The 288,358-nt window shown below is 40.1% G+C and overlaps 8 protein-coding genes and 2 pseudogenes across 17 annotated transcripts; 5 read left to right on the forward strand and 5 right to left on the reverse strand.

The window, feature by feature from the left end:
* Positions 1 to 336: 336 nt before the first annotated feature.
* Positions 337 to 127,281, reverse strand: nptxrb (neuronal pentraxin receptor b). The gene is made up of 6 exons (XM_066658394.1): positions 126,363 to 127,281; positions 122,153 to 122,372; positions 25,434 to 25,675; positions 24,666 to 24,845; positions 24,240 to 24,469; positions 337 to 609 (listed from the first exon to the last, which is right to left on the reverse strand). The coding sequence occupies exons 1-6, from the start codon at positions 127,143 to 127,145 to the stop codon at positions 561 to 563; spliced, it is 1,704 nt and encodes a 567-aa protein (XP_066514491.1). The 5' UTR covers positions 127,146 to 127,281; the 3' UTR covers positions 337 to 560.
* A 1,939-nt stretch (positions 127,282 to 129,220) lies between these two features.
* polr3f (polymerase (RNA) III (DNA directed) polypeptide F) lies at positions 129,221 to 141,073 on the reverse strand. Its single transcript, XM_066655144.1, has 9 exons — positions 140,818 to 141,073; positions 138,675 to 138,792; positions 137,184 to 137,251; positions 137,031 to 137,098; positions 135,620 to 135,732; positions 135,391 to 135,534; positions 134,164 to 134,271; positions 132,090 to 132,281; positions 129,221 to 131,085 (listed from the first exon to the last, which is right to left on the reverse strand). Exons 1-9 carry the CDS (start codon positions 140,871 to 140,873, stop codon positions 131,008 to 131,010), a joined length of 945 nt encoding a protein of 314 aa, XP_066511241.1. The 5' UTR covers positions 140,874 to 141,073; the 3' UTR covers positions 129,221 to 131,007.
* Positions 141,074 to 141,487: 414 nt separating this feature from the next.
* dzank1 (double zinc ribbon and ankyrin repeat domains 1) lies at positions 141,488 to 165,629 on the forward strand. Of its 4 annotated transcripts, XM_066656373.1 has the most exons (22): positions 141,488 to 141,543; positions 141,665 to 141,801; positions 142,943 to 143,126; positions 143,962 to 144,112; positions 144,322 to 144,460; positions 145,331 to 145,382; positions 145,613 to 145,677; positions 146,420 to 146,502; positions 147,516 to 147,633; positions 147,914 to 148,027; positions 150,536 to 150,628; positions 151,309 to 151,431; positions 151,749 to 151,907; positions 151,997 to 152,234; positions 152,910 to 153,013; positions 158,802 to 158,885; positions 159,495 to 159,567; positions 160,801 to 160,871; positions 161,875 to 161,958; positions 162,054 to 162,181; positions 163,667 to 163,741; positions 164,892 to 165,629. In XM_066656373.1, exons 3-22 carry the CDS (start codon positions 143,018 to 143,020, stop codon positions 165,061 to 165,063), a joined length of 2,235 nt encoding a protein of 744 aa, XP_066512470.1. In that variant the 5' UTR covers positions 141,488 to 141,543; positions 141,665 to 141,801; positions 142,943 to 143,017; the 3' UTR covers positions 165,064 to 165,629. The 4 variants fall into 4 exon arrangements, with proteins under 4 accessions (XP_066512470.1, XP_066512473.1, XP_066512471.1 ...); XM_066656376.1 differs by lacking the exon at positions 142,943 to 143,126; XM_066656374.1 differs by having other exon boundaries at positions 141,494 to 141,801.
* Positions 165,630 to 200,770: 35,141 nt separating this feature from the next.
* On the forward strand, positions 200,771 to 205,595 carry LOC136678635 (uncharacterized). 2 transcript variants are annotated; one of them, XM_066656700.1, is made up of 12 exons: positions 200,771 to 200,816; positions 200,904 to 200,954; positions 201,056 to 201,085; positions 201,226 to 201,365; positions 201,452 to 201,915; positions 202,006 to 202,330; positions 202,432 to 203,227; positions 203,321 to 203,530; positions 203,641 to 203,942; positions 204,026 to 204,282; positions 204,387 to 204,635; positions 204,744 to 205,595. In XM_066656700.1, the coding sequence occupies exons 4-12, from the start codon at positions 201,246 to 201,248 to the stop codon at positions 205,387 to 205,389; spliced, it is 3,369 nt and encodes a 1,122-aa protein (XP_066512797.1). In that variant the 5' UTR covers positions 200,771 to 200,816; positions 200,904 to 200,954; positions 201,056 to 201,085; positions 201,226 to 201,245; the 3' UTR covers positions 205,390 to 205,595. The 2 variants fall into 2 exon arrangements, with proteins under 2 accessions (XP_066512797.1, XP_066512798.1); XM_066656701.1 differs by lacking the exons at positions 200,771 to 200,816; positions 200,904 to 200,954 and having other exon boundaries at positions 200,997 to 201,365.
* Positions 205,596 to 206,072: 477 nt separating this feature from the next.
* On the reverse strand, positions 206,073 to 206,142 carry LOC136679848 (U6 spliceosomal RNA; annotated as a pseudogene).
* Positions 206,143 to 208,121: 1,979 nt separating this feature from the next.
* Positions 208,122 to 209,096, forward strand: LOC136678640 (protein PET117 homolog, mitochondrial). The gene is made up of 2 exons (XM_066656711.1): positions 208,122 to 208,307; positions 208,950 to 209,096. Exons 1-2 carry the CDS (start codon positions 208,212 to 208,214, stop codon positions 209,094 to 209,096), a joined length of 243 nt encoding a protein of 80 aa, XP_066512808.1. The 5' UTR covers positions 208,122 to 208,211.
* Positions 209,097 to 210,367: 1,271 nt separating this feature from the next.
* Positions 210,368 to 224,099, forward strand: LOC136678637 (cysteine-rich protein 2-binding protein-like). The gene is made up of 11 exons (XM_066656705.1): positions 210,368 to 210,626; positions 211,375 to 211,496; positions 212,043 to 212,164; positions 212,558 to 212,739; positions 213,316 to 213,735; positions 214,202 to 214,447; positions 215,593 to 215,906; positions 219,167 to 219,300; positions 219,869 to 220,044; positions 221,001 to 221,191; positions 221,491 to 224,099. The coding sequence occupies exons 1-11, from the start codon at positions 210,368 to 210,370 to the stop codon at positions 221,662 to 221,664; spliced, it is 2,340 nt and encodes a 779-aa protein (XP_066512802.1). The 3' UTR covers positions 221,665 to 224,099.
* A 734-nt stretch (positions 224,100 to 224,833) lies between these two features.
* On the reverse strand, positions 224,834 to 250,266 carry LOC136678638 (cysteine-rich protein 2-binding protein-like). 5 transcript variants are annotated; one of them, XM_066656707.1, is made up of 11 exons: positions 250,130 to 250,266; positions 249,022 to 249,099; positions 235,605 to 235,768; positions 234,092 to 234,358; positions 233,222 to 233,343; positions 232,554 to 232,675; positions 231,979 to 232,160; positions 230,983 to 231,402; positions 230,271 to 230,516; positions 228,812 to 229,125; positions 224,834 to 225,551 (listed from the first exon to the last, which is right to left on the reverse strand). In XM_066656707.1, the coding sequence occupies exons 4-11, from the start codon at positions 234,348 to 234,350 to the stop codon at positions 225,372 to 225,374; spliced, it is 1,845 nt and encodes a 614-aa protein (XP_066512804.1). In that variant the 5' UTR covers positions 234,351 to 234,358; positions 235,605 to 235,768; positions 249,022 to 249,099; positions 250,130 to 250,266; the 3' UTR covers positions 224,834 to 225,371. The 5 variants fall into 5 exon arrangements, with proteins under 5 accessions (XP_066512804.1, XP_066512805.1, XP_066512807.1 ...); XM_066656708.1 differs by lacking the exon at positions 250,130 to 250,266 and adding an exon at positions 249,866 to 249,901; XM_066656710.1 differs by lacking the exons at positions 249,022 to 249,099; positions 250,130 to 250,266 and adding an exon at positions 236,411 to 236,590 and having other exon boundaries at positions 230,292 to 230,516.
* LOC136679849 (U6 spliceosomal RNA) lies at positions 238,576 to 238,645 on the forward strand (annotated as a pseudogene).
* Positions 239,123 to 243,947, reverse strand: LOC136678636 (uncharacterized). Of its 2 annotated transcripts, XM_066656703.1 has the most exons (12): positions 243,902 to 243,947; positions 243,764 to 243,814; positions 243,633 to 243,662; positions 243,353 to 243,492; positions 242,803 to 243,266; positions 242,388 to 242,712; positions 241,491 to 242,286; positions 241,188 to 241,397; positions 240,776 to 241,077; positions 240,436 to 240,692; positions 240,083 to 240,331; positions 239,123 to 239,974 (listed from the first exon to the last, which is right to left on the reverse strand). In XM_066656703.1, the coding sequence occupies exons 4-12, from the start codon at positions 243,470 to 243,472 to the stop codon at positions 239,329 to 239,331; spliced, it is 3,369 nt and encodes a 1,122-aa protein (XP_066512800.1). In that variant the 5' UTR covers positions 243,473 to 243,492; positions 243,633 to 243,662; positions 243,764 to 243,814; positions 243,902 to 243,947; the 3' UTR covers positions 239,123 to 239,328. The 2 variants fall into 2 exon arrangements, with proteins under 2 accessions (XP_066512800.1, XP_066512801.1); XM_066656704.1 differs by lacking the exons at positions 243,764 to 243,814; positions 243,902 to 243,947 and having other exon boundaries at positions 243,353 to 243,721.
* Positions 250,267 to 288,358: the final 38,092 nt, after the last annotated feature.

A 288,358-nucleotide genomic window follows, 5' to 3' on the forward strand; every position in this document is an offset into this window, starting at 1 on the left:
ATGACCAGCACATGTATGGTTCAGTAGTAACAGTATTTGAGTTAGTTATGTTTAATGGTGATTATCACATTATTATTATTACTGAATTTAGATGACAACAATATTAATAATTTATCAGAGATTGAAATACTGTCAACGCTAGGGGTGAGTTTTCAGGATTTTCAGACTCTTAGGAATAGACTCCACACACCGTATTATTTCAAATAATAGAAATACTTTATTAAGAGGAACAATAATAAGTTGATAAACGTAGCAAAATCATCAAAATCTCACGGAATCAACGCAGGTGAAACCAGTTCAAATTTAATAATTGGCTAGGCTATATGACTTGTGAACAAGAGGTGTTGCTAAATGAGGTTTAATTAATGTATAAATTTATCAAGAGACTTAATTCAGCATCAGCTGAAAATGAGGAATTTACTTGCTTACTCTTGTTGCTATTATAACCAAGCCGATGGGTCCAGCAGATTTTTAATCTCCGTTCTCCGGTTCTTGGCTTCCTGCCCTCACCGCATCAAGGAAGGTGGGCTTGCTTGGGAGAAGATTCCCTCCAGGATGAGTCAGCCACTTTCGGCGTCCTTAGATGGTGTAACGTCAGTAGGGGGATTCCTTTCACAACGAACAACAAATGTATTACAAACAACACTCACCTGGAGGGTGATTATACAAACAACAACGAACACAAAAGTGGAAAGTTACTGGCAGAGCTAATCGACCTATTCAACGTTTTAACTTCTGTATTGCAATGCTAACTGACACAAGGCATCCCCTGTTAGTTCGCATGAAGATCGGTCTTTTAAGAGTCTTTTGGGAGAGTCGGCTCCGTCACCGTAGAAGGAAAATCTGAGTGAAACAAAGAGCAGAGGGAGAGTATCAGAAAAAAAAACCGAGAGAAAGTCCAAAAGCTGAGCGACTCCTTTTTCATTGGTGGCGCGGTCACGCCCACTTGGAAGGTTGCCGTTCTCTGATTGGTTCCTGGGTTTGGGGAGTCCACGTGACCGGTCTCAAGTTCCGGAGAATTAAAAATCACTTATGATTTGGCTAAAATAGAGCATCCTAGAATACTTCGTACATACTTGAATATACCATAATGAGTATACTGGAGTATATTTATCAACTATATATATATATATATATATATATATATATATATATATATATATATATATATATATCGAGTATATTACCACCTATTCTAGATGTTAGAGATTAATTAACATTCTTCTAAATTTAGACAGGAATCTTTCTTCGTGATTAAAACATTAATTCACGTCACTCGATTAGTTAGTAGACAGTCACCTGAGAATAACAGAGGACAACATTAATAAAATATTGCATAATACATGCTTAGATTTAGCAGAAACATACGTCCAAACGTCCAAGATAATTCTCTTTTGAGATAGGGAAAAATGATTAGGGTGGCATATGATTTCGCAAACGTCCACTTGGGGGCACTGTTGGTCCATGCTGTTTGTATGGTTTGAACTCGGGTTGAGAGAGGTCACCATTAGGCAGTCCGGGGCCATCTGCCGATCTTGCGATAAGATTGGAGTTCGACAATCCGACGCAGAGGGTGATAAAAATGCTCGGGGGTCCTGGGGTCTTCCCCCTGGGTGAGTTTTATAATCCCGTTCCCAAGGCTCTGGTGAGTGATCTTTTGGTTTATTGGTCATCTGGCCATCATAAAGTTTGAAGAGGACCACTCAGTGTCATCCTGGGGGTCACTGAAAAGTGTTCTGCTTAGCCTTCTGGCTATCAGATATAGGTGTGTGCATGAGTGTGTGTTTGTGTGTGTGTGTGTATGGGTGGGTGGTTGGGGGTGCGTAGTCTTTCAGCACGCACACTCTGTGGAATGCAGCGTTCCGTTTTCTCTTTTTATATAAAAGAAAATGGAGAGTCAGAGTCTTAATTTTTCATTTCTTGATCTGGATCCATCCTCCACTACAAGTCGTAACACAAAGGCCAATATAAGTAACAGTTGAATAATACCAACCAACACACACTGATGTATTTTTGACATCATTTGGTATCTTGAAACTTATTAAAATAGGAAAATTTATTTAGAACTACCAATGCAATGTTACAACAATTATTTAACACACCTGTAAATGCTCTACATGTGGAGGTTTGACGTTGGGTTTTCATAAGCTGCTAATTCTCTCTTGGCAAACACAGCTTATACTGCATTATAAAGATGTCACCTTTCTTGCACTTGAAGCGAAAGTGGTCCCTTAAATATGGCCAGGGGTATTTTCTGTCTAGAGCAACTCAGAATTTGACTGGGTTTGGCACTCATTTGGGTTGCACCAGTACTTCTCCATCTCCGTAATTCTTGTAGATTGCTCTCCAGCCCATCATTCACTCCGGTAGTTTCCTCAAGTGTCTATAATGTCAGCAACTACTTTTTTAGGGTATGTATCATCCGATCCGAATCCGAATATTTTTTGAGTTTGTATGTATGTTTGCATAAACTTCTTTGAGTTTGTATGTATGTTTTTGTGATGGGCTAATTAAAGAAAAAACGTAGATAAAGCTTTGGTTGCAGTTTGTGTACATAGATTGTGTTTATGTTTTCTGACTTTGTTCACAAATTATTCTGTTGAAAGTATTTAAATAATCGAAAGTTATCATGTTTTGATTTCGCTGGTTGAAAATACCCCAATATTTAGTTACATTAAAATTTACTTACAGGAGAGTGCAGGAGGTACAAAGCTACACTTTAATTTACAGCCCGCACTTCCTATATTAAAGGGTACTTAAAAGCAAGTTACAGGAAAGTACTGGGTACTAAACCAGTGATTCCCAAACTTTTTGTGCCGTGCTCCCATTTGTAGATGAGAATACTTTATGCGACCTCCTTCAATAGCGTTCACTTTGGGAACCATTGTATTAAGCTATACACTTTAAATTACAGACCGAACTGCCTGTATTGCAGGGCACTTAAGCGTAAGATACATGAAAGTACCAGGTACTAAGCTGTACTACCATAACACTCAAGGTTAAGTCTGGAGAGTGCACATTTACTTAATTGTCTTGGTTGTTCAAAGAATGTTAAATATATAAAAGGAATGATAAACGCCAAGGACCTCTGTGTGAAGACAATGACTCAAAGGTAAGTCTGCTGAGCTGAGGGAGCAGGAAAGTGTGGAAGACAACACCAGTGCATATTTCCTGCCATTTCCATTCCGTTTTATAATCTATAATTATGCTTAGAAATAGAATGGATTTGGAAAGTAGTTACATGCCTTATTTGTAAAACGTTTGTAAGATACTCAGTAATAACCACATATTTCTAGTGTCATACCCTTTACTTACTCAGTACTTTTTTTTTTATCTTACAGCTTAGTTACCAGGTACTTACCCTTCAGCCTTATTTGTAAAATGTTTGTAAGATACCCAGCAGGCATGTGCCCAGACATTTTTGGGGGGCAGGTGCTCAAGCCAAAAAAAAGGGCAACCATGGTCAAAATTATTAATAAATACAAAAAAAACACAATAGGATATTTTACTTTAAAGGAAACGTTGGGCCAATAGCCACTTAGCGGCACTATAATGTTAAGTGTTGTGGTTAATTTTGGATCAAACAACGTCAGGGATTTCACACTGTCATTACCTGTCGTCTGTCTAATGCTGTGGGTCAGAGGAGAGCGTAGTGTAGCAGCAGTCTGTTTGGCCCATTGCTCAGCACTGCCTTACTACAAACTGGAGGAGGAGGGAGGATCAAGTCAGGAGCTTGTGTACGCCATGGACAATAAATGCTCATCAGATATCAAAACACTTTTCGAATTAGAATCACTTTATGGGGCACTGTGCTTGCACACAGGAATTTGTTCTTCGCATTTAACCCAATCTGTGCAGTAAAACACACATTTACACTCACTAGTGAACACTAGGGGGCAGTGAGCACACATGCCCGGAGCAGTGGTATGTCTTTTATCTTTCGGCTTACTTAACAGGTACTTACTCTGTACTTAACCAGTAATTAGTGGGCTGTTATTTAAAGTGTTATTTCTTCTTTATTACTAAAATTGTGAACATCGCCTTTAATACAGCAGCAAACCATGTTAGTAAGAAGGTTTTTTCAAAGTTCTTCAGAGCCCTTGTTACTTTATTTCTTCACAGTATAATGACGGTTTCTCTTGCAGCCTCCTCTTTTCCAGTTCTCAAAAGTAATTGGACAAATTAACATTACCATGAATAAAATTTTAATTTCTAACAATTCTTTGCAGGCAATGATTGTCTGAAATCTGGAACCCATGGACATCACCAAATGTTGTTTTCCTCCTTAGTGATGCTTTGCCAGGCCAAACCTAGAAATTCGACATTGAAGAGTCAGGAGACTGGAGTTCAGCGTTGACTGGAGTTTATTTACACATACACAGGACCATGTATGAGTACAGCTGGATGATCTCAGTCTATCTCAGGATGATCTGGAGTTTAGAAACTGGAGGTTCAGAGGTTTCCTTCATGTGCATGCAGAAAAGCACGGGCACAGCTTGTTCATCAGTTTGTCACCAGTTCTCAGTCTGTTCCTGATCCAGTCTGATCCCGATCCAGTCTAACACCAAATATTTTAGGAGGGCCTTATATACATAGGAGTAGTGGGGGAAGGGAATTGGAGGAAGAAGAGGAGGGGTATGTAGAATGAGGGTGATGAAGAACGTGTAAGACAGAGGAAAAGGGGAAAATGTAAGAGAAAATGGAAATCAGGGGAGGGATAGGAGGAAGAATAGGGGTGAGAGGAGGGGGAGGAGGGGTTGCTGTGATAAGGGTGATGGTAAAGGAAATAAGCTAGAACAAGAGGTGTGAGCGGAGGTGTATGATGAAAGATGATGAATAGTTTCTCTCAATCCACCCTTTGATTCTCTCTAATGGATCATCATTACAAGTATGAAATGGTCAAATGCTCCAACACTGTTTTCCTTCAGTCCATTTTTCGTAGCGCATACCTCTACAGCCCCTCAGCTCTGTAAGCATCAAATGGCCAAGATGTGTGCATAATGCCTTAAAGAACATCATTTGATGAGAGATCTTAAAGTCTGGTTGAAGCTGTAGACACTCAGCTCTTCAGCCGTTGTAGTTATGTTCAGAAGTGTGAAGATCATTCAGACCATGCTGGGTAGGCAGGAGCACTGTCTGGCTCTGGTTTATCTGTAACCAACACAAAAGAGATACTTCCACAGTAAACTGTTCACAGGTGAGAAGTTTATCTGCAATTAAGTTATACTCTGCCCCACCATATGTCCCTCAGAGGGGGCTGGTATGGTTCCACACAGTGTGTTGAAATCTTCACCAATAGGGGTAGCCACCATAGCCTAAAAACTATGGATCTTCCCTGAGGCTCTGTGCTTCACCCACCTCCTCTACAGCTTTCCCTAGAAAAAACTTACTAGTTCTGGGGCAAAGTTGATCTATTTACAGTAGGAAATGTTTCCTTACATTCATATGTAATAAACCCAGGAAAACTTTTCATGTTGCTTCACCATGACGCTTTGGCCAGTATTTATTTTATGGCTACCTACAGCCCTGACTTTATTTTAACTATGTTCCCCCTTTGGTCCAGACACCAGGACCAAATGGAAAAATTTGTTGCACTAAAGGAGTAAAATATCATGTCACCCAAGTTAAGCAGATCGTATAGTGGTTTTGGAAATATCAGTGTAAGAATATTTTCAAGACCTAAGAAGGCCTTCCTGTATTCAGGGAACAAGAGTTTATTAATATTAGACCTAAAAGGCTAATTCATTCAAAAAAGCTTTCCTTAATTATCATCTGCCTTAATTATATAAACCCAAAATATCTGAAAGGTGTGCTTGCAAATTAAATCAGTAAGTGCCCTTACATATGTATCAGGATTTCTTATTCTAAGAACACAGATGATCTTAAGCTGTTGTTGGTCAGTCTGATATCCCTGTGACTCCTAGCAGAGTTTTGAATATCAAAAACAACTGCTCAGTGACTCCAAGCATTATCTTAATCATCAGTGACAACTGCTGATATGAAGTTCCCTCAAAAGGAGCTCCTGCTCTGCTGCCCTGTGAAAAACCCTTAAGATTCATGTTCACCCCCACACCCTTTTTGCAGTTATCTGCCTGCTTTCTACAATAATGGCACTCCTTCTTCTGGCTAGTGAACTTCTTACTGGAACCTGAGTTAGAACTCTTTTCTGAGAGGACATATATGGAAACTGACACATGGCCTGGTTCTAAGTCAAGGTCTAGCCTGTCAAGTTCACTTTTAATTTTACCCCATTTAACATTACGCCAGTTAGGAAGTGATGTCACCAGGGCGTGTCTAAGATCTGGTCTCAAAGATTCTACCAGCTGTGTAAAATGAGGACCTTCAGTTGTATCATCAATGTTATCACTGTTATAGTTCTCAATTCCACATTGGCGCAAAAAAAAACTTTCAAACCGTTCACAGTATTCGGCAGCTGATTCTACTTTCCTTTGTCTGCAACCAGTTATCTGCCCCCAGTCTTTGGTCTTTCGACATTTAAGACTGATCCATTCCCTGAAGACTTTCCATCCTCTATCAATATCTTGTCCACTGTCACCCAAACCATCCAAAACCTTACTAGTAAGCTGTCTACTATCAGTTAGGTTCAGAACTTGGATTGTATCTAAATCTGGATACAGTCCTGCCAACAGTGGAGGTTCTTCATCCTCTGTATAGCATGACTGACCCGGAGGAGGAGCTACAGGTGGAGGTCGACATTGACGTTTTACAGGTTTGCAGTTAGCATGTAGCTGTTCAACCTCAGTCAGTGACTGCTGAAGTTTTTTGGAAGTTCTTTGGGCATTCATAGCAGCTATTTTATGCTTTTTACCTTCATTAGTAAGACCTAAAACTTTCCTCTCAGCTTCTTCTAGTTTACTCCCCATGCATTTTAGCTTTGACTTCCAGTACTGCTGAATTACATAGAGACACTCTTTAAATGAGCCATGTTTAATGCCATAGCCTAAGGCTGATTTACATTCTTCAAAAGCCCATTCAGTATCAGAGGAAAAGCCTTTAGATGAAAAGTACTGAGTTCTCTTATGCTCATTGATGTGTTTTTTACAACGTTGTCAATTACCCTTTCAAAATCTGGCTCTGTCCATTGAGGCATTTCAGTCCCATCCTTGACTAGTGTGCTGTTTTTATAGTTAGTAGGTTTCCAGGTTGTTTTATCACACACTTGAACATTTTGTTAATTTGAAGTCATGGTGAGGCAACACAACAAAACAAGCAAACAAACAAATTAAACAAAACAAGCAAACAAACAAATTAAACAAAACAAAAGTTTCCCTTAATAGCTAACAGTAACTTCAAATACTGTTTTCCTCCAAACAAAGTATATAAGAACAGCCACAAAACTGTAAGTTTTTACCAGTGGCACACTAGTGTTTCAACAAACACAAACAGATCTTTCTTGATCAAAGAATATAAAACAGCCACAAAACTCTAGGTTTTTACCAGTGACACGCCAATGTTTCGACGAAACACAAACAGGCCTCTTTTGATCAGAATATCTAAATACTTATAAAATACCAGTCTTCCCTCATATAGAGGGGATAACAGTAACAACAGTTACAAACTACTGGTCTTCCCTCACCTGAGGGGATAACAGTAACAACACAGTTACAATTTCAGGATAATTTTACTGACTCTTATTCCTTATATCCTAGTCTGCATAGGAGAAGGTTCTGCCAGAATTTGTCTTTAGTTCGTGATGGCATTACTCACCAAGAAGGATTCAGTATGCCATCCGGGTCACGGCACCAACTGTTAGAAATTCGGCATTGAAGAGTCAGGAGTCTGGAGTTCAGCGTTGACTGGAGTTTACAAACCGGATTCCAAAAAAGTTGGGACACTAAACAAATTATGAATAAAAACTGAATGCAATTATGTGGAGATGGCAAATGTCAATATTTTATTCGTAATAGAACATAGATGACAGTTCAAAAGTTTAATCTGAGTAAATGTAACATTTTAAAGGAAAAATATGTTGATTTAAAATTTCAGTGTCAACAAATCCCAAAAAAGTTGGAACAAGTAGCAATAAGTGGCTGTAAAAAGGAAATTGAGCATATAACGAACAGCTGGAAGACCAATTAACACTGATTAGGTCAATTGACAACATGGTGTATAAAAAGAGCTTCTCAGAGTGTCAGTGTCTCTCTGAAGCCAAGATGGTAAGAGGATTACCAATTCCACCATTGTTGCGCAGAAAGATAGTGCAGCAATAGAATGGTGTTACCCAGCGTAAAATAGCAAAGACTTTTAAGTTATCATCATCAACCGTGCATAACATCATCAAAAGATTCAGAGAATCTGGAACAATTGCTATGCGTAAGGGCCGTAAAACTCTACTGGATGCTTGTGATCTCCGGGCCCTTAAACGTCACTGCACCTCAAACAGGAATGCCACTGTCAAGGAAAAAACAGAATGGGCTCAGGAATACTTCCAGAAAGCATTGTCAGTGAACACAATCCACCGTGCCATCCGCCGTTGCCAGCTGAAACTCTAAAAAGAGGAAGCCATTTCTAAGCAAGCTCCACAAGCTCAGACGTTTGCACTGGGCCAGGGGTCTTTTAAAATGGAGTGTGGCAAAATAGAAGACTGTTCTGTGGTCAGATGAGTCACGATTTGAAGTTCTTTATGGAACACTGGGATGCCATGTCATCCGGACCAGAGAGGACAAGGATAACCCAAGTTGTTATCAATGCTCCGTTCAGAAGTCTGCATCACTGATGGTATGGGGTTGCATGAGTGCTTGTGGCATGGGCAGCTTGCATGTCTGGAAAGGCACCATTAATGCAGAGAACTATGTTCAGAAGATAATGCCAGACCACATTCTGCAGCAATCACAACATCATGGCTACGTAGGAGAAGGATCCGGGTACTGAAATGGCCAGCCTGCAGTCCATATCTTTCACCTATAGAGAACATTTGGCGCATCATAAAGAGGAAGGTGCGACAAAGAAGGCCCAAGACGATTGAACAGTTAAAGGCCTGTATTAGACATGAATGGGAGAGCATTCCTATTTCTAAACTTGAGATACTGGTCTCCTCTGTCCCCAGACATCTGTCGAGTGTTGTAAGAAGAAGTGGGGATGCCACACAGTGGTAAAAAATGGCCTTGTCCCAACTTTTTTGGGATTTGTTGACGCCATGAAATTTTGAAACAACATATTTTTCCCTTAAAATGATACATTCTCTCAGTTTAAACTTTTGATCTGTGATTTGTGTTCTATTCTGAATATAATATTAGATGTTGACACCTCCACATCATTGCATTCAGTTTTTATTCACAATTAGTTTAGTGTCCCAACTTTTTTGGAATCCGGTTTGTATTTACACATACACAGGACCATGTATGAGTACTGGAGGTTCAGAGGTTTCCTTCACGTGCATGCAAAAAAGCACGGGCACAGCTTGGTCATCAGTTTGTCACCAGTTCTGAGTCTGTTCCTGATCCAGTCTGATCCCAATCCAGTCTAACACCAAATATTTTAGGAGGGCCTTATATACATAGGAGTAGTGGGGGAAGGGAATTGGAGGAAGAAGAGGAGTGAGAGGAGGGGTATATAGAATGAGGGTGATGAAGAACGTATAAGACAGAGGAAGGGGGGAAGAGGTAAGAGAAAATGGAAATCAGGGGAGGGATAGGAGGAAGAATAGGGATGAGAGGACCTACCCCAGGGATGAGAGGGATGGTCAAGGAAATAAGCTAGAACAAGAGGTGTGAGGGGTGGTGTATGATGAAAATGATGAATAGTTTCTCTCAGTAGCTTGGTTGTTGCTTGTTTGTGGGGATTTCTGGCTTCATAAGCAAGTGAAATGCATGCTCAATATGGTTGCTCCTGGGCTTCTGGGTTGGTTTTGCAGCATGTTTTGGGTTATTGTCTATCTGTACTGGGAAGCGCCATCCAATTAACCTTGCTGAATTTGATTGAATCTGAGAAGAAAGTATATACCTGTATGCTTGAGAATTCATTCGGCTGCTTCTGTCTTCTGTCACATCATCAATAAACACTTGTGACTCAGTGCTATTGGAAGCCATGCATGTCAATGCCATCACATGGCTTGCACCATGTTTTACAGAGAATGTGGTGTGTTTTGGATCATGAGCTGTTCCAAGCCTTCTCCATACTTTCTTCTTCCCATCATAGTAGTACAGGTTGTTTTTAGTTTCATATGTCCAAAGAATGCTGTTAACACCTTGTGATGAACTCTCTGTATTTGCTCTCACAAAGTCTTATGGTAGATATAGATACTGATACACACTGATACACAAGTGTTCTTCACTTAGGTGGATGTTGTGAAGGGGGTTTTCTTCACAATGGAAAGGATTGTGCAACCATCCACCACTGTTGTCTTCTGTGGATGTCCAGGCTTTACTGAATTCCTGAGCTCACCAGTGTTCTCTTTTTCCCCCAGAATGTACCTGTTACTAATAACTGTTCAACCCCAGACCTCCAGACCTTAACGAGGCCACAGCTGTTCACTGAAAACCATTCCAGGTGATGACCTCATGAAGCTGACTGAGAGAACACCAAGAGTGTGCAAATTTGTCATCAAAGTAAAAGAATCTTACTTTGAAGAATCTAAAGTATAAAATATATACTTTAGCAAAGCCATCATTAGCATTAGCAAAACCCCCCTTATAGCCTCATTAGCTGAGCATAGGTCTGCGCTAATCTCCGAGCTGAAAACATTGTCTAAAGAGGTTAACGACAAACTGGATGTTATCCAAGAGACTGTTGTCAACCGATCTGCGTTTGACTTCACTTCTCTTCATCAGCATTTGGCGAAGGTGGAGAGCAGCCATGTGAGTTTACAAGCTGACAACAAGAAGCTTAAGGCTAGGCTAACTGAGCTGGAGGGGAGAGGCAGAAGGAGCAACGTCCGGCTGGTAGGAATACCTGAAGGTATGGAAGGCCCACAATCCAGTCTTTTTCTTGCAAAGCTACTATGGGATGTGTTTGGTCATGACACTTTCCCCACGGCACCGGAGCTGGATCATGCACATCGCAGCCTGGCGCCCAAGCCGGGGCCTGGATCTAGGCCGCGGCTTGTCATACTCAGTTTTCAGCGTTTTCAATATAAGGAGCTCGTAGTTCGGAAGGCCAGGAAGAGGGGGGACCTGAAATACCAAAACATCTCGTACAGGATTTATGAAGACTACCCCCCTGAAGTGGTGAGCAAACGGAAGGAATATAGGTCTGTAATGTCATCTTTATACAAGATGGGACTGAAACCCTCCCGCCTGTACCCAGCAAGACTCATCACACAGACTGACGGGACCCAAACTGCATTCAGCTCTGTGGCTGAAGCTGAGAAGTTTATTAAAATATTTGTTTTGGGTTCCTGCTGTCAGTAATAGCAACTCTTTTAGTTCCTTGTTCCAGATCGAGTAAACTATTTGGTAATTTGTTTTATGTCTATAACCGACTGTATTGTTCCCTAACTTTGCTTATGTCCTAAATATGACAAGTAAAAATTTCAAACAAGGGTTTGTTACTTGGAATGTTAAAGGTTTGAACCACCCTGTGAAAAGAAAGAAAGTTCTCACACATCTTAAAATCTTGCAAATAGGAATCACATTTCTCTAGGAAACCCATCTTAAAAATTCAGAATATTTGCATCTGAAATGCGGGTGGGTGGGGCAGCGCTTCCATTTAACCTTTCAGAGCAAAGCCAGGGGGTTGCTATACTGATTAACAAAAATGTACCCTTCACACCAGCCTCTTCGATATTAGACCCCAGTGGTCGTTATGTTATAGTTACCGGTAAACTTTATAACAAAGATGTCATAGTAGTTAATGTGTATGCTCCAAATGTTGACGACCTCCAATTATTTTCCTGTTTTCTTAAGTTAAGGGATTTTAATCTGTGTCTGGACCCTGGGTTGGATCGATCATCAGTGAGACCAGGTAATACCACATCCAAATCAGCTTCCTGTCTACAAGCTTTTCTTGATGAATATGGCATTTCAGATATTTGGCGTTTCTTACACCCACTTGATAGACAATATTCTTTTTTTTCTTATGCCCATCACAGTTACAGTAGGATTGATTATTTTTTTATTGATGATGAACTAATTGTGGACGCTCAATCATGTGAATATCAAGCCATAGTAATATCCTATATATATCTATATCTAGTAATATATCTGAAGTGACGACACCTAGGAGACACTGGAGGTTTAACTCTCTTTTATTATATGATGAAAACTTAAAAAAAAATTGTCAGGTCAAATTTCCCTGTTCCTGGATATCAATGTGACTCCTGAAGTTTCTATTTCAACTGTTCGAGGGGCACTCAAGGCATATCTAAGAGGCCAGACAATATCTTTTGTGGCCAAAAAGAAAAAGAATAGCTTAGCCAAACAAGGGTCAGATTGTGGCCATAGATGTTAAGAACGCACAGGCTCCATCCCGAGAATTGTATAAGGAATGCTTGAATCTCAAGGCAGAATATGATTTACTTACCTCACAATCTATAGAATACCTGTTATTGAAAAATAGGACTAACTTGTATGAACACGGCCATAAGGCTGGAGAGATATTGTCAAAACAATTAAAAGGCAATAGAGCTAAACAAATTATTAAAGGTATCAAATCTCACAATGGCAGGCTCATCACTGATCAGCAGGGGATAAATGATGCTTTTCAACAGTATTATAAAGAATTGTATAGTTCTGATAAGCTCAACAACTCCGATCTCTTACAGAATTTTTTTAGGGATCTACCTATGCCAACATTGTCTCATGACCGTGTCTCTGCCTTGGATTCACCAGTAACGCAGCATAGGTTGAGATGGCAGTCAAAATGTTGCAATCTCGGAAATCTCCTGGGCCAGATGGGTTACCAAATGAGTTCTAACAACTTACTCGCTAGTGTACTCCGTGTACTCTGACTCTCTAGCGAAAGGGTCTCTTCCTGCCACTATGAACAAGGCTTGTATAACATTGTTACCAAAAAAAGATAAGGACCCCATGGACTGCGCATCCTATCGACCAATATCCCTGTTAGACTGTGACTACAAAATATTAGCTAAGGTACTAGCCAGACGATTAGAGAATGCCTTGCCAGACATTGTTTCTCCAGACCAAACAGGTTTCATTAAAGATAGCGCTCCTTTTTTAAGGGGACTCAGAATGCATTCTCTCCATGGATGCAGAGAAGGCATTCGATAGAGTAGAATGGAATTACCTTTTCGAGACACTGGCAAGATTTGGATTCGGTGCAACATATATTTCATGGATTAGGTTAATATATACCAACACTTCAGCCATGGTCCTAACAAATCACTTTTATTCTAAATCTTTCAAATTAAATCGTGGGACTCACCAGGGATGTTCTTTGAGTCACTTCATTTTCTATTAGCGATTGAGCCCTTGGCTATAGCTATAAGATCTAGTAGTTCTATCCATGGTATTAACAGAGGCTGTACAGAACACAAATTATCTCTCTATGCTGATGAACTCCTGTTGTATGTATCCAGGGCAGAGATAACAATCCCTTTTATTTTAGACCTTCTCACAAAATTTGGGAAAATTTCAGGATATAAATTAAACTTACATAAGAGTGAGCTCTTGCCAATAAACTTAGATAACACTGTTCTCGCAAATATTAGGGTGCCTTTTAAGATTGCTGAGCATAGCTTTGTTTACCTAGGTGTTTCTGTAACTAAGGATTTTGCAGATCTTAAAAGAAATAACTTTGACAAACTACTACTTAGAATCGAACAAGATTTGATTAAATGGTCTCCCCTCCCACTTTCTATGCTTGGGAGAGTGAATGTGATTAAAATGTCTGTGCTTGCTAGGTATCTATACTTGTTCCAGTGCCTTCCTGTGTTTCTTCCCAATGCCTATTTTAAAAAGCTTGACTCTATTATATTAACATATATTTGGAATGGGAAAAGGCCACGCCTGCGAAAAGATCATCTACAGAAATCCAAACTAGTTGGTGGATTGGTTCTTCCAAAACATAGATATTATTATTGGGCAATGAATCTTTGGTGTCTGTTATTTTGGGCATATTACTGCTTTGATAAACGAGGCCCCATATGAGTTGAAATGGAGAAACAGTCCTGTGACCCTCAATTTTTATCTTCAGTAATAGGAGCATCTCTACCTTTTTCCATAAATCGGATAATCATTAACCCAATAGTTAACAACTCTATTAGATTCTATTCACAATTTAGGAAATATTTTGGCCTTTGAAATATGAACCTTTCTAATTCAATAGCATCCAATGTTTTTTTCCCCCGTCGATGCAAGGTGCCACTTTTAACATCCGGTTCAAAAAATGCCTGAAATACTGAAATAAAGATCTTTTTGTTGAAGATAAGTTTGCCTCTTTCGCACAGTTGTCTTCTAAATTTGACCTCCCACTTCACATTTTTTAGGTACCTACAAGTTAGGCATTATGTCTCACGTTCCATTCCAGGGTTCCCAGATAAACCAGACAATAATATAATTGATGAACTGATATCATTTAACCCAACTAAGAAAAGAGCGATTTCTGCAATTTTGAGACTGATTTTCCATTTGCATCTTCCTCCCACCCCCGCAGTAAAATTTGCTTGGGAACAAAACTTGCAAACCACAATTAGTGAGACAGTTTGGGCTAAAATATTAAAGAGAATCCACTCCTCTTCCATGTGTGCAAGACACTCCCTTATTCAATTTAACGTCGTTCACTGGATGCATCTTCATAAATCTAAACGGGCTAAGATGTATCCAGAAGTAGACCCAACCTGTGATAGATGTAAATCTGAGGAAACCACTCTGATTCACATGTTCTGGGTCTGTCCTAAAATACAAGAATTTTGGGGAGGTGTTTGTGAAGCCCTTTCTGCTGTTCTTGCCATTAAATTGAACCTAAATCCAATTATGCTCCTTTTTGTGGTTGTTCCTGGGGGTTTGACCTGTTGGGGGACACAAGGTGATCACCTTTTCAACTTTGCTGGCACGCCGTCTGATCCTTCTGGGGTGGAAGGACACTGCCCCACCCACAGTAACACACTGGATTAGGGATGTGTTAGCTACTTTAAAACTGGAGAAAATCAGATGTGTAATGAGAGGCTCAGAAAGGAGATTTTATCAGACTTGGAATAACTTCCTTCTTTTATTTAATCAACCCTCAACACAGGTTCCGTAATAGGGTTTTTTTTTTTTTTTCTAGCTATACTGATCGATCTGGTTTTATCCATCAGTATATACTGTTCTACACCCTTTGAATAGTATTTCATGACAGCGCGAACTGTGTTTGTTCATTATTAGGGGGTAGGGCTTTTTTGTTTGTTTTTGTTTTGTTTGTTTTTTTATTGTATTTTTACAATGTATTATTTTATATATATATATGAGAAGATGTCCAAACTTTTGACTAGTATTGTATGTTCACAATATGCGGGAAATTTCCAAAACAAAGGAAATCCTCCCTGAGTGGGTGTGTCCAAATATTTGACTGGTACTGTACATATATTTATATATACATACATACATTCATACAGCATATTTTGCTGAAGTTCCTGAAGAACATTTGCAATGTTTTATGTTTTTATTTCTCTGTTTCTATGCTTTTACTTGCTTTTCTGTTCCAGAGCATTATTTCCTAATATAAAGCTGAAATGAATATTATGATATGACCATGTGTGTGTTTGTGTTGTATGAATGCCAGCTGCTTTCAGTGGTTTTATTTGCTAAGAATAGCAAAAATGGAAACGGAAAAAAAAACGAAGAGAAAACGTGCGATAGAGGAATGAGGCAGATTGGAGTGTCAGGAGGTGTGTGTGTGGCTGAGAGATGCTGGAAGAGACTTCAGCCTTGGTAAATAATTCATGATATGATTTTCATTCCGAAAAGTAATTATGAGGGAATGTCATCAGAGTGAGAAAGTGAGAGTGATAGAGAGGGTAAGGCATAAAAACAGAGACTGGGGTTGGGGGGAAGGGGACATAAAACAAGAAAAATTGAACTGGGGGCAGGGAGTGACTATGTCAAGCAAAAGAAAGAGAATAAAGAAATAAAAAAGACTAAAATAGAATATGGGAGCATACGAGGATAACACAGAGAGAGAGAGAGAGAGAGAGAGAGAGAGAGAGAGAGAGAGAGAGAGAGAGAGAAAGAACAAAAGAGCTAGGAACGATAAAGTGAGGCATAGAAAGGGAATCAAAATAGATTATTAATGCAAGAGGGACAGAAAATAGAGCACTAGGGAGGAAAAAAGAAAGAGAGAACAACAAAGAATGAGGAAGAGTGACAGAGGGAGAGAAACTAATTAGAGAAAAATGAGGGAGAGCATTAAATTTAAAAAAGACAGCATGAGGAAGAGAGAGGGAACAGTGGTGGTCTGCATGGGGGTCCTGAATGAGGTGATTAACACACATCTATAATTCAGCAGCTGAAGGGAGTAAAGGTGAGGAAGTGAAGGTGTAGGAATACTGGAAATTGGTTGTGGCAACCACTTTGTTAGAGCTGGATTTTAATGGAGAGCTTTGCTGTGTATGAATGAATAAGTGAATGGATGCCTTTAATCTTAATTATATATAATCTTAATCTTAAGTATAATTCGTTACTATATAATGGTTCTATGGGGCTTGTAGTGTAGGTTGTATATACACTGTGATATAAATATATTTTATATATATTTATATATTGTGTTTGTAGCATTGACTTTATTCAAACTCTTATGATTACTGATATTTGACTAATGATAGTAATTAAAATTTTATAATTGGCTTAAGTGATTAAAACGTTAATAATTAATTTGAGAAATGAATAATGGCCAAGCTAAGTGAGTTCTTCAGGATCTTCAGACTTTTAATGAACAGACTCCACACACTGTGATTTCATCCATCCATCCATCCATTATCTGTAACCGCTTATCCAATTTAGGGTCGCGGGGGGTCCAGAGCCTACCTGGAATCATCGGGCGCAAGGCGGGAATACACCCTGGAGGGGACGCCAGTCCTTCACAGGGCAAAACAGACACACACACATTCACTCACACCTACGAGTCGCCAATCCACCTGCAACGTGTGTTTTTGGACTGTGGGAGGAAACCAGAGCACCCAGAGGAAACCCACGCGGACACGGGGAGAACACACCAACTCCTCACAGACAGTCACCCGGAGCGGGAATCGAACCCACAACCTCCAGGTCCCTGGAGCTGTGTGACTGCGACACTACCTGCTGCGCCACCGTGCCACCCACTGTGATTTCAAATAATGGAAATCTTGAAACCTCACGGCATCAACGCAGGTGAAGCCGATTCAAATTGGAAGATAAGCTAGGCTATATGGCTTGTGACTAATGTGTTGCTAACTGAGGTTTAATTAACGTATAAATTTATCAAGAGACTTAATTCAATTTTCAGCTCTGGAAGTGCGTAGGTTTAGCTTACTTTTTCGTCGATTCTCAACTACTCGTCGGGTACAGAGGCTCTTTGAGGTCCTGGGAGTGATGGCGTCTCGCTTGGTTCCGCAGTTCTCCCACGGACGTTTCCAGGCTGGGTCAGCGTGGAGTTATTTCATCTTCGGTCGAGTTGCCTCGGGCGTACTCGGAGCGTAATGACGCAGGCGGCAGGATCCTCTGGCTCAATGTCCTGAGTAGGAGGGTCCACTATGTGGACATAGAGACGAAAGCTTCGCTGGTTCCTGCAGATCCAGAACTGAAAATCGATTCAATAGGCTTACTTATTCTACGACTTTCTTCTATCTCGGCGGTGTTTCTTTCTCTGGCCACGAATAAGTTCACCTGCTTTGATCAGTCATGAGATTAAACTTAGATTGGGCGATAAAACATAAACACAATAAAAAGAAAAGAAGGTATTCAAATCACCCGACGTTGTTCGTAAATTCTTTCACACTAGCTAACTCAAGACGTCTCCTAGGGGCTTAGTGAGGTCCTTTTAAAGTCTTTGTTCGTTGGCGTGGAGAAGAGAAAAACGTCTCACTTGGAGAGGTTGGAACTTAGAGCGCGTGGGAGCGCGTGAAGTAAGAGCAGAAGTAAGAGCGTGATTCAAAGAAGAAAGCTCAGAAGTCGGAGCGGAAGTCAAGAAGGAAGTTCAGAGAGAGTTGAGTTAAGAGAGAGCCAAGTTAAGAGAGTTTCAGCAGTAAGAGAGTGAGAAACTGAAAAGAGAGTCTGCACCCTCTTTTCAAAGGTAGCACGGTCACGCCCTATTGGGAGGTGTCCTTCCTTTGTTTGGATCCGGGGTCCGAGGCTCACGTGACTTGTTTCACGAGAGAGAGCTACACACCATTGAATATCATAGAATTTTAGTTATACATACTCGTGGTATAGCATGTGTCCTAGATTATCAATATCAAACATCTACATATAATTTTATTTTGGGTACGTCATGATTACGTCCCACTACAATATCATGTTAGAAGATATTAATTTGTTTTCTTAGTTAGAGACAGAACTTTCTTTCATGATTGAAAACAGTAATACACATCACTTCATTGGTTGATAGATGTTCCTCTGAAGACACAAAAAGTGACATTCATACATATCGCGTACACATATTTATCAGAATTTGATTAATCTTTTCCTTATGTATCTAGGCGACCTCGGTCGAGACGTAGTTTCGCCAATGTCCACTTGGGGTCGCTGTTGGTCCATGCTGTTTGTCCTGTGCGGATGGTTCCCGGGAGGTCAACCCGAGTTCAGTCAGTTTTACCATCTGGGGCAGTCTGTTTAGTAGGCCTGAGATAACGTTTCCGTCGTTTAGGCGCCACGGACATAAAGGGTCCTTTGAACTCTGGTTTTCACCACTTTGTTTGTTCTTCTTTTCCTTAAGAGCATCATAAACTGGGTTTGTTATCTGGAGGCGTTAGACAGGCGCTTTTGATGTAGACTTTAAGTGAATTTTTGTGTGTGGGGGAAGAGTGCAGCGTTTTCACACACACGCAGTTCTGTGGAATGTGGGATTCTGTTGCAAACAAAAATCCTTATTAGGGTGGAGAGTTTTTATTAAGAACTCTCATTTCTTTATTCGTTCCATACTCCACTACAGGCTCCTAAGATGGAGAGAGGCTGATAAAAATTGCACCAAAATATAGTACAAATGCAGCCATGTTCAAAATGTAAATATTTGGGCACACCTGGTGCACTCTCTAAGGTGATCACATTTCAGCTAACAGTTGCATTATATAGCCAATGTAAGGTGCTCAAATTTTGGACATCAACAAAAGCTTTTTCAGTATTTTGTAAAAGTCTCTTAAAGACATTTGAGCTACATAGAAAAGCACAGCATCTTATTTTTGGAGCTGAGTAATGTGTGTATCAGGGATGATGTCATCATTTTGCTGAGGGAGAATAGTAGTGTATTTGTGTGTGTTTGTGTGCTGCTGGTTCCTCACTGAGCTGAGGTGCCAATCTGCTCCAGTTTAATCCACAAAAATCCAGCAGCGAGCCTCTCAATCCTCCATGAAACGGCAGATTATAAGAGTCTTATGCATTTGCTTTATGCTTTCCGATATCACTCAAAGAGGAGACAGTGGTTTTTAGTGTCATTTGCTAATTTATTTGTGTGTGTCACGCCCTTGTCCTGTAGTGTCTGTTGTCCTTGCCATATGCTCACTTGGCACACGGCTCTGTTTACTATTGTCCATGTCTCCGCCCATGTCCCGCATTTTTCCCCCTTCTTGTCAGTGTCATTTGTAATCCTGCCCCCTCGTTATCAGTCCAGGTGTCCCTTGTCTGTGGTGTTCATTTAAGTTCCCTTGTCTCTGTGCTTCTTTGTTGGACATTCCACCTTTAATTTGCTTTCTACCATAGGTTTTTTTTTGAGTCAGTCAGTCAGTCTTGTCTGTCTTGTCTGTTACTCATTCCTTTTAAGTCAGTCTTTGTATCTCTCTTGTCTCAGGTCTGTTTGTGTCTTTAGTCTGTTTAGCTTTCTGGGTTCAGGTTAGTCTGTTTAGCTTTCTCTGTCTGTTTAGTTCCCTCTGTTTGTTTGTCTGTTTAGCTTTCTGTGTTCAAGTTTATTCTGTTTAGCGTCTTTGTCTAGGCCCCTGTTAAGCTCTCCATGTATTGTCCTACTGTTGAAGTCTCTCTGTCCAGGTCATTCTGTTCAAGTCTCTCTGTCCAGGTCATTCTGTTCAAGTCTCTCTGTCTTGGTCTTTCTTTGTTTCAGTATCCTGTCTCATTATCCTAGTCTGTCTGTTTTGTTATCTTTTGTAGAAATAAAAGAATTCTGTGTCTGCCTCCGTCAGTCTGCCCTGCGTTCCTGACTGACTGTGTGTGTGTGTTTGTTTTTTTTTCTAGATATTGATGATGTTTTGGAGCTCAAAATCTGTTTACACATTTAAACAGAGGGGAGTTTTTATGGGAACAAAAATTATGTATTTTAAGGTGAAGGAGGGTTAGGGTTAGTGTAATACTATTTATGGTTAAGAACAGGGTAATTCTCCACAAAATTAATGGAAGTCTATGTAGGCCCCTGTCAGTGTCTTTCTCTCTCACGTTACTGTACAGCTCAGCATGCTTGGAGAACACATCAGCTAACTGGTGGTTGCACTGACAATGAACAGCATTTTTAGCAATATTTTAGGTGATCTTAATGCCTGTGGTCAGTGATTATACATAAAATCAAAAATAGGTCAAACTGTGTTTTCATCACCATTTTTATGTTTTCATCCACATATGTCACAATATCATCATAAATCCATTGCGGTGCAAACAATACATGAACAAGCACTACACTGACATCACGACTCATTGCCATTGACCAATAGCAAAGGAGGAAAAAGAAAAGTGGGTGTGTCCACCCAGAGAGGCACTTCCTCATGCTCTTTCTCTCTGATACATGAGAACAACAGATGACACACTGACAAAAGAAAAAGTCCCCTTCCTCTATCAAACAAGCATCTAATACTGCTACGTACTGTATGTATACATTTCGTATTAATCTGTGAATTTTTATTTGCTAATATTCTGCCTTGATTTTTATAATACAAAATAAAAGCTAAGATAAATTAATTTAAAAAAAGGTTGATATCTTTTGTCATGTTTACTTGCACTAGGGATGCACCGAAAATATAAATGTAAGATTTATCAAAACAACCCTACAAACTGATGAAAAAAAGAACAAAAATGTAAGATTTAAACAAAAATATAAAAATCACATAGCACACGTAGAGTTTTACATAGAGTAAAGGCAGTTACTATGGTGACACTCAAACCAGTGGTTTACAATCCCAGTTGCAACGATAAAACACACAGCCAACAAAAAGAAGAAAAAAATAACAGTGTCAGGAAGCAGAGCATTGAAGCAACACTGAGAAAAGTGTGAGAGTGGAACAGTTCATGTATACAGTAGACCTGACAGTGTACGGGGAGCAGGCCGACGTGAAGAACAATAAAATACAGCCACAGGACACTGAACAGAGCTGAGTATTGGCAACGTATGGGTTTCCAGATCCAAATATGCGTGCAAAATCATTACTCAAAATGGTTCTGGGCAGCTCTGCTTTGAGGCAGAAATGTTATTGTTACCAGCCCACAGACAGGGATGAATATGATTGGTTAGCACTGATTGGAGATTTTCAAATACGATGCCATAAACCTGTAAAGCTCCACCTAGACTCTTGGTTTGACTGCTCTGATAGCCAGAAATGAGTTTGGAAAAGATAAATGTGCAATACACTTAATTCTGTTTCAAAATGTGTTAGTCTTGGAAAAAATCTCAGTATTTTGTTTTACTTGAATGAAGAATAAAGTTACTCTGTTCCTCTGAGCAAGCTGCAGAATGCTCTGCTACCTCTGAGGCAGATTCTAAAGAAGTATTTCCCTGCACATCTGTATTTAATTGCTGCCTCTGAGGAAACCACAGAGTATTATTTTATAGCATTCTGTAGCTCCTTTAGAGGCAGCAATCATAATGCAGAAATGTACTACTTCAGAATCTGCCTCAGAGGCAGCAGAGCATTCTGTAATTCCTCAGAGGTGGCACGTTATACATTATCCTCCATTCAAGTAAAACAATACTGAGAGTTTTGCAGCACTTCTAACACATTATGAAACAGAACCACATGTACAGTAACAAAAAAAAAGAAAGCAAGCAAGAAAGAAAGATATATTGCAGATTTTTTTCTTCCAGAGCCATTCCTGACTGTTAGAGCAGGCAAACAAAATGGTCTAAGTGTAGATTTAAAGGTTTATGGTGAAGCATTTGAAAATCTCTGCCCAGTGAATCTCTGCCCATTTTAACTAATCATATTCATACCCATCTGTTAGCTGGTAAACATTTAGGTTCCTCCTGCCTCAAAGGGCGATTTGCCTCCATAACAATTTTGAGTAGTGATTTTGTAAACGTGCTCCAAATACACACATGTAGGAAACCGTTCAAAAGTTTAGAATCACTTTTTAAAAATATCCTTTAATCAGCCAAAACGTTAAAAAGACACTCTTGTTTCTACACTCATTGTGCATTTTATCAGACCTGCTTACTGTATAGGTTAATTTGGAACTACAATCTCTTACACTTACCCTCATTTAAAGTGTCCTCCCACACAGGACCCCCAAAAAGCAAATATTAGCTCTACAGTGACACTGATGTGGTGGTGGCAAGTTGGTGTATATTGTGCTGATATGAGTGGATCAGACATATCAGTGATGCTGTAGTTATTAAACATTCAGTGTCACAGTGCTGGAATGAGAGTAGTCCACAACCTAAAATTTCCAGGCAGCACTTCCTGGGCTTCTATGTAGCAATAGATGAGCTACTGTGTCTAATATAGTGGACAGTAAGGGGTAAATGTGTTGAAAACTTTCAACGATGCACTCACTAACCCGCAACAACCCCGTCAGTGTCACTGTGATGCTTAGAATGAACCACAAAGTGCCATTAAATGGAAAGTAGAGTTGATATAATGGACAGGAAATGTAGAAAGTGCAAGGTTTTTTACAGCTGATCAGTGCCTAACTGGCTTTGTTTTCAGTACACATATAAAATGATTCTCTGTGCCAAGATTCTTTAACGAAGGGGTCACTATAAAGTTTATGCTAATATATTTAGTGGAACTGCCTCAAACCTCATTTACACACATTTAATCTAGAAATATTCTTCATTTATATCCCTTTTAGCTTACTGCTAACACAGTATATTAATCACACAGATGTGTTAGCAGAAGCATTATCATAATGTGTTTATTAATTTTTTTGTGGTCAAAATTGGAGGAGGAGTCATCACAGGTGTTACAGCACAGCAATATGAAGTTTAGCTGATTTCTAGGTCAATGCAGATTTCTAGACTAGCTTATATTAGATGCACAAATAATATAAAGCAATTGTGTGTGTGTGTGTGTGCGTAACCTTTAATTCATTTGACATGTTATAGTAACAGTTTAGTAGTACAGAGTAAGTACAAAATAACAAAAAAATAACCTAACAATTAAGTAGATAGTAAATGGCAAGCCTGAAGAATGTATTCGTCATAGCATTCATTATGAGTTCCATCAGCAAAAAGTTGCTGCAAAAACATCAATTTGTTCTGTTTTTGGAGATAATATTGTATCCAAATGTATATGTGAGTTTCCTGTATTATACTACTGAATGTACTGTATTGATATTTTAATACAATATATTTATTTAAAATAATATGATTTTTAGATTTTTATTTACCATTTAATTCTGCACAACAGTTACAATAAAATGACAAAATTCAAAATTTTGCATTTTGAATAACAATTATAACTTACAAAAATGCTTCAAACCATATATATAGAACACCTAATAGATTAGGACACTATTATCTATGACATGGCAAATAGAATGGCTACGGTGTGTGGTGTAAAATGGGCTTAAGATTCTGGACCTCAAGTTTCATGTCATAATGTGACCTGACTTGTGAGTAAATATATTTGGCCTGCTGTCACCACATTGTAGAGTAGTTTGTCTATACTATCTGGTTTTTATATGGGTACCCATTAAAAATTACAAAGTCATATACCTATCAATTCCAAACTTTTGAACTGTTACTCCCACAGTTATATTAATGGATCACCAGCCAACTCCCCTCCCTCTAGAAACACACACAAACACACAGACCCCTGCCCTGCACAAACGCACACATGCACAGAGGTGTATGAATCTGAATAAAGTTCCACAGTGGACATTCTTTCTGAAAACATTCAGCCACAATAAAGTTGCCCTCCAGCAGCTGAATATCACCTTTTAAATCCCTATACCAACCCCTAAACCTCTTCCCCTGACCCTTGTACAGCGACGACTCACTTCTGAGCCCCTGTCCCACCAGAGCAGGGGTCCATAGGCTCTTTGACAGCCCCACCAAACACATCCACGTCCCGCTGTGTCCACGGCATCACATTTCCCTGCTGTGGGGGCTCACCACAGGACGCTAGAGTAGCCACGTCCATTGGTGGTAGCACCCTGTCCCACAGGTTAAAAAGAGACAGCTCACCCACCAAAGCTTGAGAGGCATCAAAACGACCCCCAAGTGTGTCCTGCAGTACATGAGAAAAAAATAGGGGTTACTTAATTACTTTTAAAGTGTACAGCTAAAGTGTATAGCTCTATGGGGAAATCAATGAGCAGCAAACTAACAAAAACAACATCAAAAAACTGTAATGCTTCAGTAAGCTTTTATGTATAAGGGAGGCCTGATTTTCCAAAGGTCCTCCTACCACCTTCCCTACTCACCTGTTCTTGGCCCAGCACTAGCACGCCTCCTGCTCTGATTGGGTGCCACGCTGATAGCCCCTCCCCTCGCCCCTTCAGTTTACCCCCTTGATAGGCCTTCCACACACCATCCCGCAGAGTCCAGCTTACACAGATGTGCTGCCAGGTGTTCTGAGGGAAGGACAGAGGCAACTGTGCCACCTACATGCAGAGGACATCACAAACAAAAAATTTATTTTAAATGGTATGATTCTATAGGTTACTGTCTATAGAATATAATGTTTTGAAACTTTAAAGAGGACATATTATGAAAGAAAATGCATTTGAACATTAATTAGGGGATCTGGGGTACCTACTGAATCACTCACTGTAAAATAGAACAAAAATTTTTCAGATTTGCCTAAATTTGAAAATATGGGTTAAAACTGTCATTCTCATTTACATGAACAGTGATTCATCATGACTATTTGCAGACAACATGAATCAAAACTCATAACACACTACCCTTTATGACTGTCATGTATTTCTGAGTGAACAGTGCATTAGGAAGGTGGAAGGTGAAATATGACATTATTGATTTATATGATTTTCCCTGCCTGCTGGCGCACAGTAATATTATCCCGGTTCCAAAGTCATTTTAGAGGCAGGAAAAAGTCATTATCTGACATGATATGACATGATTGATTAGCCACATTAGGGACAAGGGAAGAATGACTATCAATTTAAATGGTTAACAATTGTCCTGCATTTTATATTGTTCTGAAAGTGAAACAGGTGTGTGTGTCTGACCTTGTCATTAAGCAGCAGCTCAGCAGGATTGTGGACCCCTTGTAGGAGGACCAGCTCATTGGGCTGCTCAGCTACGGCATATGAGAATGGTGTTCCAATCCCACCTTCTGTCGCCTTCAGCCACATACAGGCTGTGAAGGCATACATCTCTTGAATATTCCGCCTTACTAAACCATACATATGACTGGTGCGCACCGGAAAAGACAGCTTAAAACCATGAGGATAAGAGGGGGTGGAGATACCTGCAAAGAGAGAGAGAGAGAGAGGAGGGGGTTGAATTTTAGGCCCATATATATAAAAAACACAATATTTTAGAAAAGACAGCTCAGCAAAAACTTTATTTTGAATACAGCTGACAATGTTTACTTTAATGTTTCCCCTCAGTGTAAAGGTAAAGCCCTGTTCATGAGTGAGGGGTGAATCCCATTTATTTATTTTACCTCTGGAAGTCTGCTGTGATGGCTTTAGTTAAATTTAGGGCATAACACTTTGAGAATTCTGGAGTGGCTGGAGACGAGGGAAGACATTTGTAGCAACTGTTTTTCCCGCGTTTATTTTTTTCTGTTTTGTATTTTCATTTGAGTCAATATTATTTTGCTTTGTATTATTAAACCTTGTGTGGGACCTATTTAGGGAAATTTCTTCCTAAAATTCTCTAATATTTTTAGTGGTTCGTAAGCAATATTTCTTATTAAAATATTTTAGTCAGTTGTTGCTGATTGGAACTGTAGTAGTGGTGGAGGGTCAGCTAGGTACACATTAGCCCTGCCCAGTGCTTGTTGTAATTGTGTGATTGGGAAAATCATATGTATTTTTTTTTTTATTTTGTAGTTTGAAGTGGACGTTCACATTTGGTCGTGTCCACAAGTACATATCTCTGCAGGCCGGAGGCCCGCAAGTGGGCGGAAACCAGCAAGTGGGAGGGGCGTACGCAGCAAGTGGGTAGAAACCAGCAAGTGGGGGATCTAGATGTTTAGTGGGAAGGCGAATGTAGGAAATGCAGCTTTTGTGATTTATTATTACCTGGATTGTGAATGTGAATTTGTAGAAGGACAAATCATTCATTCATTAATTGTCTGAAACTGCTTATCTAATTCAACTCCTAACAGACCGTCACATGGAGTGTGGCTCAAACCCACAACCTGGAGCTGTGTGACTGCAACACTACCTGCCGCACTACTGTGCCGCCCGAAGGGCTATAAATTTATTTTAATATAGTTCATTTATTCAGTTTAATTTATTTCAGAAATACACCATATGTTCACATATTTGAGGACAAATTTGTAATGAATATATTCTACATTAAGTTGCAACCATTACTAACACAGATGTGCACACACTGCCTCTCTAATCCCTGTAGAGAAATACTGACAATAGAATTGGATTCTCTGGAGTAGAGAAACATGAACCTAATGCCAGGCGAAGAATATATAGCACCCCAGCACTGAGCTGGTGAACCCATATTTACTGTCATGTCTCTTGTTAGGAAGTGAGTAGTAGCCTATATGTAAGCAAACATGATCATTCTCAGTACATGTGGTCTCAGTTAAATGGTTATTCTCTTTATTTATTGCAAGAATTTCACATATTAATCCAACCACAAACAAGTCTGTAAATCACATAATACTGAAAATGTACTCCATATAATGTACTCAATGTTTACAAGGTACAATATTAATACTGAAAGCAAAACAGTTATTACACGGTCACCAGGCATACAGCTGTACTACAAAATACACAATAATCTAACACAATGTCCCAAAGAACTAACTGACATTCTCTTAAACTTCCAAACAATGCTCAAACAGAGCAATCTGAGCTGCATTACTTATAGAAATGTGTTAGAAGAAAGAAAATAACTAGGATACCTATTTTGTGCAGGGTATTTTACGCAAAGCAGGACATCACAGTGAACCAGACAGCCTAGGTTTCTAAAGGTATCAAACTATACACACTGTCTGAACTGTGGTGTACAAGGTGCCCTGCAGTCTAGTATCTGTGCCTTAAGAATTGAGGTGAGGGTCCAGCTACAGTCCAGTTTACATGCCTTAAAATTTCTGGGGTGAGGGGCATAGCGTAACCACAAACATCGCATTGACCCTGAGACCCTGCTCATCAACACAAGCTTTTAGAAACAGCTCCATATCAGCCCTGTTTTTAAAAACAAATAAAAAGGGTTCTTTAGCCTCTGGGTCATCTCCAGAGCCTTTACGACAACTACATATCTCAAAGCCAGCAACGTGCTTGAGTCGTGCTTAAAATGTTCAATGTTCTTCCGCGCTCAATTGGAGCTGTACCACCCACTTGGAGCTGTACGGCCCACTTGGAGCTGTATCACCCACTTGGAGCTGTACCTCCCACTTGGAGCTGCCTCCGGCCTGCAGAGATACCCTTCTCGTCGTGTCGGTCCAAATTCACGGGTGTACTGAGTGCAGTGACAGTAGTATATTTGGCAGTGTGACTATCTGACCCAGTGCACGTTGGCATTGTCGGCTGGCGAGGCGATTGCCATTGCAGTTAGCACACTACACAGATCAGAGCATTTTATTAAATACTGCGTATTAATCGTATGTGGCCCACATCTAAAAATAAAAGATAATACTGGTAACTGTCTGGAAAACGATGTAATAAATGTTAAATAAACAGAATCATTGTTTTAAGTTTTTAAATTCCATACAGTTATAGGTAAGCTCTGTATTGTAATATTTTAGAATATCAAATTTAAAAATATTGATGTAATGATTGGGACACGAACGACAGAAATGATTATGATAAATAGGGTTAATAAGGAGACAGTGCCGCGCGGAAGGGAGGAAATTGTTACTTAAGTTTTTGAAGACGACAGCTTTAAAATGAATGAACTCTGAATGAGAAAACGGAAGATGGCAGAAGCGAACCGCTGTAAAAACACAGAAGAAGACGATGAAGATTTGCGCTCTTTTCTGTGACCGCGGCGTGCGAACAGCTGTCACCGGCCTCAGAGAACAGCCTCATTCCGTAAGTATTTCAATGTAAGTGTTTTGGTATCGCCCAAATGTAGTTAACATTGTTAATGTTACGTACGTTATTCTATAAACTGCTATACGTTACATACGTAATATTGAACCGTTTTTTTTTTTCAAATGACAAACTTTACCTAACCTGTTTAACTCTAGCTAGCTCTTTTTTTCCTCTGACATAGAATACATTGAAATGACATGACAATCGCTCATTCATGAGTTATTTTAATTTGAGTAATTATGTGGTTTGATGGCGTATTTTACAAGACGATGTGAGCATATCTCGGTATAAGAAAAAAAAAAAGAAATAAAACTGCTTAAACACATTAAGGTACTAGCTAAGTAGGTTAAAATACATTCTCAATCTCAGTGCTGGTTTTTGGTGTAATGTAATGTTTTAAATATATATATATATATATATATATATTAATAATTATAAATATTATTAATATAAATATTAATGTATATTAATAATTAATATATAAATATAATTCCACATACACTAATCCTTTGTTAGGGAGTAGCAGTGATTTTGGGCTGGGGATTAATGGGTTGAAGAAGGTTATATTGAAAACGATAGAAGCCTATTTACTGAGAGAAAAAAAAATAAAAGAATGTGAAGTAGTTTATTTTTGGAGCTGTGAATTTAGTTAAGTTTTTCAAAATTAACTATCAACATGAACTAAATCGTTTTCTTATGTAATTATGTAAAGATGGACTGCAGTAAGAAAACTAGTGGGGCAGTGAAAAATGCAGGTGGGCAGGGAGAAAAGCAGAAAGGAGGTTAATTTAATTTATTTAGATGAGATCTTTAGCATCAGTTGTAGCATAATCGTTTGTAATATAACCTGATAATCTTTTACATTTGAAGTTCTGTAGTTAATGAATCTGCATGCATAAGCAGTTTACAGTTTTTCATTCAATATCTTTAAAGAATATATATTGAAGAGAATAGAACATGTAGATAATCTCTATATGTTTAATTATAGAGCTGGAATTCAACAAAGAGTACAACTGAGGTGACTACACTTGAGCGTTCTTTCACTACACTGCACGTCCTGAAGATCCCTGTTGTCCAGGCAGACAGAAATGAGGATACAGCTGATATTTCCATCATTTCCATCAGTGATGTATTGACAAAGTGTGACAACACAGCAGAGACTTGCAAACTGTTGATCGAACTGATGTGTGCCATGAATAAGTGTCAAATGTGTACTTCCACACACATTTCTGCCTTTTTTTTCTCTTTTTTTTTTAAATACTTTTCCAAACCTACTGGTGAATTTTAAGCAATTTTTTATATGGCCTTAGCATAGTATATTTTTAAAGAAAAGTCTGAATTTAAATGGCAGTTTTTAGGGTGTAAAACCAGTTGTTTTTTTGAAAAACAGTATTTGAATGTTAATTGGATTTAGGAAATCATGACACTGCCAATTTCAATGCCAGTTACAAATGTATTTTCTATTTATTTATTTTATGTAAGTAGTATATATCCTACACCTTCTGTCAAACACCTCTGTGAATGATTTATGACCCCTGATTTATGACCTAGGTGACAGGTCAGTACAGGATGTCCTTATATGGGCTTCCCCTCACACCTACACCCCACCCCTGACACCCTCACACCCCCCAACATGTGAGGGGTGGGTTGTGCTTGCATGTGGTATTTAAAATGACCCTGGTGGATTTCTATGGCTAAACGCTTTTTAAAATGTCTACAGTGTGTGTAAATCAGTCTCTTTTAAGAGAATCTACAGTTACACCAACTATTAGTTCTGAAACCTACTTTGCTTTTGCGCCAAGGAAGAAACGGCGTGGTAAAGCATTTGGTAGCAGCCCTCGCGAATATTTTAGGGGTGTTAAAATTAACCTGTTTGATTCTCGGGCTTATGACGTTTGTGGGATGGTCAAAAGTGGATCAACGCCTTCCAGTGATGTCTGTTAAAAGACACGAACAACACGCAAGCCATCATGTTTGAGGACATTCTTCCAGCAGACCATCCCGACACCCGTGGACCTATGTGGTGTGGAAATTATCGACTGTCGGACATTGAATATACGCCGATTGACACGGGTCGTGGGTTTGTAAATTACAGCTATGATGAATCGAGGGCGGTTGCCAAAGCGGTATCAGACAACAGTTTGTTGGGTCAATATGGTGATGATCTCAGTTGTGTGGACATTGCGAACCCGCATGTTTTTCGACAAGACCCGGTGGATGATTTGGCAACGTTGATGGCTAGACAACTGACAATCGCTGAAGCTCCTGAAGACAACGCTATATCTGCTCCGATTGATGTGGTGGATGGGCAAGTAAGCTCTACGGTGCTAAAACTGATAAAGTCCACTGTCGTTGTAATCCTACAACACATCATAAACAACAAGCTGAAGGAAACATGTCTTGGTTGTGAAGTGGATCACCCTAGTCAACTTCTACATTCGTGTCTGTTTGAAACTGATATCTTCTTTTTTGAAAAATACTATAAAGATATAACAAGGACATTGTTCACGCCCGCCTTAAAACACGCCATAGCTGGGCTTATAAAGTGTTTTGGAATAGAACTACCCCTTCTAAAAATTCAAGGATGTGTTGAAACAGTCGTCTGTGAATTACCATGCGAGCCGTACATTGTGGAAAAGCTGCAGGAACTAAGAGAAAGCCTGATTGATCAAACGTCTGAACAGTTTGTCAGCGATGCCGTTGACTGTTGGGAAGGTGATTCAAAGACTTGCAGAGCTGTTTAAGTGAAAATGGGGATAGTTTGCGGACACCAAAGTCTGTCAAAGCGTGTGTTGAAACACCGTGTGAACTGCGAATTGACACGTTTGTTGTATAAATGTATTGACGATAGTGTGGATGATTTTACACTCATTAATAGTGTGCATGATGTCAATGTTAAACGTTTACAAAATTTCAAGAATCAAATGAATATTGTTAAATTAACATCGCATGATTGGTGTCATTTGACACAGTTATGTATAGATTCTGACGAATCAACCCTTGTGATTATTAGTAAATTACTGTCTCTCATGCCTAAGAGTGAAAATGCGGTAAAAATTGGTTATGTGCTTTGTCTATGTACATATATAATAGACATTTGTGTGATAAAACTTTCAACAAAGAAACCAATTGATGTTTGTAAAGTGATTGAAACATTTGTTGAATATCTAGTTGAGAAAAATGTAGATGTGTGTGCAAACTTTTTAGATTTCATCGATGCATTGTGAATAAAACAGTCAAACAAACAAATCTGGGGTCATTATTTTCAACAATGTCATCTATCGACACATCAAATCTTATGAGAACGGTATATTACACGCCGTCTAATTCTGGTTCATTAGGCGGTAAAAATCGTTTGAAACGGGGTGTTTTAGAGAATACAGGATTGTGTCTGTGTGATCAACAGGTTTCAGACTGGTTAGCTGGAGAGGATGCATACACACTCCACAAACCCATACGACATAATTACAAAAGAAACCGGGTTATAGTATATGGCATTGACGCTCAATTCCAAGCTGATCTTGTTGATATGAGTGCGTATTCTAAGGAAAATGACGGATATAAATATATGTTGACATGTATTGACGTGTTTAGCAAATATGCGTGGGCTCGACTGTTAAAAAATAAGTCGGGTATAGAAGGCAGAGTTCCTCAAAAGTTACAGACTGACAGGGGTAAAGACTTTTTCAACAAACATTTTCAAAATTTAGTATCGAAAAACAAAATCAAACATTTTGCTACAGGTAGTGAGCTAAAAGCCAGTGTCATAGAGCGTTTTTAATAGAACGCTAAAAAGTCATATGTGGCGTTATCTAACAGCTGTAAACTCCAAAAGGTACATTGATGTTTTACAAGATATTATGAGCGGTTACAACAATAGTTACCACCGTAGTATCAAAACCAAGCCAGCTGATGTGACGAAAGAAAACGAATCTAGCGTGTTTAAAACGCTGTATGGTGTGAGAAACAAATTAGGCAAGAAAACCATATTTAAGTACAAGATTGGTGACGTTGTGCGTATTTCTAAAGTCAGGGGTCCATTTACAAAGGGATATGAGGAGAACTATACACAGGAGTTTTTCACTATATCAGACTGTATCCGACGACAACCACCCGTTTATAAATTGAAAGATTATGACGGTGACATTATACACGGCCGTTTCTATGAAGAAGAGTTGCAAAAAATCCGCATGTCTACAGAAAAAGCAATCAAAGTTGAAAAAATTTTGGATAAAAAAAAACCGGTAAAAAAACAATGGTTTTAGTGAAATGGTTAGGTTGGCCGTCAAAATTTAACAGCTGGGTTCCTGAAAATGATGTTGTGGACATACAAAGGCCTTAAAAGGTGTTGTACTTTGTGAACTAGTTCATTTACATCAAAGGACAAATATGGGGGACAATGGTTTTTGCGTCACACTGCCGAGCAATTCGTCTATGTCGGTGTACCCCGATAATCAAATTTCTAATTATAGAACAAAACTAGTGAAACCAATCGATCTAAAAGGTGACTGGGAAGTAGGGGTGATAGAGTTTCAATACCCACGAACGTGGACAACCTTTTGTGAGCTAGATGCCACATTTAGCGTAATTGATAAAAAATCGGGCAAAACAACACAAATAACTCTACCTACAGGGTATTATAACCATATACCGGCATTAGTTGCTGAGATTAATATCCATCTAGCAGACCATTCAATAGGTCTTGTTTATGACCAAATAAGTCACAGGTTGTTTATTAAGACGTTATCTGATATCGGTTTGATATTTAATGGTAAACTAGCCATCATCTTGGGTTTTAAACCGGGTGTGATACTAGAGTGTGTAGTTAAAACAAATGACCCGGATGTTGTACAGAAAGAGTACGCGCCACACCCTGTCGACATCTATGGTGGTTTCTACTCAATGTTTGTTTACACAGACATTGTTGATTACCAATTAATTAGTGACAGTTTTGTACCTCTGTTAAGATGTGTACATATATCAGGGAACAACCATGATATTGTCACAGTTAGATACAGTAAGCCATACTACGTGTCGACAACAAAATCACAGATAAACGATATCGCTATAGAATTGAAAACCGATCAGAACCAGCACGTAAATTTTTCTTATGGGAAAGTGGTTGTAAAGCTACACTTTAGACCTGTAAAACAAGGAATTAGGTTTTGAAATGGAATCTTTCAACAGACTGGCCATGGATCCTGAACGTTACGTTTCTTACTATCAAAGTCAGGCCGGAGGCCACATGCCCAGCTATACAGGTAGCCCAACAATGTATGGTGCGGGATTTGGTGGGATTTTTAGAAATTTATTCAGAGTGGCTATACCACTGTTCAAGAAGGGTTTTAATATAGCCAAACCACATCTAAAAACAGCTGCTAAAAACATTGTAAGCGATGTTGTCAGTAACGGTCTGATGCGTATGATGGCACACAATCAAGATGGGTCGGGCATGTTGGTGATGGCTCGAAAATCTGTGAAACGACCCCCTGGTAAGAGGTGTGGCCGTCCTGCTAAGAAAACCAAGCTTGAGATGAAAAAACACATAGTGTCAAAAAGAAGGAGTAAGGGGAAGCAGATGTAGCAGGATGGAGTTCTGCCATTGGTTTTACCTCCTATACTTCCCAGTCTTAGGATTTTGGGGTGGGACTTTCAAATTAATGAGGGGGGCGGGCCTTCCTTGTGCTATATGTATCGGCAGTGGTGGGTTGCTTGCCAAGGCATTTCCTGTTTCTCTTCCGGCGTCTGATCCCTGTATTGGCAGTGTTTAACGTTGCTGAAGTTTGTGGCTTGCTCCGTGACGATCGGAAACCGTTGGCTTGTGCTTGGATTGCCGGTGTCGGCTGGTTGGATTCCGGTGTTTGCATCATAGCAAGGGTATGTTAACGCTAGTTGACCTGTTTTATTAATGATCAGATTGGGAGATACTAATATTTCTTTTAATCTGGTGGGTGATAGTAGCAACCGTGCTGCATGGTTGGGTCGTTACTGCTGCTGTACTCTCTGATTTTGACCGCAGTGGGGAATGCTGTGCTACTGTCTCCTGGTAGGTATACAGATTATCTTACTTTTAAAAAAATTAGGTTTTAGTCGAAGGTATTGTTTAGTGTTTGTGGTTTTTTTTAGGTTCCTGAGCCTGGGTGGTCCTGGCTTTTGTCCATTTCCTGCGGTGCTGCTGCTTTGTCTTGGGTTTTGTTTTGTTTCAAATACTACATTGTTTTGCCTTCGATTTGTTTCAAGGACTATTTTGTTTTGTTTTAAAGACTACATTGTTTCGTTTTTGTTTTCTGTGATTTCTTTTGTATTTTTTTTATTTGAATTTGTTATCGTTACCAGCAAGCGCTCGGTGTGTGTGTGTGTGTGTGTGTGTGTGTGTGTTTGATGTGAAGAGTGGTGTTCTTTTGGAGTGAATTTTGATTTTTCTTTTATTTTCTACATTTGTGTTCTCTGCTCTTCTTCTGCCTCTCTCTCTCCTGTTTAGACAGGAGCTGTGGGTCACGGCAGGAGGTTACAGGGTTGGTTTGTGGAGTCCCGGTCACTCGTCCTGCAGTGTAGAGCACTGGGTGTGTAACCTGTGTGGTGTGATTACATATGGTGGTGGTATAGGGGACTCCCTCTGAGCTCAGTCTCTGCCGTGGTAAGCCCAGCCCTGTTCTACTACTTGGTCTTGTCTAGAAATTATTTTACTGCTGATAGTCCTTCCAGTCCTGTTGGTTACATGAAACTGTTTTAAAACCTATTGTTAATAAATTTGGAAGTGTTGGAAATACGTCTCTGGCCTCTTGGTGTGAACGAACCTGAGTGTCTTTCTTATTTCTTTTTTTCTTTCCTCTGGGCCTTAACGCACCCTTTTTATTTCCTAGGGGTGAAAGTCCCTTAGGTGGCGTAGTCGTGCTACATCACTTTATTGTATATTCCTCCTGACCACTACCACCTCGCCACATCTTGGCGTAGTCGGCAGGATCACACTTTGAGAGCAAGAGACGTACTTCCTTCCTGTTAATTTTGGGTTTGATATATATTTAATATATAGTTCTATTTAAGGCAAAGCAGCAGCATTTGTTGAGGAACTGAGAGGAAAGTGTATAAATATATTGTTTTTTCTTTCTTGACCTGAGACTTGGTGCAGATTTCCCTAGGTGGGTATGGAGGAGGAGGTGCAGCAGCTTAGGGAGCTTGTGTTGCAGCTTAAGGCTGATAATGAGCGGTTGCATCAAGAAATGGCCGCTGTTTCCACTGGCTCTAATGCATCTACCCCAGTTGTTTCTGTTGCGGTGAGTGATGTTTTGCCTGCTGTTTCAAGTGCTGTTACTGAGCGTCTGGTGGTAGTTCCTCGTGATCGGAAGTGCCCATGTTTTAATGGTAAGACTGGGATTGGGATAACAGAATGGGTAGAAGAGATACAGGGTTGTTTGCGAGCCCATCACCTCTCTGGGCAAGATCAGGCGTTCTTTATTTTTGATCATTTAGAAGGAGAAGCTAGAGAGGAGATAAAGTATCGTCCTGGTGTAGAGAGGGGAGACCCTGAAAAAGTTCTAGCCATTTTGAAAGAGCTTTACGGCTGTTCTCAGTCTTATGTTACCTTGCAACAGGCCTTTTTTTCAAGGAAACAGCAGGAAGGAGAAACCTTGCAGGAGTACTCATTGGCTTTAATGGCCTTAATGGAGTCTATAAAGCAACATGCACCTGAGGGGACTATGAATGTAGGGGTTTTACTTCGAGATCAGTTTGTGGAGCATGTTTGGTGCTGGATGGTGGATGGTGCTCTTCGTAGGGAGTTGAAACAGTTTGTTCATCAACGGCCTACTGCTACCCTACTGGAGGTACGAGGGGAAGCCATCCGATGGGAGAGGGAAGGGTTGCCTGGCAGTGCAAGGGGACGTAGTTTATCTCTACCATTGGCCTGTGGTTTACAGTATGGCGTACAAGGAAGTGCCTGCCCAGCCCCATTGGGTGTTGTTCAGTCATCAGAATTGAGGGAGTTAAAGGACATGTTGAAATGTCAGCACGAGCAGCTTAATCAATTAACTCGAACTGTGATTTCTTTACAGACCTCCTCTGGACCTAGTTATTCTCCTCATCAGGGGCGTGTTATTTGCCGGAGATGTCAACAGCCAGGTCATTTTGCTCGTGACTGTGACGGGGAGCGTGTTTCCCCTTCTCCTAGGGTCTTGCCTCAGAATCTAGCTAGACCTTCTCGTTCCTGCCAGCAGCCGGAAAACTGAAGCCCGCTGAGCTCAAGGGCAGGTACGGTGGCTAGGCTAATCTCCTCCTGTCCAGTGATTGATGTTTTAATTGGTGGTGTTACTGTTTCTTGTCTTTTAGACATGGGTTCCATGGTGTCTACGGTAACCGAGAGCTTTTTTTCAAAGCAATTTGAACCCTGGGGTTATGAACGTCTCCAGTCTTGTCAATGGCTACAGCTTCGGGCAGCTAATGGGCTTGATATTCCTTACATAGGGTATTTGGAGCTGGATGTCTTGTTGTGTAATAAGGTGATGTCTCACTGTGAGATCCTGGTTGTGAAGGATCCTCCTGGTGCTTTGCCGGAAGTCCCTGGTGTCTTGGGGATGAATGTTATTAGCCGGTGCTATCGGGAGCTTTTCGGTTTATATGGTCCCTCTTTCTTCGATGTGCCTTCAGTGGCACATGCTCCGGGCCCAGTTATTGAGGCCTTGCAACAGTGTCATCAGTCTGCGGCCCAAGTTCCTAGGGACCCGATGGGTGCTGTAAGGGTTTGAGGCCCGGGTGCGGTGCGTATACCTGGTGGTGTGATGAAGGTGGTTATTAGTACTTGTCCGGAGCTATCTGGTGGCTTGTCTGCACTCTTTGAGCCTTCAGAGTCTGGGCTGCCCGCTGGTTTGTTGACGTCTCCCTGTCTTGTCCAGGTTGCTCGAGGCACTGTCCATATTCCAATAGTTAATGTAGGGACCACAGAAGTCTTGCTTTATCCCCATACCTGTCTTGGCTTTTTAAGAAGTGCTCAGGTTGTTAGCCTACCGGCTGGGGTTACGGAGGTTAGAGCCGCTGCTGCCACGGTGTCGTCCCAAGTAGTGGATAGCAAAGTGCAGAAGGGGATAGAGGCTTTAGATTTATCGGGTTTGACAGATCTAGAACAGAAGGGGGTTAGATCTCTTTTACAGAGCTATAGCTCAGTTTTTTCTGCTCATGAGAGTGATCTTGGTTGCACCAACCTCATTGCCCATGAGATTCCCTTGCTAGATAATGTCCCAGTTCGGCAGAGGTATAGACGTATTCCTCCATCAGAGTATGAGTTGGTAAAGGCTCATATTGATCAGCTCCTTGAGGCTCAGGTCGTGAGAGAGAGTAGTAATCCTTACGCGTCCCCTATCGTCCTGGTTAAAAAAAAGGACGGGAGTCTGCGTATGTGTGTGGACTATCGATTGCTTAATAGTAAGACACGCAAAGATGCCTTTCCTTTGCCTCGTATCGAGGAGAGCCTGGATGCCCTTTCAGGAGCCCGCTGGTTTTCTACTTTAGATCTGGCCAGTGGGTATAATCAAGTTCCAGTGGCCGAACAAGATAAGTCCAAGACAGCTTTTTGTACCCCCTTTGGCTTATTTGAATGGAATCGAATGCCATTTGGGCTTTGTAATGCTCCAAGCACATTTCAGCGATTAATGCAACGGATGTTTGGAGATCAGCAGTATCAGTCATTGCTTCTTTATTTGGATGATATTATTGTGTTTTCCTCATCTGTTTCCCAGCATCTGCAATGACTAGAGCAGGTTCTCGGGCGTTTGCAAAAAGAGGGTTTAAAAGCCAAGTTGAGAAAATGTGTCTTTTTCCAACAAGAAGTTAGGTATTTGGGGCATATTATTTCAAGCAAGGGGGTTTCCACTGACCCTGCTAAGATAGAGGCAGTAGCCCAGTGGCAGCGTCCCCGCAGTGTGGCTGAGCTGCGTTCCTTTCTGGGGTTTGCCAGTTATTATAGGCGCTTTGTAGAGGGTTTTGCTCAGTTGGCAGGCCCTCTGCATAAATTCGTGGCTGCCCTTGTAGGTATGAAGACTAAAAAAGGTTCTGGACAGGCCCTGGGGTCATTTTGGACCCCACAGTGCGAACAGAGCTTTGAACTCCTAAAGGCAAAGTTGGTATCTGCTCCGGTCTTGGCATATGCCAATTTTTCACAGCCCTTCATCCTTGAGATTGACGCCAGTCATAGTGGTCTTGGAGCCGTGCTTTCTCAGGAGCATGAGGGTAGTGTTCGGCCAGTGGCTTACGCTAGTCGGGGCCTTCGCCCCTCAGAGTGAAATATGAACAATTATAGTTCTATGAAGTTGGAATTTCTTGCACTTAAGTGGGCAATGACTGAAAAATTTCGCGAATATCTCTTGGGGCATAAATGCGTGGTCTTCACAGACAATAATCCCCCGAGTTACCTTCAGTCGGCAAAATTGGGAGCCACTGAGCATCGATGGTCGGCACAACTTGCCGCATAGGTACCGCATAGTTTTATAGAACATTTGCTAGCATCAAGGCCAAATGAAATCTTAGCTATTGATTTTACGGTGTTGGAACCTTCTCGAAACGGGTTGGACACTATGCTTGTGATGACGGATGTGTTCAGCAAATATACCGTAGCAGTTCCCACTCGGGATCAGCGAGCTTCGACGGTAGCACAGGTACTGCTGATGGAGTGGTTCTTTAAGTTCGGTATTCCAAGCCGTATCCATTCTGATCAGGGTAGGAGCTTTGAAAGTGTCCTGATGCAGCAATTATGTCGCCTCTATGGGGTAGAACGGTCTAGGACGACCCCATATCACCCTGCTGGTAATGGGCAGTGTGAGCGCTTTAATAGAACTCTTCATAATCTTTTGCGTACGTTGCCATCTTCCCAGAAGCGGGACTGGGCATCAAATTTGCCACAGGTGGTTTTTTGTTATAATACCACCCCCCATCAGGGCACTGGCGAATCTCCCTACTTTTTAATGTTTGGCCAGCAACCTAGGCTTCCCATAGACTTTTTGTTGGGTCGAGTTCTAGAGCCTGTGCCTGGGGAAACCCAGGATTGGGTGGCAGAGCACCAGGCAAGGCTTAAGTTGGCATTTGAGGGAGCTCATGAACGGTTGTTAGCAGCTGCTGGTCGTAGGAAGGAGCGGCATGATCGGCAGGTTCGGGATGCACCCTTACAGGAAGGGCAGTCGGTTTACCTCCGGGATCTTAGTACTCGGGGGCGGCATAAGATTCAGGACGTTTGGAGTTCTGTAGTATATCGGGTGGTGAGGGCCCCTTCAGGTGATGGGTCTGTCTATGCTATTGCCCCAGTCAATGACTTAAGTAAGGTCAGGCATGTCCATCGAAGAATGTTAAAAGCTTGTGTTCGGACTGAAGCCTTTCCTTCTCCTCCTAGGAATTCTCAGGTTCCTATTTCAGTGGTTCCTGGGGATAGTTCCAGCGAAGAGGATGACATTAGCCTCTTGGTATCCGAGGGTTTACCACCTCATGAATCTGTTTTAAGTAACTCCAGTCCTACAGTTTCCCTGGGGGGAGTATTGGTAGATCAGCGTCCAGAGGAAATAGCTGCACAGGGAAGTTCTCAGTCTCAGGATTCTTTGTTGCGTGTAGATGGTCAATCATGTTCTGGATTGCCATCTTTGCGACGGACTGCTCGTTCCACAGCTGGTCATCACTTTAATATTCATCATCTCCCCCGCCCAGCTGGTAGTGTAGATGAGGTGGTAGGTGAACCATTAGGTTTTGTATTGAATGCACAGTCTGCCCTGTTTAGACCTTGGTGTTAGTTTTTTTTCATCTCGTTCATCGTCGGGTCGACGATGCAAAAAGGGAAGGTGGATTGTAGCAGGATGGAGTTCTGCCATTGGTTTTACCTCCTATACTTCCCAGTCTGAGGATTTTGGGGTGGGACTTTCAAATTAATGAGGGGGGCGGGCCTTCCTTGTGCTATATGTATCGGCAGTGGTGGGTTGCTTGCCAAGGCATTTCCTGTTTCTCTTCCGGCGTCTGATCCCTGTATTGGCAGTGTTTAACGTTGCTGAAGTTTGTGGCTTGCTCCGTGACGATCGGAAACCGTTGGCTTGTGCTTGGATTGCCGGTGTCGGCTGGTTGGATTCCGGTGTTTGCATCATAGCGAGGGTATGTTAACGCTAGTTGACCTGTTTTATTAATGATCAGATTGGGAGATACTAATATTTCTTTTAATCTGGTGGGTGATAGTAGCAACCGTGCTGCATGGTTGGGTCGTTACTGCTGCTGTACTCTCTGATTTTGACCGCAGTGGGGAACGCTGTGCTACTGTCTCCTGGTAGGTATACAGATTATCTTACTTTTAAAAAAATTAGGTTTTAGTCGAAGGTATTGTTTAGTGTTTGTGTTTTTTTTTTTAGGTTCCTGAGCCAGGGTGGTCCTGGCTTTTGTCCAGTTCCTGCGGTGCTGCTGCTTTGTCTTGGGTTTTGTTTTGTTTCAAATACTACATTGTTTTGCCTTCGTTTTGTTTCAAGGACTATTTTGTTTTGTTTTAAAGACTACATTGTTTCGTTTTTGTTTTCTGTGATTTCTTTTGTATTTTTTAGGGTTCAAGCACTCAGTGCGTAGAACCTTATTGTTTTTGTACCGGTTTTTCTTATTAGGGGTCCAAGCACTGCAAGTGCTGGAGCCCTATTGTTTTTGTTCTGTTTTTTCCGCTTTTTTTTTTTTTTTTTTTCTTCTTTTTCTCCGATGAAACGCGATGGGCAGCCCAAACCGTAGGTCCTACAGACTTGTCATTTGGTCAACTGGTAGTAAACCCTCCCGCTACTCAGGCGCAAAGAATCAACCCAATCAGCCTGATGGTGGCGCTATAGCGACGCGTTCCGCGTCGCTCCCTATATCTCCTACCCCGTGTGGCGTAGAGACGAAATTCTTTTTTTCCCTGATTCCTCAGGTCAGACCCAAAAAAAAGCCTCAAGAACCCATAAGCTCCGCCTACTTAGATTTTTAGCTAATTTGCATAATATGTAAAATCGCACAAATTTTTGAGCGCTGTAGTGGAGTATAGGCCAAATACCAGATCGAAATGGAGAAATGAAAAGTTTTGAATTAAACTTTTCCAGTCTGAATAGGACCTTTCGTCTGTGACAACATCCAACATTCCACAGGATTGTTTGTGCCCGCGGGGTTGCAAAGCCCCACACACACGCACACACATAAGCTAAAACATCAAAGAACCCTTTAAAGTAACACATGGCCCCAACACCCCCCTTCTCTCTTTTAACTAACAGGAACTGTCGAGATAACCAATTTTTATAATGCTTTTAAGAGACAGGGACCTCAAACAAAAGGAAGGGTTATAATCCCGCTTGGGACAAAGTGGCACCTCAATGTCTCGTTATCTTCCACGGGAATCAACAGATGTTCAGAAGGGGTGACCTCGAATTGAACCCCATTGACTCATCTAAGCGACAACCTACACATGGATCAACAGCGACCCCAAATGGACACTGGCGAAACTACGCCTCGCTCGGAGTCGCCGAAACCATAGCGGAAAATAGTCGAACTCTGAATTATTCATGTATAAATAAATGTATTAATGTCACTTTCTGTACCCTCAGATGAATGCCTACCTCCTAATGAAATGTTGTATATTGTGGATTGTTTCTATCATGAAGAGAAATCCTACCTCTGAATAGGAGAAAACGAATTAATATTCTTTCCCAGCATAGCATCATAAATGGGACGTAAAGATGGAACCTTATGTAAGCGTTTGATATTAATAGTCCAGTGTACCCATTGTTATATGTTGATAACAGGTATAAGAATTTCGATACGCAAAATTCATATTCTTTCTCTGTGAACCAATGACTCAAACCCCCTTCTACTCTCTCCCCCTTGCGAGAGTCACGTGAGACTGAATTTGTGTCCAATCAGAAAGAGGACGCCTCCCGTTAGGGCGTGACCGCGCCAGCCTTGAAAACAGCAGCAACGCAGAACAGTAGTATCCAGCAGAGTATTCAGACAGAGAAGAAGACGTTCAGTTCAGTTCAGAAGATCACGAGAGTTCGAAGAAACAGAAGAGACCAGATCAGAACGACAACTCGACACAGAAGTAACAGAACTGAACGAAGACGACAAACAACCGCGAGAAAATTCAGAAACTTTGAAACAACAAAGAGACGCTTTCCTTTTTAATAACGTGTCGAGTGTTTGAATATCTTCTTTTCTTTTAATCTTGTTTATGTTTTATTACCCATCGAAGTGTGATCTCACGAGTGATCAAAGCAGGTGAAACTTATTTGTGGCCAGAATAAGATATCAACCTTTTGATTAGTCGATAGCAGATATATTAACGTTATAAGCTGATTCCTGAAGACATTACTCCTGGAAAACTGAACAACGAGACGAGCTAATACTCGGAGAAAGCCGCTCCATTCCGGTGGAAACCAGCCACGCCTGTGAAACTCTAACAGAGGGGAAATCTCGATCGACGCAGCTCAGCCTGAAGCCGAAAGTTTTCAACTCAACCGGAAAGAGATCTTCTCCGTAAGCGGGCCTGCCTCTCACCACGTGGGAACGACGAGAACAACCCCAGAGCACGGAGATTAAACAGCAGGACGCGACGGCTCGGTGAAACGGCGAACGAGTAAGCTAGCGTATTTAACACCTTTTCCAGGAGCTAATGTCTAAATAAACCCTCTTCATAATTTACCATTTATTAACCTTAGTTAGCAACAATTTAATCACAAGACAGTAGAGCCTAGCCCACCTTAAGGTCAAAATCGGTTTTCCCTGCGGTGATACCGTGAGATTATAAGGCTACGCTATGTTAATTAAATATCTTCTCTTTATTAATAAAACTCTCATTATTTGAAATCACAGTGTTTGCAATTTGTTCATTATTTTCCTGAAAATCCTGACGTACTCACTTAGCGTGATTATTATTCACTCTCAAACTAATTAGTAATGTTTTAATTGCCTAAGCCAATTATAAACTTTAATTAATATCATTAAGTCAAATATCAGAGATTAGAGGAGTTTGAATAAGGTCAACGCTATAAAACTATAAATATAAATATAGAAATATATTTATATTTTTCAGTGTACCTTACTACACTACATATACAGACATATTTATTTTTGGCGCCCACGCGAGGCCAGGAAAAAGGCTTTTAATGTACAAACTGCAAAACACTGAAACAATCTCAGCTTGGGTTTATGAAATACTTTCCGCTGTTGTGTTGCTGAATAACGATTGAGATTCAAAGCTTGATGTGGGTAATTTCGTCTTGTGTCTGTTACTTTTGAAAAACTGTTGTGATATATACCGGTTAGAAAATAAGCTTGGTTGTTTTTGAAAGAGCGCGGCTCTGCGCCATTTTGCATGCATTAAATTGAGGCCTGGGCACGTCTGAACTGCGCGAAATTCCGCTGTAAGACTTTGCCGTCGGATTCGACCTCCCGCCGCGAAATTCCGGCGAAGTGAGACCACCGAACCGAACACCCCCATTCGTTTTAAACTGGGTCGCTACCAGCGTTAATAACCAAATCGCGCGCTAGGCGATTGGGAGGTTATTAAACAGCCGAAAATACGGCTTGTGTGAAGAGCGATCTGCTCTTGTCAGCTGTTCCAGTTAAACTGAACGCGTATTCAGAAAAGGAACGATCCCCTTTGAAGGGGCGGAGCTGAAACTAAGGAGGGAAATTCAAAACGCCCCCAAAACAGAGGAAGACAAATTCCCTCTTGTGGTATAAGTGCGTAATTGCAGGGAAAAATACTTCATAACTAGCGTCTATTGAAGCGTGTCCTCCCATGCTCCTCCTTGTGGTCAAGTGGTGCTACCCTTGACGTTTGATTCCCGTACACCCTCTAGTGGTTGGGAGGTTGTCCGCCGAGACAACATAAGTGTTTAGCAGCCCTCTGGTGTTTAAAAGTTGTCATTACAGATGAAATTCTTTTAAAATACCTTAGTGTAAAATCTCTGTTCCCCTTTTAAATTTTAAGTTTTATTTTTTGATAGAGTATCTGAGCGTTTAAAATCTTTATCCCATTTTAGATTTTAACTTGATAACGCCCTCTAGTGTTGAAACTTCCCGCCACAGTGGAAATTCCCATTTGTGTTATATTGTCTGCTCGTGCCGTGTCTATTGGGATGCCCACCAGCGCCGACTGGTGTCCATTGCTGCTATTGCATTGTAACTTGCTGGTCGCCCTCTGGTGTCCTAGTCTGGTATTACAATTTAAGTTCAACTTAAATACTGAAGCTCGCTGTTGCCATTCAGACTTACCTTCAGTACCCTCTGGTGGAGAAAACTTGCTATCGCAATTGAAATTGTCGACCAGTTCACACTGATAAGACCTGGTATCACAGCTCTAGTGGCTGTCTCTAAACTCTGCACATCTGAATAATTACAAGTAAAGGCTTGGAAGCATAATAAGTTGATACAACTACAGCAGACAGTGTGCAGTAATTAGAGATTGACACTTTAACTTGATACCAGATCACAAACGCAGTAAAAGAGAGAGTCCTTTAATCTTGCTATTCTTAATAATTCTTTAATTGAAAAATTCTTTTACTTTCATAATTCCTTAATTGGAAATTATATCTAGTAATAAAAACCTCACTTAATATAAAAATTCCTTCAACCAAATTTTTCGACAATTCTTTAATTCAAAATTTTTAATAATTTTAATTATTGGAAATTAAAAAAAAAAAAAAAAAAAAAAAATTTTCTCTCTTCTTGTATTCACTTGCGCATAGCAACTTTCACTCCACCCTCTCCTACTAACAGACTTCCCTTAGAGATTCACAAGTGAACTCTAACACCATACATACTAGCAGTTACTCTTAGAGCACTCGGTACAGGTGAATTTAGTTCAGATTTAGTTAGAAAAGGGATTAACGGAATTAATCCTAACTAAATAGAAGTAAGTTACACCTCGCAGTTAAAACACAGCTAACATGGCAGAAGGAACCTTTCCCTCTGAAGTATATGTAGAAGGTTTGTGGGATGAGGCATTCTCTGTTCTCTCCAGCATCACCAGTGATGTGATGCCTGGATTCGCAGAGACTGTGCAGAAGACCTCCCTGGTCGGCCGTGACCACATGGTGGCTAAGTGGGTAGAGAACCACTTAACCCACATGGCCAAGGGCAAGTCCCTAACGGAGGCATTAGGTCAAATAGCCATCCTCGCTTTAGTACAGCTCAGAGCCAGCGAACGTGAGCTCGAGGTATCACAGCGACAGCAGGCAAAGGTAGAGGCAGAGTTAAGTCAACTTCAAAGCGAAATAGCTGAAGGGAACACACTGCCCCAGGTCACACCTGATGTGCCACCTAGTGCCGCTACAGAAAGACAAGGCCAGCAGGAAGATAGTGAGGATCAGGAACCAGACTCAGGGACCGTAACCTTTAGAGCTGCTGCAGCACCTCCTCTGGTATCAACGGGTATTTCACCTTCCCCTGTGTCTCCTGTCAGCCGTCCCTTACACCGCCCTGCTAGACCCAGAGCACTGCAACCCAGTGTCTGGTCCCCTCAACCTTTACCCTCTCGCGGTCCCTCATACAAGGACCTAGATAAAATCGCGCGTAATATAACCCGCTTTGATCCCAAACCTGACGGTTCTAATGATATCTTTTCCTACCTAAAAGATATTGACTTCTACCTCCAAAGGTTCCCCGGGATCACCATAGATGACAGACTATATGTGATTAAACTGACCTCCAACCGAGACGTCAGCAACTTCATCGAACGTCAGCCAGACTATGTAAAAGCGCGATATGATGTGCTGTGCCAAGCATTGGAGGAAGAATTCTCCAATCACCTGTCACAGACCGGACTGGCCGCTGCTTTGAACATAAAACAGCAACGCCAGGAATCCCCTCAGCAATATTATAACCGACTCAGACAGGCTTACTTCGGACCTAGAAATGACTCCGGAATGGAGGAAGAGTTAAATTTCAAATCACTATTTATCCAAAACCTCCATCCCCACACCAGTCATCAGTTGGGAGTCTCAGCTTGCCCTCGCACCCTGTCTAGCAGACAGCTGCGTGATTTAGCACTCAGAGGTTTCCTAAAATCCCAACAAATTCCCAACAGGTGGTCCGAAATACCCCAAGTCTTTAATGTCGACTCCAACTCCCCACGTTTAGAATTAGAAGGTGCCACCCAGGCCGATCCACAAAGATCCGCCCTGGATCCTTCCTCCACTCCATGGACCAGTGAGGGCCCGAAACCTCATCCGCCCTCACACCAATACAAGCGCTACCCTCCTCGCAGGCCAGACAGAAATCACGACAAAGGTTTCTGGAACCCTCGGGACAGGGCTGGGTATGGTCGTGACTATTACCCTGTAGAAAACCGCGGTGCGGGCCGTGGAAAACCATCACATCCCCATAAGGGATATGAGCGAACAGCTCCGAACCAGCTTTCTGATTCCTATAGAGAAAAGAAAGAGAAATACTGGTATCAAAATAAAGAAAATCACGCTAAAGACAAGCTTAAAGACAAGGAACTCAGCTCTAAGGAGTTAGAGGACATCCGCCGAATGCTTGCAATGAGAAAAAGAAAAAACCTGACGTTCTTTCTATCACCTCTGTGCGGTCTAACCCAAAGCCATCCTCTAACACCCCAGAAATGTTAGAGAGTTATGTAGGAGAAGTGACAAGTGAAGCTCCGTCTTCTAACGCACCGTGCAATCTCCTCGTGACCCAAACAAACACTGAAGACCCAATGATACAGGGGGGTGACTCGCAACCACCCTCCAGTGCTGTTTTGGTTGTTCAGTTAGACGGTAAAGAAGGTTTAACGCCAAATGACCCCTCAGTCATTGAAGGCGACACACCCGTCCGACAATTCATGGGACACTTAACTGAGAAAGGGATTGCACGCAAATTCTACTTGTCCACCATTGTGGAGAGAAGGCTAGTACATGAGGCCCTGTTGGACACTGCATCAGATGTCACGCTCATGTCTTCCGCCTTGTTCCACCAGGTTCGAGCCATTGCGCGGCGTGAAAATCGCGAGATACAGCTCCAAAACTGTTCTCTTAAAATTCAGCCGTATTCACATGCAGGCCTCACTATCCAATCTATGGCACTAATACACTTAGCCATTGGACCGATGACCTTAGTGCATCCAGTCCATGTGTCTCCTCTCGAAACAATTCCCGTCCTCATCGGCAAAGATCTCCTTAATCGCTTCGAACCACTGATTGACTTCAAAAGATCAAAGATCTGGGCACAAGTGCGTGAGCCTTTACCCATCTGCACCCCGCACCACCGGGAAGCTCAGTGTTGCCGTCTCGAAATCCGGCCAGAATCAATAGGAGATCCACCAAGTCAGATCCCTCACTTCGAGGAAGAGGAAACTGAGCCCATGGCAGCCACGCCAGAGACAGCAGTCTCTCCCTGGCCCCCTAGTGCCATGTTAGAACAACGGAACACATTCCTGTGCACTTTCACACAGCCGTCCACAACAGACTCTCCCGGCCTTCCCATCGTGAATGGTCTCACAATGCAGGACTATCATGTAGACAATGCAGTTCTGGCTCTATGGACCGACCAGTCCGCCATAAGCCAAACCCTCTTTAACACTCTGCACCTCACTCAACCGAATATTCATTTGGTGAGCAGTCCTTGTCGCTTTCCTCTTAACCTGGCATCAAAAGCAATGTCACCCACTGATGGAATTTGCGCTTTAACCGTCCAGTGGAACAAAAGGGCAATCACCCATTATTTCTTGGTCGTCCCTAACTTGCCGCACGACGCTTACATTGGAAGTGACTTCTTGGTACGCCTCGACGTCCACGTAGACACCCTCAATAGTGTACTGTGGTCTTTGACTGATGTTTCAACGGAAACCTGGTCCTCCGATCTCAGCAACCTAGGCTCAGGACAAACTATTCCCGAGGTATGTCAGGTCACTAACCAAGGTTCACTTGTGGTACCTGCGAACACAGCAAATGTACCCATCCGCTTAGTCATGCAACCTGGCCAACACTTAAGCCACGCGCATGCACTTTTCCAACCGTCACCTCAGTTCTTCGAACTAGGCCTCACCCTCGAAGCCACACCTTTGGTAGAGACGCGAGCAAGATCCACCTATCCATTCGTACGGAACGAAACCACTCAACCCTTGACGATCCCTCACTCATCTCCTCTGGGTTGGTTAGTCAGTACGAAATTACATGACTTCGAGTTGCGAATTCCGATCATAGGACCAATGCCTGAATCCCTGCTTCTTGATCATGCAGAATCAAAGGTGTTCTACACTCATCTGACACGAGCTGTTGCTCTCTTCTCAGCTCTGGACATGAGTAACGACGCCATTTACAGGATAGATCTCGCTGACGACAATCAAATGACAATCACGGTTCTTTCCATAGATTCATCCCCGGAATCTTCCCGGGAACCATCTCTTCTTCCCGAAGCGGGAGAAAACACTTCAAATCCACGTACTTCGAAAGAACTATCTGACTCCGAATTTCGTATCCAAGTCGAACAAGTTCTCAAGGAGGCCGACGCCCTCCAAAGCAAAGAAGAACGTGAGAAACTCTGTGAAGTGCTCCTTAAATATTAAAAATCTTTTTCCAAAGATTCAACGGACTGTGGTCTCACTGACATTCATTCAGTCGTCATTCCCACTCGTCCCGGAGCATTCCCACTCGTCCCGGAGCACCACCCACATTTGTCCGCCAATACAAAATTCCGTTGGCATCCTATGAACCGGTACAAGAAATCATTGATGACTTGCTGGAAAAGGGCATAATTCGACCCTGTAACAGCACGTATTCGGCACCATTATGGCCCGTCATAAAACCAAATGGTAAATGGCGCTTAACCATCGACTATCGGAAACTAAATCAACAGGTTCCCTTGTCTCGATGGCCGATGACACAATTGGAGCAAGAACTTCCCTCGGTCCGAAACGCTAAATACTTTTCCACCATCGATGTAGCCTCTGGCTTCTGGACCATCCCGGTGCAAGCAGAAGACCAACACAAGCTCGCTTTCACTTTCGCAAACCGACAGTACACATTCACTCGGTGCCCTTTTGGATATGCCAACTCACCCGCGGAGTTTAATATTTTCTTAAACAAAGCATGCCCTGATGCCCGCGAGCGAGGCACCCTCATATATGTAGACGACATACTCATGCGTAACCACTCCCTACAGGCACACATTGACGAGATTGATCATGTTCTTGACCAGCTTACAACAGCAGGTGCGAAAATATCACTCTCCAAATGTCAGTGGTGCAGAACAAAAGTGAATTACGTCGGTCTGCTCGTAAGCACTGATGGTGTTGAACCACAAGTGAGTCGAGTGCAAGGGGTAACAAACCTCGCAACACCCACCAATCTTAAAGAACTCCGCAGTTTCTTAGGAGTATGCAACTACTCACGACAATTCATAGAGAACTACACGGACCTAGCTCGTCCACTTTATGACCTCCTGAAAAAGGACACTCCGTTCACCTGGGGCGAAGCCCAGGAACACGCCATGCAGGCACTAAAATCGAAACTGTGCACGGCTCCATGCCTTGCCTATCCTGACAGTAGCAAAGAATTCTACCTAGAAGTAGGGTTCTCGAACCACTGTCTCAGCTCCGGTCTGTATCAATTACACGACAGAGACAAACGTGTCATAGCCTATGCTAGTAAAACTATGCTGGCTGCCGAAAACAAATACAGTGACTGCGAAAAAGCACTACTAGCAACAGTGTGGGCAGTCAAACATTTCTCCAACTACCTAGGTGGTCAGAAGGTGATTGTTGAAACCCATCATCAACCAGTCACTTTCCTAAACAGCCAACGAATTCGAGAGGGTGTAGTAACTAACGCTCGAGTAGCATCATGGCTAATGGCTCTCCAAAGCTTTGACTTAGAGGTGCGTTACGCGCAAAACTACAAGAGCCTCCTAGGCACAGGCCTTGCTTCCTGCAGGCGATGCGAAGGAGACATTCCTTCCCAAGTGCCACAATCTCCAGAAACCCTCTTACCCACCGTGGCTAACCACCACTATTTCGATCCTAACACATGCAAAGACCTTGTCACTGCGTATGTAGATGGTTGTTCGTTCCGCCGAGAACACACCCTGATGGCAGGGGTGGGTATTATCGGAATAAACGGATGGCCTCACGAACCCCTAAGTTTCAAATTGGGTGCTCAGTCCTCCCAATATGCTGAAATAGCAGGAATTCTCATCACAATCCAGTCTGCAGTCCAGAAAAGCGTAAAAACGTTGGTGATCTGCACAGACTCCAACTATGCGCGCCTAAGTTTCACATGCCACTTGAGACTGTGGAAAACCAACAACTACACCATGTCAAACAAAAAGCCAGTTAAACACAAAGAGCTTTTCGCGGCATGCGAACACTTGGTAGACACGCATGACCTGCAGATCTACTGGAAGAAAGTGAAAGGTCACTCCCAAGTCCCGGGAGATGACAAAGAATTCAATGATCAAGCAGACAGCTTAGCCAAACAAGGGGCCCGCGAAGGCACATCGTGGACATTCGATCCCTCCCTTTTTCCAAACCCACCCGACATCGAAGTCCTAGCTGTCACACGGTCTCGAACAGTAACGAAGGCGTCGCCTGACAATGCCAAAACTACCATTGTCTCTATTAACCCTGCTTTTTCGGACGCTGACTTAGTTACTCTCCAAGCTCGAGACCCATCCATTTCTAAAATGCTTAGCCATATCTCTGACCCATCTACTAATCCCATCGCAGCACAGGATCTTGACACCATACCAGGCCTTAAAGACCTATACGGCGCCAGAGCGTCCCTCCAAGTCATCAAAGGCTTGCTAGTTCATGCCACTGACTCGCACACTTCACCTACGTTCGTGGTTCCTCAGTGCCACAGGGGGGTGATGCTGATGCATGCCCATGACTCCCCATCTGCGGGACACAAAGGGGTCAAAGCAACACACCATGCGCTCAGGCAGGTGGCATATTGGCCCCACATGGTAAAAGATGTGGCTGACTATATTAAAGGCTCACTCGAACAGTAAGAGGTAACAAGTACTTCCTCACAGTCACGTGTGCATACACTAAATGGGTAGAATGCCTCCCCGCACCGAATGACACAGCGCTAACCACTGCATACTTACTGATGAACCATGTCTTCTCACGGTTTGGCCTACCCAGCCGTGTCGACTCTGACAGAGGGACACATTTCACAGCTGAGGTCATGCAGCAGCTCTGGCAACTCTTAGGAGTAAAAGCCAGCCTTCACATTAGCTACCATCCTCAAAGCTCAGGTCAGGTAGAGCGAGCCAACCGAACTGTTGTTAGCATACTGAAAAAGTACGTAGCAGCAAACCAACGAGACTGGGATGTCAAACTTCCCCTCGTACTGATGGCCATACGGGCGACCCCACACGACGCGGTCGGGGTCTCACCCTTTGAGTTGATGACAGGGAGACAAATGACTCTGCCTCTACATCTGTTATATCAGCCAGGTGAAGCTAGCATAGCCGTAGCCTACACCACTCATCAGTATATGGAGGATCTGCAGAAACACCTCAAAGCTACTTTCGCCTTTGCCCAGCAGAAACTGGAAAAAAGTGCAGAAGGTCGCAAAGCGTACTATGATCACAAAGCATCCCACGATGAACTCCAAATAGGGGACAAAGTATGGTACTACATCTTTGTCCAACCTGTTGGAAGGTCGCGAAAAACAGGGGGGAATTTGGCCCGCAAATTCCTACCCCGATGGTCCAGTCCCTATAAGATAACAGACAAACTGTCCCCCGTTGTTTACAGGATCAAAATAAACAAAGCTCGGGGCAGTACCGAATTCAAATGGGTCCACCGCAACCAAATCCGACCACACACAACCCCCAGGGGACTTGTAGGGGATACTAACGCTTGTGTTAGATCATAAACGACAGAACCAAAGGCAGGAAGGGTGTTAGTTAACAAACAACTATAACCTTCTACTCACACCTTAGTTCTCCTACCCCTTTTCCCTTTTTCTCTCACTCTTTAACAGGCAACGAGCTTCTAACCAGACTGAGGACACTCAGGGTGCAAGACCCTAGTCCCTCATCGTCAATTATTATAGATTGTTTACCCTAGGAAACTTTTATCAAAAGGGGGGTATAAAAATAGAAAAAAATTTTTTTTATAATTTGTCTAAACGACTCGCCGTAAATACCCTAAATCTAACCATGAGCACCTCTTCCGGTAGAATGTCCCCGCTGCTCATTCTCCTGATCGTCGGCTCCCTAGAAACCGCCGTGCTCCCTGAAGTGATCGAACCAGGTCCTGACTCAGGAATAATACTGAAAGACCAGCCGGGACTGCTAATCACTAATTGCCGCCTCCATACCCAGAGAGTATTTGTACGGTTGAATCCCGCCGAAGCGTGTAGCAAAAACCTACCGATAACCACTCTGCAGACTGGCCGGAATGGAGTTAGATGGACTGAGGAAGCTATCAGCCATGCTGAAGCCGACGTAACTCACATGCTCCGCCAGCTACAAAAGTTTACCGTAACGCAATCAGAACTAAATGGTTTTAATAAACGACCTAAACGCTTCATAGGCGGATTGCTAATGGCAGCTGCAACTGTGGGATCACTACTGAGGCTCGGAACGTCCGCCGTCAATGCCGTCAATGTAGCCACTGTTAAACGTCAAGTAGGGGAATTACAAGCGGAAATTCCGAACATTAAAACCCAATTAGACAAACAGCAGCAGCACCTGCAAACCATTGGGCAAACCCTACGTGGCACCGTCGTAGTGCTCAACGCTCACAGTGTCGCCTTGAACAAAACGCTCCAGACGGTTAACTCCATGCTTTCAGTAGTACAACTTGACCTTGCCCACATCCAGCTTGTGAATATGTTATTGTCTGATATGCTACAAGAAATCAGCTCCTCTGTAGATAGCCTAGCCATGGGGAGAATTCCTCCCTACCTGGTGCCTCTATCCTTAGTACAGGAGATTTTATCTACAGCAACTCGAGAAGTAGTTACTGACCTCCAGGCCCACCTAGCCTATACCTTAGGTAGCGCCATCCCAATTTATGTTAATCCTCAAGACCGAGAATTAGCATTCATTATTAACCTTCCCATAATGGCGCCTGAAAACGTATACCGTTTGAAAGATGTTGTCAACGTCGGCTTCTGGCAAGATTCTGCCTACGTTCGTGTGAAAACAACATCTCTTGTAGCATACCAAGACGATAACCCTGACCTATATCTGGTACCCAATTTGCTTATGTGCACACTCACTAAAGACATTCACTACTTGTGCCTTGGCAAACCTTTCATTCGTGACAGCGCAAATGGGATCTGTGGCCTTAAGCCTATGATGAGTAATACTCAATGCCCGGTAGTCGTCACACCCCGACGTTTGGTAACCAGTACTCAAGCTGAAATTGTTGGAAATCGTTGGTTGGTTAACACCCCCTTTAGAGAGGCCCTACTAACTTATGATCAACATGACACCTCAGAAAGGGTACTCCTTCCTAGCCAAACCTTCTGGGTAGACGTACCCGTAAACGCAATCTTACATGTAGGAGACCTGGCCCTGTATCACCTAAACCCTGACCAATATGAGAGCGACATAGAAATCTCAGAGTTCTTCTCCAAACACACCATCGAGCTAGATACTAAAACCCTAACTCGCCTAGAATATGAGGGAACCCAAGTCATTGACCTAACCCCCATAGATAACACTCTTAGAGAACTGTCGTCTCAACCCCTATGGCCAGTTCAGCCTGTCACCTATGCATGGTCCACCCCGGACACCTTACTAGTTATCCTGGTAGGATTAGGATATCTTTTGACCTTTGGTATAGCTTGGTTCTATTTCAAATGCACTCGAGCCCTCCAGAGCAGGTTAGAAACTTGGTCTAATAAAATGGTTAAATTCGTTAGACATAAAAGAGCCCAGAGAGGTGAACCCCCAAGTCTTAGATATGAAGCCGAAGGCCATGTCGAAGAATCAGCTCTCGAGGTTGCGTTTGAACAAGACCTACCCCTAAATAATTAGGATCCCTTCAACATGCAAACATACACATTCCCTCTACACCCATACACTAATAGGAATACATCAGCTCTGGAAATGTGTTTGAATATGCTTGCTGATCTCACCTTCCTCCACAGCAAAAGTTCTTTTCAGCTCCATGATCCCTGACGAACCATAAAACTGAAAAGAAAGGGGGGAATGTAGTGGAGTATAGGCCAAATACCAGATCGAAATGGAGAAATGAAAAGTTTTGAATTAAACTTTTCCAGTCTGAATAGGACCTTTCGTCTGTGACAACATCCAACATTCCACAGGATTGTTTGTGCCCGCGGGGTTGCAAAGCCCCACACACACGCACACACATAAGCTAAAACATCAAAGAACCCTTTAAAGTAACACATGGCCCCAACACCCCCCTTCTCTCTTTTAACTAACAGGAACTGTCGAGATAACCAATTTTTATAATGCTTTTAAGAGACAGGGACCTCAAACAAAAGGAAGGGTTATAATCCCGCTTGGGACAAAGTGGCACCTCAGTGTCTCGTTATCTTCCACGGGAATCAACAGATGTTCAGAAGGGGTGACCTCGAATTGAACCCCATTGACTCATCTAAGCGACAACCTACACATGGATCAACAGCGACCCCAAATGGACACTGGCGAAACTACGCCTCGCTCGGAGTCGCCGAAACCATAGCGGAAAATAGTCGAACTCTGAATTATTCGTGTATAAATAAATGTATTAATGTCACTTTCTGTACCCTCAGATGAATGCCTACCTCCTAATGAAATGTTGTATATTGTGGATTGTTTCTATCATGAAGAGAAATCCTACCTCTGAATAGGAGAAAACGAATTAATATTCTTTCCCAGCATAGCATCATAAATGGGACGTAAAGATAGAACCTTATGTAAGCGTTTGATATTAATAGTCCAGTGTACCCATTGTTATATGTTGATAACAGGTATAAGAATTTCGATACGCAAAATTCATATTCTTTCTCTGTGAACCAATGACTCAAACCCCCTTCTACTCTCTCCCCCTCGCGAGAGTCACGTGAGACTGAATTTGTGTCCAATCAGAAAGAGGACGCCTCCCGTTAGGGCGTGACCGCGCCAGCCTTGAAAACACAGAGCAGCAACGCAGAACAGTAGTATCCAGCAGAGTATTCAGACAGAGAAGAAGACGTTCAGTTCAGTTCAGAAGATCACGAGAGTTCGAAGAAACAGAAGAGACCAGATCAGAACGACAACTCGACACAGAAGTAACAGAACTGAACGAAGACGACAAACAACCGCGAGAAAATTCAGAAACTTTGAAACAACAAAGAGACGCTTTCCTTTTTAATAACGTGTCGAGTGTTTGAATATCTTCTTTTCTTTTAATCTTGTTTATGTTTTATTACCCATCGAAGTGTGATCTCACGAGTGATCAAAGCAGGTGAAACTTATTTGTGGCCAGAATAAGATATCAACCTTTTGATTAGTCGATAGCAGATATATTAACGTTATAAGCTGATTCCTGAAGACATTACTCCTGGAAAACTGAACAACGAGACGAGCTAATACTCGGAGAAAGCCGCTCCATTCCGGTGGAAACCAGCCACGCCTGTGAAACTCTAACAGAGGGGAAATCTCGATCGACGCAGCTCAGCCTGAAGCCGAAAGTTTTCAACTCAACCGGAAAGAGATCTTCTCCGTAAGCGGGCCTGCCTCTCACCACGTGGGAACGACGAGAACAACCCCAGAGCACGGAGATTAAACAGCAGGACGCGACGGCTCGGTGAAACGGCGAACGAGTAAGCTAGCGTATTTAACACCTTTTCCAGGAGCTAATGTCTAAATAAACCCTCTTTATAATTTACCATTTATTAACCTTAGTTAGCAACAATTTAATCACAAGACAGTAGAGCCTAGCCCACCTTAAGGTCAAAATCGGATTTCCCTGCGGTGATACCGTGAGATTATAAGGCTACGCTATGTTAATTAAATATCTTCTCTTTATTAATAAAACTCTCATTATTTGAAATCACAGTGTTTGCAATTTGTTCATTATTTTCCTGAAAATCCTGACGTACTCACTTAGCGTGATTATTATTCACTCTCAAACTAATTAGTAATGTTTTAATTGCCTAAGCCAATTATAAACTTTAATTAATATCATTAAGTCAAATATCAGAGATTAGAGGAGTTTGAATAAGGTCAACGCTATAAAACTATAAATATAAATATAGCCGCAAGCGGCAATTAACGGGGTTCTCGCTTAACAGGCCTGTTTGGAAGCAATAGGCCTACATCGCTGACATGCTACCTTTAAAAGCATTTCTATAAGTAGAATCTGAAATTTGAACCCATTTGAGCAAAGTATAAAGGAGTTAGAGATGTTCAAGTAAAACCTGTGATAAGCTGAAGAGGTTCATTTGCATATGGCGGCCATCTTGAATCAGAATGTCAACATTCGTTCTATAATTACCTAGGGTCAGACTCGTGAACGTTTTGGCACCAAGCTCAAGGGAATTGGTCAAAAATTCAAAGACTTATTGACAAAAGTATATTTTGCAAATTATGCAAATTAGCTCAAAATCTAAGTGGGCTGAGCTAAACGATCCAATAGCAAATTAGTTTGTCTAAAGTCAAGGAATAAGGGAAAAAAAAGATTTCATCTATAGGCCTTACGGTGTAGGAGATATAGACCGCAATGCTTTTCCCTTTGCTATAGCGCCACCATCTGGCCAAAGAGTGTCATTTTCCTTGGCTGAGTCATTTCACACCTGCTGGATGTTGCTGCCAAGGGAGGTGTTTCTGGGCCTTATGGTCTTTGCTCCACATTGCATTTTGCATAATGTCTCAGAGCCACTGTAGTTCAACAGCACAATGTATAGTTTTAGACTGCCATCTGCTGGTGAGAAATAACTACTTTCACATATATTTAGCTCTGCCATGAATGCACATATTTGCCCTGTGAAGGTCTGGCGTCCCCTCCAGGGTGTATTCCCGCCTTGCGCCCGATGATTCCAGGTAGGCTCTGGACCCCCCGCGACCCTAAGTTGGATAAGCGGTTACAGATAATGGATGGATGGATGGATGAATGCACATATAGAAACATTTGAGCGTGTACTCCTATGTGGATATTTACCTAACATGGACATATGTGGTATTAGCTGAATCCTAAGGATCCGAACTTTAATACTGATCAAAAAATTGTTGCCTTGCGCCCAATGATTCCAGGTAGGCTCTGGACCCACCGCGACCCTGAACTGGATAAGCGGTTACAGATAATGAATGAATGAAAAAATTGTTGCACTTTTATTACTATGTAGCTTACAGGCCCCTCACAATAAGAGAGATCTAGCATGTATTCCACAAGTCAAATATTTGCAATATGTGTACACTAATATACACCTATAACTCAAAAACACTTTCCCCCAAAATTTTAAAACTTCACATGCTTGATCAGACTGAGGAGCAGATGTCATAATTAAGTTGGCGTGCCACTGCATTCCTAGATGGCGCTATAACATAAAAAAGCCAATTAAATCAGTTTTTGTCCAATTGTAGCGCCCCCTTTTGGTAAATTTTGATCATATTGTACATACTTCTTCAGGGTAGGACCATACATACGTCTGTCATGTTTGGTCTTGATTAGACTTAATTTGTTTGAGTTATAGCTAAAAGAATGTTTAAAGCTCCACACGCTTCAATTAATTGTTTTATTACAACAAAAGTTTGTCCAAATGTTGAACTTTTTTTGATATTTATTTACCTACAGACTCTGCAGATTCCAACAAGGTCAACTGTTTGTGAATATCGCAAGATTCCACGGACTAGTTCGAAAAGGTTCAATTTTGAACATTTGGAAGCTGAGAAAAAGCAAAGCATTTTTTGACAACACTTGCAATTACAAAGTTGTTAGGCCCTCTGCAGAGTATAAAAAGAAGCAAACTGTGTGTCAATATGCTTAATTTTTACAGAGATATATAATATTTTCTTGACATAGCGCCCCCTAGTGGCTATCGTTATGACAATTTTTCAACTCTTAGGGAGGCCTACCAGGGACATACCAGTCAAATCCCATGATGATTGGACCTTGTTAAGGTTGTCAAACAGCTGATGACAGCTGATTGGTCGATGACAATCACAATTTTGCTCGAATCGAGTTGTCCTTAATTTTCCCTCTACAGCCTTGCCCATAGAAGCAGCATGCCAAGCGGCGGTCCGATCCGCCTTACGGATGCTGAGATATAAACTTGAAGCATTTACAGCGCCCCCTATATGAATATTAGCTTCTCCTTTGACAAGCTACCTCAGAATCATGTCTGAAAGTAGAATATGAAATGTAAACACATTTGAGTAAACCATGAGTTTGTTATAGATTTTTAAGTAAAACATAAAATAAGCCGAAGAGGTTCATTTGCATACGGCGGCCATCTTGAATCGAAATTTCAACGTTTTTTTGATAATTATTAAACTACAGGCTCCTGCGAACATTTTGACACCAAGCTCAAGAAAATTGGACAAAAATCCACGGAGGAGTACACAAAAGTAGGTTTTGCAAATTATGCAAAATAGCAAAAAATCTAAGTAGGCGGAGCTTAGTGGTTGTATGTACCTTTTTGATTCGGCAGGACCCAAGGAATCAGGGAAAAAAAAGATTTCGTCTCTACGCCACACGGGGTGGAAAATCTTTTAATGAAAGCGTTTTCCTTCGCTGTAGCGCCCCCTTGAGGCCAATTGGGCTGATATTTTGCGCCTGAGTAGCGAGACCGATTACTACCTATTGACCAAGTCTCAAGTGTCTAGGCCTTACGGTTTGGGCTGTGCGATTCGTTTTATGGCAGAAAAAGAAAAAGAATAATAATAATAACAAATTAAAATCAGAACAAACACAATAGGGTTTCAAGCACTTCGTGCTCGAACCCCTAAATATAGAAATATATTTATATTTTTCAGTGTACCTTACTACACTACAGCGCGAACTAGTCTCTGGAAATGTACCCAATATGGACATCTGTGGAATCAGCAGAATCCTAAGAACCTGAACTTTAATAATTATCCTAAAAAAGTTGGAATTTCATCACTGCTTTGCTTCCAGACTCCGCCCAAATACAGGGGTAGAGCTCGTGTTCCAAAAATCAGACAAATACAGCTATAACTCGCAAACGCTTTCTCCGAATGTTACAATACTTCACATGCTTGATCCCTATAAGGGCTGGAAGACATGAGTACTTGGTTGTGCAACTGCAAGCCTAGGGGGCGCTGAAACAACAAAAAATTTGTTACGCTTCACAGGATTGTCCCATTGACATGCCGCTTGGTATGCATGTAGTGTGTGATGAGCTGACTCAGATTATATGACGATGATGTCATATTCGAAAAAACGTGTCTGCCATCGGCCAATCAAATTTCAGCAGCTGTTTCATGACCTTAACAAGGTCCTATCATCATGACACTTGAACATTAGGGTGAGAAAACAGAGTGCAACTCCAGAGTGACGTCTGTGCTCTATGCTTTCTCTGTCATCCGCTACTCCTCCATCTCATGCTACAGCTCCAAAGAGATGCCAGAACAGCATGGAACACCTTATAAACACTACACAAACTTCCCCAAAAGCCCCTACTATCTCAGGACAGCTCATATGCATAGAAAACGTTACAAACACTACACAAACTTCCCCAAAAGCCCCTACTATCTCAGGACAGCTCATATGCATAGAACACCTTACAAACACTACACAAACTTCCCCAAAAGCCCCTACTATCTCAGGACAGCTCATATGCATAGAACACCTTACAAACACTACACAAACTTCCCCAAAAGCCCCTACTATCTCAGGACAGCTCATATGCATAGAACACCTTACACACACTACACAAACTTCCCCAAAAGCCCCTACTATCTCAGGACAGCTCATATGCATAGAACACCTTACAAACACTACACAAACTTCCCCAAAAGCCCCTACTATCTCAAGACAGCTCATATGCATAGAACACCTTACAAACACTACACAAACTTCCCCAAAAGTCCCTACTATCTCAGGACAGCTCATATGCATAGAACACCTTACAAACACTACACAAACTTCCCCAAAAGCCCCTACTATCTCAGGACAGCTCATATGCTAGCACATTGTTCTCCTACGAGCGAATACCAGCTTGGACCCCGGGAATTGTCGCTTGCGGCTATATTTAGGGGTCCAAGCACTGCAAGTGCTGGAGCCCTATTGTTTTTGTTCCGTTTTTTCCGCTTTTTTTTTTTTAGGGGTCCAAGCACTGCAAGTGCTGGAGCCCTATTGTTTTTGTTCTGTTTTTTCCGCTTTTTAGGGGTCCAAGCACTGCAAGTGCTGGAGCCCTATTGTTTTTGTTCCGTTTTTTCCGCTTTTTTTGTTTTTTTTTTGTTTTTCTTCTTTTTCTCCGATGAAACGCGATGGGCAGCCCAAACCGTAGGTCCTACAGACTTGTCATTTGGTCAACTGGTAGTAAACCCTCCCGCTACTCAGGCGCAAAGAATCAACCCAATCAGCCTGATGGTGGCGCTATAGCGACGCGGAACGCGTCGCTCCCTATATCTCCTACCCCGTGTGGCGTAAAGACGAAATTCTTTTTTTCCCAGATTCCTCAGGTCAGACCCTACAAAAAAGCCTCAAGAACCCATAAGCTCCGCCTACTTAGATTTTGAGCTAATTTGCATAATATGTAAAATCGCACAAATTTTTGAGCGCGAACTAGTCTCTGGAAATGTACCCAATATGGACATCTGTGGTATCAGCAGAATCCTAAGAACCTGAACTTTAATAATTATCCAAAAAAAGTTGGAATTTCATCACTGCTTTGCTTCCAGACTCCGCCCAAATACAGGGGTAGAGCTCGTGTTCCAAAAATCAGACAAATACAGCTATAACTCGCAAACACTTTCTCCGAATGTTACAATACTTCACATGCTTGATCCCTATAAGGGCTGGAAGACATGAGTACTTGGTTGTGCAACTGCAAGCCTAGGGGGCGCTATAACAACAAAAAATTTGTTACGCTTCACAGGATTGTCCCATTGACATGCCGCTTGGTATGCATGTAGTGTGTGATGAGCTGACTCAGATTATATGACGATGATGTCATATTCGAAAAAACGTGTCTGCCATCGGCCAATCAAATTTCAGCAGCTGTTTCATGACCTTAACAAGGTCCTATCATCATGACACTTGCATGGTATGTCCATGGCCCCACTTCCTGAGCACATAAAAAGTTTCATAATGATAGCCACTAGGGGGCGCAATGCAAATTTTCAACATGCAAATATGGAATATCTCAGCGAAATATAAACATATTGACAAGCAGTTTGCTTTATTTCATACTCTGCAAATTGCCTTACCACTTTGCAATTACAACTATTGTCAAAAATTGTATACTTTATCCACAATAGTCAGGTATGTGAAAATGGAGCTTTTCGCACTCCTCCCTGGAAATTTGTCTTATCAATAAACAACTGGTATTTTTGAAGTCCGTATAGACTGTAGGTAAATAATTATCAAAAAAATCTAGAACTTTTGACACGCTTTTGTGGCAGTTATTTAACAAATATGCATGGGCGGGGCTCGATGCACTCTTTGAGCTATAACTACAACAAACTTCACCCAAATCAAACACAGCTTGGTACACATATGTACGTCATTACTCTGAAGTAGTGTGCCAAATGTGACAACATTGCACAGAAAGGGGGCGCTACAATTAGACAGCAACTGGTTGCACAGGTTATTAATTGATTACACCACCACCTAGAGATGCAGTACCAGCAAGATTAGATAGATTTATTCTGAACATCATGGGAAAGGACCTTGTGCATTTTCATAACATATGCCTAAAGCATTTTTGAGTTACAGCTGCTTTTTATGTGATGTTTCAACGGCAAGCTGCACATCTCTATTTAAGCAGAGGCTGCAATCACACAGTAATGAAAGTTCCACATTTTTTTGATAATTACTAAAGTTCAGGTTCTTACGATTCTCATGATACCACATATGTCTATATTGGGTTTTGATCCAAGGACTAGTTCTTGATCAAATATATGTCCGTTATATCTCATTTATACCCACACCTGCAGACTCACTATACCCTCAGCCCCTCCCTCTCCTTCTCACACACAAACTGTCACCTCTCCCCCTCCCCTCCCCCCTGCCAGTCAGAGAGGGCCAGAGGACAGAGACAATTGAAGGCATATCTAAACAAATCAACAATAACATCATGACAGGTTCCTTATTTTTGTTTTAGTGTCCAAGTTTTCAGCTTCACTGGCCGAAGGAGCACTTTACAGAAAGTCAAGCAGGGGTGCACCTCTTGCTCTGCATACTTTCATTGCTCCCTTTCACATGTTCTTCAATGGTCAGGACACCTACAAAGCAGATATGCTGCAAATGTATGACCTACTGTCTCTGCCTTTTTTATCTATAATGTGGACCAACAGAGTATGTGTGTGTAACTGTGTAGGCAGTGAGTGGAAACAGGTTTTAAAATTATCCAGCAGCACTGTTCTGTCTGATCCACTCATAAGAGCACAATAAACACTGACATAGCATCACAATGTCAAAATACAATGCTGAGAATGTATGAGCAACTGTGTCTGAATTTATAAGTTTGACCAATAAAATATATGTATCTCAGTGTGGACAGTGAGTTGACACAGGTGTTAAAATCTCTAGCAGCACTGCTGTGTCTTATCCACTCATAAGAGCACTGCACACACTGACCTATCACCACAATGTCAGTGTCACTGCAGTGCTGAGAATTGTCCACCACCCACATTAAATATATTTTGTAGATGTCCTGAACATTGGGTCAGAATCCAAGGTGAAATTCCAGAGTCAGTTCTGTGCTCTGTGCTGTCTCTGTAACCCAAGCCCCATGTTCACCTGCCTGCAGACCAGAAATTCACCCACTCATCTACTACCCCTTCTTCTTACAATCCAGAGCACCAAGGATCACATTTTAAAGCACTACAAAATCTATATTCAAGTGTGGCTCCTGTATCAGGAACTGTCATATGCTACGCTCCTGCTCTGCAAAGACTGCTCGCTTTCACCCTGCTCTTCAGTGGTCTGGACACCCATACCTCCATACAGCAGGTATGACTCAGGTGTTGGCATTTTAAATCCCTCAGCAACACTGCTGGACAGAGAATAGTCCACAACCAAACATTGCCAGCAGAGAGTGTCTTCTGTCAACTGATGACTGACTCGAGTACAAGCTACTCCACATCATATCTGCTGTTTGGGGGTCCTGAACATTAGGGTGAGAAACCAGAATGCAACTCCAGAGTGACTTCTGTGCTCTATGCTTTCTCTGTCATCCGCTACTCCTCCATCTCATGCTACACCTCCAAAGAGATGCCAGAACAGCATGGAACACCTTATAAACACTACACAAACTTCCCCAAAAGCCCCTATTATCTCAGGACAGCTCTTATGCATAGAACACCTTACAAACACTACACAAACTTCCCCAAAAGCCCCTACTATCTCAGGACAGCTCATATGCATAGAACACGTTACAAACACTACACAAACTTCCCCAAAAGCCCCTACTATCTCAGGACATCTCATTTATAGAACACGTTACAAACACTACACAAACTTCCCCAAAAGCCCCTACTATCTCAGGACAGCTCATATGCATAGAACACGTTACAAACACTACACAAACTTCCCCAAAAGCCCCTACTATCTCAGGACAGCTCATATGCATAGAACACATTACAAACACTACACAAACTTCCCCAAAAGCCCCTACTATCTCAGGACAGCTCATATGCATAGAACACCTTACAAACACTACACAAACTTCCCCAAAAGCCCCTACTATCTCAGGACAGCTCATATGCATAGAACACCTTACAAACACTACACAAACTTCCCCAAAAGCCCCTACTATCTCAGGACAGCTCATATGCATAGAACACCTTACAAACACTACACAAACTTCCCCAAAAGCCCCTACTATCTCAGGACAGCTCATATGAATAAAACACCTTACAAACACTACACAAACTTCCCCAAAAGCCCCTACTATCTCAGGACAGCTCATATGCGTAGAACACCTTACAAACACTACACAAACTTCCCCAAAAGCCCCTACTATCTCAGGACAGCTCATATGCGTAGAACCCCTTACAAACACTACACAAACTTCCCCAAAAGCCCCTACTATCTCAGGACAGCTCATATGCATAGAACACCTTACAAACACTACACAAACTTCCCCAAAAGCCCCTACTATCTCAGGACACCTCATATGCATAGAACACCTTACAAACACTACATAAACTTCCCCAAAAGCCCCTACTATCTCAGGACAGCTCATATGCTAGCACATTGTTCTCCTACCAGCGAATACCAGCTTGGACCCCAGGAATTGTCGCTTGCGGCTATATTTAGGGGTTCGAGCACGAAGTGCTTGAAACCCTATTGTGTTTGTTCTGATTTATAATTTGTTATTATTATTATTAGGTTTCCGAGCACAACGTGCAAAGGAAGCCTATTGTTTTTGTTCTGGTTTTTATTATTATTATTAGGGGTTCGAGCACGAAGTGCTTGAAACCCTATTGTGTTTGTTCTGATTTTAATTTGTTATTATTAGGGGTTCGAGCACGAAGTGCTTGAAACCCTATTGTGTTTGTTCTGATTTTAATTTGTTATTAGGGGTTCGAGCACGAAGTGCTTGAAACCCTATTGTGTTTGTTCTGATTTTAATTTGTTATTATTATTAGGGGTTCGAGCACGAAGTGCTTGAAACCCTATTGTGTTTGTTCTGATTTTAATTTGTTATTATTAGGGGTTCGAGCACGAAGTGCTTGAAACCCTATTATAATTGTTAGGATTTTTATTTTTATTAGGGGTTCGAGCACGAAGTGCTTGAAACCCTATTATAATTGTTAGGATTTTTATTATTAGGCTTCCGAGCACAACGTGCAAAGGAAGCCTATTGTTTTTGTTCTGATTTTTATTATTAGGGGTTCGAGCACGAAGTGCTTGAAACCCTATTGTGTTTGTTCTGATTTTAATTTGTTATTATTATTATTAGGGGTTCGAGCACGAAGTGCTTGAAACCCTATTGTGTTTGTTCTGATTTTAATTTGTTATTATTAGGGGTTCGAGCACGAAGTGCTTGAAACCCTATTGTGTTTGTTCTGATTTTAATTTGTTATTATTAGGGGTTCGAGCACGAAGTGCTTGAAACCCTATTGTGTTTGTTCTGATTTTAATTTGTTATTAGGCTTCCGAGCACAACGTGCAAAGGAAGCCTATTGTTTTTGTTCTGATTTTTATTATTATTAGGGGTTCGAGCACGAAGTGCTTGAAACCCTATTGTGTTTGTTCTGATTTTAATTTGTTATTAGGGGTTCGAGCACGAAGTGCTTGAAACCCTATTGTGTTTGTTCTGATTTTAATTTGTTATTATTATTATTATTATTATTAGGGGTTCGAGCACGAAGTGCTTGAAACCCTATTGTGTTTGTTCTGATTTTAATTTGTTATTATTATTATTCTTTTTCTTTTTCTGCCATAAAACGAATCGCACAGCCCAAACCGTAAGGCCTAGAGACTTGAGACTTGGTCAATAGGTAGTAGTCGGTCTCGCTACTCAGGCGCAAAATATCAGCCCAATTGGCCTCAAGGGGGCGCTACAGCGAAGGAAAACGCTTTCATTAAAAGATTTTCCACCCCGTGTGGCGTAGAGACGAAATCTTTTTTTTCCCTGATTCCTTGGGTCCTGCCGAATCAAAAAGGTACATACAACCACTAAGCTCCGCCTACTTAGATTTTTTGCTATTTTGCATAATTTGCAAAACCTACTTTTGTGTACTCCTCCGTGGATTTTTGTCCAATTTTCTTGAGCTTGGTGTCAAAATGTTCGCAGGAGCCTGTAGTTTAATAATTATCAAAAAAACGTTGAAATTTCGATTCAAGATGGCCGCCATATGCAAATGAACCTCTTCAGCTTATTTTATGTTTTACTTAAAAATCTATAACAAACTCATGCTTTACTCAAATGTGTTTACATTTCATATTCTACTTTCAGACATGATTCTGAGGTAGCTTGTCAAAGGAGAAGCCAATATTCATATAGGGGGTGCTGTAAATGCTTCAAGTTTATATCTCAGCATCCGTAAGGCGGATCGGACCGCCGCTTGGCATGCTGCTTCTATGGGCAAGGCTGTAGAGGGAAAATTAAGGACAACTCGATTCGAGCAAAATTGTGATTGTCATCGACCAATCAGCTGTCATCAGCTGTTTGACAACCTTAACAAGGTCCAATCATCATGGGATTTGACTGGTATGTCCCTGGTAGGCCTCCCTAAGAGTTGAAAAATTGTCATAACGATAGCCACTAGGGGGCGCTATATCAAGAAAATATTATATATCTCTGTGAAAATTAAGCATATTGACACGCAGTTTGCTTCTTTTTATACTCTGCAGAGGGCCTAACAACTTTGTAATTGCAAGTGTTGTCAAAAAATGCTTTGCTTTTTCTCAGCTTCCAAATGTTCAAAATTGAAGCTTTTCGAACTAGTCCGTGGAATTTTGTGATATTCACAAACAGTTGACCTTGTTGGAATCTGCAGAGTCTGTAGGTAAATAATTATCAAAAAAAGTTCAACATTTGGACAAACTTTTGTTGTAATAAAACAATTAATTGAAGTGTGGGGAGCTTTAAACATTCTTTTAGCTATAACTCAAACAAATTAAGTCCAATCAAGACCAAACGTGACAGAAGTATGTATGGTCTTGTCCTGAAGACGTATGTACAATATGATCAAAATTTACCAAAAGGGGGCGCTACAATTGGACAAAAACTGATTAAATGGGCTTTTTTATGTTATAGCGCCATCTAGGAACGCAGTGGCACCCCAACTTAATTATGACATCTGGTCCTCAGTCTGATCAAGTATGTGACGTTTTAAAATTTTTGGGGAAAGCATTTTTGAGTTATAGGTGTATATTAGTGTACACATATAGCTTATATTTGACTTGAGGAATACATGCTAGATCTGTGTTATTGGGAGTGGCCTGTAAGCTACATAGTAATAAAAGTGCAACAATTTTTTGTTAAAGTTCAGATCCTTAGGATTCAGCTGATACCGTACATGCCCATGTTAGGTAAATATCCACATAGGAGTACATGCTTAAATCTTTCTGTATGTGCTTTCATGGCTGATCTAAAAATATGGGAAAGTAGTCATTTCTCACCAGCAGATGGCAGTCTAAGACTATACATTGTGCTGTTGAACTACAGTGGCTCTGAGACATTATGCAAAATGCAATGTGGAGCAAAGACCATAAGGCCCAGAAACACCTCCCTTGGCAGCAAGGTCCAGCAGGTGTAAAATGACTCAGCCAAGGAAAATGACATTCTTTGGCCAGATGGTGGCGCTATAGCAAAGGGAAAAGCATTGAGGTCTATATCTCCTACACCGTAAGGCCTAGAGATTAAATCTTTTTGTCCCTTATTCCTTGGCTTAAGACAAACTAATTTGCTGTTGGATCATAAAGCTCAGCCCACTTAGATTTTGAGCTAATTTGCATAATTTGCAAAACATACTTTTGTCAATAAGTCTATGAATTTTTCACCAAGTCCCTTGAGCTTGGTGCCACAACGTTCACATGAGTCTGACCCTAGGTAATTATAGAATTAATTGACATTTTGATTCATGATGGCAAATGAACCTCTTCAGCTTATCACAGGTTTTACTTGAACATCTCTAACTCCATACTTTGCTCAAATGGGTTCAAATTTAAGATTCTACTTATAGAAATGCTTTTAAAGGTAGCATGGCAGCGATGTAGGCCTATTGCTTCCAAACAGGCCTGTTAAGCGAGAACCCCGTTAATTGCCGCTTGCGGCTATATTTCTTTTTCTTTTTCTGCCATAAAACGAATCGCACAGCCCAAACCGTAAGGCCTAGAGACTTGAGACTTGGTCAATAGGTAGTAGTCGGTCTCGCTACTCAGGCGCAAAATATCAGCCCAATTGGCCTCAAGGGGGCGCTACAGCGAAGGAAAACGCTTTCATTAAAAGATTTTCCACCCCGTGTGGCGTAGAGACGAAATCTTTTTTTTCCCTGATTCCTTGGGTCCTGCCGAATCAAAAAGGTACATACAACCACTAAGCTCCGCCTACTTAGATTTTTTGCTATTTTGCATAATTTGCAAAACCTACTTTTGTGTACTCCTCCGTGGATTTTTGTCCAATTTTCTTGAGCTTGGTGTCAAAATGTTCGCAGGAACCTGTAGTTTAATAATTATCAAAAAAACGTTGAAATTTCGATTCAAGATGGCCGCCATATGCAAATGAACCTCTTCGGCTTATTTTATGTTTTACTTAAAAATCTATAACAAACTCATGGTTTACTCAAATGTGTTTACATTTCATATTCTACTTTCAGACATGATTCTGAGGTAGCTTGTCAAAGGAGAAGCCAATATTCATATAGGGGGCGCTGTAAATGCTTCAAGTTTATATCTCAGCATCCGTAAGGCGGATCGGACCGCCGCTTGGCATGCTGCTTCTATGGGCAAGGCTGTAGAGGGAAAATTAAGGACAACTCGATTCGAGCAAAATTGTGATTGTCATCGACCAATCAGCTGTCATCAGCTGTTTGACAACCTTAACAAGGTCCAATCATCATGGGATTTGACTGGTATGTCCCTGGGAGGCCTCCCTAAGAGCAGAAAAATTGTCATAACGATAGCCACTAGGGGGCGCTATATCAAGAAAATATTATATATCTCTGTGAAAATTAAGCATATTGACACGCAGTTTGCTTCTTTTTATACTCTGCAGAGGGCCTAACAACTTTGTAATTGCAAGTGTTGTCAAAAAATGCTTTGCTTTTTCTCAGTTTCCAAATGTTCAAAATTGAAGCTTTTCGAACTAGTCCGTGGAATTTTGCGATATTCACAAACAGTTGACCTTGTTGGAATCTGCAGAGTCTGGAGGTAAATAATTATCAAAAAAAGTTCAACATTTGGACAAACTTTTGTTGTAATAAAACAATTAATTGAAGTGTGGGGAGCTTTAAACATTCTTTTAGCTATAACTCAAACAAATTAAGTCCAATCAAGACCAAACGTGACAGAAGTATGTATGGTCTTGTCCTGAAGACGTATGTACAATATGATCAAAATTTACCAAAAGGGGGCGCTACAATTGGACAAAAACTGATTAAATGGGCTTTTTTATGTTATAGCGCCATCTAGGAACGCAGTGGCACCCCAACTTAATTATGACATCTGGTCCTCAGTCTGATCAAGTATGTGACGTTTTAAAATTTTTGGGGAAAGCATTTTTGAGTTATAGGTGTATATTAGTGTACACATATAGCATATATTTGACTTGTGGAATACATGCTAGATCTCTCTTATTGTGGGGGGCCTGTAAGCTACATAGTATTAAAAGTGCAACAATTCTTTCATTCATTCATTCATTCATTCATTCATTATCTGTAACCGCTTATCCAGTTCAGGGTCGCGGTGGGTCCAGAGCCTACCTGGAATCATTGGGCGCAAGGCAACAATTTTTGATCAGTATTAAAGTACGGATCCTTGGGATTCAGCTAATACCACATATGTCCGTGTTAGGTAAATATCCACATAGGAGTACACACTCAAATGTTTCTATATGTGCATTCATGGCAGAGCTAAATATATGTGAAAGTAGTTATTTCTCACCAGCAGATGGCAGTCTAAAACTATACGTTGTGCTGTTGAACTACAGTGGCTCTGTAGTGCAACTATGAATGCTATGTGGAGCAAAGACCATAAGGCCCAGAAACACCTCCCTTGGCAGCAACATCCAGCAGGTGTGAAATGACTCAGCCAAGGAAAATGACACTCTTTGGTCAGATGGTGGCGCTATAGCAAAGGGAAAAGCATTGCGGTCTATATCTCCTACACCATAAGGCCTATAGATTAAATCTTTTTTTTCCCCTTATTCCTTGGCTTTAGACAAACTAATTTGCTATTGGATCATTTAGCTCAGCCCACTTAGATGTTGAGCTAATTTGCATAATTTGCAAAATATACTTTTGTCAATAAGTCTTTGAATTTTTGACCAATTCCCTTGAGCTTGGTGCCAAAACGTTCACATGCGTCTGTCCCTAGGTAATTATAGAACGAATGTTGACATTTTGATTCAAGATGGCCGCCATATGCAAGTGAACCTCTTCAGCTTATCACAGGTTTTACTTGAACATCTCTAACTCCTTCATACTTTACTCAAATGGGTTCAAATTTCAGATTCTACTCATAGAAATGCTTTTAAAGGTAGCATGTCAGCGATGTAGGCCTATTGCTTCCAAACAGGCCTCTTAAGCGAGAACCCCGTTAATTGCCGCTTGCGGCTATATTTATTAGGGGTTCGAGCACGAAGTGCTTGAAACCCTATTGTGTTTGTTCTGATTTTAATTTGTTATTAGGGGTTCGAGCACGAAGTGCTTGAAACCCTATTATAATTGTTAGGATTTTTATTTTTATTATTATTATTATTATTCTTCCGGTTCTTTTTCTGCCCTACAAACGATCGCACAGCCCAAACCGTAAGGCCTACAGACTTGAGGCTTGGTCAGTAGGTAGTAAACCCTCCCGCTACTCAGGCGCAAAAAATCAGAATGATTGGCCTCATGGGGGCGCTACAGCGAAGGACAACGCCTTTTCTTACGGGGCTCCTACCACGTGTGGCGTAGAGACGAAATCTTTTTTCCCCCTGATTCCTTGGGTCCTGCCGAATCAAAAAGGTCGATACAACCACTAAGCTCCGCCCACTTAGATTTTTTGCTATTTTGCATAATTTGCAAAACCTACTTTTGCGTACTAGTCCGTGGATTTTTGTCCAATTTTCTTGAGCTTGGTGTCAAAACGTTCGTAAGAGTCTGAAGCTTAATAATTATCAAAAAAACGTTGACATTTCGATTCAATGTAGCTGCCATATGCAAATGAACCTTATCGGCTTATCGCCCGTTTTACATGAACAGCTGTTACTCCTGCATACTTTACTCAAATGGGTTGCAATTTCAGACTCTGCTTAGGGACATGATTTTGAGGTAGCATGTCGTCGGTGGTGCCAAAATTCACATAGGGGACGCTCTAAATACTAGAAATTCATATCTCAGCATCTGCAAGTCCCATCGGTCCGCCGCTTGGCATACAGCTGCTTTAGGCAAGGCTCTAAGTGGAAAATAAAGGACAAGTCGATACTCACCAAATTGTAACGTCATCGGCCAATCAGAACTCAGCAGCTTCCTGACAAGCTTGACAAAGGTCAATCATTATGATACTTGACTGGCATGTCCATGGAGGCACTTCCTAAGAGCAGAAGACGTTTCGTAACGATTGCCACTAGGGGGCGCTATAACAAGAAAATATGTAATATCTCAGCGAAAATTAAGCATATTGACATGCAGTTTGCTGGACTCTGTACTCTGTATATTGCCTAACAACTTTGTAATAGCAAGTATTGTCAAGAAATGTATTAATTTTTCTCAATGGCCAGCTGTTTGAAAATTGAGGTTTTCGAACTAGTCCGTGGAATCTGATGCTATTCCCAAACATTTGGTCTTGTTGGAATCTGTAGAGTCTGTAGGTAAATAATCTTTAAAAAAAGTATGACTTTTTAACATTGTGTTGTTACAACATGTCAACAAACTGAAGTGTGAGCTGCTTTATAGGTTCTTTCATCTATAACTCCAAGAAAAGAAGCCCAATCCAGACCAAACTTTATAAGATTATGTAAGACCATACCCTGAAGGAGCATGTCTATTATGGCTTAAATCCACCCAAAGGGGGCGCTACAATTGGACAATAACTTATTAAAAAGTATTTTTTGTGTTATAGCGCCATCTAGGATTGCAGTGGCACCACAATTTAATTATGACATCTGCTCCTCAGGCTTATCAAGCTTGTGAAATTTTGAAATTTTTGGTGAAAGCGTTTTTGAGTTATAGGTGTATATATGTGTACATATATAGCATATATTTGACTTGTGGAATACATGCTGGATCTCTCTTTTTGGGAGGGGCCTGTAAGCTACATAGTAATAGAAGTGCAAGTTTTTTTTGATAATTATTAAAGTTCAGATCCTTAGGATTCAGCTGATACCACATATGTCCATGTAAGGTAATTATCCACATAGGAGTACACGCTCAAATATGTCTGTTAGTGAAATATTTCTGATCCAAACAGACTGCCATCTGCTGGTGAGAAATAACAGCTTTCTCATATAAGACTATACATTGTGATGTTGAACTACAGTGGATCTGAGGCAAAATGCAATGTTGAGCAAAGACCATAAGGTCCAGAAACACTTCACTTGCCAGCAAGGTACAGCAGGTATGACATGACTCAGCCAAGGAAAATGACACTCTTTGGCCACATGGTGGCGATATAGAAAAGGGATACGCGTTTAGGTCTATATCTCCTACACCGTAAGGCCTAGAGACGAAATCTTTTTTTCCCTGATTCCTTGGCTTAATTCAAACTAATCTGCCATTTGGACCATTTACCTCCGCCCACTTAGATTTTGAGCTAATATGCATAATTAGCTAAACTTACTTTTTTCCACAAGTCTGTGAATTTTTGTCCAATTCTCTTGAGCTTTGTTCACAAGAGTCTGACCATGTCTAATTATAGAATGAATGTTGACATTTCGATTCAAGAAGGCTGCCATGTGCAAATGAACCTCTTCGGCTTATCGTATGTTTTACTTGAACGTCTGTAACTCCTCCATATTTTATTCAAATGGGTTCAAATTTCAGATTCTACTTAAGGACATGATTTTAAGGGTACCATATCAGCGATGTAGGCCTATTTTTTCCAAACAGGCCTATTTTGCGAGAACCCCGTTAATTGTCGCTTGCGGCTATATTTATTATTATTCTTTTTCTTTTTCTGCCATAAAACGAATCGCACAGCCCAAACCGTAAGGCCTAGACACTTGAGACTTGGTCAATAGGTAGTAGTCGGTCTCGCTACTCAGGCGCAAAATATCAGCCCAATTGGCCTCAAGGGGGCGCTACAGCGAAGGAAAACGCTTTCATTAAAAGATTTTCCACCCCGTGTGGCGTAGAGACGAAATCTTTTTTTTCCCTGATTCCTTGGGTCCTGCCGAATCAAAAAGGTACATACAACCACTAAGCTCCGCCTACTTAGATTTTTTGCTATTTTGCATAATTTGCAAAACCTACTTTTGTGTACTCCTCCGTGGATTTTTGTCCAATTTTCTTGAGCTTGGTGTCAAAATGTTCGCAGGAGCCTGTAGTTTAGTAATTATCAAAAAGACGTTGAAATTTCGATTCAAGATGGCCGCCATATGCAAATGAACCTCTTCGGCTTATTTTATGTTTTACTTAAAAATCTATAACAAACTCATGGTTTACTCAAATGTGTTTACATTTCATATTCTACTTTCAGACATGATTCTGAGGTAGCTTGTCAAAGGAGAAGCCAATATTCATATAGGGGGCGCTGTAAATGCTTCAAGTTTATATCTCAGCATCCGTAAGGCGGATCGGACCGCCGCTTGGCATGCTGCTTCTATGGGCAAGGCTGTAGAGGGAAAATTAAGGACAACTCGATTCGAGCAAAATTGTGATTGTCATCGACCAATCAGCTGTCATCAGCTGTTTGACAACCTTAACAAGGTCCAATCATCATGGGATTTGACTGGTATGTCCCTGGGAGGCCTCCCTAAGAGCAGAAAAATTGTCATAACGATAGCCACTAGGGGGCGCTATATCAAGAAAATATTATATATCTCTGTGAAAATTAAGCATATTGACACGCAGTTTGCTTCTTTTTATACTCTGCAGAGGGCCTAACAACTTTGTAATTGCAAGTGTTGTCAAAAAATGCTTTGCTTTTTCTCAGTTTCCAAATGTTCAAAATTGAAGCTTTTCGAACTAGTCCGTGGAATTTTGCGATATTCACAAACAGTTGACCTTGTTGGAATCTGCAGAGTCTGTAGGTAAATAATTATCAAAAAAAGTTCAACATTTGGACAAACTTTTGTTGTAATAAAACAATTAATTGAAGTGTGGGGAGCTTTAAACATTCTTTTAGCTATAACTCAAACAAATTAAGTCCAATCAAGACCAAACGTGACAGAAGTATGTATGGTCTTGTCCTGAAGACGTATGTACAATATGATCAAAATTTACCAAAAGGGGGCGCTACAATTGGACAAAAACTGATTAAATGGGCTTTTTTATGTTATAGCGCCATCTAGGATTGCAGTGGCACCCCAACTTAATTATGACATCTGGTCCTCAGTCTGATCAAGTATGTGACGTTTTAAAATTTTTGGGGAAAGCATTTTTGAGTTATAGGTGTATATTAGTGTACACATATAGCTTATATTTGACTTGAGGAATACATGCTAGATCTGTGTTATTGGGAGTGGCCTGTAAGCTACATAGTAATAAAAGTGCAACATTTTTTTGTTAAAGTTCAGATCCTTAGGATTCAGCTGATACCGTACATGCCCATGTTAGGTAAATATCCACATAGGAGTACATGCTTAAATCTTTCTGTATGTGCTTTCATGGCTGATCTAAAAATATGGGAAAGTAGTCATTTCTCACCAGCAGATGGCAGTCTAAGACTATACATTGTGCTGTTGAACTACAGTGGCTCTGAGACATTATGCAAAATGCAATGTGGAGCAAAGACCATAAGGCCCAGAAACACCTCCCTTGGCAGCAAGGTCCAGCAGGTGTAAAATGACTCAGCCAAGGAAAATGACATTCTTTGGCCAGATGGTGGCGCTATAGCAAAGGGAAAAGCATTGAGGTCTATATCTCCTACACCGTAAGGCCTAGAGATTAAATCTTTTTGTCCCTTATTCCTTGGCTTAAGACAAACTAATTTGCTGTTGGATCATAAAGCTCAGCCCACTTAGATTTTGAGCTAATTTGCATAATTTGCAAAACATACTTTTGTCAATAAGTCTATGAATTTTTCACCAAGTCCCTTGAGCTTGGTGCCAAAACGTTCACATGAGTCTGACCCTAGGTAATTATAGAATTAATTGACATTTTGATTCATGATGGCAAATGAACCTCTTCAGCTTATCACAGGTTTTACTTGAACATCTCTAACTCCATACTTTGCTCAAATGGGTTCAAATTTCAGATTCTACTTATAGAAATGCTTTTAAAGGTAGCATGGCAGCGATGTAGGCCTATTGCTTCCAAACAGGCCTGTTAAGCGAGAACCCCGTTAATTGCCGCTTGCGGCTATATTTATTATTATTATTATTATTATTATTCCGAACAAAAATTCTGCCTTAAAACGGATCGCACAGCCCAAACCGTAAGGCCTACAGACTTGGTACTTGGTCAAAAGATAGTAAACCCTCCCGCTACTCAGGCGCAAAATATCAGCCTGATTGGCCTCAAGGGGGCGCTACAGCGACAGAAAACGCTTTCATTAAAGGATTTTCCACGCCGTGTGGAGTAGAGACGAAATTTTTTTTTCTTCATGATCCTTGGGTCCCGATGAATCAAAAAGGTACATAGAACCACTAAGCTCCGCCCACTTAGATTTTTTGCTAATTAGCATAATTTGCAAAATCTATTTTCGCGAACTAGTCCCTGGATTTTTGTCTGATCCCCATGACCTTGGTGTCAAAACGTTCACAGGAGTGAGCTGGTCAATAATTATTACAAACATCCTGACATTTCAAAACAAGATGGCCGACATATGCAAATGAATGTGTACCGTGAATTGCAAATTTTACTCAAACATCTGTAACTCCTTCATGCTTAACTCAAATCTGATGATCTTTCACACGTTGCTTCTAGACATGATTCTGAGGTAGCATGCATTTGCTGTTGCATGAAATATTATAGGGGGCGCTGTTATAGCTAACAATGTCTTTTGGCTAATATCTCAGGATCTACAAGGCCAATTAAGTTGACATTTGGCATGCTGGTTCTGTCAGCAAGCCTACATATGGGAAATTGAGGACGACTCAATATGGGCACGTTTAACGATGTCAACAGCCAATCAAAGTTCAGTTTTTTTTCATAATTTTTTTGACAGGCTTAACAATGCCCAATCATCATGGCATTTGCATGGTATGTTCATGGACACACTTTGTATTTGCAGAAAAATTTTCGTGTTGATAGCCACAAGGGGGCGCAATTTATTTTTTAAACATGAAATATGAAATATCTCAGTGAAAATTTAATCTATCGACATGTTAATAGTTTCATAAGACACCCTACCGAGTGTCTAACAATATTGCAATTGCAACTATTTAGAAAAAAATTATAGATTTTCTTCAATTGTCAGGTATGTGATTATGGAATTTATCGTACTAGTCCGTGAGTTTTGGTCCTATCAACACACAATTGGTCTCATTGCAAAGTGTATTGCCTGTAGGTATACAATTATTAAAAAAATGTTTAGATTTGGACACGCTGTTGCTGCAGTACGTCAACAAACATGAGTGGGCGGAGCTCGATGCATTCTTTTAGCTATAACTCATTCAAACTTTACCCAAATCAAACCAAAATGGGTACACATGTGCAAGGTATTACTCTGAAGAAGTGTATCAATTATGATCAAAATGCACGTACAGGGGGCGCTACAATTGGAAAAAATGCTTAAAAATATGTTTTTAATTTGTTATAGCGCCACCTAAGGATGCAGTACCAACAAAACGTATTGATCTGTTCTGAAGCACATATGAAAGAAGCTTGTGTTTTTTCATAACATTTGGCAAAAGCATTTTTGACTTACAGCTGTTTATGTGTCATGTTTAGAATGCAAGTTACACACCAGTGCTAAGCAGAGCCTGGATGCCACGCAGTAAAGAAATTTCAACTTTTTTTTGATAATTATTAAACTTCAGGTTCTTGTGATTCTGCTGATACCACATATGTCCATATTAAGTCATTAAGCACAGACTAGTTCGCAGTCAAACATATGTGAGTTATTCTCAGCAATGTATTCAAAGGCATTATTGAAGAGTCACCCTTCCCCCTTCCATCCTATTCCTTCTGACATGCTCTCTGCCTCTTATCTCTCTCTCTCTTTCTCTCTCTCTCTCTCTCTCTCTCTCTCTCTCTCTCTCTCTCTCTCTCAGATTCAAATAGCTTTACTAAGAGACAACAGTAGTAAATAATGAAAATAATAATTAAAATAAATATTTTTCCAACATTTCCAAATTGATATAACATATGAATATATATATATATATATATATATATATATATATATATACACACATACACACAAGCTGTGTATGTGTACCTGTATAGCATATACATACATACTTATTGGGCATATGTTGTAAGTAGTGATGCATGGTGTATACTGAAGTCGGTGCTACCAACTGTCTCTCAGGCAGTGACAGACTGATACACACTGTGCAGTGAAGAGGGCTGAGAGCCCATCATCCAAGGATTATCTTGTCTTATCTTATTTTTAACAAAATGTAATGATTTGTTTTGGCGCACATATGAAAGAAGCTTGTGACGTTTCATAACATTTGACAAAAGCATTTTTGAGTTACTGCTGTTCATGTATGATATTTTTAAGGCAAGTCACAGAACTCTTTTAGTAGCATCTGGATGCCATGCAGTAATGGAATTCCACATTTTTGTTAATAATCCTTAAGGTTCAGGTTCTTGTGATTCTGCTGATACCAAATATGTGCATATCAGGTCATAATTCAGATTGTAGTTCATGTTCAAATGTATGTGGGTAAAGCTCCAACAGCACTGCTTGGTTTGATCCACAAGGTCTAGTACAACACACCACCACCAGATGGCAGTGTTGCACTGTGAATAATCCACCACCCATCTCATAATGCTTAGCAATAGTGCTTGAGCCTCACAGACAGATCAAAATCAGAAATTTTGGATGTCTTAAGTCAGCAGAGAGTATGCAATGTTGTGTATGATCTCAAAGTGGCAAACGTAAGCAAATTTATTGCCTACAAAGCGAGGAAGCCGTAAATCGCCGCTTGCGGCTATATTTATTATTATTCTTTTTCTTTTTCTGCCATAAAACGAATCGCACAGCCCAAACCGTAAGGCCTAGACACTTGAGACTTGGTCAATAGGTAGTAGTCGGTCTCGCTACTCAGGCGCAAAATATCAGCCCAATTGGCCTCAAGGGGGCGCTACAGCGAAGGAAAACGCTTTCATTAAAAGATTTTCCACCCCGTGTGGCGTAGAGACGAAATCTTTTTTTTCCCTGATTCCTTGGGTCCTGCCGAATCAAAAAGGTACATACAACCACTAAGCTCCGCCTACTTAGATTTTTTGCTATTTTGCATAATTTGCAAAACCTACTTTTGTGTACTCCTCCGTGGATTTTTGTCCAATTTTCTTGAGCTTGGTGTCAAAATGTTCGCAGGAGCCTGTAGTTTAATAATTATCAAAAAGACGTTGAAATTTCGATTCAAGATGGCCGCCATATGCAAATGAACCTCTTCGGCTTATTTTATGTTTTACTTAAACATCTATAACAAACTCATACTTTACTCAAATGTGTTTACATTTCATATTCTACTTTCAGACATGATTCTGAGGTAGCTTGTCAAAGGAGAAGCCAATATTCATATAGGGGGTGCTGTAAATGCTTCAAGTTTATATCTCAGCATCCGTAAGGCGGATCGGACCGCCGCTTGGCATGCTGCTTCTATGGGCAAGGCTGTAGAGGGAAAATTAAGGACAACTCGATTCGAGCAAAATTGTGATTGTCATCGACCAATCAGCTGTCATCAGCTGTTTGACAACCTTAACAAGGTCCAATCATCATGGGATTTGACTGGTATGTCCCTGGGAGGCCTCCCTAAGAGCAGAAAAATTGTCATAACGATAGCCACTAGGGGGCGCTATATCAAGAAAATATTATATATCTCTGTGAAAATTAAGCATATTGACACGCAGTTTGCTTCTTTTTATACTCTGCAGAGGGCCTAACAACTTTGTAATTGCAAGTGTTGTCAAAAAATGCTTTGCTTTTTCTCAGTTTCCAAATGTTCAAAATTGAAGCTTTTCGAACTAGTCCGTGGAATTTTGCGATATTCACAAACAGTTGACCTTGTTGGAATCTGCAGAGTCTGTAGGTAAATAATTATCAAAAAAAGTTCAACATTTGGACAAACTTTTGTTGTAATAAAACAATTAATTGAAGTGTGGGGAGCTTTAAACATTCTTTTAGCTATAACTCAAACAAATTAAGTCCAATCAAGACCAAACGTGACAGAAGTATGTATGGTCTTGTCCTGAAGACGTATGTACAATATGATCAAAATTTACCAAAAGGGGGCGCTACAATTGGACAAAAACTGATTAAATGGGCTTTTTTATGTTATAGCGCCATCTAGGATTGCAGTGGCACCCCAACTTAATTATGACATCTGGTCCTCAGTCTGATCAAGTATGTGACGTTTTAAAATTTTTGGGGAAAGCATTTTTGAGTTATAGGTGTATATTAGTGTACACATATAGCTTATATTTGACTTGAGGAATACATGCTAGATCTGTGTTATTGGGAGTGGCCTGTAAGCTACATAGTAATAAAAGTGCAACAATTTTTTGTTAAAGTTCAGATCCTTAGGATTCAGCTGATACCGTACATGCCCATGTTAGGTAAATATCCACATAGGAGTACATGCTTAAATCTTTCTGTATGTGCTTTCATGGCTGATCTAAAAATATGGGAAAGTAGTCATTTCTCACCAGCAGATGGCAGTCTAAGACTATACATTGTGCTGTTGAACTACAGTGGCTCTGAGACATTATGCAAAATGCAATGTGGAGCAAAGACCATAAGGCCCAGAAACACCTCCCTTGGCAGCAAGGTCCAGCAGGTGTAAAATGACTCAGCCAAGGAAAATGACATTCTTTGGCCAGATGGTGGCGCTATAGCAAAGGGAAAAGCATTGAGGTCTATATCTCCTACACCGTAAGGCCTAGAGATTAAATCTTTTTGTCCCTTATTCCTTGGCTTAAGACAAACTAATTTGCTGTTGGATCATAAAGCTCAGCCCACTTAGATTTTGAGCTAATTTGCATAATTTGCAAAACATACTTTTGTCAATAAGTCTATGAATTTTTCACCAAGTCCCTTGAGCTTGGTGCCAAAACGTTCACATGAGTCTGACCCTAGGTAATTATAGAATTAATTGACATTTTGATTCATGATGGCAAATGAACCTCTTCAGCTTATCACAGGTTTTACTTGAACATCTCTAACTCCATACTTTGCTCAAATGGGTTCAAATTTCAGATTCTACTTATAGAAATGCTTTTAAAGGTAGCATGGCAGCGATGTAGGCCTATTGCTTCCAAACAGGCCTGTTAAGCGAGAACCCCGTTAATTGCCGCTTGCGGCTATATTTATTATTAGGGGTTCGAGCACGAAGTGCTTGAAACCCTATTGTGTTTGTTCTGATTTTAATTTGTTATTATTAGGGGTTCGAGCACGAAGTGCTTGAAACCCTATTGTGTTTGTTCTGATTTTAATTTGTTATTAGGGGTTCGAGCACGAAGTGCTTGAAACCCTATTGTGTTTGTTCTGATTTTAATTTGTTATTAGGGGTTCGAGCACGAAGTGCTTGAAACCCTATTGTGTTTGTTCTGATTTTAATTTGTTATTATTATTATTCTTTTTCTTTTTCTGCCATAAAACGAATCGCACAGCCCAAACCGTAAGGCCTAGACACTTGAGACTTGGTCAATAGGTAGTAGTCGGTCTCGCTACTCAGGCGCAAAATATCAGCCCAATTGGCCTCAAGGGGGCGCTACAGCGAAGGAAAACGCTTTCATTAAAAGATTTTCCACCCCGTGTGGCGTAGAGACGAAATCTTTTTTTTCCCTGATTCCTTGGGTCCTGCCGAATCAAAAAGGTACATACAACCACTAAGCTCCGCCTACTTAGATTTTTTGCTATTTTGCATAATTTGCAAAACCTACTTTTGTGTACTCCTCCGTGGATTTTTGTCCAATTTTCTTGAGCTTGGTGTCAAAATGTTCGCAGGAGCCTGTAGTTTAATAATTATCAAAAAGACGTTGAAATTTCGATTCAAGATGGCCGCCATATGCAAATGAACCTCTTCGGCTTATTTTATGTTTTACTTAAAAATCTATAACAAACTCATGGTTTACTCAAATGTGTTTACATTTCATATTCTACTTTCAGACATGATTCTGAGGTAGCTTGTCAAAGGAGAAGCCAATATTCATATAGGGGGCGCTGTAAATGCTTCAAGTTTATATCTCAGCATCCGTAAGGCGGATCGGACCGCCGCTTGGCATGCTGCTTCTATGGGCAAGGCTGTAGAGGGAAAATTAAGGACAACTCGATTCGAGCAAAATTGTGATTGTCATCGACCAATCAGCTGTCATCAGCTGTTTGACAACCTTAACAAGGTCCAATCATCATGGGATTTGACTGGTATGTCCCTGGGAGGCCTCCCTAAGAGCAGAAAAATTGTCATAACAATAGCCACTAGGGGGCGCTATATCAAGAAAATATTATATATCTCTGTGAAAATTAAGCATATTGACACACAGTTTGCTTCTTTTTATACTCTGCAGAGGGCCTAACAACTTTGTAATTGCAAGTGTTGTCAAAAAATGCTTTGCTTTTTCTCAGTTTCCAAATGTTCAAAATTGAAGCTTTTCGAACTAGTCCGTGGAATTTTGCGATATTCACAAACAGTTGACCTTGTTGGAATCTGCAGAGTCTGTAGGTAAATAATTATCAAAAAAAGTTCAACATTTGGACAAACTTTTGTTGTAATAAAACAATTAATTGAAGTGTGGGGAGCTTTAAACATTCTTTTAGCTATAACTCAAACAAATTAAGTCCAATCAAGACCAAACGTGACAGAAGTATGTATGGTCTTGTCCTGAAGACGTATGTACAATATGATCAAAATTTACCAAAAGGGGGCGCTACAATTGGACAAAAACTGATTAAATGGGCTTTTTTATGTTATAGCGCCATCTAGGATTGCAGTGGCACCCCAACTTAATTATGACATCTGGTCCTCAGTCTGATCAAGTATGTGACGTTTTAAAATTTTTGGGGAAAGCATTTTTGAGTTATAGGTGTATATTAGTGTACACATATAGCTTATATTTGACTTGAGGAATACATGCTAGATCTGTGTTATTGGGAGTGGCCTGTAAGCTACATAGTAATAAAAGTGCAACATTTTTTTGTTAAAGTTCAGATCCTTAGGATTCAGCTGATACCGTACATGCCCATGTTAGGTAAATATCCACATAGGAGTACATGCTTAAATCTTTCTGTATGTGCTTTCATGGCTGATCTAAAAATATGGGAAAGTAGTCATTTCTCACCAGCAGATGGCAGTCTAAGACTATACATTGTGCTGTTGAACTACAGTGGCTCTGAGACATTATGCAAAATGCAATGTGGAGCAAAGACCATAAGGCCCAGAAACACCTCCCTTGGCAGCAAGGTCCAGCAGGTGTAAAATGACTCAGCCAAGGAAAATGACATTCTTTGGCCAGATGGTGGCGCTATAGCAAAGGGAAAAGCATTGAGGTCTATATCTCCTACACCGTAAGGCCTAGAGATGAAATCTTTTTGTCCCTTATTCCTTGGCTTAAGACAAACTAATTTGCTGTTGGATCATAAAGCTCAGCCCACTTAGATTTTGAGCTAATTTGCATAATTTGCAAAACATACTTTTGTCAATAAGTCTATGAATTTTTCACCAAGTCCCTTGAGCTTGGTGCCAAAACGTTCACATGAGTCTGACCCTAGGTAATTATAGAATTAATTGACATTTTGATTCATGATGGCAAATGAACCTCTTCAGCTTATCACAGGTTTTACTTGAACATCTCTAACTCCATACTTTGCTCAAATGGGTTCAAATTTAAGATTCTACTTATAGAAATGCTTTTAAAGGTAGCATAGCAGCGATGTAGGCCTATTGCTTCCAAACAGGCCTGTTAAGCGAGAACCCCGTTAATTGCCGCTTGCGGCTATATTTATTATTATTCTTTTTCTTTTTCTGCCATAAAACGAATCGCACAGCCCAAACCGTAAGGCCTAGACACTTGAGACTTGGTCAATAGGTAGTAGTCGGTCTCGCTACTCAGGCGCAAAATATCAGCCCAATTGGCCTCAAGGGGGCGCTACAGCGAAGGAAAACGCTTTCATTAAAAGATTTTCCACCCCGTGTGGCGTAGAGACGAAATCTTTTTTTTCCCTGATTCCTTGGGTCCTGCCGAATCAAAAAGGTACATACAACCACTAAGCTCCGCCTACTTAGATTTTTTGCTATTTTGCATAATTTGCAAAACCTACTTTTGTGTACTCCTCCGTGGATTTTTGTCCAATTTTCTTGAGCTTGGTGTCAAAATGTTCGCAGGAGCCTGTAGTTTAATAATTATCAAAAAGACGTTGAAATTTCGATTCAAGATGGCCGCCATATGCAAATGAACCTCTTCGGCTTATTTTATGTTTTACTTAAAAATCTATAACAAACTCATGGTTTACTCAAATGTGTTTACATTTCATATTCTACTTTCAGACATGATTCTGAGGTAGCTTGTCAAAGGAGAAGCCAATATTCATATAGGGGGCGCTGTAAATGCTTCAAGTTTATATCTCAGCATCCGTAAGGCGGATCGGACCGCCGCTTGGCATGCTGCTTCTATGGGCAAGGCTGTAGAGGGAAAATTAAGGACAACTCGATTCGAGCAAAATTGTGATTGTCATCGACCAATCAGCTGTCATCAGCTGTTTGACAACCTTAACAAGGTCCAATCATCATGGGATTTGACTGGTATGTCCCTGGGAGGCCTCCCTAAGAGCAGAAAAATTGTCATAACGATAGCCACTAGGGGGCGCTATATCAAGAAAATATTATATATCTCTGTGAAAATTAAGCATATTGACACACAGTTTGCTTCTTTTTATACTCTGCAGAGGGCCTAACAACTTTGTAATTGCAAGTGTTGTCAAAAAATGCTTTGCTTTTTCTCAGTTTCCAAATGTTCAAAATTGAAGCTTTTCGAACTAGTCCGTGGAATTTTGCGATATTCACAAACAGTTGACCTTGTTGGAATCTGCAGAGTCTGTAGGTAAATAATTATCAAAAAAAGTTCAACATTTGGACAAACTTTTGTTGTAATAAAACAATTAATTGAAGTGTGGGGAGCTTTAAACATTCTTTTAGCTATAACTCAAACAAATTAAGTCCAATCAAGACCAAACGTGACAGAAGTATGTATGGTCTTGTCCTGAAGACGTATGTACAATATGATCAAAATTTACCAAAAGGGGGCGCTACAATCGGACAAAAACTGATTAAATGGGCTTTTTTATGTTATAGCGCCATCTAGGATTGCAGTGGCACCCCAACTTAATTATGACATCTGGTCCTCAGTCTGATCAAGTATGTGACGTTTTAAAATTTTTGGGGAAAGCATTTTTGAGTTATAGGTGTATATTAGTGTACACATATAGCTTATATTTGACTTGAGGAATACATGCTAGATCTGTGTTATTGGGAGTGGCCTGTAAGCTACATAGTAATAAAAGTGCAACATTTTTTTGTTAAAGTTCAGATCCTTAGGATTCAGCTGATACCGTACATGCCCATGTTAGGTAAATATCCACATAGGAGTACATGCTTAAATCTTTCTGTATGTGCTTTCATGGCTGATCTAAAAATATGGGAAAGTAGTCATTTCTCACCAGCAGATGGCAGTCTAAGACTATACATTGTGCTGTTGAACTACAGTGGCTCTGAGACATTATGCAAAATGCAATGTGGAGCAAAGACCATAAGGCCCAGAAACACCTCCCTTGGCAGCAAGGTCCAGCAGGTGTAAAATGACTCAGCCAAGGAAAATGACATTCTTTGGCCAGATGGTGGCGCTATAGCAAAGGGAAAAGCATTGAGGTCTATATCTCCTACACCGTAAGGCCTAGAGATTAAATCTTTTTGTCCCTTATTCCTTGGCTTAAGACAAACTAATTTGCTGTTGGATCATAAAGCCCAGCCCACTTAGATTTTGAGCTAATTTGCATAATTTGCAAAACATACTTTTGTCAATAAGTCTATGAATTTTTCACCAAGTCCCTTGAGCTTGGTGCCACAACGTTCACATGAGTCTGACCCTAGGTAATTATAGAATTAATTGACATTTTGATTCATGATGGCAAATGAACCTCTTCAGCTTATCACAGGTTTTACTTGAACATCTCTAACTCCATACTTTGCTCAAATGGGTTCAAATTTAAGATTCTACTTATAGAAATGCTTTTAAAGGTAGCATGGCAGCGATGTAGGCCTATTGCTTCCAAACAGGCCTGTTAAGCGAGAACCCCGTTAATTGCCGCTTGCGGCTATATTTATTATTATTCTTTTTCTTTTTCTGCCATAAAACGAATCGCACAGCCCAAACCGTAAGGCCTAGACACTTGAGACTTGTTCAATAGGTAGTAGTCGGTCTCGCTACTCAGGCGCAAAATATCAGCCCAATTGGCCTCAAGGGGGCGCTACAGCGAAGGAAAACGCTTTCATTAAAAGATTTTCCACCCCGTGTGGCGTAGAGACGAAATCTTTTTTTTCCCTGATTCCTTGGGTCCTGCCGAATCAAAAAGGTATACAACCACTAAGCTCCGCCTACTTAGATTTTTTGCTATTTTGCATAATTTGCAAAACCTACTTTTGTGTACTCCTCCGTGGATTTTTGTCCAATTTTCTTGAGCTTGGTGTCAAAATGTTCGCAGGAGCCTGTAGTTTAATAATTATCAAAAAGACGTTGAAATTTCGATTCAAGATGGCCGCCATATGCAAATGAACCTCTTCGGCTTATTTTATGTTTTACTTAAAAATCTATAACAAACTCATGGTTTACTCAAATGTGTTTACATTTCATATTCTACTTTCAGACATGATTCTGAGGTAGCTTGTCAAAGGAGAAGCCAATATTCATATAGGGGGCGCTGTAAATGCTTCAAGTTTATATCTCAGCATCCGTAAGGCGGATCGGACCGCCGCTTGGCATGCTGCTTCTATGGGCAAGGCTGTAGAGGGAAAATTAAGGACAACTCGATTCGAGCAAAATTGTGATTGTCATCGACCAATCAGCTGTCATCAGCTGTTTGACAACCTTAACAAGGTCCAATCATCATGGGATTTGACTGGTATGTCCCTGGGAGGCCTCCCTAAGAGCAGAAAAATTGTCATAACGATAGCCACTAGGGGGCGCTATATCAAGAAAATATTATATATCTCTGTGAAAATTAAGCATATTGACACGCAGTTTGCTTCTTTTTATACTCTGCAGAGGGCCTAACAACTTTGTAATTGCAAGTGTTGTCAAAAAATGCTTTGCTTTTTCTCAGTTTCCAAATGTTCAAAATTGAAACTTTTCGAACTAGTCCGTGGAATTTTGCGATATTCACAAACAGTTGACCTTGTTGGAATCTGCAGAGTCTGTAGGTAAATAATTATCAAAAAAAGTTCAACATTTGGACAAACTTTTGTTGTAATAAAACAATTAATTGAAGTGTGGGGAGCTTTAAACATTCTTTTAGCTATAACTCAAACAAATTAAGTCCAATCAAGACCAAACGTGACAGAAGTATGTATGGTCTTGTCCTGAAGACGTATGTACAATATGATCAAAATTTACCAAAAGGGGGCGCTACAATTGGACAAAAACTGATTAAATGGGCTTTTTTATGTTATAGCGCCATCTAGGAACGCAGTGGCACCCCAACTTAATTATGACATCTGGTCCTCAGTCTGATCAAGTATGTGACGTTTTAAAATTTTTGGGGAAAGCATTTTTGAGTTATAGGTGTATATTAGTGTACACATATAGCTTATATTTGACTTGAGGAATACATGCTAGATCTGTGTTATTGGGAGTGGCCTGTAAGCTACATAGTAATAAAAGTGCAACAATTTTTTGTTAAAGTTCAGATCCTTAGGATTCAGCTGATACCGTACATGCCCATGTTAGGTAAATATCCACATAGGAGTACATGCTTAAATCTTTCTGTATGTGCTTTCATGGCTGATCTAAAAATATGGGAAAGTAGTCATTTCTCACCAGCAGATGGCAGTCTAAGACTATACATTGTGCTGTTGAACTACAGTGGCTCTGAGACATTATGCAAAATGCAATGTGGAGCAAAGACCATAAGGCCCAGAAACACCTCCCTTGGCAGCAAGGTCCAGCAGGTGTAAAATGACTCAGCCAAGGAAAATGACATTCTTTGGCCAGATGGTGGCGCTATAGCAAAGGGAAAAGCATTGAGGTCTATATCTCCTACACCGTAAGGCCTAGAGATGAAATCTTTTTGTCCCTTATTCCTTGGCTTAAGACAAACTAATTTGCTGTTGGATCATAAAGCTCAGCCCACTTAGATTTTGAGCTAATTTGCATAATTTGCAAAACATACTTTTGTCAATAAGTCTATGAATTTTTCACCAAGTCCCTTGAGCTTGGTGCCAAAACGTTCACATGAGTCTGACCCTAGGTAATTATAGAATTAATTGACATTTTGATTCATGATGGCAAATGAACCTCTTCAGCTTATCACAGGTTTTACTTGAACATCTCTAACTCCATACTTTGCTCAAATGGGTTCAAATTTAAGATTCTACTTATAGAAATGCTTTTAAAGGTAGCATGGCAGCGATGTAGGCCTATTGCTTCCAAACAGGCCTGTTAAGCGAGAACCCCGTTAATTGCCGCTTGCGGCTATATTTATTATTCTTTTTCTTTTTCTGCCATAAAACGAATCGCACAGCCCAAACCGTAAGGCCTAGACACTTGAGACTTGGTCAATAGGTAGTAGTCGGTCTCGCTACTCAGGCGCAAAATATCAGCCCAATTGGCCTCAAGGGGGCGCTACAGCGAAGGAAAACGCTTTCATTAAAAGATTTTCCACCCCGTGTGGCGTAGAGACGAAATCTTTTTTTTCCCTGATTCCTTGGGTCCTGCCGAATCAAAAAGGTACATACAACCACTAAGCTCCGCCTACTTAGATTTTTTGCTATTTTGCATAATTTGCAAAACCTACTTTTGTGTACTCCTCCGTGGATTTTTGTCCAATTTTCTTGAGCTTGGTGTCAAAATGTTCGCAGGAGCCTGTAGTTTAATAATTATCAAAAAGACGTTGAAATTTCGATTCAAGATGGCCGCCATATGCAAATGAACCTCTTCGGCTTATTTTATGTTTTACTTAAAAATCTATAACAAACTCATGGTTTACTCAAATGTGTTTACATTTCATATTCTACTTTCAGACATGATTCTGAGGTAGCTTGTCAAAGGAGAAGCCAATATTCATATAGGGGGCGCTGTAAATGCTTCAAGTTTATATCTCAGCATCCGTAAGGCGGATCGGACCGCCGCTTGGCATGCTGCTTCTATGGGCAAGGCTGTAGAGGGAAAATTAAGGACAACTCGATTCGAGCAAAATTGTGATTGTCATCGACCAATCAGCTGTCATCAGCTGTTTGACAACCTTAACAAGGTCCAATCATCATGGGATTTGACTGGTATGTCCCTGGGAGGCCTCCCTAAGAGCAGAAAAATTGTCATAACGATAGCCACTAGGGGGCGCTATATCAAGAAAATATTATATATCTCTGTGAAAATTAAGCATATTGACACGCAGTTTGCTTCTTTTTATACTCTGCAGAGGGCCTAACAACTTTGTAATTGCAAGTGTTGTCAAAAAATGCTTTGCTTTTTCTCAGTTTCCAAATGTTCAAAATTGAAGCTTTTCGAACTAGTCCGTGGAATTTTGCGATATTCACAAACAGTTGACCTTGTTGGAATCTGCAGAGTCTGTAGGTAAATAATTATCAAAAAAAGTTCAACATTTGGACAAACTTTTGTTGTAATAAAACAATTAATTGAAGTGTGGGGAGCTTTAAACATTCTTTTAGCTATAACTCAAACAAATTAAGTCCAATCAAGACCAAACGTGACAGAAGTATGTATGGTCTTGTCCTGAAGACGTATGTACAATATGATCAAAATTTACCAAAAGGGGGCGCTACAATTGGACAAAAACTGATTAAATGGGCTTTTTTATGTTATAGCGCCATCTAGGATTGCAGTGGCACCCCAACTTAATTATGACATCTGGTCCTCAGTCTGATCAAGTATGTGACGTTTTAAAATTTTTGGGGAAAGCATTTTTGAGTTATAGGTGTATATTAGTGTACACATATAGCTTATATTTGACTTGAGGAATACATGCTAGATCTGTGTTATTGGGAGTGGCCTGTAAGCTACATAGTAATAAAAGTGCAACATTTTTTTGTTAAAGTTCAGATCCTTAGGATTCAGCTGATACCGTACATGCCCATGTTAGGTAAATATCCACATAGGAGTACATGCTTAAATCTTTCTGTATGTGCTTTCATGGCTGATCTAAAAATATGGGAAAGTAGTCATTTCTCACCAGCAGATGGCAGTCTAAGACTATACATTGTGCTGTTGAACTACAGTGGCTCTGAGACATTATGCAAAATGCAATGTGGAGCAAAGACCATAAGGCCCAGAAACACCTCCCTTGGCAGCAAGGTCCAGCAGGTGTAAAATGACTCAGCCAAGGAAAATGACATTCTTTGGCCAGATGGTGGCGCTATAGCAAAGGGAAAAGCATTGAGGTCTATATCTCCTACACCGTAAGGCCTAGAGATTAAATCTTTTTGTCCCTTATTCCTTGGCTTAAGACAAACTAATTTGCTGTTGGATCATAAAGCTCAGCCCACTTAGATTTTGAGCTAATTTGCATAATTTGCAAAACATACTTTTGTCAATAAGTCTATGAATTTTTCACCAAGTCCCTTGAGCTTGGTGCCAAAACGTTCACATGAGTCTGACCCTAGGTAATTATAGAATTAATTGACATTTTGATTCATGATGGCAAATGAACCTCTTCAGCTTATCACAGGTTTTACTTGAACATCTCTAACTCCATACTTTGCTCAAATGGGTTCAAATTTCAGATTCTACTTATAGAAATGCTTTTAAAGGTAGCATGGCAGCGATGTAGGCCTATTGCTTCCAAACAGGCCTGTTAAGCGAGAACCCCGTTAATTGCCGCTTGCGGCTATATTTATTATTAGGGGTTCGAGCACGAAGTGCTTGAAACACTATTGTGTTTGTTCTGATTTTAATTTGTTATTATTAGGCTTCCGAGCACGAAGTGCAAAGGAAGCCTATTGTTTTTGTTCTGATTTTTATTAGGGGTTCGAGCACGAAGTGCTTGAAACCCTATTGTGTTTGTTCTGATTTTAATTTGTTATTATTAGGGGTTCGAGCACGAAGTGCTTGAAACCCTATTGTGTTTGTTCTGATTTTAATTTGTTATTATTATTATTCTTTTTCTTTTTCTGCCATAAAACGAATCGCACAGCCCAAACCGTAAGGCCTAGACACTTGAGACTTGGTCAAAAAGGTAGTAGTCGGTCTCGCTACTCAGGCGCAAAATATCAGCCCAATTGGCCTCAAGGGGGCGCTACAGCAAAGGAAAACGCTTTCATTAAAAGATTTTCCACCCCGTGTGGCGTAGAGACGAAATCTTTTTTTTCCCTGATTCCTTGGGTCCTGCCGAATCAAAAAGGTACATACAACCACTAAGCTCCGCCTACTTAGATTTTTTGCTATTTTGCATAATTTGCAAAACCTACTTTTGTGTACTCCTCCGTGGATTTTTGTCCAATTTTCTTGAGCTTGGTGTCAAAATGTTCGCAGGAGCCTGTAGTTTAATAATTATCAAAAAAACGTTGAAATTTCGATTCAAGATGGCCGCCATATGCAAATGAACCTTTTCGGCTTATTTTATGTTTTACTTAAAAATCTATAACAAACTCATGCTTTACTCAAATGTGTTTACATTTCATATTCTACTTTCAGACATGATTCTGAGGTAGCTTGTCAAAGGAGAAGCCAATATTCATATAGGGGGCGCTGTAAATGCTTCAAGTTTATATCTCAGCATCCGTAAGGCGGATCGGACCGCCGCTTGGCATGCTGCTTCTATGGGCAAGGCTGTAGAGGGAAAATTAAGGACAACTCGATTCGAGCAAAATTGTGATTGTCATCGGCCAATCAGCTGTCATCAGCTGTTTGACAACCTTAACAAGGTCCAATCATCATGGGATTTGACTGGTATGTCCCTGGGAGGCCTCCCTAAGAGCAGAAAAATTGTCATAACGATAGCCACTAGGGGGCGCTATATCAAGAAAATATTATATATCTCTGTGAAAATTAAGCATATTGACACGCAGTTTGCTTCTTTTTATACTCTGCAGAGGGCCTAACAACTTTGTAATTGCAAGTGTTGTCAAAAAATGCTTTGCTTTTTCTCAGTTTCCAAATGTTCAAAATTGAAGCTTTTCGAACTAGTCCGTGGAATTTTGCGATATTCACAAACAGTTGACCTTGTTGGAATCTGCAGAGTCTGTAGGTAAATAATTATCAAAAAAAGTTCAACATTTGGACAAACTTTTGTTGTAATAAAACAATTAATTGAAGTGTGGGGAGCTTTAAACATTCTTTTAGCTATAACTCAAACAAATTAAGTCCAATCAAGACCAATCGTGACAGAAGTATGTATGGTCTTGTCCTGAAGACGTATGTACAATATGATCAAAATTTACCAAAAGGGGGCGCTACAATTGGACAAAAACTGATTAAATGGGCTTTTTTATGTTATAGCGCCATCTAGGATTGCAGTGGCACCCCAACTTAATTATGACATCTGGTCCTCAGTCTGATCAAGTATGTGACGTTTTAAAATTTTTGGGGAAAGCATTTTTGAGTTATAGGTGTATATTAGTGTACACATATAGCTTATATTTGACTTGAGGAATACATGCTAGATCTGTGTTATTGGGAGTGGCCTGTAAGCTACATAGTAATAAAAGTGCAACATTTTTTTGTTAAAGTTCAGATCCTTAGGATTCAGCTGATACCGTACATGCCCATGTTAGGTAAATATCCACATAGGAGTACATGCTTAAATCTTTCTGTATGTGCTTTCATGGCTGATCTAAAAATATGGGAAAGTAGTCATTTCTCACCAGCAGATGGCAGTCTAAGACTATACATTGTGCTGTTGAACTACAGTGGCTCTGAGACATTATGCAAAATGCAATGTGGAGCAAAGACCATAAGGCCCAGAAACACCTCCCTTGGCAGCAAGGTCCAGCAGGTGTAAAATGACTCAGCCAAGGAAAATGACATTCTTTGGCCAGATGGTGGCGCTATAGCAAAGGGAAAAGCATTGAGGTCTATATCTCCTACACCGTAAGGCCTAGAGATTAAATCTTTTTGTCCCTTATTCCTTGGCTTAAGACAAACTAATTTGCTGTTGGATCATAAAGCTCAGCCCACTTAGATTTTGAGCTAATTTGCATAATTTGCAAAACATACTTTTGTCAATAAGTCTATGAATTTTTCACCAAGTCCCTTGAGCTTGGTGCCAAAACGTTCACATGAGTCTGACCCTAGGTAATTATAGAATTAATTGACATTTTGATTCATGATGGCAAATGAACCTCTTCAGCTTATCACAGGTTTTACTTGAACATCTCTAACTCCATACTTTGCTCAAATGGGTTCAAATTTCAGATTCTACTTATAGAAATGCTTTTAAAGGTAGCATGGCAGCGATGTAGGCCTATTGCTTCCAAACAGGCCTGTTAAGCGAGAACCCCGTTAATTGCCGCTTGCGGCTATATTTATTATTAGGGGTTCGAGCACGAAGTGCTTGAAACACTATTGTGTTTGTTCTGATTTTAATTTGTTATTATTAGGCTTCCGAGCACGAAGTGCAAAGGAAGCCTATTGTTTTTGTTCTGATTTTTATTAGGGGTTCGAGCACGAAGTGCTTGAAACCCTATTGTGTTTGTTCTGATTTTAATTTGTTATTATTAGGGGTTCGAGCACGAAGTGCTTGAAACCCTATTGTGTTTGTTCTGATTTTAATTTGTTATTATTATTATTCTTTTTCTTTTTCTGCCATAAAACGAATCGCACAGCCCAAACCGTAAGGCCTAGACACTTGAGACTTGGTCAAAAAGGTAGTAGTCGGTCTCGCTACTCAGGCGCAAAATATCAGCCCAATTGGCCTCAAGGGGGCGCTACAGCAAAGGAAAACGCTTTCATTAAAAGATTTTCCACCCCGTGTGGCGTAGAGACGAAATCTTTTTTTTCCCTGATTCCTTGGGTCCTGCCGAATCAAAAAGGTACATACAACCACTAAGCTCCGCCTACTTAGATTTTTTGCTATTTTGCATAATTTGCAAAACCTACTTTTGTGTACTCCTCCGTGGATTTTTGTCCAATTTTCTTGAGCTTGGTGTCAAAATGTTCGCAGGAGCCTGTAGTTTAATAATTATCAAAAAAACGTTGAAATTTCGATTCAAGATGGCCGCCATATGCAAATGAACCTTTTCGGCTTATTTTATGTTTTACTTAAAAATCTATAACAAACTCATGCTTTACTCAAATGTGTTTACATTTCATATTCTACTTTCAGACATGATTCTGAGGTAGCTTGTCAAAGGAGAAGCCAATATTCATATAGGGGGCGCTGTAAATGCTTCAAGTTTATATCTCAGCATCCGTAAGGCGGATCGGACCGCCGCTTGGCATGCTGCTTCTATGGGCAAGGCTGTAGAGGGAAAATTAAGGACAACTCGATTCGAGCAAAATTGTGATTGTCATCGGCCAATCAGCTGTCATCAGCTGTTTGACAACCTTAACAAGGTCCAATCATCATGGGATTTGACTGGTATGTCCCTGGGAGGCCTCCCTAAGAGCAGAAAAATTGTCATAACGATAGCCACTAGGGGGCGCTATATCAAGAAAATATTATATATCTCTGTGAAAATTAAGCATATTGACACGCAGTTTGCTTCTTTTTATACTCTGCAGAGGGCCTAACAACTTTGTAATTGCAAGTGTTGTCAAAAAATGCTTTGCTTTTTCTCAGTTTCCAAATGTTCAAAATTGAAGCTTTTCGAACTAGTCCGTGGAATTTTGCGATATTCACAAACAGTTGACCTTGTTGGAATCTGCAGAGTCTGTAGGTAAATAATTATCAAAAAAAGTTCAACATTTGGACAAACTTTTGTTGTAATAAAACAATTAATTGAAGTGTGGGGAGCTTTAAACATTCTTTTAGCTATAACTCAAACAAATTAAGTCCAATCAAGACCAATCGTGACAGAAGTATGTATGGTCTTGTCCTGAAGACGTATGTACAATATGATCAAAATTTACCAAAAGGGGGCGCTACAATTGGACAAAAACTGATTAAATGGGCTTTTTTATGTTATAGCGCCATCTAGGATTGCAGTGGCACCCCAACTTAATTATGACATCTGGTCCTCAGTCTGATCAAGTATGTGACGTTTTAAAATTTTTGGGGAAAGCATTTTTGAGTTATAGGTGTATATTAGTGTACACATATAGCTTATATTTGACTTGAGGAATACATGCTAGATCTGTGTTATTGGGAGTGGCCTGTAAGCTACATAGTAATAAAAGTGCAACATTTTTTTGTTAAAGTTCAGATCCTTAGGATTCAGCTGATACCGTACATGCCCATGTTAGGTAAATATCCACATAGGAGTACATGCTTAAATCTTTCTGTATGTGCTTTCATGGCTGATCTAAAAATATGGGAAAGTAGTCATTTCTCACCAGCAGATGGCAGTCTAAGACTATACATTGTGCTGTTGAACTACAGTGGCTCTGAGACATTATGCAAAATGCAATGTGGAGCAAAGACCATAAGGCCCAGAAACACCTCCCTTGGCAGCAAGGTCCAGCAGGTGTAAAATGACTCAGCCAAGGAAAATGACATTCTTTGGCCAGATGGTGGCGCTATAGCAAAGGGAAAAGCATTGAGGTCTATATCTCCTACACCGTAAGGCCTAGAGATTAAATCTTTTTGTCCCTTATTCCTTGGCTTAAGACAAACTAATTTGCTGTTGGATCATAAAGCTCAGCCCACTTAGATTTTGAGCTAATTTGCATAATTTGCAAAACATACTTTTGTCAATAAGTCTATGAATTTTTCACCAAGTCCCTTGAGCTTGGTGCCAAAACGTTCACATGAGTCTGACCCTAGGTAATTATAGAATTAATTGACATTTTGATTCATGATGGCAAATGAACCTCTTCAGCTTATCACAGGTTTTACTTGAACATCTCTAACTCCATACTTTGCTCAAATGGGTTCAAATTTCAGATTCTACTTATAGAAATGCTTTTAAAGGTAGCATGGCAGCGATGTAGGCCTATTGCTTCCAAACAGGCCTGTTAAGCGAGAACCCCGTTAATTGCCGCTTGCGGCTATATTTATTATTAGGGGTTCGAGCACGAAGTGCTTGAAACACTATTGTGTTTGTTCTGATTTTAATTTGTTATTATTAGGCTTCCGAGCACGAAGTGCAAAGGAAGCCTATTGTTTTTGTTCTGATTTTTATTAGGGGTTCGAGCACGAAGTGCTTGAAACCCTATTGTGTTTGTTCTGATTTTAATTTGTTATTATTAGGGGTTCGAGCACGAAGTGCTTGAAACCCTATTGTGTTTGTTCTGATTTTAATTTGTTATTATTATTATTCTTTTTCTTTTTCTGCCATAAAACGAATCGCACAGCCCAAACCGTAAGGCCTAGACACTTGAGACTTGGTCAAAAAGGTAGTAGTCGGTCTCGCTACTCAGGCGCAAAATATCAGCCCAATTGGCCTCAAGGGGGCGCTACAGCAAAGGAAAACGCTTTCATTAAAAGATTTTCCACCCCGTGTGGCGTAGAGACGAAATCTTTTTTTTCCCTGATTCCTTGGGTCCTGCCGAATCAAAAAGGTACATACAACCACTAAGCTCCGCCTACTTAGATTTTTTGCTATTTTGCATAATTTGCAAAACCTACTTTTGTGTACTCCTCCGTGGATTTTTGTCCAATTTTCTTGAGCTTGGTGTCAAAATGTTCGCAGGAGCCTGTAGTTTAATAATTATCAAAAAAACGTTGAAATTTCGATTCAAGATGGCCGCCATATGCAAATGAACCTTTTCGGCTTATTTTATGTTTTACTTAAAAATCTATAACAAACTCATGCTTTACTCAAATGTGTTTACATTTCATATTCTACTTTCAGACATGATTCTGAGGTAGCTTGTCAAAGGAGAAGCCAATATTCATATAGGGGGCGCTGTAAATGCTTCAAGTTTATATCTCAGCATCCGTAAGGCGGATCGGACCGCCGCTTGGCATGCTGCTTCTATGGGCAAGGCTGTAGAGGGAAAATTAAGGACAACTCGATTCGAGCAAAATTGTGATTGTCATCGGCCAATCAGCTGTCATCAGCTGTTTGACAACCTTAACAAGGTCCAATCATCATGGGATTTGACTGGTATGTCCCTGGGAGGCCTCCCTAAGAGCAGAAAAATTGTCATAACGATAGCCACTAGGGGGCGCTATATCAAGAAAATATTATATATCTCTGTGAAAATTAAGCATATTGACACGCAGTTTGCTTCTTTTTATACTCTGCAGAGGGCCTAACAACTTTGTAATTGCAAGTGTTGTCAAAAAATGCTTTGCTTTTTCTCAGTTTCCAAATGTTCAAAATTGAAGCTTTTCGAACTAGTCCGTGGAATTTTGCGATATTCACAAACAGTTGACCTTGTTGGAATCTGCAGAGTCTGTAGGTAAATAATTATCAAAAAAAGTTCAACATTTGGACAAACTTTTGTTGTAATAAAACAATTAATTGAAGTGTGGGGAGCTTTAAACATTCTTTTAGCTATAACTCAAACAAATTAAGTCCAATCAAGACCAAACGTGACAGAAGTATGTATGGTCTTGTCCTGAAGACGTATGTACAATATGATCAATATTTACCAAAAGGGGGTGCTACAATTGGACAAAAACTGATTAAATGGGCTTTTTTATGTTATAGCGCCATCTAGGATTGCAGTGGCACCCCAACTTAATTATGACATCTGGTCCTCAGTCTGATCAAGTATGTGACGTTTTAAAATTTTTGGGGAAAGCATTTTTGAGTTATAGGTGTATATTAGTGTACACATATAGCTTATATTTGACTTGAGGAATACATGCTAGATCTGTGTTATTGGGAGTGGCCTGTAAGCTACATAGTAATAAAAGTGCAACAATTTTTTGTTAAAGTTCAGATCCTTAGGATTCAGCTGATACCGTACATGCCCATGTTAGGTAAATATCCACATAGGAGTACATGCTTAAATCTTTCTGTATGTGCTTTCATGGCTGATCTAAAAATATGGGAAAGTAGTCATTTCTCACCAGCAGATGGCAGTCTAAGACTATACATTGTGCTGTTGAACTACAGTGGCTCTGAGACATTATGCAAAATGCAATGTGGAGCAAAGACCATAAGGCCCAGAAACACCTCCCTTGGCAGCAAGGTCCAGCAGGTGTAAAATGACTCAGCCAAGGAAAATGACATTCTTTGGCCAGATGGTGGTGCTATAGCAAAGGGAAAAGCATTGAGGTCTATATCTCCTACACCGTAAGGCCTAGAGATGAAATCTTTTTGTCCCTTATTCCTTGGCTTAAGACAAACTAATTTGCTGTTGGATCATAAAGCTCAGCCCACTTAGATTTTGAGCTAATTTGCATAATTTGCAAAACATACTTTTGTCAATAAGTCTATGAATTTTTCACCAAGTCCCTTGAGCTTGGTGCCAAAGCGTTCACATGAGTCTGACCCTAGGTAATTATAGAATTAATTGACATTTTGATTCATGATGGCAAATGAACCTCTTCAGCTTATCACAGGTTTTACTTGAACATCTCTAACTCCATACTTTGCTCAAATGGGTTCAAATTTAAGATTCTACTTATAGAAATGCTTTTAAAGGTAGCATGGCAGCGATGTAGGCCTATTGCTTCCAAACAGGCCTGTTAAGCGAGAACCCCGTTAATTGCCGCTTGCGGCTATATTTATTATTCTTTTTCTTTTTCTGCCATAAAACGAATCGCACAGCCCAAACCGTAAGGCCTAGACACTTGAGACTTGGTCAATAGGTAGTAGTCGGTCTCGCTACTCAGGCGCAAAATATCAGCCCAATTGGCCTCAAGGGGGCGCTACAGCGAAGGAAAACGCTTTCATTAAAAGATTTTCCACCCCGTGTGGCGTAGAGACGAAATCTTTTTTTTCCCTGATTCCTTGGGTCCTGCCGAATCAAAAAGGTACATACAACCACTAAGCTCCGCCTACTTAGATTTTTTGCTATTTTGCATAATTTGCAAAACCTACTTTTGTGTACTCCTCCGTGGATTTTTGTCCAATTTTCTTGAGCTTGGTGTCAAAATGTTCGCAGGAGCCTGTAGTTTAGTAATTATCAAAAAGACGTTGAAATTTCGATTCAAGATGGCCGCCATATGCAAATGAACCTCTTCGGCTTATTTTATGTTTTACTTAAAAATCTATAACAAACTCATGGTTTACTCAAATGTGTTTACATTTCATATTCTACTTTCAGACATGATTCTGAGGTAGCTTGTCAAAGGAGAAGCCAATATTCATATAGGGGGCGCTGTAAATGCTTCAAGTTTATATCTCAGCATCCGTAAGGCGGATCGGACCGCCGCTTGGCATGCTGCTTCTATGGGCAAGGCTGTAGAGGGAAAATTAAGGACAACTCGATTCGAGCAAAATTGTGATTGTCATCGACCAATCAGCTGTCATCAGCTGTTTGACAACCTTAACAAGGTCCAATCATCATGGGATTTGACTGGTATGTCCCTGGGAGGCCTCCCTAAGAGCAGAAAAATTGTCATAACGATAGCCACTAGGGGGCGCTATATCAAGAAAATATTATATATCTCTGTGAAAATTAAGCATATTGACACGCAGTTTGCTTCTTTTTATACTCTGCAGAGGGCCTAACAACTTTGTAATTGCAAGTGTTGTCAAAAAATGCTTTGCTTTTTCTCAGTTTCCAAATGTTCAAAATTGAAGCTTTTCGAACTAGTCCGTGGAATTTTGCGATATTCACAAACAGTTGACCTTGTTGGAATCTGCAGAGTCTGTAGGTAAATAATTATCAAAAAAAGTTCAACATTTGGACAAACTTTTGTTGTAATAAAACAATTAATTGAAGTGTGGGGAGCTTTAAACATTCTTTTAGCTATAACTCAAACAAATTAAGTCCAATCAAGACCAAACGTGACAGAAGTATGTATGGTCTTGTCCTGAAGACGTATGTACAATATGATCAAAATTTACCAAAAGGGGGCGCTACAATTGGACAAAAACTGATTAAATGGGCTTTTTTATGTTATAGCGCCATCTAGGATTGCAGGGGCACCCCAACTTAATTATGACATCTGGTCCTCAGTCTGATCAAGTATGTGACGTTTTAAAATTTTTGGGGAAAGCATTTTTGAGTTATAGGTGTATATTAGTGTACACATATAGCTTATATTTGACTTGAGGAATACATGCTAGATCTGTGTTATTGGGAGTGGCCTGTAAGCTACATAGTAATAAAAGTGCAACATTTTTTTGTTAAAGTTCAGATCCTTAGGATTCAGCTGATACCGTACATGCCCATGTTAGGTAAATATCCACATAGGAGTACATGCTTAAATCTTTCTGTATGTGCTTTCATGGCTGATCTAAAAATATGGGAAAGTAGTCATTTCTCACCAGCAGATGGCAGTCTAAGACTATACATTGTGCTGTTGAACTACAGTGGCTCTGAGACATTATGCAAAATGCAATGTGGAGCAAAGACCATAAGGCCCAGAAACACCTCCCTTGGCAGCAAGGTCCAGCAGGTGTAAAATGACTCAGCCAAGGAAAATGACATTCTTTGGCCAGATGGTGGCGCTATAGCAAAGGGAAAAGCATTGAGGTCTATATCTCCTACACCGTAAGGCCTAGAGATGAAATCTTTTTGTCCCTTATTCCTTGGCTTAAGACAAACTAATTTGCTGTTGGATCATAAAGCTCAGCCCACTTAGATTTTGAGCTAATTTGCATAATTTGCAAAACATACTTTTGTCAATAAGTCTATGAATTTTTCACCAAGTCCCTTGAGCTTGGTGCCAAAACGTTCACATGAGTCTGACCCTAGGTAATTATAGAATTAATTGACATTTTGATTCATGATGGCAAATGAACCTCTTCAGCTTATCACAGGTTTTACTTGAACATCTCTAACTCCATACTTTGCTCAAATGGGTTCAAATTTCAGATTCTACTTATAGAAATGCTTTTAAAGGTAGCATGGCAGCGATGTAGGCCTATTGCTTCCAAACAGGCCTGTTAAGCGAGAACCCCGTTAATTGCCGCTTGCGGCTATATTTATTATTATTATTATTATTCCCCCAAATTTCGCCTGAAACGGATCGCACAGCCCAAACCGTAAGGCCTACAGACTTGGTACTGGGTCACCAGATAAATAAGTTCACACTCTACGATCGTGGAAAATAACAGCGTATTTGGCCTCAAGGGGGCGCTACAGCAAAGAAAAACGCTTTCATTAAAGGATTTTCCACGCCGTGTGGCGTAGAGATGAAATTTTTTTTTCTACATGATCCTTGGGTCCTGATGAATCAAAAAGGTACATACAACCACTAAGCTCCGCCTACTTAGATTTTTTGCTAATTAGCATAATTTGCAAAATCTATTTTCGCGAACTAGTCCCTGGATTTTTTTCTGATCCCCATGACCTTGGTGTCAAAACGTTCACAGGAGTGAGCTGGTCAATAATTATCAAAAACATCCTGACATTTCGAAACAAGATGGCCGACATATGCAAATGAATGTGTACCGTGAATTGCAAATTTTACTTAAAAATCTGTAACTCCTTCATGCTTAACTCAAATCTGATGACCTTTCACACGTTGCTTCTAGACATGATTCTGAGGTAGCATCCATTTGCTGTTGCCTGAAATATTATAGGGGGCGCTGTTATAGCTAGCAATGTCTTTTGGCTAATATCTCAGCATCTACAAGGCCAATTAAGTTGACATTTGGCATGCTGGTTCAGTGAGCATGCCTACATATGGGAAATTAAGGACGACTCAATACGGGCACGTTTAATGATGTCAACAGCCAATCAAATTTCAGTTTTATTTCATCATTTTTTTGACAGGCTTAACAATGCCCAATCATCATGACATTGACATAGTATGTTCATGGACACACTTAGTATTTGCAGAAAAATTTTCGTGTTGATAGCCACAAGGGGGCGCAATTTATTTTTTAAACATGAAATATGGAATATCTCAGTGAAAATTTACCCTATCGACATGTTAATAGTTTCATAATATACTGTACGTAGTGTCTAACAATATTGCAATTGCAAGTATTTAAAAAAAAATTATAGATTTTCTTCAGTTGTCAGGTATGTGATTATGGAATTTATCGTACTAGTCCGTGAGTTTTGATCCTATCAACACACAATTGGTCTCATTGCAAAGTGTATTGCCTGTAGGTAAATAATTATCAAAAAAATGTTTAGATTTGGACACGCTGTTGCTGCAATACGTCAACGAACACAAGTGGGCGGAGCCCAATGCACTCTTTTAGCTATAACTCATTCAAACTTCACTCAAATCAAACCAAAATTGGTACACATGTGCATGGTATGACTCTGAAGAAGTGTATCAATTATGATCAAAATGCACATACAGGGGGCGCTAGAATTGGAAAAACTACTTAAAAATATGTTTTTTAATTTGTTATAGCGCCACCTATGGATGCAGTACCAACAAAATGTATTGATCTGTTCTGAAGCACATATGAAAGAAGCTTGTGTTTTTTCATAACATTTGGCAAAAGCATTTTTGACTTACAGCTGTTTATGTGTCATGTTTAGAATGCAAGTTACACACCAGTGCTAAGCAGAGCCTGGATGCCACGCAGTAATGAAATTTCAACTTTTTTTTGATAATTATTAAAGTTCAGGTTCTTGTGATTCTGCTGATACCACATATGTCCATATTAAGTCATTAAGCACAGACTAGTTCGCGGTCAAACATATGTGAGTTATTCTCAGCAATGTATTCAAAGGCATTATTGAAGAGTCCCCCTTCCCCCCTTCTCTTTCTGACATGCTCTCTGCCTCTTATCTCTCTCTCTCTCTCTCTCTCTCTCAGATTCAAATAGCTTTACTAAGAGACAACAGTAGTAAATAATAAAAATAATAATTAAATTATATATTTTTCCAACATTTACAAATTTATATAACATATGAATATATATACACACAAGCTGTATATGTGTACCTGTATAGCATATACATACATACTTATTGGGCATATGTTGTAAGTAGTGATGCATGGGTTATACTGATGTCGGTGCTACCCACTGTCTCTCAGGCAGTGACAGACTGATACACACTGTGCAGTTAAGAGGGCTGAGAGCCCATCATCCAGGGATTATCTTGTTATTAATCTTTTTATATATTGGCTTCTCCTAATTAATCAAATTTCAGCAGCTGTTTCATGACTTAACAAGGTCCTATCATCATGACACTTGCATGGTATGTCCATGGCCCCACTTCCTGAGCACATAAAATGTTTCATAACGATAGCCACTAGGGGGCGCAATTAAATTTATCAACATGCAAATATGGAATATCTCAGCGAAATATAAACATATTAACAAGCAGTTTGCTTTATTTCATACTCTGCAAATTGCCATACAACTTTGTAATTACAACTATTGTCAAAAAATGCATAGTTTATCCACAATAGTCAGGTATGTGAAAATGGAGCTTTTCGCACTCCTCCCTGGAAATTTGTCTTATCAATAAACAACTGGTATTTTTGAAGTCTGTATAGACTGTAGGTAAATAATTATCAAAAAAATCTAGAACTTTTGACACGCTGTTGTGGCAGTTATTTAACAAATATGCATGGGCGGGCCTCGATGCACTCTTTGAGCTATAACTACAACAAACTTCACCCAAATCAAACACAACTTGGTACACATATGTACGTCATTACTCTGAAGTAGTATGCCAAATGTGACCACATTGCACAGAAAGGGGGCGCTACAATTAGACAGCAACTGGTTGCACAGGTTATTAATTGATTACACCGCCACCTAGAGATGCAGTACCAGCAAGATGAGATAGATATATTCTGAACATCATGGAAAAGGACCTTGTGCATTTTCATAACATATGCCTAAAGCATTTTTGAGTTACAGCTGTTTTTTATGTGATGTTTCAACGGCAAGCTGCACATCTCTATTTAAGCAGAGGCTGCAATCACACAGTAATGAAAGTTCCACATTTTTTTGATAATTACTAAAGTTCAGGTTCTTACGATTCTCATGATACCACATATGTCTATATTGGGTTTTGATCCAAGGACTAGTTCTTGATCAAATATATGTCCGTTATATCTCATTTATACCCACCCCTGCAGACTAGCTATGCAGATCCCCCCCTCAGCCCCTCCCTCTCCTTCTCACACACAGACTGTCACCTCTCCCCCTCCCCTCCCCCCTGCCAGTCAGAGAGGGCCAGAGGACAGAGACAATTGAAAACATATCTAAACAAATCAACAATAACATCATGATTGGTTTCTTATTTTTGTTTCAGTGTCCAAGTTTTCAGCTCCACTGTCCGAAGGAGCACTTTACAGAAAGGGGTGCACCTCTTGCTCTGCATACTTTCATTGCTCCCTTTCACATGTTCTTCAATGGTGAGGACACACACACAGCAGATATGCTGCAAATGTATGACCTACTGTCTCTGCCTTTTTTATCTATAATGTGGACCAACAGAGTATGTGTGTGTAACTGTGTAGGCAGTGAGTGGAAACAGGTTTTAAAATTATCCAGCAGCACTGTTCTGTCTGATCCACTCATGAGAGCACAATAAACACTGACATAGCATCACAATGTCAGTGTCACTACAATGCTGAGAATGTATGAGCAACTGTGTCTGAATTTATGTCTATAAGTTTGACCAATAACATATATGTATCTCAGTGTGGACAGTGAGTTGACACAGGTGTTAAAATGTCTAGCAGCACTGCTGTGTCTTATCCACTCATAAGAGCACTACACACACTGACCTATCACCACAATGTCAGTGTCACTGCAGTGCTGAGAATTATCCACCACCCATATTAAATATACTTTGTGGATGTCCTGAACATTGGGTCAGAATCCAGGGTGAAATTCCAGAGTCAGTTCTGTGCTCTATGCTGTCTCTGTAACCCAAGCCCCATGTTCACCTGCCTGCAGAACAGAAATTTACCCACTCATCTACTACCCCTTCTTCTTACAATCCAGAGCACCAAGGATCACATTTTAAAGCACTACAAAATCTATATTCAAGTGTGGCTCCTGTATCAGGAACTGTCATATGCTACGCTCCTGCTCTGCAAAGACTGCTCGCTTTCACCCTGCTCTTCAATGGTCTGGACACCCATACCTCCATACAGCAGGTATGACTCAGGTGTTGGCATTTTAAATCCCTCAGCATCACTGCTTGACAGAGAATAGTCCACAACCAAACACTGCCAGCAGAGAGTGTCTTCTGTCCACTGATAACAGACTCGAGTACAAGCCACTCCACATCATATCTGCTGTTTGGGGCTCCTGAACATTAGGGTGAGAAACCAGAGTGCAACTCCAGAGTGACTTCTGTGCTCTATACTGTGTCTGTCATCCGCTACTAATCCATCTCATGCTACACTTCCAAAGAGATGCCAGAACAGCATGGAACACCTTACAAACACTACACAAACTTCCCCCAAAAGCCCCTACTATCTCAGGACAGCTCATATGAATAAAACACCTTACAAACACTACACAAACTTCCCCAAAAGCCCCTACTATCTCAGGACAGCTCATATGAATAAAACATCTTACAAACACTACACAAACTTCCCCAAAAGCCCCTACCATCTCAGGACAGCTCATATGAATAAAACATCTTACAAACACTACACAAACTTCCCCAAAAGCCCCTACTATCTCAGGACAGCTCATATGAATAAAACACCTTACAAACACTACACAAACTTCCCCAAAAGCCCCTACTATTTCAGAACAGCTCATATGAATAAAACACTTTACAAACACTACACAAACTTCCCCAAAAGCCCCTACTATCTCAGGACAGCTCATATGCTAGCACATTGTTCTCCTACCAGCGAATACCAGCTTGGACCCCGGGAATTGTCGCTTGCGGCTACATTTATTCTTTTTCTCCTGTAAAAGTCATTGTGCGGAAGAGACCGTAGGTCGTACAGACTTCCCACTTGGAGGGTAGATGTAGTTTATGTGCATCTCGGAGGACAACAAAAATTACACTGATTGGCCTAATGGTGGCGCAATAGCAAAGTGAAACGCGTTTAGGTTCATATCTCCTACACCCTGAGGCGTAGAGACAAAATCTTTTTTCCACTGATTCTTTGGGTCCTGACAAATCAAAAACGGACTAGTCAAAATTTCATTTTTCCTACGTTATTATCACGCTAATTTGCATAATTTGCAAAACCTACTTTTGCGATCTAGTTCGGGGATTTTTGTCCAATTCTCTTGAGCTTGGTGCCAAAATGTTCGCAGGAGTCTGAAGGTTAATAATTATCAAAAAAAAGTTTAAATTTCGATTCAATATGGCCGCTATATGCAAATGAACCTCTTCGGCTTATCGTATGTTTTACTTACAAATTTATAACAATTTCATACTTTACTCCAATGTGTTCAAATTTCATATTCTACTTTCAGATATGATTCTGAGGTAGCATGTCAAATGAGGAGCCAATATTCATATAGGGGGCGCTGTAAATGCTACAAGTGTTTATCTCAGCATCCGCAAGGCGGATCGGACCGCCGTTTGGCATGCTGCTTCTGTGGGCAAAGCTATAAGTGGAAAATTAAGAACAATTAGATTCGGGCAAAATTGTGATTGTCATCGGCCAATCAGATGTTAGCACCTGTTTGACTACCTTAACAAGGTCCTATCATCATGGGATTTGACTGGTATGTTCCTGGGAGCCCTCCCTAAGTGCATAAAAATTGTCGTAACGATAGCCACTAGGGGCCGCTATATCAAGAAAATATGATATTTCTCAGCAAAAATTAAGCGTATCGACACGCAGTTTACTTCTCTGTATACTCTGCAGAGGGCCTCACAACTTTATAGTTGCAAGTGTTGTCAAAAAATGCATTGTATTTTCTCAATCGCCAGTTGTTTAAAATTGAACTTTTTCAAACTAGTCTGTGGAATTTTGCTCTATTCCCAAATAATTGACCTTGTTAGAATCTGCAGAGCCTGTAGGTCAATAATTATCAAAAAAAGTTCAACATTTGGACAAACTTTTGTTGTAATAAATCAATAAATCGAAGTGTGTGGAGCTTTAAACATTCTTTCAGCTGTAACTCAAACAAATTAAGCCCAATCAAGACTAAATTTGACATACGTATGTAGGGCCTTACTATGAAGAAGCATATACAATATGACTCCAATCCACCAAAAGGGGGCGCTACAATTGGACAATAACTGATAAAATAAGCTTTTTTGTGTTATAGCGCCATCTAGGATTGCAGTGGCACCACAATTTAATCATGTCATCTGATCCTCATACTGATCAAGCATGTGCAGTTTTGAAATTTTTGGGGAAAGCTTTTTTGAGTTATAGGTGCATTTGTGATTTCTATAATTCATGCTGGATCTCTATTATTTGGAGGGGCCTGTAAGCCACATAGTGATGAAAGTTCAACATTTTATTGATAATTATTATATGCCAGGTCTTTAGGATTCCACTGATACCACATATGTACATGTTAGGAAAATATCCATAGAGTAGTACTCCCTTAAACAATTCTAACATGAAAGACTGTAACTGCTTAGCAACACTATGTTACAGTAGTAAATTCTTTCACCACCAGATAGAACTACAAACCTAAATATTGTTTTTTTGATCTATATGGAGGTTAAGATCCTATTCACCTGCAAAGGTTAATGGTCATACCATATGAATATGAATATTTATCATAATTAAAAATTATAAAGTCTCCTATACCTCTTCAAGTGGCCATTTACCCTCACCAGTTAGAAAATACCCTTTGTTATTGTGTGTTTTATTCTGATGTACTGAGTTTCTGATGTTTATACTTGTTTCTCACAGAGTACAGTGTCCCATTTAATGCCTGACATGTTAAAAGGCAAGAGCTGCACTCTGATTGGCTGTAGTGCGAGGCAACCTCCTCCCCCACACCGCCTCCTGCATTTAAATGCCCACCTGCATTTAAATATTTTAGATTTATATATAACTACTCTATAGTAGCCTGTCCAGAGCACAGGTTGCTCTGATAGTGGCCTTCAGCTCTTCTGCATTGTTGGGTCTGGCGTATTGCATCTTACTCTTCACAATACCCTGTAGATTTTCAATGGGGTTAAGGTCAGGCGAGTTTGTTGGCCAATTAAGAACAGTGAGACCATGGTCCTTAAACCAGGTACTGGTAGCTTTGGCACTGTGTGCAAGTTCCAAGTCCTGTTGGAAAATGAAACCTGCATCTCCATAAAGTTGGTCAGAGCAGGAAGCATGAAATGCCCTAAAACATCCTGGTAGAAGGCTGCATTGATCTTGGCCCTCAGAAAACACAGTGGACCAACTCGAGCAGATGACATGGCAACCCAAACCATCACTAACTGTGGAAACTTTACACTGGCCCAAGCCACACGCTTCTGATGCTGTCTTTTGTTCAAGAGTGGGTTCACACAAGGAATGCGACGCTGAAACCCATGTCTTGCATACATCTGTGCGTGGTGGTTCTTCAAGCGCTGACTCCAGCTGCAGTCCAGTCTTTGAGAATCTCCCTAACATTTGTGAATGGGTTTTATTTAACAATCCTCTACCACATCTTTTCCTTCCCTTCTCCTCTCTATTAATGTGCTTGGACACAGAGCTTTGTGAACAGCCAGCATTTTTAGCAATGACCATTTGTGTCTTGCTCTGCTAGTGTAAGGTGTCAATGGTCATCTTTTGGACAACTGTCAAGTCAGCAGTCTTCCCCATGATTGTGGAGCCTACAGAACTAGACTGAGAGACCAGTTAAAGGCCTATGCAGGTGTTTTGAGTTAATTCACTGATTAGAGTGTCGCACCAGTTGTCTTCAATATTAAACCTTTTCACAAAATTCAAATTATAAATTGTCATTTATAATCATCAAATTAAAAGAAATAAACACTTGACATATATCAGTCTGTGAGTAATGAATCCATATAATATACAAGTTCAACTCTTTGAATAGAATTACGGAAATAAATCAACTTTTTCATGATATTCTAATTTTATGACCAACACCTGTAATATTCAAGTTTATAGTAAGCACTGCTTACACATTATATACCTCACACAAAGACCCTCTTACACCACACACATCACTCAGAAACAAACACACCTCAGAGACTGTAGAACACAAGTCACAAACACAAGCACCTATTACAAATAATCTGACACTGCACATACCTACTTGGCTCAATGTCTAACAATTTTGCCATAGCCACAAATGTCAATACATCCTCTCCCAATCAATTCATACTACAGGAGTTGTCAGATTTGACTTGACTGCCATATTAAGCCAGTTAGTGCTTGAACCCGCAGATAGCCGCTAGCGGCTCTAGTTTTATTTGAATTTGTTATCGTTACCAGCAAGCGCTCGGTGTGTGTGTGTGTGTGTGTGTTTGATGTGAAGAGTGGTGTTCTTTTGGAGTGAATTTTGATTTTTCTTTTATTTTCTACATTTGTGTTCTCTGCTCTTCTTCTGTCTCTCTCTCTCCTGTTTAGACAGGAGCTGTGGGTCACGGCAGGAGGTTACAGGGTTGGTTTGTGGAGTCCCGGTCACTCGTCCTGCAGTGTAGAGCACTGGGTGTGTAACCTGTGTGGTGTGATTACATATGGTGGTGGTATAGGGGACTCCCTCTGAGCTCAGTCTATGCCGTGGTAAGCCCAGCCCTGTTCTACTACTTGGTCTTGTCTAGTAATTATTTTACTGCTGATAGTCCTTCCAGTCCTGTTGGTTACATGAAACTGTTTTAAAACCTATTGTTAATAAATTTGGAAGTGTTGGAAATACGTCTCTGGCCTCTTGGTGTGAACGAACCTGAGTGTCTTTCTTATTTCTTTTTTTCTTTCCTCTGGGCCTTAACGCCCCCTTTTTATTTCCTAGGGGTGAAAGTCCCTTAGGTGGCGTAGTCGTGCTACATCACTTTATTGTATATTCCTCCTGACCACTACCACCTCGCCACACAGACAACAACCTCGACCTGTAGGAAACCTGTTAAAACCATTTTCTGATCATGGCTCTACTTCATCGCATGCCTGAGGAGTGTATTAAATCAGAACTGGACTTGTTTACAGTACCTTTAACACAAACCGCTATTGAGAAACACACTTATGTCGAAATTCCGCCGCTGTCAGCAATATCCGACACTGCCCCACTGGAGTTTTTCATAGCCGGCCATGGTGAAGATTATATGGATCTAAATAACACACTATTATACCTTCGTCTTAAAATCACAAAACCTGACGGAAGCGACATTGATGACGGAGCTGCTGTGGGGTTGTTAAACTATCCTGGAGCTACAATATTTTCACAGGTCGACGTGTCCCTAGGAGACAGGCTGGTATCACAGAGTTCAAGTACCTACCCATACCGTAGCATGATAGAATGTCTCGCCAACTATGGTCGGGACACCCTGGAAACTGTCTTCTCTGCAGGCCTCTTTTATCTGGACACTGCAGGGCATATGGATGAAACAAACCCCGCAAGGAACAATCGCGGTTTGGCAAAGAGGGCCGCATTTACAAACACTAGTAATGTGGTAGAACTGCTGACCCCGATTCATAGCGACATATTTTTTCAGGAGAAATTGATGCTTAACGGTGTTGATATAAAAATTCGCATGACACGTAATAAGGATGATTTCTGTCTAATGCGGCATGACGCGTTGGCATACAAAGTGAATATTCTCTCTGCATCATTATTTGTCAAAAAAGTATCTGTGTCACCAGCTGTAAGGTTGGGTCATACCCAGACATTGTTGTCAACAACGGCTAAAAACCCCATTGACAGAGTGTGTCTAAAAAATTTTTCCATACCCGCTGGGACACGTGTTTCTAACCTAGAAATTTTGTTCTTGGGACTCTACCTAAGTCTATGATAATAGCCATGGTTGATAATGATGCATTCACAGGCGCCTATAATAAAAACCTCTTCTCGTTTAAACATTACAACTTGGAGTTTCTTGCGGTCTATTTAGACGGCCAGCAATTTCCAGCCAAACCACACCAACCGGATTTCCACACTGGTTCCGCCGTGCGCGAATTCTTCCAGTTAGCGCTTGCATCTGGAAGACATCTGAAAAACCAGGCATTGCCAATTGATAGGCAGGATTTCCTACAGGGCTACACTCTGTATGCGTTTAATCTCACACCTGATGAAGAATGCGGTCAACACGTGTCTTTGGTCAAATCAGGTAATATTAGACTGGAGGCCCGTTTCAGACAGCCGCTCCCGCATACTGTAAATTTGGTTGTGTATGCTGTTTTTGACAGCATCACTGAAATCTCTAACCGAAGACAAGTTTTAGTGGATTTTTACTAATGAATACGTTGGAGCTGTCTGCTGTAATGGACAAAGTGGCTGTTAACACACATTTTCTCGGTGTGTTAGCATGTGACCAATTACCAACAAATGGTATATGGAAATTACCTGTGACGGCTATTGTCAATACACACTCATCTGATCTTCCTGGCGAACATTGGCTTGCTATCTACATAAGTGAAGACCGTGTCGGGTGTTTTTTTGACAGTTTTGGAAATGCACCTACCTATGACAAGTTCCCTAAAATTATTAGTGATTTCCTTAAAACAACATGCACGACTTTGAGGTATTCTACCAGACAAGTTCAAGATTTTACATCAACCACATGCATTTCTATACCACATGGTTAGACTGTGTAATTATGAAGAAGTGATGTCAAAATATGGTTTTAATTTAACTAAAAATGACAATATGGTTTCAGCCTTTGTGAAACATTTGTATCCGTGTGTTTGTAAGAACAGGTCGTTTATTTGTATACAACATGTTCAAAAAGGAGAGATGTTTATTGTATAGCCCTGTGTAGTGTAAAGCTGACGAATAAAAACACTGATTTTCAAAAAGATTTTCAACTCTGGTTCGTTTATTTACAAATATACATGTAACAATAATAAAACAACAAATGACAGTTTTTCAAACAATGTGAAAAATATTCAAAACAATCAAGTAAACAACACAATCACACATCAGATAAAATAAAAATAAAATATATAACAATTAGAAGTTTAACCAAACACTTCTGTCTAAAACGGGGGAGAGAAATCTGGGGGGTTCAACACTCTTAACAGGCGATTGCAAAGTGTCTTTCACTGGTGTAGCATAATCAGCAGACTTTTTATTTTTTAACAAATTAATTTTTTGTCTGACAAACTTATTTGGTATGGTAGAAAGAGGGATGTTTAAAACAGCAAAAGCCTCTAGAAACTCGCTCCACCCCCGAGGTCTACGATCATCGCTAACACGGTATGCGGCGGTGATGCTTTTCACCAAGTCCAGAATATGTGACCCTGGGATTGTACATTCATTTAAGACAAATTCTCCTAATTCATTCCAGGAAGACACATCTTTTGATTTAGACATTGTATCTAAAACATACTGAACATTCTGTCTGCTTCGCGAAGATACATATCTAAGAACATCATCGGTTATGGAATGTTTGTTACCTGTCTGATCGACAACATTTATTTCCTTATTAACAGTATCCGCAGGCGGCAATGACAATGTTAAAGTATTGGTCTCCATATCACCATGTTTAGCGATGGTTAAATATCTCTGTAACACGGATGTATAAAGTCTGGCCTTCTCGTGGGGGTCGAGATCCCTCCTGGCCAAAATATCTCTTATCGACGTGTCCAAATCATTTTCTACAATTTGTCGGACAGCGCACCGACTGTTATCACTCTTTAACTTATCCAACTGGTGCTGAGGTACCAAAAATAATTTTTCAGCGTACTCCATGACTTCAGTTTATCTCCCCGCTATCAAGCTTGCTATAAATGGTAAAGCAATGCTTAACAATGGTAAAAGAAAGCCGCCTTTCTGATTAATTATTTTCTTTTTCCGTGAAACACCAACCTTTTTATCTGCGATAAATTTAATTTCAGACTTCTTCTTCTTTAACTCACGATATTGTGTTGATGTGAGAGGTACGGTGCCATTAAGAACATTAAGGGCAACCTCACACAGAGTTAAGATAAGTTCATTAGACGCCGTTTGTAAAATAACACGTCTCTGTGCTGGTGTGGCTTTAAATAAAAGTTTAAGAAGCGGTAGGTTTCTATATAGTCTGTCCGACATACTGATCTATCTGCATATTTTCGGAATGTAAACAACAGGCGTGTTTGAAAGCAGATCTATTCTGAGACGAAAGTTTTCAGGAGTCTTAGCTTTATAATCAATTAAAAGGTGACCGAACGGCTTGCTAACAGCGTTTTGAAAACATTCCATGAAAAATTTGGTGTTGCCGGGGTACATCTGTCTACCTAATACACAAACCTGATTGTTGTCTCTAGGATTTTTAAATAATATGAGATAGTTTGTGCTCAAACTAATTGTCCTACTAGACTTTCCTTGAAAAAACAAATTTTGCATTAAGTAAATGGCACTTAAATTTCTGTGATGTACATACTGTGTAAACACCTTTTCCACTTCGGCATTATTGCTGGCGTCTTTCATAACATCATCAATTATTAACAAATTATTTCTGTTAAGCGGTATGTGTCGTCACATAGCGACGTTGGTATCCCTTGAACAAAAATAATATTTCTTATCTTTAACATTTCATCATAAAGGGGTTGCCAGCAGTCATAAATGTATACTATGTTTTCTATTTTATTTGAAATCAACTCATCAGAACGCTCAATCAACTGTTCTACCAAAAAAGTTTTTCCGGAATTTGATGGTCCGCTTATTACACACGAAAATGGGTGTTGTAATCTAAAATGAAACCCATCAACATTTATCACACCCCGACTGTCATTAGTACCCATAAGGAAGTGTTGAAAAATCAGGCAACAGGACACGTTTGTTGTACACAACTTTAAACCGCTTCACTACTGATTTGTTTTTCAGCGTGAGGTTCTTTTTATTTCTCACAATGCCGTCAGCGCAAGCAAGTATGTGTCGGCTAGTATCGCGATTCGTCACATAATTATCAACAAGGTCAATAAGTGTGTCGAGTCTAATAACTTTTGAGTTTTCAGAGTTTAGCGTTATGCCCTTTGCTTTCATGCATGTTTTACCGCCAGCTGTAAGATAACGTACGTCTTAGGACCTCCCGAGCAGAACTCTGTAATGTAATCACCACCACCAATCTCGTCTGTCAAATCGCCTAAATAAGGCCCCAGAGGGGGTTCCCAATCACCTTCATGAGAAACAAAAATAACACTGTGTCGCTATACAACAACCTGTCTCCCAATTTATCCATTAGATTATACAATTCTAAACGAGCGTGAGCTGTTGTAAATGCGCCGAGGAATACATTAATATCACGTGTTGGACAGCCGAATAGCACCACTTAATCAATGCTGCAGTGTCGGACACAAATGAAAAGTGTTTAACCTCATAGCCGTCACCAAAGATGTGTTGTGAAAACTGTTCAGGGTCCGTTAACACTTCAGACACGGGCAGGTTTTCCCTCATTGAAAAACGGCCCCACAAGCTGTTTAACAACAATTTGTTAATAGAGCGACGCGCCTGGTTAAGGCATATCTTGTCAGGATTCAGTTGGATATTTTCCTTTTCAAAATAATCCCTGATGTATTCGGCCCTCTCTTCCTCTGTGACAGCATGTGCTGGATAACCACTGGCCTCCTGTTTGTACTGTAAAAACGTCTTTACATACTCGCAGAACAACGTCTCTGAACTGTCTGGGAAATGCCAAACTTCGTGGATTTTTGCAACTACATACCCTTTCTCAACAGCCTTCACTAAATCAATACTGACCCATGACCCCGTTATAGATCTCTCTTCATCACTATGCATACACGAACGCAACTGGTTTTCGTGCTCGGCACATGTGCGGCACAGCGGGAACATTAACTTTCCATTACAACGGTATGGTAAAACAGGGTGGAGGAGTTTTCTTGGCAGATATACTGTTGCCTTGACTAGACCATAGTAATCCTCAAGAGGTTGAAAGTCTTTGAAAAATATTTGGGGGTGCCCTACCGGGTATTTCTTCCGGGCCTGGCAGAATGGATACAAGCTGGTGAAGTCCAAATATCTAATTTTCTCACCCTCCTTTGCTTTGTAATACAAATTATATGCATTTGTTCGACCACCAAAAAGTGCGTCTCTTGGTTTGAGCCTTTCAGGAGCTGTGTAATTAGAAATGAACGTGGCAACATCCAAATCATACCTCTTAGCAGATGCCCACTGACATTCCCACATCACTTCAACTTCTAGACCATATGCTCGAACAAGCGTCTCCACCTTGGTATCAAACCGCATTCAATGTCTTGTGCAGGTTAATGTATGCGTTGTTGTGTGTCAGCGCCAGCGTGTCTTTTGGTAGAAAATGTGTTTTGTATACTGCCATACAACATGATGCTAATGTCGTATAATTAAACGCGTCTAGCTTTGTGCACTGAATGAATTCTTCGCAATACTTGATACATGCTTCGCGCAGCAAAACAACGTCGTTCCTGCCGTAAACATACAACTCCTTTTGGAAGTCAAAAACACCGTTTGAGACTGTGTCGTACCATTCGTCAAACTCTTTTTTGTCTTTGTCGTTCATAGTGTCATAACCATAAAAACCCTTTTCAGGGTATGGCCCCACATAGTTCTCATTTTGTTTTAAATTGAATTTGTGTGGGAAATGTCCTTTCTCGGAGCATGTTAGATTTAAGCCTGATGTTGTTTTAGCCAAACGCATTGGAATGAATGAATATGAGTCTATGTAATGTTGCTTGTATGTTTCATCATACATGGAGATCTGTCTACACCCCATCATGGTGATTTTGACAGCGACACCCACACTAGAAAAATATTCCAATAATAGAAAATTGTCAAAACCGGCCGCATTGTGTGCTAACCATGTGTACGCTTGATATTTGAGCTGTCTAAACTTTCTCATAAGCCTTTCTATGCAGTCAGACCCTTCTGCAGTGAATTCTGTACCATCATATGTAATAGCGCAGACAAAATTAGCTTCATGCTTTCCATTTTCAAAGCGTGTCTCAAAGTCGAAAAAGATGTAGGAATTACTGGGTTCTTTTAGTTTGATCGGCTGTATGTAACATTCATGTGTGGTGTCCGATATTAAATCTTCACCACAATGAACACAACGACCCGACACACACTTGTGGGGTTTTGGTTTTATTAAACTTACGTGATAACGATGGCCACATTTTTTGCAATACTTAGTTAGATTGCATGAGGATGCTATCACCCCTGTAGTAGACTGTTGTTTTTGTTTCTTATGCTGCTCATAACAATAGACAGACTTGCAGTAACGCGAACAGTCATCACAATATTTCACACGCCTGGGGTGTTTGTGACACATCGCAACTATATTTACAGCTATGATCTCTGGCGTTAGTGTAGCCCGTATAACAAAACGCACAAACATGCGGCACCCCCATGAACGCTTTCAAATTTTTTACCAAATAATAATGACTGTCATGGAGGTACAGAAACGCAGTCTTGGTATGTGGTTTGTCTTTGGTTTGGTACTTTTCTAATTTACCCGAACGACTCTTGTGGAACACAACTATTTTAATACCATACTTATATTCAAAACGACCAATATCATTAAAACCTACTCTATGGTCACGTGTGTAGCCAATGTTTATCTGTATCTGTTCGGCTATAGGTTCTAATGTGTTATGTGGTACATGCGGATTCAGAAAAAGAGCAATGCAGATTGCAAAACACAGATTGTTTGAGATGTTTGTTGGGCAGAAAAGATTCAGTCTGTTCCTTTTGATCACCTGATCGTGTGCTAGGTCACGCACCTTACGACGAACACCACAATTTTTACCCACGACTATCGAGACAGTCAGCGCCAAACTCTCGTCCGTTTTAATACTGTTGTTACTCTGCATAACCCTTTCAATAGCGTCTGAAAATCTGTCTACACTGTAACCGTCCCTTGAAGACAACACCGTGTTTACATCAGATGTTAAACTACTACCTCTTAAGGTGATGTCGATAACACCACCATCACCAGCCAAGACCCTGGAGAATGACACAATTTCTGACAACACATCGTGTATATAGGACGTGTATGAAGCTATGTCTGTGGATGGCGCGTCATGTAAATTCAGCATCCAGTGAAGCACAACGCTGTTAAACCGATTCCTAGACACTATGGTATAATCGTCTACAACACCACCATTTCTCACCAATTCTGCTATATGACCGTCAGATAAACCAAAGTTAGGAGCTGTTGGGTCAAATGCTGAATGTCCAGGTGTTGTCACACCGCTACCTGTTTGTTCATTGTTTATGTGTTGTGTGTTATTTTGAATATCATGTTCTAGGTCTGCTATAGCTATGTCACATTCTTCGATAAGACAGCGTAGTTTTTCACTTGGATACAACCGCCCCCAAGCATCATATGTTGCGTCATCACATGCAAAATCTGTTGATTGTTCGCCACTACTATCATATCTACAACGCTTAACCGGTTGTGTATGTGATGCTTGCCTTGTGTTTGTTAACCATTCATCCGGTGTTGTTTGTAATAATCCATGTGCGTTACTACTGTTATCGCTGTCTTGTATGTCTACGTCTTGTTGATTTTTACTAAGCGAGTCAATAGCCATGTCACATTCGTCCATAAGACAATGCATTTTTTCACTCGGAGACAACTGTTTCCACACTTCATATATTGGGTCATCACACGCAAAATCTGTCGATTGGCTGTGGCTATTGTTATTATTACAAAGATTTGTCGGATGTGTTTGTGATGTTTGACTAGTGTTTGTCAACCATTCGTCCAGTGTAGTTTGTAATAAGCCATGTGCGTTACTACTGTTATCGCTGTCTTGTATGTCTACGTCTTGCTGATTATTACTAAGCGCGTCAATAGCCATGTCACACTTGTCAATAAGACAACGCATTTTTTCACTCGGAGACAACTGTTTCCACGCTTCATATATTGGGTCATCACGCGCAAAATCTGTAGATGCCATGACTGTTTAGACCTATTTGTTTTTCGATACACAAATTATTGGTTTTTAAATGTCAATGGTTTAAAATAACGCTATTACTTTTGAATGTGCGTTAATGATTTGATTTATTTAACACATACTTGAAAAATAAACCACACTAAATTATCAACACAATAATAATAATAATAACAATTAACTATTAACTATTATTATCTACAAGAAAAGACGGTCCTGCAACAGGGATCCGTGTTGATTTTTTAAACTGCAAAAGTCTGTTTAATTTATACAACAATTCTAACGCTGTTTTACTGTGCGCAACCTGTTTCTTACACAAACCAAGAATATCCTTAACTAAATTGGCATTAGCTGTTTGTTCTTTACACAAGGCTTCAATACGTTCAACCTGTTTCTGAATAATATTGTCGCGCCTGCGGTTTAAACAGCCTGCCTACGCTGTTCAATAGAGATTTTAGCGATCTCCTGCGACATCTGTCACATCAACGTTATAAACTCAACAGGGTTGTTAGCGCAATTACAACCCCCCACCTGGTTTTGTTGTTGTTGTTGTTGTTGTTGTTGTTCGTGATCTTGATTGGATTTTATTTCATCCGTAATAGAGTTCCCAGGTTCGATCAGAGCATCATTTAACACATCATTCAGCACAACAGCAGCACCGTTGTCCTCCTTTACTGTAAAGCTGTTATCATTCCATGTTTTAATTAACTCATCAGACCATCCAGCGGCGCACAGACCAGGATCAACACAGTCCTCATACACCAACAGATCGAAAATGTCCAAATCTATGAACAGATCAAATAATGAAACACTCGTTAACACACAAACATCATGTTATAAATAATACAAATAATATTTAATTGTGTTTTTATTACCGTTTGTTTTGTGGATATCGTCCAATCTAAGACGTTTACCACTACTTGAGCGCAATGTTTGAGCACCACCAGATCCAAAACTATCACGTTTTCCGTGTGGAACAGACACCCTGATGTCCCTTGGGACGCTTTGATTGGATCGGGTAGGACTGCTTGTTAAACACGGCGTAAATGTTTGCGGCGCTTGGTCGTTGCTGGCGTACGTAGCATCCAACGGTTCAACAGCAACAGAGGTGCCGGGAACAACTTCAAACCCTGGCGGTGTTAGGAGATTTGTTGCTTCAACTAAACGTGTCAACCCTACAACAGAGAACATATAAATTACACACTATTGCGCCACACAATCAAAATATAACACCATGAGTTACAAGATGTATCAGACAACCTACCAAGAGGATTTAAATACCCCATAGCATCCACAGTTTCTGAAGAAATGAAAAAATAATCTCATGAATAACAACTAAAATAAAAAAGACACATAAAATAATAAAGAGCAGAGTCATACCTTCACAAAGTTGTGATAAACCTTCAATGCTCCTAATGGCATGGATGGTTTCTAACTCAGATGTACCTAGACAAGATAAACCATGTTAAGTGGGTAAGAAAATATTATATCACCGAAATTCTGACAAAAAATTAGGTAGAAATCTGTAGCTTAACACTTACCGAGAATGTAGGACTCCATTGCTACTTCCAAATAGTGTCTGAATGGCGTCTAAATTGTATCGGTATAGGCTTTGTCACACAGGATTTAAGTTAACTATATATACGTGGGGGCTGTGGGTGTGTCAGGGGTGGGGTGTGGGTGTGAGGGGAAGCCCATATAAGGACATCCTGTACTGACCTGTCAGTCATAAGCCCGAGAATCAAACAGGTTAATTTTAACACCCCTTAAATATTCATGAGGGCTGCTACCAAATGCTATACCACGCCGTTTCTTCCTTGGCGCAAAAGCAAAGTTGGTTTCAGAACTAATAGTTGGTGTAACTGTAGATTCTCTTAAAAGAGACTGATTTACACACACTGTAGACATTTTAAAAAGCGTTTAGCCATAGAAATCCACCAGGGTCATTTTAAATACCACATGCAAGCACAACCCACCCCTCACATGTTGGGGGGTGTGAGGGTGTCAGGGGTGGGGTGTAGGTGTGAGGGGAAGCCCATATAAGGACATCCTGTACTGACCTGTCACCTAGGTCATAAATCAGGGGTCATAAATCATTCACAAAGGTGTTTGACAGAAGGTGTAGGATATATACTACTTATGTACTATTTGTATACATTGCAATTGCTGTATGTTTCCATTGTTTAAAGGTTGTATGAAAAGCACACTTACTAATATTACATTGTCAGATATGTTATCATTGTGGTGGTACCCTCAATTGTACATATTTGTACATTTAATTAGGGAACATGATTATATTACAATTGTAGATTTTAAAATGTGTTGATTTCATACACCCTGTTTTATTTCCAGGACTTTTATTATGTTTTTTGTTATATGACATTTCTATAATGAAATACTACAAACATGTATGTCTCCCACCGGAGAAGAGAATGCAATGTACCTTTAAGTAACAAAACTGGACTTTTAAACACTTGTACCTTTTAGTGACCAATAATGTACCTTTTCCTTTTTTCTGAGAGTGTAAGTTATTTATTAAAGCAGTAATTTCACCATGAACTTGATTGTACCCTTTTCTGAGGGAAGGGAGGTGTGTGTGTGTGTGTGTGTCGGGGGTGGCAGGGCGGTGTATAGAAATAAACTATTACAACCGATAATGAGCCAGATCTGGGCCGAGTCTGGCACTAATGGCGTGCTTCTGGCTCAAACTCGGCCGTGGTCCGGTTATCGCGTTTAGTTATGGCTTGCCAGATTAGGGCCGAGTCATTTGAGCCGCGCCTCAGCCACAACACTCGGCCGAGTCTGTGCCGAAAGTTTCCCAGACTCGGGCCAGAACTATCGGCCCACTCTACGGCCGTACATCACGGCCGAGACAATGCCGACTCCGCGTGCGGTGTTGTGCCGAATTCAGCACCCCCGCCGCGAGATGCATCCCCGGCATATTAAGTCCTAAGGGAGGTTAATCGGCGTTTTATGACAAAACGGGCAAAATATCATGTTATAATAATAATAAAATAAATCGCCCTTTCCCCAGTAGAAACACTCTAGATGTTGAGATGTAAAAAAGAAAAGGTCGCTTATAAATAATAAAATGATATAGTCTACATGCAACACTGCTTTTTCTGAAGTCAGCTTCGACTTATTCTAAAACAAACGTGTACGTTCATTTTCTGACCACAATGAAACTCCTACATATCCTGTCGCAATTTTTATGGAATATTTAAACACTGGAAATAAATAGGAATATAGGACAAAAGCAGCGAATTGTAAATAAAATTACCACTTCATTACTGTACTTGCTAAAATGTTATATCCATGAAAATGTTCACATGCTGCCACTGCCTGAACATAACTGCAATATTAATAGTTGAATTAGAAAGAAATGTACCCAATTTTAATTCTGGCTACATTTCTGTTTTTGCCATGAAACTTATACAGGTATTTTATATTGATCCTATAGGTGTACTGACAAAAACAAACCTTATTTGTGTGTACAGAAAGAGAGTTACAGGGGGATGCTTTTTAAGGCAGTCCACCTGCCTGAAAAGGCACCGTGGTATTAAAGTTACATATTGATGATGTAAGCACCACAACCCTGAATTGGATAAGCGGTTACAGATAATGAATGTATGAATGAATGAATGAATGAATGATGATGCAAGGCTTAGATGCTGAAGCTGGGCCATGGATATCCATTCCATGAAGCTCTCTGTACACATTGTTCTTGAGCTAATCTGAAGGCCACATGAAGTCTGGAGGTCTGTAGCAATAGACTGATGTGCACTATGTGCTGTCCTAGCTATGTCATTTTATGTGACCTTCCATTTAGTGGTTGAATTGCTGTCATTCCCAATTGCTTCTACTTTGTTATAATACCACTGACTGTGGAATATTTAATAGTGAGGAAATTTCACAACTGGACTTGTTGCACAGGTGACATTCTAGGTAGCTCCTGAGAGCGACACATTCTTTCACAAATGTTTGCAGTCTGCATGCCTAGGTGTTTGGTTTTTAACACCTGTGGCCATGCAAGTGACTGGAACACCTGAATTCAATGATTTGGGTAGGTAAGTGAATACTACTGACAATACAGTGTAAATAGAAGTGCTAATAAACTGCATGTATTACTGCTTTTACACACTGCTCATGTACAGGCAGCCATATTGAATTCTAAACTTGGGTTTCATGAGACTCCAGAATTTCTGTGTAGGAAATTCAAATGGAACACAGCATTAAACATGGCCATCCCCATGACCTCTTCTATTGAGCTTAAACTGATTCTTTATCAGTTTGAAAATTTCATAAGAAATTCAGTTATGAAACTACAGTTTAAGTCTTCATCTCTTGTGAGTTACATTTCATAATAATAAATTTATATTTTCATAAGTAAATTTTGCTATGTTTACAGCATAAGTTACGTATTGTTCACTTCATATTGTATATTGTATAGTGTGTAGCTCACTGTGCTCCAGCTCGGAGATGCGCTCATGCAGACTGTTGAGGCCCTGGTCGATGTGCTGGTGGTGGTTCTCTGTTTCTTTGCGCATATTCTTCCTCTCATCCTCCAACAGCTTCACCTTCCACTCCAGATCGCCACCCACATCCTCCACCTGCCCACCAGCCTGCCCTGGAGCCCCCACCAACGCCTCCGAGTGGTTCAGCACCACTGGAACCATCTCCATCTGAAAGAGAGAAAGAGACACACAAACTTCTGGTTATCGACCATTTCAAGATCTAGAAGCTGATTTTCTTTTCAGTGCTCATAATTGCAAAGTTATCCTCAGGCCATTAAACATTTCTCCACATCTCATATGTCCAATTTCAGTGCCGATTTCCTTTTCTAAGAAACCGATTTTTCGCAGCTCCAAATGGTTTCCGACCCATAGTGTTATCTTTTCATAGTGGAAGGAGGGACACTAACAACTATGACTTTGTTGAGAACTGAAGTGAGGCAGGAGCTTGAATTTGTTTTCTGTTTTTCTGATGGGTTGAGTTTGATGTACAAAAACCTGTGTGGTTGTTAGGCTGTAAATCTCATATAATTCATGTGCAAAAGGAAGACAAGGAAGAGAAAACTGAACTCCTAACAAACAACTATGCTGTCACGCCCTCGTCCTGTCAAGTCTGTTTTCCCCGTCATGTGCTCTCTCAGCACATGGCTCTGTTTGTTGTTGTCCATGTCTCCGCCCTTGTCCTGCCTTCTTTCTTCCTGCTTGTCAGTGTTGTTTGTAATCCTGCCCCTTCATTATTAGTCTCAGGTGTCCTTGTGTGTATTTAAGTCCCCTTCTCTCACTTTCTCTTGTCGGACATTTCACCTTTGTAGTGTTTCGTATCCAGTTGTTTCATGTTGTTCCAATTCCTGGTCGTGTCGTTTCCATTTCAGGTCATGTGTTTTTGTTTAAATTCCTAGTCATGTTGTTTCCTCGCTTCGTGTTTGCCCTCGAGTCCGTTTGTGTTTGTTTTGTTATTTTGTTGTTAAATAAAAGTCTGTGTTGTAGCGTGTGCGTCCGCCTCCGTCAGTCTGCCTCGCGAATCCTGACATATGCAAGTAAATCATATTTCATATTTGCATAGAAAATCTGGCAGTGCATCCCGCACTTAAAGTATCATAGAGATTCTTTTACACAGTGAAACATGTAGCAAACACAACCCGGGGTTCCATTTCAGTAAGGGTTTATTTGCTAAATAATAAACAAACAACAAATGCCCAATAATGCCCAACCTTAAAATAAAACCAAATAACATTATTCCAGTGAGTGTGATATTCTGAGTGTAAATGTGTTGGTTTAACTTTTTCCAAATTTTTCCTCGTGGCAGTCCGTATTATTTGAGATTATCATCCAATGCCTAGTTTCACTGGTTAATAAATAATGATTTTAAATAACGTGTGCTGTTGATTTAACAAATACATGCAATCGAGAAGAATCTGAACAAAGCATTTTTCTTCAAATGATCTTATATTTTGTATTTGTTTTATAATTATATATTTTGTATTTACTGTGATTATATATAACTTTATACAATCACCACGCTTACTGAGGAGGCAATTAATTTCTGCACAGTACGGTAAATACAGTGGGTACCCTGCACTGAAGCAAGACACTGCACAATTTAGCAGTCCTTTGCAGCATTTGTAATATGTCCATAGATTTATATATATATATATATATATATATATATATATGAGAGAGATACTCTATTGCTATAAAATTAAGTTAAAACAACAATAGTATATTATGGTGTTTCTATTGGTTAAAATCTTATGTATTCACACAGAGAGAGTGAAATAATGGTTTACTGACAATAAAGTTACTTTGAAGTGTTCTCCTTGTGTCTGCATGTGAAATTGTGAGTGACTGGAAAATGTTGTATGAGAGAGCGAGTCGTCTTCCCCCGAATGAGTGTCACTCGGCCAAAGTCGGGCCAAATGCTGTATAATTTTAATTGGTAACGTGGCATCACTTTTATGAATACATCATTAGTGGGCTGCTGGCAGTTTTTTATTTCACCTGACGGTGGCAGCAGTGTGCTAATGTATAGGATATTGCACCACTGTGTTAATGAACTAAGCTAAACGCCATTCATTATTCTGGGCCAGCAAAGTGATGACAGAATGACATTTGGTGATGACTCCAAAAAAATAAATAAATAAATAAATAACTGACAGTGAAAAACGGCGATTTCAAGAGAGGAATTGGATTTTACATTCTTTTGTACAGAAGCGTATTGCTGCCACACACAATAAAAAAAATCCTCAGTATGTTGTTATTTTGAAATAAGCATCTAATTTTTATGAGATATGTCTGTCTCCATTCTGTCGGTAATACCAATACTGTTCCAACACAAGAGCCACTGAGCCGTGGTTTCACTGGTTCACGCTGCAGTGTCCAGCGATGATCCATTGGTCCAATTGTGTCTAGTTCGACGTCCATGTAATGTTTTGTGTGTTTGGTCTTATTCTCCTGTAAAGTGGCCTAAATCACACACATAACTAAGCAGCGGCTCTGTATGAGCACCAGCTCCAAACTGCATGACCCAGTGAAACCATGGCTCAGTGGCACTTGTGTTGGAACAGTTTTGGTATTACCAACAGAATGGAGACAGACATATCTCATAAAAAATAGATATCTCATAATTACGAAATATTATGTCATTTTTATGACATAATATCTAATAATAACAAGATACTATCTCATAATAACGAGATGCTTATCTCATAATAACGACATGAGTATTGTTTTATCGTGTGCGACAGCAATACGCTTCCACACTACTGCAGCAGTTAATGATCTAAAATGAAGTTTAGTAGTTAATAAATTTAAACTGTTTTGTAAATGTGTTTTTTTATATATTTTGAATACACTGTTATACATTTTTTTATATTAATGATATGTTTGGAATGAGAGACTGGCCCTTTGAAAAAGGTTTGGACAACCCTGGACTATAGCTACCATGTTCACTACCAAGTGGAGGCTAGATGTATTCAGCTCACACCCCTAAGGAATAATAGAGCCCAATCCAGTAGTTTTGTGATTAGTGGCTTCACTAATGCTCTTGTGGCTGAATGCCATCAGGTCCTTTAAATATTCCAGCATTTAGTGTAAAATCTTGACTGCAGCAGCTGCTACTGCAGCAAAGGTGTCCACAACCTTTGGCCGTGTAGTTTTCTTTTATAAAAGACATAAACTCAAGCAACTAAACCATTGAAAAATATTTAGAATAAAGAGGGAACACTTATTCTAGGCAAAAAACCTGTAGCATCTTCCTCAAAGCTGTTTCTCTCACTCATATTTTATGCATGTGTTTTCCCCCAGCAAAAGCTTTATAGAGCAGAGAGAGAGAGAGAGATTTCCCTCACCCACAGCTCTGAAGAAACACATACTGTATGTCAGATAATGCTAATGTTACCAATAATCAATGAAAACGACCTACCAGTTAGCATTATGCAAATGACATCATGCGAACTGGTGGCCTTGAGAGGTTCCTGCTTTGAGATAGAATGATACTGTATATTTATTAAACACTGAAGTATATGGTATAGCAATTAAATGTCTTTCCTTACAAAAAAAAATTCTATGGGTACTCCAGAAACCTTTTAAGAGGCTTTATTTTTAGGCGAGTGGAAAAATGAACGCTCATAAATTCCCTCATTTGTCTTTCCAGATAAACCAAATTAACCCATGGAGTATGTGTGTTTGAGCACAGAAATCACCAAACTCCCTGCTAGACACTGGACAAGACACTTGTATTTTTAAGAGTGTCTAAGCCAACAATAAAAATCACATAGGACTGCTCAGTAAGACTACAATATATTATGATAGGAGTTATTTTATTTGGAATCATGAACGAAATGATTGCTGACTTGCACATGGTTTCATGCAAAGGTTAATACCAGTTTTGATGGAATTTGGTGGCTTTTGCACTTAAACACACAATCACTTTGCAAAGAAAACATGCATCTCTAAAATACTTCATAGAAGAAGAAAAAAAACTTCAAGTGTCAGTGGAAGTCAGTGTTAAAATATTTAATTCCAAACTAATTTGGAGCATTTCACATAATGTGGAGTACAGATGTGTTCAAATGATGTAGCAAATTAAAATTAGAGAGGACTAGAATTAAACTCTGATATAGAACCATGCCCATGAATAACCTGTACCATATATTCACTCACCTCTAACTTTTCTATGCGGTCCTTCAACTGGAGAATGGCTTTCTCCAGCTCCTCCACAGCCCGAGCCGTCTGCAGTTGTGCAGCAGATGTGCTCACATCATCGCCGGCCATGAGTCGCCGGCGTCCAGCTGCCCACACACCCACACTGCGCTCGGGCAGGCTCCTCTCCTCCAGGCCACTCTCACATTCAGAGAGCTTCCCTGTCAACTCCCGAATGGTCCTCTGATCCATGAGGATCTGGTCGTTTTGCCTGAGGACTGTCTGCCGGAGTTCTTCGGCGGTGGCGCTCAGTTGGCTCCAGTCCTCGTCGTCATCATCGTACGGCTCGTCAGCCTGTGACTTCAGGCTCCTGGACTTGCACTCTCCCGGAGGCACGGGTGTGCAGATGAGGCGGCTGAAGGAGAAGCGCTTGGGACCAGTATCGGTAAGCTCGTTACGGAACGGGACCTCGAGGCCTAGGCCCAGTCCACCACTCTCAAAAGATTCCGGACCGTGGAGAGCGCCCAAAGAATCAGGCCCGTGGATCGCGTTCGGTGATTCAGCACGATGGAGAGAGTTCAAGGAATCAGCGCCTCCGGAGTCAACACCGTGGAGTGCGCTCAGTGGCCCCGCGTGTGCCACCGCGCCCGAGGATAGCAGCGCTTCCGCGGACACCGAGTGGTTGTCGGCAGGGGCCTGGAGCCCGGAGGTGCGGGAGCGCGGGTAAACGCTGGCGATGATGCAGATTACCGCGCCAAGGAAAGCCAGCATGCCGGCGGCTACTAGGACTAGGACGAACTTCATCTTCCAAACCAGGATCCAATGTTCGGACGCGTCTTGCCGGGATCTGGATTATTTATTTATATATTTATTTGTTTATAATTATTATTATTATTAATATTTTCTTCCTGCAGATTTGCTCTGCTCCTCCTCCCCGCGTTGCTAAGCTCCTAGTGCTCTGGTTACTATGGTCCCTGACAGGAAGGATGGATGGATGGATGGAGAGAGAGAGAGAGAGATGATGATGACGTGCCCAGGGTAATATAATCCCACCCGTATTCCATCAAGCACCGCCCCCTGCGCTGAGATTGGCTAACAAATCTTTAAAACGTGTTGAGTTTGTATATGAATCGCCAACCAATCCATGTGAAGAAACTTGGTGATTCGCCAATCCTAATACAGGACGTACTTTACTAGCCAATCTAGGCACAGGAGACGGAGTCTTTTTAAATGAAAGTGAAAAGCGGGATTTTCACGGGCAAATTACACTTTCCAAAAGTTTGCAGACAGACTGGTTACATTTAGTTGCACCCAATGTGGACACTATTTTACTGTAAACACCGTTTATATATTATCCAGAAAATAATCAAGACATTAAATGACATGCACAAGAGTAGATGCATATGAGCCCACCATGCTCAATGCCAATAAACCTGGGAAGAGTTTGAGTATCCGGCCTGATTATTGATTATGTAGCTGCAGGGGCGTTTTTCTTGTACCGGGGCACAGCTCTACACTGTTAACTGCTCAAACGTTTGAAAAGATGCTAGTACATTATAGAGTGGCGTGTCCTCAACAGGTTTTTTATTACTGTGGGACATGTCATCATTTGAATAGGGCACCTACCCCAGGAAATGTGGTCTAGTGACGCCCCTGTGAATGTCACAAATCCTTACAACAACACGTACTGTATAATTCAAACGACCGTCCATTAATCGTCTTCATTAAAACCCTTGGTCAGATCATTTAAAATAGAGTGAGGGTCTTACCTGGTTCGATTTTGTTCATTTCCTTGCCTTGCTGCCTTTGTAGCCGAAAACAATTACAAAGAAAATGTTCATATTCATAAATTACACAATATACTCAAATATGTAAAACGCTATAACATTAAAATCACCTGCCTAGTTATATACAAGTTCCCTTTTTATCACACAAACCAATACATGTTGACTAGGTGGGATCTGAACCTTCTAATTTAGGTTTTAAATAGAGGTAGTAATATGTTTTCAGGGGTGCCGTTATGTTAACGTAAGTATAACTAGCTTGCTTAATACACTTTATTGCTTTCTGAGGTTTTGAATCACTCAATCACTGAATAACATCAGCTATTTTTGAAATTGAGGCAGGACTCATTATCCTGCTGAAGAGGTCTTCAAATCTGGACCTTTGATCCAGGTTTCAGGCCTGGTATTACATTATAGCTGCAACTGCTTATTCACCTGACTATCCAGGTATAGTGTCATTTGAAGACTGTGGCATAGATTGTCCGCATAATACATTAATATCAGCATAATAGATTTAGCCCAGGTTTTTATACCAGATGCCCATCCAGATGCCACCATCCCATTTATCCAGACTTAGGACCAGCACTATAAACACACCCGCATGTGCACCTATCCAACTATATTTTAATAAACTTTTTTTTTTTTTTGATGCAAAGAAAAATTTGTCAGAGCTCAACAACCTTGGAGGAGAACACCAACTCTCAGTTCTCCTCAGCTAGACCTTTGCATTGTTACCAGTCCCACACAACTGGAAATGCTGTATTTCTGAGTGAAATGTGCTTTCTCCTCCCTAAACATTAATGACCAAAGTTACAGAACATGTGACCAACAGCTGCTCTTCAATCTCTGGGGTGGCTGACCACCTCAACAGGGTCACATGTATTGCTTCTTCTGAACTAGTGTGTTTGTTTGTTTGTTTGTTTTTTTCAGTCACTGCCATTGCTGGGTTAAATGGCACAATATCTTTGTAGTGCTGTGCACTTCCAAAAAAGCATGTTTCCCAAAATTTTGTGATGGGATCAGTCCAAAAAAAAAGCAATGGTTAGCCACAAGCTGTTTGTATTTATTTATTCAAAGTTAATCAGAATAAATTTCATAATGTTTCGTAACTTCACTCCCATTCTTTACTCACCACCAGGTATTCCAAAACTGCTTTACTAATTAAATAAACAATTACTGAGAAATTTTTAGATTACAGTGATTTGAAGAAGTCAAACATTCAGATGTAACCAAAAGCATACAAAACAACCCTAACATAAAAATCAGATGGAATATAGAGTCAATTAATTACATAATTGAGGAACTCAATAATTGAACTGTGTTGTGAAATGCACTAGCAGATTTTGTTAATCACACAGTTTGCTTTCCAAATATGTAAGATTTTAAAGATGCCCTTTCAGAGATGCAAATGTGAAGGACTAAACAGAAGTAAAATATAGGTAAATATAATTGTTATTCAGGAAAAAAAAAACTCTCCAGAATGGTAACCACAAAGGAGAAGGAACAAACATCTTTTAATAGGAATCTATGGGGTGTGGCGAGAAAACTATATATTGGGGACACAAGGTAATATATTGAGACCACAAAATAATATATTGTGGCCATAATATGTTGAAGGCACCTATTAATACACTGCGGCCACAAAATATATTGTGGAGAAAAGATAATATACTGATGCCACCATATAATATATTGAAGCCACAGGAAAAAATTTAGGGCCATGATATAATATATTGCTTATATAAAGGCTTACTAGGATTTAATTTTTTTTCTGATGTTGTTTTTATTTACTTGCTCTTAATAGATTTTTATTGCTTCTGATTATCCTGTAGCACTTTGAGATTTTCTTGAAATTTAAAGTGCATTACAAATAAAATGTATTATTATTATTATTATTATTGCGGAAATTAAATAAAATATTATATTGTGGCCTCTGTATATTACTCTGTGGCCATAATATACTATTTTGTGGCCCGAATATATTACATTAAAAACAACCACCATATCACCTTAGGGGCAATTTTTTTTCAAAAATATTTGGAGCATTTCTACTAATCCACTTGTCCTAAGGTTTTTATCCCAGTGTGATTCCGTCTGACAGTCCATCTATTCCAACAACTTTAAAAAGGGCAAAAAATAGAGATGTTTGTTCCAACAATATGAAAAGAGCAACAATTGAAGGGATAAAGAGCATCTTGAGTGCCAGAGTGGTGGTGCTGCTATTATATTTGCTTATTTTGTTCCTTTATTTAATTGAATTCCATAAACTGATACTACGGAAGCCCTGAAGGGCAAAATTAAAAGAAAGGTTTAAAGAACATTCCTGAGACTATGTTCCAGATTACTTTTTTCTGCTTGTTACATACAAATCTAAAACATTTTCCTACTTGTGTGGTGAGCTTGAAGGGTAAAAATATATACTTTTTAATGGCTAACACTCAGCATATTATACCAGTTTTGATCAGCAGGAGGAGGTAGATATTTTTCAGTTTCCCCACAGGGATTCACTGAAACAAGAGGAAAAAATCTGAGAAGTTGGGTGCTAACAATTGGCATGTTGTACCAGCTTTGCCCAGAACAGCAAGTTGGAAATCACTAGTAGGAAAAACAATTAGGGAAGAAAAAAATATATATTGTCATGCTTTTGATGGCACAAATTGTACAACTGATTTTCAACTGTTATTGGTGTGTTTAACAGGCAAAAAAAAACAAAAAACACTTAGCCTCAGGAACATACATTTAAATTTTATTTTCATCTAACACAGATAGAATATAAATAAAACTTTTTATTGCGTCAAATCATTGCAGAACACATGGCACTTTCTCCACAGAGGGGGGGGGGGGGAAGAAAAAAAAATATATATATTGCCCACAGCTATAGGTCAGAAATCCAGCCACTCAGCCATGTACACACAGGTGGAGGGTGAGATTTCTCCACCTTCGTGACAGTCATCAAACACCTGGAAGAAAAACAGAAAATCATGATGTTATAGCTTTCGCTTTCAGCAGATACAATGTCTGGGCCAAAAATTAACAGAAAAAAAATGAAAAACTAAAGAGTCGTTTTTTTCTAATTGCAAAAAGAGCAGTTGAAAGACAGCATTATTATTCTACCCATTACCAAGTTCCCTCTTTTTGCTTTTGTTAGTTTGCTGCTCACTGATTAATTCTGAGATCTTAGGCAAAAACGGGTCAATAATGGGTTATGGGCGTTTCAAGAAATGTGTTCCTCTGTTGTCATTTTAACGCAATCTGGATGGAGGAATTTCATCACTGAGTAGGGCCATGTCTTTACTGAAGTGAGTGGTGTAAACATACCACTAACTCTGGATCTGTGGCAGACCTGACATCACTTGAGTTTCTTGGCAATTATATGCAATTATATTTTCAAATTGATGCCAGTAACATGCATAAACAAAAAAAAAAAATGGAAATGGGGCAACAACAGACAGCTAATGCTGTATAATGTTTAAAAAGTAAAATAAAATAAGCACATCTTGTACAATTGTGAAGGCACAATTTTAAAGGAATTCCTTTTTAAAAGGAATGCCTTGCTCATTTCAGAAAGATATTCACATTCTGCATAGATTCATACAGCATTACAAAACAAAAAACAATAATTCCACTTATGACACCAAGTTTTAAAAGTCAGTTGTTAAAAGAAAAAGTGATGCAACACAGTGATAAACAGGCACCTGTCCCAAGTTTGTAAAAAATAATAATAATAATAATAATAAAAATCATAAGACGTGTCATTAATTAAAAGCAACAATTTCAAGCAGCACTATGAGACAAAGCACACATCTCAAGTTTTGGACCTTTGCTGGGAGGACATTTAAGCAACTGGACTTCTCAGAATTCGAGTATGCCTAATCATCATTAAGAGTACAGTTACTCTGGGTCAGCGTGTCTGGAGTGCGAACATCACTGAATTCACTGGTTGTGGGATAACTGTAGTATTTACCGGACAGAGGCCACAGGGAGTTTTAACCAGGCCTGTTGGCTGGATGATGGGGTACACTCCTCTGTAGAGCTTCATCTGACCATCCACACATCCCACTGTCCCCTCTTTAGCTGCAATGATGGTCATCTCCACCTTTCCATCATAAATTAGTGTGTTCAAGATAGTCTCTATGTCCTCCATGGACAGATCCACCTGCACACATGAGCATTGTTTAACCCCTTCATACACCTCCACAACATTACAGATTAGCAAATTCCGCACATGTTCATAACAGGAAGGAATATGTAGGGACAAGATATTCCAACATTCCACTATTAATAATACAGTGATCCCTCGTTTTTCACTGGGGATGTGTTCCAAGACCACACACGAAAAACTAATTTCTGCGAAGTAGAGGAAAGATATATATATTTTTTATGTATTTAACGAGTATTTGGACTTTTAAAACCCTCCCTGTACTTTTAACAACCCACCCTTTGCATTAAACAGTCATTCTATAATGTTTTTCAGCTGGAACTACATGTGATATCCTACCAGTTTCTTTAATAGAGTAAATCCTAAGCTGTGATTTAGCGTAAGTAAATTTCACTCGGATGTGGACATGAACAATACATGTACTGTATGTAAGAAATACTTGTAAATTATATATTTTGTCACCTACAGGCCTAGTCTAATACACAATAATAATAATTTAAAAAATACTTTTAATTTACACACCATAAGAAAATGAAATTTTTTAGGCGATATAGCGGCCATAAACCCCCTTGAAAAAACCCGCTAAGTAGCGAATCCGCGAAAGATGAACCACGAAGTAGCGAGGGATTACTGTATTTTTTTTGGCAGCATCAATATTGTATCTTAGGCCTTAATTTTGATGCATTTCTCTGTACTTAGATAAGAGCAAAAAGCTGTATCTCTGAACATTTAGAAATGAAGTTAAATGGTGGTTGCAGAATTCAAGGAATTGTGAACATCACCAGCTGTGAGAAATAATGAAAGTGAACAAATTTATTTCACACTGGCAGTTTCTATATGATCTGTCATTTTTTTATTAAAGCAACACTACATAAGATTTGCTATATTTACTCCTGGACTCCCCCTATAGTTCAAGTGTTTAATTTACTCTTACAGTGCTGTCCTGAAATCAGAGGAAGTGCAGTTTCTGGAGTGCTGAGCAAGGAGTTATAATGACATTAGTTCTCACTATTACAGATCAATTAAACATTACAGTGATTTATAAGCTGTAATTTTGAGGTAAAATTAAGGCCTAGTGATGCTTTAACATATTTGCAAATATTTTTTTTTACCCCTTTTAATATGGCAATTAAACTTTCTTTAAAACTTTCTTTATCCTAAACTTTTGCCAAATTGTCTGCACAATTATTAGCCCTCTACAATTATATAAATTCATTTCAGTCATATTTAGCCAATTGGTCACCCTAGAGACCCTTTCACACATACACTGTAACTGTTCCAGAATTTGCCCAGAGTAGTTGTATGTGAAAACGCAAACACGCACAAAATTTGCTTTGGACGTTATCCAACAAGACCCCTAGTAGACTGTGTAAATTTGGAGTCGGCGCATGTGCGAGCACAGACGCTAATGTTCAGGGAAAATTACGTGCATGTGCTGCACAGACGCTGACCCATTTTAACATAAACTAGATGGAGGATTTTCATCACCGAGTAGGGCAGTGTCTTTATCGAGGTGAGTGCCATGAAAATATGTGTGCATCATGTGCAGACACACAATAACCTGGAGTTTCTCTAGAGATTCAGGTGTGAAAGAGGCTTAGGACTCCCTACACTTGGAAAGCTGAGACACCACCTAGATTCAAACATGTGCTCTCCTGGTGGTAAGGCCAATACTTGAAGCACTGCACCACTTCTGTGGCTTTTTGTTTCTTACTGTCTAAATACAGTGTCCAATTAAACTCAAGATTTTATTCAAAACAAAGCAGCTCACTTCAGCTGAACATATACCAACGTGCATTCAAAGAAATGTTAGTCAATATTAAATGTCAAGCTGCTGAAAATAAAGTGCCTAAAGTAACAGCCCATGATTGAGACTTGCTTTGCTAATGCCAAGCTCGCAGATGTACTTCCACACTTCATGTGATGTGGCAAATGAGCTGTTCCTCTGCACCATGGGACTCTGTTTACTGTCTCTCGCTGCCTCTGCCTGGAATACACATATGAACAAATTTTCACTGCTGTTATCAACATAGGCGCTGTCCATTATGTCAGAATATTTGCACATTACAAAAAAAGGCAATGTAACTTCTCTATGGAGCAAGAATAAGGTAATATTCTCATTTCAGTTCATGCTTTTTAAAGTCTGGAGTCCTCTCCCTTGATTAAAAAACATTGTCTTATGTTATGAAATTTGAAATGTCGCATTTCCATTCACTCTCAGATTTACTATTTCATTCATTACATTTGCTTGGAACTATTTGTAAATTAAATGAGTAAATATTTGTATTAATCGAGCAGTGTCAACATTTTCATTGTAATCATTTTATATTAGGACTACTCCATCTGTGAATGAAGAAGATGGTGTCTAGAAGGCATACAGAAAGCAACATTTTTGTACTCATGGTTAAAACATTACTCTAAGAAAGTGTCAATATTTTCAATAACTTTCAATAATTGAAACCTCTTTAAGAAGCAAACTTAAACAAAACAAAATTATACAATTAAAAGTGCAGTTATACAGCTAGACAGCTGTGTGTCACTCACAGCAACTAATAAACTCTGTGTATCGATGACTGGAGTAAAATAAATGACAATTGGCAGATATAATCTGTGTGTGCAAGATATCACATGGACAATGTGGACAGCTATATGCAAATTATTTAAATGAAAACAGCAAGTGTGGTTGCACAATCTTGCTTTCTCTGTCAGACATGCTGTATGTATCTCAGGTTTTCTTTGCATTTTCCCATAACCCCAACCCTTATTTGCTCTGTCTGTGACTGCCTGTCTTCAGTTTCTTGGTAAAACAAAAGAATAACTGAGATAATGATATTAAAGCAATGCCAGCCCTATCCACACTATGCTCCACGACTATTGAGCATGTGCACATTGTGATGACGATGATGCTACAATGATATGTAATGCAGTGTTGTGCTATACAAATTAATGTGGTCGGTCTTAAACATGTGGGAAATTGAACCCCTGCTGTATGGATCAAATGATGCTACTCCATAGGCCATACTAGTAAAAGCTTGGCTTTGTGCAACAACTATCAGCTAATCTTAAAATCAGTCATGTTGAATTTACCGAATTAGACTTTGCTTACCTTGCTTTGTAAAAATTTAAAGCACTGCTGATTGAGAACCTCCACAAACTCAGACTCAAAATCCTGATCACTGTACCATGCTCCTCCAGTGACTGAGCGGTCAGGCTGCAGGTTATACAACATATATACCTTCTTTTTCGAGGCCTAAACACAAAAGCCAAAGGTCAGTTAGAAAGAAGTGTCTTGAAAGTTTACTTAATACTTTGGTTTCAGTAAAGCCGTAACTCACTGCAACAGACTTCACAGCTTTGATGAGCTTTTTGCTCTCAAGGTTCTTCAAGATTTTGTTAATTTCAGTCAGAGGAAGGTTGCTCTTATACCGGATATCCCTGCTCCAGATTCCTGTAAATGGGAGCGCATGCATTCTTTAAGGCTTTTAAGGTGGCATTGTGTATGTAAAAGTATGAAATAAAATTTTGAAAGATTCTGACCATATTTCAAATTTAAATGAACAAAACATTTGAAATAATAACAAAAGGTCTAATTACACAACACACTACTTATTCAGATATCAATAGATACATTTATGATCTTTTGGAACCAAATGGCTTTAAATTTGATCATCTCTGGCCTGCAACTTGAACTTGACCAAACATGGTTGTCTCTATTAATGTCTTGGCAAGAACTGAGATGACTGGCCAACAGCCTTCAAGCAATTAAACAGGATGTTTTCAATTGTGGTGAAATGCCTTTCTCTCTTCTTGTTTATGTTCAAAAGCTCTGTGTCTTTTAAAGAGAAACAGTATGATTAAGGTGGAAAAATGACTGTTTGTATGTGGCTGTTTAACTTGTCTTAAATATTTTTATTCATTGTTTCAATTACCAGAGAAACTCATTTGTAATTTGAGTTGGTTAGATTTGTAGCAATTTTGGTATTACTTAAAGGAACACTAGGTAGTACTTTTTCCTTAAAATTACAGCTTGTAATTTGTGATGGTTCACTGACCTGAAATAAAGAGAACAGAACCTCTCATGGGGCTATTCCAGGCTTAGCACTGCTGAAACTGCACTATATATCTTTTAGGGGAAGGTAGGAAACCAACTAAAGAAAAATACCATAACAGTCCTTGAGCAAGACTCCTAACACTGCATTTGCCCACCACTGTAATTCAAGTCTCCTTGCAAGACTCGCTGGATGCGTGCGTCAACAAAATGCCATAAATGTAAATCCAACATTAGCCTCCAAGTTATATAGTGCAGTTTCTGCACTGCTGAGCCCAGAGTAGCAACGGCAGTTGCTCTGTTCTTACTATTACATGTCAGTGTATTATCACAAATTTAACCATGCAATTTTAAGGTAAAAAAAAAAACTACCTAGTGTACCTTTAAGTAATCTGAACCAGCAAAAATAAGTCAACATAACCCAGCGTTTCTCAAACTGTGTGGCGCGTAGGTATTACAGGTGGGGTGCAAGGAATCGAAATTAGATTTTGTATGCCTGTCTTTATTAATGCCTTTCTGTTTTGCCAATAAGGCTTACTCAATAAAAAGCCCCCACTCACAATGGATTCATTCTTTTAATATGTTTAAGGACAAACAGTCATTAAACATATTAAAAGAACATTAGGAGTTCAGAAAAATTTTGCTTGCCTGGAAAAATTGCCTGCAAAGAAGCCAAAGATGAACAAGCATTCATTTACCTTTATTACCAGCATCTTCAATGATCTGGTAAACAAGCTTCTCTTGGTTGTCTGAGCCCTTCATTTTACTGACAACATATAAAGAGTTTCCAGACATTATATATAATATTGCAGATATTACTGGCAGCCTTTCAATAACTGAAAGGCCCTTACCTTGCTGACTGGGCATCTTTAAGTCTGTACAACAAACCATTGCTGCTCCGGAGAAGATCTAGTTGGCCCTGAGCACAGAAAAGTTGGATAGGGCATAAGCATATATATGATTTATGTTTGCATAATGCAGGGTAATTTTTCTAACACATCCACCAATCTCTTACAGTTTCTTACAATGCTGGACATGTTCTTTATTTTGCAATTTGTAGAATAATAAGGACAGAGTTAAATTTATAAAATTTCATAGTGTAAAATTCATTATTATGTTGGTTCTATTGTGTTCTATTGAAGATTTAAGGAAGGACATTTACTATTAGGAGAGAGAGATAAGAGAATAACATTTTTCAGTTGTTGTGCAGTTTAGAGTATATTTGGATATTTTAGAAAATGCTGTTAGTGTTGACAGTGATTTTTTGAGAAATTAAGTTAAATTTATTAATGTTTTATAAAAGTATCTGGATGTGTGGATGAGGCCTGAGCGAGCATGGTATAATCTGGAGTATACCCAGGTATAAAATGCCATCCAGAAAACACAAAGCACTGACATGACAACAAGAGGATAAACATATGGGCTTTGATGTTAACCTGAAGGTTGCACTGTAACCAATGTTTCTTTAAAATGATTTTGATATGGCCGAAAAGAAGGAAAAAAGACAATAGTGTGAGTGTAAAGTAAATAAATTCCCTTGGAATGCATTTAAATGCAATGCACTGTGTGTATAGTTTTTCAACAATATAGTTAACAACAATAATGATAATATTAAAGTAAAAAGAGCTATTGTATCAGAATCTGTATCTGTATCAAAACAAAATCAGCCCATCATTGCATTTTACACAACCAATTCACCTACCAACATAGTGGGAGGAATCCCAGGTAGACACGTGAGAAACACACCAACCTCACATGCTCTGGTTTATCTGCTCTACATTTTCAGCATCTGTTATACACCATGCCTTCACTCAACATATGTGCACTTCATCCCCATGCAGCTGCTCCTAATATTTGATGGGAATGGTTAAGCGCAGACTTTTATTAAACCTAACCTATACAGACTTTTTTTTATTAAAACTCTATGTTTTAAACTTTACTTGACCAGAGGAGGACAGTTCTTTTTTGTGAGTCTTGGATCCTCCCATGGTTTCTTCCTCCAGCTTCCAGCAGTTGTTACTTGCCACTGATGCATTTGGCTTGCTCACCTGGTGTTATTAATTTAGATTTTTGCTTTAATCCTCAATGTCTGTAAAGCTAGTTTTTTTGACAACCTCAGGCTGTAAAAAGAATTATACAAATAGATTTGACCTGACTTGACCAAACTCTTCACAGACTGTCACTCAAAGTGAGGACTGAATCGTCAATAAATAGTTAATCTTTAAATAAAAATGAGGCTTGAATCCACAACTCCAGGACCCTAGTCAGTTATAGACCTCACTAGTGCTCCCGTGACTGAAGATCTTTGTTATCAGTTTGTTAGTGAACAAAATGTATCTTACCACAGACAGCAGACGGTTGATTGCCATGGCTCGCTGCTGAGCCTCCACATGAGGCATGTCGTTCTGAATGACCTGGTCAGTAATCCCATGTGGGAACTGCTGACACAGCTCCTTTACCCTTAACACAGAAAAGTTTGAAATAGTTTAAATGGCTGAACCATAATGAAATCAAACTTTTTCTCAACATGGGTCACAAAAGTTTTTTTAATAAATACATTTTAAAAAATTGTACGTATTTAAAATTGTTTAGAAGTAGCTGCAAAATTGTCTGTCCAATTTTGATTGGCTCAGTTGAGAGAAAATTTTACTGTATTTACTGGATTAGCTTAACCTGATGTCTGCTGCAAAGACACAGTCTAGGGTTGAGCCGTAACAGAATGAGGTGTGTGTTATGATTAATGTATGGGAAATTAATAACTGTAACAGAGATGAAAATGTGGACAAGAATGTAGATGAAAAGGACAAATGGAAACACGGAATGGATAACGGCAGCCATCCCTGCTCTGGTGAAAAAAAATATGTACACAGTTACAAAAACCTTTACAAAAATAAATCTAACGTCAATAACCAAAAATCAGAATCAGAATCAGAATCAGAAATACTTTATTGATCCCAGGGGGAAATTGCAGTTATTACAGTAGCAGCCAGTTGTAAAAGAATAAACACTCTAATAAAAATTTAACACAAAAGGAATTTTTTACAAATATGTACACATCTATAATAATAAATACGGATATACTGTATACAGCAGTATGAGTATTGCACATTTGAGTTGTTACACTCATAATTAAAAAATTTGTTCTATTGTAATTACTGTACATGTGAAAGGTGTCGTGCTTTAAGTGTGGAAAACTTAAGGGGCAAAACAATCTTGTTGTCGAAGTAGGAATGTCACAAAGACAAAACCAAGAAAACACAGAATTAAATATGTACAACAAAATCACAAAAGCACAGACCACAAACACGGCTGTCTAGCAGTGTACACTTTAACACAGTATTTAAAAAAAACAACTAACAAAGAAATAGCTTTATAAATATAAAAAGAATTATTTTCATTCATTTATCAAACATTATTGACCTTATTTCCCTGTTTCAGCATCTTTTCTCACTTTAGCCAAATACGGATCAGGACCACCAGGCTACAGAGACTTTTCTTCCCACATGCCATAACACTCCTGAATAGTTAGTCACTACAAATACATTAAACACTCCATCTTCTGGCCATTTCTAGTTACATTTTGTGGTGTATAATACTAAACAAAACACTCCATGCTCTGTACTTAAACTCTCAGACTAGTGTGTCTTCAGATTCAGCTGAAGAGAGAAGGAATGTGTGGTGGTTTGTTTTTTGTACTATTGCTATCTGATATTTTGTAATATTGTTATCTGATATTTTGTACTATTGCTATCTGATATTTTGTAATATTGTTATCTGATATTTTGTACTATTGCTATCTGATAAGTTGGTGACTGATCTGGATAGACTCATGGCTCAGTCGAGGTCCAGACAGAGGTCTGCCATTTCATCTGTATAGATAATATTTACAATGATAAAGTAATTTATGAAACATTGGGTAATATTTGGCCTTAGACTACACTGTATGTATGCATTACAAACTTGAAATTATGTTTAAAGACTACCAGTCTTTATATTTATTAACAGTGTTAACATTTTTTATCGCATATACGTAATTTGAATAAACAGAGATACTTGTAGGGGTATAATCGATGACAGGAAGGGGACTTTAAGGCATATACATTCTCTCAAAACTAAGGATGCGTATTTGCAACCATTTCCGAGGTCTGGCTCCTATCACTGCCGCTACAAACAATTCTGACTCAGCAGATTTCTTTACAACGGGACACTTCACAACAACAAAAACGTTGGGTGACTTTGTTTCCATCTTATAGTATAATTATGCGGACATTTTTGACATAGAAAATATAATTATTAAAAGTAACAGCACACTAATGGCCGAACGACCTCAGCCTCTCTCTGGAACTTACAGCGTATTAACATGTTTATAACACATTTTAAGTCTATTAGTCTGAGAGGTATGTTTTAAGAGTATTTTTAAAGTGTAACACTGCATTTTAAAAAAAAAGAATTAAAGTATCTGCAAAGCCAACATCGTATTCTTACCTGTTTTCAATATCCACAGGATCCGTGGACTCCTTTTTGACTTTAACGTCCGCCATTGCTCTTTTCTGAAATAAATATCAGTAGGCTTTCTACTGTTTAAATGGTATATTAAAGAGTCTTGTCACTCCAAACATCATTATCAACACAGCAGCATATTCATTAAGTGCTGCGTCCTAGAGTCCTTTCCTCTGAAAGCGTGTGGTGCCCCATAGAGCGCCTGATCAAAACTGGGCTTAAAACGTCCACGTTTGTGCTCATAACAGACTTCCAATTTTTAAACAGTAATTTATATGAACCTACGACATATCCAACATGTATTATCCATCTTAGCAAATTTAAAACATTTAAATATTGTTGTTTCTAAGCTCATTCCTACTTTTTACCCTTTAGAAAATGCATCAATGTTTGTAAATTATTTCATATTTTTATACTCGTTGCACATAATAAGTACAATTTATTACAATAGGGCAACGCATGGCAATAAAGACTAAAAAATACGGCCGAATCCCAAATGCCTCCTCGTACCCTACACAGTGCACTATGGAAGTTGTGAAATTCTACGCCGAAAGTGCTGTGTTTTTTTCCAATGCGCATGTGCCAAAGCCATTTTTCATACATAGTACGCAGCATTTGGGTGTATGAGCTATTGTTTCTATCCCTACGTAGGACACTAAGTATCTAGCGAGTAAGGAGCCGTTTGTGAATCGACCGATTCGTCCTTAATTCGTCAGTATATTTATTGGAAGTGCTAGTTTATATATTTAATGTAATGCTATCCTAATATGTTCATTGCATTAGGTATAATAATAGTTCACATAATTAATGTGCTTTTGCGTGTTTTATTTAGTTTTCAAGCTTAAAAAAGCCCATTATTACAACGCATACGAGCAGAGGCCTCTTGCCGTTGGCTCAGACGGTTGCTATGGGCGCGCTTTGCTCTGCGGTTGTGTTGTCATTGCGGCGTGGCTGGATACGCGGTTAGAGGTAAATTTATAGTAACATTAAAAAACTGACTACTGTTTAATATAGAAATTAAATATTTAGGCTGTATCTCAACCAGATCAATCCCTATGTAGAGCACTCTGTGAGTTACGAACTTAAGGCTTTTTTCCAAAATACATAGATTGTACCAAATGGCTATTGGATTGAAAAAGAGTTTTCCATAAAGCAGGAGTGTTCGGTTTAGATAGATAACTGAAGCCCAAAGTCAAGCTTTTCCAGTAGGAAAATTCTTTATTTTGGACTTACTTTAACTATCTAATAAATCCTGCTTTGTGGAATACTCCCATTCTCTGCTGGTTGGGTGTCTGTGCCACTGTTTTAAGATTGCACATATATGCAACAAATATACACAAATATGCAACAATTTGATATTGATTCTTATTCCATTTTATAAAGCAAAGTGTTTGTTGCAAGTCTTGCTCTAGTTTTGCATATTTCTTGATCAGCAGGGTGTTTTCCACACAGCAAAATCCTCAACTTTAGGCTAACATTATTTGGCACACTGAAAAATCTTCCTTATGGAATATCCTCCAGTTCTGTGAAATGACAAATGTTAGAAAAAGGAGAAATATTTTGCCAGTGTTTGACATAAATTGGATGGAAATATTAAATAAGGGTATAGAACCCCAGCTTGGTCAGGGTTATAGATTTATAAATGGTTTCAACAGCAAATATATTTATTCATTTAAAACGCAAAATATTTTTTTAAGTGAGGGTTAATTTTTTTCTCTTTCAAAGTAGTACCCCTAGCCTGTCAGGGGCTCAAATGATTTATCATTTGACTTACTCTGATATCAGCTGATTTTGTGTATGTAATTCAGAAGGTATATATCAAGTGTCCTTTACAATAACATAACCACACTTGGTTTGGAATGATAAAAAAATAATAATTATAATTAAATATATATTGTTTTTGCAGTGATGTGTGAATCAGTTTCACATCTCATGCTTTTTAATAATCATTCAAGATTCCTTTATTGTCACTGTGGATAGTACAATGAAATTGAGCAGCAATCCTTCCAGCTCAATTAATCATCCACTAGAATTATAGAAAATGTGCATTTCTAGCTCAATGTTTTGTAGATCTATATTATTCAATAATGATCTTTTCTGTTTGAGAAAGGTATTATAGTAAAGGTACTATACCCTAGGGTATTAGTAGTCCAGTTCCAGATTTGGATGACATTAGCCTCTGAGAATGACTGCTGGCTCAGTGGTGGCTCCATTTATCATTCCTATAAGAGTGCCTCCTCCTGGTAAAGCCAAGCATGAGATAGATACAACCACGCCAGTTGAAATCAAATCAGGTGAGTGTTAATTCACTGTACCATCCTATTGCTGTATGTGGTAGGTAGCAGGGTAACCAAGGGCCACCTTAATAAGAGGCCAGATACTTATTATAGAACTAGTTATGACTAGAGCATCAAAACACAGAGCTGGACTTGTGAGTAAACAAATTTCCAGTAATCAGCAGTAGATATGATACAAGTAATTAAACAAAAAATATCACCTCCCTGGGCAGGACTCCTAATGCCACATTTGCCTAAATGTTACACGATTTCATTCTTAAATGTTGATGTGGCTACTGAATGCAGTGAGGAAATACATAAAAGAATGTTATTAACAACTGTTTTTCTGAGTGGTTTGCAACACCTTTAAATTTATTGGGTCTAATGCTGCATTTAATTGGTGTCGGTTTTATAGGAAAAATGTGTTTCCCACTAGAAGGCACCACACGAACACCTTCTGAATTCAGAAGCTGAATCTTATACATCCAAATTTTCAATGTAGCACAAACAGGTCAAGTTGTGATATAAACACTTTTTGGCGGAACAGTCCATCAACAGTAATATATCAAATAATGATTAATTTATAGTTTTCAAACATAGGCAATGTTGTTTTGCTGTATTTCTGTTCAAAAACATCTGTAGAAATGCTAAAATCTACATGATATGGCAAAAAATCTGGAGAGAATCTTGTTTTTTTTGTTGTTGTTTTTTTTTTGTTTTTGTTTTTTTAACTTGAACACAATCAAGTGCGGAGAATGATTTTGACCTTGGAGGAAACTACCACCTATCTTGAAAGTAGCGTAACCAATTGTCCCATTTTAAACATTCTGACTAAGTTCTGGTCTTATTTTAGACACGCCAGATGTGAGTATTTTCTTTACTCTGGATGGTACTAAGCCAGAGGTATTGAAAAGGCCTGGATTTGGGAGCAGTACTATGACTTACACTGAGGCCATTCGCTTACCCAGTGGGAAAGTTTCTGTCAGAGCCATAGCGGTCACCAGGTACTGCAGCAAACAGCACCATATAAAGATTGTACTTCACTTTTCATACTCCTTTCAATTTATTATAAGTATTTGCTTAAATAAAACGTTGTTAAACATTGTGGAATAAAAGTAAAATATGCAATAATGTTTTGGCACTCTTTTGTTTAGGTGCTTTATAAATTGCTGGAGCATCAGATTGAAAGACACGTCTCTCTCTTCTGTTTTAGCGATGGCCGACAGAGTGCTGTGGTTACTAAAGTCTTCATTGTGGAGCAGGTTCCATCAGAGCTGCCAGAAAACTCAGAGGAAAACCAGGATGAACAGGATTACTCTGTTTTAAACACAGAGCATATTGACTCCACATATGTACATATGCTTTCTTTTTTATCTTAATGTAAATTTTTCACAAATAGGGCAATATTTGATTTGACTAAATTTAATCAATTATTAATACCGCTAATCTGTGTAAAAATGGCTACACGATATATAATCACGATTGATGTTATAATATAAAAAATAATAATCACGATTGATGTTATATAATAAAAAATAATAATCACGATTGATGCTATAATGTAAAATATATAAATATATATAAATAATATTTGAGTAAAATATTGCAGCTATGAACATTAGCTGTTTCTTTTAATTAACCATGAATTAGATTTAAATAGATAATGCATTTCACCATATTTAAAAACATTATTGAAACTTAAGTATTAAAAGAAAACAAAAATTGTAAACTATAAAATGAATTATTTTTGTGATGTGATATTGTTATTTGGGTATTTATTTGGAGTAGTGGTGCCTAAATTTATATCCTTCCAAATTAAAAAGATAACAAAAATTATAAGCTTTAAAATTAATTACGTGTAATTGATTATAATAGAGGGCGGCACGGTGGCGCAGCAGGTAGTGTCGCAGTCACACAGCTCCAGGGTTCGTAGTGTGTTAGTGAATGTGTGTGTGTCTGTGTTGCCCTGTGAAGGACTGGCGCCCCCTCCAGGGTGTATTCCTGCCTTGCGCCCAATGATTCCAGGTAGGCTCTGGACCCACCACGACCCTGAACTGGATAAGCGGTTACAGATAATGAATGAATGAATAAATGATTGTAATAGACTTCTTAAGTATTTTCATAATGCAGTCCAGTATTTTCTGTTGACATAGGCAGTAATGCTTTTTTCAATTAATGTAAATTTTTAACTGTGCTTTCCACATTTTCATTCAAATCCAAAGGATCACAGTGCTTTTCTGAATGGTGCTGGGGATGTTTCTGGGAAGCTTTTAGGTAAGGTTTGTCCCACACGATTTATTTACTTTTCCACAGGGGTCAAAAGAAAAATGCCTGTAGGGGAAGCATGTGTTGTTTTCACTCTCCCAGCATCGTAGTATTGTGTGGCTAAAGGGAGACCAGGCCAGCAGCTTACTGCAAATTGGGAGAAACAAATTAACGTGTGTGTATGTGTGTTTTGGATGTTTTTGATATCCCTGCGACTGGATCCCTACATTCTGGAAAAGGCCTACATTTCTTGACCCAGCGTTTACAAACATCAACTGCAGCCCTCCCTTCCAGACACACACAGGTTAATGTTTATAGAATACAACAGTACACAAAAATTGTTAAAATGCAGAATGTAAAATCTTTTTAAACAATGATTTTAAAAGACAAAATGGATGCTTTATTCATGCTTTAGAAATAGACACACAGCATAGATCATGGAACATATTTTATTAAGGGTGAGGGCAGACAGCTTCATCCATCTTTTTTGAGAGTTTAATGTAGTATGCAGAATAATTTATAACTTTACCTCACACAGACAATGCAGTCCATATTTGGAAACTAAGCTGCTACATTGTGTGTATTTAAAAAAATAAGAAAAAATATATAGTAGCTGCCCTCCATATCGTGTAGAAATTTCATGATGAATGGACCAATAGAAATGTTCCAAAATTACTTGGAAAATTAATTTTGCATTGACTTCCATTGAAAATTAAGAAGGTTTTTTTCCTTATTCTGTAAACTTGATATTTTCTGAGATACATTGGTTTTTCATTGGACAGTGATGATATACTAATCTATCCAACCTACAGCAGTTGGGCTCCACACATTTATGCTGAATATATGAGAAGAACAGATCTCATGACGGTTTAAAGTAGCAAAATGTAAGAATAATGTAAAATAATGAGTATTTTGATCTGAAACACTGAAACTCTTAAGTAGATTACAGTGAATATCATATATGGGTCTTTTATAGTTTTATGTGTGTATAATTTTAATATGATTACAGAAGTGTATGATACTTATTCTGTTGTATCCTTTTTCAGAGATCATCTACGGTGAACAGTGTGTTTAAAAACCTTAACAGCACACAGATGTCTCGTATCCAGAGAGCAACAGATTTCCTAAGGTGAGAGAGAACTGAAAAAAAAAAACTGAACAAGGCACACTCTATGGCTAAAACTTTCTGTAGAAATGCTTATTGAACATTTCTATAGAATTTCTGGGTATTAATTCTATCACCCTTTGCTGCAAATATTTGATTGTTTTCAGCCTTACATAAATGTATGAGATCAGGTATTGATGTTTATGAAATCAGGTTTCAGCGATTCGTTGTTGATCACAAACACCATTCCAACTCATCCCAACTGTATTAGATGGAACTCCTCCACTCCATAGAACAGTTTCACTGCTCCACTAGCCAGCGCCTGGCACATGCAGCTGCTCACAGCCTCCTAGTGTATTCCCAGTACTCCCAGTTTGTGTGGACACACAATTGAACATTTGTTTGTAAAATGGGGACACATTGTAGCTAAATTCACTCACTTTTAGTGGTGACTACAAACATTTGGAATTAATACCATTATTAAAATTAAATTCATTCATTCATTGTCTGTAACCGTTTATCCTATTAAGGGTCATAGTGAGTTTGGAGCATGCGTGGAATCACTGGGCACAAGGCAGGAACACACCCTGGCGGGGGCGTCAGTCCTTTACAGGGCGATACCCACTCACACATTCACACCTATGGACACTTTTGAGTCGCATTTTCACCAACCAACGTGTGTTTTTGGACCGTGGGAGGAAACTGGAGCACCCGGAGGAAACCCACGCGAACAGGGGGAGAACACACCAAACTCCTCACTCGCTCAGTCACCTGGAGCAGGACTCGATCCCACAGCCCCAGTAGCTCTGTGACAGCGACACTACCTGTTGCGCCACCGTGCCGCCCTTTAAACTTAAACTTAATTTTTAAAAATATAGAAAAATAATAAGAAAAGTAATAAATGTGATTAAAAAATATAATATAGATGCAATTTAATAATTCAACATATAATTATTTTATGTACATGATTTGTTTACATGTTCTATGTAATTATCTATCATCTATGTGATTTTGGTTTTGAATCTCTTGGGCTGCAGGTGCTCTAAGTGTTTGAATCATCGCCCTGCTGACCCCTTCGCTCAGTTCTGTCTGCACTGTGGAGCTCCTGTGCCCCCCATCCCGGGACAGAGACTGCCCCCCACTGAGGGTGGACAGGTAAGGGCTGTTTCAAATTACACTGGATTCAGCTACAAACATAGCTGTAGCTAAAGCTGTAACTAAAGCTTCTGTTCTTCTAGGAAGTCTTTGTTTCATATTCTGATGTTGAATATTTGATCCTAAACCACTCTAGCTGACACTTAGCATTAAGCCTGTTTGCCTGGAGCACATTTACAGCTGCCCCAGAGAATCCAAATAAATTTGAAAACACAAAACATGGGAAAATTGTCCATCAGTTTTTAATGGTCACTAATTGTTTGTGTGTGTGTTGGGACAGATGATCCTGTGTGTCCAGTGTAAAAGCATTGTCCCAGTGAACACAAGCTCATGTGTGGTGTGTGAGACCCTGCTGGCTCAACAACTTCAACCACAAGCCAGTCTCAGGCTACAGGTATTTATCTCTCTCTCTCTCTCACACACACACACACACACATATATATTTTAAAAAGCTCTTTTCAGAATGTCCATTTTCATTCATTTAGAATAAGCATCACCCTAGCCCTGAGTTAGCAGCAATGAGGCACAGAGAATCACAGTTCTCTTATTTCTTCTCTTACATCTTTGCGCTGTCTCCTAATATCTCTGCTGTCATCATGTCTGTTTTTCATAGTTTAATCTGCCTTTGTGTACTTGCATAAATATGGGTCCAGATCTGTTTACAGAGAGTTGAGGGTGTGGTATCGTGTAACGAATCCCCTTATACACTCCCAGTCATTGTAGTGCAGCATTCATAGGTACATAATTGTAAAGACTGTAAAGACACAAATTTTATGCAGATTTGTTGACACCTTTACTGAATTGAAGGGATGCTCAGGCAGGGTATAGAAGACCCTTTGGTGACTGATATAAGATATTCCTAGAATAATGCTGTATGCCCTACTTTGCACACATTCCAGCTACCTTGATAATGTGTTGGTAAGGCCAGAGTGCCACACAGGAAACAAACTGGAATCTCGGTTTGGCTTAGAAAAAGTTACTGCTCAGAGGTTACTGCTCTTGTTCATTATCTATTCAATGTAGATATGTTATTTTGAACAGTGTAATGCTAAATGTAATGAGCATTTTCACCCACTGGCTTTTATTTCTATATTAGTCTTTTACAAAAAATTTTACTTTTTCATTATGGTAAGCATTGTGAATCTCTATGTAAAACATCTCTAAAGAAACACATTCAAGTCAATGTAAAGAACAAGACCCATTCATTTTGTTTTATCTTGTCTCCCCATCATTCCGTAAATGCATGGAATATATGTCTACAAACCAACTGCTCAAGAAGAAAATATCTGATTGCCTGTTGCTGTGTCATCATCTAATGCAGTGCCCTTATTTCTTATTTGTCATTTTACAAGGTTCAATGAAATGTGCCTACCACTTTTAACCCCATGGTAGTGAACACACACACACACACACACACACACACACACACACACACACACACACACACACACACACACACACACACACACACACGGTGGCGCAGCAGGTAGGGTTGCAGTCACACAGCTCCAGGGACCTGGAGGTTGTGGGTTTGAGTCCCACTCCGGGTGACTGACTGTGAGGTGTGTTCTCCCCGTGTCTGTGTGGGTTTCCTCCGGGTGCTCTGGTTTCGTCCCACAGTCCAAAAACACACATTAGTAGGTGGATTGGCGACTCAAAAAGTGTCCGTAGGTGTGAGTGTGTGAGCAAATGTGTGAGTGTGTGTGTTGCCCTGTGAAGGACTGGCATCCCCTCCAGGGTGTATTCACACCTTGTGCCCAATGATTCCAGGTAGGCTCTGGACCCACCGTGACCCTGAACTGGATAAGCGGTTGCAGATAATGAATGAATGAATGAATGAATACAAATGTAAACCTAGTACACCTTCCCTTTCTTAGGTCAGCTAGCATCTCTATTATATTTTAAGATAGTGAAATGTCAGAATAATACCAGGGACTAATTACTTTCGTCACATTCCCATGGCTCAGAATACACCCTAGAGGGAGCGCCAGTCCTTCACAGGGCAACACACACTCACATTCACTCACACACATGCAGTTCTTGAGTGGAGATGTGGAGAGAAGAGGAGATGTCTTCTGAAAGTGAGCAGTCTAAATTCTTATTCTAAGTCCCAAAAAGTCAAATTTGTTATTAGAAATTAATGTACATTTATCTCATTACCCTACAGTGTGTTTGTGGGAGCTTGTGATCCTCAAATTAATGTGTTGATGCTCTCAAAAACAATGTTTTTCATAAGTCTATTTAAGCCATTTTGCATGTGCATCAGTTTGCTCTGTTCTAGTGAAAGTATTTTGATATTAGCAATCATGAACATAGCATATTATTACTTATGTTTTTATGTTTTTTTTTTTTTATGACACTTGTCCTTTTTTGACAAAATACCAGGACAATGTTTGAATTACAATACTGGGGTCTCAGGTTTCTACTTTTGGCTGTATATCTTTGGTGGACAACTGAAATTAGCAGTGACACTGACATGTAAAATCTCCAGTTGTGTCTGATACATTTATACTAGTACTACACACAAACACACACTCCTACTACTACTATGTCAGTGTCACCACTGTGCTGAGGATGGTCATGAACTGACCAGTCATGGACACACCATAAGCTGGCTGAGATTGTTTGCATTATAGTTATATAACTGTGCACATGATTACCTAAACAGAAAACTGTTGTTTAGTAAAGCATTACACTAAAAATATTCTTATAATTTATTAAAAATTACTTATCCATCCCTATTGTCCACACAGAGTTCCACATGGCACAACTGGAGTTATGGTCAAATTCAGTATTGCAGTAATGTATTTAAAGAGAAATCACAAATTCATTTCTATGTATAATCATACATTTTTGGATGAATATTTCTATTTATATGTTAAATGATCGTTCTCTCCCTTAGGACAAACTGATCTGTCAGTCATGTGGAACAGGAAACCCCGCCCACATCACCTACTGTGTGATGTGTGAGACCAGACTACCTGAAGCTGACAGTGTAAGATCACAGCAAATCAGACAGCTGCAACACAAAACTAATCATCAAATTTAAGTTATTAATATATAATGCAACTTATCAGAGTAGATCTCGTGAACTGTCAATCAAGGACATTCCCAATTAATGTGATTTCAGAAAAATATATGATCATTTTTAAAGACCATTTATGTATTTATTTTTTTGCCACAAGGGGGCTAATATGAATCTATGTTAAACATATATAACATTTATTTAAACTAGTTTTATACAGGACATAAAACTGTTATTTCACACAAATAAAAATATATATTTTTAATTTACAGGAGAACTAAAACTTTGTGATGGACATAAATGACACAAGATTTTTACCTATTGACATTGGGTTGCTTTTATTGTTTATATAATATTGGTAAAATAACAAAGAATTTAGACACATGATATGAAATTATTTATTGCCCAAAACCCTCAGAAAACCTGAACTTTGATTAATAACATTGGTAAAATCATGTTAAAATAAACATTGATGTTTTAAATAGCTTTTACTGAAGCAGCTTTATGGGATTACATCATATTTCTTTAATTTTGCAAAATATTTTCAACAATGACTTCTTTAAAGCTTTACAAAATCTAGCTTCTGATATTGAATGAAATTGTTTGTTTTGAGGATAAAATTAGATGTATTTTTTATTTTATTTTTTTAGCCTGAGTTGAGTGGTCAGCTTGCTTCTCCTCTGCCGAGTGTGCAGGGGAAAATGGTGTCCTGCTCCAAATGTAACCGGGTTAATCACTCTGACGCTCGATTCTGTGACTGGTGTGGAGCCAAGGTGAGAAAAATCCAGTGAGATCCACAAGCAGATCTCCAGTGAATCATGAGAAATTAAAAAAAAAAATAAAAATCAAAATTTAATTTTAACAGCTGTGGGCAAACGTGTGGGCACATGATCAAAGTAAATTTTTTACATTTCAAAAAAATAACCTTAGAATAAATTATATTAATGATATTTGTCACCTCATACAATAAAAAATATGTAGGTTAAGTATAATTTTTCATTATAATTTTTGTAAATGCAAATATTCTTATAGAATTCCTTCCTTACACAGAAACATTAATTACTGTTGTGTGTGTGTGTGTCTATATCAGCCTGGCCATGCGGTCAGTTCTCTGACTTGCTCCCAGTGTGGAGCAAGTAGTCACCCTTATTCTAACTTCTGTGGAAGCTGTGGTGTGTTCCTTGAGGGTCCACCTCGACTGACCACAAAGCAGCGGGGTCAACTAAAGGGCACTCTGGAGGAAAAAGAGGTAAGCTCTTAATAGCAATGACTCAAATATAGGTGTTGTCCATGCACTTTTGGTCGTATATTGCAATAGCTATCAGCCGATCTCCATAGGCTTCTCCTGTAAGTGCAACCTGGCAACCAGTATCTCTGAGTGTGTCCTCTGCTGAAGTGGATGTGTCCAGGGCAAATGCAGCTGTGTGTGTGGATGCACAAACACAGACTGCTGGCCTGGTCTACCCCTCCAGCACACAGCTGCAGAAGCAGAGCCAGCAAAGGGAGGCAGAGCAAAGCAGACAGGAGAAGATGAGTGACAGGAAGCCCCTCCTCACTGCCATTAGCCCCGGACGAGGTACAGCAGTTTAATAACGCACATTCCTAGATACTCAAAATCCAGAAAGTGATTGTTGGAAATCACTCACGTCTCCAAAACTGTAACTTTACAAAAGAAGGAAAATACTTTTTTAACTTTCATTTAAAGTTACTGTAGCGAGTATTAAAGGAACAATATATAAAATGTTTACCTTAAACTTACAACTTCAGAATAATTATGCTTCTTCACTGAACCGTAAAATGTAGAAATGGGGGGCATAAAATGTAACAAGTTTGTGTGTCACAACAAATATGATCAAAAATGGTCCAAAAATACTTAATAAAGGGACTTTATGTACAATTTGGTCCTGAAATTAAGTGTTGGGGTGGTTTCCTACCCTACTGCAAACTATCATAGTGCAGTTTTTCTCCCTGTTCTCCCTATTACAGGTCAACGAAGCATCACACTGACTTTAAAGTGGTAATTTTCAGGAAAAAGTACTACCTACTGTTTCTTTAACTCAAATGTAATTATTTAGCCAAGACATACTGGGTGTCCAGTGCTCACCCAGTACCAGTGCATATGCAGAACTAGAGTAGAAGGTCTTACATCATCAAAGAGGAACATATTCTTCGTTTCAAAAGAAATGTTGGATAGGAATGTGTGCACAAACTTTTGGTCATATAGTGTGTGTTTATGTACGTGTGCATACAGGGTTCTGGAGGAAGCAGTTGGATCATATATGTGCTCATCTACGCAGCTACACACAGAACAACAGTGAATTCCAAGCCCTGATAGGAGAACCCCGGATGGGCAGGGTAAGACAACTTAAATAGAAATGTATGCAATTTTATAAGTTCATAAGTGAATTCACTGAATATCAAATGTCTGATATCAATGGAAACTAGCTTTTAGGAATAAAGATTTTAGGAATAACCTGTTTTCCTGGCAGTATCCTGGCAATCTCAAATACTCATAAAGCTTAGCAAATGTGTGATGTCAAGTGTCCTGCCATATGGGCATTTATGCAAAATATACATTGGTATTGCTGTAAAGACAAAATACGTTTTATTTTTTTAATATATTTTTTCATCATCAGAAGATGTCCTTTGCACAGTGTTAAACCAATACAAATGTTAGGATAAAGTTTCTACTTTAAAATACAGAAATTTTAAAGAATGTCCTTGTAGAGTGACGATACGCTGATATTAATAAGAACAACACTGGTATATCAAGTATGGTTGATGATTCAAAGCTAGCTAGCTTAGGAAATGTCTTAATTCTTTTCCTGTAACTTCTATTGTGACAAAATAAATAATTTTGAAAAATCAATAAATCAGGCCAAAATTGTCAATTTATCAACACTATTAATTGTAGCTATTATAGCCAGGAGTGTATATGCACCAATCAGGTTCAAGATTAAACTATTGTGTTAACTTTTTTAGTGTAATAAGATGGATGTTAATTAATTTCATAAGAAATTTTACTTTTTTTTCTTTTACTTTAACATTCAGAAGTTAGCCTAGTCACATAAGTGGCTTTTTGGTCACCTTTTTCTTCCCCATGAAAGATCAGAGTCCAGATAATGTTTTAGTGCCTCAAAGTCTGGGTAAACTACCCCCAAGCCCTGTTTATGGCACAAGGTCTCCAGGGGGCAAGAACAGAATTCTGCCTAAGCCACAGGGACAGAGACTATAAATGATTAACTTCTTCCCTCTGTGAAATGGCTTTAAAGAATCTTAAAACTAAAGAATCAAACATTCCTTAACATCCCTAAAGGTTTATCACATGGTAAAATGTGTTGTAAAAATGAATTCCAGTTGGACAATCAAAAATGGAATTATAATTGTGTTTAAAATGACATTTTGTATGAACTTTTATTCAGGAATCACCAGAATCTTCACATAGCAGCTGTCTGTTATCTGCTAGATACTATATGTGTGTTATTTGGTTTTGGTCTGAATGATATTACTTTGCATCAACGTATAATTTCTTTTATATTGCATCCTAATTAATCTCTCTCAAATGTAATTCACTTGCTTTAGGCTACACTGAAACAACTATGCTCATGTGATAACTCATGTTGTATTAGGAATATTGGTTGTTTATCACTATAAAAGCATAGTTCAGGAGATGTAACAATTTTGGCCATTCACTCCTAAAGTCAAATGTCGTAAATTATATGTGATGTCACTACTTAAGTGAGGTTCTAGTCTAAATGAACATTCAATCAGGATTAGAACAGGGGAAGAAATTCCCTCACCCCAGTCCCTCAGGACCAATCAGACGTCCAAGGTGTTGATCCAGAGGTCCAGTTTTAAACCGTTGGCTCTGAAGAATTGGCTTTCAGTCAAGTCAAATCAAAATCAAAATTCAAATCAAATTTTATTTATATAGCGCTTTTCACAACAAAAAGTCGTCACAAAGCAGCTTTACAGAGATCCGGGTCCAAGCCTCCTATGAGCAAGCCAGGGGCAACAGTGGCAAGGAAAAACTCCCTCAGCACACGAGGAAGAAACCTTGGAAGGAACCAAGACTCATACGGGGAACCCATCCTCCTCGGGTCGACACCGGAGACGCAACAGAGAACAGAAGTAAAAGTGAAATGACCGATGAAGGGGTTATAGTAATATAAATGTAGTATATTAGTGATGATGGAGAAGCAGAAATGAAAATGGTGAGGATGATGATATTAGTGATGTATGAGTCTGATGAAGGAGGAGGTGATCAGGGATTCAGTGTGAGTTAAAATTAGGTGCAGAGTTAATCTGAGATAAAACAGCATGGCCAAGCATCATAGTGTAGATGAGACAAGGCCAGGATCTTGTACAGGACACGGGCTGGATCAGGGCAACACCTGGAGAGCAGCAGGACATCTCAAAGCATGAGTGAGAGACAGGAGAAAAAAAGCCAGACAAAGGGAACAAATAAAAATACAGAGGTTAGTAGGGTCATGGTAAAGAACGGGGAAATTTGTCCTGCGAAAAAAGCTTCCACTGGTCAGGCAAGAGAACCCAGCGACAGACAGCGTGTTGGCGGTTACTACAAAGCTAACTAAGAATGCTGTAGCTATGGTGATATGACAGGATTAATACAGAACAGTGATAATATGAAAACCAGCCCGAACACCAATATAGAAGGAGTAACCTGAAGGTGAGTGATTAACCAAAAGCTTGTTTGAAAAGGTAGGTTTTTAATCTAGATTTAAAGATTGAGAGTGTGTCTGAGCCCCGAACAGTAACCGGAAGGCTATTCCAGAGTTGAGGAGCTTTGTGAGAAAAGGCTCTTCCTCCTGCAGTGTTTTTCTTAATGCGAGGAACAAAGAGTAGATGGGCGTCTTATGAACGAAGTGTACGTGACGAGCGATAAGGTATGAGAAGTTCAGTAAGATACTGCGGGCCTAAACCATTTAGAGATTTATAAGCTAAGAGGAGTATTTTATAGTCAATGCGAAATTTTACAGGTAGCCAGTGTAGGGACGAGAGAACTGGGGTGATATGTTCGAATTTTCTAGCTCTAGTGAGCACCCTGGCTGCTGCATTTTGAACTAACTGAAGCTTGTGTAACGCATTGCACGAGCTCCCTGCCAGGAGCGCATTGCAGTAGTCTAGACGTGAAGTTATAAAAGCATGCACTAGTTTCTCTGCATCTTTTAATGATAAAATATGCCGAATTTTGGCAATATTGCGTAGGTGGAAGAAGGCGGTTTTGACTGTATTGGATATGTGGGTATCAAATGTGAGAGTTGAATCAAAGGCTACCCCTAAGTTTTTAATGATGGCATTGTGTTTTACTGTTGAATTATCAATAGCAGCATTTCTGAGTGAATGTATCTGAGTATCTTTACCTAGTAACAAGACCTCAGTTTTATCAGAATTTAACATGAGAAAGTTTTGCATCATCCAGTCTTTAATTTCAGTTAGACATTCTGTTATTTTATGTAGACAAGCAACATCATTGGGTTTGGCTGATATATCCAGTTGTGTGTCATCAGCATAACAGTGGAATTGAATCCCATGCTTAAAGATTAGTCGACCCAGTGGCAGCATGTAGAGTGTGAACAATACAGGGCCAAGCACTGATCCTTGTGGAACACCATATTTAACTAAAGTATGATTAGAGGATTTATTATTCAGATAAACAAATTGGTAACGATCGGATAAATAAGATCTGAACCAAGAGAGGGCAGATTCTTTTATTCCTACCAGATTTTCCAGCCTATCCAGAAGCATCACATGATCTATGATATCAAATGCTGCACTAAGGTCAAGCAGCACCAGAATAGAGATATAGCCCTTATCATGAGAAAGGAGTAAGTCATTAGTTACTCTTGTTAGAGCCGTTTCTGTGCTGTGATTTGGTCTAAATCCAGACTGAAAAATGTCATGAATGTCATTGTTTTGTAGATAAGAGCACAACTGCTGTGACACGACTTTTTTCTAGAATCTTAGCAATAAAAGGGAGGTTTGATATTGGCCTGTAGTTTGCGAGTACAAGAGGGTCAAGATTGGGTTTTTTAATAATTGGTTTGATTACCGCTAGTTTCAGAGGTTTTGGTACATATCCAATGTTGAGGGATAAGTTTATTATTGTGAGCAATGGTCTAATGACTTTAGGTAAAATTTGTTTAAATAATTGTGTTGGTACAGGATCCAGTAAGCATGTAGTTGATTTAGATGAGCTAATTAAACTAAGCAAGTCATTTTCATCGACAGAATTCAAGTAGTCTAAGTGCACCTCAGAGCTGGCGGGGGGTTCATCTACGGGAGCCGATGTGACATTGGACTGATTTTGGATTTTGAGGCGAATGCAATCAATTTTATCATTAAAAAACCTCATAAAGTCATTGCTACAGAAATCAGAGGGAACAATGGGGTTGATTTCCTTTTTGTTTCCAATTAAATTTGATACAGTGCTAAAAAGGAATCTAGGGTTGTCTTTGTTGTTTTCTATAAGGGAAGAGATGTACTGTGATTTGGCTTTAGATAAGGCATGTTTGTAGTCGGTGAGGCTGTGCTGCCATGCAATTCGGAAACATTCTAGTTTTGTGTGTCTCCATTTACGTTCATGGTTACGAGCAGCCAGTTTTAATGCACGCGTGCTGTCACTGTACCATGGAGCAAGCCTTTTCTCTCTAAATTGTTTGGTCTTGACTGGTGCAACACTATCTAGGTTTGTACACAATAAGTGTTGTAGGTTGTTTGTAATGAGCTCAAGGTCATTTGGGTGAGTTGGAAAAGAAATGGTGGTAAGGTCTGGAAGGTTGTTGATAAACTCACTAACTGTTGAGGATGTTATAGTGCGCTTTCTAATGTAGCGTGGTTGTGGACAAATATCAAAGTTTCACGCAATTTCATATGTGATTAGATGGTGATCAGAGATGGTCTCATGTAGCGAGAGATTGGATAGATTCTTTATCTCAATGCCCCGTGTTAACACTAGGTCCAATGTGTGTTTGCATTGATGAGTGGGCCCAGTAACATTCTGAGTGAACCCTAGCGCATCCAAAATTGATTCAAATGCAATTTTAAGTGGATCATGGTCCTTCTCAAAGTGAATATTGAAATCACCAACAATTAAGGCCTTTTCTGATACGATAACTACACTTGAGAGAAAATCAGAAAATTCACAAAGAAATTCTGTATAAGGGCCAGGAGGACGATAGATTGTGATGAGCATAAATGAGTGCTGCCTTTTTGATGCAGTGACTTTAAGAGTAAGTACTTCAAAGGATTTAGTATCATAACTAGATTTTTGTGTTGTGTCAATGGTAGGGTCATAGATTGTGGCTACACCACCACCACGACCAGATGTTCGTGGGCAACTGTAATAGCTGAAGCCAGGGGGAGTGGACTCATTTAGGGCAATGTATTAATTGGCTTTAGCCCATGTTTCGCAGAGACATAATGCATAGAGTTTGTTATCAGTAATAATATCACAGACAGTGAGTGCTTTGGATGTTAGAGATCGTATATTTAAAAGCCCTAATTTAATGCTGGAAGTGCTGAAATATTGCGTTCGCTGCAGTGCCTTGGTGTTAATTCTAATTAGGTTGTTAAAACTGATTTTTGGGCGTTTGTGATAACAAGCTTTGCGGGGAACAGACACAGTCTCAATGCTGAAAAATGTATTAGCGTTGAGTGGGTGATATGGACATGCTACTCATCATACTAGCAGTAGAGAGATGGTCAGGAGGAACATTAGGAATTTTAATATTACTTACCTGCTCGCTATCCATTCCACCTACCTGACTGATGTGACTGGGAATGACCAGTCAGTTCCGGCGCAGAACCACCTCAAAGTCAGTTTTTCTTTAGTGAGTTTTTGTAGTCAGTCCTCTGAACCCTGAAAGCTGTGGCTCTCGTAACAAGTCATTCTTTAGGCATGATCCTTAGGCATGCTTTTGATCCTGCTTCCAACATATCAAGAACTGATTTTATATTAAATTTTTTTGCAGCCTAATATATCCCACCCCTTGACAGGTACCATTATACGGATATAATCGATATTATCAAGTCATCTGTCAGTGTTTTTAATCTTGTGCCTGATCATTTTGCAAGCTATCCTGTTTATCCAGTGTAGTACAATATGTTTTCTGCTCCTCAGTTGGTCTCTGCAGTCATTGAAGAGGACAGCTATGAGGTCAGCCTACGAGTTAATTTCATCTCTGCTGCTCCACAGAGATCCAGGGTAAAGTAGCAATACTCAGAATTCTTAAATATGTACAACAGAATAAAGCCATATTCTGCAAAATGTCGGTTTATGGCAGTTGACCTAAAATATCTTTGAAAAAAACAACAACAGCTGAGTACAACTTCTAAAAAGTCTATCAGCAAAATACCTGAAGTTTGTTTGGCTCTACCTTTGGTCCAAAATAAAATGTTCACACTCCACAATGAGATGTATGAGTACCAGTAAAGCAGTCCATAATCTGTCTATATGTCCAGCACTCTATAGGTTTATTCATAATGTGCAAGTTTTATTTTATGATGCACCCATTGTGAAAATATATGTTTAATTGTGAACCTATCTTATATAATATATAGAAAATTATTAAATGAAGTGGAATGCTCTGGAGCTGTTGCACATATTTGTGCAGAAATATTCCAGCATCTAGTGTAAAGGCTTCCCAGCTGATTTAGCTGATGAAGCTGTAACTGCAGCAAAGGGGAGCAGACATATTATTAATACCTTTCATTTCAGAAGAATCTGAAACCAATACAAAAAAGTAAGTCTTAAATGCAAGTGTTTAGTATACACCTATGATTGTGTGCTTTATGTCCTGTGGTTTCTGTGCAGTCATTTTCTGGGAGTCAGCTCAGTGGAACTCTGACTGAGATACGCAACCTCAGTGCTGTCACAGAGGGCAGAGGTAAACTAACAAGCACACACATACATACATGCAAACATGCACACTATATATATATATATATATATATATATATATATATATATATATAGATATATATACACACACACACACACACAGAGGTTGGACAATGAAACTGAAACATTGCTGGTGGAGGAAAACGATTCCTGACTCGCTCCTCCAAAACACCCCAAAGTGGCTCAATAATATTTAGATCTGGTGAATGTGTAGGCCAAGGGAATGCCTACACTTAAATTAATGTTGAATACATTTTTGTATTTTTTAAAGTTCAATCTCAAGATTTGACCTTTCAGTTTCAGTTTGTTTTTTTTGTTTTTTCAAATGAACAAAACTTTTTACACTAATATAGCTCCATAAATGTCCCATTTAATTTTTTATGTAGAGGCCAATACAAATACAACACAAAGAATGACTGGTACCAGAAATATTCATAGAAAAATTAAAATATATATAAAAAATGAGGACATAGTGGGGACATGTTCTATCTAAAAGTAGAGCTTTATATTCCCTGTTTTTCAGCACTGACCTGCTGCTCTCAGCTCTGCAGCAAAATAACCCCTTGTAGGAGGGACTGTGACTCTATTGGCTGCTGTGTGGCTAAATAAAAGTGACGACCAATGAGAACCACGTTCTCTGTTTAGGAGCCGTGGAGTATCTATCCCTTGTTCTGGCTGAAAGAGAGCTGCGTGTTTCTGTCTCAAACCATTGCCATAATAGTGTGTCCTAAAAAAATTTGGAACAAAACTCGTCCCGTACTGGTTCAAAATGGAACGCATATTTTAGTGTCCAAATACCAGAGGATTTCATATTTTACGGGACGGTTGGCAACACTAGTTCCACATCCAGATAATCATCCAACAGGCTAATCACAACAACATCATGATGTTGTTTTCCCAGGAGCTCTAAACACAAACGGCTCAATGTTTTTTAAAATAACACCTTAATGTATTAGATTCACAGCTCGTAATGTATTGAAACCCCAGTATCCCCCAGAGGAAAAAATAAATAAATAAAAAAAAATTACATTGTGTATTGTGTCACCCCTACTGTTCACTTATTTCACTTATCAGATGTCACAGTAACAAAATAATCATTCACTTCACGTCAGTGATTTTAATATTGTGCCTGATCGCTGTATATACACCATGCTCACACTGACCTCAGGTTGTTTTCTGTTTTTCTAATGTGTGTGTGTGTATGTCTTTGCTTGGGCAGTGTGTGAAAATGCGATAGCAGCATCCTGCACAAAGAACCAAAGAAAGAGCAGCACTTCAGATCATCAACCAGTTAGTATTCCTTCCAAATACACAGCCTTTGCTTTCATAAAATGTCAGGACAAGTGTTCTTACATGTGTTCCTGATATAATGTACACAGGTAATGTAAATATAATGTTTTCACCATCAAATTTTAATGTACAAAAAGTGTTAAGTATATTTTTTAAAAGGATTTTTTTGAGCAGGTATCAAGTAGTTAACATTAATAAAATACAATCAAATACAATAAAAGGTTTCTTTAGAGAAAATATTTTTGTATGTGTAATAATGCAGGTGTGTAGGAGTAAGGGAAGGAGGTAAGTGCAAGAGGTTTTATTACAATAACTTAAAAGGAAACTAGACAAAGGCATGCTAAACAAAAGGGTAAAGCACAGAAGCTAAGTAACTAAACAAAAGGGCTAAATACAGAGGCTAAGGAGTTAAACACAAAAGACTAGGCTAAACTATAGCCTAGGACTATGGGAGTCCTGTCCATTAAAAAACAGGAAGAAAGGGGCTAGAAATGAATTCAGAGCAACTGATGGACTACAGTCTGTAACTGTAAAGTTGCATCTATATAGGAAGTGGAGCTTATATAATTGACAGTAAATATTGAGACAGTTTTAACAAGAGGTTTAATAAGAAGCTGTTTTAACAGGACATGTTGTTATGACAGTGAAATGTCTGTAATGCAAAGCCACTAGTGAATAAATTCCCAATTCCTCCAAAAGTTAAGGAAATTCATTTAAAGGTTCTGTCATCTACCTATCCTGTTAATAGTTTTTGGTAGACCCTACTATTTGCAGTTCCTGTGATTCACATTGTGAAACCTTTATATGTGTATTTCATATCTTGTGAATATGACAAAAAAGCAGTTTAAAAATCCAACTGTAACTTTTTTATAATGAACATTTTGTTGGTTCTGATAACTGTATTTTGCTGGTTTTCTTACAATGCTTGTGCAGAAAATATATTAAAACAAGTAGTTAGTCACAAACCTCACTTTATTAACTGACAAAATATTGTCTTTTTAAGGAATCCAAAACCAGTCTGCTTCTGAAGGAGGTGGGTCCAGGGGGGAGGGGTCAAATCTCAGTGGTGCAGCAGTTATTAGATGAGGTGACATTTAAATAAAAAATAAAAATTTTATTAGCGATGTTTAGATTGTGTATTTTTATGACTATGGACAATCCACTTTGTTTCTTTGTTTATAGGGCGCTGACCCCTCATGCTTGGGCAGTGATGGGCGTCCTGCTCTGGTTGCTGCAGTGATTTCTGGACATCATGACATCATACCTATGCTGGTGCAGAAAGGTGCTGATATCGATCAGCAGTCAGGAGCGTGAGTGACAAGTGTTACATTTAACTGTTACTAAATAAATGTATACAAACTACAGGCTGTAGTCCATTTACTATGGGATGTAAATGTAAAAAGCATTGTGAACACAAACACTGAGTCTTTTTTCAAATCACATTTAAGCTATTTTCCTGTAAGCCTGAAAACTGTATCTCTGTGTCTTTAAAGCTGCCATCTAATGCAAACTTTATACAAGTTTAGACATCCCTTGTCAAATTACATTTTTGTTGATTAACAGGAAATACACATATATTTCTTTAGTGCTGAGTTTAATGTAAATATAAAATATAAATGTAACTTTTATTACTGTACAATATTAACAAAATTACAAAGCCCATATTTTTCACCAGCATGTTATATTCAGAAAACAAACAGCAATGGAATATTCATACGTGTAAGATGTGTACCTATATTAGAAAGTTAACAAAACATGTCATTTAGCCAGGGGCATGCAAACAGTTCTGACAAGTCTGAAAATTAATGGACAGTGTCTTTGAAAAAACCTGTATGCAAATATTTGGGTTGTTCTGAAGTAATACAGTGTATATGATTATAAAATATTTTAATTTCTAAATTTGCTGGTGCAGAGAGAACTACGATATGTTATGTCAAATCTACCAAAGAATCAACAAAATATAGCAATGCATTTACTTCACTCACCTTATTACCAGTGCCTCACCAGCATCCTTGCCTCTAGGATCAGTATGCTTCTTTCAGTCAGCAAAAATGCTGTCTGCCCAGCATTTAGTGTACTGGGGCTGCTTAGAACACATATCCTTTGTAAAATATCACAGGGGTATAGTGTTTGTACTTTACATGACGCTTTAACAGTTTCTCTGCTGGGTGCTAAATGATTCACACCAGCCTTAGGGTTCTTTTCACAGAGGTTCTTGCTAGTGGTATCGCTACTGACCCCATGTTGTTTAAATTATAAAGGTGATGCTACTACCAGTCATTCCTTTTATTTTTCTCATGCCCACACAGTCCTTTTAAACAGTATTAAACAGCATTGTCACACAGCTCCAGGGACCTCCGGTTTCCTCCCACAGTCCAAAAACACACGTTGGTAGGTGGATTGGCGACTCAAAAGTGTCCGTAGGTGAGAGTGTGTGAGTCAATGTGTGTGTGTCTGTGTTGCCCTGTGAAGGACTGGTGCCCCCTCCAGGGTGTATTCCTGCCTTGTGCCCAATGATTCCAGGTAGACTCTGGACCCACCGCGACCCTGAACTGGATAAGCGGTTACAGATAATGAATGAATGAATGAATAAACGACATTAGTGTATAAATACATTTTGAAATGTATTGTGATATACTGAAATTACATATCAGATTAACATTTTTATATGCTGAAAGGTGAGAAAACTGGCTTTATCTCGAAAGAGCCAGTATGATTTTAAAAATGACTGTGAATGTTTGCCTGTATACAGGTAATCATTTAAAAAGTAAGCAGTGTAAATATGTGTCTTGCAGGTTGAAAAAAACTGTTCTGCATGAGGCTGCGGCTCTGGGGAACAAGGGCCTTCAGAGTGCTGAGATTCTGCTTGGGTGAGAATTACACTGAGCTTCACCACATTAAAGTAGTGATAGTTTGCCGCACAGACATTTTCCTGTATCTGAAATTAAATGGATCAAGCTAAGATAAGTTCAGCATTTTCAAACACCACAACTTGTTAATGTCTGTTCACTACATTCACAGAACAATCTGTATGGCTGCAACTAGTGTTTCATCTGCTGAACGTTTTTATTCCTGTCTGAGCACATATAGTGCATTGTCAGTCAAAAATATTTTTAGTGAGCTATAAGATTCATATTATTGGTTTAATTATCTTTGATGTGCACTATATAAGGAGTATGGCGCTACTTTGGAACATGGCTCAAGCTCCTGTACTGATTGATAGAAATGAACAGAGCTCTGTTTACAAATATGCTACAAATAAATCACTCACGCATTTACACTTACGTTGCTTTCATTTTAACGTCTAAATGAGGACTACAAGTGTTGACAGATACAATAAAACAATTTGAATTAGTTTTATTTGAGGTGTGTGAGTAATGTGTAGGTCCCCAGTGTGGCAGCTACTTTGTACTGTGACGTAAAATGCAACCCATGAATACAACAGTAATAGTCAATCAAGTAATTATCAAATGATAATAATTTGTACTTATTTCTAATAGTAATGTAATTTTTAAAAATCCACAGGTCACTAGATTTGTCATTACAGTGATCCCTTGTTTTTCGCGGGGGATGCGTTCCAAGATCACCTGCGAAAAACAAATTTCCGAGAAGTAGAGGAAAGATTTTTTTTTTTTTTTTTTTTTTTATGTATTTAACAAGTATTTGTATCTTATATTTCACGGTTTTCCTAGATTTTCCCCCAATATCCACAATATAGCGGCCATAAGCCCCCTTGAAAAAACCCGAGAAGTAGCGAATCCGCGAAAGATGAACCGCGAAGTAGCGAGGGATTACTGTACTTCATTTTTAGAAAATAACTTGCTAGAGGTGTCTGAAAGTTATCAAATCTAGCCACAAAATTATTAAGTTGGCATCACAGATCTTAACACTTTTACTAAATTATTCATTAAAAATAACAAAGTGCATAAAGAGGCTAATGGTTTTTGTGGAATAATTGGAATTAATTAAGCTTCATCGTAAAGCTGTGTTGAACTGTCTGTTTTTCTGGCGTGATTACAGGTGTAATGCGAGTGTGAGCAGGCTAAATGCTGAGGGTCAGACCCCATACGATGTGGCAGAGTCAACAGGCTGCAACTCAATGATTTCCCTGCTGACTGCTCAAGGGGGACGGAGCCTAAACCAGACCCTCGAAAATACCAGAAGCACTTCTGGTCTTGATACAGTCTCATAGAGTGCTGAAACAACCAAACAAAATGGTCATATTTCACTACATTTTTTCATGTAGTTTTTATCATTTTCATTGGCCATTTGTTGCTCTGTATATTTTATTTCCCCCTTATACCCTGTTCTTAAATGGACCCCCAGAGGACCAACACAGAGCATTCTTAGTGCTGCAGTGACACTGATGTTGTGCTGATGTGTTAATGTGTTTTGTGCTGGTAAGAGTGGCTCAGATACAGCAGGAGATTTTAAACACTTTGACCACTCACTAGCTGTGTCTCAATTTAGGGGTTGCATCCCTTGAAGGACACATTTGTAGGCCGATTATGTCACCACAGCGTGGCTAGACTGTCCCATTTCAGAGTCTCTTTTATATGCGGCTGACAAATGTGTCCTTCTTTTCCTGAGAAACTAAAGATGCAACAGGATTATCCTTAACCAGCCGAGATATCCCATGGTTCATTGAGTGCCGGTGGGATTTCAGAATATTGTGGCATTAGCAGATGAGTGAACAGATTGTTAAACGTACTACTTAACATCAAATAATGTAATATTTTGAAGAAAAACGTACTCAAATGCAGTGGGGTGGGGGGGGGGGGGGGGGGCATTCAATCAAAAGGGCTATATTTCAAACTATTATACTAAAACTATGATTTATTTATTTATGATATATTTTTTGTGAAATCCACTAATAAAACACTTTCATCTACAGTTGTAATAAACTGGTAAATAATTTAAAATGAAAGTTTCTGGCTCAGCCTTTAAGGCACAGGAGCTTCAGGAACAAACATGAGCGACAATTAGTAACGGTAATTAGTAAAGGACACTCATCAGCCCCTGAATTGAGACACCCCAACTGTCCACTCTATTAGACACACCTATCTCATTAAACCATTTTGTAGATGTAAAGTCAGAGTAACTGTTGCTGCACAGTTTGTGTTGGGCATTCTCTAGTCCTTCATCATTGGTTAATCAATCTCGATCCAGCAGTGACACTGAGGGGTTTAAAAACTCCAGCAGCACTGCTGTGTCTGATCTACTTGTACCAGTACAACACACACTTAATACACCACCACCATGTCAGTGTCACTGCATCACTGAGGATAATCCACCACCCAAATCATACATGCCCTGTGGGATTTCTGACCATTGAAGAACAGGTGGTAGGAGGCTAAATTTAAGTTAATGTAGCAAGATTTTATTTTATGAAACATTCAGGTCATTTCTATAGGTCAGTTTGAAAGGGTGTTAATGGTTGGTAGAATTAAAAATGAAAGAACTTCAATGTCAGAGCCACTGCCTGTCAGATTTTAAAAAGTATCTTAACATAAATGGAAGGGATGCAGATAAGTTTACAAAAATATTCTAAATCAAATCATAACATCAACAACATTTTGTAATCTGAAAGTGTGATCAAAATTAAAACAACTTTCAGAAAAGTTGAATGATAAAAATAGGATTTTGATGGTTATAGCTTTCAAAAATTAGTAAGACATTCTCAACTGGATTCAGATTAGGACTATGGGCTGGCTGTTTTATCATTTCAACATTAACAGCTTCAGGGAAGTGCTTTAACTGGTTTGCAGTGTGACAAGGGGCACTATTGTCACAGCAAAGAAAGAGCATATTGCAGAAGTATGTTCCAACAAACTGCATTAACCATGTAGATATAGGCAAAGCTCTGAAAACATCCCCTAAACCACAGGGCATCGTCCTTCAAATTTCACACAATTTGGGTTCAGTCTTGATGTTTCCCAGATGTCCTCCATCTATCTCTCATATATATATATATATATATATATATATATATATATATATATATATATATATATATATATATATATATATAAAAAATAAATAAAAACACGTGTCCTCAGCTAGCATTAGCCTAAAATTTTGATGACAGTTTAGGTTACAGCAGAGTTGCAAGAGTCTCTTAAGCCCAATTTATACTTCTGCGTCGACCCTATGTTGAGGTTGGTAAAGTTAGGTTTATATCAGATACTCAGGTATTGCCCCTCCTCTTGCTCACAAACCAAGTCCTAAAGTCTCTGAAACTTAATTTTCTTAAGCGTGGAAAATCAGAGAACAAATTAGTCATTATATTTTGCCAAAATACCACATCTTTTCATTGCATGGAATACATTTACTGAAATAGCCGTAATGGGCGCCCAAGACGCTTAGGGACCATCAACAATGTGCAGAAAAATTTAAAAACGTAAACTATGCAAATAGATGAGGAGCAAGCTAGTGATACTTATACAGGGTATCTCCATTTTTGATGAAAAAATGAGCCTCTAAGAATAAAAATGAAAACCATTACCACAGCAAAAACATAAAATCAAATCCACTCTAGGATATTTGTGTTTGAGCAACAGTGGAACCAGTCAGTGCATAGTTACCAGCATAATGTGCATATCAGGTACCTACCTTCTCAATACCACAAAACAATACTGCGGTAGATGATGTACAAAGAGTATGTATGAATGTAGTGAAATGACAAGTAAAACAGAGTAAACATTAAGGAATAAGAGCCCCCCCCCCCCCCCCCCCCAAAAAAAGTACCCCAATATTCTTGATTTGCAAAATTGTTATAGTTAATCTGTTAAGTAGCTCAGTTCAGTAGCCTTCTTTTCAAATGTCAGCATTTAGGACCACCACCTGCTCTCTCTTTTCCTTGGCTTGTCGTCTCAGGGCATTTGACTTTTATTTGTGCTGCCATTTTGGTGCCAGCAGAATTCTCTGCTGCTTCTGCCATGTGGTCAGCATCTTTTTGGAGACTCTCACATACATCTTCCAATGATCTCTTCGTCCTTTTAAGTTCCTCAGGTTTCTCCACCACATTTTATTTTGGTCATCTTTTTACTTCTCTCTACATCCAGGTATGCTCTGTACCTAGTGTGTGCTGTGGCACAGTAACAGATTTTTCACCTGTAATTAGAACAGAAACAATGCCATGAATTATATTTGATGCAGAAGAAAAATGTCAACACAGCATCACAATTACAATAGGAAAGTAGCTTGTAACCCAATAAACCCATGATACCATAGGTGTGCAATCAAATCTCTCGGGATATGTTGACCAGGCTAATACTTCAAACCAAAAGACTTTATCTTATAAAGAGCGTTAAAAGACGTGTTAACAATATTCATGTTGATAACAAAAAAAGAAAACCATAATTTAACATTCCATTCTATTCCTATAGTTAACCTGCAGATATCCTGCCTGCCAACTGTTTATCCTGCACAAACTTCTGGATGAGTGCCTGTATTTTCTGCAAAAAGGCATCTGGGTTTGAGTGCATTTCCTTTGGGTTCAAACACATCATATTGTGCACGACAGAATACTTCAGAGGGCACTTATCCAGAGCCTTCTTATAGATGTTCATACAATCTGGCAGTATTTTCTGAACTGAAGCACACCAAGCCAAAAAAAAAAAAAAAAAACACCATACCATGGCTTGTCAAATTTCCAGGATCTCTCTAAACACTAAGCAGAAGGTTAACATTACCTCAATTGTACATTTAAAAAATAAATAAATAAATAAATCTCTCACACCATGTTATTCACACATTTGTTTGACACATCTAAAAGATATCAATGAAGTCCCACTTTGATGGCAGCTGCTGCACTTCCTTTGGACTGAACCAGTTTTTGACCTGTGACATCAAGCTTGATTAGTTTATATGGATGTATCTTGCTTGATACATTATTTAGGGAGATTCTGAAAATAAATTAACTGACATGAATTTTAAGTGTTTGGCATCTTATTTATTGATGTTGTGAATAATTATCCGTATCAAATTTTCCAGAGCATAACATTATCTGATATTTAGCCAGAAATGATTGAAAGGCTCGTGATAAGGCCATGAAGGAAAAAATTAAATTTGGCCAGCAGAAGGGGACCCATTTGGGCTTCACAAATGCTGTCAAATGATAATGTCCCTGGGTTCTTCAGTCTTTTGACTTCACAATGTCCACATATTTCACAATTGAGGGCCAGACTTGCAACGCTTGTTCAACAGCTAGCAAATTTTCCCACCACCTATGGCCACAGAAAGGCAAGGTGAATGTTGAGGATAATGTTGCAGAAGTGAAGTATTCTCTTCTGGCTGGTACACAGTGGAAGAGATGATGCAATGCTTTAAGCACTTTTTCCACCAACTACACTTCAAAACCACTTTTAGACGCATTATGAAGGATATGTAGACCACACCTTCTGAAAATTTGAATTTGTGTTCCAGCAAATTGCTCAGCATGCTCTTTCTGCAGGAGTTCACAAATTTCTAATTAACAGAGGGTCCATCCATTGACAAGGAGAGCATATTCCTGAGATTTATTTCCTTTGTACATTCCTGAAATTATGACAAATACAAACATTTAAAAAAAACAAAAACAGCCCTTATTCCTAAAGCATTGATACCTAGAACACATGCATATAAAAAAAAGTCAAACATTTAAATAAAGTTTAGTTTATTGAGGATAAGGTGTGCAAAGACAAATTTATATAGAAGAATAGCCTCATGCCACACACACCCTGACCAGCACCAGCTACCCACCTCTGCCTACCAGCAGACAGCCCCCTCAGAGTACACAGCATGTCTATGTAGGTAACAAAAACTCCTTGTCTCTGACTATGCTTATAATTTAGAACATGGAAACATTCAAAATAACTAGGACCATACTGTTCAATTAAGAACAAGCTGGCTTAATTCCATCATGGTAGAAAAACTGGGTAGCTTTTGCAGCTTAGTCACATTTATCCACTAGAGGTCCTAAACCAAAACCTAACTATTGTGAATTTTCTTGCCAATAAATATTATCTAATTTAAATACTGACATTTTTAAGCATGTTTTTGTCTTAATTACGTTGTTGAATGGCTTACCTCAAAGTTATCCAGTAAGTCTTCAGCAGTGGAGTGACCCATAAACTATGATCCCAGACACCGGAACTGCCCTCGAGAACCATTTGTCCAATACCTGACTGCAAGTCCAGTTGTTTGCTTTTGGTGGTCCTGTTCATGCTTTCGTCAAACATGACAAAGCTGCCTTGATTCACACTTGACAGAAGCTCTTTTTTATGTACGGAGCTTTTTGCACATTCCGATCATAGAAGTCATTAACTATGACTTTTGGTATATTTTCCCTTTACAGCTTTTAATCAAACCCACCCACCTATTACCAAAAAAACAACAACCTCAGACTACAAAAAATTTAAATATAAAAGTCAGCTTATTTTCTTTAGTCATTCCTAACCTTGTAATTGTAGGCTAGCCTATAGAACACATCATGTTAACTATGTTATGGGCTAACATCAGTTGAGCTTAAATACATTAACAGCTTTGTTCTTTACATAGCCCATAATAATCATCCACCGCGGTCACGCCATCTGCACTTCGCGAAAACGCAGTCACGCCATCTACACTAGGATTTCTTGTGCGCTTCTACATCACAGTTTACGGTAGAACGTGTGCGAGCGGGAGGGGGGACTCGCAGAAAAGCGCAGATATTGAAAATTCATAAGAAATTAATTTAAAACATAATTCAATTCAGTTAATATTAAAAACAGGCCTGATTGGCTAAAAGAACGGGTTGTTACCAGAAAATCTCACTGTTGTATTGAAAAACATGTCCTCAGGTACACAGGGTATAATATTTATGTGCATTTACTGTAAGAATTAGAAGTAATAGGCTTGAAAAAAACTTCAAAAAACCCTATGGATATTAAATTCCATAAAATGGTTAAATCAAACTGTTACCAGACCACTCCACTGCATTCTTGAAGAGCATGTTCTCAGGTACTCATGGTATAATTTTCATACATTTTTACTGTAGGAATATGAAGTAATATTATTTGATGATGTTTAATTTACATATATGGACAATTTTGAGTTCTATTAAAGGGTTAAATCAAACTGTTACCAAACCATTCCACTGCAGTCTTGAAGAGCATGTTCTCAGGTACCCAGAGAATAATTTTTATACATTTTTACTGTAGGAATTTGGAGAAATATCATTTCAAACTTATAAATATGCTGTTTAATTTACAAATATTGCAAAATTGTGAGAGCTATTAAAGGGTTAAATCAAATTGTTACCAAACAACTTCACTGAAGCCTTGAAGAACATGTTCCAAGGTACCCAATGAATAATTGTCGTACATTTTTACTGTAGGAATTTGGAGTAATAATATTTCAAATCTCATTAAAATGATGTTTAATTTACATATATGGCAAAATTGTGAGTCTTATTAAAGAGTTAAATCAAATTGTTACCAAACCATTCCACTGCAGCCTTAAAGAATATGTTCTCAGGTACTCAGAGAATAAGTTTTATACATTTTTACTGTAGGAATTTGGAGTAAGAGCATTTCAAATTTCAGTAAAAATGGTTAAATTTGCAAATATTGCAAAATTCTGAGAGCTATTAATGGGTTAAATCAAACTGTTACCAAACCACTCCACTGCAGCCGTAAAGAATATGTTCTCGGGTACTCAGAGAATAATTTTTATACATTTTTACTGTAGGAATTTGGAGTAATATCATTTCAAACTTATAAATATGCTGTTTAATTTACAAATATTGCAAAATTTTGAGAGCTATTAAAGGGTTAAATCAAATTGTTACCAAATCACTTCACTGAAGCCTTGAAGAACATGTCCCAAGGTACCCAGAGAATAATTGTCGTACATTTTTACTGTAGGAATTTGGAGTAATAGCATTACAAACTTCATAAGAATTTTGTTTAATTTGCATATAAGGCAAAATTGTGAGTCCTATTAAAGGGTTAAATCAAACTGTTACCAAACCACTCCACTGCAGCCTTGAAGAACATGTTCTAGAGTACCCAGACTATAATGTTCATACATTTTTACTGTAAGAATGTGGAGTAATAGCATTACAAACTTCATTAGAATAACAACACAATTCTATAAATTGCAGAATTCTGAAGGCCATAAAATGGTTAAATCAAACTGTTACCAGACCACTCCACTGCAGCCTTGAACAACATTTTCTAGAGTACCCAGGGTACAAATTTCATACATTTTTACTGTAGGAATTTGGAGTAATATTATTTCAAATCTCATAAAAAATGATGTTGAATTTACATATATGGCAAATTTTGAGTGCTACTAAAGGGTTAAATCAAACTGTTACCAGACCACTCCACTGCAGTCTTGAAGAGCATGTTCTCAGGTACCCAGAGAATAATTTTCATACATTTTTACTGTAGGAATTTGGAGTAATAGCATTACAAACTTCATAAGAATAACAACACAATTCCACAAATTGCAGAATGCTGAAGACCATAAAATGGTTAAATCAAACTGTTACCAGACCACTCCACTGCAGTCTTGAAGCGCATGTTCTCAGGTACCCAGAGAATAATTTTCATACAATTTTACTGTAGGAATTTGGAGAAATATCATTTCAAACTTATAAATATGCTGTTTAATTTACAAATATTGCAAAATTTTGAGAGCTATTAAAGGCTTAAATCAAACTGTTACCAAACAACTTCACTGAAGCCTTGAAGAACATGTTCCAAGGTACCCAGAGAATAATTGTCGTACATTTTTACTGTAGGAATTTGGAGTAATAGCATTACAAACTTCATAAAAATGATGTTTAATTTACATATATGGCAAAATTGTGAGTCCTATTATAGGGTTAAATCAAATTGTTACCAAACCATTCCACTGCAGCCTTGAAGAACATGTTTCAAAGTACCCAGAGAATAATTGTCGTACATTTTTACTGTAGGAATATGGAGTAATATTATTTTAAGTCTCAAAAATTTTGTTTAATTTGCATATATGGCAAAATTCTGAGTCCTATTAAAGGGTTAAATTAAACTGTTACCAGACCACTCCACTGCAGCCTTGAAGAATATGTTCTCAGGTACTCAGAGAATAATTTCTATACATTTTTACTGTAGGAATTTGGAGTAATATCATTTCAAAATTCAGTAAAAAAATTTAATTTGCCAATATTGCATAATTCTGAGAGGTATTAAAGAGTTAAATCAAACTGTTACCAGACCATTCCACTGCAGCCTTGAATAACATGTTCTAGAGTATCCAGATTATCATGTTCATACATTTTTACTGTAAGAATGTGGAGTAATAGCATTACAAACTTCATTAGAATAACAACACAATTCCACAAATTGCAGATTTCTGAAGGCCATAAAATGGTTAAATCAAACTGTTACCAGACCACTCCACTGCAGTGTTGAGTAACATGTTCCAAGGTACCCAGAGAATAATTGTGGTACATTTTTACTGTAGGAATTTGGAGTAATAATATTTCAAATCTCATAAAAATGATGTTGAATTTACATATATGGCAAAATTGTGAGTCCTATTAAAGGGTTAAATCAAATTGTTACCAGACCACTCTACTGCAGTCTTGAAGAACATGTTCCAAGGTACCCAGAGAATAATTGTCGTACATTTTTACTGTAGGAATTTGGAGTAAGAACATTTCAAATTTCAGTAAAAATTGTTAAATTTGCAAATATTGCAAAATTCTGAGAGCTATTAAAGGGTTAAATCAAACTGTTACCAAACCACTCCACTGCAGCCTTAAAGAATATGTTCTCAGGTACTCAGAGAATAATTTTTATACATTTTTACTGTAGGAATTTGGAGTAATATCATTTCAAACTTATAAATATGCTGTTTAATTTACAAATATTGCAAAATTGTGAGAGCTATTAAAGGGTTAAATCAAACTGTTACCAAATCACTTCACTGAAGCCTTGAAGAACATGTCCCAAGGTACCCAGAAAATAATTGTCGTGCATTTTTACTGTAGGAATTTGGAGTAATAGCATTTCAAATCTCATAAAAATGATGTTTAATTTACATATATGGCAAAATTGTGAGTCTTATTAAATGGTTAAATCAAACTGTTACCAAACCACTCCATGACAGCCTTGAAGAACATGTTCTAGAGTACCCAGGGTACAATCGTCATAGATTTTTACTGTAAGAATTTGGAGTAATAGCCTTGCAAATTCAGTAAAACTTTTTAATTTGCACATATTGCAATATTGTGAATGCTATTAAAGGGTTAAATCAAACTGTTACCAGACTACTCCACTGCAGCCTTGAAGAACATGTTCTAGAGTACCCAGATTATACTTTTCATACATATTTACAGTAGGAATTGAGTAATATTATTTTAATTCTCATAAAAAAATGATGTTTGATTTACATACATAGCATTTTTGAGTGCTATTAAAGCGTTAAATCATACTGTTACCAGACTATTCCAATGCAGCCTTGAAGAACATGTTCTAGAGTACCCAGAGAATAATTTTTACTGTAGGAATTTGGAGTAATAGCATTGCAAAATTCACTAAAATATTATGTTTAATTTGCACATATTGCAAAATTGAGTGCTAATAATGGGTTAAATCAAAATGTTACCAGATAATTTACAAGAAACTGTCCACTGTAGTCTTGAAGTACATATTTTCAGTTTCCCTGGGTATAATTCTCATAACTTTTTACTCTAGGAATTTGGAGGAATAGTATGGTAAAATTCAGAAAAAATTATAATTTAATTTTATGAATCTCGTAATGTTTAAGACCGTAAAAAGTTTATAGTACTAGGTACTAATTACCAGGGTTATGTACTGCATTTACAAAGAACATGGTCTCAGGTAAGTATGTTTTTTTGTTTTTTTGTGTGTTCGGAATAGTAATATTTAAAATTTCCCTAAAAATTATGGTTAGATACAATTGCAGTGTTACCAGGGAGCCAAGTGCAGTCTTTAAAACCTTTTTTCTTAGGTACAATGTGCATACGATTTCATTATCGTTTAGTTTTGGTATTGTGGGTAAAAGCAGTTAATGATTATCTCCTGCTAGTAATTCATATTTCCTGAAAATGACAGTTATAATAGAATTTTAAAAATGTTTAAAAATGTTAAATTCAAAAAATGCTAGAGATCATGTCTGTAGTCTTGAAAAGAGCTTTTAAAGTTTGAAAGTTATTGTCTTATTGTTGAATTTAACATTTTTAAACATTTTTAAAATTCTATTATAACTGTCATTTTCAGGAAATATGAATTACTAGCAGGAGATAATCATTAACTGCTTTTACCCACAATACCAAAACTAAACGATAATGAAATCGTATGCACATTGTACCTAAGAAAAAAGGTTTTAAAGACTGCACTTGGCTCCCTGGTAACACTGCAATTGTATCTAACCATAATTTTTAGGGAAATTTTAAATATTACTATTCCGAACACACAAAAAAACAAAAAAACATACTTACCTGAGACCATGTTCTTTGTAAATGCAGTACATAACCCTGGTAATTAGTACCTAGTACTATAAACTTTTTACGGTCTTAAACATTACGAGATTCATAAAATTAAATTATATTTTTTTCTGAATTTTACCATACTATTCCTCCAAATTCCTAGAGTAAAAAGTTATGAGAATTATACCCAGGGAAACTGAAAATATGTACTTCAAGACTACAGTGGACAGTTTCTTGTAAATTATCTGGTAACATTTTGATTTAACCCATTATTAGCACTCAATTTTGCAATATGTGCAAATTAAACATAATATTTTAGTGAATTTTGCAATGCTATTACTCCAAATTCCTACAGTAAAAATTATTCTCTGGGTACTCTAGAACATGTTCTTCAAGGCTGCATTGGAATAGTCTGGTAACAGTATGATTTAACGCTTTAATAGCACTCAAAAATGCTATGTATGTAAATCAAACATCATTTTTTTTATGAGAATTAAAATAATATTACTCAATTCCTACTGTAAATATGTATGAAAAGTATAATATGGGTACTCTAGAACATGTTCTTCAAGGCTGCAGTGGAGTAGTCTGGTAACAGTTTGATTTAACCCTTTAATAGCATTCACAATATTGCAATATGTGCAAATTAAAAAGTTTTACTGAATTTGCAAGGCTATTACTCCAAATTCTTACAGTAAAAATCTATGACGATTGTACCCTGGGTACTCTAGAACATGTTCTTCAAGGCTGTCATGGAGTGGTTTGGTAACAGTTTGATTTAACCATTTAATAAGACTCACAATTTTGCCATATATGTAAATTAAACATCATTTTTATGAGATTTGAAATGCTATTACTCCAAATTCCTACAGTAAAAATGCACGACAATTATTCTCTGGGTACCTTGGAACATGTTCTTCAAGACTGCAGTAGAGTGGTCTGGTAACAATTTGATTTAACCCTTTAATAGGACTCACAATTTTGCCATATATGTAAATTCAACATCATTTTTATGAGATTTGAAATATTATTACTCCAAATTCCTACAGTAAAAATGCACGACAATTATTCTCTGGGTACCTTGGGACATGTTCTTCAAGGCTTCAGTGAAGTGATTTGGTAACAGTTTGATTTAACCCTTTAATAGCTCTCACAATTTTGCAATATTTGTAAATTAAACAGCATATTTATAAGTTTGAAATGATATTACTCCAAATTCCTACAGTAAAAATGTATAAAAATTATTCTCTGAGTACCTGAGAACATATTCTTTAAGGCTGCAGTGGAGTGGTTTGGTAACAGTTTGATTTAACCCTTTAATAGCTCTCAGAATTTTGCAATATTTGCAAATTTAACAATTTTTACTGAAATTTGAAATGTTCTTACTCCAAATTCCTACAGTAAAAATGTACAACAATTATTCTCTGGGTACCTTGGAACATGTTCTTCAAGACTGCAGTAGAGTGGTCTGGTAACAATTTGATTTAACCCTTTAATAGGACTCACAATTTTGCCATATATGTAAATTCAACATCATTTTTATGAGATTTGAAATATTATTACTCCAAATTCCTACAGTAAAAATGTACCACAATTATTCTCTGGGTACCTTGGAACATGTTACTCAACACTGCAGTGGAGTGGTCTGGTAACAGTTTGATTTAACCATTTTATGGCCTTCAGAAATCTGCAATTTGTGGAATTGTGTTGTTATTCTAATGAAGTTTGTAATGCTATTACTCCACATTCTTACAGTAAAAATGTATGAACATGATAATCTGGATACTCTAGAACATGTTATTCAAGGCTGCAGTGGAATGGTCTGGTAACAGTTTGATTTAACTCTTTAATACCTCTCAGAATTATGCAATATTGGCAAATTAAATTTTTTTTACTGAATTTTGAAATGATATTACTCCAAATTCCTACAGTAAAAATGTATAGAAATTATTCTCTGAGTACCTGAGAACATATTCTTCAAGGCTGCAGTGGAGTGGTCTGGTAACAGTTTGATTTAACCCTTTAATAGGACTCAGAATTTTGCCATATATGCAAATTAAACAACATTTTTATGAGACTTAAAATAATATTACTCCATATTCCTACAGTAAAAATGTACGACAATTATTCTCTGGGTACTTTGAAACATGTTCTTCAAGGCTGCAGTGGAATGGTTTGGTAACAATTTGATTTAACCCTATAATAGGACTCACAATTTTGCCATATATGTAAATTAAACATCATTTTTATGAAGTTTGTAATGCTATTACTCCAAATTCCTACAGTAAAAATGTACGACAATTATTCTCTGGGTACCTTGGAACATGTTCTTCAAGGCTTCAGTGAAGTTGTTTGGTAACAGTTTGATTTAAGCCTTTAATAGCTCTCAAAATTTTGCAATATTTGTAAATTAAACAGCATATTTATAAGTTTGAAATGATATTTCTCCAAATTCCTACAGTAAAATTGTATGAAAATTATTCTCTGGGTACCTGAGAACATGCTCTTCAAGACTGCAGTGGAGTGGTCTGGTAACAGTTTGATTTAACCATTTTATGGCCTTCAGCATTCTGCAATTTGTGGAATTGTGTTGTTATTCTTATGAAGTTTGTAATGCTATTACTCCAAATTCCTACAGTAAAAATGTATGAAAATTATTCTCTGGGTACCTGAGAACATGCTCTTCAAGACTGCAGTGGAGTGGTCTGGTAACAGTTTGATTTAACCGTTTAATAGCGCTCACAATTTTGCAATATTGGCAAATTAAACAATTTTTACTGAAATGTGAAATGCTCTTACTCCAAATTCTTACAGTAAAAATGTATAAAAATTATTCTCTAGGTACCTTGGAACATGTTCTTCAAGGCTTCAGTAAAGTGATTTGGTAACAATTTGATTTAACCCTTTAATAGCTCTCACAATTTTGGAATATTTGTAAATTAAACAGCATATTTATAAGTTTGAAATGATATTACTCCAAATTCCTACAGTAAAAATGTATAAAAATTATTCTCTGAGTACCCGAGAACATATTCTTTAAGGCTGCAGTGGAGTGGTTTGGTAACAGTTTGATTTAACCCTTTAGTAGCACTCAAAATTTGCCATATATGTAAATTCAACATCATTTTTTATGAGATTTGAAATAATATTACTCCAAATTCCTACAGTAAAAATGTATGAAATTTGTACCCTGGGTACTCTAGAAAATGTTGTTCAAGGCTGCAGTGGAGTGGTCTGGTAACAGTTTGATTTAACCATTTTATGGCCTTCAGAATTCTGCAATTTATAGAATTGTGTTGTTATTCTAATGAAGTTTGTAATGCTATTACTCCACATTCTTACAGTAAAAATGTATGAACATTATAGTCTGGGTACTCTAGAACATGTTCTTCAAGGCTGCAGTGGAGTGGTTTGGTAACAGTTTGATTTAACCCTTTAATACGACTCACAATTTTGCCTTATATGCAAATTAAACAAAATTCTTATGAAGTTTGTAATGCTATTACTCCAAATTCCTACAGTAAAAATGTACGACAATTATTCTCTGGGTACCTTGGGACATGTTCTTCAAGGCTTCAGTGAAGTGATTTGGTAACAATTTGATTTAACCCTTTAATAGCTCTCACAATTTTGCAATATTTGTAAATTAAACAGCATATTTATAAGTTTGAAATGATATTACTCCAAATTCCTACAGTAAAAATGTATAAAAATTATTCTCTGAGTACCCGAGAACATATTCTTTAAGGCTGCAGTGGAGTGGTTTGGTAACAGTTTGATTTAACCCATTAATAGCTCTCAGAATTTTGCAATATTTGCAAATTTAACCATTTTTACTGAAATTTGAAATGCTCTTACTCCAAATTCCTACAGTAAAAATGTATAAAACTTATTCTCTGAGTACCTGAGAACATATTCTTTAAGGCTGCAGTGGAATGGTTTGGTAACAATTTGATTTAACTCTTTAATAGGACTCACAATTTTGCCATATATGTAAATTAAACATCATTTTAATGAGATTTGAAATATTATTACTCCAAATTCCTACAGTAAAAATGTACGACAATTATTCTCTGGGTACCTTGGAACATGTTCTTCAAGGCTTCAGTGAAGTTGTTTGGTAACAATTTGATTTAACCCTTTAATAGCTCTCAAAATTTTGCAATATTTGTAAATTAAACAGCATATTTATAAGTTTGAAATGATATTTCTCCAAATTCCTACAGTAAAAATGTATAAAAATTATTCTCTGGGTACCTGAGAACATGCTCTTCAAGACTGCAGTGGAGTGGTCTGGTAACAGTTTGATTTAACCGTTTAATAGCGCTCACAATTTTGCAATATTGGCAAATTAAACAATTTTTACTGAAATGTGAAATGCTCTTACTCCAAATTCTTACAGTAAAAATGTATAAAAATTATTCTCTGGGTACCTTGGAACATGTTCTTCAAGGCTTCAGTAAAGTGATTTGGTAACAATTTGATTTAACCCTTTAATAGCTCTCACAATTTTGCAATATTTGTAAATTAAACAGCATATTTATAAGTTTGAAATGATATTTCTCCAAATTCCTACAGTAAAATTGTATGAAAATTATTCTCTGGGTACCTGAGAACATGCTCTTCAAGACTGCAGTGGAGTGGTCTGGTAACAGTTTGATTTAACCATTTTATGGCCTTCAGCATTCTGCAATTTGTGGAATTGTGTTGTTATTCTTATGAAGTTTGTAATGCTATTACTCCAAATTCCTACAGTAAAAATGTATGAAAATTATTCTCTGGGTACCTGAGAACATGCTCTTCAAGACTGCAGTGGAGTGGTCTGGTAACAGTTTGATTTAACCCTTTAGTAGCACTCAAAATTTGCCATATATGTAAATTCAACATCATTTTTTATGAGATTTGAAATAATATTACTCCAAATTCCTACAGTAAAAATGTATGAAATTTGTACCCTGGGTACTCTAGAAAATGTTGTTCAAGGCTGCAGTGGAGTGGTCTGGTAACAGTTTGATTTAACCATTTTATGGCCTTCAGAATTCTGCAATTTATAGAATTGGGTTGTTATTCTTATGAAGTTTGTAATGCTATTACTCCACATTCTTACAGTAAAAATGTATGAACATTATAGTCTGGGTACTCTAGAACATGTTCTTCAAGGCTGCAGTGGAGTGGTTTGGTAACAGTTTGATTTAACCCTTTAATAGGACTCACAATTTTGCCTTATATGCAAATTAAACAAAATTCTTATGAAGTTTGTAATGCTATTACTCCAAATTCCTACAGTAAAAATGTACGACAATTATTCTCTGGGTACCTTGGGACATGTTCTTCAAGGCTTCAGTGAAGTGATTTGGTAACAATTTGATTTAAGCCTTTAATAGCTCTCACAATTTTGCAATATTTGTAAATTAAACAGCATATTTATAAGTTTGAAATGATATTACTCCAAATTCCTACAGTAAAAATGTATAAAAATTATTCTCTGAGTACCCGAGAACATATTCTTTAAGGCTGCAGTGGAGTGGTTTGGTAACAGTTTGATTTAACCCATTAATAGCTCTCAGAATTTTGCAATATTTGCAAATTTAACCATTTTTACTGAAATTTGAAATGCTCTTACTCCAAATTCCTACAGTAAAAATGTATAAAACTTATTCTCTGAGTACCTGAGAACATATTCTTTAAGGCTGCAGTGGAATGGTTTGGTAACAATTTGATTTAACTCTTTAATAGGACTCACAATTTTGCCATATATGTAAATTAAACATCATTTTAATGAGATTTGAAATATTATTACTCCAAATTCCTACAGTAAAAATGTACGACAATTATTCTCTGGGTACCTTGGAACATGTTCTTCAAGGCTTCAGTGAAGTTGTTTGGTAACAATTTGATTTAACCCTTTAATAGCTCTCAAAATTTTGCAATATTTGTAAATTAAACAGCATATTTATAAGTTTGAAATGATATTTCTCCAAATTCCTACAGTAAAAATGTATAAAAATTATTCTCTGGGTACCTGAGAACATGCTCTTCAAGACTGCAGTGGAGTGGTCTGGTAACAGTTTGATTTAACCGTTTAATAGCGCTCACAATTTTGCAATATTGGCAAATTAAACAATTTTTACTGAAATGTGAAATGCTCTTACTCCAAATTCTTACAGTAAAAATGTATAAAAATTATTCTCTAGGTACCTTGGAACATGTTCTTCAGGGCTTCAGTAAAGTGATTTGGTAACAATTTGATTTAACCCTTTAATAGCTCTCACAATTTTGCAATATTTGTAAATTAAACAGCATATTTATAAGTTTGAAATGATATTTCTCCAAATTCCTACAGTAAAATTGTATGAAAATTATTCTCTGGGTACCTGAGAACATGCTCTTCAAGACTGCAGTGGAGTGGTCTGGTAACAGTTTGATTTAACCATTTTATGGCCTTCAGCATTCTGCAATTTGTGGAATTGTGTTGTTATTCTTATGAAGTTTGTAATGCTATTACTCCAAATTCCTACAGTAAAAATGTATGAAAATTATTCTCTGGGTACCTGAGAACATGCTCTTCAAGACTGCAGTGGAGTGGTCTGGTAACAGTTTGATTTAACCCTTTAGTAGCACTCAAAATTTGCCATATATGTAAATTCAACATCATTTTTTATGAGATTTGAAATAATATTACTCCAAATTCCTACAGTAAAAATGTATGAAATTTGTACCCTGGGTACTCTAGAAAATGTTGTTCAAGGCTGCAGTGGAGTGGTCTGGTAACAGTTTGATTTAACCATTTTATGGCCTTCAGAATTCTGCAATTTATAGAATTGGGTTGTTATTCTTATGAAGTTTGTAATGCTATTACTCCACATTCCTACAGTAAAAATGTATGAAAATTATTCTCTGGGTACCTGAGAACATGCTCTTCAAGACTGCAGTGGAGTGGTCTGGTAACAGTTTGATTTAACCCTTTAGTAGCACTCAAAATTTGCCATATATGTAAATTCAACATCATTTTTTATGAGATTTGAAATAATATTACTCCAAATTCCTACAGTAAAAATGTATGAAATTTGTACCCTGGGTACTCTAGAAAATGTTGTTCAAGGCTGCAGTGGAGTGGTCTGGTAACAGTTTGATTTAACCATTTTATGGCCTTCAGAATTCTGCAATTTATAGAATTGTGTTGTTATTCTAATGAAGTTTGTAATGCTATTACTCCACATTCTTACAGTAAAAATGTATGAACATTATAGTCTGGGTACTCTAGAACATGTTCTTCAAGGCTGCAGTGGAGTGGTTTGGTAACAGTTTGATTTAACCCTTTAATAGGACTCACAATTTTGCCTTATATGCAAATTAAACAAAATTCTTATGAAGTTTGTAATGCTATTACTCCAAATTCCTACAGTAAAAATGTACGACAATTATTCTCTGGGTACCTTGGGACATGTTCTTCAAGGCTTCAGTGAAGTGATTTGGTAACAATTTGATTTAACCCTTTAATAGCTCTCAAAATTTTGCAATATTTGTAAATTAAACAGCATATTTATAAGTTTGAAATGATATTACTCCAAATTCCTACAGTAAAAATGTATAAAAATTATTCTCTGAGTACCCGAGAACATATTCTTTACGGCTGCAGTGGAGTGGTTTGGTAACAGTTTGATTTAACCCATTAATAGCTCTCAGAATTTTGCAATATTTGCAAATTTAACCATTTTTACTGAAATTTGAAATGCTCTTACTCCAAATTCCTACAGTAAAAATGTATAAAACTTATTCTCTGAGTACCTGAGAACATATTCTTTAAGGCTGCAGTGGAATGGTTTGGTAACAATTTGATTTAACTCTTTAATAGGACTCACAATTTTGCCATATATGTAAATTAAACATCATTTTAATGAGATTTGAAATATTATTACTCCAAATTCCTACAGTAAAAATGTACGACATTTATTCTCTGGGTACCTTGGAACATGTTCTTCAAGGCTTCAGTGAAGTTGTTTGGTAACAATTTGATTTAACCCTTTAATAGCTCTCAAAATTTTGCAATATTTGTAAATTAAACAGCATATTTATAAGTTTGAAATGATATTTCTCCAAATTCCTACAGTAAAAATGTATAAAAATTATTCTCTGGGTACCTGAGAACATGCTCTTCAAGACTGCAGTGGAATGGTTTGGTAACAGTTTGATTTAACCCTTTAATAGAACTTAAAATTGTCCATATATGTAAATTAAACATCATCAAATAATATTACTTCATATTCCTACAGTAAAAATGTATGAAAATTATACCATGAGTACCTGAGAACATGCTCTTCAAGAATGCAGTGGAGTGGTATGGTAACAGTTTGATTTAACCATTTTATGGAATTTAATATCCATAGGGTTTTTTGAAGTTTTTTTCAAGCCTATTACTTCTAATTCTTACAGTAAATGCACATAAATATTATACCCTGTGTACCTGAGGACATGTTTTTCAATACAACAGTGAGATTTTCTGGTAACAACCCGTTCTTTTAGCCAATCAGGCCTGTTTTTAATATTAACTGTGTTGAATTATGTTTTAAATTAATTTCTTATGAATTTTCAATATCTGCGCTTTTCTGCGAGTCCCCCCTCTCGCTCGCACACGTTCTACCGTAAACTGTGATGTAGAAGCGCACAAGAAATCCTAGTGTAGATGGCGTGACTGCGTTTTCGCGAAGTGCAGATGGCGTGATCGCGGTTCCATAACTGACGTGTAATCATAGCATTAATACTCATCTCACAGTGCTTTTACGTTTAGGTCTAGCATGTAGCAAACAAATCATAGTTAACGAGAAAAGATACGTACAACTGCTTCTGTTTTATACACCTAATATTTTAATACTGATACATATAATAGTTTATTTAATACTAAACAACCAATGTGTTTTGTATATCTAATACTTTATAATGGAATATTTCATCACTAAACAACAAAAACAAGTGTTTTTTCCACATTATACTGATGAATAGTTTAACGAGAAGCCAAGAAATATAATTTATTCAAGAAAACACAAACGTTTATACACCTACAAAAAAAAACACTAACATTACCACACCACATTCCCTACAACTAACACTTTACACAGGATAAATTAATTGAGAAAAAGCAGATTATAAAGCTAATGGTGTTTACACAGGCTGTTTACTGAACGCTGTGCTTTATACAACATTACACGCACCAACAACACTGTTACCGTAATCTTTATACACCATACTTAAAAGTTTTACTAAATTCTGACCTTTTAACCGCTGTTTGCTCGCTGTAGAACTGATAAATCGAGAATTAAGCGACTCGTTTTTAGAGGACACATTATAAGCCCCGCCGCCAGAGACGCTCACAGCCATCGGCCAATCAGGCGTTCGTACATTCCACCGTTTCAATGAGGAGCTATTATCAGACAGCCACCAGCCAATCGGGCGTTAGCACATCCCACCGTTTCATTTACGCACTCTGTTTGCGTCTCCTGGCCAATCATTGCAGCGGAAGTTTGAAACAGGCCAATGAGAAGCAGCAGAGAGGCGGTAAGTGTGAAACAATTTAGTTGTTTAACAATTAAAAAAATTAAGTTAGTGCTCACCATTTCTTAAAAAGGAACATTTACAGGGGTTGGACAATGAAACTGAAACGCCTGGTTTTAGACCACAATAATTTATTAGTATTGCATAGGCTCTCCTTTTGCTGCCAATGCAGTGTCAGTTCGTCTTGGGAATGACATATACAAGTCCTGCACAGTGGTCAGAGGGATTTTAAGCCATTCTTCTTACAGGATAGTGGCCAGGTCACTATGTGATGCTGGTGGAGGGAAACATTTCCTGACTTGCTCCTCCAAAACACCCCAAAGTGGCTCAATAATATTTAAATCTGGTGACTGTGCAGGCCATGGGAGATGTTCAACTTCACTTTCATGTTCATCAAACCAATCTTTCACCAGTCTTGCTGTGTGTATTGGTGCATTGTCATCCTGATACACGGCACCGCCTTCTGGATACAATGTTTGAACCATTGGATGCACATGGTCCTCCAGAATGTTTCGGTAGGCCTTGGCAGTGACACGCCCATCTAGCACAAGTATTGGGCCAAGGGAATGGCAGCCCAAACCATCACTGATTCACCCCCATGCTTCACTCTGGGCGGTACGCTTCTTTGGGGCTTCTCCACACCGTAACTATCCCGGATGTGGGGAAAACAGTAAAGGTGGACTCATCAGAGAACAATACATATGTTTCACATTGTCCACAGCCAAGATTTGCGCTCCTTGCACCATTGAAACCGACATTTGGCATTGGCATGAGTGACCAAAGGTTTGGCTATAGCAGCCCAGCTGTGTATATTGACCCCGTAGAGCTCCCGGCGGACAGTTCTGGTGGAAACAGGAGAGTTGAGGTGCACATTTAATTCTGCCGTGAGTTGGGCAGCCGTGGTTTTATGTTTTTTTGGATACAATCTGGGTTAGCACCCGAACATCCCTTTCAGACAATATCCTCTTGCGTCCACAGTTAATCCTGTTGGATGTGTTTCGTCCTCCTTGGTGGTATGCTGACATTACCCTGGATACCGTGGCTCTTGATACATCACAAAGACTTGCTGTCTTGGTCACAGATGCACCAACAATTTGTCCTCTTTTGAATGTCACCCATAATGTTGTGTGCATTGCAATATTTTGAGCAAAACTGTGCTCTTACCCTGCTAATTGAACCTTCACACCCTGCTCTTACTGGTGCAATGTGCAATTAATGAAGATTGGCCACCAGGCTGGTCTAATTTAGCCATGAAACCTCCCGCACTAAAATGACAGGTGTTTCAGATTCAATGTCCAACCCCTGTATGTTTCACATGATATGTGTCTTAATTTTATATGATAGGCCATTACTCTTGTTTAGTCAGAGGTAGAGAACAATTTGTCAGACAAAAAATTAATCAGTGAACCAGCGTACACTCAAGATAAAGTAACACTAAACAGTTGTAGAGTCTTTCCTGGTTTATGCTGTAAATAGTGGTTATTTTATTTCTTTGAAGGACTGAACTCTTTTAAAATGTACTTAAATTATTACCTAAGTAAATAGTTTACATTGAAAGAATACACAATTATTTAGTTCTGCTTCAAGTGTAAGAGGCTGAAAGTAATTCAGAATTTTTTTTTCACACATCACTGAATATGGAGTCTGAATGTAAGTTTCTTTAAATAGTGAGAGATCATCATTCATTAATTCATTCATTATCTGTAACCGCTTATCCAGTTCAGAGTCGCGGTGGGTCCAGAGCCTACCCGGAGTCATTGGGCGCAAGGCGGGGATACACCATGGAGGGGGCGCCAGTCCTTCACAGGGCAACACACACACACACACACCTACGGACACTTTTGAGTCGCCAATCCATCTACCTACGCGTGTTTTTGGACTGCGGGAGGAAACTGGAGCACACGGAGGAAACCCACATGGACACGGGGAGAAGAGAGATCATCATGAGAAGCACCAAAAAAACTACTTATGCACCAAACATCCCCACTGACTTCAGCAAAATAGGGTATAGCCCCAAGCATTCTCTCCCGCCTACCATACACACACACCCCATAGAAGTGCTGAGAACATGTCTGAGGAAGACATACAACAAACTCCCATCCTTCCAGAACATTTACCAATCGTAACACCTGATAAAGACTCAAACTCACAGCAGACTACAATCACTGAGCATACAACCTGTTTACCAGGCTACCATTTGGTAAACTGTACAGAGGCATCTGTACTACTACTTAACAAATTGCTTTTTGTTCTCAAATGTCTGATTTTTCATGAAACTACTGAAATGTGTCTCTTCATATGCTTGTATGCATTGATGTCAATGCTGCTATTCTCTTTCATCAGACATATATGGACTGTATACTTTGTCACTTTATGGTGATAGTTATGGACAGTTACTAAAGATCACCACATCTGTGCGCACATATTTATTTATTCTTATTTATAGCTATGACACTGCAGTTTGGATGTCTTCTGTCTTTGGACTATAGTTAGCTATAGTCATATCTTGCACACATGCTTATTTATTAAAATTCCATAAAATTATTTATGGAGCTGCATATTATTATATGTTTAGTGCATTTCTGCATGTACAGTACATGTTAGTCATCTATTCTCCTGTATACACTGAATTGCTGTCATTTTCTCAGCATCACCGCAAGCATTTCAGTGTGTGGATGTCCTTGGCATGGTGAATATGCCAAAGAGGAATGTGTGTGTGTGTAATTCTCAAATAAATCTTGGTGAAAAAAACAAACTTCATTACATTTATTTGGTTCATTAGAAAGATGAACAATATATAATAATAATAATAATGATAAAATTTTATGAAATCATGAAAAGATAATTATGAATACCACTTTAATTATGGAGTCAAAAAAGGGTCAAAAAGATTGAGTTTGTAAAACAATACTCACAAATGTAACGGACTTCGTAACTGCGTTTGAGCAACTACATACACGTAAAATTAAAATCCACAAATGTATTGGAAAGCACAAATTTAAAACAACAACAACAATAATAATAATAAATTAAAAGCACAAATGTGTAAAAAAAAAGATTTGCATTTGTAATTCGAATGTCTGAATCAGTACCTTCTCAAACGGCTTAAAATGTGCAAGAGCAGATCTTTTTAAGGATCCAAATGTGACAGTGGGAGTTTTTGAATGAGGTGGACAAGCAGGGATGTGGCAGACAAATCCCCCAACACCTCCACCGGTCTTACATGTACCTGCCACCCACTTTCCCTCACCTCAGCCGCCAAATCTGCATCCTTCAGCTTTCAAATGCTTCATCAACTGCATCCTCAAATGGAACTGTTAACTCCGTTAAACTATCCGTTCACTTTCAGAGTACAGCACCATATCTGGCCTCAGTGTAGTTAATGCAATACACTCTGGGACCTGCAGTGTTTTACCTACGTCCACCAGCAATTTCCAATCTCATGCTTCACCCCATCTACCAATATTTATAGCCTGTACATGCTCAAATACATTCCCCCTCATGCACAAAGCTAATCACTTTATTACTACAACCACTTGATGAGTTTTTACCTCTAAGAGTTTGCTGTCAAACAAGCATGCTTAAACCCTTAGCACCTAATTACGTCTCCATGTATACCTCCCCTGTGACAAACTAACCTTACGAGCTGATAGAATATCACCACAACCTAAAATTATTTGCACTGATAATCAGGAAATCGGTGTAGGCTACAATGAAACAACGTCAGATTTGTTCATTTACTTACTGTAATATAATGACATTTACAGTATCTTCTGGCATTAGCTCCTCACTACTACATAAACTCCAAATGGTCCAGAACTCTGCTGCCCGTCTCCTCACCCACACCCGGTCCCACCACCACATCACCCCAGTTCTCCACAACCTCCACTGGCTTCCTGTTAAATATCGTATTCAGTTTAAAATCCTCCTTCTCACCTACAAAGCTCTCAATAACCAAGCTCCCTCTTACTTATCGGACCTTCTTCAACCATACACACCTAATTCTCAGATCTTCCTCAGCTGGTTTACTCACCATCCCCCCTTCTAATCTGCGTAGTCTTGGAGATCGAACCTTCTCCAGACATGCCCCCCGCCTCTGGAACTCCCTTCCTCCAGAAATTCAACAGTCAACATCTCTATCACTATTTAAATCCAAACTTAAAACACACCTGTTTGCGGCTGCATTTAATCCCTCTGTTTCTGATTAGCCCTTGTTTGTTTTTACCCTTGTTCCTGTTTTGTATCATTGTATGTTATGTAGTGTTATGGATGTGATTGTGTTTATGTGTTCATCTGATTGTAACAGCGTCTTTGGGTTACTGAAAAGCGCTTTAAAAATTCCATTTATTATTATTATTATTATTATTTTAGGCTGATGAGATACTTTATAGAGAAGTTGGCTAATTAAAAAACCTAAAGGCAAGACACGGCAAGTTTGTTTATAGAGCACCTAATACACACAAGGGCAATTCAAAGTGCTTTACAGAGTGAAAAGAAACAGTTAATATGCAGTTAAATTAAGAGCAAGAATTTAAAAAATTCATAAAAGGCATTTAACAATATTAAGAGTGCAATAAAAGAAAATACATGATTACATTTATTCAAGCAATCTAAACGATACAATAAAGGAAAAACCACTAAAATACCATTACAGAATTAAAAGTGAAAAGTATTTTAAATTGAGCTGTAGCTGCTCAAACAGGAAACCTTTCAGTCTTGTTTTAAGTGTCTAAAGTTGGGGCTCTTATGTTCTAATGTTCTCAATCAGCTGGTTCCATTTAAGAGAGACATAGCAGCTTCTCCATGTTTAGTTTTCACCTTAGGCAGGACTAAATAAAATAGCACAGTAGTAGTTTAACTGTTAATATAGTATTTTGTAAAATACATGAACAGATCATGTTTCACAGTTGTTCTGTAATTTCAATCTCATTTTTGAGGAGAGATTTATTATATTTCTGTTTTGTGTCATTTAAACTTTTGCTGAACATTTCACATAGCACCAATGTTTAGAATTATACAAAAAAAAAGAAGATAATTTCGAAATGGGTTCCCAGGGGCTTTAATATGCATGAGTACGGCCCTCCAGGACTGTTCCCCACCCCATTTGCAAAATAGTTTAATGTTATGGGGATTGATGTATTTTATAACTTGATTTAAATGTCAAGACAATTATCTAAAATATTTGTTTTATTAAATTAATTATATATTTTTTTACTTAAAGCTTTTTAAAATATGTTTGTAAATGTTTTCATGTTATAAATCACTGATTCTTGAGAATTTGGATAAAACAGGTTTTTATTTTGAAAAATAAAAAGTTAAATTAAAAAACTGAAGGTATATCATTATAGATCAAGTTCTTGGCTGTTCAGCAATGTACCGTTGCAACCTCCTCACTTTGTACCATTTTCATAAAATAGGTGTTTTTCCAGTTATTACTTTTGTTTTTGTCAACACCGACTGACACAACAACAACAAATGTTTTTGTATTAAAAGTGACTATTACTTTAACTCAACAGCATTGAAGAAACATATTTTAAGCATATCAATTTAAAACAAGTAAAACTCCCTCTAATGGTGGTGAATTTAGAACTGAATTTAGTGGCCTCATAACAACATACAATTCTAAAATTCACTCAAGTCAATGGTGTCTTGCTGAACAAATATATTTAATCTTCTGTTCCAAAAAATAACAATCCTGAGCACTGTGATAAATATTTTTCAAGGAATATAGAGTACAGTTAAGCAATATCATTATTAAAAGTACCCCATCCCCATATAATCAAATGCCAAATCATCACAGTAAAAAATCATTACCAGTAGGAATAAGATAACTCTGCTTCTGCTGTTTCTTCTCCTTCTCCCCTCGACAGATAGCTGCTGCTTAGCCATAACTTTCTTACATACGTTAAGTCAAAGTTAAGTGTAAAGGCTATGAAATTACAGGGAATTGCAGTGAATATTAGATTTGGTTAAATGTTGTCATGCCACTTTCATTTGGCTTTAGTTATTGGAAATGCATAGTCCACAAGGGATATTGTATACTATGTGCTATGTAGTATGTAGGTAATTCATGCACTATGTGCATTTCAAATGATGTAAGCCAAATGAACATGGCATAGTAGTGAACTGAGAGAGAGGGAAGGCACACCTCATCCCCTAGGTACAATATGTAAAAAAATATAGAGGGAATTACATAAATTAAAAAAAAGAAAAAAAAAGCGGTTAATGAAACATTAAAGGTCATATTGGTATTTGCTGAGATCAAAAATTATATTCTAGCCTCTGCTGAGGAACATTTGGAGGGTTTTGTCACCACCGTCAGGCTGTACGTGACCAACCTTTCACATGATATGCATGAGTTGTTCACATTAGCCGCCTTGTTTCCCCTCTGTTGCTAGCTACTTTAGATGTCTTATTAAAGTATACATTTATATCATAATCTAATATTTTTTATAAAAAAGAGACGGTGTTGACATGTTATGGTTGTGACAGTAGCAGTGTCCAAAAATATGAACAAATTTAAGAGAAAATAGCAAATGTACGGGAGCTTGAGTGATCTTGAAGCATGCAGTAGAGCTGAAAATAGGGTGCCCAGTGATGTAGTTGACATTGTAGTTGCCAGATTTTATTGCTTTTTATAAATATCTGACGGTGGTGACGAATATGTGAGAGACATTATGAGCGACCACAAAATAATAGCTAAATAACAAAACTACTGTTTATAGTTTTTAATACATATTACAATGTTCTCTTTCATGTGGTTTCAGTTCAATTATTAGTTTTTGTATTGTTTTTTGTTTTTAATAATGTTGAAATGATTATCTCCTATCCAAGGACAACTAATTTTGTAGGCAATAGGCCAGCATATAATCCTTAAATAAAAATAAAAAATAAACTTATAAAAGAACCTTAAATATTTGCAAAGGACCCCTTGATTATAATCTTTTCATTCATTCATTCAAATCAAATCAAATCAACTTTATCAACTAAATCAACGTTGTCACAAAGCAGCTTCACAGTTTCAGAACAGAACATTTAAATCAAAGCCCAATGCGAGCAAGCCGAAGGTGACAGTGGCGAGGAAAAACTCCCTCGAGGCTGGAGGAAGAAACCTTGGGAGGAACCAAGACACACAAAGGGGACCCATCCTCCTCTGATCAAACTATAAATTGAATTTTAAATTATCACCAATGAAGTGTCATTATGCTACATAATAATAATAATAATAATAATAATAATAATAATAATAATAATAACAATAATAATAATAGTGACATCAATCTTGGGGCATAATAGTAGTGCATCAGATTGGAAGAATCAGTCAGTGCTGCTAATCTGAGTCCATTTCTACTTCAGTGTAGTTGATCATGGTGAGTGTTCAGTAATTCAGTGTGAGTGTTCAGTGTTCAATAATTCATTCATTATCAGTACCTGCTTATCCAGTTCTGGGTTGCAGTGGGTCCAGAGCCTACCTGGAATCATTGGGCGCAAGGCGGGAATACACCTTGGAGGGGGCGCCAGTCCTTCACAGGGCAACACACACACTCACACATTTACTCACACACTCACACCTACGGACACTTCTTTTGAGTCGCCAATCCACCTACCAACGTGCGTTATTGGACTGTGGGAGGAAGCCGGAGCACTCGAAGAAAACACACGGGGAGAACACACCAACCTCATAGACAGTCACCCGGGGCGGGAGTCAAACCCACAACTGCGACTGTGACTGTGACACTACCTGCTGCGCCACCGTGATTATAACCCTGATTCTTTAATAACCTTGAGTCTTTTCAGCTGACCTGTGCCACAGGGGGAGAATGTTTTGGGGCTTGCAAGTCATGACTCATGAGATTGAAGAATAATCAAAGATTAAATTAAGTGTTTAATTTTCTTTAAAATATTTGTAACTTCCAAATTTACCATTTTCTGCCTGAAATTACATGTGCAAATCCTGAGGCAGTGAGTTTACTCTACTCATGTTTTAATACAGAAAATCCTACAAATTTGTAATAGAACCCATTTAGAAGTATTGAAATGTATCTGAACTGGTGAAAAACACACACTCACGGAAAATGTAGGCACTTTTCTGAATTTCCTTTTGTAATGTATATGTTAGTGAGCCCCAAACTGGAGCCCCAATAATGTTTTCTTTTGAAACCTGTCTCCAGGGGTCTACTTTCACTATACAAAATTTGGAACTGGTACTTCCTACTGATTTGAAGTTATTGAAGCTGGAGTAGACAGTGAGCAGGTGGCCTTTCCAAGTGTCACTTTGGAGTCTCCAAAGACTCCAAGCTCTCCATAAAGAAAATTATGACTTTTACTGCAGGAATATATTGCATATGTCTTATCTACACCTTACAAGGTTTTTCTTTCCCTTCCTTGAGAATCTAGTCTCAAGCACCCCTCCAAGTGGCCGTTTACCCTCACCAAATAGAGAAAAGAACTTTTGTTTTGCTGTATTTTATTCTAAGTTCCCTAGTTCAATTCTGATGTTTATACTTGTTACTGACCCAGTACTGTGCCCCTTTAAATGCCAGACATGTTGGAAGGCAGGAGCTTCACCCTGATTGGCTGTTAAATATTACCAACAACTATGAGAGATATAATGAGTAAGCCTGAAAATTAAAATTATTTAGTAATCTACTTTATAAAGTATAACAAAAGAACCCAATGAAGGAAAAATTTGTAAATTGATTTGTGAATGGAAAAGTGCTAAAATTTTGTCTGACATTCTGTTTAATCACTGGTAGTCTGCCCAGAAAATGCTGTGCAAAACGCCAGTGGACCTCCAACTAATCTAAAAAGGTACAGTAATACCTTGACTTACACAAGTTTAATTAGTTCTCTAAATCAATTTGCTCGTATATCAAATTAATATTCACCATTAAAATGAATTGAAATGCTATTAATATGTTCCAGCCCCCAGCGGTAAGACTGAGATGCACGGCAAGACAGGGTTTAGTTAGTAACATTAGTTCTATCTGCAGGTAGTGTTCTATCAGCAGGTATGTGTGTGTCTATGTTGCCCTGTGAAGGACTGGCGTCCCTTCCAGTGTGTATTCCCGCCTTGCGCCCGATGATTCCAGGTAGGCTCTGGACCCCCCGCGACCCTAAATTGGATAAGCGGTTACAGATAATGGATGGATGGATGGATGAATGAATAAAGCAGAGCTGTAACTCTCAGCGCCGCCGCAAAACAACCCGCTGTAGGAGGGACTGTGACTCCGTTGGCTGCACACTGAATGATGGACAGATAACTCTAGCTGCTGATTGGCTAAATAAAGGTGACGACCAATGAAAATCGTGTTCTCTGTTTAGGAGCTGTGCAGAATCCACCCCTTGCTCCGACTGTGTGTGTGTGTGTGTGTGTGTGTGTGTGTGTGTGTGTGTGTGTGAGAGAGAGAGAGAGAGAGAGAGAGAGATGCGTGTTTCTGTCTCAAACAAATGTAACACAATTTATTTCGCTACTGTTTTTATAACCATATTTATTATTTGGAACAACTCTAACAGCGTCAGTGCTTAGCGCCGCTTAAAGCTCCACATTTTTTGTACCTGGATAGTGCCTGCCCGTAGCACCGAAGGACTCCGCCAGAGACTGAAGGGAGACAGAGCTCCGTTTACGCTCTGCCATTGTGTTTGTCTTCAGACTTACTGCCTCTGCGCTTACGCATTACGCACTTACCCAGGCGGAAGAAAAGGTAGTTCCCACAAAACGCGTATCATTTAGACAAGATCTTAATAGTTTAGTTGCTTTCCACTGTGTTCCTCCTAATGGTACACATTACGTCAAATGACTGAAGTATCAAGAGTATCGATATTTCCATTTGGGAATCGATGTTAGAGCATAAAGCTTTGGTATTGCTATTTCAGTCAATCAATCCGCACATCACTTTTTGAGGGAGATTGTTGCTGGAAGCCATTTAAAATGATATGGCGCATACATTGATACAACAGTAAAGGAGGTTCGTGGATTCAAAGGCCTGTAATTATTAATAAACGGGTTTGAAGTAGGTTTCGCTCATTCTGATAAAAGTACCAATATTGACGAGCACTAGTTAGCTACCTAACGTAATCAACACCTATGCAAGCGCTAACTATGTTAGCTTAGTGCAGACTAGATACAATTTAATCCCTTCGTTTTTAGGTTGAAGTCCTTTTACTTAGCAGTAACATTTAATTCAAAAATAAACCTGGTTTACGGTTAAATGCATGGTAGCTATCACTGCCTTGCTTACAATGCTAACACAGTACAAATTTTATGGTTGTAATTTTGTTAAAAGTGTGCGTTGTGTGGACTGGATATGCTAGCTACACTTGTCAATGTAGTCATGAAGAACCTCACGAAGAAGAATTGCATGATGGCTTCCAGAATTTACAAAGGGAATGACTACTGAAAATATATTGATGTATTAAACGTCCTTTTACATTTTTACTTAAGTGAACCAACATAATGGGAAGTAAAATGGCTAAATTAAGCAGAGCCAGCAAATGCCCAAAGTTGCTGACAAATATAGATGGGCCAACATTATGTATTATATATATATATATATATATATATATATATATATGTGGCTCAGTGCAAAATAATTTTGTACATTAATATTTTAGCAGAATGTAAACTGAAAGTGCTTTTGAATGTGAAATGTTATGGCCACACTCAACTAAAATTTTATATCAATATTGTGTGTTTCATTGTGCTATGTCACGTCCATTTCTGTTTCTCTATAGTGTGCACCAAGTACAACATCATACCAAGTATTTCAGCTGAAAGACCAGCACTGGAACACTGCGGAAGAGGAAACCAGAGTGAGTTGAGATATTCTGTTGTACTGCACTAGATAAGGCTATAGATGCAAATCTGTGTCATCAGACTTATCACCTTTGAATTTGTAGCACTGAATTTTTTTGCTCTGAAATTATGCATCTGAATTATTATGTTTTTGCACTAATATTATGCATCTGAATTTTGCTGCTTTTGAATTTAAGTCTTCAGATTTACACTTCTGAATATTGTGCTTTGAAATTATGCATCTGAATATAATTGCTCTTGAATAGAACTCGTGAATTTTGAAGAACACGTTTTCACTGTTATTATTCAAGGTTAATGCAAGGTCAGTGCAAAAAAAAAAAATTCAGTGCTACTCAAAGGTGGTAATATTTCAAAGTCAGATGAGACAGATTTGCTTCCATATAAGGCTTTCATCACAACCTTTTGTATGTATCATGCCTTCAACACTGAATACCCAGCACACCTGTAAAAACAAGATATTTCTCCAGACATGCATTTTAAACATCAAAGTGTTTTAAGGTGTTAGCTCTGTCCCTATAAGCTACAAAAACAAACTAAACAAATCAGTTAATGTCTTTCTGGTGAGTACACCTGAGTAATTTTCCTGTTTATCCTGTTCTGTTTGACAATTACAGGCTTTCCATGATCATACACTGTATAGAAATGCCTGATGTTTATACACTTTTATAACGCAACGCAAGTTAGACTGGGTTTTTAACTCCAGCATATTAACAAAATAAATAAATAAAAACACAGCACTGAAATTTCATTCAGGTAACTCGAAACAAATCGGGCACTGTCCTCTTTCAAGTCGAACGTTTGGGTCCACGTCGGCACAGAAAGGACAAACGAAATTGACAAAGTGATTTGCTAGAACTTTCTTGTTAAAATAAAGCACACAGGCAAATCAAATCAAATTTATTTATATAGCGCTTTTCACAACTGATGTTGTCACAAAGCAGCTTCACAGAATTCCAGTAAGACAAAGATTTGACATGAAATGTAAAAACAAATGTAAAACCCTCAACACAACAGACATGCATAGCCCCCCATGTTTGTCATCATCCTGAAGTGATTGTTGAGAAAACATTTAAAGTTACCACTGTGTAACACACCAGTGCTCGCCGGAATCAGTGATTCCTCTAGAAGTGTTTTTTTTTTATTTTATTTTTTTTTTTTTAAAAGCAGTGATGGCAGGCACCCTCAACCCCAACACACCCCTGCCGGTGCGGCGCAAAATGAATTATAAAGCGAAGAAAAATACATAAACTACACAATTGATTTAAACAAATAAAATATAGACACACAACCAGTAAGCACTTTAAAATAGTGTCATAGCCACAACTAATGTTACATATTTTAGAACTAGAAAGCATTTTTTCCATACAGAACTATAGATCATAAAAAAAAAAGAAAAAGACCTTAAGCCCCTAGCCTCCCAAGATAAAGAAATGCTACCTGGGTATCTTCTTCATTAGGTATGTTTCTCTTTTCTGAACATTATATGGGTCAGTGACAGATAAGGTTTGGCAAAATGATCAATTCAAAAATATGTTTAAAACTTTAAAACAAAACATGCCTGAGGTTTGTGAAAGTGTATATTTTGTACTTCTGTTGTATTCATATTATTTAATATTATATTTATACTATTTTTAAGAAAAGATTTAACTGACAGCCTGTAAAATTGTCAAGTGGTGTAACCACAAAAAATTACAAATATCTTATATTTCACAACTCCTAGAGTTCATGCAATTGCTCTCATAAAATTAGTAGTTTATTTTGCAATATCCCATGAGAATGTTTTATTATATTTTTTCTAAATTTAGATTATATGGATTTTTCATTGTACATTGTCCGCAAAAACAGTCCAAAAAACACACTTTGGTAGGTGGATTGGCGACTCGAAATTGTCCGTAGGAGTGAATGTGTGAGTGTCTGTGTTGCCCTGTGAAGGACTGGCGCCCCCCTCCAGGGTGTATTCCCGCCTTGCGCCCAATGATTCCAGGTAGGCTCTGGACCAACCGCGACCCTAAATTGGATAAGCGGTTACAGATAATGAATGCATGAATGAATGAATAAATAAGGAGTTCAAAAATACATACCCAGTCATAATCATTGCAAATATGTGAAAGTGCAGCACAAATATACACAGTGTGAGATTAAAGCAGTTAAGTAAAAAAAAAAAAATCATTTACATCTAAGAAAAAAAAAAAATATTTAAATGTAAATAATTCATCCATCCATCCATCCATCCATTATCTGTAACCGCTTATCCAATTCAGGGTCGCGGGTAAATAATTCAATAAAAGAAATATTTTAGATAATTTTCTTGACATTTAAATCAAGTTATAAAATACATAAATCCCCATAACATTAAAATCAGTTTGCTAATGGGGTGAGGAACAGCCCTGGAGGGCTGTACTTAAGCGCACATTAATTCATAACTAGGTCTGTGTTGTGCCGGACACTAACCAAAATTCAGCCTACTGCTTAAAATGTGTGCAAATTCAAGTGCATTTGAATGTTATGTCGACGTCATATTCATAACCAAAATCTCGCACAAGTTTTCATTGTTGAAATTTGTCTGTATTTTTGTGTTTGGTTTATGTGACGTCGCCCAAAAAAGATGTCACATCAACGTTGTGTGCCCACTAATTCAGGTCCTAAGTGTTCAGGAGACACAAGGCAGAAAATGTCTACAATACAACGGCGCCACCTCGCGTTTAGTGAAGTAAGTACAACTGAAGGAAAAGGTGATTTAGGAGCCCAAGGCAGTTTTCTTAGCATATATTGGGTGATTTCAGGCAAAACATTAAAATGAGGAACGCTTCACGATTTTGCGTGTCATCCTTGCGCCTCTGACCGAGCGATCTTCGCGCTTAAGTGTTTCACAATTCCCGCCTCTCTAGTGCTTCTCATTGGCCTGTTTCAACTTGGCCTGTTTCAATTGTTTCAATTCCTGCTTCAATGATTGGCCCGGAGACGCAAACAAAGTGCGTCATTGAAACAGTGGGATGTGTTAACGCCGATGGCTGTCTGACAATGGCCACACATTGAAACTGTGGGAGGTGCTAACGACTGATTGGCCGACGGCTGTGTGATACTGGTTCCTCATCGAAACTGTGGGATGTTCTAACGCCTGATTGGCCGACGGCTGTGAATGTTTCAGGGGGCGGGCCTTACAATGGCTCCTCTAAAACGAGTCGCTTCGTTCTCTTTTTCTCAGTTCTACAGCGAACAGACAACGATTAAAAGGTAAGTGCTGCTTCTCGTTCATTGCTTAGACTTTAGTAAGACTTTTACGATTTGTGTTTGGCGTTTAAAGATTAAGGTAGCAGCGTTGTTGGTGCGTGTGTCGTTGTATACAGCGCAGCGTTCAGTAAACGGCCTGTGTAAACACTGTTTTATGTTTATAATCTCCTTTTTCTCAATTAAATTACACCGATTTTATAAAATGTAGTAAAACTGTAAGTGTTTGTTGTAGGGAATGTGTTCTGGTAACGTTAGATTTCGTTGTAGGTTTGTTAAACGTGTTTAACAAGTGTTTACAATTGTGTTTACGTGAATAAATGATATTTCTTGGAATCCCAGACGTTAAACTATTCATCAGTATAACGTAGGCAAAACATCTGAGTTGTTTTTGTTGTTGTTTAGTGATAAAATAAGCAATTATAAGTGTTAGGTGTACAAAACCCATTAGATGTTGTTGTTTACTGATTAAAATATTATATTAAAAGCATCAGGCTTAAAAAACATTAGTTGTTTAGTATTAAAATAGTCAGTCATATGTATTAGATGTATAGTTTTAAAATATTGTATGTGTTAGGTGTACAAAACATTGACAAGTTGTATGAAAGAGACCATTTCCACTAATGCCAGCTTCTTTAAACCTCTTCTCTGTGTGTAATCATGTGTTTTGTGGATCTGTTTACCAATTTAATATTAGTTTAATACAAAGAAATGATCCCTTTTTTTCTTTCTGCAGTGTGCCTCTTAAATGCATGAATTTATGTTGTCCTGTCTTTCTATTGTTATGCTTAACAAGCCATTATGGACCCATTCAGAGGGAGTCATTCATCATTATCAGCTGCCATTAACACATCACAGCTATTATCATCATGTTATGTGTTACATTAAGTAGAGCTTTCAGTTGATTGCTTATAGTACTTATAAACATTTAGGTCAGCTGTGAGTTTTAACACCTCAGCCCCCTGCCCCTCTACTGTTTTGTATTTGAATAAGATGATCTCTGGGTCTGAATGTTGGTCTGATCTTTTTATTTTTGTCTTAAAATATTGTTTTTACAGAATGGATTCCCGACCGGTGTTTCGCTTCGAGGCAGACGGTGAGGTCACCCTTCGACCCACACCCGAAGCAGTTCAGGCAGCGAGAGAGAGCTTGCCCGGTGTCGGATCTGGTGCGTCCCGCCAGGCCCAAAACCCCAAGACTGTCTTGACAGAGGCCAGGAGGAGAGTGGTGGCCGGAGGAGGAAATCCGTGGGATAGCCAGCTGCTGGCCAGCCAGAGTGCTCTTCAGTTTGGCCGGTACCAGGGGAAACCCTTCAAGTGGCTGCTGGAGAATGACCTGGGCTATGCAGTCATGGTCCTTTCTGGACACCAAACGGAGCGCGAGTCTGGAAACAGATGCGACACTCCACTGATGAGCAACAAAGACGCACTGCTCCAGTACGCCAGCTCCTTCCCTGAGGTTGCTCATGCCATTCAGCGACGTAAGGGACGGGATACGCAGGCGGACGACTGTCTGGTGGGCTTTGGAACTCACAAGGGAAACACATACAAGGAACTTTATGAGTCCAAAGACAAGGAGAAAAGGAGGTGAGAGCACATTTTCATTTACATGTTCTATATGAGTACGTAGGGTGTGTTCATGTTGGTTTTACTATTAGAAGCAGTAAGAAATTAATTAATTGTAATTGTTTTTTTATTTTTTGACAGTTATGTCCAGTGGCTTAGGGTTCAGTCATGCAGGCGTGGGACAAAGATGGAAGCTCTTCAGATATACATACAGAAGAGGGATGCTGAGCCGACACAGCAGGGGCCCCCTTCCTCTCAGTCTGCCACTGCAACGTCCACCCCTCTTCCGGAGTCTTCACCCAGAGAGTCTGCACACCCTTCAGGTGAGTTTTAACAGCATTAGTTCAGGTCATCAAGCACATTCTATAGTGTGAGCTCAGCTTTAATTGCTAATTATTTGTCTTTTTCAGAACCCACAGACGAGGAAGTGCTGGCATCTGCCATGGCGATGGAGACATCAGGTTTGTCCTCTCTAAACTCTGATGCTTTTGTGTAAATAACAATACATTTGAAACACGGTTAATGTGTGATAACATTTTGTTGTATGTCATGTGTTATCTAGACCTCGAAAGGTGATGCTGGAGGGGTCACGGTAAGTGGCGTGGCCCGTCGAACACTGTAGTACTGGAGACTTTAGTTTGTCACTGTGCACGTCCTGTCCGAGTAGTAGTAGTAGTATGTCCTGGTGGTTTTTGACGGTCTGCTTACTTGTTTATGCTTCTCTTTCATCAGCCCCTCAATCACCCGTCCCGATGACCTCCCCTGCCCGCGCGAGGCAGAGTGCCGCAATGACGCCTCCCCAACCAGTGACCCCGAGTCGTTCGCCGAGGATAGCCGCTCAGAAGAGGGATGCACCCCGTGCGTCTTCCGAGGTGAGATCACTGTGCCCGCAAATTGTTTTGCTTATGTTTATAAGAATGTACTCGTGAACACATACTGACGGTCATGTCTTCTGTAGGGTCCTGTGCTTCCAGTGAGCTGGAAACATCACCTTCCAAAGGAGCAGCACGAGTGGATCAGCCGTGCCATGTTCAAGAGGGATGCTGCAGGGAGAGCTGTTCTAACCGAGCAACTCCGGATGTGGTGGTTTCCTCCTCCTCCGCGTCCTGTCCTTCACCAGCCTCCGGCTTCCCCCGCTGCCTTCTTCACCCGGCCCTTCTGCATTTGGATGCCCTACCGTATGTGGGCGTTCAGGCTGTCGTGCCAGCAGCCCGAATGCCTTCGCGCTGCTCATCGCTTGACGGCGTGCGGCTTGTACAAGACGGTCAGGAGGGTGCTCGACTTGGACGGCTGGTACTACTTGGCCACGGAGTACCTCGAGTGTCGTCGCTGTCACAAGAAGGTGGCGGGATGGTCGCGGGACGTCTTGGAGCAGCTGGATCCTGCGCACCGAGCGTTGTTTCCAGCCATTCTCACGTACAGGTACGCACGCACACAGTAGTTATTCTTCGAATGTGCGTCAGCCGCTGAAGCCAGTTTCTTGATCTAAACGTTTGTGTATGTGTTTGACAGGTTGTCCTGTGACGTGAAAGTGGTCCGGCTGATGCGCGAGCGGTCCCTCGGCAACAGCGTCACTGCGCTGTACCACAAGCTTAAGGAGCAGCACAGCGAGACCTGGATGACCAACACGATGCGCTACCTTGCGGTGTGCAAGAAGTTCCGGGTCCCTGGTGCTGCGGCACAGAGTTTGGAGGCACCGCCGCAGATGCTGCCTATTCCCTCGCCCCACTGGCTCCTCACTGTCCACGCAGAGGACATCCGATCGAGGATCAGCGAGATGAAGGCCAGGATCACCTCTGTTTTTGGATCGGTCTTAAAGATGGATTCAACAAAGAAGGTAAGAGATTTTTTTAAAATCCATTATATTGTGTTAAAGTATAGCCAAGCGCTAGGGTGGACGCAGTACCCTGACGCTGTATGTTTTTGTTTTTGTTCAAGGTGACAAAGAAGCTGGCTGGAGATGCCGCTGGGACAGCGGCCTGGGCCACCAACGTGGGGAATGAGTTCGGGCAGGTCCTCATGTCTGTGCTCACGTCCCACGAGGGAGACGGGCTGCTGCCCATGGCAGCGGGGCTGATGGGGCGCTACCGTGACGCTGGAGTCCCTCCGCCCAAGCTCATGTACGTGGACAGGGACTGCTGCTCTAGAACGGGGAGATCGAAAGTGGCTGCCATGTTCCACGAGTGGGAGGAGCTCGTCGTCAGACTGGACGTGTGGCACCTGATGAGAAGATTCTCCGTGGGAGTCACCACGGACAGCCACCAGCTGTACGGCATCTTTATGGCGAAGCTGTCTGCCTGCATTTTCGAGTGGGATGCCGGGGACGTGGCTCGTCTGCGAGAGGCCGTTCAGACGGAGCTGAAAGGGAAGGGCATCACGCACTCGACAGAGGACGAGCTCACCGCCAAGCTGAGCGCAAAGCTGCTCGCTCGGCACTGTCGCCGTCGCACACGTGGGGCGCGGGAAACCAAGCAGCTCATAGATCAGCTGCTGGTGGCTTTTACTGACGTGAAGGACACGATGGGCATCCCCCTGTTGGACAAGGAACGGATGGATGTCATTTGGGACACGCAACGGCAACACCTCGATTGCATCCAAGATCCTCCTGGAATCCAACTGTACACCAAGACGGGGCAGGTGACGAAGGGAGGGGTCGTTCTTCCCGTGTACCGCTGTGCGCGTGGTTCCACATCCCTCGAGTCGTTCCACCTTCACCTCAGCCATTTCATTCCTGGTGAGTTTCTTTATTTTTCTTCTTCACTTTGTGATTGTATGCATGTGACTTCATGGTGGAGTGATTTTTACATATGTTTTCTTTGCCCTACAGGCAGTTCTGCCAATGCCGAGAACTTCCAGGCATACCTCCTGGAAGGGCTGGTGAGGTGGAACGAGGACCGCGCTTCATCAGCCGTGAACCGGTCGGAGCAGGTGCTGCGGTGTTACACTGGCCACATGCAGCACGCGCTCAACCAGCTCAGTGAGGAGATGCTGGGCTGTAAACTGGTGGAGGACTACACCAAGCCCAGAGAGTACACAGGTAACGTTTTTGAACGCGAATCATCGTGCTGTAACCATATAGCCGATCTATTTTCATTCGGCACAAATAGCCACTCTTATTAAACTGCTGTGTGATCGTTTGCGTTTCAGGTGAGCTGATCGGTGTCGAGTACCTCTTCTCTCAGCAGTGCAAAGAGCTGAGGGACGACATCGGCCGGGACCCGGATGCCCCCGACGGCACCCCCGACGACCTGTCGGAATGGGAGGACGAAGGATTCGGTGAAGCTGAGTCCTATGTCGGAGTGGACAATGACCCCACCGTTGACCCTCTGTCATTGGATGATCCCGTCCCGAAGGTGGCTGAGGCCGAGGCTGCGGCATCTCCTCCCGCAAAGTCAGAAGACGCTTCCGCAGACCCGGTCCTCCCCTCTCAAGAACCGGAAGCAGAAGAAGTAAGTGCTTTGTTTTATACATGTGAGCGTTTAACCATACATGGAAAAGGGAGCACGATTAACCTGAACGTCTGTCTTGTCAGGTTTTCAGAGGGCCGGACGGAGCGCCAGGATACGAATGCGTGGTGAGGCTGGCCAGGTACCTGGTGGACTTGCGCGACGAAGCCTGTCTCTCTGAGAAGCAGGTCGCCGACATCGTCGCCCTTTGGAACCGTCTGCCGGACGTCGACAAGCAACGTGTCTCTTACCAGCCGAGGCACAGGGAGCGGCTGCTTCAGGGACGCTTTAAGGCCAGCCATGCAAAGTCCACGGTCTCCAGCGGGGTCGAGAGCTTAAAGCGGTAGGTTAATCATACTCCTGGACAAAGAATTTAATGCTGCGTGATCTGTGCTGGCACATTTATGTTTAATAACGTGTTCTGTATTATTCTGTTTCTCCCAACAGCTGCTTGTTGGGTGAAGGAACGGGACCTGCGCAGTGGCCAGATGCAAGCCGCCTTGTGGAGGCCATTTGCTTGGAGCTGTGTGACGTTCACCCTCATGGCCGAAGGGTCGCTGGAGCGAGGGTGAACCGCTGGGCTGCGATCCTGCAGGACTACGGCAGGATCAGGAGGCTGGTACTGAACAGCCCAGGTCTCGTGCAGGCGACGTCGCTTCAGCTGTACGAGATCAACCAGCGCACCCTCTCTGTGTGGTAAGACTTTTAAGCCGACTTTTATTAACATCAATGCTAGGAACGCTCTCTTCCAGCAAGCACTGAATAACACTGTTCTCTCTTTCTTTTTCTTTTTTTTTTTTAAAGGCACAACAGCATCCAGAAGAAACAGGAGCAGACGGTGTTGGCGATGGAGATTCCGTTGCCCAAGCCGAGCCTCACAGCTGCCGTTCCGTTGCCGCAGCCTAGTGAGAAGGTGCCGGAGGAGTACCCTAGGACCTTTTCTTTCCCCACTCCTCCGGACCTGTCGGGGCAAGCGGCACAGCGAAGACGGCCTGCTACCGCAGCTCCTGCGTCTGCTCCGCCGGTGCAACTGCCACAGCCTCCGGCTTCCGGAGGAACTGTACTGTTCCTTCAGCCTTCGGCACCTTTGACGAACCAGCCGGCACTTCTCTTGCTTCAGCCGGCGTCTCAGCCATTCCAGCCGACCCTTATGCCAGGACCTCCCCAGCCAGTACAGCCGACCCAGCCAGCTCAGCCCGAGAGAAAGTGGAGCAGGACAACAGAGTGGAGGAGACGGAAGGAAGCGGAAGCGTTGAGTAAACATCAGGGTTGTTCCACGCTTCCTGCCAAGTTCCACCAGCAAACCCACTACAGATGCTCCAGCTGTGGCCAACCAAAGACTAGGGAGTTCGGACATAGCAGGATAGGCAACAGGTCATTCTGTGCCACTGCTGAAGGAAAGACGTTAGAGGAGTGGCTGGCTGAGCAAGAGGAGCAGGGGGACCGCTGACTTTTTTTTTTTCACATGGACGCTGGTATTTGCAACAGCAGTACATCCACGTACATCTCTATACACACAATTTCACGCACAATCCACTGTGTAATTCAGACTTGCTACTTAACCTGCATATGTACTTATCAATACTGTACTTATATATAGGATGTGATGAGACCTTTTGTAAATAAATGAGCCCTTCTTATTTATATGCAATTGTTGCGAACGTTTTCACAAACTTGGAAAACATAAAGTACTTTTATAAGCTTGTAAATAAACCAGTTAAAATGTATTAACGTTTCTCGTGTCGCTCAATAAATGTATAGTATTTTACCATTGACAAAGCTCACACTAATACTACTGAAAACATACAATGTTTATACATGCACTAAAAAGCACATGTTGGAGTGTTTACGAATTCAAAATGCCCCAGTTCTATTGGTGTCTGCCTTGGCCACTGAGAGCCCACCACATGGCTACTTAGTCCAGAGTTGCTCCTCCTCTTAAGAGGGCAACGGCAGAGCAGAGGGGACGTGGGGCCCGCCGGTGCCCCGCGGACCCTTTGCTTTGGTTTTTTCTCACGTCCGACGCCCTGGAGCGTGTCCTCGGCCGGTCAAGAGACCCACGGTGGCGTCTTTGGGCCGGATCGGGTCGCGGGCCTTCGCGGGGGGGCCGCAGAGAACATTGGGTGGGGTCTTTTGCGCAGGGGCCATGCTAATCTTCTCTGTATCGTTCCAATTTTAGTATATGTGCTGCCGTAGCAAGCACGAACAAGCATGTCCCACCGCCCAGATATATAACCAAGACACAGTTTATGTTTAACATCTGGGGTAGGGGTTTCATACACTTTTATAAAACCACCTCTGTGAGTGGAGATCTCTTCAAACATATCTGTTTAAATCTGCATTAATATCTCAAAGTAGACATAGTGGCTTAAATTATTAACCTTTATTTGGTTCATCTGCAGTTTCTCTGGGTGCAATTTGAGAGACATGCAGATAACATGGATTTGGAACGGCTCTGATAGGCTGCTTCTCCATGACGTATTCACCCCATTGTCATTCTTCACATACCGACCCCCGCTCCGGCAGAGTTACCGTTGCCTCCCCCACGTTTTACTGCCCTTTCGTCTGGAGAAAAACAAAGACGCACACCCTCCCATGTCCCAGGAGCTAGAAAAGACTCAAAAAGAATGGTTGTATACCCAGCCAAGCCTCTGAGAAAGACAGAAAGCAGCAAAGTAATAGCTTTACTGCTTTCTCGAGTGTCGTCTGTGTAGCCCGGAAGTGGCAGTAGCTATGTTTACGCAGACAAGATTTCCCAGAACAGTGCAAGCCTTCAGGACCCTATGCATACAAAAAGGAAAAGTTACAAATGTTTCAAAGTTCAACCCCTACTTTCATCTTTGATGATTCTTCAATCTCATGACTTTCAAGTCCAAACACATTCTCAGGACAGGCAGTGTCTTACGAGTCATGGGCTAGCTCTGTATATTCAGTCACAAGCAAAAAATAACAATACACAACAGGTACCCTTAAGTCACAAATGTACATTTCTAAATTTACATTTTAAAATACAGACCAATTTCTTCTTGGTTGCGATTTGTCCTATGCAAGAATCTGAATCAGAGGCAATTTAAAGTATTATAGATGAAGAAAATAAGCACACATTCAAAATTTACATCATGTTCTATTGCACTTTTTTTTTTTATATTAATAAAATTTCTTTTGAGTTATGAAATCAGACTCTCCGTGAACTTGTGGGCAGAGCGTCTGTGGCTGAGACTACCGTGGTTGTTTACTAGGCTGTGCCATCCTCCGACACACCTGGGCCTCTATTGTGATATGTTTAGCTTTCCGTAACCTCATGTTCATGTCTCGCAACACTACATCGCTATGTAAACTGCAATATCAGTGCTGGGACCAATCAGAAGTTACAAAACCACAGATTAGCGCATGTACAAATCAGGTGAACAATATTCAAGCGCGTGGACCAGTCAGTGTTTAGAAAAGTGTTAATCTCACATTGCCAGACATTCTAGAGTATAGCCTACAATAAGAGGATACTCAAATCGCCAGTAAAATATTTAATTAAATAAATAAACGCCACAGTAATTGCACCGGTTTGTCAAAACCTACCTACATTTTAAATTATTAATTTAACAGTTAAAGCAAATTAGACTGATTATAAATAATAAGATATATTTAAAATTAGAAATTTAATGACACCTAGCCTATTTAATCCACTTTAAATTGTCAATTATTTAGGAAACCTTACCTGAATGATTATAGGCTTTTTTGCCTATGTGAGATTATCTCACTGATACACACATTAGTACTTGGGCTGCGACTGGTGACGTTTCCCCAAGTCCACAAGAACGCAAGTACAAACAAGAGTACACATGGTCACAGATATTTTGCAGATTTGTGCCTCCATCTGCCACACTGGATACTGACTAAATGGATGTCTTTTACTTGATAATCAAAAATGTTACTCCTGCAGATCTCCCTGAATCCTCAAATGAATTAATTAATAAATAAACAAACAGACAAAACAACAAATAAATATTTAAATCCACAGATCTCAAAGGTTCATTCAATTATTTTTTGATGTTACACTGTGGTTTGAACTGTGTAATCTTTGTTTTTTGTGGGGTCGTCACAAACAGAAAAGATGAAGGCTTATGAGAAGATTCCGCTCTGAAGGTGGCGGTAAGGAGAAATAATGTCGTATTTCCCGTCGCCCTCAAGCACTGAAGAAAACATTGTCCCGTACACTGTTGTTAACGCGGTTTAGCTAGTCGGCTAATTGCTGCAGAACAGTAATGTCTTTCAAATATGTCTACAGCTTCTAAAGTAGTCCTCGGAGTCTCAGTAGTCCTCACAGTCAGCACGGTGGTGGGAGTTCACCTTAAACAGAACTGGGACCGGCGGGTAAACAGAACATGGAGAATATGAGGCTGAAAATTGACTTCTTTTTCGAATTATCCGTTCCACCTTAAACTGTCCTGCAGCCCCACACAAGGCGCCTCTGCAGTGAACGTGACCAGATGGAGCTGTTGTATCATTTAAGGTGGAATTGAACACTTGATTAAGAAGCCAATTTCAGCTTCGTAGAGGTTATGATTAAAAATACCGTCAAAGGCAATGCAGGAGAACGAACGATGAATGCTTATATACTGTTGGAACAAAAGTAATGAAATGGATTAATAAATTTGATATCGATGGTCAGTATACAGTAATATTTCGCTTTACCAGCGTGGGGTGTAGTTCTCATGGAAAATAAAATTAAATCAACACGTTTTTCGTTAATCGTCAAAAACCTCTCGTAGTTATGAGACATATCTCGTTATTACAAGATATGTAAAAACGGCAGAGGGCGTCACGTCACCACAAGCAGACGACTTCTGGTCACGTTTAAACTGACACTATTAACGGAGTCGTCCAGATTTCCTGCCTCTACAACCCATTCAGTACACATTCTATTATGACAACCGCGATAGGGAAATGCCTTAAATATTGTCAGTACTGATCCCCCCCTCCCCCCAATTCCCCCAATTTGCAAATATCTTACAGAGACTACGCGAGGGAGTTCTGCGAGACGTGGAATGTTTTGAACGCAAACGTATGAACCTGCGAGCGCTCGAGGAGCCGATCCAGCTGACCAAAGAACTTGTGGCTGAGAGAGATCATCAGGAAACCAAGGTGACCAAAGTGTCCTGAAGAGCCCACTTGAAAAGGTAGAAAAATTTGTTTTATTACTGAACAGACACCAGCGCAGTCTTTTAAGTTCCACTGTCTTTTAATGTGGCATGTATGTGACATCAGTCTGAACAGGTCACACTCCTAAACTGGCCCACATATGCAAAAGAAGAAGGCTTCAGGCACGCTGACCAGAGTTAAAAGTCTGTATATTCAGTCCTAAGCCTTTTCCTTTTGAAATGAAATATTGGAAGTGCACTGGTTTTTCAAAATAAAACAAAAATGCATTGGTCTGTGTACTTTTTGATCAATTATTTTCACTTTTAAAACGGATATTAAAAAATGAAAACAGATGGCTGTTTAATTTTATTTTCATACTTAAATCCATATAGTGTTAAACAATTCCTTTTTTAACTAATCGCAAATTCGCAAAGAACCAGAAACAGAAAAAGGGTCCGTCTTTTTATTTCTCTTTTATTCTCTTTTTATAAGCGAAGTTTAAACCTGTCATCAAGGTAACTCAAGGCGCGTAAATACAAAGCGATAAGGAACACACAAATGTCGCATAAAATCCCATCTGGCTGTTCAGACTGCGTCACAGTGTTGCAGTGCTGCAGATATAGATTGGATTTCAATGAAAGTGGCCCAGATAAGATGAAAATCTGCTGAGAATCAGTTTTTGCTGTTCACACAGACGCACGCACCACACATCTGTGTCACATGTGAAGAAAATAATTGGATTAGGGCCACTTGCTGCTGTGTAACTTTAGGACCCATCCACACAGATCCATTTCTTTTTAAAACAAATTAGATATTTGTCTTCATTTGGACCTACTGTCCACAGAAAAACGCAGTTTTAGGTCACAGACAATGGAGGTTTTCACAAGTCCTCTGCAAGGTGGAGATTTTTGAAAACGTCACTGTTCTTGTGTGGATGAAAGAAAACTGAGGTTTACGGAAACGCTTACGTCTGAGCTTTTACGCTGCAAAAAGCTCCTCACTGGTAGTAAATTACATTAAAAACTATAATGCTATAATGTATACATTCAGATGTCACTAGATTTCAGATTTCTACGTATTAAATGATGTTGTATTAGATAAATATTATGGACATTTAACTAGATTCAGCAATTTCATGACTAGTGCATTAGATAGGGATTTTAACTGATAATTGTCCTACAAATATGATGCCTCCCAGATTTCGAATGCATTAATCTGGCAGTGTTTTTATTTTATTAATATTTTTATTATTATTGTTATTGTTGTTGTTGTTGTTGTCTTCAGGAGGAGGCATGGACAGCAGGGACCAGAGGGGCTTGTCTGGGGCAGACGAAGAGGCCATGTTCACATCAGCTTCAGAAGGACTTGAGGAGGGGGAAGTGGAGGGGGAGACCCTCCTGATTGTGGAGTCAGAGGACCAAGCGTCAGTGGACCTCTCTCATGATCAGAGTGGAGATTCCCTGAACAGCGATGTGGGAGAGGACGGAGAGGGCAGCTGGAGCGAAGACATGTCTTTCTACTGTGACAAGTGCCACAAATGGATCCCTTCTGGTGAGGGGCCTGCACAGTGTCTATGCATGAAGGGTTTGGGGGGTGCTATGGAAAGTGTTTGTGTTTCCCTTGTGTAGATAAGGAAGTAGAGTAAAAGTATGTGGCACATTAAGCTCATGTAGGACAAGAATCAAGTATGTATGTTTGTAATGGTTTCATAATAACTCATTCATAATCACAGAAGACAACCTGCAGGGTTAATAATTTGTGGTACATTGTAAGGACAAAAAGGGTCTTCAACTTCAACCATAACATTACAATGACCTCATTGTTTCTAAGATCACTGTCCATTTTATCATCTCCATTTACCGTACAGGTGCATTGTGCAGTTCTGCAGTTACGGGCTGTAGTCGGTCTGTAGCTCTGTATACATTTTAAGCCCCTTGGTTACCATGTTTTTCAATGGTCAGCACCCAAAATGACCATTTCAAAGCAACAAGGAGATTATTTTTATTTTGTAGCTGATCTGTGTATGTGTATGTTACATAGACATAAGTATAAATCACTACAGACAATGGAGTGAGTAACATTTGGCCGATAGAATTCTAACAAAAAAAAAAAAAAAAAAAGAAACTAGACCTGTTTTGAGTCATGTCTGGTTTAAATATAGTCATCCTGTGGACTCCCCATCAGTTCCTTTACAGAAAGTTTCCTGTGGCCTCAGTTCCATCTTTTTTTTTTTATTATTTATTTTGTTTATTATTATTTATTTATTTATTTATTTTTTTCCCGTCTCTTGGTCATTTAGCCCAGCTTCGAGGGGAGCAGCCCAGTTACTTGAAAGGAGACAACTTCTTCAAATTAATTTGCTCTGACTGCTCTGAAGATGGCAAGGAGAACTTTGAGAGGATGCGACTGACCTGGCAGCAGGTGTGCGCTTATGTGCCTTTTAAAGGCATACAGTAGTTAAACAATAGTAGTTGATGATTGTTTAAGATGTCAGCGGGCTGTTTTTCACTGTTTAATCCAGGTCCAAAACTATAAAGCAGGGTTGTCTTGTAATTATTAGCTGTAGGTAATGTGGACAGGAAATATAGCTGTAGCTATTATGTATTTAATTATTCTGTTCATCTCATGCCTATTATTATTAATCAACTAATGTGGCTGTTAATGCATTTTTACATTTTGCCTCATCTATTATGGAAATGAAAGGCTTACTTGACTAAGGTTAAACAGATTTATTAAAAACAGATGTATCTGTATTCAAAATTGTATGGCAGTGTTTTTATCCTTCTGTGTGGTAACAAAACAACAATTTGTGATAATGTCAATGTTGTAACAATTTTTTTTAAACAATCCATAAGTGCAGATTGACGTTATAAACTAACGATTGTCTCTCTGGTGTGAAGCTTTTGTCCTTGATAGTGGTATTTGCAGTTAAGGTTTATGTATGTGTTCGGATGACGTTCTGTCTAGGTGGTGATGCTGGCAATGTATAACTTGTCTCTGGAGGGTACAGGAAGGCAGGGCTATTTCCGGTGGAAGGAGGACATCTGTGCTTTCATAAGTCGCCACTGGACCTTCCTACTGGGCACAAGGTTAGTGAGGGGCAAATGCACAATATTATACATTTTTGATGGTAGTTTGGCAGAAGAATTCTCTTTATACGCTTATAATCCAGATACCACAAATGAAGTCAATTGGAGGCAGAAGTCAATTTTTGTGGGATCAAAACCTGCCTCGGGTCACTGTCTGTGAGGAGTTTGGTGTGAAATCCCAGAGTTTGTGTGGGTTTTCTATTGGTGCTCCATGTGCATTTTGAAGATTTGCAAGGTCATATGCTTATTTGATACTTTTAAGTTGAATCTGGTATTTTTGTGAGGGCTAAAATCCAACTGCTACATGTCTTTTGAAAGTGGTTGGTCCATGGTCCATAATCCAGGTCCCTGTACTAAGCAGTTTCTGTTTTGTGTATTTCTGTCTGTGCTCAGGAAGAAGACATCCACTTGGTGGAGCACGGTGGCTGGGTGTCTGTCCGTGGGCAGCCCCACGTTTTTCCGTTCGGGAGCTCAGGAGTTCGGGGAGCCTGGCTGGTGGAAGCTGGTCCAGAACCGGCCACCTACCTTAAGGCCAGATGGGGAAAAGACCTCCACTGCTGCCCTTAAAGCCAAAGGTGGACATCTACTCACACTGGGGGCAGATTCTTTGTCTAAGCTTGTGTTCTCCCCATGTCCTCATGGGTTTTTTCTGGGTGCACCTTCCATAGTCCAAAAACACGTGTTGGTAGGTGGATTGGCGACATGGAAAATTGTCCATAGGTGTGGGTGTGCGTACCTCGCTACTGGAATGCACCACGTTGAAGTGCCAGTCCGAAAGCCCAGATTAATAGGGGAGGTTTGTCAGGAAGGGCATCTGGCGTAAAAACTGTGCCATCTCGATTGTGCAGATCGGTTGTTCTCCTCTGCGACTTCTGACGGCTGCAGCCGGAAGAAGAAGAATTCATTGTCTAAGCTTGGCTGCATTGCAGATATTTCCAGATCACCCCCCCCACCACCACCATTCCCAATAAATTTTTTGCCCATGACTGTATTTGAATGCTTGAAATTATTACTATTGTGTACTATTCATATGTAGGAATGCATGGATATAATTTAAGTTTTGCACTTCACGAGTTTCTTCATGAAAGCTCCCTAAATTGTTAGTGATAAGGCATACGTTAGACATAAGTGTGTCTATCTCTGTTGTCCAGCTGTGTCTAAGCCATGTCTGGACCCCACCATCACAGTGGAAGGTCTGCGGAAGCGTGGGGGACGTAACCCAGTGGAAAGTGCAATGCAGCTGAAGGAGAAGCGCTCTCGCACGCAGGAGGCCAAAGACATCCGGAGGGCACAGAAAGAGGCAGCAGGTTTTCTGGATCGAAGTGCCTCCTCTACGCCGGTAAAGATGGGGAACCGCTGCCGCCGGCCAGAGCTGTTACTGGAGAAAGGCGAGGTCATTGACTTCTCCTCACTCAGTTCCTCAGACAGGACACCCCTCACGTCCCCATCTCCATCCCCCTCACCAGACTTCTCCGCCCCGGGAACTCCTGCCTCTCACTCAGCTACGCCCAGCCTACTGTCGGAGGCCGACCTTATTCCAGATGTCATGCCTCCTCAGGCGCTGTTTCACGGTTAGAGCCTAAAAACACTACTATAGCGTTTACTAATAAATCTGCATTTACTGCACTTGGCATTAATTTATAACCTATGCTGTTACAGATGGTGATCATTTTTCATAGTACAGTTAATGAATCTGAGGAAAAGATGGAATTTTGGTGTCAAAGACCCTAAATATACAGCCAAGATAACTCAACTGGTTTCTAGAAAACATTAAGGCGTTTGCATTTACAGGCCTGTCTATTGCTTTAAGTCCGTATGAAAATTAATTACAATTTTTCTGGCTGTGAATCCATCATTTAACCTAATCTAATTTTAGACAGTCGTAACTTAACAACAGCATTGAATTAGTTCTTGCAGCAGGCATTTTTAACAGTTTTTCCCATTTTAAAAACATCACTCCTTCGATTGCTATAATGAATACAATTTGTTTTCACATTGTGGTATGTTGTAAATTATTTGTGTGTGATTATCTTCTAGATGATGAGGAACTTGATGGCGAGGGCGTGATTGATCCTGGCATTGAGTACATTCCCCCTCCTAACGTGCCACTGGCGGCAGGTGCTCTATTTGTGCGAAAGAAGCCGCAGCGGCCCGCTGATCTGATCAAGCAGGAGCCAGAGAGTGAGGATGAGGAGCGGGGCCTTGACGCAGAGGATGAGGATACTCAGAATGAATGTCTGAGGTCCAGGGCTCCTACTGACAGTGAGCAAAAGAAGGAGAAGGGTACTGCTTTGTACATGATACAAGTTATTATTCCAATACATTTTTACAAACATATACTCTCACTTGTAATTCACTAAATTAGGGATGCATAAATGCCATTTTTTTCCCCCCAATACTTAGAAATTAAATAAAACCGGAGTATTGGGTAGTTATAAATTAAAATATTTTTATTAATTTCTGTAACTGTCCATCTTTTATTTAGCATTTTCCCACATTACACCACCAATAATTTGAATTTCCCTCTGGGATCAATAAAATTATATATAAATTTGTAACATGAGATGCAACAAGCTCTTGATATGCCTTTGTACAGTGTTGTGCATCTTTGGTAAGAAGTTCCTCACTTGGGAGTGTTTATTTATTGGCAGTGTTTATTTAAAGGCAGCAGCCTGATCTATGGCCTTGGATCCAATTCAAAATTCGCGAGCGGAGAGTATAATTTCATTTGAGGAAAAAACACGCAAGGCATCGAACTGTGCTCTCACAACTGGGAAAACATTTCCCGGGAGGAAAATAAACTTTGAGTGAAGAAAAATCCAACTTGTTCGAGGACAGTGAAAACAGCTCTCGGGTTCTCCCTGGCGTCACTGATTGTGAAATAATTACAGATTGCCCATATTTTGAGATGTCAGCTCATTAGCGCAGCAATGTGCACTAGTATCAGATGCTGGTATTGGAGCCTCATTTGCGATTACGAGTAAATGAACGCAGTCTCTACACTATATCAGATTTCCAATGGGGCCGAGTGGCTAAGGTGTATGTAAAATAATGCCTTTAAAACTATATATAAAACTATATAAAGAGGGAAGTGCTTGTGTAAATGAGTGTGATTCAAAGCCACATAAAAAAAAAAAAAATTAATGCTAAATATATGATGGGCTCCAGACACTTAAGTCACCAGTGGCGACAGGTGGCAAGTTTTGATTATTATTATTTTTTAAATTTATTATTATTACTTTTTACCTTTGAAGATAAAGGCTGACTTGAAGCATCCAATCACATGGATGTGTCTGGCTATCAAAAAATGCCTGTGTGCTCGTGGGATTTTGACAGTGATTTTGAATGTAATCATTGTTAAATTTTTCAAAGAGTTTCAGTTGAATTAATGAATACATTTTTCATTCATTCTTTCATTAATTGCTCAGCCCTCGAGAAGATGGAGTCTGGACCCCGCTATGTTCTCCTGGGCCTGTATGAGGAGCGCATGCTGCTACGAAGGCTGGAGTCCTGTCCTCAAGCTCTCGCGGTCACTCCTCAGGCCAAACGACTGAGACGGAAGTTGCTTTTGCGGCAGGCAAAACGTGAGAGAGGGCTCCCTTTGCTGGACGTTGACCAAGCTGTCAGTGCTGCCCTCAGTCTGGTAGGGGGAGTGTACGGCGCTCAGGCTGGTGTGGCCATTCGAGAGGCCAGAAAATACAGGACCACTGGGCAGGATCTGCGAATTCTTGACCGCTTTCAGGTACCACCACTCTCACAATAGTTTTTAGCTAAAGCATACTCACATCTACATTCATAATCTTCTTTCATGTGGCTGGTCTATACCTATTGCTGACACACTGCAACTAACTGACTGCATCGCTTGATTTTCCGGACCCACCGTGACCCTGAATTGGATACGCGGCAAAACGCAATGAGTGAATAAAATATGTAAAATAGGTTATAAAACATTCTGTACCATTAATCAGAAGGGCACTCAGTAGTGCAAACGGGAAAGTGCAGGTGGGTGTGTTTGTGACACAGCATTAATCAGTAAGCAAATGTAAACACTGAGGAAAAAAGTTTCAGCGATCAAAGCACAATCACACACCAAGTAAAAACAGTGTTCAGAAAACAAGAGAGGAACAAACTCCCAGCAACATTAGGAAAAAACATCCCATATTTACAGTACAGGCCTCCTCGTTGAACCATGAGGATCAAAAATACTAAAACAAAATAATCGTTCATTAATTGTAATCGTGGTAAAATGTACAGTTAATTGTGATATTGATTTACACTAATGTCACCCAGCAATAGTAGAAATGGATCTGTTTGTTCTCTCTCTCATGTCTATAAAACATTGTTAGAAGGCTGCTGCTGTTCACTGAAAAACAGGAGCTCGATTGCTTGTCCTCCATTGCTTACATGTTCTGAGGAAGCAGGCTGAGGAAGCATCTTTGGTCCAACCTCCTTTTCTTATACCTGCAACACATTTTCTCTGGCCAATTAGTGATCAAGGTGCATTTGCAACATCATGCAAACTGGGCTTGTTGTTTGTGTAAAGTTGAGCACAGTGTAGTGATTTGCACAGTTCAGCTTGAGTAGCCAACTAGTTATTAACATGCTAACTAGCCCTTTAACATAAGCCAACAACAACATTAACATGGATATAAAGATGATTATACAGATTATTCGTTCTTTGGGCAGGAATTCGGTTCATAATTTTTATATTCAGATATTCAAAGTTTTTGATAAATGTGATTATCATTGAAGGCAACCCTCCACTCCACATGTATTCAGCCTTTGTCAACATAAGTCTTGAACGAAGCCTAAAACAGCCTAACACGCTACGGCAACCTACTTACAACAAAGCATGGCCAAGTTACAGTTAATTTTGTCAGCTTTACATCCCAAATTAGAACACCTTCATGAAGCTCTGGTTTATTCGTGCATATTCTGTGCCCTTACTGACACAGAGTAGCACACGAGTTAGCGAAAAACACAACGAGCGGAGCCATGCTGGGAGCCGATGTGCAGACTTGATTTTAAAGCGGGTACTGATTTTCTGAACAATACGGCTGGCCCCAAGTATTTGGGTATTCAGATATTTGTTCGTTGGGTAGGTCCTCTCAACCCACATTCAGTAAAAACAGTGCTTTCCCCACTCCACCCATATTCAGGCTCATCAACATTAGCCTTGTCTCTGAAATAAATCTATTCATAACACAGGACACAGATAACATTGTTTTTTTTCTTTGTGGTAAGAGAATTATGTCAGTTTTTCAATGTCATTATCTGGGCAGATTTATCAAAAGGTACATTTACATATGTCTAGTGTAGGGATGCATAAATGCCATTTTCTTTCCAACCAAGTACGAGTATGTGTATTTTTGTACTCGCCTATACCCATACATACTTAGAATTAAGCAGTCAGGAGCATTTTGTAATAGTGTAGTTATTAATGAAAACACTGTTGTTTAATTAAAAACTATTGTTAATTTCTGGAACTGTCCATCTTTTATTTAGCATTTTCCCACATTACACCAGTAATAGTCTGAATTTCCCACTGGGATCGAAAAAGTAATCTATCTATCTATCTATAAATTGGTAATATGAGCTGCAACAAGCACTTAATATGCATTTGCACATTGTGTTATGCATCTTTGGTAAGACAGTTTCCGTCATACAGTAATGGCTGGTGTTGTTAACTTGTCTTCTGGTGGTTTCAAAATGAAGAGAGGAGACCAGTCTGGATATAATGCTGTTTATTGAGCGCTCTGGTTGATCCTCAGACTGATCTCAGAATGATCTGGTTACAGGCTGAATCTCAGACTGATCTAATGGTTTGTAAGATGCACACATCTTTATACCCATTTTACAACTTCACACAAGGATTGTTCTTTACCTAAACAGGATCTGGAAGCACCAGACATAGTCGTAACACATCACTGTCGTGAACAAGCCATAAACATCATCTGAGTTCCTGGTGCACTGTCGTAAAGCTAACAGCTGTTCTTATCAGAGGTGTTTAAGACAGGGAATGTGTGATCTCTAAAACAGTCCAAATATTACATTAGAAATGGTACAATTAAGATAGAGGAAAAGAAACAATACAACACTGGGAAGTTTCGCACTTGGGAGTGTTTATTTAAGAGCAGCAGCCTGATCTATTCACCAAAAAAAGCTGTTATAAATACATATTAAACGAACTGTTCATCTCACAGCACCTCTATAAAACCTATTGGATCCAATTCAAAATTCGCAAGTTTGGAAAACAAATTTGTTTGAGGAAGAACCACACCAGGGAACCAACAGTGCTCTCGCAAACGGGAAAAGGTTTCCCGGGAGGAAAATACACTTTGAGTGAAGAAAACAGCACAGTATACTCAGTGCTCTCTGGTTCTCCCTGCAGTCCGCTTTGCTTGGGTTTGCAATCACTGATTGTTAAATTATTTCAGATCGCTGACATTTTGAGTTGTCTGCTCATTAGCACAGCAACGTGCACTAGGCACAAAGTATCAGATGTTGGTATCGGAGCCTCGTTTGCGAGTACGAGTAAATGAACACAGAATCGGGCAAATACCCGATACCAGTATCGCTATTAATACATCTCTATTGAATACTTTTTTTGGATTTGAGTAATTTTGCGTGCTGTGCATGTATACAGTGTTTACATATTTTAAATAAACCATTACAATAATAAAATTATTAACATTGAAAACGTTTGTTGTGTTCAGATTACAAGTTTGACAATGTTACAGAATTTATAATTATCAATATAGGAAAAAAAAAAAAAAAAATGAGCATCACGCAGAATGAACTCATTACACACTTGGGCTAAACAGCGTCGGTGTGTTAGATGATTCAAATGTGGCTGATTTTGCACTGCTGCAAAATTATAGCCTTTTTTTTTTTTATATGTATATGAAAAAACATGAAAGTGTGATATTTGTGCTTCAGCTGTTTTACTGTCATGCCCTAATCCGTTTTTTTATGTGATGGCTTGTTATTTTTCATTTACAGATACCCGCATCATGCACGAAGGGCTTCTACCAGTCCGGCGTTTCCTTCTGGCACAGACTTATGGGCTCTGATGCTTGCATAGACCAGGGAATTAAGAGTCCTTACACATCCAGAACTCTTAAACCTTATATAAGGTACAGGAGTGAGTGCAAAAATCCAAACGTCTCTATGGGTGCTTGACACTGATCCTAAATGTTTGCCACAAAACCCATTCACATTTTCCCAGAGATATATGCCTGTGAATATGTGCTTTTTAGAGTGTAACCAGGAGTCTTTGAAAGTAATGCAAATGGTACCCGTCAAACAAAAATAGGACAGAATTTATAAATACATATTAAACAAACTGTGCATCTCTCAAAACCATTTCAAACAGCAGATACACTGTCAAGAGAAGGTTTAGAATAGATACTGCAGTTGTTTGGACCAGTCACAGTCGGGAGGAGTTTTAGACCAAATGTTTTGGGATTAGTACCAATCATAGACAGGGGAGGAGACTTGTAACAAATAGCATTGGAATTAGGACCAATCATAGAATCATGTCAGCAAAAAAAATTAGGATGTGATTAAGTAGTTCATACTGCAGCAGCCATTCTCCAAACACAGAGCTGTTTTATTGCAGAATTGTTTTTTTGAATCAATGCCCATTTTTAAAGAGAGTTTTCACTTCTATCTTAGGCCTAAAATGCTCTAATGTTTTTGCAGGAGAGATTATGAGACAAAGCCACTGAAAATGAGTTTACTGGCAGAGATCCGAGCATATCCGCACAGGAACAACTCTTCCTGGGTCCCACAGCCAGATGCACCTATAGACTATTGTTATGTACGGCCCAACCACATCCCCTCTGTCAACTCCATGTGTCACGACATGTTCTGGCCAGGTGAGTACCGAACCGAAAAGTTAATCATATCCACTGTGTGTGAGAGAATTTTACAGCTTTTTTTTTTATTTAGCTGTTTTCTATTTTGTACTTGACACCCTACTGTTTGTAGCTTGGAGCCTGTAAAATAAACACTTATCAGCCATTAAATTACTACTGCCACCTTTTTTCAATGGTCAGGATCCCTGCAGGATCACAACAGGGCAAGTATGATTTAGGTGGTGGATCATTCTTAGTGCTGCAGTGACACTGATGTGGTGGTGAAGTGTTTAAGTGTGTTGCGCTAGTCTGAGTGCATCAGGCATAACAGTGCTGAAGGAGTTTTTAAACCATGTCTTCTCTGATAGACACACCTACTTTGTTCCTCCACCTTGTAGATGTAAAGTCAGAGACAGTAGCTTACCTGTTGCTGCATTTTTGTGTTGGTCGTCCTCTAGTCTTAGTGCAGAAGGAATGTAGCTATTGTATAGTACAGTACAGCTCTGAGGGCAAGAGGAATGTAGCCTCTGTACAGTGTGGACACAGGATGACGTTGGCTGGATATTTTTCACACCACACACCCTAACACAATACCACTATTGGTACTAGTGTCACTGTAGCGCCGAGTATTATACTTGAGTTGAGTTGAGTGGTCTTGTGGGAGTCCTGGCCATTAAAGATCAGGGTAAAACGGTCCAGGCAAAGTATGCAGAGCAAGAGATGAACTAATTAGACCTCTATGTACTAACAAATACTAATTAGTTACTCACTGGAGGAGGAGTTGTTATTGGGAGATGGTGGAGATGGGTTGTCAGCAACAGGCAATGTAGGACAAGATTTAAATTCTCCTACTGTGCTTAAAGTACCCTGATTAAAAAAACAACAAGCGTTCTCAATGCCCCCTGTACTGTTTATTGATGTTTCTATACATGACGTGTGTGTGTGTGTGTGTGTGCGTGTGCTCAATGCATTTTTAGGTGTTGACCTATCTGAGTGCCTGCAGTATCCAGACTTCAGTGTGGTGGTGCTTTATAAGAAAGTAGTGATCGGATTTGGCTTCATGGTGCCAGATGTGAAATACAATGAGGCTTATATCTCCTTCCTGTTGGTGCATCCGGAGTGGAGGAGAGCTGGCATTGGCACCTTCATGATCTACCATCTTATTCAGGTTAGAACAATTCAGAAAACAAAAAAACAAAGATAAAATAGCTATAATATGTTACATATAACATTATTTTTAAGCAGTTTGAAAGCAATTTTCTGACATTAGCATTTCATTCATTCATTTAAAAAGATGTGGAATAATGTGCACTATAGTGCCAATTTCTAAAAACACATTAGGTTTTCCCATTGAGAAAACTGCTTGGGCCAAAATTTAGTTTTGACATGATCCAAGCTCCAGAAAATGACAGCTTATTAGGTTTATATAAAATCTCTCTCTCTTGCTCCCTTTCTCTGCTTCTTTAGACATGTATGGGGAAGGATGTGACTCTTCATGTCTCAGCCAGTAACCCTGCCATGCTACTGTATCAGAAGTTTGGCTTTAAGACAGAAGAGTACATCCTAGACTTCTATGACAAATATTACCCAGTGGACAGTAAGGAGTGCCGGCATGCCTTCTTTCTGCGACTGCGGCGCTGAGTTGCCCCTCACTCCTGTTTGGACAGCTGGCTGTGGGCTGGAATCACTTTTTAAACTGATCTTCACTGACAAGGCAAAAGCTCCAGAAACTTAGACAGCAGAGTTTACAAACCACAGAGTAAATTGTTAGACTCTGTGCAGTTCTGGAGCACTGGACAGTGGCACAGGATTTGTTTGGGATATTTTTCTTTCAAATGAAACAATGAGTTAAATGTAAAAGTGCAGAATGGCTGCCTAAAAGTAACTGCAAGTCATTATAGGTTTGTATTACCAAGCAACAGGCCCTATGGGCCTAAGGTGGATCTTTTTGATTAAGTAGACGTATGAATGTTGATGAGTAAGAAAGTAGACTTTGTGTTGTTGTGTGTGTGTGTGCGTGCTGTCTTTTGTCCGTCCTGTATGTTGTATTTAGGAGGGAGTTTGTCCTAAAATGTTTATTTATATATATATATATATATATATATATATATATATATAAATCCACCTATTGAAAGTAGCAAGGAGGTCTTAAGTTACAGATTATTTAGACATGAACATGAATTATTTTTTTTAAACCATTAGATCACCTCAGGTTTGCATTCCCATGGAGTTCTGAGAGACCCTCCACAGTTATTACATACACATCAGTCAGATTAAAATGTATTATTTAAATGTATTTATATCTACATTAAAGTGCATAGTTTATGAAGTAGTTAATTACAAATAATGCGTCAGTATATGACCTTTCCTGACATAGAAGCCACACTTTTTACTAAGGTTTTTGTAGTGTTTTTAAGGTGGTTCTTGATGTTCTAGTGTCTCAGTAGGTTATAACAGAGATAGCATAGAGCACAGAACTTACTCTGGAATTTCACCCTGGTTTCTCATCCTAATTTTCGGGACCCCCAAAGAGCAGATAAGATGTGGGTGGTGGATCATTCCCAGCACTGTATTGACAGACATTGTGGTGATATGTCAGTGTGTATTGTGCTCTTATGATTGGATCAGCAGATCAGTGCTGATGGGAGTGTTCACTCACTGTCCACAGTGTTAGACACGCCTACCTTGTTGGTCCACTTTATAGATATGAAGGCAAAAAAATAGCTCATCTGTTGCATGTCATTTGAGTTGCTTGTACTCTAGTCTTTCATCAGTGGATACAGGACACTGTCTGCTGGATATTTGGTTGTGGACTATTTTCAGAACTGCAGTCATGCTGAGGGTTTTAAATTTCCAACACCCAAGTCATACCTGCTGTATGGGTGTCCTGACCATTGAAGATCAGGGTGAAATTGAGCAATCGTTGCACTGTCCACACTGTTAAACACACTTACCTTGTTGGTCAACATTATAGATATGAAGGCAAAAAAATCGCTCATGTGTTGCATCTCATTTGAGTTGCTTGTGTTGAGGAGTTTAAACCCCCAGCACACAAATCATTCCTGCAGCGTGGGCGTCTTGACCAATGAAGAACAGGGTGAAAGGGAGAAATGAAATAATGCAGAGCAAAAGGTGGAGCCCTCTCTCTAATTGTAGAAGTACATTCTGATGTGGTGGTAAGTGTATGTTGTGCTGGTACAAGTGGATGAGACAAAGCAGAGCTGCTTGGGGGATTTTAAATCACTCTGTCCATTGAAAACATGGACACTGAATGTAGAAATAAGGAGATGGTCATAATGTCAGTGATTGGTGTAGATCTGCATTTGTGTCTCTGTTCTCTGGCTACTTAAGCGTAGTGACATACACGTTTGAGTTATAGTTCAGAGTGCATCAAGCTCCACCCATGCATATTTGTTGAATAGCTGCCGCAAAAGCATGTCAAAATTTCAAACTTTTTTTTTTATATAATTATTTACCTGCAGACTGCAAAAATACCAGTTGTTTATTGACAGGACAAGTTTCCAGGGAGGAGTTTGAAATGCTCCATTTTCACGACAATAGTTGTAATTGCAAAGTTGTAAGACACTATGCAGGAGTATTCAGTAAAACAAATTGCTTGTCGATATGCTTAATTACTTAAAACGTAAGTAGCACCCCCTAGTGGCGATCGCTATGAATTATTTTTCATGTGCTTAGGAAGTGCTGCCATGCACATACCATTCAAGTGTCATGATGATTGGACCTTGTTAAGGTTATCAAAAAGCTGCTGAAATCTGATTGGCAGATGGTGGGCATGTTTTTTTTCCGAAAATGACTTCATCGTCATTGAATCTGATTCAGGACATTACCCACTACATGCATACCAATAGTCATGTCATTCGGACAATCCTGTGAAGCGTAACAAATTTTTTTGTTGCTATAGTGCCCCCTAGGCTTGCAGATGCACAACAAGTAATCATATCTTCCAACCCTTATAGAGATCAACCATGTGAAATATTGTAACATTCGGGGAAAGCGTTTGCGAGTTATAGCTGTAAGTTCAGGTTCTTAGGATTCTGCTGATACATTGAGTACATTTCCATGGACTAGTTCGCGCTCAATATTGAGTGATTTTGCATATTATACAAATTAGCTCAAAATCTAAGTTGGGCATAGCTTATGGATTCTTGAAGCTTTTAGTAGGGTCTGACCCAAGAAATGGGAAGGGGGAAAAAAGAATTTCATCTCTACATCACACGGGGTAAGAGATACAGACGTCAAAATGTTCCACTTCACTATAGTGCCACCATCAGCCTGATCGGGCTGATTCCCGAGTAGCAGGAGGGTTTACTACCAGTTAACCAAGTGTCAAGTCTGTAGGCCTTACAGTTTGGGCTGCCCATCTTTTTATCAGGGAAGAGGAGGAAACGGAACAAAAACAATAGGGCTCCAGCATTTTAAGTGTTTGGATCCCTAATAAAAAAAACATTGCAACATTAATTTTTATTTGTCTTATTTGATTACCTGAGTTTATCTTGTTCAGCAAACTTCAACTGAGTGCAAGATATAACTGACAACTAATGAAAACCCCACATTCAATATCTCAAATTAGAATATTAAGACCAATACAAAAAAAAGGTATTTTGAGAAATGCTGGCCAACTGAAAAGTATGAGCATGTACAGCACTCAGTACTTAGTTGGGGCTCCTTTTTCCCGAATTACAGCAGCAATGTGGCGTGGCATTGAATCGATCAGTCTGTGGCACTGCTCAGGTGCCCATGAGAGCCCATAAATAAATAAATAAACACACACATATACAACTTTGTCTCAATCTCTCCTGCAAAAACATCACAAACATTAGAGCATTTTAGGCCTAAGATAGAAGTGAAAACTCTCTTTAAAAATGGGCATTGATTCAAAAAAACAATTCTGCAATAAAACAGCTCTGTGTTTGGAGAATGGCTGCTGCAGTATGAACTACTTAATCACATCCTAATTTTTTTTGCTGACATGATTCTATGATTGGTCCTAATTCCAATGCTATTTGTTACAAGTCTCCTCCCCTGTCTATGATTGGTACTAATCCCAAAACATTTGGTCTAAAACTCCTCCCGACTGTGACTGGTCCAAACAACTGCAGTATCTATTCTAAACCTTCTCTTGACAGTGTATCTGCTGTTTGAAATGGTTTTGAGAGATGCACAGTTTGTTTAATATGTATTTATAAATTCTGTCCTATTTTTGTTTGACGGGTACCATTTGCATTACTTTCAAAGACTCCTGGTTACACTCTAAAAAGCACATATTCACAGGCATATATCTCTGGGAAAATGTGAATGGGTTTTGTGGCAAACATTTAGGATCAGTGTCAAGCACCCATAGAGACGTTTGGATTTTTGCACTCACTCCTGTACCTTATATAAGGTTTAAGAGTTCTGGATGTGTAAGGACTCTTAATTCCCTGGTCTATGCAAGCATCAGAGCCCATAAGTCTGTGCCAGAAGGAAACGCCGGACTGGTAGAAGCCCTTCGTGCATGATGCGGGTATCTGTAAATGAAAAATAACAAGCCATCACATAAAAAAACGGATTAGGGCATGACAGTAAAACAGCTGAAGCACAAATATCACACTTTCATGTTTTTTCATATACATATAAAAAAAAAAAAGGCTATAATTTTGCAGCAGTGCAAAATCAGCCACATTTGAATCATCTAACACACCGACGCTGTTTAGCCCAAGTGTGTAATGAGTTCATTCTGCGTGATGCTCATTTTTTTTTTTTTTTTTCCTATATTGATAATTATAAATTCTGTAACATTGTCAAACTTGTAATCTGAACACAACAAACGTTTTCAATGTTAATAATTTTATTATTGTAATGGTTTATTTAAAATATGTAAACACTGTATACATGCACAGCACGCAAAATTACTCAAATCCAAAAAAAGTATTCAATAGAGATGTATTAATAGCGATACTGGTATCGGGTATTTGCCCGATTCTGTGTTCATTTACTCGTACTCGCAAACGAGGCTCCGATACCAACATCTGATACTTTGTGCCTAGTGCACGTTGCTGTGCTAATGAGCAGACAACTCAAAATGTCAGCGATCTGAAATAATTTAACAATCAGTGATTGCAAACCCAAGCAAAGCGGACTGCAGGGAGAACCAGAGAGCACTGAGTATACTGTGCTGTTTTCTTCACTCAAAGTGTATTTTCCTCCCGGGAAACCTTTTCCCGTTTGCGAGAGCACTGTTGGTTCCCTGGTGTGGTTCTTCCTCAAACAAATTTGTTTTCCAAACTTGCGAATTTTGAATTGGATCCAATAGGTTTTATAGAGGTGCTGTGAGATGAACAGTTCGTTTAATATGTATTTATAACAGCTTTTTTTGGTGAATAGATCAGGCTGCTGCTCTTAAATAAACACTCCCAAGTGCGAAACTTCCCAGTGTTGTATTGTTTCTTTTCCTCTATCTTAATTGTACCATTTCTAATGTAATATTTGGACTGTTTTAGAGATCACACATTCCCTGTCTTAAACACCTCTGATAAGAACAGCTGTTAGCTTTACGACAGTGCACCAGGAACTCAGATGATGTTTATGGCTTGTTCACGACAGTGATGTGTTACGACTATGTCTGGTGCTTCCAGATCCTGTTTAGGTAAAGAACAATCCTTGTGTGAAGTTGTAAAATGGGTATAAAGATGTGTGCATCTTACAAACCATTAGATCAGTCTGAGATTCAGCCTGTAACCAGATCATTCTGAGATCAGTCTGAGGATCAACCAGAGCGCTCAATAAACAGCATTATATCCAGACTGGTCTCCTCTCTTCATTTTGAAACCACCAGAAGACAAGTTAACAACACCAGCCATTACTGTATGACGGAAACTGTCTTACCAAAGATGCATAACACAATGTGCAAATGCATATTAAGTGCTTGTTGCAGCTCATATTACCAATTTATAGATAGATAGATAGATTACTTTTTCGATCCCAGTGGGAAATTCAGACTATTACTGGTGTAATGTGGGAAAATGCTAAATAAAAGATGGACAGTTCCAGAAATTAACAATAGTTTTTAATTAAACAACAGTGTTTTCATTAATAACTACACTATTACAAAATGCTCCTGACTGCTTAATTCTAAGTATGTATGGGTATAGGCGAGTACAAAAATACACATACTCGTACTTGGTTGGAAAGAAAATGGCATTTATGCATCCCTACACTAGACATATGTAAATGTACCTTTTGATAAATCTGCCCAGATAATGACATTGAAAAACTGACATAATTCTCTTACCACAAAGAAAAAAAACAATGTTATCTGTGTCCTGTGTTATGAATAGATTTATTTCAGAGACAAGGCTAATGTTGATGAGCCTGAATATGGGTGGAGTGGGGAAAGCACTGTTTTTACTGAATGTGGGTTGAGAGGACCTACCCAACGAACAAATATCTGAATACCCAAATACTTGGGGCCAGCCGTATTGTTCAGAAAATCAGTACCCGCTTTAAAATCAAGTCTGCACATCGGCTCCCAGCATGGCTCCGCTCGTTGTGTTTTTCGCTAACTCGTGTGCTACTCTGTGTCAGTAAGGGCACAGAATATGCACGAATAAACCAGAGCTTCATGAAGGTGTTCTAATTTGGGATGTAAAGCTGACAAAATTAACTGTAACTTGGCCATGCTTTGTTGTAAGTAGGTTGCCGTAGCGTGTTAGGCTGTTTTAGGCTTCGTTCAAGACTTATGTTGACAAAGGCTGAATACATGTGGAGTGGAGGGTTGCCTTCAATGATAATCACATTTATCAAAAACTTTGAATATCTGAATATAAAAATTATGAACCGAATTCCTGCCCAAAGAACGAATAATCTGTATAATCATCTTTATATCCATGTTAATGTTGTTGTTGGCTTATGTTAAAGGGCTAGTTAGCATGTTAATAACTAGTTGGCTACTCAAGCTGAACTGTGCAAATCACTACACTGTGCTCAACTTTACACAAACAACAAGCCCAGTTTGCATGATGTTGCAAATGCACCTTGATCACTAATTGGCCAGAGAAAATGTGTTGCAGGTATAAGAAAAGGAGGTTGGACCAAAGATGCTTCCTCAGCCTGCTTCCTCAGAACATGTAAGCAATGGAGGACAAGCAATCGAGCTCCTGTTTTTCAGTGAACAGCAGCAGCCTTCTAACAATGTTTTATAGACATGAGAGAGAGAACAAACAGATCCATTTCTACTATTGCTGGGTGACATTAGTGTAAATCAATATCACAATTAACTGTACATTTTACCACGATTACAATTAATGAACGATTATTTTGTTTTAGTATTTTTGATCCTCATGGTTCAACGAGGAGGCCTGTACTGTAAATATGGGATGTTTTTTCCTAATGTTGCTGGGAGTTTGTTCCTCTCTTGTTTTCTGAACACTGTTTTTACTTGGTGTGTGATTGTGCTTTGATCGCTGAAACTTTTTTCCTCAGTGTTTACATTTGCTTACTGATTAATGCTGTGTCACAAACACACCCACCTGCACTTTCCCGTTTGCACTACTGAGTGCCCTTCTGATTAATGGTACAGAATGTTTTATAACCTATTTTACATATTTTATTCACTCATTGCGTTTTGCCGCGTATCCAATTCAGGGTCACGGTGGGTCCGGAAAATCAAGCGATGCAGTCAGTTAGTTGCAGTGTGTCAGCAATAGGTATAGACCAGCCACATGAAAGAAGATTATGAATGTAGATGTGAGTATGCTTTAGCTAAAAACTATTGTGAGAGTGGTGGTACCTGAAAGCGGTCAAGAATTCGCAGATCCTGCCCAGTGGTCCTGTATTTTCTGGCCTCTCGAATGGCCACACCAGCCTGAGCGCCGTACACTCCCCCTACCAGACTGAGGGCAGCACTGACAGCTTGGTCAACGTCCAGCAAAGGGAGCCCTCTCTCACGTTTTGCCTGCCGCAAAAGCAACTTCCGTCTCAGTCGTTTGGCCTGAGGAGTGACCGCGAGAGCTTGAGGACAGGACTCCAGCCTTCGTAGCAGCATGCGCTCCTCATACAGGCCCAGGAGAACATAGCGGGGTCCAGACTCCATCTTCTCGAGGGCTGAGCAATTAATGAAAGAATGAATGAAAAATGTATTCATTAATTCAACTGAAACTCTTTGAAAAATTTAACAATGATTACATTCAAAATCACTGTCAAAATCCCACGAGCACACAGGCATTTTTTGATAGCCAGACACATCCATGTGATTGGATGCTTCAAGTCAGCCTTTATCTTCAAAGGTAAAAAGTAATAATAATAAATTTAAAAAATAATAATAATCAAAACTTGCCACCTGTCGCCACTGGTGACTTAAGTGTCTGGAGCCCATCATATATTTAGCATTAATTTTTTTTTTTTTTATGTGGCTTTGAATCACACTCATTTACACAAGCACTTCCCTCTTTATATAGTTTTATATATAGTTTTAAAGGCATTATTTTACATACACCTTAGCCACTCGGCCCCATTGGAAATCTGATATAGTGTAGAGACTGCGTTCATTTACTCGTAATCGCAAATGAGGCTCCAATACCAGCATCTGATACTAGTGCACATTGCTGCGCTAATGAGCTGACATCTCAAAATATGGGCAATCTGTAATTATTTCACAATCAGTGACGCCAGGGAGAACCCGAGAGCTGTTTTCACTGTCCTCGAACAAGTTGGATTTTTCTTCACTCAAAGTTTATTTTCCTCCCGGGAAATGTTTTCCCAGTTGTGAGAGCACAGTTCGATGCCTTGCGTGTTTTTTCCTCAAATGAAATTATACTCTCCGCTCGCGAATTTTGAATTGGATCCAAGGCCATAGATCAGGCTGCTGCCTTTAAATAAACACTGCCAATAAATAAACACTCCCAAGTGAGGAACTTCTTACCAAAGATGCACAACACTGTACAAAGGCATATCAAGAGCTTGTTGCATCTCATGTTACAAATTTATATATAATTTTATTGATCCCAGAGGGAAATTCAAATTATTGGTGGTGTAATGTGGGAAAATGCTAAATAAAAGATGGACAGTTACAGAAATTAATAAAAATATTTTAATTTATAACTACCCAATACTCCGGTTTTATTTAATTTCTAAGTATTGGGGGGAAAAAAATGGCATTTATGCATCCCTAATTTAGTGAATTACAAGTGAGAGTATATGTTTGTAAAAATGTATTGGAATAATAACTTGTATCATGTACAAAGCAGTACCCTTCTCCTTCTTTTGCTCACTGTCAGTAGGAGCCCTGGACCTCAGACATTCATTCTGAGTATCCTCATCCTCTGCGTCAAGGCCCCGCTCCTCATCCTCACTCTCTGGCTCCTGCTTGATCAGATCAGCGGGCCGCTGCGGCTTCTTTCGCACAAATAGAGCACCTGCCGCCAGTGGCACGTTAGGAGGGGGAATGTACTCAATGCCAGGATCAATCACGCCCTCGCCATCAAGTTCCTCATCATCTAGAAGATAATCACACACAAATAATTTACAACATACCACAATGTGAAAACAAATTGTATTCATTATAGCAATCGAAGGAGTGATGTTTTTAAAATGGGAAAAACTGTTAAAAATGCCTGCTGCAAGAACTAATTCAATGCTGTTGTTAAGTTACGACTGTCTAAAATTAGATTAGGTTAAATGATGGATTCACAGCCAGAAAAATTGTAATTAATTTTCATACGGACTTAAAGCAATAGACAGGCCTGTAAATGCAAACGCCTTAATGTTTTCTAGAAACCAGTTGAGTTATCTTGGCTGTATATTTAGGGTCTTTGACACCAAAATTCCATCTTTTCCTCAGATTCATTAACTGTACTATGAAAAATGATCACCATCTGTAACAGCATAGGTTATAAATTAATGCCAAGTGCAGTAAATGCAGATTTATTAGTAAACGCTATAGTAGTGTTTTTAGGCTCTAACCGTGAAACAGCGCCTGAGGAGGCATGACATCTGGAATAAGGTCGGCCTCCGACAGTAGGCTGGGCGTAGCTGAGTGAGAGGCAGGAGTTCCCGGGGCGGAGAAGTCTGGTGAGGGGGATGGAGATGGGGACGTGAGGGGTGTCCTGTCTGAGGAACTGAGTGAGGAGAAGTCAATGACCTCGCCTTTCTCCAGTAACAGCTCTGGCCGGCGGCAGCGGTTCCCCATCTTTACCGGCGTAGAGGAGGCACTTCGATCCAGAAAACCTGCTGCCTCTTTCTGTGCCCTCCGGATGTCTTTGGCCTCCTGCGTGCGAGAGCGCTTCTCCTTCAGCTGCATTGCACTTTCCACTGGGTTACGTCCCCCACGCTTCCGCAGACCTTCCACTGTGATGGTGGGGTCCAGACATGGCTTAGACACAGCTGGACAACAGAGATAGACACACTTATGTCTAACGTATGCCTTATCACTAACAATTTAGGGAGCTTTCATGAAGAAACTCGTGAAGTGCAAAACTTAAATTATATCCATGCATTCCTACATATGAATAGTACACAATAGTAATAATTTCAAGCATTCAAATACAGTCATGGGCAAAAAATTTATTGGGAATGGTGGTGGTGGGGGGGGTGATCTGGAAATATCTGCAATGCAGCCAAGCTTAGACAATGAATTCTTCTTCTTCCGGCTGCAGCCGTCAGAAGTCGCAGAGGAGAACAACCGATCTGCACAATCGAGATGGCACAGTTTTTACGCCAGATGCCCTTCCTGACAAACCTCCCCTATTAATCTGGGCTTTCGGACTGGCACTTCAACGTGGTGCATTCCAGTAGCGAGGTACGCACACCCACACCTATGGACAATTTTCCATGTCGCCAATCCACCTACCAACACGTGTTTTTGGACTATGGAAGGTGCACCCAGAAAAAACCCATGAGGACATGGGGAGAACACAAGCTTAGACAAAGAATCTGCCCCCAGTGTGAGTAGATGTCCACCTTTGGCTTTAAGGGCAGCAGTGGAGGTCTTTTCCCCATCTGGCCTTAAGGTAGGTGGCCGGTTCTGGACCAGCTTCCACCAGCCAGGCTCCCCGAACTCCTGAGCTCCCGAACGGAAAAACGTGGGGCTGCCCACGGACAGACACCCAGCCACCGTGCTCCACCAAGTGGATGTCTTCTTCCTGAGCACAGACAGAAATACACAAAACAGAAACTGCTTAGTACAGGGACCTGGATTATGGACCATGGACCAACCACTTTCAAAAGACATGTAGCAGTTGGATTTTAGCCCTCACAAAAATACCAGATTCAACTTAAAAGTATCAAATAAGCATATGACCTTGCAAATCTTCAAAATGCACATGGAGCACCAATAGAAAACCCACACAAACTCTGGGATTTCACACCAAACTCCTCACAGACAGTGACCCGAGGCAGGTTTTGATCCCACAAAAATTGACTTCTGCCTCCAATTGACTTCATTTGTGGTATCTGGATTATAAGCGTATAAAGAGAATTCTTCTGCCAAACTACCATCAAAAATGTATAATATTGTGCATTTGCCCCTCACTAACCTTGTGCCCAGTAGGAAGGTCCAGTGGCGACTTATGAAAGCACAGATGTCCTCCTTCCACCGGAAATAGCCCTGCCTTCCTGTACCCTCCAGAGACAAGTTATACATTGCCAGCATCACCACCTAGACAGAACGTCATCCGAACACATACATAAACCTTAACTGCAAATACCACTATCAAGGACAAAAGCTTCACACCAGAGAGACAATCGTTAGTTTATAACGTCAATCTGCACTTATGGATTGTTTAAAAAAAATTGTTACAACATTGACATTATCACAAATTGTTGTTTTGTTACCACACAGAAGGATAAAAACACTGCCATACAATTTTGAATACAGATACATCTGTTTTTAATAAATCTGTTTAACCTTAGTCAAGTAAGCCTTTCATTTCCATAATAGATGAGGCAAAATGTAAAAATGCATTAACAGCCACATTAGTTGATTAATAATAATAGGCATGAGATGAACAGAATAATTAAATACATAATAGCTACAGCTATATTTCCTGTCCACATTACCTACAGCTAATAATTACAAGACAACCCTGCTTTATAGTTTTGGACCTGGATTAAACAGTGAAAAACAGCCCGCTGACATCTTAAACAATCATCAACTACTATTGTTTAACTACTGTATGCCTTTAAAAGGCACATAAGCGCACACCTGCTGCCAGGTCAGTCGCATCCTCTCAAAGTTCTCCTTGCCATCTTCAGAGCAGTCAGAGCAAATTAATTTGAAGAAGTTGTCTCCTTTCAAGTAACTGGGCTGCTCCCCTCGAAGCTGGGCTAAATGACCAAGAGACGGGAAAAAAATAAATAAATAAATAAATAATAATAAACAAAATAAATAATAAAAAAAAAAAGATGGAACTGAGGCCACAGGAAACTTTCTGTAAAGGAACTGATGGGGAGTCCACAGGATGACTATATTTAAACCAGACATGACTCAAAACAGGTCTAGTTTCTTTTTTTTTTTTTTTTTTTGTTAGAATTCTATCGGCCAAATGTTACTCACTCCATTGTCTGTAGTGATTTATACTTATGTCTATGTAACATACACATACACAGATCAGCTACAAAATAAAAATAATCTCCTTGTTGCTTTGAAATGGTCATTTTGGGTGCTGACCATTGAAAAACATGGTAACCAAGGGGCTTAAAATGTATACAGAGCTACAGACCGACTACAGCCCGTAACTGCAGAACTGCACAATGCACCTGTACGGTAAATGGAGATGATAAAATGGACAGTGATCTTAGAAACAATGAGGTCATTGTAATGTTATGGTTGAAGTTGAAGACCCTTTTTGTCCTTACAATGTACCACAAATTATTAACCCTGCAGGTTGTCTTCTGTGATTATGAATGAGTTATTATGAAACCATTACAAACATACATACTTGATTCTTGTCCTACATGAGCTTAATGTGCCACATACTTTTACTCTACTTCCTTATCTACACAAGGGAAACACAAACACTTTCCATAGCACCCCCCAAACCCTTCATGCATAGACACTGTGCAGGCCCCTCACCAGAAGGGATCCATTTGTGGCACTTGTCACAGTAGAAAGACATGTCTTCGCTCCAGCTGCCCTCTCCGTCCTCTCCCACATCGCTGTTCAGGGAATCTCCACTCTGATCATGAGAGAGGTCCACTGACGCTTGGTCCTCTGACTCCACAATCAGGAGGGTCTCCCCCTCCACTTCCCCCTCCTCAAGTCCTTCTGAAGCTGATGTGAACATGGCCTCTTCGTCTGCCCCAGACAAGCCCCTCTGGTCCCTGCTGTCCATGCCTCCTCCTGAAGACAACAACAACAACAACAATAACAATAATAATAAAAATATTAATAAAATAAAAACACTGCCAGATTAATGCATTCGAAATCTGGGAGGCATCATATTTGTAGGACAATTATCAGTTAAAATCCCTATCTAATGCACTAGTCATGAAATTGCTGAATCTAGTTAAATGTCCATAATATTTATCTAATACAACATCATTTAATACGTAGAAATCTGAAATCTAGTGACATCTGAATGTATACATTATAGCATTATAGTTTTTAATGTAATTTACTACCAGTGAGGAGCTTTTTGCAGCGTAAAAGCTCAGACGTAAGCGTTTCCGTAAACCTCAGTTTTCTTTCATCCACACAAGAACAGTGACGTTTTCAAAAATCTCCACCTTGCAGAGGACTTGTGAAAACCTCCATTGTCTGTGACCTAAAACTGCGTTTTTCTGTGGACAGTAGGTCCAAATGAAGACAAATATCTAATTTGTTTTAAAAAGAAATGGATCTGTGTGGATGGGTCCTAAAGTTACACAGCAGCAAGTGGCCCTAATCCAATTATTTTCTTCACATGTGACACAGATGTGTGGTGCGTGCGTCTGTGTGAACAGCAAAAACTGATTCTCAGCAGATTTTCATCTTATCTGGGCCACTTTCATTGAAATCCAATCTATATCTGCAGCACTGCAACACTGTGACGCAGTCTGAACAGCCAGATGGGATTTTATGCGACATTTGTGTGTTCCTTATCGCTTTGTATTTACGCGCCTTGAGTTACCTTGATGACAGGTTTAAACTTCGCTTATAAAAAGAGAATAAAAGAGAAATAAAAAGACGGACCCTTTTTCTGTTTCTGGTTCTTTGCGAATTTGCGATTAGTTAAAAAAGGAATTGTTTAACACTATATGGATTTAAGTATGAAAATAAAATTAAACAGCCATCTGTTTTCATTTTTTAATATCCGTTTTAAAAGTGAAAATAATTGATCAAAAAGTACACAGACCAATGCATTTTTGTTTTATTTTGAAAAACCAGTGCACTTCCAATATTTCATTTCAAAAGGAAAAGGCTTAGGACTGAATATACAGACTTTTAACTCTGGTCAGCGTGCCTGAAGCCTTCTTCTTTTGCATATGTGGGCCAGTTTAGGAGTGTGACCTGTTCAGACTGATGTCACATACATGCCACATTAAAAGACAGTGGAACTTAAAAGACTGCGCTGGTGTCTGTTCAGTAATAAAACAAATTTTTCTACCTTTTCAAGTGGGCTCTTCAGGACACTTTGGTCACCTTGGTTTCCTGATGATCTCTCTCAGCCACAAGTTCTTTGGTCAGCTGGATCGGCTCCTCGAGCGCTCGCAGGTTCATACGTTTGCGTTCAAAACATTCCACGTCTCGCAGAACTCCCTCGCGTAGTCTCTGTAAGATATTTGCAAATTGGGGGAATTGGGGGGAGGGGGGGATCAGTACTGACAATATTTAAGGCATTTCCCTATCGCGGTTGTCATAATAGAATGTGTACTGAATGGGTTGTAGAGGCAGGAAATCTGGACGACTCCGTTAATAGTGTCAGTTTAAACGTGACCAGAAGTCGTCTGCTTGTGGTGACGTGACGCCCTCTGCCGTTTTTACATATCTTGTAATAACGAGATATGTCTCATAACTACGAGAGGTTTTTGACGATTAACGAAAAACGTGTTGATTTAATTTTATTTTCCATGAGAACTACACCCCACGCTGGTAAAGCGAAATATTACTGTATACTGACCATCGATATCAAATTTATTAATCCATTTCATTACTTTTGTTCCAACAGTATATAAGCATTCATCGTTCGTTCTCCTGCATTGCCTTTGACGGTATTTTTAATCATAACCTCTACGAAGCTGAAATTGGCTTCTTAATCAAGTGTTCAATTCCACCTTAAATGATACAACAGCTCCATCTGGTCACGTTCACTGCAGAGGCGCCTTGTGTGGGGCTGCAGGACAGTTTAAGGTGGAACGGATAATTCGAAAAAGAAGTCAATTTTCAGCCTCATATTCTCCATGTTCTGTTTACCCGCCGGTCCCAGTTCTGTTTAAGGTGAACTCCCACCACCGTGCTGACTGTGAGGACTACTGAGACTCCGAGGACTACTTTAGAAGCTGTAGACATATTTGAAAGACATTACTGTTCTGCAGCAATTAGCCGACTAGCTAAACCGCGTTAACAACAGTGTACGGGACAATGTTTTCTTCAGTGCTTGAGGGCGACGGGAAATACGACATTATTTCTCCTTACCGCCACCTTCAGAGCGGAATCTTCTCATAAGCCTTCATCTTTTCTGTTTGTGACGACCCCACAAAAAACAAAGATTACACAGTTCAAACCACAGTGTAACATCAAAAAATAATTGAATGAACCTTTGAGATCTGTGGATTTAAATATTTATTTGTTGTTTTGTCTGTTTGTTTATTTATTAATTAATTCATTTGAGGATTCAGGGAGATCTGCAGGAGTAACATTTTTGATTATCAAGTAAAAGACATCCATTTAGTCAGTATCCAGTGTGGCAGATGGAGGCACAAATCTGCAAAATATCTGTGACCATGTGTACTCTTGTTTGTACTTGCGTTCTTGTGGACTTGGGGAAACGTCACCAGTCGCAGCCCAAGTACTAATGTGTGTATCAGTGAGATAATCTCACATAGGCAAAAAAGCCTATAATCATTCAGGTAAGGTTTCCTAAATAATTGACAATTTAAAGTGGATTAAATAGGCTAGGTGTCATTAAATTTCTAATTTTAAATATATCTTATTATTTATAATCAGTCTAATTTGCTTTAACTGTTAAATTAATAATTTAAAATGTAGGTAGGTTTTGACAAACCGGTGCAATTACTGTGGCGTTTATTTATTTAATTAAATATTTTACTGGCGATTTGAGTATCCTCTTATTGTAGGCTATACTCTAGAATGTCTGGCAATGTGAGATTAACACTTTTCTAAACACTGACTGGTCCACGCGCTTGAATATTGTTCACCTGATTTGTACATGCGCTAATCTGTGGTTTTGTAACTTCTGATTGGTCCCAGCACTGATATTGCAGTTTACATAGCGATGTAGTGTTGCGAGACATGAACATGAGGTTACGGAAAGCTAAACATATCACAATAGAGGCCCAGGTGTGTCGGAGGATGGCACAGCCTAGTAAACAACCACGGTAGTCTCAGCCACAGACGCTCTGCCCACAAGTTCACGGAGAGTCTGATTTCATAACTCAAAAGAAATTTTATTAATATAAAAAAAAAAAGTGCAATAGAACATGATGTAAATTTTGAATGTGTGCTTATTTTCTTCATCTATAATACTTTAAATTGCCTCTGATTCAGATTCTTGCATAGGACAAATCGCAACCAAGAAGAAATTGGTCTGTATTTTAAAATGTAAATTTAGAAATGTACATTTGTGACTTAAGGGTACCTGTTGTGTATTGTTATTTTTTGCTTGTGACTGAATATACAGAGCTAGCCCATGACTCGTAAGACACTGCCTGTCCTGAGAATGTGTTTGGACTTGAAAGTCATGAGATTGAAGAATCATCAAAGATGAAAGTAGGGGTTGAACTTTGAAACATTTGTAACTTTTCCTTTTTGTATGCATAGGGTCCTGAAGGCTTGCACTGTTCTGGGAAATCTTGTCTGCGTAAACATAGCTACTGCCACTTCCGGGCTACACAGACGACACTCGAGAAAGCAGTAAAGCTATTACTTTGCTGCTTTCTGTCTTTCTCAGAGGCTTGGCTGGGTATACAACCATTCTTTTTGAGTCTTTTCTAGCTCCTGGGACATGGGAGGGTGTGCGTCTTTGTTTTTCTCCAGACGAAAGGGCAGTAAAACGTGGGGGAGGCAACGGTAACTCTGCCGGAGCGGGGGTCGGTATGTGAAGAATGACAATGGGGTGAATACGTCATGGAGAAGCAGCCTATCAGAGCCGTTCCAAATCCATGTTATCTGCATGTCTCTCAAATTGCACCCAGAGAAACTGCAGATGAACCAAATAAAGGTTAATAATTTAAGCCACTATGTCTACTTTGAGATATTAATGCAGATTTAAACAGATATGTTTGAAGAGATCTCCACTCACAGAGGTGGTTTTATAAAAGTGTATGAAACCCCTACCCCAGATGTTAAACATAAACTGTGTCTTGGTTATATATCTGGGCGGTGGGACATGCTTGTTCGTGCTTGCTACGGCAGCACATATACTAAAATTGGAACGATACAGAGAAGATTAGCATGGCCCCTGCGCAAAAGACCCCACCCAATGTTCTCTGCGGCCCCCCCGCGAAGGCCCGCGACCCGATCCGGCCCAAAGACGCCACCGTGGGTCTCTTGACCGGCCGAGGACACGCTCCAGGGCGTCGGACGTGAGAAAAAACCAAAGCAAAGGGTCCGCGGGGCACCGGCGGGCCCCACGTCCCCTCTGCTCTGCCGTTGCCCTCTTAAGAGGAGGAGCAACTCTGGACTAAGTAGCCATGTGGTGGGCTCTCAGTGGCCAAGGCAGACACCAATAGAACTGGGGCATTTTGAATTCGTAAACACTCCAACATGTGCTTTTTAGTGCATGTATAAACATTGTATGTTTTCAGTAGTATTAGTGTGAGCTTTGTCAATGGTAAAATACTATACATTTATTGAGCGACACGAGAAACGTTAATACATTTTAACTGGTTTATTTACAAGCTTATAAAAGTACTTTATGTTTTCCAAGTTTGTGAAAACGTTCGCAACAATTGCATATAAATAAGAAGGGCTCATTTATTTACAAAAGGTCTCATCACATCCTATATATAAGTACAGTATTGATAAGTACATATGCAGGTTAAGTAGCAAGTCTGAATTACACAGTGGATTGTGCGTGAAATTGTGTGTATAGAGATGTACGTGGATGTACTGCTGTTGCAAATACCAGCGTCCATGTGAAAAAAAAAAAGTCAGCGGTCCCCCTGCTCCTCTTGCTCAGCCAGCCACTCCTCTAACGTCTTTCCTTCAGCAGTGGCACAGAATGACCTGTTGCCTATCCTGCTATGTCCGAACTCCCTAGTCTTTGGTTGGCCACAGCTGGAGCATCTGTAGTGGGTTTGCTGGTGGAACTTGGCAGGAAGCGTGGAACAACCCTGATGTTTACTCAACGCTTCCGCTTCCTTCCGTCTCCTCCACTCTGTTGTCCTGCTCCACTTTCTCTCGGGCTGAGCTGGCTGGGTCGGCTGTACTGGCTGGGGAGGTCCTGGCATAAGGGTCGGCTGGAATGGCTGAGACGCCGGCTGAAGCAAGAGAAGTGCCGGCTGGTTCGTCAAAGGTGCCGAAGGCTGAAGGAACAGTACAGTTCCTCCGGAAGCCGGAGGCTGTGGCAGTTGCACCGGCGGAGCAGACGCAGGAGCTGCGGTAGCAGGCCGTCTTCGCTGTGCCGCTTGCCCCGACAGGTCCGGAGGAGTGGGGAAAGAAAAGGTCCTAGGGTACTCCTCCGGCACCTTCTCACTAGGCTGCGGCAACGGAACGGCAGCTGTGAGGCTCGGCTTGGGCAACGGAATCTCCATCGCCAACACCGTCTGCTCCTGTTTCTTCTGGATGCTGTTGTGCCTTTAAAAAAAAAAAAGAAAAAGAAAGAGAGAACAGTGTTATTCAGTGCTTGCTGGAAGAGAGCGTTCCTAGCATTGATGTTAATAAAAGTCGGCTTAAAAGTCTTACCACACAGAGAGGGTGCGCTGGTTGATCTCGTACAGCTGAAGCGACGTCGCCTGCACGAGACCTGGGCTGTTCAGTACCAGCCTCCTGATCCTGCCGTAGTCCTGCAGGATCGCAGCCCAGCGGTTCACCCTCGCTCCAGCGACCCTTCGGCCATGAGGGTGAACGTCACACAGCTCCAAGCAAATGGCCTCCACAAGGCGGCTTGCATCTGGCCACTGCGCAGGTCCCGTTCCTTCACCCAACAAGCAGCTGTTGGGAGAAACAGAATAATACAGAACACGTTATTAAACATAAATGTGCCAGCACAGATCACGCAGCATTAAATTCTTTGTCCAGGAGTATGATTAACCTACCGCTTTAAGCTCTCGACCCCGCTGGAGACCGTGGACTTTGCATGGCTGGCCTTAAAGCGTCCCTGAAGCAGCCGCTCCCTGTGCCTCGGCTGGTAAGAGACACGTTGCTTGTCGACGTCCGGCAGACGGTTCCAAAGGGCGACGATGTCGGCGACCTGCTTCTCAGAGAGACAGGCTTCGTCGCGCAAGTCCACCAGGTACCTGGCCAGCCTCACCACGCATTCGTATCCTGGCGCTCCGTCCGGCCCTCTGAAAACCTGACAAGACAGACGTTCAGGTTAATCGTGCTCCCTTTTCCATGTATGGTTAAACGCTCACATGTATAAAACAAAGCACTTACTTCTTCTGCTTCCGGTTCTTGAGAGGGGAGGACCGGGTCTGCGGAAGCGTCTTCTGACTTTGCGGGAGGAGATGCCGCAGCCTCGGCCTCAGCCACCTTCGGGACGGGATCATCCAATGACAGAGGGTCAACGGTGGGGTCATTGTCCACTCCGACATAGGACTCAGCTTCACCGAATCCTTCGTCCTCCCATTCCGACAGGTCGTCGGGGGTGCCGTCGGGGGCATCCGGGTCCCGGCCGATGTCGTCCCTCAGCTCTTTGCACTGCTGAGAGAAGAGGTACTCGACACCGATCAGCTCACCTGAAACGCAAACGATCACACAGCAGTTTAATAAGAGTGGCTATTTGTGCCGAATGAAAATAGATCGGCTATATGGTTACAGCACGATGATTCGCGTTCAAAAACGTTACCTGTGTACTCTCTGGGCTTGGTGTAGTCCTCCACCAGTTTACAGCCCAGCATCTCCTCACTGAGCTGGTTGAGCGCGTGCTGCATGTGGCCAGTGTAACACCGCAGCACCTGCTCCGACCGGTTCACGGCTGATGAAGCGCGGTCCTCGTTCCACCTCACCAGCCCTTCCAGGAGGTATGCCTGGAAGTTCTCGGCATTGGCAGAACTGCCTGTAGGGCAAAGAAAACATATGTAAAAATCACTCCACCATGAAGTCACATGCATACAATCACAAAGTGAAGAAGAAAAATAAAGAAACTCACCAGGAATGAAATGGCTGAGGTGAAGGTGGAACGACTCGAGGGATGTGGAACCACGCGCACAGCGGTACACGGGAAGAACGACCCCTCCCTTCGTCACCTGCCCCGTCTTGGTGTACAGTTGGATTCCAGGAGGATCTTGGATGCAATCGAGGTGTTGCCGTTGCGTGTCCCAAATGACATCCATCCGTTCCTTGTCCAACAGGGGGATGCCCATCGTGTCCTTCACGTCAGTAAAAGCCACCAGCAGCTGATCTATGAGCTGCTTGGTTTCCCGCGCCCCACGTGTGCGACGGCGACAGTGCCGAGCGAGCAGCTTTGCGCTCAGCTTGGCGGTGAGCTCGTCCTCTGTCGAGTGCGTGATGCCCTTCCCTTTCAGCTCCGTCTGAACGGCCTCTCGCAGACGAGCCACGTCCCCGGCATCCCACTCGAAAATGCAGGCAGACAGCTTCGCCATAAAGATGCCGTACAGCTGGTGGCTGTCCGTGGTGACTCCCACGGAGAATCTTCTCATCAGGTGCCACACGTCCAGTCTGACGACGAGCTCCTCCCACTCGTGGAACATGGCAGCCACTTTCGATCTCCCCGTTCTAGAGCAGCAGTCCCTGTCCACGTACATGAGCTTGGGCGGAGGGACTCCAGCGTCACGGTAGCGCCCCATCAGCCCCGCTGCCATGGGCAGCAGCCCGTCTCCCTCGTGGGACGTGAGCACAGACATGAGGACCTGCCCGAACTCATTCCCCACGTTGGTGGCCCAGGCCGCTGTCCCAGCGGCATCTCCAGCCAGCTTCTTTGTCACCTTGAACAAAAACAAAAACATACAGCGTCAGGGTACTGCGTCCACCCTAGCGCTTGGCTATACTTTAACACAATATAATGGATTTTAAAAAAATCTCTTACCTTCTTTGTTGAATCCATCTTTAAGACCGATCCAAAAACAGAGGTGATCCTGGCCTTCATCTCGCTGATCCTCGATCGGATGTCCTCTGCGTGGACAGTGAGGAGCCAGTGGGGCGAGGGAATAGGCAGCATCTGCGGCGGTGCCTCCAAACTCTGTGCCGCAGCACCAGGGACCCGGAACTTCTTGCACACCGCAAGGTAGCGCATCGTGTTGGTCATCCAGGTCTCGCTGTGCTGCTCCTTAAGCTTGTGGTACAGCGCAGTGACGCTGTTGCCGAGGGACCGCTCGCGCATCAGCCGGACCACTTTCACGTCACAGGACAACCTGTCAAACACATACACAAACGTTTAGATCAAGAAACTGGCTTCAGCGGCTGACGCACATTCGAAGAATAACTACTGTGTGCGTGCGTACCTGTACGTGAGAATGGCTGGAAACAACGCTCGGTGCGCAGGATCCAGCTGCTCCAAGACGTCCCGCGACCATCCCGCCACCTTCTTGTGACAGCGACGACACTCGAGGTACTCCGTGGCCAAGTAGTACCAGCCGTCCAAGTCGAGCACCCTCCTGACCGTCTTGTACAAGCCGCACGCCGTCAAGCGATGAGCAGCGCGAAGGCATTCGGGCTGCTGGCACGACAGCCTGAACGCCCACATACGGTAGGGCATCCAAATGCAGAAGGGCCGGGTGAAGAAGGCAGCGGGGGAAGCCGGAGGCTGGTGAAGGACAGGACGCGGAGGAGGAGGAAACCACCACATCCGGAGTTGCTCGGTTAGAACAGCTCTCCCTGCAGCATCCCTCTTGAACATGGCACGGCTGATCCACTCGTGCTGCTCCTTTGGAAGGTGATGTTTCCAGCTCACTGGAAGCACAGGACCCTACAGAAGACATGACCGTCAGTATGTGTTCACGAGTACATTCTTATAAACATAAGCAAAACAATTTGCGGGCACAGTGATCTCACCTCGGAAGACGCACGGGGTGCATCCCTCTTCTGAGCGGCTATCCTCGGCGAACGACTCGGGGTCACTGGTTGGGGAGGCGTCATTGCGGCACTCTGCCTCGCGCGGGCAGGGGAGGTCATCGGGACGGGTGATTGAGGGGCTGATGAAAGAGAAGCATAAACAAGTAAGCAGACCGTCAAAAACCACCAGGACATACTACTACTACTACTCGGACAGGACGTGCACAGTGACAAACTAAAGTCTCCAGTACTACAGTGTTCGACGGGCCACGCCACTTACCGTGACCCCTCCAGCATCACCTTTCGAGGTCTAGATAACACATGACATACAACAAAATGTTATCACACATTAACCGTGTTTCAAATGTATTGTTATTTACACAAAAGCATCAGAGTTTAGAGAGGACAAACCTGATGTCTCCATCGCCATGGCAGATGCCAGCACTTCCTCGTCTGTGGGTTCTGAAAAAGACAAATAATTAGCAATTAAAGCTGAGCTCACACTATAGAATGTGCTTGATGACCTGAACTAATGCTGTTAAAACTCACCTGAAGGGTGTGCAGACTCTCTGGGTGAAGACTCCGGAAGAGGGGTGGACGTTGCAGTGGCAGACTGAGAGGAAGGGGGCCCCTGCTGTGTCGGCTCAGCATCCCTCTTCTGTATGTATATCTGAAGAGCTTCCATCTTTGTCCCACGCCTGCATGACTGAACCCTAAGCCACTGGACATAACTGTCAAAAAATAAAAAAACAATTACAATTAATTAATTTCTTACTGCTTCTAATAGTAAAACCAACATGAACACACCCTACGTACTCATATAGAACATGTAAATGAAAATGTGCTCTCACCTCCTTTTCTCCTTGTCTTTGGACTCATAAAGTTCCTTGTATGTGTTTCCCTTGTGAGTTCCAAAGCCCACCAGACAGTCGTCCGCCTGCGTATCCCGTCCCTTACGTCGCTGAATGGCATGAGCAACCTCAGGGAAGGAGCTGGCGTACTGGAGCAGTGCGTCTTTGTTGCTCATCAGTGGAGTGTCGCATCTGTTTCCAGACTCGCGCTCCGTTTGGTGTCCAGAAAGGACCATGACTGCATAGCCCAGGTCATTCTCCAGCAGCCACTTGAAGGGTTTCCCCTGGTACCGGCCAAACTGAAGAGCACTCTGGCTGGCCAGCAGCTGGCTATCCCACGGATTTCCTCCTCCGGCCACCACTCTCCTCCTGGCCTCTGTCAAGACAGTCTTGGGGTTTTGGGCCTGGCGGGACGCACCAGATCCGACACCGGGCAAGCTCTCTCTCGCTGCCTGAACTGCTTCGGGTGTGGGTCGAAGGGTGACCTCACCGTCTGCCTCGAAGCGAAACACCGGTCGGGAATCCATTCTGTAAAAACAATATTTTAAGACAAAAATAAAAAGATCAGACCAACATTCAGACCCAGAGATCATCTTATTCAAATACAAAACAGTAGAGGGGCAGGGGGCTGAGGTGTTAAAACTCACAGCTGACCTAAATGTTTATAAGTACTATAAGCAATCAACTGAAAGCTCTACTTAATGTAACACATAACATGATGATAATAGCTGTGATGTGTTAATGGCAGCTGATAATGATGAATGACTCCCTCTGAATGGGTCCATAATGGCTTGTTAAGCATAACAATAGAAAGACAGGACAACATAAATTCATGCATTTAAGAGGCACACTGCAGAAAGAAAAAAAGGGATCATTTCTTTGTATTAAACTAATATTAAATTGGTAAACAGATCCACAAAACACATGATTACACACAGAGAAGAGGTTTAAAGAAGCTGGCATTAGTGGAAATGGTCTCTTTCATACAACTTGTCAATGTTTTGTACACCTAACACATACAATATTTTAAAACTATACATCTAATACATATGACTGACTATTTTAATACTAAACAACTAATGTTTTTTAAGCCTGATGCTTTTAATATAATATTTTAATCAGTAAACAACAACATCTAATGGGTTTTGTACACCTAACACTTATAATTGCTTATTTTATCACTAAACAACAACAAAAACAACTCAGATGTTTTGCCTACGTTATACTGATGAATAGTTTAACGTCTGGGATTCCAAGAAATATCATTTATTCACGTAAACACAATTGTAAACACTTGTTAAACACGTTTAACAAACCTACAACGAAATCTAACGTTACCAGAACACATTCCCTACAACAAACACTTACAGTTTTACTACATTTTATAAAATCGGTGTAATTTAATTGAGAAAAAGGAGATTATAAACATAAAACAGTGTTTACACAGGCCGTTTACTGAACGCTGCGCTGTATACAACGACACACGCACCAACAACGCTGCTACCTTAATCTTTAAACGCCAAACACAAATCGTAAAAGTCTTACTAAAGTCTAAGCAATGAACGAGAAGCAGCACTTACCTTTTAATCGTTGTCTGTTCGCTGTAGAACTGAGAAAAAGAGAACGAAGCGACTCGTTTTAGAGGAGCCATTGTAAGGCCCGCCCCCTGAAACATTCACAGCCGTCGGCCAATCAGGCGTTAGAACATCCCACAGTTTCGATGAGGAACCAGTATCACACAGCCGTCGGCCAATCAGTCGTTAGCACCTCCCACAGTTTCAATGTGTGGCCATTGTCAGACAGCCATCGGCGTTAACACATCCCACTGTTTCAATGACGCACTTTGTTTGCGTCTCCGGGCCAATCATTGAAGCAGGAATTGAAACAATTGAAACAGGCCAAGTTGAAACAGGCCAATGAGAAGCACTAGAGAGGCGGGAATTGTGAAACACTTAAGCGCGAAGATCGCTCGGTCAGAGGCGCAAGGATGACACGCAAAATCGTGAAGCGTTCCTCATTTTAATGTTTTGCCTGAAATCACCCAATATATGCTAAGAAAACTGCCTTGGGCTCCTAAATCACCTTTTCCTTCAGTTGTACTTACTTCACTAAACGCGAGGTGGCGCCGTTGTATTGTAGACATTTTCTGCCTTGTGTCTCCTGAACACTTAGGACCTGAATTAGTGGGCACACAACGTTGATGTGACATCTTTTTTGGGCGACGTCACATAAACCAAACACAAAAATACAGACAAATTTCAACAATGAAAACTTGTGCGAGATTTTGGTTATGAATATGACGTCGACATAACATTCAAATGCACTTGAATTTGCACACATTTTAAGCAGTAGGCTGAATTTTGGTTAGTGTCCGGCACAACACAGACCTAGTTATGAATTAATGTGCGCTTAAGTACAGCCCTCCAGGGCTGTTCCTCACCCCATTAGCAAACTGATTTTAATGTTATGGGGATTTATGTATTTTATAACTTGATTTAAATGTCAAGAAAATTATCTAAAATATTTCTTTTATTGAATTATTTACCCGCGACCCTGAATTGGATAAGCGGTTACAGATAATGGATGGATGGATGGATGGATGAATTATTTACATTTAAATATTTTTTTTTTTTCTTAGATGTAAATGATTTTTTTTTTTTTACTTAACTGCTTTAATCTCACACTGTGTATATTTGTGCTGCACTTTCACATATTTGCAATGATTATGACTGGGTATGTATTTTTGAACTCCTTATTTATTCATTCATTCATGCATTCATTATCTGTAACCGCTTATCCAATTTAGGGTCGCGGTTGGTCCAGAGCCTACCTGGAATCATTGGGCGCAAGGCGGGAATACACCCTGGAGGGGGGCGCCAGTCCTTCACAGGGCAACACAGACACTCACACATTCACTCCTACGGACAATTTCGAGTCGCCAATCCACCTACCAAAGTGTGTTTTTTGGACTGTTTTTGCGGACAATGTACAATGAAAAATCCATATAATCTAAATTTAGAAAAAATATAATAAAACATTCTCATGGGATATTGCAAAATAAACTACTAATTTTATGAGAGCAATTGCATGAACTCTAGGAGTTGTGAAATATAAGATATTTGTAATTTTTTGTGGTTACACCACTTGACAATTTTACAGGCTGTCAGTTAAATCTTTTCTTAAAAATAGTATAAATATAATATTAAATAATATGAATACAACAGAAGTACAAAATATACACTTTCACAAACCTCAGGCATGTTTTGTTTTAAAGTTTTAAACATATTTTTGAATTGATCATTTTGCCAAACCTTATCTGTCACTGACCCATATAATGTTCAGAAAAGAGAAACATACCTAATGAAGAAGATACCCAGGTAGCATTTCTTTATCTTGGGAGGCTAGGGGCTTAAGGTCTTTTTCTTTTTTTTTTATGATCTATAGTTCTGTATGGAAAAAATGCTTTCTAGTTCTAAAATATGTAACATTAGTTGTGGCTATGACACTATTTTAAAGTGCTTACTGGTTGTGTGTCTATATTTTATTTGTTTAAATCAATTGTGTAGTTTATGTATTTTTCTTCGCTTTATAATTCATTTTGCGCCGCACCGGCAGGGGTGTGTTGGGGTTGAGGGTGCCTGCCATCACTGCTTTTAAAAAAAAAAAAATAAAATAAAAAAAAAACACTTCTAGAGGAATCACTGATTCCGGCGAGCACTGGTGTGTTACACAGTGGTAACTTTAAATGTTTTCTCAACAATCACTTCAGGATGATGACAAACATGGGGGGCTATGCATGTCTGTTGTGTTGAGGGTTTTACATTTGTTTTTACATTTCATGTCAAATCTTTGTCTTACTGGAATTCTGTGAAGCTGCTTTGTGACAACATCAGTTGTGAAAAGCGCTATATAAATAAATTTGATTTGATTTGCCTGTGTGCTTTATTTTAACAAGAAAGTTCTAGCAAATCACTTTGTCAATTTCGTTTGTCCTTTCTGTGCCGACGTGGACCCAAACGTTCGACTTGAAAGAGGACAGTGCCCGATTTGTTTCGAGTTACCTGAATGAAATTTCAGTGCTGTGTTTTTATTTATTTATTTTGTTAATATGCTGGAGTTAAAAACCCAGTCTAACTTGCGTTGCGTTATAAAAGTGTATAAACATCAGGCATTTCTATACAGTGTATGATCATGGAAAGCCTGTAATTGTCAAACAGAACAGGATAAACAGGAAAATTACTCAGGTGTACTCACCAGAAAGACATTAACTGATTTGTTTAGTTTGTTTTTGTAGCTTATAGGGACAGAGCTAACACCTTAAAACACTTTGATGTTTAAAATGCATGTCTGGAGAAATATCTTGTTTTTACAGGTGTGCTGGGTATTCAGTGTTGAAGGCATGATACATACAAAAGGTTGTGATGAAAGCCTTATATGGAAGCAAATCTGTCTCATCTGACTTTGAAATATTACCACCTTTGAGTAGCACTGAATTTTTTTTTTTTGCACTGACCTTGCATTAACCTTGAATAATAACAGTGAAAACGTGTTCTTCAAAATTCACGAGTTCTATTCAAGAGCAATTATATTCAGATGCATAATTTCAAAGCACAATATTCAGAAGTGTAAATCTGAAGACTTAAATTCAAAAGCAGCAAAATTCAGATGCATAATATTAGTGCAAAAACATAATAATTCAGATGCATAATTTCAGAGCAAAAAAATTCAGTGCTACAAATTCAAAGGTGATAAGTCTGATGACACAGATTTGCATCTATAGCCTTATCTAGTGCAGTACAACAGAATATCTCAACTCACTCTGGTTTCCTCTTCCGCAGTGTTCCAGTGCTGGTCTTTCAGCTGAAATACTTGGTATGATGTTGTACTTGGTGCACACTATAGAGAAACAGAAATGGACGTGACATAGCACAATGAAACACACAATATTGATATAAAATTTTAGTTGAGTGTGGCCATAACATTTCACATTCAAAAGCACTTTCAGTTTACATTCTGCTAAAATATTAATGTACAAAATTATTTTGCACTGAGCCACATATATATATATATATATATATATATATATATATAATACATAATGTTGGCCCATCTATATTTGTCAGCAACTTTGGGCATTTGCTGGCTCTGCTTAATTTAGCCATTTTACTTCCCATTATGTTGGTTCACTTAAGTAAAAATGTAAAAGGACGTTTAATACATCAATATATTTTCAGTAGTCATTCCCTTTGTAAATTCTGGAAGCCATCATGCAATTCTTCTTCGTGAGGTTCTTCATGACTACATTGACAAGTGTAGCTAGCATATCCAGTCCACACAACGCACACTTTTAACAAAATTACAACCATAAAATTTGTACTGTGTTAGCATTGTAAGCAAGGCAGTGATAGCTACCATGCATTTAACCGTAAACCAGGTTTATTTTTGAATTAAATGTTACTGCTAAGTAAAAGGACTTCAACCTAAAAACGAAGGGATTAAATTGTATCTAGTCTGCACTAAGCTAACATAGTTAGCGCTTGCATAGGTGTTGATTACGTTAGGTAGCTAACTAGTGCTCGTCAATATTGGTACTTTTATCAGAATGAGCGAAACCTACTTCAAACCCGTTTATTAATAATTACAGGCCTTTGAATCCACGAACCTCCTTTACTGTTGTATCAATGTATGCGCCATATCATTTTAAATGGCTTCCAGCAACAATCTCCCTCAAAAAGTGATGTGCGGATTGATTGACTGAAATAGCAATACCAAAGCTTTATGCTCTAACATCGATTCCCAAATGGAAATATCGATACTCTTGATACTTCAGTCATTTGACGTAATGTGTACCATTAGGAGGAACACAGTGGAAAGCAACTAAACTATTAAGATCTTGTCTAAATGATACGCGTTTTGTGGGAACTACCTTTTCTTCCGCCTGGGTAAGTGCGTAATGCGTAAGCGCAGAGGCAGTAAGTCTGAAGACAAACACAATGGCAGAGCGTAAACGGAGCTCTGTCTCCCTTCAGTCTCTGGCGGAGTCCTTCGGTGCTACGGGCAGGCACTATCCAGGTACAAAAAATGTGGAGCTTTAAGCGGCGCTAAGCACTGACGCTGTTAGAGTTGTTCCAAATAATAAATATGGTTATAAAAACAGTAGCGAAATAAATTGTGTTACATTTGTTTGAGACAGAAACACGCATCTCTCTCTCTCTCTCTCTCTCTCACACACACACACACACACACACACACACACACACACACACACACACACAGTCGGAGCAAGGGGTGGATTCTGCACAGCTCCTAAACAGAGAACACGATTTTCATTGGTCGTCACCTTTATTTAGCCAATCAGCAGCTAGAGTTATCTGTCCATCATTCAGTGTGCAGCCAACGGAGTCACAGTCCCTCCTACAGCGGGTTGTTTTGCGGCGGCGCTGAGAGTTACAGCTCTGCTTTATTCATTCATCCATCCATCCATCCATTATCTGTAACCGCTTATCCAATTTAGGGTCGCGGGGGGTCCAGAGCCTACCTGGAATCATCGGGCGCAAGGCGGGAATACACACTGGAAGGGACGCCAGTCCTTCACAGGGCAACATAGACACACACATACCTGCTGATAGAACACTACCTGCAGATAGAACTAATGTTACTAACTAAACCCTGTCTTGCCGTGCATCTCAGTCTTACCGCTGGGGGCTGGAACATATTAATAGCATTTCAATTCATTTTAATGGTGAATATTAATTTGATATACGAGCAAATTGATTTAGAGAACTAATTAAACTTGTGTAAGTCAAGGTATTACTGTACCTTTTTAGATTAGTTGGAGGTCCACTGGCGTTTTGCACAGCATTTTCTGGGCAGACTACCAGTGATTAAACAGAATGTCAGACAAAATTTTAGCACTTTTCCATTCACAAATCAATTTACAAATTTTTCCTTCATTGGGTTCTTTTGTTATACTTTATAAAGTAGATTACTAAATAATTTTAATTTTCAGGCTTACTCATTATATCTCTCATAGTTGTTGGTAATATTTAACAGCCAATCAGGGTGAAGCTCCTGCCTTCCAACATGTCTGGCATTTAAAGGGGCACAGTACTGGGTCAGTAACAAGTATAAACATCAGAATTGAACTAGGGAACTTAGAATAAAATACAGCAAAACAAAAGTTCTTTTCTCTATTTGGTGAGGGTAAACGGCCACTTGGAGGGGTGCTTGAGACTAGATTCTCAAGGAAGGGAAAGAAAAACCTTGTAAGGTGTAGATAAGACATATGCAATATATTCCTGCAGTAAAAGTCATAATTTTCTTTATGGAGAGCTTGGAGTCTTTGGAGACTCCAAAGTGACACTTGGAAAGGCCACCTGCTCACTGTCTACTCCAGCTTCAATAACTTCAAATCAGTAGGAAGTACCAGTTCCAAATTTTGTATAGTGAAAGTAGACCCCTGGAGACAGGTTTCAAAAGAAAACATTATTGGGGCTCCAGTTTGGGGCTCACTAACATATACATTACAAAAGGAAATTCAGAAAAGTGCCTACATTTTCCGTGAGTGTGTGTTTTTCACCAGTTCAGATACATTTCAATACTTCTAAATGGGTTCTATTACAAATTTGTAGGATTTTCTGTATTAAACCATGAGTAGAGTAAACTCACTGCCTCAGGATTTGCACATGTAATTTCAGGCAGAAAATGGTAAATTTGGAAGTTACAAATATTTTAAAGAAAATTAAACACTTAATTTAATCTTTGATTATTCTTCAATCTCATGAGTCATGACTTGCAAGCCCCAAAACATTCTCCCCCTGTGGCACAGGTCAGCTGAAAAGACTCAAGGTTATTAAAGAATCAGGGTTATAATCACGGTGGCGCAGCAGGTAGTGTCACAGTCACAGTCGCAGTTGTGGGTTTGACTCCCGCCCCGGGTGACTGTCTATGAGGTTGGTGTGTTCTCCCCGTGTGTTTTCTTCGAGTGCTCCGGCTTCCTCCCACAGTCCAATAACGCACGTTGGTAGGTGGATTGGCGACTCAAAAGAAGTGTCCGTAGGTGTGAGTGTGTGAGTAAATGTGTGAGTGTGTGTGTTGCCCTGTGAAGGACTGGCGCCCCCTCCAAGGTGTATTCCCGCCTTGCGCCCAATGATTCCAGGTAGGCTCTGGACCCACTGCAACCCAGAACTGGATAAGCAGGTACTGATAATGAATGAATTATTGAACACTGAACACTCACACTGAATTACTGAACACTCACCATGATCAACTACACTGAAGTAGAAATGGACTCAGATTAGCAGCACTGACTGATTCTTCCAATCTGATGCACTACTATTATGCCCCAAGATTGATGTCACTATTATTATTATTGTTATTATTATTATTATTATTATTATTATTATTATGTAGCATAATGACACTTCATTGGTGATAATTTAAAATTCAATTTATAGTTTGATCAGAGGAGGATGGGTCCCCTTTGTGTGTCTTGGTTCCTCCCAAGGTTTCTTCCTCCAGCCTCGAGGGAGTTTTTCCTCGCCACTGTCACCTTCGGCTTGCTCGCATTGGGCTTTGATTTAAATGTTCTGTTCTGAAACTGTGAAGCTGCTTTGTGACAACGTTGATTTAGTTGATAAAGTTGATTTGATTTGATTTGAATGAATGAATGAAAAGATTATAATCAAGGGGTCCTTTGCAAATATTTAAGGTTCTTTTATAAGTTTATTTTTTATTTTTATTTAAGGATTATATGCTGGCCTATTGCCTACAAAATTAGTTGTCCTTGGATAGGAGATAATCATTTCAACATTATTAAAAACAAAAAACAATACAAAAACTAATAATTGAACTGAAACCACATGAAAGAGAACATTGTAATATGTATTAAAAACTATAAACAGTAGTTTTGTTATTTAGCTATTATTTTGTGGTCGCTCATAATGTCTCTCACATATTCGTCACCACCGTCAGATATTTATAAAAAGCAATAAAATCTGGCAACTACAAGGTCAACTACATCACTGGGCACCCTATTTTCAGCTCTACTGCATGCTTCAAGATCACTCAAGCTCCCGTACATTTGCTATTTTCTCTTAAATTTGTTCATATTTTTGGACACTGCTACTGTCACAACCATAACATGTCAACACCGTCTCTTTTTTATAAAAAATATTAGATTATGATATAAATGTATACTTTAATAAGACATCTAAAGTAGCTAGCAACAGAGGGGAAACAAGGCGGCTAATGTGAACAACTCATGCATATCATGTGAAAGGTTGGTCACGTACAGCCTGACGGTGGTGACAAAACCCTCCAAATGTTCCTCAGCAGAGGCTAGAATATAATTTTTGATCTCAGCAAATACCAATATGACCTTTAATGTTTCATTAACCGCTTTTTTTTTCTTTTTTTTAATTTATGTAATTCCCTCTATATTTTTTTACATATTGTACCTAGGGGATGAGGTGTGCCTTCCCTCTCTCTCAGTTCACTACTATGCCATGTTCATTTGGCTTACATCATTTGAAATGCACATAGTGCATGAATTACCTACATACTACATAGCACATAGTATACAATATCCCTTGTGGACTATGCATTTCCAATAACTAAAGCCAAATGAAAGTGGCATGACAACATTTAACCAAATCTAATATTCACTGCAATTCCCTGTAATTTCATAGCCTTTACACTTAACTTTGACTTAACGTATGTAAGAAAGTTATGGCTAAGCAGCAGCTATCTGTCGAGGGGAGAAGGAGAAGAAACAGCAGAAGCAGAGTTATCTTATTCCTACTGGTAATGATTTTTTACTGTGATGATTTGGCATTTGATTATATGGGGATGGGGTACTTTTAATAATGATATTGCTTAACTGTACTCTATATTCCTTGAAAAATATTTATCACAGTGCTCAGGATTGTTATTTTTTGGAACAGAAGATTAAATATATTTGTTCAGCAAGACACCATTGACTTGAGTGAATTTTAGAATTGTATGTTGTTATGAGGCCACTAAATTCAGTTCTAAATTCACCACCATTAGAGGGAGTTTTACTTGTTTTAAATTGATATGCTTAAAATATGTTTCTTCAATGCTGTTGAGTTAAAGTAATAGTCACTTTTAATACAAAAACATTTGTTGTTGTTGTGTCAGTCGGTGTTGACAAAAACAAAAGTAATAACTGGAAAAACACCTATTTTATGAAAATGGTACAAAGTGAGGAGGTTGCAACGGTACATTGCTGAACAGCCAAGAACTTGATCTATAATGATATACCTTCAGTTTTTTAATTTAACTTTTTATTTTTCAAAATAAAAACCTGTTTTATCCAAATTCTCAAGAATCAGTGATTTATAACATGAAAACATTTACAAACATATTTTAAAAAGCTTTAAGTAAAAAAATATATAATTAATTTAATAAAACAAATATTTTAGATAATTGTCTTGACATTTAAATCAAGTTATAAAATACATCAATCCCCATAATATTAAACTATTTTGCAAATGGGGTGGGGAACAGTCCTGGAGGGCCGTACTCATGCATATTAAAGCCCCTGGGAACCCATTTCGAAATTATCTTCTTTTTTTTTGTATAATTCTAAACATTGGTGCTATGTGAAATGTTCAGCAAAAGTTTAAATGACACAAAACAGAAATATAATAAATCTCTCCTCAAAAATGAGATTGAAATTACAGAACAACTGTGAAACATGATCTGTTCATGTATTTTACAAAATACTATATTAACAGTTAAACTACTACTGTGCTATTTTATTTAGTCCTGCCTAAGGTGAAAACTAAACATGGAGAAGCTGCTATGTCTCTCTTAAATGGAACCAGCTGATTGAGAACATTAGAACATAAGAGCCCCAACTTTAGACACTTAAAACAAGACTGAAAGGTTTCCTGTTTGAGCAGCTACAGCTCAATTTAAAATACTTTTCACTTTTAATTCTGTAATGGTATTTTAGTGGTTTTTCCTTTATTGTATCGTTTAGATTGCTTGAATAAATGTAATCATGTATTTTCTTTTATTGCACTCTTAATATTGTTAAATGCCTTTTATGAATTTTTTAAATTCTTGCTCTTAATTTAACTGCATATTAACTGTTTCTTTTCACTCTGTAAAGCACTTTGAATTGCCCTTGTGTGTATTAGGTGCTCTATAAACAAACTTGCCGTGTCTTGCCTTTAGGTTTTTTAATTAGCCAACTTCTCTATAAAGTATCTCATCAGCCTAAAAGATACTGTAAATGTCATTATATTACAGTAAGTAAATGAACAAATCTGACGTTGTTTCATTGTAGCCTACACCATCCATCCATTATCTGTAACCGCTTATCCAATTTAGGGTCGCGGGGAGTCCAGAGCCTACCTGGAATCATCGGGCGCAAGGCGGGAATACACCCCGGAGGGGACGCCAGTCCTTCACAGGGCAACACAGACACACATTCACACCTACGGACACTTTCGAATCGCCAATCCACCTGCAACGTGTGTTTTTGGACTGTGGGAGGAAACCGGAGCACCCGGAGGAAACCCACGCGGACACGGGGAGAATACACCAACTCCTCACAGACAGTCACCCGGAGCGGGAATCGAACCCACAACCTCCAGGCCCCTGGAGCTGTGTGACACTACCTGCTGCGCCACCGTGCCGCCCTTGTAGCCTACACCGATTTCCTGATTATCAGTGCAAATAATTTTAGGTTGTGGTGATATTCTATCAGCTCGTAAGGTTAGTTTGTCACAGGGGAGGTATACATGGAGACGTAATTAGGTGCTAAAGGTTTAAGCATGCTTGTTTGACAGCAAACTCTTAGAGGTAAATGCACTGATGAGTGGTTGTAGTAATAAAGTGATTAGCTTTGTGCATGAGGGAGAATGTATTTGAGCATGTACAGGCTATAAATATTGGTAGATGGGGTGAAGCATGAGATTGGAAATTGCTGGTGGACGTAGGTAAAACACTGCAGGTCCCAGAGTGTATTGCATTAACTACACTGAGGCCAGATATGGTGCTGTACTCTGAAAGTGATAGTTTAATGGAGTTAACAGTTCCATTTGAGGATGCAGTTGATGAAGCATTTGAAAGGAAGAAGCTGAAGGATGCAGATTTGGCGGCTGAGGTGAGTGAAAGTGGGTGGCAGGTACATGTAAGACCGGTAGAGATAGGTGTTGGGGGATTTGTCTGCCACATCCCTGCTTGTCCACCTCATTCAAAAACTCTGATGGTTAATAATTATCAAAAAAAAGTTGAAATTTCGATTCAATATGGCCGCCATATGCAAATGAACCTCTTTGGCTTATCATATGTTTTACTTACAAATTTATAACAATTTCATACTTTACTCAAATGTGTTCAAATTTCATATGCTACTTCCAGATATGATTCTGAGGTAGCATGTCAAAGGAGGAGCCAATATTCATATAGGGGGCGCTGTAAATGCTACAAGTTTATATCTCAGCATCTGCAAGGCAGATTGGACCACCGTTTGGCATGCTGCTTCTGTGGGCAAGGCTATAAGTGGACAATTTGATTTGGACAAAATTGTGATCGTCATCGGCCAATCAGATGTCAGCAGCTGTTTGACAACCTTAACAAGGTCCAATCATCATGGGATTTAAATGGTATGTCCTTGGTGGCACTTCCTAAGTGCATAAAAAGTTTCGTAACGATAGCCACTAGGGGGCGCTATATCAAGAAAATATGATATATCTCAGAGAAAATTAAGCGTATTGACACACAGTTTACTTCTCTCCATACTCTGCAGAGGGCCTCATAACTTTGTAGTTATAAGTGTTGTCAAAAAATGCATCGTATTTTCTCAATCGCCAGTTGTTTAAAATTGAATATTTTCAAATTAGTCCATGGAATTTCGCTTTATTCCCAAACAATTGACCTTGTTAGAATCTGCAGAATCTCTAGGTCAATAATTATCAAAAAAAGTTCAACATTTGGACAAAGTTTTGTTGTAATACATCAATTAATCGAAGTGTGTGGAGCTTTAAACATTCTTTCAGCTGTAACTCAAACAAATTAAGCCCAATCAAGACCAAATTTGATAAAGCTATGTAGGGCCTTACTATGAAGAAGCATATACAAGATAACTCCAATCCATCAAAAGCGGGCGCTACAATTTGACAATAACTGATTAAATTAGCTTTTTTGTGTTATAGCGTCATCTAGGGTTGTAGTGGCACCACAATTTAATCATGTCATCTGATCCTCATACTGATCAAGCATGTGCAGTTTTGAAATTTTTGGGGAAAGCGTTTGAGTTCTGGGTGCATTTGTGATTTCTAGAATTCATGCTGGATCTCTATTAGTTGGAGGGGTCTGTAAGCCACATAGTGATGAAAGTTCAACATTTTATCCATAATTATTATAGGCCAGGTCTTTAGGATTCCACTGATACCACATATGTTCATGTTAGGAAAATATCCATAGAGTAGTACTCCCTTAAACAGTTCTAACATGAAAGACTGTAACTGCTTAGCAACACTATAATACAGTATTAAATTCTTTCACCACTAGATAGAACTACAAAACTAAATATTGTTTTGTTGATCTATATGGAGGTTAAGATCCTATTCACCTGCAAAGGTTAATGGTCATACCATATGAATATGAATATTTATCATAATTAAAAATTATAAAGTCATCTATACCTCTTCAAGTGGCCATTTATCCTCACCAATCAGGAAATACCCTTTGTTATCGTGTGTTTTATTCTGATGTACTGAGTTTCTGATGTTTACACTTGTTTCTCATAGAGTAGAGTGTCCCTTTTAATGCCTGACATGTTAAAAGGCAAAAGCTGCACTCTGATTGGCTGTAGTGTGAGGCAACCTCCTACCCCACACCGCCTCCTGCATTTAAATATTTTATATTTATATATAACTACTCTATAGTAGTCTGTCCAGAGCACAGGTTGCTCTGATACTGGCCTTCAGCTCTTCTGAATTGTTGGGTCTGGCGTATTGCATCTTATTCTTCACAATACCCTGTAGATTTTCAATGGGGTTAAGGTCAGGCATGTTTGTTGGCCAATTAAGAACTGTGAGACCATGGTCCTTAAACCAGGTACTGGTAGCTTTGGCACTGTGTGCAAGTGCCAAGTCCTGTTGGAAATTGAAACCTGCATCTCCATAAAGTTGGTCAGAGCAGGAAGCATGAAATGCCCTAAAACATCCTGGTAGATGGCTGCATTGATCTTGGCCCTCAGAAAACACAGTGGACCAACTCCAGCAGATGACATGGCAACCCAAACCATCACTAACTGTGGAAACTTTACACTGACCCAAGCCACACGCTTCTGATGCTGTCTCTTGTTCAAGAGTGGGTTCACACAAGGAATGCGACGCTGAAACCCATGTCTTGCATACATCTGTGCGTGGTGGTTCTTGAAGCACTGACTCCAGCTGCAGTCCAGTCTTTGAGACAGTCCCTGACATTTTTGAATGGGCTTTATTTAACAATCCTCTCCAGGGTGCAGTTACCGCTTGTACACTTTTTACTACCACATCTTTTCCTTTCCTTCTCCTCTCTATTAATGTGCTTGGACACAGAGCTCTGTGAACAGCCAGCATTTTATCAATGACCATTTATGTCTTGTTCTGCTCGTGTAAGGTGTCAATGGTCGTATTTTGGACAACTGTCAAGTCAGCAGTCTTCCCCATGATTGTGTAGCCTACAGAACTAGACTGAGAGACCATTTACAGGCCTTTGCAGGTGTTTTGAGTTAAATCACTGATTAGGGTGTGGCACCAGGTGTCTTCAATATTGAACCTTTTCACAACGTTCTAATTGTAACGACACCGGAATGGGGCAGACGCTTGCAGACGAAGACAGGATATTATTTACACAGGGAAGAACATACACGAGGCAGAACCTAACATACAAGATAACTGAAGACACGTACAAACAGTCTCAGTAACAGAAGCCGGAAGACAACAGAAAACACAAACACGAAAGAAGCACGGTAATCAAAGTCCAAAAATAGCAGCTCAGTATAGCAACGCAACCGAAGGCAATACTTCGCAATGAGCATAAAACAGTCTGTCCTAATATACCCACATGCTGAGTTATCCAGGTGACACTGATTAGAACTCAGGGGATGATGAACGAGGAAGCCCTCCCTGATTGGCTGACTGTGGGCATGTGACAGGAACTTGGGACAGAGTGAGATCCTGGGAATTGAAGTCCAACCTGTCCTGAGGGTTCATAGACAGGTAGGGAGACTTGTTAGGTATGACAGTATTCCCCCCCAAGGAGTCAGAGGATGCCAAAAGACGAGGACGCCGATGATGAGCGTGCCCTCCTCCTCCTGCGGCCTCCAGTTGGGCCCTCGTGGATCCGCCTTGGTGTGGATCAGAGGAGTCCCTAGAAATGCGCCCTCTGGGAAAAAGGTTGGAGGAACCCGCGGAGGGACTCCTCACACGCCTCTGAGGCCGGCCTCTCGGTCTGGGGCCAGGCTTCTCTGGATGCAGTTCATGGAAGTCCTCCTTAAGGCCAGGATCCAACACATCTCCGGCGGGTACCCAACTACACTCCTCCGGTCCATAGCCCTCCCAATCTACTAGATATTGGAGATTACCTCTCCTCCTCCTGGAATCCAGCAACCGTCGGACGGCATACACAGGAGACCCCCTGAGACCAGCTGGAGGCAGAGGCATGCTGTCAGGCGTAGACTCGTCTAACGGACCGGGGTTCACAGGCTTTAAGAGGGAGACATGAAATGTATTAGATACATGATACTGAACAGGTATGTGAAGTTTATAGGTCACTTCATTGACTCTCCGAATTATTTTAAAAGGACCAATAAACTTGGGCAACAACTTTTTACTCCCCTCTGAAGATCTGAAATCCCTGGTAGAGAGCCACACTCGGTCCCCTGGGAGATACACGGGCGTCTCGCCTCGACGGTTGTCTGCCTGTCTCTTATGACGGCGTATAGCCTCCTTGATTTGCTGATGAGTTTGCTCCCACACCCGTTCACTACGCTGCATCCAATCATCCACTGCAGGTACCTCAGAGTGAGAAGCTGTCCAAGGCATAAGCGGGGGTTGGAAGCCTAAAATACACTCAAAAGGAGTTAAACCAGTAACCGAGCTCGTCAGAGAGTTCTGAGCAATCTCCGCCCATGGCAAGAACTGGGACCAGTCAGCCTGATTCTCAAAACAATATATTCTTAGAAATTTTCCCAATTCTTGGTTCATACGCTCACACTGACCTTTAGACTGGGGGTGATACCCCGACGTGAGGCTAACATTCACTCCAAGCATCTCAAAAAAGGCTGACCACACTCGAGAGGTAAACTGGGGTCCTCTATCTGACACTATCTTCAGGGATACCATAGAGACGGAAGACCTGGTTAAACAATGTCTCAGTGGTTTGGAAAGCTGTAGGGAGGTTAGGAAAAGGGATAAACCTGACTGCTCGTGAGAACCTGTCTATTATCGTAAGTATAACTGTGTGGCCTTGTGACAAGGGCAAATCAGTGATGAAATCTACAGCAATGTGTGACCAGGGGGAGATGGGACTGGTAAGGGCATAAGCTTGCCTGCAGGGAGGGTTCTAGGTATTTTACACTGAGAGCACGTGGAGCAAGAAGAAACAAAGTGATGCACATCAGAAGACATGTTCTCCCACCAATATCTACCCTTGATTAACTGCATGGTGTGAGTTTCCCCTGGATGGCCAGAAGTGAGGGCTGAGTGGGCCCAAGTAATAAGTTTGTCTCTACACTGCTTAGGTACAAATTTTTCCCCCTAGGACATTGAGGAGGAATACTACTCTGGGAAAGTGCCTGATCTATCTCCTCATCAATCTCCCATCGAACAGGGGAAACCGAAACCGATGGTGGTAACACCCGTTGGGGAGTAGTGGCTGACTCTGAATTCATGTATATTCGAGATAGGGCATCAGCCTTAATATTATGGGTGCCCGGGAGATAGGATATGGAGAAATTAAAACGAGAGAAAAATAGAGACCAACGAGCCTGACGAGGATTCAGTCTCTTAGCAGATTTCAAATATTCTAGATTCTTGTGGTCTGTGAGCACCACAAAAGGGTGTAACGCCCCCTCCAGCCAATGGCGCCACTCCTCTAAAGCTAATTTAATGGCTAGGAGCTCTCTGTCACCAATACCATAATTACGTTCAGCGGAAGACATTTTGTGCGAATAAAAGGTTATGGGATGCAATCTCTTAGGTTCACCAACCCTTTGTGATAAAATGGCTCCAACTCCCACTTCTGAGGCATCTACCTCAACAACAAAGGGCTGAGAGGGGTCCGGATGTTTTAAAATGGGGGCGGTAGTAAACATCTCCTTTAAATTCTCAAATGCCCCCTGAGCTTCCGTATTCCAGATCAACCCTTTAGAATTACCCTTTAGCAAATTAGTCAAGGGTGAGGCCTTGCTGCTAAAATTTCGTATATAAAACGGCGATAGAAATTTGCAAACCCTAGGAACCTCTGTAGATCCTTGATGGAAGTTGGAGTTGGCCAGTTCAAAATAGCATCAATTTTATGATCATCCATTACAATCCCCTCGGAGTTGATGATGTAGCCTAAGAATGATACAGAAGAACGATGAAATTCACACTTCTCTCCCTTCGCATACAACTGATGTTCCAGGAGATGGGTAAGCACATTTCTCACATGTTGAACGTGACTCTCCCTATTCGGGGAGTAAAATAGTATATCATCGATATACGCAATAACATATACACCAAGCATCTCCCTTAAAACATCATTCAAAAAGGCCTGAAACACTGCTGGTGAATTTTTTAACCCAAAAGGCATTACAGTGTATTCGTAGTGCCCCCTAGTGGTAATAAAGGCTGTCTTCCACTCATCACCTTCACGAATTCGGATTAAGTTGTAGGCACTACGGAGATCTAATTTAGAAAATATAGTAGCACCGCGAAGCTGTTCTAAGGCGACCGGGACTAGAGACAAAGGATAAGAATAGGTTCTTGATATCTGATTAAGCCCACGGTAGTCTATACAAGGTCGAAGCCCCCCATCCCTCTTTTTAACAAAGAAAAACCTGGCTGCAACAGGAGAGGTAGAAGGCCGTATAAAACCCTGTTCTAAAGCCTCCTTGATATACTCCTCCATAGCTCTCTCCTCACCCTGTGTTAAGGGATATACCCGGGACTTGGGTAGAATAGCACCCTCTATCAGGTCTATAGCACAGTCATATTCTCGGTGAGGAGGAAGCTGGGTGGCCTTAGTTTTACTGAACACTTCTATAAGATCATTGTATTCTGAGGGAAGATCAACAGGGGTAAGAGTATTTGGACTCTCTATGGTGGTGGACTGAACTTTAACTGAGGGGAATTTAAGACAGTGGTAGTGACAATATGTTGACCAGGATATAATCTCCCTCTCTGCCCAGGAGATAACAGGATTGTGTCTCTGAAGCCAGGGTAACCCCAAGATTATTTCATAATCAGTTGAGTTAATGACAAAATAACACGTTCTCTCTCTGTGGAGAGCACTAACAGAAACAGAAATGGGTCTGGTGATTAGAGAGACAACTCCTTCTCCCACTGGATCCCCATCCACGGCTGACAGTCTCATTGGGGTATCAAGATGTTCGACAGGGCTCTGGAGCTGCTCCACCAGCCTGGAATGAATAAAATTTCCCTCCGCTCCGGAATCTATTAAGGCTGAAAACACAGCAAGAGACGTAGAGCAGTCAAACATCACAGGGAGGAAAAAGGACTTGGATACCAACCCCAACGTAGGTATACTCACCTCATTAGTCTATTCCACGTGCTTTCCTGGGGTCGGTGCCATGGTTCTACGAGGGCAACTCCTACACTCCCGTATCACATGACCGGGAATCCCACAGTACAGGCACAGACCTCTCTGCAGACGACGGAGCCTCTCCTCTGGAGACAAGCGAAACCCATCCCATTGCATAGGTTGGGGTGGCTCTGGATCTGGGTGAGAGTCCTCAGAGCGATCCCGATGCACAGGGACGATCCGACGTGGAGAGCTGACGGCTGAATTTGACGTAGGGAGTCTCCGTGAACCTCTACCACGTCTCAATTGATCGAGCCGAATAGCCAGAGAAAAGATCTCGTCTAATGACAAGCCATCATCCTTACAAACCATCTCAGTCAGAATGTCAGAATTTAATCCATTTCGGAAGGCTATGATCAAGGCAGGGTTGTTCCAACCACTACCGGCTGCAAGAGTCCGAAATCTTAGCGCATACTCCGACACAGATTGAGTACCCTGTTTAAGTTGTAACAGTAGTTCCCCTAAAGAGCGTCCCTTATGCGGATGATCAAACACAGTTTTGAATTCCTGGATAAATTTCTCGTACGTGTAAGACTGAACGGTGGTCCAAACGGCCGTAGCCCAATCTAACGCCTTGCCTGTTAACCGAGAAATCAAAAACGAAATGCGCTGTTGATCCGAGCTAGCAGGAGAATTGGCAAAAAAAAGAGAACACTGTAACAAAAAACCCTTGCATTGATTAGGGGAACCGTTAAACATCTCTGGTTTACTGACCAAGAAAGGACTTTGCTCAGTTGTAACAGGGGAAGAAGGGGGATGAGCAGGAAAGCTCGTAGGATTCTGCTGTTAAAACTGAGAAACAAGTTGTCCCATATTATTTGTCAAAGCCATTAGTTGTTCATGCTGCACACGTTGATGTTGAGTAAGAGTGTCTAGGGACTTACTTAGCAAATCCAGAAGTTGGTGGTGTTGTCCCAGTAATTGTCCCTGGGTACTAACAGAGGTATGAATCGCGTCGGTATCCGCCGTCTGCATAATTTGGCGAAGTATTACTGTAACGACACCAGAATTGGGCAGACGCTTGCAGACGAAGACAGGATTTTATTTACACAGGGAAAAACATACACGAGGCAGAACCTAACATACAAGATAACTGAAGACACGAACAAACAGTCTCAGTAACAGAAGCCGGAAGACAACGGAAAACATAAACACAAAAGAAGCACGGTAATCGAAGTCCAAAAATAGCAGCTCAGTATAGCAACACAACCAAAGGCAGTACTTCGCAATGAGCATAAAACAGTCTGTCCTAATATACCCACATGCTGAGTTATCCAGGTGACACCGATTAGAACTCAGGGGATGATGAACGAGGAAGCCCTCCCTGATTGGCTGACTGTGGGCATGTGACAGGAACTTGGGACAGAGTGGGATCCTGGAAATTGAAGTCCAACCTCTCCTGACGGTTCATAGAGAGGTAGGGAGACTCGTTAGGTATGACACTAATATTGTTCTAATAATACTGAATTTGGGGTTTTCATTAGTTGTCAGTTATAATCATCAAATTAAAAGAAATAAACACTTGAGGTATATCAGTCTTTGTGTAATGAATGAGTATAATAAACAAGTTTAACTCTTTGAATGGAATTACTGAAATAAATCAACTTTTTCATGATATTCTAATTTTATGACCAACACCTGTAATATTCAAGTTTATAGTAAGCGCTGCTCACACATTATATACCTCACACAAAGACCCTCTTACATCACACACATCACACAGAAACAAACACACCTCAGAGACTGTACAACACACGTCACAAACACAAGCACTTATTACAAATAATCTGACACTGCACATACCTACTTGGCTCAGTTTCTTAACAATTTTGCCATAGCCACAAATGTCAATACATCCTCTCCTGATCAATTCATACTACAGGAGTTGTCAGATTTGACATGACTGCAATATTAAGCCAGTTAGTGCTTGAACCCGCAGATAGCCGCTAGCGGCTCTAGTTTTTATTGTTGTTGTTGTTTTAAATTTGCGCATTCCAATACATTTGTGGACTTTAGTTTTACGTGTATGTAGTTGCTCAAACACAGTTACAAAGTCCGTAACATTTGTGAGTATTGTTTTACAAACTCAGTCTTTTTGATCCTTTTTTGACTCCATAATTAAAGTGGTATTCATAATTATCTTTTCATGATTTCATAAATTATTATTATTATTATTATTATTATATACATTGTTCATCTTTCTAATGAACCAAATAAATGTAATGAATGTTATTTTTTTCACCAAGATTTATTTGAGAATTGCACACACACACACACACACACACACACACACACACACACACACACACACACACAAACATTCCGCTTTGGCATATTCACCATGCCAAAGACATCCACACACTGAAATTCTTCTGGTCAGACTGAGAAAATTACAGCAATACAGTGTATACAGGAGAATAGATGACTAACATGTACTGTACATGCAGAAATGTACTAAACATATAATAATATGCAGCTCCATAAATAATTTTATAGTTTTTTATAAATAAGCCTGTGTGCAAGATATGACTATAGCTAACTATAGTGCAAAGACAGAAGACAATCAAACTGCACTGTGTGATGGAAATTTGTTTATAGAAATGATTCATAATCAATAGAGATATTTTTAATCAGCAATGACCACGCATGCTTGTGTAAAATGAAATTGTTTTATTCCTAATTCTCTGTGTGAGACAGCAGACTTGTGTGTGTGTGTGTGTGTGTGTGTGTTTCAAATAACAGCATATTGACACCGTTCAATCAACTTCCTTTGTCTCCAGACCACAGAGGGAAGATAACTGAGACCAAAGGGGTAGAGGGGGATGCACAGGTCATGTTTGGAAAGGTGTTAGAAATACAGGAGAGAGTGGAAAACAAATGGTGGGAGACTTGGAGTCGTGGGGGAGTCATGGGAACAGGATACATTGAAAAGTGATTGAAATGTAAAATAGCGAACAGATGGTGAACTTCAAAGAGCTTTCCAGGTATAATAGACGCAAACAAAGAAATGGTCAGTAGAGAGGTGAAAAACAGCGTTGCACGCAGCACCCTCTCTCACGTTAATAAATTGCTGTTTTATTTGATGCCGACTCAGAGACTCAGCTTTCTTATTTCTGTCATAATTTTCCACCACAATTTGGCGTAGTCGGCAGGATGAGCAACGGATTGTGGCGGAGAGAGGAGCAGTGAACACGGACCAAGGACGCTCTCCGGCAGAGACTGGACCCAAAGGCAGGGAAGAAAAAAATTTGTACCATGGGGGTACGTGTGACTGATCATCCCTCCGCTAACAATCCAAGCCTCATCTACAAACATTGGTGGTGAGTGACAGTCTAATTATTTGAGATTAATGATAGTTTAAACTATTCCTCTCCACCCCCTTTTAAACACTCCGTCCTGGATGAAGTTTAGTTACATGACGGTGCAACGAGTGAAGAGTAGCCTGCTCATAGCGAGGCCTCTAGTGATAGACATTCACTAGAATGACAAAAGGAAAGAGTAGCCTGCTCATAGCGAGGTCTCTAATTGTTAGACGTATGTAGTGTATTGGGCAATGTTTTGAACTTTGTGGCTATCCGTAGTGCTGTTCAGGGAGAGTAAAAGATGATGGGTAATGTAGTCTGACGGGCTGGTCGGAACAGGTTGAAGGAGAGCTGGTGTACGTTTTGTTTCCTACTGCAGTAAACAGATTATTCGTTCTTCCGTCTCTGTGTGGGTTCATTTTTGTTGTGGATATAACATAAAACTGGCGACGAGGATCGACGAACTTGTGCTGCACTCGTCACTGAGTGAAACTTGTCGGCTGGAGCTGTGAGTGGCTGCCGCTAGCTGCATAGGTACGAGACAGAGACTCGCCTGTGTTTTATGGGGAGGAAGATTCCATACAAATTTACGCGGGTGGGAAAGAAAGTAACAAAAACGGAACAGAAAGAAAATGGCTGTGTTAACTGGAGCTTTTGGACCATCTGAGGAGTCAGTGGAGACTTGGGGAGCTTACACTGAGAGATTTGAATTCTTTGTAGCAGCAAACAGCATCAAAGATGAAGTGAAGGTTGCAACTTTCCTCACTGTGATGGGAGCAAAGGTATTTAGCCTGCTGAGGAGTTTAGTCCAGCCACAGAAACCAGGTACTCTTTCATACACCAACATTGTTAAAGTTCTAGACGCACACTTCTCACCCAAGCCACTGCAAATTGCAGAGAGGTTTAGGTTTCACAAGCGGAACCAAGAAGATGGGGAAACCATTGCACAGTATGTTGCAGTACTGAAGAGGCTTAGTGAACACTGTGATTTTAAAGATAATCTGGATGATGCTCTACGTGACTGGTTAGTGTGTGGGTTGAGAAGTGAGGCAATACAGAAACGGTTGCTCACAGAAGCTGGCCTAACTTTAAAGACAGCTATTGAAATAGCATTGTCAATGGAATTGGTGGCAAAAGAGGCACAAGAGCTAGGTGCTTCAGCCAGAGTGCATAATGTGACAGCTGGACATGATAGGCCGACGACAAAGCAGTGTTATCGGTGTGGTAAAACAGGCCATTTACCTACTGGGTGCTGGGCAAAAGAGCTCATTTGCCATAAATGTGATAAAAAGGGCCATGTTGAACGAGCCTGCATGAGTTCTAAGCACAAGAGTGGAACTCGTCACAATAAAACTGAGAGTGGGAAACAAGCAAATTTCCATTACAAAAAGAAAAATGTGCACTGTGTAAGAGAGACACCAGTAAATAGCAGTGAAAGCGACACGGAGAATGCGCTGCCCATAAAAATACTGACAGTAAAGGGGGGCTCTGCAGCCTATGGCACCACAGTTCTAATAGAAGGGCATCCCATAAGGATGGAAGTTGATACAGGAGCTGCTGTCTCACTAATATCAGAGACACTTTATACAGAGAAGCTACACCATGTAAAACTGAAACATTCCAATATCCAGTTAAAGACCTACACGGGTGAGACAGTACCACTGCTTGGCAAAGCTCAAGTTAAAGTAGAGGTAAATGGACAGGAAGCAATTCTGTTGCTCTATGTGATCAAGGGGGACAATCCAGCACTTTTAGGAAGGCCTTGGCTAGAGAAATTGCGGTTGGACTGGTTAAAAGTACAATCAATATCAACTGAAAAATCTAGCTTGACAACAGTGCTAAAGCGACACAGCTCGGTGTTCAAAGATGAACTGGGGTGCTTGAAAGAAATCAAGGTGAGACTCCAAGTAAATCCAAATCATCAGCCAAGGTTTCTTAAAGCAAGAAGTGTTCCATATGCTCTCAAGCCAAAGGCTGATGCTGATATTAACCGTCTGTTGGAACAAGGTGTGATTGTACCTGTTTCCCACAGCGACTGGGCCACCCCTGTGGTTCCAGTCCTAAAACGAGATGGTTCAGTTCGTTTGTGTGGAGATTTTAAGGTTACTGTTAATCCAGCGCTAGTAACTGAACAGTACCCCCTGCCTGTAATTGAAGATCTCTTTGCTGGGCTGGCTGGTGGCAAGAAATTTAGCAAAATTGATCTCTGCCAAGCATACCTACAAATGCATGTGGACGAAAGCTCTCAGAAGTATCTCACAATTTCAACCCATAGAGGATTGTTTATATACCTCAGATTACCATTTGGTATTACTTCAGCACCAGCACTATTCCAACGGGCCATGGACCAGATTCTAAGTGGTCTTCCAGGGGTACAGTGTTACCTTGATGACATTTTAGTTACTGGGCGTAATGACACAGAGCACTTAAACAACCTGGACAGAGTACTGGGGCGACTTGAAGAGTATGGTCTACGTGTACGGGAAGACAAGTGCGACTTTTTCAAATCTTCAGTGGAATATTTAGGCCATGTCATTGATGCTGATGGCCTACATACTGCCCCGTCAAAGCTGAAAGCAATTTTGGATGCTCCTGTCCCAGAGAACGTCAGCCAACTTAGGTCGTTCCTGGGTCTTCTGAACTATTATGGGCGATTCATACCCCATTTGGCTACCTTATTGAAACCAATGTATGAATTGTTGTGTGATGGCAAAACATGGAAATGGTCCAAAGAGTGTGATAGGGCTTTCAACAAAGCAAAAGCCGCACTCACAAATGAGACAGTACTGACACACTTTGATCCCTCTTTGCCCCTTCAGCTGGCGTGTGATGCATCTCCATATGGGATTGGGGTTGTAGTGTCTCATATCTTACCAACTGGAGAAGAGAGACCAATTGACTTTGCATCAAGAACTCTGAGTAAGGCAGAGACAAAATACCCTCAGATCGAAAAAGAGGCACTTGGAATAATTTTTGGTGTGAAGAAATTTCACACTTACATCTTTGGACGCAAATTCACTCTGTTAACAGACCATCGTCCACTTACATCCATTTTTGGTTCACACAAGGGTTTGCCAACACTCGCTGCAAGCAGACTTCAACGCTGGGCACTTATCCTTAGCGCTCATGACTATGAGATTAAATACCGGAAATCATCAGCTCATGGCAATGCAGATAGTTTGTCGAGACTTCCATTGCCTGATTGTCCGCAGCACATGGACCAGAACATCTTTTACTTTCAAATGGTGGACAACACACCTGTCACTGCTCACCAGGTCAAACAAGCGACCAGAACAGACCCTGTACTGTCAAAAGTACTTGACTGTCTAATGCGAGGGCAGTCACTGCAAACTCTGGCAGCTGTACCTGAGTTCCAACCTTACTTTTCACGGGGGAAGGAGTTAACAGTCACCTCTGGATGTTTGCTGTGGGGCATGCGTGTGATAATTCCACACAAACTGAGAAGACCAGTGTTAAAAGAGCTGCATTCTGGACACTGTGGCATTATCCGTATGAAGGAGCTGGCACGTAGCTATTTTTGGTGGCCTGGACTGGATAGGGAAATTGAGGAAACTGCCAAATCATGTCCATCATGTCAGTCAGTTCGAAATATGCCAAGCCCTTCTCCACTACATCCATGGGAGTGGCCAGCAAATCCATGGCAACGTGTGCATCTTGATTTTGCAGGGCCAGTAGAGGGTGCTATGTTGTTAGTAGCTGTAGATGCCCATTCTAAATGGCCTGAAGTCTCAGTCATGCCTACAATCACTTCTGAGGCCACAATTCAAGTTCTGAGGGAAATGTTTGGACGGTTTGGGCTACCAGAACAAGTGGTTACTGATAATGGCCCATCATTCGTGTCTAGAGAGATGGAGGAGTTTCTACAGAATAATGCCATCAACCACATCCTCTCAAGTCCTTATCATCCATCCACGAATGGGCTAGCTGAGAGAATGATCCAGACCATAAAACATGCGCTGAAATCATCAAAACATGAAGCTCCTCTCAAGCAGCGTCTAAATACTTTCCTGCTAAAATATCGCAACACCCCTCACGCATCCACTGGAGCATCTCCTGCAGGTCTACTCATGAAACGACAGCTTCGCACACGACTTGATTTGCTGAGGCCCACACCTACCAAAACACATGTCCACAACAAACAAAAAGCCAGGTCATCCAACGCAGCAAGTGTTCTAAAGACCGACACTTCTCTGAGGGAGATCATGTCCTTGCTCGCAATTACTGCACAAAAGAGAAGTGGGTTCCTGCAGTTGTTCTTCAAAGGTCTGGACCTGTTTCATACAAGGTTGGCACTCAGGACAACCAAGTTTGGCGGAGACATGTTGAGCAGTTGCTTCCAAGTCAATCTGCTGGAACTTCAGTGGCAGAGGACTTGGATCTAGTTTTAGCTAGTGAACTGTCAAACCTGAATATGCCAAAGACATCTTCTGTTCCCTCTCCACAAGCTTCCGCTGTCTCTGTTGCTCCATGTTCAAATGGAACTCTAAGAGAAACTCCTGCTCTAAGAAGAAATCCACAGAGGACCAGAAATCCACCTGGTCGTCTTGATTTGTAAAAAAAAAAAAATAGGGGCAGAATAATCCCCTGGGTTTAGTAGGGAGTAGAGGCAGTCTACCCTCTCTCCCACATAAGAGACTTTGTTCTGCTGTTCTGTTGTTAATGTGTATACAAGTGCATAACTAATGTTTGTACCTTTATCATTTAAGGGGGAAGGAGATAGGTAGTGTATTGGGCAATGTTTTGAACTTTGTGGCTATCCGTAGTGCCGTTCAGGGAGAGTAAAAGATGATGGGTAATGTAGTCTGACGGGCTGGTCGGAATGGGTTGAAGGAGAGCTGGTGTACGTTTTGTTTCCTACTGCAGTAAACAGATTATTCGTTCTTCCGTCTCTGTGTGGGTTCATTTTTGTTGTGGATATAACAACGTACTTTTAGAGTATAGGTCCAGACCGTGGGAAGGAGTGCTAATAGTGTTAAGTAGGTAAAAGGAGGTGAGACGCTGTTGTTGGGGCTAAATTTCTCTGAGTCACTAAATCAAGTAAGAGAACAAGATGGGATCCCAGTTAACAAAAAAAAAATGTTTTTTTAATTATACTATATATTTTTTTTTTTGTGCATTTTTTTAATATTTAGTATGACGTATAGATATATTTATGTAGACTGTATGCAAACATGTGTATATAAATAAAAAATAATAATAATTTAAAAAATCCCCTATTTTGCCACGTAGAGGTCACTCAAAAAGCGGGATTCATTTGATAAGGTGATTCGGTTGAGTCATTGGTTTGATTCAGATTGAATCATTGAGTTGATTCATTGAGGTGACAATTTGATTCACTTGAACCTTACATTTGTTTCATTTAAGTTTATGATACTTTGTTTCAAATTTCAACTTGTTGAAATTGATTCATTAATTATCATCGAATTTGTTGAGTTTGGTGATGGTTTGATTGACTTTTATTCTAAATATTTGAGATTTTAAAATTATTATTAACGATGAGATTCATTTTATCCCCAGTGTGATTAATGGTTACCGGTTATTGATATGAATTGAGTCATTATTGATTCGAGCCAACCAATTTACTTAATATAAGATCTGATTTGACATGTTTTACACTCTAAAAAGAAAACAGTTGATCCAACTTAATTGAATTGCTTCAATTGGTAACAAGTAATTCAATTAAGTTTATCCAACTTAATTTTTTAAGTTTAACCTTAAAAAACTTAAAAAATTAAGTTGGATAAACTTAATTGAATTACTTGTTACAATTTGAAGGAATTTTCTTTTTACAGTGTAGAACATGTGATAACTGAGAAATCAATATATCACATTTTGATTAATACATTTATATCACATTTATTAGATATGCATGTGTGTGAAACCCCATGAAACCTGACATGGCATGAGATAATTATAAACTCATGTAGCCAAACACACAGCTTTCACAGCTCCGGTCGCCGCCACACAACTTCCTGTAACAGATCAAGAGAAACCCACACTGCAGGCTATTCAATCCACTGCCACGGGGCAGAGCAAGCTCAGTGGTCCAAATCACGGTGCATTATGCAAAATAATGTATGGGTACAAACGTCAACGAACAGACCATGTCACTCAGAAACATACATAAAAGATTTAATTGCTATTGCTCATGGGAGATATCACATAAGCAAAAGGAGGGAATGATAAAATATGATAGCCAGACACTGGTATGCACCCAGACTCTCTATACTCACCCAAAAGTTTTGTTCAACATGCCTCACGTGTGCACAAAACACACACAAGCACAAACAACCCCTGTCGCAACAATCTGTAGGTCACCCCCCAGCCACAGAGCCATTCCATTGGCAGATTGATTTTGTGGAGCTAACACCAGCAGAAGGGAAGCAGTTTCTCCTGGTCTGTGTATCCATGTTCAGTAAATGGGTTGAAGCTTTCCCCACAGGTATTCAAGATGGCAAGGCAGTAGCCAAAACATTCCTCAGAGAAATAATCCCCAGATGGGACCTGCCACAACACGTCTCGAGTGATAATGGCACTCCATTTGTACATACAGGCCTAATTAGTCTAACTAAGTACCTAGGAATAGACATAAGAAAACATTGCAACTACCACCCCGCCAGTGCTGGGGCAGTAGAAAGGTTAATGGAACCATTAAAAATGGTCTAGCAAAAATTACACAGTAAACAGGCCTTAATGGGTTAAGTGCCTCCCTCTGGTCCTCTGGCAAGCAGAACCAGACCACAGAAAAGAACTGGTCTTAGTGCCTTTGAGATAGTGTTTGACAGGCCTCCCAACACGGGGTTAGGTCCACCTCCACTTGATAATCAGTTGTTTGACCCTCTCTCTCACAACATATTGCTTCTCTAGACGCTTCTGCCCATATCTAAGCAGGTGAAAGCAGTACTGCCGCAACCAGCCAACCAACCCTTCCATGACCACAAACCAGGTGACTGGGTGCTGATACAGGACCTTCGCAGACAAAGGTGGAACCAACCCAAGTGGACTGGACCACACCAGGTGCTCCTAGTGACCCACACGGCTGTGAAAGTGGAAGGACTAGGGACGTGGGTACATCATATTCACTGCAAGAAGGCTCCAACCTCACCTGAAGAAACAACAACTTAGGAGTGATAATAATGGTCACCCCAAATGACTAGTAATGATGACAATAGGACTGGGCTGTCTGCTGGCCATAGGGACACTGTGTATTTAACCACTGAACATGACTTTAATGGCTCTGATGAGGTGTACTTCAGACATCCAGGGAAGAATGTTTTTGGCAGTATGCACAGCCCATACATCAGGTGTAAATAATACTTCTTATGCCTGTGCTCTGATACCACATGCTGGAGCTGACCCGTTTATTCTTGAAATATACACAGACACATGACACAGTGAACGAAACTTGGCTCAATGGTGTTCATAGGAATGCTGAGGCTTTTCTTAGAGGGAAGCGAGGACAGCCAGAAGCTGATGTTCAGCTTAGAATAACCGACACCAGGGTTTTCCCAATTTGTTTCAGACGCTTCGACAGAGAAAAAAACACGGACACAGATTCAGAAATACAAAACGAGTGCATCGAATTGGAGGATGGGGGTGAAAACTGTCCCAGACTAACAGGTAATCAGACTAGTAGCTGGCTAAGGGGTTTAGAGCCTAGTCAATGCAACAGCACAGTGCACCTGGTGAGAGATTCTGAGGGATTAACCACCCATTCGGATACCTGATTGGTATAGATTATTGTTATATCTGCCCAAATTACAGCGGGGTCGCTGCGCTTTAGTACGTTTGAGTGCACACATAACATTGTATTCCATACACCCCCGCCTCCGCACCCGACACGACTCATTGCATGACTTAATCGTGCCAGATGAACACAAACTAACTACTGAAGGTGAACGATTTGCTGAAATAATATTCCCAATGTATGGAGTGGGAGCCTTACCCAGGGATCTTAACAGGGTCCTCTATAAACTGGCTACATTCGTGAACCAAACCATTAAAGGACTAGAAGGAGTAAGATCTGAACTAACAGCATTAAGGTTAATGACCACACAGGACCGTATGGCACTCGATTTACTCTTGGCAAAGGAAGGAAGAGTCTGTAGCATGATTGGTGAACATTGTTGTACTTATATTCCTCCTAATGATGCCCTGGAATGTAATATCAGCACGGTTCTGCGCCAAATGCATACTGTGGCCACATTAGTGGCCGGGTTAGTTCATGGCCTGGGGTTTGGGGCTCTATGTTCGCTAGTTTACGTAGCATATTCTTCATGATTTTACCTATTCTCACACTGCTGGTGTTTTTGCTTTGCTGCAGACCATTGCTGTGCAAATGTATTGTTGAAACTTTGTCTCATCGTGTTCAAGCAAATACCAGTTCCTGCAGATCACAAAGGACTCTAAACCTGATGAAGTAGATAAAGACCTGGGTTGGAACCCAGGGTTTGATGGAGATAATCTGTAAAATGATTGATTAAGAATCAAAGGAGGGAAATGTGATGGAAATTGGTTTATAGAAATGATTCATAATCAATAGAGATATTTTTAATCAGCAATGACCACGCATGCTTGTGTTCCTAATTCTCTGTGTGAGACAGCAGACTTGTGTGTGTGTGTGTGTGTGTGTTTCAAATAACAGCATATTTCAGTTCAATCAACTCCCTTTGTCTCCAGACCACAGAGGGAAGATAACTGAGACCAAAGGGGTAGAGGGGGATGCACAGTGCATGTCTGGAAAGGTGTTAGAAATACAGGAGAGAGTGGAAAACAAATGGTGGGAGACTTGGAGTCGTGGGGGAGTCATGGGAACAGGATACATTGAAAAGTGATTGAAATGTAAAATAGCGAACAGATGGTGAACCTCAAAGAGCTTTCCAGGTATAAGAGACACAAATCAAGAAATGGTCAGTAGAGAGGTGAAAAACAGCGTTGTGCGCAGCACCCTCTCACGTTAATAAATTGCTATTTTATTTGATGCTGACTGAGAGACGCTTTCTTATTTCTGTCATAATTTTCCACCACAAGTGTCATAGCTATAAATAAGAATAAATAAATATGTGCGCACAGATGTGGTGATCTTTAGTAATTGTCCATAACTATCACCACAAAGTGACAAAGTATACAGTCCATATACGTATAATGAAAGAGAATAGCAGCATTGACATCAATGCATGTAAGCATATGAAGAGACACATTTAAGTAGTTTCATGAAAAATCAGACATTTGAGAACAAAAAGCAACTTGTTAAGTAGTAGTACAGATGCCTCTGTACAGTTTACCAAATAGTAGCCTTGTAATCAGGTTGTATGCTCAGTGATTGTAGTCTGCTGTGAGACATGTCTTCCTCAAACATGTTCTCAGCACTTCTATGGGGTGTGGTAGTTATTTTGGTGCTTCATGATGATCTCTCACTATTTAAAGAAACATACATAATGTTTCTCCAGAAAACGTATGTTACAATTAAGTAAGTTTATTGTAAAAAAAAAAAAATTATATATATATATATATATATATATATATATATATATATATATATATATATATGAAATACTCTACAACTGTTTAGTGTTACCTTACCTTGAGTGTATGCTGGTTCCCTGATCAAATTTTTTCTGCCTCCTCTGACAAAATTCGTCACCTCTGACTACTAAACAAGAGTAATGGCCTCTCATACAAAATTAAGATACATATAATGTGAAACGTGTTAATTTTTAAGAAATGGTGAGCACTAACTTACTCTAAGCAAACCTCGCTTCTTAGTTATAGCGGTACTGACACAACACTTGATAAATATTAGTTACCGTTCTAGCAGATTCTGTCTAAACTCTTAAATCCAGGTTTAAGTTCTACCTAAAACAAAGCTGTAAGTTCCCCAGCATTTCAACTTAGTGTGTAGTGGAGTATGGACCAAATATGAATATTGGACAATGAAGGAATAATGAAATGAAAGGTTTTAAATTAAACCTTTCTCACTCTGACCAGGACCTTCGTCTGGTCCCGAAGTCAACATTCCACAGGACTGTTTGAACAACGGGTGCAAAGCCCCCACACACGCACACTCATAAGCTAAGAGCATCAAAGAACCCTTTAACGTAACATATGGCATCTGGATCCCCTAACCTCTTCAGGAACTCGAGATAACTTTTATGATGCTTTTAGAGAGACAGGAACTTCAAACAAAGAAGAGAGCTTTTACGGCCGCCTATGACAAAGTGGCGCCTCAATATCCCTTATCTTTCACGGGGATCAACAGATGTTCAAACCAAAGTGACCTCGAGTGAACTCCCGTGAATCACCAACCGAAACACGGATTAACAACGACACCAAATGGACACTGGCGGAACTACACCTCGCTCGGAGTCGCCGCAAGACAATAGCGAAAATAGTCAAACTCTGAGTTATTTGTGTATAAACAAATGTATTAATGTCACTTTTCTGTACCCTCAGATGAATGCCGATCTCCTAATGAAATGATGTATAATGCCGATTGTTTCCATTACAAAGATCAGTTTTGTCTCTGAATGAGAGAAAATGGATTAATGTTTTATTTTTCAGCGTATCATCACGAATTGGACTTGAACAATGTACTCAAGATGGGACCTTATGTAAATGTCTGATATTAATAGTCCAATGTACTCATTGTTATATGTTGATAACAGGTATAAGAATTTTGATACGAGAAACTCATATTCCTTATGTAGGAATCACAGATTCAAACACCCTCCTACTCTCTCTCTCCCTCGCGAGAGTCACGTGAGCCTGGATTTGTGTCCAATCCGAAAGAGGACGCCTCCCGTTAGAGCGTGACCGCGCCAGCCTTGAAAAGGCAGAGTAGCCCAAAGCAAATGAGTTCGAAATTTGAAGAGTCGCGAGGACTCTACAAAAGTAACGGACCACTGAAAAGAGAGGACGCCGAAGACAACAACCACGAGGAGATCCGAGAAACCTTAAACAACAAAAAAACGCTGTCTCTTCCACGCCGACAACGAAACAAAGGAACCCTCTCAGAGACTTCAGAAAAGCTTACGAGAGACGTCTCGAAATTAGCTAAGAGTATGAAGTTTAACTAATAAGTCGAATAATTTGAATATCTTTCTTTTCTTTTAATCTTGTTTATGTTTATTACCTACCTAAGTTTAATCTCACGACTAATTGAAGCAGGGGAACTTATTCGTGGCCAGAATAAGGAAACACTGCCGAGGTACCATAGAGTCTTAGAATAAGTGAGTTTATTGAAGCGGTTTTTCAGTTCTGGAGCTGCAGCAACCAGCGAACTTTCGTCTAAACGTCCATATTTTGGACTCTCCCACTCCGGACCGAAGGCCGAAGAGAGGATCCTGCCGCCTGCGTCATCACCCTCCGGGTACGCCCGAGACAACTCAATCAACAAGAAAGACCTCCACGCTAAACCAGCCTGGACGCTTCTGCGGTAAGAACCGCGAGACTAAGTGAGACGCCTCCATTCCCAGGATTCCAAAGAGCCTCTGCATCCAAACGAGTGGTAAAAACCCGACGAAAAGTAAGCTAAACTTATGCACTTCCAGAGCTGAACACCGAATTAAGTTCTTGATAAATTCTGTATTAATTAAACCTTAGTTAGTAACCTTAGTCACAAGTTAGAAGTGCCTAGCTCACCTTAAGGTCAAAATCAGTTCCCCCTGCCGGACACCGTGAGATTACAGGGTTGTGCTATGTTAACTAAATATCTTCTTTTTATTAATAAAACTCTCATTATTTGAAGTCACAGTGTTTGCAATTTATTCATTAGAATTTCTGAAAATCCTGAAGAACTCATTTAGCATGATTATTATTCATTCTCAAACTAATTATTAATGTTTTAATTGCTTAAACCAATTATAAATCTTAATTAATATCATTAAGTCAAATATCAGAGGTTGGAGGAGTTTGAATAAGGTCAAGGCTATAAAACAAATTATAAAATTATATATATATGTATCGGGGTGTATGACCAACATCCACTACATATAAAATATATATATTTTATTGGCGCCCACGCGAGGCAGGAAAAAGGCTTTTTAATGAGCAAACTGCAAAACACTGAATATCAGCTTGGGTTTATGAAATACTTTCCACTGTGTGTGTTGATGAATAACGATTGAGATTCAAAGCTTGATGTGGGTAATTTCGTGTTGTGTTTGTTACTGCTGAAAAACTGTTCTGTGATATATACCGGTTAGAAAATAAGCTTGGTTGTTTTTGAAAGAGCGCGGCTCTGCGCCAATTTGCATGCATTAAATTGAGGCCTTGGGCACGTCTAAATAGCGCGAAACTCCGCTTTTAAGACTTTGCCTTCGGTTCGACCCCTTGGCCGCGAATCCCGGCGAGAGACCACCGAACCGAATACCCCCGTTCGTTTTAAACTGGGTCGCTACCAGCGTTAATAACGAGATCGCGCGCTAGGCGATTGGGAGGTTATTAGACAGCCGAAAATACGGCTTGTGTGAAGAGCTATCTGCTCTTGTCAGCTGTTCCAGTTAATCTGAACGCGTATTCAGAAAGGAACGAACCCCTTTGAAGGGGCGGAGCTGAAACTAAGGAGGGAAATTCAAAACGCCCCCAAAACAGAGGAAGACAAATTCCCTCTTGTGGTATAAGTGCGTAATTGCAGGGAAAAATACTTCATAACTAGCGTCTATTGAAGCGTGTCCTCCCTTGCTCCTCCTTGTGGTCAAGTGGTGCTACCCTTGACGTTTGATTCCCGTACACCCTCTAGTGGTTGGGAGGTTGTCCGCCGAGACAACATAAGTGTTTAGCAGCCCTCTGGTGTTTAAAAGTTGTCATTACAGATGAAAATCTTTTAAAATACCTTAGTGTAAAATCTCTGTTCCCCTTTTAAAATTTTAATTTTTAATTTTTTGATAGAGTATCTGAGCGTTTAAAATCTTTATTCCATTTTAGATTTTAATCTGATAACACCCTCTAGTGTTGAAACTTCCCGCTACAGTGGAAATTCCCATTTGTGTTAGTGTATCTGCTGGTACCGTGTCTATTGGGACTCTCACCAGCGCCGACTGGTGTCCATTGCTGCTATTGCATTGTAACTTGCTTGTCGCCCTCTGGTGTCCTAGTCTGGTATTACAATTTAAGTTCAACTTAAATACTGAAGCTCGCTGTTGCCATTCAGACTTACCTTCAGTACCCTCTGGTGGAGAAAACTTGCTATCGCAATTGAAATTGTCGACCAGTTCACACTGATAAGACCTGGTATCACAGCTCTAGTGGCTGTCTCTAAACTCTGCACATCTGAATAATTACAAGTAAAGGCTTGGAAGCATAATAAGTTGATACAACTACAGCAGACAGTGTGCAGTAATTAGAGATTGACACTTTAACTTGATACCAGATCACAAACGCAGTTAAAAGAGAGAGTCTTTTAATCTCGCTATTCTTAATAATTCTTTAATTCGGAAAATTCTTTTACTTTCATAATTCCTTAATTGGAAATTATATCTAATAATAAAACTCACTTAATATTAAAATTCCTTCATCCAAATTTTTCGACAATTCTTTAATTCAAAATTTTTAATAATTTTAATTATTGAAAAAAATTTTTTTCTCTTTCTCTCTTCTTTTATTCACTCGCGCATAGCAACTTTCACTCCACCCTCTCCTACTAACAGACTTCCCTTAGAGATTCACAAGTGAACTCTAACACCATACATACTAGCAGTTACTCTTAGAGCACTCGATACAGGTGAATTTAGTTCAGATTTAGTTAAGAAAAGGGATTAGCGGAATTAATCCTAACTAAATAGAAGTAAGTTACACCTCGCGGTTAAAACACAGCTAACATGGCAGAAGGGACTTTTTCCTCGGAAGTATATATAGAAGGTTTGTGGGATGAGGCATTCTCTGTTCTGACCAGCATCACCAGTGATGTGATGCCGGGACTCGCAGAAACTGTGCAGAAAACCTCACAGGCGCATCGTGACCACATGGTGGCTAAGTGGGTAGAGAACCACTTAACCGACATCCTCAAGGGCAAGCCCCTAACTGAGGCATTAGGTCAGATAGCCCTCCTCGCTGTAGTACAGCTAAGAGCCAGCGAACGTGAGCTTGAGGTATCAAGGCGACAGCAGGCAAAGGTAGAGGCAGAGTTAAGTCAACTTCAAAGCGAAATAGCTGAAGGGAACACGCTGCCCCAGGTCACACCCGATGTGCCACCTAGTGCCGCTACAGAAAGACAAGGCCAGCAGGAAGATAGTGAGGATCAGGAACCAGACTCAGGGACCGTAACCTTTAGAGCTGCTGCAGCACCTCCTCTGGTATCAACGGGTATTTCCCCTTCCCTTGTGTCTCCTGTCAGTCGTCCCTTACAACGCCCTGCTAGACCCAGAGCACTGCAACCCAGTGTCTGGTCCCCTCAACCTTTACCCTCTCATGGTCCCTCATACAAGGACCTAGATAAAATCGCGCGTAATATAACCCGCTTTGATCCCAAACCTGACGGTTCTAATGATATCTTTTCCTACCTAAAAGATATTGACTTCTACCTCCAAAGGTTCCCCGGGATCACCATAGATGACAGACTATATGTGATTAAACTGACCTCCAACCGAGACGTCAGTAACTTCATTGAACGTCAGTCAGACTATGTAAAAGCGCGATATGATGTGCTGTGCCAAGCACTGGAGGAAGAATTCTCCAATCACCTGTCACAGACCGGACTGGCCGCTGCTTTGAACATAAAACAGCAACGCCAGGAATCCCCTCAGCAATATTATAATCGACTCAGACAGGCGTACTTCGGACCTAGAAATGACTCCGGAATGGAGGAAGAGTTAAATTTCAAATCACTATTTATCCAAAACCTCCATCCCCACACCAGCCACCAGTTGGGAGTCTCAGCTTGCCCTCGCACCCTGTCTAGCAGGCAGCTGCGTGATTTAGCACTCAGAGGTTTCCTAAAATCCCAACAAATTCCCAACAGGCGGTCCGAAACACCCCAAGTCTTCAATGTCGACTCCAGTTCCCCACATTTAGAGTTAGAAGGTGCCACCCAGGCCGATCCACCAAGATCCGCCCTGAACCCTTCCTCCACTCCGTGGACCGATGAGGGCCCGAAACCTCATCCGCCCTCACACCAATACAAGCGCTACCCTCCTCGCAGGCCAGACAGAAATCACGACAAAGATTTCTGGAACCCTCGGGACAGGGCTGGGTATGGTCGTGACTATTACCCTGTAGAAAACCGCGGTGCGGGCCGTGGAAAACCATCACATCCCCATAAGGGATATGAGCGAACAGCTCCGAACCAGCTTTCTAATTCCTATAGAGAAAAGAAAGAAAAATACTGGTATCAAAATAAAGAAAATCACGCTAAAGACAAGCTTAAAGACAAGGAACTCAGCTCTAAGGAGTTAGAGGACATCCGCCGAATGCTTGCAATGATTTGCAAAGAGAAAAAGAAAAAACCTGACGTTCTTTCTATCACCTCTTCGCGGTCTAACCCAAAGCCATCCTCTAACACCCCAAAGATGTTAGAGAGTTATGTAGGAGAAGTGACAAGCGAAGCTCCGTCTTCTAGCGCACCGCGCAATCTCCTCGTGACCCAAACAAACACTGAAAACCCGATGATACAGGGGGGTGACTTGCAACCACCCTCCAGTGCTGTTTTGGTTGTTCAGTTAGACGGTAAAGAAGGTTTAACGCCAAATGACCCCTCAGTCATTGAAGGCGACACACCCGTCCGACAATTCATGGGACACCTAACAGAGAAAGGGGTTGCACGCAAATTCTACTTGTCCACCATTGTGGAGAGAAGGCTAGTACATGAGGCCCTGTTGGACACTGCATCAGATGTCACGCTCATGTCTTCCGCCTTATTCCACCAGGTTCGAGCCATTGCGCGGCGTGAAAATCGCGAGATACAGCTCCAAAACTGTTCTCTTAAAATTCAGCCGTATTCACATGCAGGCCTCACTATCCAATCTATGGCACTAATACACTTAGCCATTGGACCAATGACTTTAGTGCATCCAGTCCATGTGTCTCCTCTCGAAACAATTCCCTTCCTCATCGGCAAAGATCTCCTTAATCGCTTCGAACCACTGATTGACTTCAAAAGGTCAAAGATCTGGGCACAAGTGCGTGAGCCTCTACCCATCTGCACCCCACACCACCGGGAAGCTCAGTGTTGCCGTCTCGAAATCCGGCCTGAATCAATAGGAGATCCACCAAGTCAGATCCCTCACTTCGAGGAAGAGGAAACTGAGCCCATGGCAGCCACGCCAGAGACAGCAGTCTCTCCCTGGCCCCCTAGTGCCATGTTAGAACAACGGAACACATTCCTGTGCACTTTCACACAGCCGTCCACAACAGACGCTCCCGGCCTTCCCATCGTGAATGGTCTCACAATGCAGGACTATCATGTAGACAATGCAGTTCTGGCTCTATGGACCGACCAGTCCGCCATAAGCCAAACCCTCTTTAACACTCTGCGCCTCACTCAACCAAATATTCCTTTGGTGAGCAGTCCTTGTCGTTTTCCTCTTAACCTGACATCAAAAGCAATGTCACCCACTGATGGAATTTGCGCTTTAACCGTCCAGTGGAACAAAAGGGTAATCACCCATTATTTCTTAGTCGTCCCTAACTTACCGCACGACGTTTACATTGGAAGTGACTTCTTGGTGCGCCTCGACGTCCACGTAGACACCCTCAATGGCGTGCTGTGGTCTTTGACTGATGTTTCAACGGAAACCTGGTCCTCTGATCTCAGCAACCTAGGCTCAGGACAAACTATTCCCGAGGTATGTCAGGTCACTAACCAAGGTTCACTGGTGGTACCTGCGAACGCAGCAAATGTACCCATCCGCTTAGTCATGCGACCTGGCCAACACTTAAGCCACGCGCATGCACTTTTCCAACCGTCACCTCAGTTCTTCGAACTAGGCCTCACCCTCGAAGCCACACCTTTGGTGGAGACGCGAGCAAGATCCACCTATCTATTCGTACGGAACGAAACCACTCAACCCTTGACGATCCCTCACTCATCCCCTCTGGGTTGGTTAGTCAGTACGAAATTCCATGACTTCGAGTTGCGAATTCCGATCATAGGACCAATGCCTGAATCCCTGCTTCTTGATCAGGCAGAATCAAAGGTGTTCTACACTCATCCGACGCGAGCTGTTGCTCTCTTCTCAGCTCTGGACATGAGTAACGACGCCATTTGCAGGATAGATCTCGCTGACGACAATCAAATGACGATCACGGTTCTTTCCATAGATTCATCCCCGGAATCCTCCCGGGAACCATCTCTTCTTCCCGAAGCGGGAGAAAACACTTCAAATCCACGTACTTCAAAAGAACTATCTGACTCCGAATTTCGTATCCAAGTCGAACAAGTTCTAAAGGAGGCCGACGCCCTCCAAAGCAAAGAAGAACGTGAGAAACTCTGTGAAGTGCTTCTTAAATATCAAAAATCTTTTTCCAAAGATTCAACGGACTGTGGTCTCACTGACATTCATTCAGTACGTATTCCCACTCGTCCAGGAGCACCACCCACGTTTGTCCGCCAATACAAAATTCCGTTGGCATCCTATGAACCGGTACAAGAAATCATTGATGACTTGCTGGAAAAGGGCATAATTCGACCCTGTAACAGCACGTACTCGGCACCATTATGGCCCGTCATAAAACCAAATGGTAAATGGCGCTTAACCATCGACTATCGGAAACTAAATCAACAAGTTCCCTTGTCTCGATGGCCGATGACACAATTGGAGCAAGAACTTCCCTCGGTCCGAAACGCTAAATACTTTTCCACCATCGATGTAGCCTCTGGCTTCTGGACCATCCCGGTGCAAGCAGAAGACCAACACAAGCTCGCTTTCACTTTCGCAAACCGACAGTACACATTCACTCGGTGCCCTTTTGGATATGCCAACTCACCCGCGGAGTTTAATATTTTCTTAAACAAAGCATGCCCTGATGCCCGCGAGCGAGGCACCCTCATATATGTGGACGACATACTCATGCGTAACCACTCCCTACAGGCACACATTGACGAGATTGATCATGTTCTTGACCAGCTTACAACAGCAGGTGCGAAAATATCACTCTCCAAATGTCAGTGGTGCAGAACAAAAGTGAATTACGTCGGTCTGCTCGTAAGCACTGATGGTGTTGAACCACAAGTGAGTCGAGTGCAAGGGGTAACAAACCTCGCAGCACCCACCAATCTTAAGGAACTCCGCAGTTTCTTAGGAGTATGCAACTACTCACGACAATTCATAGAGAACTATGCGGACCTAGCTCGTCCACTTTATGACCTCCTGAAAAAGGACACTCCGTTCACCTGGGGCGAAGCCCAGGAACACGCCATGCAGGCACTAAAATCGAAACTGTGCACGGCCCCATGCCTTGCCTATCCTGACAGTAGCAAAGAATTCTACCTAGAAGTAGGGTTCTCGAACCACTGTCTCAGCTCCGGTCTGTATCAATTACACGATAGAGACAAACGTGTCATAGCCTATGCTAGTAAAACTATGCTGGCTGCCGAAAACAAATACAGTGACTGCGAAAAAGCACTACTAGCAACAGTGTGGGCAGTCAAACATTTCTCCAACTACCTAGGTGGTCAGAAGGTGATTGTTGAAACTCATCATCAACCAGTCACTTTCCTAAACAGCCAACGAATTCGAGAGGGTGTAGTAACTAACGCTCGAGTAGCATCATGGCTAATGGCTCTCCAAAGCTTTGACTTAGAGGTGCGTTACGCGCAAAACTACAAGAGCCCCCTAGGCACAGGCCTTGCGTCCTGCAGGCGATGCGAAGGAAACATTCCTTCCCAAGTGCCACAAACTCCAGAAACCCTCTTACCCACCGTGGCTAACCACCACTATTTCGATCCTAACACATGCAAAGACCTCGTCACTGCGTATGTAGATGGTTGTTCGTTCCGCCGAGAACACACCCTGATGGCAGGGGTGGGTATTATCGGAATAAACGGATGGCCTCACGAACCCCTAAGTTTCAAATTGGGTGCTCAGTCCTCCCAATATGCTGAAATAGCAGGAATTCTTATCACAATCCAGTCTGCAGTCCAGAAAAGCATAAAAACGTTGGTGATCTGCACAGACTCCAACTACGCGCGCCTAAGCTTCACATGCCACTTGAGACTGTGGAAAACCAACAACTACACCACGTCAAACAAAAAGCCAGTTAAACACAAAGAGCTTTTCGCGGCATGCGAACACTTGGTAGACACACATGACCTGCAGATCTACTGGAAGAAAGTGAAGGGTCACTCCCGAGTCCCGGGAGATGACAAAGAATTCAATGATCAAGCAGATAGCTTAGCCAAGCAAGGGGCCTGCGAAGGCACATCGTGGACATTCGATCCCTCCCTTTTTCCAAACCCACCCGACATCGAAGTCCTAGCTATCACACGGTCTCGAACTGTAACAAAGGCGTCGCCTGACAATGCCAAAACTACCATTGTCTCTATTAACCCTGCTTTTTCGGACGCTGACTTAGTTACTCTCCAAGCTCGAGACCCATCCATTTCTAAAATGCTTAGCCATGTCTCTGACCCATCTACTAATCCCATCGCAGCACAAGATCTTGACACCATACCAGGCCTTAAAGACCTATACGGCGCCAAAGCGTCCCTCCAAGTCGTCAAAGGCTTGCTAGTTCATGCCACTGACTCGCACACTTCACCTACGTTCGTGGTTCCTCAGTGCCACAGGGGGGTGATGCTGATGCACGCCCATGACTCCCCATCTGCGGGACACAAAGGGGTCAAAGCAACACACCATGCGCTCAAGCAGGTGGCATATTGGCCCCACATGGTAAAAGATGTGGCTGACTACATTAAAGGCTGTCTGGTATGCTGCCAATTTCAACCCTCGAATCCTCTTCATAGAGCCCCCTTGCAAAAGAAAGGAGTATCCTTCCCTTGGTCAAACCTCCAGATAGACTGGGTTGGACCACTCACTCGAACAGTAAGAGGTAACAAGTACTTCCTCACAGTCACGTGTGCATTCACTAAATGGGTAGAATGCCTCCCCGCACCGAATGACACAGCGCTAACCACTGCATACTTACTGATGAACCATGTCTTCTCACGGTTTGGCCTACCCAGCCGTGTCGACTCTGACAGAGGGACACATTTCACAGCTGAGGTCATGCAGCAGCTCTGGCAACTCTTAGGAGTAAAAGCCAGCCTTCACATTAGCTACCATCCTCAAAGCTCAGGTCAGGTAGAACGAGCCAACCGAACTGTTGTTAGCATACTGAAAAAGTACGTAGCAGTAAACCAACGAGACTGGGATGTCAAACTCCCCCTCGTACTGATGGCCATACGGGCGACCCCGCACGACGCGGTCGGGGTCTCACCCTTTGAGTTGATGACAGGGAGACAAATGACTCTGCCTCTACATCTGTTATATCAGCCAGGTGAAGCTAGCATAGCCGTAGCCTACACCACTCATCAGTATATGGAGGACCTGCAGAAACACCTCAAAGCTACTTTCGCCTTTGCCCAGCAGAAACTGGAAAGAAGTGCAGAAGGTCGCAAAGCGTACTATGATCACAAAGCATCCCACGATGAACTCCAAATAGGGGACAAAGTATGGTACTACATCTTTGTCCAACCTGTTGGAAGGTCGCGAAAAACAGGGGGGAATTTGGCCCGCAAATTCCTACCCCGATGGTCCGGTCCCTACAAGATAACAGACAAACTGTCCCCCGTTGTTTACAGGATCAAAATAAACAAAGCTCGGGGCAGTACTGAATTCAAATGGGTCCACCGCAACCAAATCCGACCACACACAACCCCCATGGGACTTGTAGGGGATACTAACGCTTGTGTTAGATCATAAACGACAGAACCAAAGGCAGGAAGGGTGTTAGTTAACAAACAACTATAACCTTCTACTCACACCTTAGTTCTCCTATCCCCTTTCCCTTTTTCTCTCACTCTTTAGCAGGCAACGAGCTTCTAACCAGACTGAGGACACTCAGGGTGCAAGACCCTAGTCCCTCATCGTCAATTATTATAGAGTGCTTACCCTAGGAAAATTTTATCAAAAGGGGGGTACCGTGAAAAATTTTATAATTTGTCTAAACGACTCGCCATAAATACCCTAAATCTAACCATGAGCATCTCTTCCGGTAGGATGGCCCCGCTGCTCATTCTCCTGATCGTCGGCTCCCTAGGAACCGCCGTGCTCCCTGAAGTGATTGAACCAGGTCCTGACTCAGGAATAATACTGAAAGACCAGCCGGGACTGCTAATCACTAATTGCCGCCTCCATACCCAGAGAGTATTTATACGGTTGAATCCCGCCGAAGCGTGTAGCAAAAACCTACCGATAACCACGCTGCAGACTGGCCGGAATGGAGTTAGATGGACTGAGGAAGCTATCAGCCATGCTGAAGCCGACGTAACTCACATGCTCCGCCAGCTACAAAAGTTTACCGTAACGCAATCAGAACTAAATGGTTTTAATAAACGACCTAAACGCTTCATAGGTGGATTGTTAATGGCAGCTGCAACTGTGGGATCACTACTAAGTCTCGGAACGTCCGCCGTCAATGCCGTCAATGTAGCCACTGTTAAACGTCAAGTAGGGGAATTACAAACGGAAATTCCGAACATTAAAACCCAATTAGACAAACAGCAGCAGCACCTGCAAACCATTGGGCAAACCCTACGTGGCACCGTCGTAGTGCTCAACGCTCACAGTGTCGCCTTGAACAAAACGCTCCAGACGGTTAACTCCATGCTTTCAGTAGTACAGCTTGACCTTGCCCACATCCAGCTTGTGAATATGTTATTGTCTGATATGCTACAAGAAATTGGCTCCTCTGTAGATAGCCTAGCCATGGGGAGAATTCCTCCCTACCTGGTGCCCCTATCCTTAGTACAGGAGATTTTATCCACAGCAACTCGAGAAGTAGTTACTGATCTCCAGGCCCACCTAGCCTATACCTTAGGTAGCGCCATCCCAATTTATGTTGATCCT

Source organism: Hoplias malabaricus, chromosome Y (genome assembly GCF_029633855.1).
Source record: "Hoplias malabaricus isolate fHopMal1 chromosome Y, fHopMal1.hap1, whole genome shotgun sequence".
NCBI lineage: Eukaryota > Metazoa > Chordata > Actinopteri > Characiformes > Erythrinidae > Hoplias > Hoplias malabaricus.

Coding starts and splice junctions, on each gene's coding strand:
- nptxrb (XM_066658394.1), bottom strand. CDS start 127,145: ATGAAGTTCGTCCTAGTCCTAGTAGCCGCCGGCATGCTGGCTTTCCTT. Junction 122,373..126,362: donor ACCGCATAGAAAAGTTAGAG/GTGAGTGAATAT, acceptor TCTCTCTTTCAG/ATGGAGATGGTTCCAGTGGT. Junction 24,470..24,665: donor TAGTGCTGGGCCAAGAACAG/GTGAGTAGGGAA, acceptor CATGTACTGCAG/GACACACTTGGGGGTCGTTT.
- polr3f (XM_066655144.1), bottom strand. CDS start 140,873: ATGGCGGACGTTAAAGTCAAAAAGGAGTCCACGGATCCTGTGGATATT. Junction 137,252..138,674: donor TCAACCGTCTGCTGTCTGTG/GTAAGATACATT, acceptor TTCTGTGCTCAG/GGCCAACTAGATCTTCTCCG. Junction 134,272..135,390: donor TTAAATTTTTACAAAGCAAG/GTAAGCAAAGTC, acceptor TGTGTATTCCAG/GCAGAGGCAGCGAGAGACAG.
- dzank1 (XM_066656373.1), top strand. CDS start 143,018: ATGACTGCTGGCTCAGTGGTGGCTCCATTTATCATTCCTATAAGAGTG. Junction 158,886..159,494: donor CTGCTCCACAGAGATCCAGG/GTAAAGTAGCAA, acceptor GTTTCTGTGCAG/TCATTTTCTGGGAGTCAGCT. Junction 163,742..164,891: donor AGTGCTGAGATTCTGCTTGG/GTGAGAATTACA, acceptor GCGTGATTACAG/GTGTAATGCGAGTGTGAGCA.
- LOC136678635 (XM_066656701.1), top strand. CDS start 201,171: ATGTCCTGGTGGTTTTTGACGGTCTGCTTACTTGTTTATGCTTCTCTT. Junction 204,283..204,386: donor GGGGTCGAGAGCTTAAAGCG/GTAGGTTAATCA, acceptor TTCTCCCAACAG/CTGCTTGTTGGGTGAAGGAA. Junction 204,636..204,743: donor CAGCGCACCCTCTCTGTGTG/GTAAGACTTTTA, acceptor TTTTTTTTAAAG/GCACAACAGCATCCAGAAGA.
- LOC136678640 (XM_066656711.1), top strand. CDS start 208,212: ATGTCTACAGCTTCTAAAGTAGTCCTCGGAGTCTCAGTAGTCCTCACA. Junction 208,308..208,949: donor AACAGAACTGGGACCGGCGG/GTAAACAGAACA, acceptor AATATCTTACAG/AGACTACGCGAGGGAGTTCT.
- LOC136678637 (XM_066656705.1), top strand. CDS start 210,368: ATGGACAGCAGGGACCAGAGGGGCTTGTCTGGGGCAGACGAAGAGGCC. Junction 214,448..215,592: donor TGAGCAAAAGAAGGAGAAGG/GTACTGCTTTGT, acceptor TTAATTGCTCAG/CCCTCGAGAAGATGGAGTCT. Junction 215,907..219,166: donor GAATTCTTGACCGCTTTCAG/GTACCACCACTC, acceptor TTTCATTTACAG/ATACCCGCATCATGCACGAA.
- LOC136678638 (XM_066656707.1), bottom strand. CDS start 234,350: ATGGACAGCAGGGACCAGAGGGGCTTGTCTGGGGCAGACGAAGAGGCC. Junction 231,403..231,978: donor TGCTGCCCTTAAAGCCAAAG/GTGGACATCTAC, acceptor TCTGTTGTCCAG/CTGTGTCTAAGCCATGTCTG. Junction 225,552..228,811: donor GAATTCTTGACCGCTTTCAG/GTACCACCACTC, acceptor TTTCATTTACAG/ATACCCGCATCATGCACGAA.
- LOC136678636 (XM_066656704.1), bottom strand. CDS start 243,547: ATGTCCTGGTGGTTTTTGACGGTCTGCTTACTTGTTTATGCTTCTCTT. Junction 242,713..242,802: donor CCAGCCATTCTCACGTACAG/GTACGCACGCAC, acceptor TGTGTTTGACAG/GTTGTCCTGTGACGTGAAAG. Junction 241,398..241,490: donor CCTCAGCCATTTCATTCCTG/GTGAGTTTCTTT, acceptor TTTGCCCTACAG/GCAGTTCTGCCAATGCCGAG.